At 38.6% G+C, this 288,358-nt stretch overlaps 8 protein-coding genes across 25 annotated transcripts in view; 5 read left to right on the top strand and 3 right to left on the bottom strand.

The window, feature by feature from the left end:
- Nucleotides 1-4,282: 4,282 nt before the first annotated feature.
- Nucleotides 4,283-18,540, bottom strand: exosc2 (exosome component 2). The gene is given in 10 exon segments (XM_052037107.1): nucleotides 4,283-4,430; nucleotides 5,551-5,679; nucleotides 7,456-7,632; nucleotides 8,085-8,153; nucleotides 8,569-8,634; nucleotides 9,247-9,336; nucleotides 10,069-10,087; nucleotides 11,985-12,012; nucleotides 12,771-12,871; nucleotides 18,373-18,540. Coding segments are annotated over 10 exon segments (927 nt in total). The 5' UTR covers nucleotide 18,540; the 3' UTR covers nucleotides 4,283-4,349.
- Nucleotides 18,541-24,649: 6,109 nt separating this feature from the next.
- Nucleotides 24,650-70,029, top strand: LOC127581991 (cip1-interacting zinc finger protein-like). 3 transcript variants are annotated; one of them, XM_052036873.1, is made up of 15 exons: nucleotides 24,650-24,870; nucleotides 35,147-35,337; nucleotides 36,871-37,037; nucleotides 38,982-39,108; nucleotides 40,197-40,302; nucleotides 42,974-43,077; nucleotides 43,901-43,965; nucleotides 45,380-45,559; nucleotides 47,575-47,699; nucleotides 48,029-48,116; nucleotides 53,340-53,453; nucleotides 56,094-56,261; nucleotides 57,367-57,418; nucleotides 60,476-60,597; nucleotides 63,800-70,029. In XM_052036873.1, exons 1-15 carry the CDS (start codon nucleotides 24,740-24,742, stop codon nucleotides 64,520-64,522), a joined length of 2,463 nt encoding a protein of 820 aa, XP_051892833.1. In that variant the 5' UTR covers nucleotides 24,650-24,739; the 3' UTR covers nucleotides 64,523-70,029. The 3 variants fall into 3 exon arrangements, with proteins under 3 accessions (XP_051892833.1, XP_051892835.1, XP_051892836.1); XM_052036875.1 differs by lacking the exon at nucleotides 53,340-53,453; XM_052036876.1 differs by lacking the exon at nucleotides 60,476-60,597 and having other exon boundaries at nucleotides 63,800-64,037.
- A 1,189-nt stretch (nucleotides 70,030-71,218) lies between these two features.
- Nucleotides 71,219-73,625, bottom strand: bbln (bublin coiled coil protein). The gene is made up of 2 exons (XM_052036881.1): nucleotides 73,459-73,625; nucleotides 71,219-72,520 (listed from the first exon to the last, which is right to left on the bottom strand). The coding sequence occupies exons 1-2, from the start codon at nucleotides 73,523-73,525 to the stop codon at nucleotides 72,330-72,332; spliced, it is 258 nt and encodes an 85-aa protein (XP_051892841.1). The 5' UTR covers nucleotides 73,526-73,625; the 3' UTR covers nucleotides 71,219-72,329.
- Nucleotides 73,626-76,139: 2,514 nt separating this feature from the next.
- ptgesl (prostaglandin E synthase 2-like) lies at nucleotides 76,140-88,388 on the top strand. 3 transcript variants are annotated; one of them, XM_052036877.1, is made up of 7 exons: nucleotides 76,140-76,410; nucleotides 78,760-78,960; nucleotides 79,725-79,780; nucleotides 81,977-82,129; nucleotides 83,964-84,164; nucleotides 84,343-84,460; nucleotides 86,122-88,388. In XM_052036877.1, exons 1-7 carry the CDS (start codon nucleotides 76,147-76,149, stop codon nucleotides 86,251-86,253), a joined length of 1,125 nt encoding a protein of 374 aa, XP_051892837.1. In that variant the 5' UTR covers nucleotides 76,140-76,146; the 3' UTR covers nucleotides 86,254-88,388. The 3 variants fall into 3 exon arrangements, with proteins under 3 accessions (XP_051892837.1, XP_051892839.1, XP_051892838.1); XM_052036879.1 differs by lacking the exon at nucleotides 78,760-78,960 and having other exon boundaries at nucleotides 76,156-76,410; XM_052036878.1 differs by lacking the exons at nucleotides 76,140-76,410; nucleotides 78,760-78,960; nucleotides 79,725-79,780 and adding an exon at nucleotides 81,079-81,158.
- A 5,982-nt stretch (nucleotides 88,389-94,370) lies between these two features.
- odf2a (outer dense fiber of sperm tails 2a) lies at nucleotides 94,371-135,131 on the top strand. Of its 4 annotated transcripts, none has more exons than XM_052037144.1 (20): nucleotides 94,371-94,523; nucleotides 97,940-98,053; nucleotides 101,316-101,435; nucleotides 103,534-103,704; nucleotides 104,738-104,925; nucleotides 105,547-105,673; nucleotides 107,855-107,986; nucleotides 110,534-110,608; nucleotides 111,733-111,804; nucleotides 115,474-115,590; nucleotides 116,736-116,921; nucleotides 117,492-117,601; nucleotides 118,563-118,698; nucleotides 121,574-121,684; nucleotides 122,106-122,210; nucleotides 123,739-123,897; nucleotides 124,597-124,688; nucleotides 126,403-126,565; nucleotides 129,128-129,253; nucleotides 132,056-135,131. In XM_052037144.1, the coding sequence occupies exons 1-20, from the start codon at nucleotides 94,521-94,523 to the stop codon at nucleotides 132,209-132,211; spliced, it is 2,463 nt and encodes an 820-aa protein (XP_051893104.1). In that variant the 5' UTR covers nucleotides 94,371-94,520; the 3' UTR covers nucleotides 132,212-135,131. The 4 variants fall into 4 exon arrangements, with proteins under 4 accessions (XP_051893104.1, XP_051893107.1, XP_051893106.1 ...); XM_052037147.1 differs by having other exon boundaries at nucleotides 94,444-94,523; nucleotides 122,106-122,189; XM_052037146.1 differs by having other exon boundaries at nucleotides 94,444-94,523; nucleotides 101,319-101,435.
- Nucleotides 135,132-154,827: 19,696 nt separating this feature from the next.
- On the top strand, nucleotides 154,828-192,330 carry gle1 (GLE1 RNA export mediator). Its single transcript, XM_052036955.1, has 16 exons — nucleotides 154,828-155,051; nucleotides 156,677-156,886; nucleotides 158,456-158,566; nucleotides 161,714-161,862; nucleotides 164,550-164,610; nucleotides 165,494-165,748; nucleotides 168,011-168,224; nucleotides 168,908-169,020; nucleotides 170,251-170,320; nucleotides 176,155-176,297; nucleotides 177,378-177,568; nucleotides 179,927-180,056; nucleotides 181,454-181,558; nucleotides 182,966-183,048; nucleotides 185,105-185,168; nucleotides 188,794-192,330. The coding sequence occupies exons 1-16, from the start codon at nucleotides 154,953-154,955 to the stop codon at nucleotides 188,860-188,862; spliced, it is 2,067 nt and encodes a 688-aa protein (XP_051892915.1). The 5' UTR covers nucleotides 154,828-154,952; the 3' UTR covers nucleotides 188,863-192,330.
- A 4,602-nt stretch (nucleotides 192,331-196,932) lies between these two features.
- Nucleotides 196,933-284,671, top strand: sptan1 (spectrin alpha, non-erythrocytic 1). Of its 10 annotated transcripts, none has more exons than XM_052037163.1 (59): nucleotides 197,007-197,022; nucleotides 204,147-204,259; nucleotides 205,878-205,954; nucleotides 206,839-207,001; nucleotides 208,080-208,205; nucleotides 210,017-210,157; nucleotides 213,698-213,844; nucleotides 214,742-214,875; nucleotides 215,332-215,476; nucleotides 215,929-216,083; nucleotides 216,931-217,066; nucleotides 217,656-217,757; nucleotides 219,946-220,083; nucleotides 221,664-221,774; nucleotides 221,857-221,934; nucleotides 222,345-222,500; nucleotides 222,833-223,037; nucleotides 225,027-225,208; nucleotides 227,803-228,046; nucleotides 228,900-229,022; nucleotides 229,863-230,080; nucleotides 231,733-231,825; nucleotides 232,611-232,745; nucleotides 233,391-233,539; nucleotides 235,824-235,883; nucleotides 237,755-237,953; nucleotides 239,039-239,137; nucleotides 241,351-241,389; nucleotides 243,871-243,906; nucleotides 245,788-245,835; nucleotides 246,885-246,976; nucleotides 247,158-247,302; nucleotides 248,150-248,331; nucleotides 249,014-249,113; nucleotides 249,949-250,146; nucleotides 251,285-251,431; nucleotides 252,874-252,977; nucleotides 253,942-254,104; nucleotides 254,508-254,522; nucleotides 255,244-255,375; nucleotides 256,268-256,405; nucleotides 257,808-257,912; nucleotides 258,531-258,739; nucleotides 258,933-259,053; nucleotides 260,305-260,426; nucleotides 263,131-263,263; nucleotides 265,046-265,144; nucleotides 266,887-267,046; nucleotides 269,973-270,049; nucleotides 272,090-272,299; nucleotides 272,900-273,196; nucleotides 274,023-274,135; nucleotides 275,248-275,265; nucleotides 280,224-280,278; nucleotides 281,425-281,621; nucleotides 282,264-282,317; nucleotides 282,400-282,546; nucleotides 283,120-283,267; nucleotides 284,357-284,671. In XM_052037163.1, the coding sequence occupies exons 3-59, from the start codon at nucleotides 205,881-205,883 to the stop codon at nucleotides 284,480-284,482; spliced, it is 7,443 nt and encodes a 2,480-aa protein (XP_051893123.1). In that variant the 5' UTR covers nucleotides 197,007-197,022; nucleotides 204,147-204,259; nucleotides 205,878-205,880; the 3' UTR covers nucleotides 284,483-284,671. The 10 variants fall into 10 exon arrangements, with proteins under 10 accessions (XP_051893121.1, XP_051893123.1, XP_051893124.1 ...); XM_052037162.1 differs by lacking the exon at nucleotides 197,007-197,022 and adding an exon at nucleotides 199,768-199,808; XM_052037161.1 differs by lacking the exon at nucleotides 204,147-204,259 and having other exon boundaries at nucleotides 196,933-197,022.
- dync2i2 (dynein 2 intermediate chain 2) overlaps nucleotides 260,435-288,358 on the bottom strand; it is a 66,019-nt gene continuing 38,095 nt past the window's right edge. The window contains exons 8-9 of one of the 2 annotated variants that reach the window (XR_007958060.1): nucleotides 288,212-288,358; nucleotides 260,435-260,558 (exon numbers count right to left, since the gene is read on the bottom strand). The exon at nucleotides 288,212-288,358 is cut by the window's right edge and continues 154 nt beyond it. Coding sequence is in view for 1 of the 2 variants with exons in the window: in XM_052037168.1 (XP_051893128.1) it covers nucleotides 288,274-288,358 (85 nt within the window). In the remaining variant the exon portion in view is untranslated. Of the gene's footprint in view, nucleotides 260,559-284,804 lie in introns of those variants that run through there. The other variant, XM_052037168.1, reaches the window with a different exon arrangement.

Raw genomic sequence — 288,358 nt, forward strand, 5'->3', positions numbered from 1 at the left:
CTCTTAGAGCCAAGGAGTGGAAAAAACAATTTAAAAAAAACTGCAGATGCTGGAGGTCTGAAATAAAAATAGTGGTGGAAATACTCAGCTTGTTTTCCAGCAGTTGCAGTTTTTTGCTTTTCCATTTTTCTGGTGTCTTCATTTTTGTCTTTCAATCCTTCATTAGGACTCTACTGCCAGGCACATCTTCCTTCCGTTCCCTCCTCTCTCCTCCTTCAGCACTACAAGTGGACTGTTCCCACTCCAACCGTTTGGTTCACACTTCCATCTTCATTAACCGTTCCCTTCTTACAGCACCTTCTCTTGCAATCACAGGAGATCCTCTTACCCCTTCCCTTCTCACCATCCAGGTGCCCAAACAGACTTTCCAGATGAAGCAGCAATTCACCTGCACGTCTAAATGTTGTGTATTGCATTTGGGGCACATATCTGGTCTCTTAAGACAGTGGGAAAACAAAGCACAGATTGGATGACTACTTGCTGAACACCTCCATTCAGTCCCTTATCTACTGTTCCATCACCTGTCCCTTTAATTCTCCATCCTGCTCCCACTCTGTTTTTAACTTGCTACACTTTTCCAACAAAGTTCAAACAGGCTTGAGGAACAACACCTCATCCTTTGGGCACATTGCAGCCCAAAGCGCATGGTATTGAATTCAATAATTTCAGATAACCAGCCTTTTGATGTTAAGTCAGCCACTGCACTGTTAACTCAGTTTTTCTCCCTCCACTGATGCTACCTGATCTACTAAGTACTCCTGTCATTCTATTTTGTTTTGAATATTCAGCAATTGCTGTGTTTCGCATCTCAGTCCAGCACTGTTTCTGGTTTCTCTCTCTCTCTCGCCTTCGTTCATCGCCCTATTTACACTCCTCCAAACAGACCAGCTATGATTGACAGGCATTCATCACCCTCTCATAGACAGCACCCACAGTATTTCTATTACCTGGACGATCATGGTCTCCACCTTTTTAAACATTCCTTTTGTTCTTTCCATCCTCTTCCTTTCTTCAACTTAAAACAGCCAGTGGAAAAGTTCTGCTGAGCCTGCCTTGTTCAGCAGTGACAGACCTGAGCTGCTTAGTCCACTATCCACCCGTACAAGGAGTGACAGCATGGTCCCTGAAAGCCACCATGCGATCAGGAAGGTTATGTATTCCTGAAGATAGTCAAGCCAGGCTCTGAAAAGTTCTTTGACAGCCAGCTGACCCACACCGCAGTCTGTGAGAACTGTCAAAAGAATCTGAATGTCTTCAAAAGCAATTAAAAATTAAAATAAGGATTGTACAAATAAAACACGTAAAACACCCAAAATACTTGTATATTTAACTATATTTAATTATTTTGTTTACAATTAAACACATTTAAATTAACTCAATTTTAAAAAATGTAAATAACATGGAACTTACCTATACCCTTCAGCACTTCTCTGTTGAAATTTGTGCAGGGTCATCGGGCAGATTTCTGAACTGAACTGCTAAGAAATTACAGGAGGTTTGTATTCTGCTACTGGACTCCAGGAGGAGTACAATGTCAGAGCACAGTCGGAACTTAAGTGGTGAGGCAGTTCATAACTTCAACATTCATTTAAGTGGCCCACAATAGAGTTTTGAATGGTCAATCTGAAGCTTCCCCACAAAAAAGTTGCGTACCATTGTTTTAGGCCTCATTCCACAGTTCTGGACTCTCAAATCAGCAAAAATGTTTTTTTCTCTCCACCCCAGTAGTTTCCTTTAATACAGTGATAAATTAGATCACCCCTTATCCACTCCCCCAAAATATCAGGGAATGCAACCCTTATTATAATCTCTACTTAGGCTTCAAATTATAGAGAGTAGAATCATTCTGGTAAAGCTAAGTTGTACTCTCTACAAAGTCGGTACTTGCGAAGGTATAATGCCCAAAGTTTCTCATGGTACTCCAGATATAGTCTATCAGGACTGCTGTAGAATTCATTTCAGCCCCTTGAATTCTAGGTCCTTTATATCTACATTAGACTTGCATTCCAGTAACCCTTTCAATTATTTTCCTTTGCTTGTTCAAGACACTTTAATGATCCATTTTCTTGGATTCCAACCTGCCAAACCCTCCTTGGGCTTCAACTGCTGCTAGCATTTCTCAGTTTAGAAAGTTCTGGATCCAAGGTAGGTGGGTTCACATTTTTGCCTAAATTGAAATCTATTTGCTGCAATTCTATTCATTTGCCTAATCTTTTTTATTTGAGCATCACTGGTAAGGTCATTACTAACTGCCCTGAACAAGACAGCCTGCTCGGCCATTTCAAAAGCTACCACACTTCTGTGCTTCTGGAGTCACAAATTAACCAATAAGAATGGCTAAATTCCTTCTCTGAAGCACATTAGTGAATCAGACTTTTTTTTTTAAAATGATTTTTATTATTTTCCATCATTGGATTTAAACTTAGCTCTCTGGATTGTTAGTCCAAGCCCCTGGGTTAGTTGTGTGATAGCATAACCACTGCACTGCCACCATACCCAGTTAATGCTTCCATCAATTTACATTACTGGCAATCTTTGTGTCATCAGCAAACTTGGATCTATGTCTTGCTATTCCTATTTTCTGAATAATTTAAAAATGAAGTGAGTAATTGTGGATTCCCAGCACCCCCCCCCCCCCCCCGCAGAAAAAAAATCACATTCCTCCTGCTAATTTCAGTACCAGTCTATTCTAATTTAGTCAATAATTTGCCTTCAATTCCATGGGTTTCTGCTTTAGCTATCTCTGCATGGACTTTATTCAACGCCATCTGAAAATTTATTTCATGACTGTGGATGTTTAAAATAAAATCAGTGAGCTTAATCAGGTAATGATCTACCTTTTCTAAACCTATGATAGTTTTGTCTGATCAACTAACCATTTCAAAGGTGTTGAGTCAGTCAGTTGAGTCAGTTAATTATAAACTCGAGTAATCTCCCAACCACAGCTGTTAGGCTAATTGGTCTATAATTTCCTGCTGTCACCTTCCTTACCCACAAATACCATAAGCTACAAGAACAGGGTGAAGGCTGGCTTTCCTGCAGTGAACAACTCACCTCCTGCCGCCAAAGAGCCTTTCCACAATCTGCGAGGCACAAGTTAGATGTGCGATGCAATTTTCTCCACTGGCCTGGATGAGTACAGCTCTAATGCCTCTCAAGAAGCCCAAAACTATCCCTGACAAAGCAGCCCACTTGGTGGGCATGTAATATCTATAAAAGTGTACTATCTATAAAATGTACTCCAGTTCCAAGTGCAACAGAACACCACCATCTGTAGTTCCCCTTCAACTATCCTGATCAGAAATTTTTGGGTCCAACAAAGTAGATGGGTTCACATTTTGCCCAAATTGAAATCTATTTGCTGCAGTTTATTCATTTACCTAATCTATTTTTTTTATTTATTCATACTTCATGATTTGAGCATCACTGGCAACAATGGTAACAAATTATCATTGTTGGGTCCAAATTTGGGTACTCCCTCCTCAACTGCACTAGTGGGAGTACTTTCACTCAAAGGATTGCAGTGCTTCAAGGATCACAACCACCTTATCAAGGGCAATTAGAGATGAGCAATAAATGCTGGTTGTGCCAGATCCCAAAAAACAAATAATTTAAAAATGTGCTCTGTGCAATTTTACAATCTGAAAGAATGGTTGTTACGCTGAGACAACTTTGGAAGACAATCTGCAATGTTTTCATCTCTAGAGTGGAAATCATTTGCTCTCAGGGATTTGTCACCCTTGATAATTTTGAGTTCCCTTCCCATATACAGTTTGCTTTCTTGGGGTGCCCTCCCAGTATTTTTTTTTTGCTATGTTGAGAGAGAGATTAATTCACTTACAATCTGTAAATTCCATGGCCCCAATTTTGACATTCCCTTTCTACACTTCCTTTACATCACACCTTACAACTTACCTCTTTGGCCACCTGTCCAAATATCCATATTGATGTCTTGGTGTCAAAGGCTGTTTAGAGACATTCCAGTGAAATGTCTTTGTATATTTTGCAGTATTAATTGTGCAGAAATGCAAGTTGTTGTGGGAAGAAGTCAAAATCAAGATGATTTGAACATTCAAAATAAAATCTTCAATTATTCTTAATGGGTCTCCTACACTTTCAAAAGAACAGCTCAAAGAAAGATAACTCTTTCAAAGGGTCAATGTGCAACTCTACAAGGTGAGTTAAACTGGAATTTTACCATGTTAAAGACACTATATCAATGTCAGTTATTAGCACATACATTAAGGGTTAACTAAGTTTTGCTGTGGTCTAGAGACAAATCCAGTATATTACAATATTTTATTCAAAATATTTTACAAAAATAACAAAAAGGAAATATGTGACTGACATTAGCCCTCTTGATTGATCAAGCGTTGCCTTGTCTCCATCACAATTTCTTCCATTATTTCTGGCTTCAAAATATCTTTAATCTGCAATCAGGTAGAAATAACTTGGAAAGACTGATATTTATATGTAGTTGATACATTTTCACCACACACAGCACATTTAATCATTAGGAAATGAAATCATGAATGATAATTGAATATAACATGATTATTCACTCACTTTTACAGGTGCCCAATTTTCAAAATAATTAAAAACATGTTTTTAAAACATTAAGCATTTATACTTGAAACCATTAAGGTGTCTTTTCTCTTAACTGACTATAAACTTTGACAGACTGTAATCTTGCACAAATGCATATCCATAGACATATACAGAAAGATAGAGATTGAAAGATCATGAAATTAGTTTCTAAGATATATCGATTATATAATTTTCGACTACATGGGGGGGTTTGTTAAACTAACAAGCTATTTGATTCAAAGATGCTTCCCGGAATTATACAAGCAGAGGCATTTGGAATGGTATTGAGAACCTTGAGTTCATGCATTGGGAGCACAGGGAAGCCTGCACAAGGGACAGAAGTAGCACACCATCCACTTGTCCCAATAGGCACCGCCTGCCTCATCTGTGGAAGATTCTGTGGTCCCACATTAGCCTCATCAGCTACCTCAGAACCCAAAAAACCAGAGCGAAAGCAAATCATTCTCCATCCCTGTTATAATGTTTTAACTGACCATGATTGATTTTCTGAACATAATTTATATAACTATCCAGTACTCACTGCATTTTTCTGGAGAAATTTTCCTGCCTTTATTGTGAGAAATTGCTGTGGGCTCTATTTCCTCAGCTCTTCAAACTGACACATTTTCTGAGTAAATTGAGACCAACTGCCATGAGTCATACATCTTGCCCTATTCATTAGTTGATGCCATGCTGTCAGTAAATACCATATTAACCAGGACAGCACCTCGCCTAAAATAACCAAATGAGAGACTTGGAAAAAAGTATTCAAAGAATTGCTTTGCTGTGTGTAATTTCTGGGCCTAAAAAAAGTGAAGTTCTGTAAATCACTAACTGGAGTGTGTGACACTGGATTATACTTGAATTTATGTATATTTATGTATATAAATATTCATGAGAAATCTAGCTAAATGCAGTCTAAAGCCATACTATGCCAAAACCATTCTGCGTCAGAGATATTACCTGGTGATGCAGTGATGCCTCATAGCAATAGAGAACACTTGTGTCATAAAGCATCATCTTGTGAATACTCAGGACTAAGATGCAATTGTGGAGTCGTGAGATCACCTCTCTGTCCGATAACGAAACTGGCTATAGTTGGAAGAAAAAGGAGTACCAAGGTTAAGATGGATTCAAGTTTATTAAATAAAAATGCTGGAAACATTCAGCTGGTCAGGCAGCAGAACTAGCTTTTCCAGGGTGAGAACTGGGAAAAAAATTTGAAGTCGAAGAGAAAGAAGATGGTGAGTGGGAGAGTACACAAGGGGACGACTGTGATAGAGTGGAAGATCCATCTATCACAAATCTTTCCTTTTGTACTTTGCACTTTTCCTTCCCCTCCAGCCCCCATCACTACCCATTTCTCTATCTCTAAAAGGTTCCCTGTTCTGATGAAACACTGACTCTGCTCCCTGACCTGCTGAACATTTCCAACATCTTCTGCTTTTATAATTAGCTTTCTCCATCATCCAGTGTTTTGTCTGTCTTTAAGTGCATGTACCCTCATACAACAATGTAGCATGCTGGCTCGATACCAAGTTAGGACAAGGAAAAATTGCTCTTGAACAGTTAAAACTACAATCAAAGTGTCATTGTAGCAAGTCAGCTCAATACTAAAGCAGTTAAATCTCACTTAAAAACAGATCCATTCGCACCTTAAACAAGATCTACAATGAGTTAGATCGTTAAACTGAATTTAAATTTGGGAACCAAATTGACAGATTTTCAACTCAGCTAGCAGTGGCTCAGCAGATTACACTCCTCTGTGCCAGGGATTGCACATTCAAATCTCACCCAAGATCCAAGCACAAGCTGTCCTGACATACCCAACAAAATACCTAGGGAATTCTTCAATGTGAGAGGTGCTGCCAAATGGACGAAACGGAGGCCCTGCCTGCCCGTTAAAGGAATCATGAGAGACCTTGTGGCACTATTTTGAAGAGCAGGAGAGTATTCTCTGGTGTTCTAGCCAATAGTGAATCCTCAAATAACATCATGAAAAACAGAATCTGATCATTGTCACGCTGCTGCTTGTGGGATCTGTACACGGGTAAATGACGAGTGCACTCAGGTCTCAGCCTTGATTATATCTTGAAAATCTCTGATTGTGGAGCTTGAACCCACAACTTTCTGAAACTAAGATTCAAGAGTGATTCGCCTGAACTATAGTTGACACTTGAAATTATGCTGTGCGAGTTGATCAGTTGTATTTCATATCTTTACTTATTTTGTAAGGCACACAAAATATGCTGAACCCACAGTGTGGCTCTAGAGAATTCTATCAACTACAATTAGTAGGGTCATACTCAACCAGCCTAACCCACTGTGGCCGACTAGGACGAAAGAAATACAAGCAGGGTTAGGGTCATCCAGCCCTTCATGCCCGTTCCGCCATTCCATAAGATAATGACCGATGCTTTACCTTGGCACCCTTTTGATTCTTTTAATACCTCTTAAGTATACTCAGCAGTCTGAGCATCCATCATCTGCTTGGGTTGGAAATGTCTAAAGATTCACCACTCTCAAGAAGAAATTTCTCATCTCTGTCCTAAATGGCCAATTCCCAATTTTAAGGAGTTGATTCCAGACATCTCAGATACCCCAGATTCTAGACATCTTAGCCAGATGGAAGTATTAATTCTCCATCTACCCTGTCAAGCTCTGTGAGAATTTTGTATGTTCAATCAGTTTGCATCTCATTCCTCTAAACTCCAGAGTGCAGGTCCAGATTGCCTCATCCTCTTTTCATATGACATCAATCTGGCAAACCTTTGTTGCACTCCCTCCATTGGAAGTAAATCCTTCCTCAGATACAGAGTCCAGATCTGTACACAATATTTTTCAATAGAGTCACTCCTGGTGCCTCACCTCAAAATTGGTCACAAACCCTCCTGCTTCGTCCTCCTTCTGTTCAGTGATTGGATAAATCCAAATATAGCCGTTATTTCCAAGGATGATGGCTGCGCCACAAGGCAGGTTGTGAAAATGGGTTTTTCGACGTTTTACAAGGGAAGGGGAGACTTGCACGAGGGTACCTTGTCCCAGCTGACCAAAGAAGAGAGATTGAAAAGAAGAAATGAATAATACATTTGGGATTAACGTGCATCAAACAGGACAACAGTGGATAAACATGAACTGGCCTTATACCACTTAATCTCTGCAATATACTTCAAAGATCTCGGAGCTCCCCCAATTCTTCACATTCTTAATTTCTACCACTCCATGGTCCAACAACCATACCATAATTTTAGCTCTGAAATTCCTATCCTGAACTGTTAAATTGTTCCTTGAATGCTATAATGCTGACCAAGCTTTTGATCACTTATCCTATGTCAAAATTTTGTCTCCTTACACGCTGACGAGACTCCTTGGAACACTCTAATATGTAAAAAGCATAATTTATAGATGTAAATTATGCAGAAATTTCGGGCATTTAATGTTCTGCTGAAAAATTTCCTTTTATATAAGTAAATGGACTCGGCATCTCCTGACTTTACCTTTCCATACTTCAGACTCCTGGTATGCAAGGACAAAGCACCATCTGCGAACACAGCTTGTACCTCTGCCTGAATGCTTGATAAGGAAAATTATGAAGGAGAAAGAACAAATAAAAAGAGAATTTACAGCGCAGTTTTAAAATGTTTTGGATTTTCAAGTAAGCATTGTATGTTACAAATGCCCTATCCACAACGTGAAAAAATGTTTAACACAAATCACAATCACTCTTATAGAGATGATTGATCCCTTTATATGAAATTACAAGGACATATTGCATTTCTCTCTTTACTGATGCTGCTTGACTGGTCGAGTTTTTCCAACATTTCTGTTTTCACAATCTTTTTCTCTGCCTGTTTAAATCAACAGGCAGAGAAAAAGTATTCCCTCCAGCCCGTAGTTTAATGAGTTACACCACTTCACACTGGGAGTGTCCAATGGAGGAATCGGACCCTAGAGCTCCATGCTAGTCAGTAAAAAGGATACACTGATCAGGTCTCCTTCCTGCAGGTAGTCCCTCATCATCAGCTCATCCTCGGCAGACCTTCTTCTCTGTAATGACAAAGAGTTGGTTAGAATACAGAAAGGACTGCTTGATCCAGAATCACATGTGAACATACATACACAGTTTTCATGAGTGGAAGAACCCTCGTGTAAAGTTCAAGGCAGCACTGGATCAAGAATCAAAACTGCTCATCCTCCTATACCAGGTACGTGGAATCATAACAGAAAGCAGTTCCTAATGTATCTGGAGTAATGTTCTTTGGTGTATTGACCTATACAATATTCGCAGAGGATTTAACATTCTCAAAGAAAAACATTCCTCTCACAAGCTAGCACCATGTAATCAGGTGCTGCCTTCCTACTGAGACATTAACCCAAGTTTTGTCTACTCTCTCTGAGGAGATTCCTCAACTTAACTTCAAAGGTGAGTAGTGGAAGTCCTAACTAATACAAAAACCCATAACAGCATGACTAAAGTGGGTGATCTGGTCATTATCAAGTTGCTGTTTGAGAGATGTTGCTATGTACAAATTAACTGTCATATTCCTACATTATAGCAGTGATTAGTGATTACATTTAAAGGAGTTCATTGACTAATAAGAACTTTGGGTCAATGTGAAAGGTCCTTATAAATATAAGTACATTAATTATTTCACTCACCAGTTCTCCTCCAGGAAGATTAACAGAAGAGAGGAGGAGCACCGAGTCTAGTCTGGAGTGAGTTTCCACCTTCCATCGTTTCTGCTGAACCTACGATGATTTAAGGAAGGAGACAATTGTATTTTTTCTAGGATTTGTGCAGAGCACTGTGATTTTCTAGGTCACAGAATTCTTCAAACAAGGATAGATAAGGGATGGGTATAATGTTACCCCATAAAAATGGGTAAGAAATGAATGCTGCAGCAACAACATGCCTAGGCGGAAACATCAGAGCACTTTAGATGGTGGTATGCAAACAAAGGACATGAATAGTGGGATTGAAGTGAAGGCACAGTGGGGGGGGGGGGGGGGGGGGGGGGGGAAAAGCTTCAAGTAAGGATTTTAAAACCATGAAGAGAGCTCAATGAGCGTCTTCTGAAAAGGGCCAAGTGCTGAAGCATTAGTTAGCAATCATGAAAGTAAGGAAGCAGTAGAGGAAGATCAGGATATAGTCCAAGGAGCTGAAAGTACAAGCAGGAGATGATTGCTGAGGTAAAAATGAGGTATACTCAGTAAGTAAAGGGTCAGGTTTTTGAGGTCCTGAATGTAGAAAGTAAAATCAAGTTTATAGGAGGGCTCATTACCTTTGGATCCCATGATAACAAACCAGACCTAATTTTTTAATGGATTACTTCAGATATTTTCCACTTGGTACAGAGAACCTTCCCACATTGGAGACTGAAGTTTGGCCCATTGTTATAAAGCTGGCTCTCTGAATGAACAGTCAAGACTCACTTACAAGTTTACAAGTTTAGCTTCCTTTTAAAGTTACGATGAAATTACCTTCATCACCCTTCCAGATCTGTCATTCCTCCAAATTAACAATGTCTCATCTGTGGCGACTCACCGTCTAGTCGGGCGAACCGGCTCGGCAGTCGGGTCGCGCAGCGTCGGAGCGACGAGGCCCAAGATGGCGGCGGGCCTCGTCTTTCCGAGCGACGGGGAGAACCAGCGCACGGGAAAGTCCTGGATGACGTAGGACTTACGTCATTGCCGTTTGTTTTGGGCGGGAACATTCTCCCTTAAAGGGCCCGCGCAAGGCGGGAAAATAAACCAGTTCTGTTGGCAATCCTCCGAGTAGAGTCGTTTTATTCCGCGGTAGCAACCGCTACACATCTCACTTTTAATCTTTTTAAGTCTTTTGGCAGTGATTTTAAATCTATGACTCTGGCTATTGACATTGATGGAATAAAATTCCTGTTAACTATATGAATAAAGCTTCCCCTAAGAAAAGCCTGATCAGTGACCCGTCTTTGCTGATGGTTACAATCTCGATCAACAATCTTTCTCTGCCAGTATCAAAACTCATCAGATTGCAATGATCAGTTAAACTTGCATTCGAACTGTGGCCTAACCAGAGCACTTTACCCATGACTTTGATACAACTTCAATTCCACTTCCTGCCCTATTCCCACATTTTTCTGAAATATTTTTTTTCTTTTTGAAATGATTGTAAATATTTGACCACATCAATTCTCCAGATAGTAATGACTAATTGGTGCTGATTCTAAGCATTTGGCAGGTACCCAGAATGATTGCTCACTGGATCATAAGTAATACTTGGACCATGTGATCTGCTGGTTTTGATTACCCAATACTTTAGAGAGACATGGTCTACCAGTGACCCAGGTTCAATTCCGGCCACTGTCTGTAAGGAGCTTGTACGTTCTCCTCGTGTCTGTGTGGGTTTCCTCCGGGTGCTCTGGTTTCCTCCCACATTCCAAAGACGTACAGGTTAGGAAGTTGTGGGCATGCTATATTGGCACCGGAAGCGTGGCGACTCTTGTGGGCTGCCCCCAGAACACTACGCAAAAGATGTATCTCACTGTGTGTTTCGATGTACATGTGACTAATAAAGATATCTTATCTTATTCCGTTTCCTGGGAGGTTTTCTTGCATCTTCCAGGAGATCACAGAGCTTCAAGAAGGAGGGAAACTGTCTAGTCATGATCCTCCCCACTTTGTGACATTTGGGGAAAGTCTGACAGACCAGCTGACTGTTTCCTTCATTTGCATGACATACTCCACCTCATTATTTATCATAGATTAAACCAACTCATGCATTCAATTTAAGCTGTTAACAACAGCAAATTTGAAACAGCAATATCACAGATGACATGGAGAAACTAGACCCAAGCACACAGGATACTCTTGAAAACATGACTGGAACAGGCCATTTATGATCCCAACATCTAATTAATGCTGTTCCCTTGAAACTAATGTCCATATCTACTAACATTAAACCTCCACCAGATTTCTCCCACATTTTTATAACTCTGTCCTTGAATATTGGAACTTCACTATACTAAACAAATTCCCCGGTTCAGGTTTTGGTGGCTCCCTTCATCAAATGGAACGGTCAGCCCTCTTCAATTTTGATCAAGACATTGTCTTCATCTTAGAGTATTGCTGATTAGTAAGTTCTTATTCTTAACAAAGATCTAATTACATAGAGAGAGGGTCAAATAATCTGCCAGCCTTGTCAAAACATTCCTGTTTCCCTCATTTTGAAAGCATTTTCATTTGCTCTTCAACTAAAACAGTATCGCAGAGCTCATTACATACCCTAATCAACAAACTTAGACGTTCCAAAGTGGAACGTGAATTTAGAAGGAAAAGCTTCAAGATATAAATGTGATTAAATTCAGATAAACTAATTAAAAGGCATAGCTTTGATCTTACTCAGTGATCCTGCCCACTACACATCACCAACTTCTCCATTATATCCTAGAGGGAAACATGAAGATTGAAATTTATGGCATTAGTTACCCTGGTGCTTGCAGATGCTCTGTTCTTTGCATTAAATCTCACATCAAATAAGAAAATTTACATCAAATAAGAAAGCTGTACTAACTGTAGACTTTCTAAAAGCTATATAATCACAAAGGCCAACCACATCCTTCTAGTACTTATTAACTTAGTCCACCATGATTAGTGCCTAAGAAGACATTCTTGATTCTCTACCAGAAAACAGTACAGGATTTGTGTGGAATAACCAGGTTATCCAGGTGCTAAAAAAATACGTGCAAGGCATTCTTGAATTGAACACCCCTTCATGATTTAAGGGTAAAAAAAAATCATACTTTGCTTTCAGTACTTCACCTCATCTCACCTCCAATATGATTGTCACTGCAATGGGGCTAATCAACAAGAACAATATCGCAGCACACAGAGCCCTGGCACAAACAGTGAATGGAGCACACAATCTTCAATACAACCTGCCCACCAACAATCAGGCACCATCTGTGCCAGAGTCTGAAAATCCTGCAAAAGATTCACTGGTCACCGCAGTACCATAGTGAAAGCAAGTCATCCTTGGTCTTATAGGAATGCCCAAGAAGCAAACATTGAAAATGTCACTTCATCTAATCCTACATACACAGCATTAGGGAACAGAATGTGTTTCATTCTATTCAGGTGTGTGCTTTGCTTAAATCTTAACTCAATACTACACATAAAAATGCGTGATCAGTTAAAGACTTGCCTTGTTTGAAGTGGCTTGACACATATCAGCTTGTTCACTCTTTCTACAGCCCCAGCAACCGATGCAATGAGCTTTTCATCTTCCATGTATGTACCATGGCCTCTAGAAAAAAAAATTAGAAAAAGATGAAAATTTGAACAAAGATTCAGGGAAGAGCCATTTCAGCTATCATTATTGTCTCTATTCTGAACCAGGATTGCTGATATTCCAGAACATCCTGGGTTCTCCAAGAGTTAAACATTAAGATCCAGGACACCAGTATAAACGACTCAAGAGCAGAATCAGAGAAGCTCTGGAAGTGAAATTTCTGCTTATTTCTTTGAACTATTTTGTTAGTTACAAAAACATTGGCAATGGCAAAAAAAATGGTTAAGAATCTGTTGACTTTGAAGGGCTCAATATCAGGCTGCTTGGTTATATATAAATGTTTTGGACTTGAATATAGGGGCCATAATTAAAAAGTTTGCTGACTATATCAAAATTAGCAAGAAAGTGATCAGCTGCTTTTGTACATTAATGGACCAATTTAATGGGTCCAAAAGCGGCAAATGGAATTTGATCCTGAGAAACATGATATAATGCATTTGTGCAGTGAAAAGGAGGCAAGGGAAAATATGATAAATGATAGGTTGCTCAAAGTGTAGAGTAACAGGGGGATCTTAGAGTACAGAAGAACAGATAGATAGGATGGCAAGGATGCATACAGGATACTTGCTTTTATTGGCCAAGAATTGTATAAAATTCTGTTCAGGCCACAAATAAAATACTGTGCACACTGAGGACATGATAGAAATTGATAGAGTCTTGAGGAATTCAAGGATATTACTAGGGGTACAATTTAATAGGGCTTTTCTTAAAATACAGTAGGACAAAGAAACAGGAGTGCAAAAGATCATGAGAGGTCTAGGCAGGATGAATAGGAATGATGGCTTTCCCTAAGCAAAGGGGACAATAACTATGCATGGAATTTGCAGAAGGATTACAGGGGAGTGAAGGACTACCCCCCCCCCCCCGCCCCATTTATTGTGTAGTAGAGGTCTAGAATTCATTGCATGAAAGGGTGGTAGGGGCAAAAATCCTTATCAGTTTTACATAGTTCTTAAATGAACAACGGGAGAGCCAAGAAAGCAATGGATTACGACCTAGAAAGTGTGATTAACCCACAGTCCGTTTTTGTTCATTGTGGACACAATAGGCTGAATAGTCTCTTTTTGTGCCATAAATTTCCAGAATTCTTTGGGCAATGACAAGTCTATTTGGTCTCAAATTTGAAAAAAAATATACAGGAAGTCCCTGGATTACGAACAAGTTCTGTTTTTGAGTCTATTCGTGAGTCGAATTTGTATGTAAGTCCGAACAGTTACATACAGTTCACATCTAGCGTCAATTACTCAAATGTTTGTCTTAGTATATAGTATACATTTTACCTAAAACATCATAAATATAATAATGCAATAATAATAATAACATGCAGTGTTTTGAGCGTTGCGCAAAGTAGTCCGCCCGTTTGTTGGTACGAACCATTGTGTGTAACTCAATTTTTTAAAATAATAGGCTTTACAGAGGTCGGTTCTTAAGTACGGGTGTTCGTAACCCGGGGACTTCCTGTACAACCATTCACAACCTCAAGATGTATCAAAACACTGTGCACCCATTAATGACCTTCTGAAATAAGTCATTGTTCAGATGTGGGAAACTCAGTAGTCAGTTTACACAATGAAAACTCCAACAAATGACCAGAGCAAAAGCTTTTCATCATGGTTGTGGGATAATATTAGTTTGGATAATAGGAAGAACTCTTCAAACATTTGTCAAGAAACATACTAGAGTCAACAGCCTTCTGAGGAACACTGATGGGTTCTCGATTTAATATCTCTAAGATGAGATGTATCCTCATATCCAGTGCAATGCCACATTAACCTTTTCAGCTCTGATGATATCTAGGTTTTGATTCCACTATGGTATTTTTCTTGGGGGATGGGGATAAACCTTCGATTTTTTTTTATTTATTCATTTTTAAGGATCATTGTGTCACTGGCAAGGCCATCATTCATTACCCAATCCTTACTGTCCTTGAGAAGGCGTTGGCAGGCTGCTGCCTTAAACCACTGCAGTCGTTTTGATAAAGACACTCATACTTGCACTGGGGAGGCAGTTCCAGATTTAGACCCAAGGATGCATTTCCAAACAGGATGGTTAACTTGCATCATAATTTCATTCACCTTCCTTGGATTTATATATTTTTAGACCCCCTTATCACACTGCTACCACCCCTCGCATTAAGAAATACATTTTAATTTCTCTGCCAAATGGCCTGGCTTTTAATGTTATGTTCCCCCAACTCAGAATCCCCAACAAATAAAAAAGCAGCAATAGAATCAAACTGGCTAGATCAGATTAAGATACTCATCAGTTATGATCTAATTGAATGGCAGAAATGATTTCAGGGGGAAAAATGCCTCCAGATGTTGTATGGAATGACAAAGAAAAGCACAAAAACTGGCATTTCTGTTCCACACTCCTACTCTCCCACACCGCTTCACCTACTCCTATCAGAACATCTTATTTCCTTCTCCTTTGGGTGTTTATTAATCTAAGTTAAACACAATCCAGAGCAATGTTCCATGAAGCAAAGGGATATCCACAGGAAGAACAGATGATCACCAGAAAGATCATCTTCAAACAACAACAATAGAACAGATTATTTGAAAATTCATTTCACTGGCATTAGTGGGACTTGATTGTGTGCAAATTGCTGCTAGGTTTCCTACAATACAGGTCCTCCCCAGGTTATGAAGGCTTATGGACACACCGTATATATGAATGAGCGTTTGGGAGACCAGTTGGATGGATGGGGATAGATTTGCCAGCTGCTGTGGGGCTGCAGGCATTTTCTGCCGGGTGGGAATGACATATTTCCAAGTGCATTCTCTCTCCACCAGCCTGACAGTGAATAATATTGGGTAGTTCCCCAAGCAGTCTCTTAGTCATTTGGCAAAATCCCTCATCACCAAAAATTTCCAGCAAGCACAAAGATCTTGCTTGGCTAGTGTTGAGACACTCCGCTCCTCCCCACCCCTGCAGTCCATCACTGGCCACCCTGTGCTGCCCTTGAAACAGCTGTACTGGGAATAAGACAGTCATGCATCACCTTCCAGAAAGCAAGTTTGCCAGGAACGTTGGAGAAGAAATATGGCGGAATTTGTCCCATCTAGCTGCATAACACAGGACTCTATGCTGTACGAGTTGTTCCAGGGGTGCACACTGAGACACATGACAACTGCTGCTGGAGAATCATTAGTGAAAGTCACCCCAGATCTTCCCAAAACTCACTCGTTTCCTAGTGTTCTCCACAACCGAGGGCTGCAAAACAACACACATCAAGGTCCACAGCTATATGCTGACAGACAAGCTGAAAATGGGTGCAGCCCCTAGGCAGGTTTTATGGAAGAGCCACAATTTAAGGTCTTCCTGTCATTTCTCACTAACTGACTGGAAGATGTGTTAAAGCCTCCCTGTAAACTGTCTGTTCAAGTATTGTATATAAAGTATAACTGATGCCATGCTAAGATTAAGTAACTGAAATAACATGTCTTACAGTCATAGTCAGACAACATGGAAACAGGCCCCTCGGCCCAACTGGTCTATGCGGACCAAGATGCCCATCCAAGCTAGTCCCATTTGCCAGCGTTTGGCCCATAACCTTATAAAACCTTTCCAATCTATGTACCTGTTCAACTGTCTTTTAAAAGTTGTTATTGTACCTGACTCAACCACTTCCTTTGGCAGCTCATTCCACATGGATACCACCCTTTGTGTAAAAAAACTGCCCCTCATGTTCCTCTTAAATCTTTCCCATCTCACTTTAAACCTATGCCCTCTACTAGTTCTTGATACCCCAATTCTGGGAAAAAGATTGAGTGCATTCACCCTATTTATGCCCCTTATGATTTTATACACTCTACAAGATCACCTCTCAGTCTCCTACACTCTAAGGAACATAAGAAATAGAAGCAGGCCTTCTGGCCAGTTGCGCCTGCTCTGCCATTCAATAAGATCATAAGGAATAAAGTCCTAGCCTGTACAACCTCTCCCTATAACTCAGTCCCTCAAGTCCTGGCAGCATCCTTGTAAATCTTTTCTGCAGTCTTTCCAATTTAATAACATCTTTACTACAGCCGGGCAACCGAAACTGAAAATAATACTCCAAGTGCGGCCTCACCAGCGTACTGTACAACCACACCATGACCTCCCAACTTTTATACCCAATGCCCTGACTTATGAAGGCCAGTGTGCCAAAAACCTTCACCGCCCCATGTACCTGTGACTCCACTTCCAGTGAACCATGTACCTGTACTCCAAGGTCTCTCTATTCCACAACACTCCCCAGGGACCTGCCATTCACTTGGAAAGTCCTACCTGGATTTGACTTTCCAAAATGCAACACCTCGCACTTATCAGAATTAAACTCCAGTTGCCATTGTTCGGCCCACTTACTCAGCTGATGAAGATCCCCCTGTAACTTTTGATAACCTTCTTCATTGTCCATTATACCACCTATTTTAGTGTCATCTGCAAACTTACTAACCATGCCTTGTACATTTTTTATCCAAGTTGTTGATATAGATGACAAACAACTATGGGCCCAGCACCAACCCGAGGCACACCATTAGTCACGGGCCTCCTGTCTGAGAAATAATTTTCTGCCATCAAGCCAATTGTGTATCCAATTAGCCAGCTCTCCCTGGATTCCACACGATCTAACCTTCCAGATCAGTCTGTTATGTGGAACCTTATCAAGACTTGTGATGAAAGTGTTGACTTGAATGCTCTGTATTATACAATTTGAAATTTGAATGTATGAAGTACATTTTTGAAAAATAAACCTGAACTCCACCTTGGTAAGAAATTCCAGATTCTTATAACACTTTGGACATAGTGGTCCCCCTTGATTTAAGATTCCACCACCCAACGGAGAAAGAGACACTCGACCGCAGATGCTGGAATCGGGAGCAAAAAACAACTGTTGGAGGAACTCAGCAGGTCAGGCAGCATCTAGGGTGGAGGAAGAAATGGTCGACGTTTAGGGTCGAGATCCCTGTCGGCCATTTCTTTCCATCCACAGATGCTGCCAGACTGCTGAGTTCCTCCATGTAGAAAAACTTTCTCCGCGCCCACCCTATCACCCTATGCTTTCATTGTTTTACAGTTTTGGGAATATCCCTCGGACTTCCTTTTTGTCGAGAAACGAGTCCCGGCCTATTCATCTATTCTACGCCTACAACCTCTCAGACCTAGCACCCACGTTAATTAGTCTTCTACCTTCTCCTGCGCCCTCTCCCGCCATGCTGTATTTTCTTTGGATACTGCGAGACGGAAGAAGAGGAGCATTACGGTGCACAGAACTGAGGTGTAATATCCAACTGGGACATCAAGCTCTCAGGTTGACAGTGTGCCCAGTTTCTGACCAAATGAAAACCGCCCAACCCCATCATTCAAAGTTGGTAGGGCAATGACCATGGTGTGTAAACACGTGTATCAGAACGTACGCTGTTTTGCAGTGTACGAATCCCCTTTAAGCTGGAATCTGACTTCTGTTTTACCTCATAAAACCGGTATCTGTCGTGATCGTGTCTCCCGGTGATACCAGATGTTTATTAACTTCAGCCGGTAAAGAAACGGGCTTTCGCGCCGTTGCTAACCGAATGTCCACCGCCATCTTTATGACTGGCAAACCACGGATGGCCAATATTAATTTGCTCTCCGCCATCTTTAATATGGGCAAACCAAACGCCTCCGGAAAATACTTTAAAAAATACTGCATCGTTTACAGATCCGAAATTAACAAAAATGAAAATATCCGCAGATCATGGAGGTATGAAATAAAAACAGAAAATGCTGAAAATACTCAGATTAGGTAGCACCTGTGGAAAGGGAAACGAAGTTGACCCTCGTCAGATCATCTAAGCAAAATAAACGTTAGATCTGAAAAAAAGATCAACGGCTTGAAATACATCAAGTTTCTTCCACGGATGGGAGCATAGAATTTACCATTCTTAATAAAGTACGCGGTGCTAGTTTCGCCATTTTTAATGCTGGCAAAGCATCTTCAGTTTTTGCTCGGGACTACTTTTGTCATATTTAATACTGGCAAACGATGACCGGCTCGTCTTTATCCCCGAATTCGACATCTTTATTACTGGTAACACACCAACAACCTCAGCACGGTCACCATGTTTCCTTTTGCCGGACCATCTTCTTTAGCTTCAATTGCCATATTTACTACTGAGAATTTTTTTTGCTACAGACTAATCAAAACTAATTATCACTGTCATTTATACATGATATTACTAATCTTCGAAGTAGCAATTGAGATCGTAGAAATATTTTTCTAAGATATACCTTTACTACTTTTCTAGTATTTTTAATAATTAAATCACTGTAATAAAACCGGGGGTGACGCGAAATCACTGGCAACAATGCGTCTGAAGATGGTGCACACCGCCATCTTGAGTTAGTGTCTGTAGTCAGTCTGAGAACGAGCCCAATGATCCCGTTATAACACCTTTAACCTGGTCTTCAAATGTGACCTGCTCAATCATAGGCCAAAGACCATGAAATATTATGAATTTACTAGTTTTCGGATTAATTCTTTAAGCGTATAACCCAGACATTTACCTTGTAATTTATAATAAAGGGGGGGGGGGGGGTAAATAGCACATTACCTGCATTTTGGTATTTCATGTGCCTCTCTGTCTTCCTAAAAACTTAAAAGAAACGGAGATAATGGTTTTAGGTTGATGACATTTTATCAGGTTATTGATTCTATTAAATGTTAACTCTATTTCTCTAAATGCTGCTTGAATTATTGAGTATTTCCCAAGTGTTCTTTTATTTCATCTTAAAATATATGGTCAGTTTTCTCATGAACATTGATGACACCCATTTGTTCTTCACCCTGACCTTTCCCAACCAGTCCACTTTCTTGAAATTATGGGATTGCATATCCAACCTCCAGTGCTGCATGAACAAAAATTTCTTCCAGTTTAACGGAGATATCAAAGCCATTATGTTCAGCCCCATTTCAAACACTTATCCAATCACTGATTCAATCCCTCTCCCTGGCAACTGTCTAAATTTTTTTACAATTTTATTTACAGCGTGGTAACAGGCCCTTCTGGACCAACGAGTCTGTGCCGCCCATTTTAAACCCCAAATGTTCACTCTCTTGACACACTCTTCAAACAGATGTCTGAACCATCACTAAATGTCCATTTTCATTTCCATAACAATGCCCAACCCCATCCCTGTCTCAATGCTGTTGAAACCCTCATGCATTGCTATTGTTACCTTTAGACTTAACTAATTCAACTTAATTTTCACTAGTCTCTCTTGTTCTTTTCTCTGTAAACTCAAATTCATCTAAATCTCTGGTACCTATGTCCACTTTTGTCTCAAATCCTGTTCACTAATTACACCTTGTTGGCCTGCATTAGTTCCCAGTTAAACAAACTTCAATTTTAAGATTCTCACCCTTGTTTCCAAATCCATTCACGACCTCAAGTCTGTCTATCTTTGTTATCTCCTCCAGTTCTCCAACCTTCTGTGATGTAGGGAATATTTCAGTTCTGGCCTATTGAACATCCTGAAATCAGTCACTCCAGCGCTGGTGACAAACCTTTGGTTGCCAAAGCCTAAGCTATAGAACTCCCTCCCTAAATCTCCCTGCCTCTCTACATGTCTTTTGTCCTTAAAGATGCTCCACAAAATCTATGTTTTTGATCAAACTTTTGATCACCTGTCCAAATATCAAAACTTCTTGATAATGTTCCTCTGAAGCACTTTAGGATGTTTTATTACATTAAAGGCAGAATATAATTACAAATTGTTTTACTATGTCTAGACATTGAAATGTCTCCCTGACCAGCTTCTGTCTTTCTCTAATCTCCTTTAACAAAGTTACATTTATATGGGATCTTTTGTGTTCTTTCAGAATGTCCCAAAGAGTTTACAGTTAACAAAGCAATATTGAAGCATAGTCACAATCGTAGCAAATTTGGTTGCCAATTTTGCCACACCAAGTCTCACAATTAGCAATGTGATAATAACCAGTTAATATATTTTAAAATAATTTTTATTGTGATGAATACATGCCAGGACACCTGGGGTAACTCCCTAGCTCTTGAAAGTGGTGCAATGGGATCTTTTACATTTATGAGGCCAGGAGGGCACTCAGTTTAAAGTTTTATCTGAAAGACAGCACCCCTTCCTCAGTATTGCATTTGAATGTCACTCTAGGTATTTGCACTAGTCTCCAAAGTTGGATTTGAACCTGAAATTTCACAACTCAGAGGTAAAAAGATAGATCATTCAAAGTACTGCTGCTTGATTCCTAACCCACCCTCTATTTGGCTGTACATATCCATTGATCCTTGTTGGCTCCATGTTAAGTAACAACTCAATGTTAAAATTCTTATAGCAATTGGAGCAAAAAGCTGAGATGCTGAAAATTTGAAACAAATACAGAGAACGTTGGAAGCACTCGGTAGGTTTGGAATGTTTTGCTATGTTGATGTGAGGGTTGTTGTGGTACAGAAGGCACCCTCTCTACCTCTGGCAAATAGATATGAGTCCCGTCTTGATTCTACCAATTTGTCTGTCTTCTAGCTCATGCTCAGGCTTCCTTGCAACCTTGGCTGATTTCTCATGTTGCATGAGAACACATTTTTAAAAATATTTTCTTGTCAACTTGTAACTCAAGTTGGAATCCATTAAGATTGTGAAAAGTACAACAAAAGTGCAAGTCTTTCTTGGGTTGGGGGGAGCTTTTGCTTCATTTCCCCATCACAATCTCCAGGAATCATGACAACCACTGATCACTTGACCTGAACCACTTACTTTATTTCTTCATCCATACATGCTGCTTCACCTGCTGAGTATTTCCATACATTTTCTTTTTTTACAAGACTACATGTCAGCCATTACCTGCCTCAGTTTCCTTCCTCATGTCTGGCAGTGAATCCCCTAATGTGGAGACGTTTCAGGAATATATAGATGTGTTATGTGAATGTTCACGCATTTGGAATATAGTGTGGAAAAATGTAAGGTTATCTACTTTGATAGAAAAAATAGAAAGGCGAAGTATTTTATTTAACTGGTGAGAAATTGAAAGGTGTCAATGTTCAGAGGGACCTGGGTGTCCTTGTAAACAAATCACTGGAACTTAACATGTAAGAACAGCAAGTAATTCGGAAGGCAAAGGATATGGTGGCCTCATTTCAAGAGGAGTTGAATAGAAGAGCAGAAATATCCTGCTCCAAATATTGTACAGAACCCTGGTGAGATGGCACCTAGAATATCGTGCACAGGGATAAAATCTTAAACTAAAAAATGATGTTTCTGTGATAGACAGAGTGCAGCAAAGATTCACCAAATTGACTCCTGGGATGGCAGATTTGTGGTATGGGGAGAAATCAAGCAGTCTGGACCTGTACTCTCAAGGTGGAAGAACTGGAGTTGATCTCATTTGAGACATACAAAATTCTTATTGGACTTGAAGAGATGCAATGTTGAAATATTCTCTGGTTATGGTGTCTGGAACTGGGGGGGGGGGGGGGGTGGTGGCGGGTGTCGCTGTCTCAAAGTAAAGTGTTGGCCTTTCAGGACAGAGATGGAAAGAAATTTATTTTCCCAGAGGGTAGGGAATTAGGGAATCCTTGGATTTCTCTACCCAAGATGGCTGTGAAGGGTCAGTCACTGAGAATATATTGCACTGATATCCATTGAGACCTGGGGGTACAAGTACATAGTTCCCTAAAAATAGCAACACAGGTAGGATAGTGAAGGAGGTGTTTGGGTCATTTGTCTTCATTGCAATGAGTACAAGAGTTGGGATGTCATGTTACAACTGTGCAAGTCATTGGTGAGAGTACACATGGAGTGTTGTGTCCAGTTCTGGTCACCTAGCTATAGGAAGCATTTCATTAAGCTGGAAAGGCTGCAGAAAAGATTCACAAAGATATTAGCAGGACTGGAGGGCTTGAGTTATAAGGAGAGACTGGATAGGCTGGGGCTTTTATCCCTGGAGCTTAGGAGGCTGAGAGGTGGTGTAATAGAAGATTATAAAATTATCAGGGGCACAGATAAAGTGAATGGTCACAGTCTTTTTCCCAGGGTAGGGGAGTCTAAGACGAAGGCATAGATTTAAGGCTAAAGGGCAAAGATTTTTGGGAGGTACCTGAGGGATAACTTTTTCACACAAAGGGTGGTGGATAAGTGAAATCAGCTGCCAGAGGAAGTGGTAGAGGTGGGTACAATTACAATGTTTAAAAGGCATTTGGACAGGTACATGAATAGGAAAGGTTTAGAGGGATATGGGCCAAACACAGACAAATGGGACTAGCTCAGGTAGGAAACTTGGTTGCCATGAACGAGTTGGGCTGAAGGGCTTGCTTCTGTGCTGTATAACTCTACGACTCTATATAGTTTTAAATAGTAAAGGAATTAAGTGATATAGGGTTAGTGCAGGAAAGTGGCACTGAGGTAAAAGATCAGCCATGATCTTATTGAATGGCAGAGCACGCACGAAGGCAAAATGGCCTACTCTTGCTTCTATTTCTCATGTAATACACCCCACAATAAATTCCACTGAATTTACTATCAACTATACAACATGGAACTGTGCAGTACAGGTCTTTGCTATGATGCCAATCTAAATTATCCCATCTGCCTGCACATGTAAATTATCCCTTTATTCTCTATCTGTTCATGTGTCTATTAAAATGCCTCTTAAATGTTGCTATCAGATCTGCTTCTGCCACCTTCCTTGGTAGTGCTTTCCAGGTACCTATCAGTCTGTGTAAAAAAAAAACTTGCCTTGCAGATCTCCCTTAAACTTTCCCCCTCTCACAAACCTATGCCCTCTGGTATTTGACATTTCACTTTGGGTAAAAAGACTTTGACTATCTACCCTGCCCATGCTTCTTGTAATTTTATATCCTTCTATTAGGTTGCCCCTCAGCTTCCAAAGCTCCAGAGAAAACAATTCAAGATAGTCCAATCTCTCCTTATAACAAATTTACAACTGATCTATGTCCTCCTGTAACCTTCCTCATTATCCACAACTCTCCCAATTTTTGTGTCATCTGCAAACTTACTGATCAGACCACCTATGTATAGTAACAGCATTTTTGTCAGTGAAAATAGAATGACAACAGCAAACCTTAGACACAACCAGACTCCAATCCAGGCAACATCCTGGTCAATATCTCCTGCACCCTCTCCAAGGCTTCCACATCCTTCCTATATTGTGGCAATCAGAACTGCACACAATATTCCAAATGTGGCCCAACCAAAGTTTTATACAGCTACAACACAGTTTCCCAACTTTTTTACTCATGCCCTGACCAATGAAGGCAAGCATGCCGTATGCCTTCTTTGCCACCCCGTTCACTTGTATTGCCACTTTCAGGGAGCTATGTACATCACTGTTCCTAAGCGTCCTGCCATTTACTGTATACTTTCCTCTTGCATTTGACCTCACAAATGCATCACCTTACACATGTCCAGATTAAATTCCATCTGCCAATTCTCCACCCAAATTTACAGCTGATCTATATCCTGCTGTAACCTTCCTCACTAGCCACAACTCCACCAATTTTTGTGCCATCTGCAAACATTCTAATCAGACTACCTATGTACAGTAACAGCAATTTTTTTTGGTGACAACAGCTAACCTTAGAGGAGCCAGACTTTCATGATAGCGCCACTTTTCTTGCTGGCAACAGTCGCGGCAGAAGCAGCGTGGAGTTACGACTTCCAGGCCGCTAGTAGCGCTGTGGCGAAAGTTTTGGTTGCGGGGTCTTTTTTTCCTGTCGCAAACCAAACGGTCACGGGCAGCGAGGGTCGACTTTCTCCGCAGAAGTAACAATATAATAATTGTTATTAATAGTAAAGGAACTGGTTTGCATCATGTTCCCTCAGCAACAGCAGCATTTCCAGCAGCAGCTGCTTCAGTTGCAGCAGCTCATTCATCAGCAGCGGCAACAGCACCATCGCCATCACCATCCACACCCACCGCCACCACAGCCAGGCCCCAACCGGTAAGTCCTTTCAATGAAGACGGGTTGGGAAGCTGAAAGCGATCTCGAATTGGAATGGAGTTGTTAAAAGTTTACGAAAAAGTGTGGGTAAATCCAAAATCTGATTACAATTTAACTTAAGTCATTGATACAGTAGCTGTATTTGTCTTTTTTTTGCACCTAAAACACTGGCTCTAGAATAAATAGCCGTTGGTTCGATTTGGAATTAAATTTGAAACACAAACGCTTCTAGAATTGTGATTGGAAAGGGAAAATGCATCTAACCACATTCAGAGAAGTAAACCAGATTGACTCTCCACCGAGTGAGTGCAGGCAGTGATGTCGAGGTTGCCCAGGTGAATTCACAAGATCTTGTTGGAGCTCCTATTTATCCCTGAACTGGTATCACTAAAACAAATGACCTAGTCATCCGTCGTTACTGTTTTATGGGATATTCCTGTGAGCAGATTAGCTGCCACGTTTCTTGGATCGTGCCAGTGTCTACACTTCAGAAGTGTTTAATTGCTTGTAAACTACTTTGGGATGTCCTGACGTCGTGAAAGCTGCTCTAGAAATGTTAGTTTTGGTTTTCAATCTTCCAACTCCCATTTATTAAAACAAGGCTGGAACTTTTGATACACTAAATGTATTTGCTGGAAATACCCATGTAAGTTTAGACGTGTGTGTATTGCCACATAAACTAGGTACCATTCCTTTGCAGAGTTGCCATTTGTAGAAGGAAAGAGTATTCCTTTTCCTGAGTCACCTGGACACGAACAAGACTTGTGAAAAGAGGCAAGACGCTATGAGTGATCCCCTTGCCACTGACCACATTTGCCCTGTGAATAACTGCTTCCACTAGGTCCAGGAGCAGATTTAACAAAACGTTCCACAACTTGCCCTCAATCTCATCACCAGATGGCAAAACATCAGGAGCACTGATGGATCCAGATGGCACAGCAGATCCTCATTTCCAGCAGAATTGAAGGCAGTTACCTTTTAGGCTATTTAAAAAAAGGTATTGTAAGTGGTACAGTTCTAGGGAAAAATGTTGGCCATAGGCAGAGCAAGTTAATTAGGATTTGCAGAAGGTTAAGTACAGTTTAATTATTTTAGGTGCACACTGGTACTCACATCTGAAAGATAATTACACTTTAAAGCTCTGATTTGAGGCGTATGGTCCTGGGTCAGATATCGTTCCTTTTGACATAACATTTTTAACACCGTGGGAAAGTGATGTTTACTTTGCTTCATTGTTGAACGAGGCAAACAGTTCTAAGTACCAGAGCTGACCCTTAGTGGCCTGGACTCGGATTGCGAGTGGTTTATTCAAGTGCATGCCGGAAAGTGGCTTGAAGGCTCTTCCACCGAGTTACAAATAGTCATGGCATTTGTACAGAAAATACAGCTGCATGCCCTGTATAGGTGGACAACTAGCTTTGATTTATTTATTGCTGGGTCATCCATATTTATTGTCTTCTGAGAGTCTGAGATTGTTTAGCTGATCATTTGCTCCTCGCCTGTTTTGTGCACAGGTGTGTGTGTACATTTTGTGTCCTACATATTAGCCCCAGGCTAAAGTCTTAAACTGCTTATGTGATCTATCTTTACCCTCTTGACTATTTTATGTCTCTATGCTCTGTAAACATCTTCAGTCTCTCTTTAAATGAAATTACTTATCCTTCACCATACAAATGCACTTTAAAATTGTGTGTTTTCATTCATTGAGACTTAAAATAGCAACTTTCCAACTTGGACAAAAACATGCTTGTAACGTGCCCAAGCTGACTCCAAATTGGTTTTGTGTCTGGAACAATAAAAAAACTCAAAACGAAGAATAATTAAAATCTATGTACTCCATTTATTTAAAAGATTACTGTAACAATATGAGTGGTGCTTTGAGTATGAGCATTCTAAAACAGAACATGACAATGTAATCAGATAAAACTTGCCACCATGTACAAAAAAACTAGAATTAGATTGGCATCTAAAAGATAGGCTAAAGATTGTCTTAAAGGAGATGTGGGGCATGAAGAGTTTGAGTGAAGGCAAAGGATGTAGGGGATATGTAAAAGGCAGTTAGAGAAATACTGAAGGGTAAATGGTGAGTGAGTTGAGGCCATGGAATGATTTGAATACAAGGATGAGAGTTGTAAAATCATGATGTTCAATGCCCAGAATCAGTACAAGGCAGTGAGAATGGGTGATGCATGAACAGCAGCATCTGCTGCAGAATTGGCTCTATAAAGTAATGCAGTTGAAATCTGGAAACATTGCATTTAAGTCACTGTGTTAATGTTCCTCTGACAATGCAAGCAGAACCTGTTTTTCTTGCACACATGTAACACATGATAGTGAGGGAAGCAATGAAAATGCTGTACTGAGCACTTCTAATTGACGCCTAATACTGCTGCAGTTTCTAGGAGCAGGTGGTGTAGCAGACCTCATTGTAAATAAGGTGCATTGCATTCCAGACACAACAGTCTGTTAGGTTAATGGTTTGCTCACATGTAACCCACAGACAGAAATTAAACAGCATATGCGGAAAAGGGAGTCACAAGATGAATTTGTTGTCAGTTTGCTCCAAGGTATTTAGTATGAGGACATTGATTCAATTAGCCTTCCAGTGGACTTGGAGGATTTTGCAGAGACAGCATTTGTGATAGCTCTCTGGTGCTCTGAGGTGTTTGCTTCAGGTAGTCCACGCCTCAGAAGCATATCACTGTTGCCTAGTATTCCATAAATTTTGTGCTAAACCTAAGATTTTGATCTTCAAACATCCTCTTCTTCAGTTGACCAAAGTTTGTGCTGGGCATATTAATGGCAATGGTGAATTTCATCACTGAGGAGTGTCCATTTTTCCAGTGTCTTGCCTTGAACTTTTAGAACCATAGAACAATACAGCACAATACAGGCCTTTCGGCCCACCATGTTGTGCCAACCTTCAAACCACTCCTAAGACTATCTAACCCCTTTCTCCCGCGTATCCCTCTATCTTAAATTCCTCCATATGCTTATCTAACAATCTCTTGAACTTTGACCAACGTATCAGCCTCCACCACCATCCCAGGCAGCACATTCCACGCACCAACCACTCTCTGGGTGAAAAACCTCCCTCTGACGTCTCCCTTGAACTTCCCACCCATTACCTTAAAGCCATGCCCTCTTGTATTGAGCATTGGTACCCTGGGCAAGAGGCGCTGGCTGTCCACTCTATCTATTCCTCTCAATATTTTGTATACCTCTATCACGTCTCCCCTCATCCTCCTCCTCTCCAGTGAGTAAAGCCCTAGCTCTTTCGGTCTCTCTTCATAATCCATACTCTCTAATCCAGGCAGCGTCCTGGTAGATCTCCTCTGCACCCTTTCCAACGCCTCCACGTCCTTCCTATAATGAGGCGACCAGAACTGGACACAGTACTCCAAGTGTGGTCTAACCAGAGTTCTGTAAAGCTGTATCATTACTTCGCGGCTCTTAAACTCGATCCCACGACTTATGGAAACTAACATCCCATAAGCTTTCTTAACTACCCTATCCACCTGTGTGGCAACTTTCAGTGATCTGTGGATATGAACCCACAGATCCCTCTGCTCCTCTAAACTGCCCAGAATCCTGCCATTTACCTTGTATTCCGCCTTGGAGTTTGTCCTTCCAAAGTGTACCACCTCACACTTCTCCAGATTGAACGCCATCTGCCACTTGTCAGCCCAGCTCTGCATCCTATCAATATCCCTCTGTAAGCTTCGACTGCCCTCCACACTATCCACAACACCACCGATCTTTGTGTCATCTGCAAACTTGCTAACCCACCCTTCCACCCCCTCATCTAAGTCATTAATAAATATCACAAAAAGTAGAGGTCCCAGAACCGATCCCTGTGGAACACCACTAGTCATAGCCCTCCAATCCGAATGCACTCCCTCCACCACAACCCTCTGCTTTCTACAGGCAAGCCAATTCTGAATCCACACAGCCAAGCCTCCCTGGATCCCTTGGCTTCTGACCTTCTGAAGAAGCCTACCATGCGGAACCTTGTCAAACGCCTTACTAAAATCCATGTAGACCACCTCTACTGCACTACCCTCATCAATCTTCCTGGTCACCTCCTCAAAGAACCTTATCAGGCTAGTGAGGCAAGATCTTCCCTTCACAAAGCCATGCTGGCTGTCCCTAATCAGTCCATGATTCTCTAAATGATCATAGATCCTATCTCTTAGAATCCTTTCTAGCAGTTTACCCACCACAGATGTAAGGCTCTCTGGTCTGTAATTCCCTGGACTATCCCTACTACCTTTTTTGAATAAGGGGACAACATTCGCCACCCTCCAATCCTCCGGTACCATCCCCGTTGACAACAAGGACTCAAAGATCCTAGCCAACGGTTCAGCAGTCTCCTCCCTCGCCTCCCGAAGCAGCCTGGGGAATATTCCGTCAGGCCCCAGGGACTTGTCTGTCCTAATATTTTCTAACAGCTCCCAACACATCCTCTCTCGATATCTACATACTCTAGAACATTACCCTTACTAACACTGTCCTCAGCGTCATCAAGACCCCTCTCCTTGGTGAATACTGAAGAGAAGTATTCATTGAGAACCTCACCCACTTCCACAGCTTCCAGGCACATCTTCCCACCTTTGTCTTTAATCAGACCTACTTTTACTCTAGCCATCCTTCTGCTCTTCACGTACGAGTAAAAAGCCTTGGGATTCGCCTTAACCCTACTTGCCAAAGCCTTTTCATGTCCCCTTCTGGCTCTCCTCAGCCCCTTCTTAAATTCCTTCCTTGCTGCTCTATATTCCTCATGATCCCTATCTGATCCTTGCTGCTTACACCTTAGGTATGCTGCCTTCTTCTTCCTAACTAGTTGTTCCACCTCTCTTGTCACCCATGGTTCCTTCACCCTGCCATTCCTTCTCTGCCTCACTGGGACAAATTTATCCCTAACATCCTGCAAGAGATTCCTGAACAACGACCACATCTCCACAGTACATTTCCCTTCAAAAATGTCATCCCAATTTACGCTCTCAAGTTCTCGCCTCATAGCCTCATAATTCGCCTTTCCCCAATTAAATATGTTCCCATCCTCTTTGCTCCTATCCCTGTCCATGACAATGCTAAAGGTTATTGAGCAGTAGTCACTGTCCCCCAAATGCTCACCCACCAATAGATCTGTCACCTGACCCAGTTCATTACCTAAAACTAGATCTAATATGGCATCCCCTCTAGTCGGCCTGTCAACGTACTGTGACAGGAATCCGTCCTGGACACACTTAAACCTTTGGCACTAAGCAGGTGCCAATCAATATTTGGGAAGTTGAAGTCTCCCACGATAATAACCCTGTTATTTTTGCATCTTTCCAAAATCTGCCTCCCAATCCGCTTCTCAGTATCCCTACTGCTACCGGGGGGGGGGGGGGGGGGGGGGGGGGGGGGGGGGGGGTGCTCTACTGGGCTCTCCCAGTAGAGTAATTGCTCCTTTCTTGTTCCTAACTTCCACCCATATTGACTCTAGAGAGGATCCTTCTACATTATCCACCCTTTCTGCAGCTGTAATAGTGTCCCTGACCAGTATCACCACCCCTCCTCCTCTTCTTCCCCCCCCCCCCCCCCCCATGCCTTTTAAAACACTGAAAACCAGGAATATTTGACATCCATTCCTGCCCTGGTGTCAGTCATGTCTCTGTAATAGCCACAATATCGTAGTCCCATGTACTTATCCAAGCACTCAGTTCATCTCCCTTATTCCTGATGCTTCTTGCATTTAAGTGAATGCACTTTAGCCCATCCACCTTACTACTTTTATAGCCTGTACTCTGCTTCTCCTTCCTCAAAGCCTCTCTACCTGTTAGATCTGACTTTTCCCCATCCCCTTCTTCCTCTGACCTACTCCTCTAGTTCCCATCCCCCTCGCAAACTAGTTTAAACCCTCCCGAACCACCCTAGCAAACCTGCCTGCAAGGATATTGGCCCCCCTCAGGTTTGGGTGTAACCCGTCCTCTCTGTACAGGTCCCACCTTCCCCAGAAGAGATCCCAATGATCCAAAAATCTAAAACCTTCCCTCCTGCACCAACTTCTCAGCCATGCATTTATTTGCCATCTCCTCCTATTCCTACCTTCACTATCGCGTGGCACTGGCAGCAATCCTGAGATTGCTACCCTTGAGGTCCTGTTCTTCAGCCTTCTGCCTAGCTCTCTAAACTCACTTTTCAGGACCTCATCCCTCTTCCTACCTATGTCGTTGGTACCAACGTGAACCATGACTTCTGGCTGTTCTCCTTCCCGCTTAAGAATCCTGTGGACCCGATCAGTGACATCCCGGACCCTGGCGCCTGGGAGGCAACATACCATCCGGGATTCATGCTCACTGCCACAGAACCTCCTATCCGTTTCCCTGACTATCGAGTCCCCTATCACTACTCCCTTCCTCTTCTCCTCCACTCCCTTCCTCTTCTCCTCCCTTCCCTTCTGAGCAGCAGGACCAGTCCCAGAGACCTGGCTACTGCTGCTTGATCCCTGCAAGTCATCCCCCTCAACAGCCTCCAAAGCGGAAAACCTGTTACTGAGGGGCACAGCCTCTGGGGTCCTCTGCGCTATCTGCCTGTTCATTTTCTTTTTCCTTTTCTCTCCCCTGACAGTCACCCTTCTATCTACTTCCTGGACCCCAGAAGTACCTGCTCTAAGGGGGGGTGACTGTCTCCTGATGTACAGCATCTTTTATTATCTGAGAATGAAATTTGACACAAGGGTTAGTAGAGGATGTTGCACAGCCAACATTAAGTGTAAGGCCCACCTTTTGTGTATGAGTCGATGATGACACAGACCTTGGCCTCCGTGGATGAGCAAACAGAAGCATTGTCTGCATACTGTAACTCGGCTACAAAGATGACACCTTGGTTCTAGAGTATCATTGCCAATGGTTAAATAGTTTTGCATCAGTTCTGGAGATCACTTCCTCTCTAGGATTTTTTTGGAGGTATTTTTCAGCATTACAGCAATAAAGATTGAAGGAAGTGCTGGGGCAATAATGCAACCTTATTTGTCACTGGTGTTCTCTGAGATTGACTCTGCAGGATTATGGCTTACGGCTTACATGCAATTACAAAGCAAATGTAAGATGTTGGTGAATTTCTGTGGGCAGCAGAATTTGAGGAGAGTGCTACACGGACCCTGCCAGCTGATGGAGTTGAAGATAAGCCATGTATAGTGGTTAATGCTGCTTCCTGTATTTCTCTTGGAATTGTTGTGCATTGAAGAATATGTCCACTGAGCCTTCAGAAAAGGGTGTGGCACTTCACCCACTAGGAGGAGGCAGCTGAGGAGGACCCCAATGATAACTTTCCCTGTAGCAGACAATAAGGTAACACCCCTGTAGTTGGCATAGTTGGACTTGTCTCCTTTCTTGATGACATGACATGACATGATATGTGACAGCATTTCTGAGGACCTATATCCTACTCCTTGTATATCCTATTCTTTCCAGATATGGACAATGAGATTATGGATTCATGACCAAAGTTCTTCACTACAAAATTTTAGATCTTCTGTGAAGATACCATCTGAGCTGAGGACTTGTTTTTTATTTCCGATATGACTTTTTAATCTCTTGTTGGTCAGGAGTGGCAAGCAAGCTTGGATCAAAAAGGTTGCTGTGGGGTGGAGTCAAGGATACTTGCTTCAAGGACAGTGTCATGGTTGGGGAGGTTGAGTGAGTGTCCTTCATAAGTTTCACTCCATTCTTGGCTGTCAGTGGAATGGAGCCTTGTTTAGGCCATAGACCTCAAAGCTTTGAAGGTCTAATTACACTAGGTCCACTCCATTAGGTTGGTCATGTCTAGCTGATGGAGTTGGACACCAAATTTCCAAAATAGACTCTTTATTACAATCTGTGTTTCAGGAAGAGAATACTAGGTGGAAAGAGGAAAAGATTCAAGGATGTTCTTGGAGCCTCTTTAGACAAGATGCAACATCCCTGCTGATGCCTGGCAATTCCTTGCCCATAACTGTTCAAAGGAGCATTTGAGATAGTATTGAGAATCTTGAGTACTTGCAACTTCATGTCCATGTATCTGAAACACACAGAAGCCCAGCACAAACAAGAGAAGGAGCACCACCACATCACAAACTACCTGCCTGCCCATCCTTTTTGGTATCCTGAGTCTCATCTGTGGAAGACTCTGAGGTTCCCACGTTGGTCTTGTCACTCGCCACAGACCTCACAAATCAGAGTGGACATAAGTCATTCTCAATCCAGAGAGTCTGCTTAAGAGGAAGAAGGGATATGTTTTGGAGACTTTTCTTTCCATTTGTGTCATACCTTGTATCCTCTTGTCTACTTAAATATTACCTAGGTTGAGTCTGTTTATAAAAACTACTTTTAATTTAAAAGAAATTCTATATGCAAAATAGATTTTCAGTTTTGTCCATCTGATTTGAAATTAATCCAAATCTCAGGGTTGCTACTATTTTTTCTAGTGTACTAAGGAGCAAGAATTCCTTGATGTGTGGAAATTTGTTGATGTCTTAAAACGTGCAAGTGAGATTCTTGGCCGTCAAGTATCTTGAAAGCAATTCTGACATAGTTGGTTTACTTTTTTTTGTTGTAGATTAATTTGCCACAAAGCTAGGACTTTCCCTTGTATTATCAATGGATGGTTTTTGTTGTAAGTGGTTACTATTCCATTCCTATCCATGTGAGTTTCAAGACTAAATTTGCTTCAGCAAATTAAAGGATAGTTTGAATTGCTGTCAAGATTCTTCCAATGGAAAAGCAATTGTTATAGTTTTCAAAATACATGCAGCCTCTAAGTGACATTTCCTTCAGTTTCCATTGTTTTATAAAAGTGCCAAGCCTGTTTTTTTTTTAATCACACAGAAGTTACTAACGTTTCCATACATCTACAATCCGTGGGCAAGTATTTAAGTTCTGCTCCCACAAATGGAATTTTCCAAAGTACTCTTTGAAAAAGTTTTGAAGAAAAGAACATTGAGCCTTCATGACCTCAGAATGTGCCATAGCCAGACAATGGAGTGTAGGAACTACAAGAAAAGTGCGAGTTGTTTTGTGCACAGCCAAGTCCCAAAAGCATCAATATTATTGTTGACCTGACGATCTATTTCACTGGTTGAGGGATGAATGTTCCCCAGAATCCTTGGAGCACATCACTCTCCTTAAAAATACTGACGTAGGATCTTTTGGGTCTTAATTTATTATCTCATCCAAAGATGGCATCTCCGACAGCAAAATTATCCCTCAGTACTCCTATGGTAGTAGAAATCTAAATGATGTGCTGAGGGCTCTGGATGGGATCTCAAACCATAGTCTCTAAATTATAGTTCCAAGTACCACGCACTGAGCCACAGCTGTTTTTACAACACAATTCCAATGTCAAAATGATAGACAAGTGATGCAATTAGAGTCATAGAGCACAGAAACAGGATCCTTAGCCCAGCATGTCCATGCCACCCATCCAAACTAATCCCATTTACCAGCACTTGCTCTGTAGCCTTCAGGAGCATTTCATATATAAAAACAATTCAGATTGTGGCTTCATAAGTCTGTTAGGAAATGAAATGCTACACCTGCATCCCATGCTGTGATTAGGGATCTGACTAATAATGTTACCAACTGTAAATTTAAAAATACTAAATTCAAAAGCTTACCAAGGTGTGTTTCAAAGGTTTTATGCCCCTGTTTCAGGAAGCAGTACTTCAAAGCCTTCATAATGGATGTGCCTTTGCATCTTAATACAAGATTGCCCACTTCTGCCATTGTTGGAAGGATGCATTTAGGAAGTTAATAGTGTGATTTCACTGCTGTATTTTGAATACTTGATAGATGTGATGATATTTCCATTTTTATTCCCAGCAGGCACAATTGTGTCATGAAAATGTTGTCTTTTGCACACAATGAACCAAAGAAATGATTTTGGCAACTTCACATGCTTATGAGCCTGACGTGATATACATCAGAGCCGTACTGTCAGACTATAATAGGAACCTAAAGAATGATGATCATTTAAATGCCTGTGTTTGAATAGGGAAAATCCACAATAAAAAAAAGAGAATAAAATGTTCCAATGGAGAATTGAAATTCCAGATCGGGTATTAATTGGTACATAGACAGATGGTTGTGTAATACAATCCTTTAATGAATTGCCACTAAACTCATTAAAATTGCTGGTGTCACTTATTGTGTATCAGAAAACTATAATCTGTTAGAGTTTTACTTTAATCCAGGAATAATTGTGCCTGTTGGGAAAATATTTGTTTTTAAAATGTATATAATTTTCTTTGTAGGGCTATGCAGCAACAGCCACAAAAGTATCATCACCACCATCCTCACCAACAGCAGCGGCACCAGCATCGTCAGCAGCAGCAACAGCAGCAAGAGCAACTGCCTCAGTTAAACCTACATCCATCCAGTCAAGCTTCACTCCTAAATCCTAATCCTATGCTACAACGTGCCCTGATAATGCAGCAGATGCAAGGTGGGATCATGCTTTGAAAGTTATTAACAAGTATACACTGTGCTGTGACCATAATAGATTGCTATTTTAATACTGTAGCAACAAATGAAATGTTCATCTCTTAGTAAACTTTTAAACAGTGCTTTACTGTTGGTGACCTCTTCATTATGAAAATAAAATAAGACCAAAAAAAAAGGAAAATGAGTGCAGATGTATTTTAATGAGTTTGCTTACATCTCATCAAAGTTATGCGAGTCTGCAGTATAATTTTTTTTGGGTTCTACTAAATACATTAATTAAAAAAAAATACATTCCGCTCCAATAAAATACACACAGATAGGGTTCAACAACATTTCCTGAGCAATTGTTTAACTAAACAAAGAGGGTGGTTTTGATAGTATAGTGATTAGAATCATTGGTTATTTGCCAAGTACATTAAGTTTAAATCTAAGCTGCAGTCATAGTATTTTGAATTACATTTTTGTGGTTTGCCAATTTTCAGCTTTTGTGCGCAACATTAAAGTATGGTTGGGGCTTGTGATCTGTAATTTCATAATATTCTGCAACAAATTTTGTTTTTACTGGTACAATTTCTGCCTCAAGCACCTTGACTTTTATCTCTTTAAAAGTGTAACTTTTATGAAATTAGTGTTTTTGTCAATCATTGAATTTCATTATGTTGCACCATTTTAAGATATAAGCATGAAATGGATGATTAAAGCAGAGCAGGAGAAAATGTGTTTCTCTCAATTTGTCACATTTTCTTTCGGGGTGCCACAAGGATCAATACTGAGTTTTCGGTATATTCAATCAACATTTAATGACTTGGATATGTAGAGTGGTTATCAGTTTGACCAATTTGTCTTCTCAGCAATGAATGCATTTTTTTAAAAACTTAAATCACTTGTGTTTTTTGAGATGCCGATTATTGCTTGTCAAGTATTGTTTATATCTGTTACGTATTCTAACCACATTATCATTCCTTAACTTGGAAATAATTCTGACAGTGACTCAAGTCCAATTTAAATTTCACTGCCTTTTCTGTAGGATTGTCGGTTACTATTTTAACCTACTATTTCTGAACTAACATGAACCTTTTAACTGCATGATTAGATTCTGTGGGAAAGTGATCCAATTACATCCTAAAAAAAAAGTTATTTTTGGATTGTTCTGAATTTGCAGCTGCTACTTCACATTAATTTAAAGTCCTTTCCAGATTATCAAGGTCAGGGAAAATATACTTTATTTAGTTGTGATATTTTGGTATTGTATTTAAAGTATGATGTTTGACTTATGGACTGGAAGCCTTTAGAGATGCTGATGATTTGCCTGGTGTGTACCTGTTTAGATGATAAAATATTTTATATACATTTATAATGTTGATTACATAAATTGGGCAACCCAATGGGAAACATTTTTTTAAGTGTGTTGTCCTTAATGAAACAGACCTACCATTCTAACTACTGAATGTAAAATACTGTTTTCATAGTTTCTCTATGTTGCTAACATATCATGTTTCCTTAATCTCTGATTCTCACAAATTCAATTTTACAGGTGGTCTTCATGGATACAGCATGTCTACACCAGGTCTACAGCCCTTCTTCCCACCAGGATCCAGAGCATCAATTCTTGGCACCCCTCCCCTTGGCATCCAGCTGCAGACACCTCGCATCAGATTTGGGAACCAACTCTTCCAACAACATAATCGTGGATTCAACAAAGTAAGAGGAAAGCTCATTACAATGGTGTGATTCAGTGCTTATGGGGGAAAAGATTGACATAGGTGAATGTGTTTTAAGTATTGCACAAATCTTTATAGTAAATGGGTAAGCGTCAGATTTTCTGGTTTTTGATTGGAGAGTTGAGACATCCAACCAAATGGCCAAAATATCAACTTCTTTGGATAGATTTTATCTGGAAAGAGTGTTCTCCAAAGCTAGGTTGATGCAAGCCATTAGAGTTAATTCAGTTGAAAGTAATGGAAAAATGTTTATGTCCTCAAAACAGTTAGTGTGAGAAATGAGCTCAACTTAAAAAAAAATGTAACCCGTAGTTCCATTCCAATGACTTGACTGCTAATCCCTGAACAAGAATTGTAATGGATTCTCTGTAAGATAAATACATGGATGAAAGACCATTCGGGTCTTTTTGTTCTGTATTGTGCAGGATATTCTTGACAATGGTTTCCAAACGTGCCACTTTTACCAGCTAACAGGGCAAAGGCAATGTATTCATAAGAATGCCTTTAGCACTAACGCCCAGCAAATACTTCATTGTACCTACAATGTTGCTGCATTGAAATCCTGTGCATCTTGTGACACTGTGAGAGTAGGTTCACATGAACAATGATTATGAAAGGTTAGCCATCTCCTTCGTGATGGCACTTAAGTTTACATTGAAGCCTTATGGTACAGTTTTATTTTAATGAACCAGCAATTAAAAATAGCCTGAAATAAAAACAGTGCAGAAAAAAACTCAGCAGGTCAGACGGCATCTACAGAAAGGGAAACAGCCTTTCAGATTGAAGACCCTTCATCAGAACTGAGGAAGAGAGAAAGCAAGTTAGTCAAAGTAGCAGAGATGGTGGGGAAGGATAATGAATGGAACAAAGGACATGCCTGTAGTAGGGAGAAATGAGGGTGGTTTATGGTGATTTTTTTTTTAAATAGCACAGTCAATGATCTGTGACCAAATAATGATTGTAATACCCAATTATAGTTAAAGTAAAGAAAAAGTTAGTCCAGTTGGAGTTTCTGCTGCACATGAAACCTTTAGTTTTGCATTCCTGTAGAACATTTTGTGACTCCCTCCTCCCTTGTTAGGATTTCTTTTGATGATGGTCTTCCAGTACAGCATTGACGATATCAGTGCTGAAATACTTGGTGGACACAAGGTAGAAGGTGGGGAGGCTGGGGATGGCTTCAAGCCAGGGAAACTTGCATCAAGACTACAGTTAACAGTGGTTTATGCACAAAGCATTATACAAATTCCAGACATCCAAAACCAAAAAAAATTGCAAGTTCTGAAAATATCAAATGACATCTGGACAAAGGTCATTGACATGAAAGATTAACTCTTTCTCTCTCTCTCATGCTATCTAATCTGAATCTTTCTAATGTTCTGTATTTTGTTGCTATCACTCAGAAATGACTTATAAGAGCAACATCCCAAGGTTAATTGGCCACTATGTTTTGGCTCTAGTGTGTAAGTGAGTGGTAGAATCTGGAGTTGATGGGAATGTGGGCAAAATAAAATAAGGTTGGTGTAAATGGGTACTTAATGGTCAGTGTGGACTCAGTGGGCCAAAGGATCTGTGCATGTGCTGTGATTCTATGACTCGAACTGAGGAACTAACAGTCATTGAAAGTATTATTAGATTAAAGGCAGAGAGGGTTTAATGGATTGACACCAATACAACAGTTGTAGTGTGAATTCACTTTTTGGAATGTGACTTTTTAAAGAAACTGGGTACCTCCTTTAAAAATTTATTTCCTCAGTCTGCATTTCAGAACCAGGTATGTATCATGGATAAGTGCAGCCAATGATGAATACTTGTGTGCGTCTTCACTGGAGCTTTTTGTCTAACGTTCCAATTTGATGCCTGCACCCACATTTAATATCTAGTGCACAATTTCTCACTATATGAAAAATTTTCTGAATTGCAGGATATGAAGAGAATGCATGACATGAGAAGAGATCGCTATTCTCCACGGGAGCCTTTCCGGGCAAAAATGGATGTGAAATGGGATGCAAATAAAGTCAACACAGAGCCTGGAACAAAGCAGTCAACAGGTCCTGATTATGTCAAAGAAGTTGTGTTAATACAATCCCTGAAGCCTTAAAATCAATTGCAGAACAGAAGGGGAAAAAATCTTTAATTGCTGGCTTCCTAAAATGACTTGTCTCTTTGACAGTTTGGTAATAGATTTTTAATTATGGCATATCAAACCATTTGAGCTCTAACTGCCATGCTTACTATAGAGTTCAGATGCAGAATGCAACGGGTCAGCGTTCTTTTTACTATAGATAAATACAGCGTTGTAAGGCATAGCAAGGCAAGCGTTTGTCATGCAGGAAATTGCTTGGCTGGTGAATGGGGCAAAAATTGCATCATTACGGAATAGAATAGATTGGATGGACCAGCCAGTCATCTATTATCCTTTGTGTCATATAACACAAACAGTTGTGTGTATCTCAAATTTTAATAGATGCAACTGATGTGAAAGAGAAGCTGCCTTTACAGTTGTCTACTGCTTTATTTTTTTAAAAAGCCTACCTTTTGGAACATGATTCTTTTCTCCCCACTCCCACTCTATTCCAGTCCTGTGTAGACCTATCTTGGGATTTTACTTAAAAAGAATCTGCAATAAGTTTTCTGCCACTCACTTTTTAGGGTCCTTGCACCATTTTGACTCCATAGTTGATGCTGCTGACGGTGGCTGGGGTAGTACGAATGGAAGCAATCCAGCAGGTTCCTTCTGTTTATTTTTCTTATTCTATTAAAGCTGTTCACCCCCATATCTTTGCACTCATTACCAAGGAAATAATTTAGTAACAGGCCGAAATTAAATGAAAGTGAAGTGTCAAATGTCAAATTATTTTCATTTACTAACCTGCTTCATCCTTGTGCTTAGTTGTAATCATATTTATAATGAAATTGTAATGTTATTTACTGAAGTCTGAAACTATTCTTGTAAAGTTGTAAGAAATTGATTGGAGAGGATGCAAAATTTAAAATTACCAAATCAATTTCTTGCAAAAGTGACAAAAAATATTTGAGCTAAGCAGACTGGTGACTTAACCATATTAAATAAATGGGAAGGTAAGCATTTTTCAATTGCAGCTTCATAATTAAAAATAATTGTTTTATTTTGCCTCAGGTAATAAACATGTTGATGCAAAGAAGGCAGCTGATTTTATATCTCTGAAAACTGAGGAGTCCATTAAAGCTGATGAACCAGAAGTAAAAAGGAGAAGGCTTGAGAGGTACTTGGGATTTTGTTTAAATTGCCTCTGTTAATCGCACCTTCCCTTGGGACAGTAACTACTCGTAGCGTTTGTTGTTTTTGATCAGAAGTAAGCTTTTGATGGTATATCCACAGCACTGCTAAGAACACTTTTTTTAGCCTCCATAACATCGTCATGCCCTGCCATGACTCACTTCATCACTTGCTGAAACCCTCATAGAATCTTTTTGTTACTTGTAATTGAACAAAAAAAATTACAGATCCATTTTCCATGTTCCAAGACAAAATGAGATGCAAAGAATTCTGAAGACTTGAGGTATATTTATTTTAAAGGTACAAGGGAAAATTGTTTTTAAAAAATGCAAATAGAATAATATGATCTATAAACCTTGAGATATTACACTCTTTTGAGGAAATAAATGAGAGGAAGAGGAGAAGAAACATAATTTTTGTTGTGTAATTCAGAAGTCAGCATAAAATGTTCCATTTGGATTCATGACAAGATTGCATTTCAGTAGACAGTGCTTCAGAATTGCTAGACCATAGAAAATGTCATACAGGTGCATTGCATATGAGCAAGGACCAGCTCCAGCTCTTGAGGGCGGGAGTAGGGCAAGGTAAATTTATTAAACAATCCTGGGAATAGTTTGTATTTCATTGAAATTGTGCTTTGTTTCTTAAAGAGGAATTGTTTATCTTGACATTCAAGGCTCAATTTCTCATGAATGCCTTTGTTCCAATGTTTTGTACAACACAGTGATGTGAGTCAGTTGCATGTTCTTTATATGTTGCACCCAGAGCCTTGCAGTTGGCCTTCCCTGGGGAGATAGAGTAATTTAGATTAACTTGTTTCAATACCTTTCACTCCAGCTGCTAATTTTGAGCATTAACATCGTAGAATTAAAACCAGTCTGTGTGATGCTCCCTGTGAAGCAAGACTGAAAGCTTCTGATAATTGTTTGTTTACTATTGGTTTAATTAATAGCATCCTAAAATTGTAAGGCTTTAAATTAGCAACATTGAGCTTTACAAATTAAGCTTTATAACAATGACCTTTTTCTTGTTATTGATGATGTAAGAGAAATAAGATAATTAAGATGTATGTCTTGAAGAAAATTATGTCATCACCAGACCGCTTTGGTGTTTTATAATTCAGTTTAAGTACAACGTTTGTTGATGGCTTCCCATCATCCCTTACATTTTTGATAAAATCTACCATGTATGCTTGCATTTAAGTCAATTACTGTCTTAAAGGAGGAGGGGGAGGCTGAAGGTTGGTGAAAGTTGTGGGGTTTTGGACCTGGAGAGTTGAAAGCACGTCCGCTTTTGGTGGGGAGAAGGGACCATTGTTGCTGGCTGCTTTGGCACAGAGTTTTAATTGGAAATCACTGTGGATCACATTATCCTGGATCTGGCACAGGCACCCACCACCACTAATTCTTTCCAGATATGGAAGACTAATTGAGCTGATCCTCTGTACCAAAGAATGGTCCTGCATTGTGGAATGGCGATGCGAGACAACTGAGCCTTGGTCATGGATTCTGAAGCCATGCCTGCAGAAGGTCCTGAGGGGAAAATAAATTAAATATACCATAAAACTAAAATTAATTAAAACATAAAGATTAAGTAAAATAACTAAACCACTTCCCTGCACTTCTTACCTAGGGTCAATAATCCCATTCAAATTAATGGGGCTAGGCTTTTTATCTCAGCCATCCCTGCTGTAAGAGGATCCCTGCTGTGCAGAGAACATCTGGCTCCTTTCTTTAGTATGTCTGTACTCCAGTTTATTTATGATTTCCATGTTTCAACAGTGGGCAACTGATAGACAGCTGGCAGTTCACTTTAAAACTGCTGGATAAAGTACAATCTGGCCTAAGATGGGTTATCTCTGGCTTCAAAACCGTAGAGCAGCACTAGAAGAGATTTGCCTATTAATTATTGCAGTACAGAAATAATCAATATTGCCTCTAAGATGTTTACAAGTATAGTTGGATCTGTTATTGACATTAAGGCTGGAAATCATAAAGGACTGTAAGACCTATTTCTTCTCTTCCTCTCACTTATTTCCTCAAACAGGATGTATATTTCAAGCTTTATAAATCATATTATTCTATTTGAATTCTTAAAAACAATTTCCCATTGCACCTTTAAAAAGAATTGTACCTCAATTCTTCAGAATTCTTTGTATCTCATTTTGTCTTGGGACATGGAGAATGGGTTTGTAATTTTCTGGCCTATCTAGTTGCAACAAGGAAATAAAATGTGGTTAATCCTATGTATTTGGTGACACTGATCGAGGAAGAATGTCGTCTTAGTCACTAGAAGGATAGCATTCAAGACTTTGTCAAGCCCTGAGTATAAAGCATGGATAAACAGTAATGAAATAAATCAGGTTGTGAAAATTTTACCAGGAAATCATCTTGTTACCTTGTTTACAGTTATCTTGAGGGTTTTATTTTCAGTTCTTTTATCTGGAGAGGTGCTGTTATTCTCTCTGCACTGCCTATTTCAGTTAAGACTTGACAGTTAAAAATTCTGTGGACCACATAATTCAAATAAAGCGGGTTGTTTGAAAATCTTTTCGATAGTTTCAGATTTTTTTCCATGGAACCCTATGCCATTTATGTCTTTTTACTTTCTTTAACTCACTATTAAAATTTAACAAAGTCATTTTCTTCTTTCTATAGCAAAAATGATGATGTAACTGAACAGTCTAATTCTGGGGAGCCGAACACATCCAAGAGTACAATGAAGGAAGATGAGTTAAAGAAAGGTACTTCAGAGATGTGTGGTAAGTGTGAAAGAAGCTTTGCTTTAATTGCCAGAGGCCAACACATCAACTACGTTTAATGCCCAGCTGTAACATATTAGTTAAAGTGATGTGGAAGACTGCCTACCACCACCCCATATTACATTGCACGTCCCACCCCCCCACCAGCCCACAGACCTCCCAATCCTCTCAATTTACCCTCAACATCAAGAGCAACGTTGTAAGAGTTGTATTGCTCCTTCCCATCCAAACAGATGAGCTTGTTAGTGTCTTCAAGGTACATTACTACAGCTTGGTGACAACATGAATGCTACAACTGGAAATGGCTGCAATTTATTAAGGCCAACAAAGCAACAAGAGGTTGTTAATCTGCAAATTTTGATTGATTAAATGAATACTGACTGGTTAATCTTTTGTACTTGTGATAATAGTTGAGGGAGAACTTTGGGCAAGTCACTGAGTGAATAGCATTCAAGATGTATGTCACGTGAGCTTTGAGTAAATACTTTGGGATTAACTGTAATTGAATAAATCGAGTTGTTGAAATTAGCCCAGAAAATTAGTTACTCTCTTTGAGGTTTTTTTTGTAGTTCTCTTACCCGGATGAGAAGCTGCTGTTCTCTGCATTGTCTAATTCAGTTAAGAGAACGTGACAACTTAAAATCTTTCCAACAGCTTTACAATTTTTTTCATAATTAGAAACTTTTTTTTCATATAAAGCTACATCATTTTATATCCTATGGTCTCTTCTAGATCTATCCTAGTAGTGGCAGCTAGATTCAAGTATGACTGTCATTGTTGCTTGTAAGAATAGTTCATTTTCAAAAAAAAACTTTATTTGCAGAAACTGATGAATGTGAAGAGAGTGGAATTGATCAGAATTTGGAGCACAATACAGCTAACACAGAAGTAAGAATAAATTTTTCACTGCATGTACCTTGCATTATGCCTTTTGTCAAGTGGAGGAAGCCATGATGGTTTAATGTAAGTCAGATATCCCCATTAAAAGTGGGTATCTTTTGATGGTTCTCTGTGTCGTAAATGACCCTGGCAGGTCTTGCCCTGTATTAAATAGCTTAATGAGCATGGATTGACAAAAACCTAGCATGATTAATTCTTTATGGAATCTGGCTAATGTGCAAAGATCACTTATCAATAATACTAAGGTTCCTGAATTTTTTTTATTGCTTTGCAGGCAGAAATAAGGAAAATGCAGAGTTTTATATTGAGAAGCCAAGATGAATAACTAATGCTAATTATGTAGGACACCACCAGTTTAGAAAAATATAGCAGAGAAGACTTAGTAATTCTGTTAATTGTGATGACAAGTTTAGATTGCAGAAGCCTGCAGATTTGCACTGAGAGCTGCTGAAGGTGATAAGGAATTCTAGTTTTGAGGTCATAGGATCATAGTCATACAGGCCATTAGGCCCACCAAGTTAATGCTGACCATCCAATGCCCTATACATTAATCCTTCACTAATCTAATTTTGTTTTATTCTGTCCATATTCCCATCAACTCCCTTGGGTTCCTTCAATCACCCACACACTAGGAGCACCACTATCCTATCCTAACGAAGGTTCTTAGAAAGAATGAAGTTAGAGTGGAGGGAAGCAGAGTTTGTCAAATCAGAAATCTCTACTGTTGACTAGAGAAGAAGCACTGATGGTAGTTTTAGGGTGGGGGGGGGATCTTTATTCCAAGCAAGTCCCACTTACTGCTATAAAGCAGTAACAACACAATGATCCACAAGGAAAATGTTAAAGAGAATTTATCTAATAAGGTTATCCAGGTGGCATTGATTGAACTTCAGGCTAAACTTGGTGAAATTTCAGGTGTTTTTTTGTGAATTGTTTTAGCTTTTCTATATTTTGGCTGAGGAAATTAGAGTAAAAGAAATGGGACTGTTTTGGTTTTGTGGAACATCCTGATTCATGAGTATACCCTTGGATATGAGGAACTGCTTGCTTGGTTTTCTGTTTTACATTTTGAACTTCGGATTTAATCACCCTTGGCCAATTCAGTAACAACACATAAATGGGTAATGAGCTTATGACTCTTCCTTCTTTGTCTGTGATCTTGTGATATCCTGGAGGTGTGATGCTGTTGAGATGGCACCTTCAATGTTTAAAAGCACTAATAAGCAAATGATGCTATGATTGTTTGACCTGTATTTGCCACTTCATCGTGTCAGTTAATAAAGCAAGTATTGTGCTCTTGCTGATTCTCCTTCCTCTCCTTCTCTCCCTGCTCAATTTTGTCTTGACTCCCACTGAATGAAAAGGTTTACAGTGAAAACAAAATTAAATGTGTATCTTACAGATGCTGAGTACGATGAGTACACTGAAAGTAACGATCCAACAGAGCAGTGAAAGTCGGGCAATCAGCACATCTGCACCTGATTCTGGATCTAAGGGCAATGAGGACTCTATTGAGGAGCTGGATTCTATACCGACCAAGTTCATCTGTTACATCTGTAATGTCAACTGCTATAATCAAAAGGTAAAGCTTGTACAATTGAATGAACACTGGTAGGGAGGATCTTTGATCATTTGTATAATGTTCCCCTTAAGGTAACTATACACCTGAAAAACTACAACAAGCAGATCGTTTGTACTGTATCAAACTACCTAACAGCTGCCATATTATGATGTTTGGATATATTGGTGGGCTAAGTCTGACTCTTATTGATATCTCCCTGTGATCAACCTATGGGAGATCCACACGTAAAAAACTTCACAGGATGAACTCCCATCAACATTCTCCTTGTTGGTCACTGCCCCCTTTTCTCAGTAGTAAATTGGGACTTACTTGGAGTAAAGATTTCCCAAAAACTATCATCAATGCTTCTTCACTATATAATAGTGGAGATGCTTTTTTCTAACCAATGAGTAAAACATTGAACAGGTTCTTGCTATAGCGGTTATATGATGGGAGCAGAAATGTCTTTTCCAAAGAGATGTAAATATTGTCTTTGGTTTCATTGAATGTCTGAAATCATGAAGTTGGGAGTTTGCACAAGGAATTTTGACACAAGGTGAAAGATGTGTTCTTGTCCAAAGTGTTACTGGAGTTGTGGAAAAGTACTAAATAGAATATAATAGAAACTACAACACGAAAGGAAACATTGGCAATCATACATATACAGGTCGTCCCCATGGCAGGATTCCATTCCTGTGAACTGTTCGTAAATCGGCCACGAACCAATTTCCTAGGTGGCAGAAGATGCCTGCAGCAGATGGCAAATCCATACCGCCGGTCTGCCAAATGCTCATTCGTATGTATGGGCTGTACGTAAGTCAGGCGTTCGTAAGCTGGGGAGGACCTGGACTGGTTTTTGAAAGTGCTGTTTGTATTTTTTTTCTTGTGCCTTATTTATTTTCAAATACTTGTTTCCCTTTTTTTAAAAGCTAAACTTGAAATTTTGTTTCTTCTAGGCAATTCCATGTGTACGTTTTCAAAACAAAGTCTAATTTTTCCCCCTATATTCATGTGATCTTGTGCCCTGTTACCATTTTTACAGTGAATATCTCAAGATTTTGAGCATCTTTTTATCAGATGTAATCTTAACCTTTTTTCCTAGTGAAAAGTGTCCCAGTATTTTTTGCCTCTGCAACTAAGGTTTTGCATTCCTGATTTTAATAAACCTTTGCTGTATTTCATGACATAAATTCTCACAGCATCCTATTAAAACTAAAGTATGGTGTACAGCTGGAAATGATTTAACTGAATGAGGAATCTATAAGGGAAGACAGATTTATGCCTGTAAATTAGCCATTTTTGGTGCAGTCAGTTGCACTGGCAAGGCTGTGCAGTAGATACAGATGCACCAACCCAACTGAAGAGGGCCATCTGCTTGCAACAATTGTGCAGAAAGATAAAGTCATTCAGAGAAATTCACTCTGTATGTGGTATTGGATGGGTGGTGCATTTCTGGGTGATCAAGGAGGATTGATGGCTGAGGTACTGTTTGAGCCATGCCCCTTTGTTTACAGTTGCCTCGGGGATCAGCAGCACATCTTATTTTGATGAAGTACCCTGGTGCCCCTTGCCTCCCCAAAGTGTATGCATGGTAGAACTGTAATACTTGCACTTCAGCTGAGAGCAGAATTGCTTCCCTGGGAAAGGGATGAAGGGGAATAGGGTGAATTTTCTGATATTGCATGGAGGTTTGAAAGCAAGAGCTAAATTGTTAAGTGCTTTATCCATTGTCACCTGAGTTTTTGCAACAGTTTATAGCACAAGTGCATGCAGCTCATAATTTACAGCTCTTATAGTAATTTAGAATGTAATGAAAAGTGTGGAATGCTCTGGCTGCAAAGACTTCTGTCAACTTTATTCTAACCAGTTCGAGAAAAGCACTGGACAGGTTCTCACAATATCTGATGGAAGCAAAAATATACTCTAAAACAAATATACATCTTGTCTTTGAAGAAAAACTGATTATTTTGTTGCTTGGATTTTTGCATATTTGGTAAAATATTGTTAATGTCACAATTTACTTTTTCCTTCCAAAGAACTTTCAGAAACATATGACAGGGACACGCCATCATCAGCGACTCTTGGAGATTCAGCAGATGAGTAATGCTTGTCTGGCCACACTAATTCCACAGCCAGGCTCAATGGGAAGAGGCAGAGAGAGGTGGGTGCATTTACTGGAGATTGAAAATTTGGAATGCTCTGAAATGCATGGAATTAAAATCTCTAAAAGTAGTATTACATATAATTTTCAGCATAGATTAGTCAGCCTAATTGTTCAATGCTGGTTTTATGCTCCAAAGCCTCTTTCTACCCTTCTTTGTCTTTCGCAGGTATAATCTTCACTTCTTTCTCTATCTTGTTTTTATCTAAGTAAATGTGGTAGTTGCATCCAAACATTCCACTGGAGCAATTTCTAGAATATTATATGAGGTAAAAATCTGAGGATAGGTTACCTCAGCCAGTTTTAAATAACTATTTCTTGCTTTACAGTGACAAAAAAAGACCTAGATGGTGCAGCACCTGTCAGGCCCACTTCAGAGGCAATGTCATTGAACACCGCAGGACACAGAGACACAAGGTAGACAAAATCTTTTCACAGACATTGCTTGTGTTGTACTACTACTAGAAGAGTGCCTCAAAGAAAAACGCTAGTTTTCCTTTTGAATAGTGATATTTTCTCTGAAGCTTTGAACTAACTTTCAGATATAGACTAACCATGTGCATTCGTAGCATGTTATGTTTTTTTTGAAACATTGTTGTTTTGCTTTGTGCAACTATTTTTCTATATCCAAAACTAACAAAATGTTATCAGCTTTTTAAACCAAGAACATTTTTTGGTGCAAAATCTATGAAATTTTGTAGAGTGTTTAAACATTGCTTTGGGCTTGCAATAAAAAGTGGGAATGGACAGGTTTCTTATACACACTCATGATGCATAGACATTCTTTCTTGTGGTAAGCACATTAGAGCCCTCATGCAAAATGTGCCAGTTGAAAAAATTCAGGTATAATTTGACTCTCTATTTGTCTACCAGCACACATCAGTGGTGCACATGGTAGAGCTCCTGCCTTAACAGTTCCAGTGACCCAGATTCAATCCTGACTTCCGATGCTGTCTGTGAAATTTGAACATTCTCCCTGTGACTACGTGGGTTTCCCCCAGGTGCACCAGTTTCCTCCCACATCCCAAAGCTGTGCTGCTTGGTAGGTCAATTGGCCACTGTAAATTATCCCTAGTGTGTGGATGAGTGGTAGAATCTAGGTGTGAGAATTGATGATGATGTTAGAACAATGGGTTACTCTGTGAGCGGGCATAGATTCAGTTTACCAAAACAGCCTCCTCCTATGTCATAAGGGAAATATGGTTTGTGTACCTGAAGCTTGCATCTTTATATCCTGGTTATATGTCAGCTATTCAGTTTTTTAAACCGTATAGGTTCACAATTCCTATTTTCTTCCTTTAGGCTTGCTGTATCTTTCCTCCCTTTTTTTAAAAAAAAATCTTAAACATTGAAATTAAATCTGTTACTTTGGATCCTTTAATTATTCTGGTCTTCAGGTTTGCTATAAATTCTGCAACTAGAATCCGAAAACAGGTTCTTTGGTGCCATTTAGTCCACCAGTCACAACAAACAGTAGAATTTTGCCAACAGTAAATGTTATCTTTTTGTGAGTTTTCTTATAATGTAATCTCAACAGTGACAAAGCAGCCTACAAGGAGGGTAAGATTATTGTATGATTGTAAAGATCCTTACCTTCAGATGCCAAACAGATAAGCCATGTTACTGCATTTTATAAAGCAGACAAACTTCATACAACCATGGGATTGTGTTCAGTTTAGCATAAAGCCTAACCATTTGAAATAGGCAGAGGCCCTTAGCAGCTTACACCAATCAACAATTATTTCAGTTTCCATATATTACCTTTATAATATAGTAAAACATCCTATGGTCCTACATTTGTATAAACTAGGTCAAAAGTGAAGGTTTACCGGGCATTCCATCAGAGAAGCAAGAAGTGGTGAGGTTTAGAAAGGGAATTTCAAAGTTTGAGGTCGGGTCAGCTAAAACCACAGCAACCAATAGTTAACTGTTAACGATTTGTATTAACATTATTGAATTGTTTTACAATGTCTAAAGTGCTTAATTTATTTTGGGCAGAACCAGTTGTGCTCATGAAGTTGCAAGAGCATACATAAGTAAATAACACCCTTATTTTTGATTATTTAGCTGTTTTGTATGAAGTCCCACAATTAAGTTGTGTGAGGTCACATTTTTTTTTTACCCAGTACTGATTTGTAGTTTAACCAAGGTCAGTTGTATTGCTTGCAGCTTTCATTTTTTCAAGATGATCTGCAATGTTCTGATTGGTGTAATGGCCCTCACATTAGTCTGTGTAATGTGGCAAATTGTGTTGCAAGAATGTGCCTGCTATTAAGTGCAGGGATTTCTGTATTGCAGAATAATTTAGTTTTTTGTTAATGTACTTTATTCTGGAGTAATCCTACAGTAGGTACAATAACATAATGTTTGAGTTACTGACTAATATCCAGAGGCTTGGATGAATGATTTGATCCTAAAATGGTAGCTGGGGAACTTAAACCAAAATAATGAAATAAATCTGGAATAAAAGCAATGACATTATTACTATGAAACTTTGGAATTGTTGCAAAATTTGAATTAATACAGCAGTAGCCTTCAGGAAAGGAAATATGCCATGTTTACCTGATCTGGCCCATAAGTGCCTCCAGTCCCCAGGCAACATTGCTGACTTTTAACTGCTTTCTGAAATGGCTTAGTAAACCAATCTGTTCAAAGGACAGTTTGTGTGGCCAATAGATATTGCTCTTGCCAGCAACATCCGTATCAGAATAAATAAATGCAAGACTAATTGGACCGTACTATAATTTACAATTTATTCAAATGATCATGGAGTACACTTCTGGGATTGTCTGTTGCTTGAACCTCCCACTCATTTCAGAGAAAATGTTTTCCTGCTGTTCCCATAGGATATTTAATGTTTTTAAAAAATTCATTGCCAGCAGTTGCTTCTATTCACTGAAGAATGTGAAGTTGTTTGACTATAAGGAGTTTACGTCTAATTGCCAGGTGTATTGCAGTTGAGATTTGAGCAGAAATGTGCTTTATTAGGTACACTGATTAGGTGGTGCCAAGTGAGATAATTAACCTTTTATTATTAAACATCTGGGAGTGGAAAGGTAATTTTCAGGCTTCACAATAAGTAAAATGAAAACAGAAAATGCTGGAAATACTCAGGTCAGGCAGCATTTGTTCAGTGAGACAGAGTTAATGTTAATTGTAGTGGAATTCATCTCTGAGATAGAGAACTCTAAAGATCTTCAGTCCTTTGTATAAAGAAGTTAATCGACCTCTGTTTTAAGTAACTATCCCTTATCCTGGCATATTGCCCCTAATTTCTAAACTATTAAGAGAAAACAGTCTTTCAGCAGTTACCCTGTCAGTACCTTTGAGAATGTTGTTGGATTAAATGAGGTCCCCTCTTATTATTTGGCCCTTTCACATCCTTTCTGTCTTCCTCACATCTTGTATTATCAGCAAACTTGGTCCTTCATCTAAGTTATTAAAATGCATTGTATATAATTGAACCTCAGCATTGAGTTACAGCTTGCTCACCTGAAAATGACCTAGTTTCCCCAAACTTTTTTGTTATCAACCCTGTTGTGCTAATTTGCATTTATATTAGAGATGCACAATTGACTACAGACAGCCCACCCAGCGTTATGGAGGGGTTTCGTTCCATAACACGAATCCCATATTATAGATGGAGATGCTTTCCTATGGGATGTTTTTCTTTCAACAGTAATGATAGTATCACAGCTGCTGCCTCATGGCAAGGAGGCCACTTAAGAGATTGCCTAGTCAGTTTCCAAAGCAAATCTCTTAAGTGGCCAGCAGTTGCATTTGGAAACACAAGTAACTGCAGATGCTATAACCTGGACTAAAAAACAAACTGAAGGCTGAAAGGTGATAGGTAGAGACAGATAAGGAAAGAAGGGGGGAGAAAAGGGCAGGGGGAGGTGGAGGAGGATAACAGTTCTTCTGTCTCCACTTACTACCTCCCAGCCAGTTTGAATGGAGACGTACACTTCTAAATGCATATTAGATATAGATGAGGTAGTTTAAAGATATAACTCACAACAAATAACAGTGGTCATTTAGGTTTACAGCTTGCACTTAAACTTGCTGGCCCTGTTTCAGACATCTTGGGGGTTAATAATATGGAAAACTCTTGAAAGGGAAGGGGGGGACCAATATGCAAAAACACCACTGCACTATCTGCGCATGCATCAAGAAATGAGAGGTAAAAAAATTAAAATAGACAAAATTTGTTGTTCCTTGTTTCTTAGTCTGGATACTGAAGGTAAGAGCAGGGAGGTTATGCTCCAACATTACAAAACATTGGTCAGACTTCAGCTGAAGTACTGTGTGCAGTTCTAGTCAGGACGCTATACGAAAGATGTGACAGCTGGAGAGGATGCAGAGGACATTCAACAGGATGTTGCCTGGCATGTAGCATTTCAGTTATGAAAAGAGACTGGACAGGCTCGGTCTGTTTTCCCTGGAGCAGAGGAGGTTAAGAGAGAACATGATTGAGGTATATAAAATTGAGGGCTATAGATGGAGTAGACTGTAGGAAACCTTTCCCCTTACCAGTGGTGACTAAAACTAGAAAATGTAGATATAGGGTAAGGGGTAAGAGATTTAGAGGGAATCTGAAGGGGACCTTTTTTACCCAGAGACTGGTGAGTACTTAGAATACATTGCCAGAGAGAGTGGCGGAAGCAAAGTCGCTGACAGCATTTAAGAAGTATCCAGCACTTGAATTACCCGGCCAAGTGCTGCAAGATGGGATTAATACAGATGGTTACCCACTGGTTGGCGTGGACATAGTGAGCTGAATGACCTGATTCCATGTTGTAAGACACTGCTGTTATAATTGAAGATTAAAAACTTGTAAATCCCCAGAGAAAGCAAACCGAGAGGGACTAATTTGATCCCTGTCACCTGTGCTATATCATTGGAGAAGAATGATTAAAACAGATTTGATGATAATTCTTCTACTTTGAAAACCATAATGATGCTGCTGTTGGATTTGATGCTAGTACTAGGATACAGTGTGAGTAAGTCAGCCTTGTTGTGTGGTACTGGAATCTATAGCCAGAAGGGACGGTAGTTGTAGCTTCCTGTTCTCAGGTGACTTCAGTAAGATCACTCAGAATGGAAGTCAGAACTGAAGGTGTGTCCTTATTTTCATCATGTCGTAATATTTGGCTGGTTCAAAACCATTTGACTTTTCTGAGTTCATTTTTTTGGTGATGGCCCATAAGTTCAGTTTTGAAATTTGCTCTGACAGAATTTGTGCTTACTCTTTCTGGGTTGTTGGTCTAGTAATGCATGTATTACATTAGTATGGAGACACAAGACTGCAGATGCTTGAATCTGGAGCACAAAATGAGCTGCTGGAGGAACTCAACAGGTCATTCAGCATCTGTAGAGGGAAATAGTCAACATTTTGGGTCAAGACCCTTCGTCTCTCCACAGATGCCAACTGACCTGCTGAGTTCCTCCAGCAGCTCTTTTTTTTGCATTACATTAGTATATCTTTTATTCAGAGATGAGTGCAGCTCCAGCTGGAACTATGTGATTAAGGAAGCATTTCAAAGACTTGTGCATTCCCCTTTTATTTTATCTGTTGAAACCACTAGCCAAATCCTCTCCCATGCTGCAGCTGTATCATTTCTGTTCTCTGTTTCTCACTAGCTTGCTAAGTACTCTCTGCGGCCTTTCTGCACTGTTTGCAGCCGACATTTCAAAACCCCCCGCAAGTTTGTGGAGCACATGAAGTCGCCAGAGCACAAGCAGAAAGTGGAAGAGGTACACTAAGCTTTTTCTAGGTTTTTCACTTGTTTCCATAGTGGAATACAGGGGAAATTTTTTAATCAGTTTGGTTGCATCTTATTTTGGAATTGCTATCCTTGTGACCTGGAGCAGTGCAAGTGAATTAGCATTTCTATAGAACCCTTAATGTAGGGAAACAGCACATGGAGTTTCACAGTAGTGTTATCAAAGAAAATTTAACAATTAGACACATAACATGTTAGAACAACTGAATAAACTGTCTAAGAGGTGAGTTTTATGAATCATTTTAAAAAAAGGAGAGAATAGCGTAGAAGTTTATTATGGAAGTTTCAGAGTTCAGAGGTTAGATAACTCAACGATTGGTTGCCAGAGATGGGATGAAAAATCAGGAATGTGCAACATTAGGGACAAGGATGGTTCTTGGATGGATGTAGGGGTGAATGAGGTTGCAGATAATTAGGAGTGCCAAGATCATGGAGTGACTTGAATACACCAATGGAAATTTTCATTTTGATGTTTTGCTGAACAAGGAACAAGTGTAGAGGCTGTATCTAACCTGATGATTAGACTATTATCTGTGATTTATGTCAATAGAGGCCAATTGGACAAGCAGTTTGTTTTTGTGAACATGTTGGGATATACTGACACCAAAATAGTTTGAAATATTTTAACTGTAAAAGATACCATTAACTGAAACTTCAATTGGACAAATTCTTTAGGATCTCGCTTTGACGTCTTGGTTTCTTCAGTTTTAGAAGGTTGTGTATTCAACTGCACATCAAAAGTAGGCTAATGTGAAGTGTGTGCTGTACATCCTTTGAATATACATACATTTCTAGTTAGTTGTTCGTATGGATGCTAAAGCTGAAAAATATTGCATTCTGAAGAGATGCTCAAGCTTGGGGTCCACTGTCTCAGAGCCCCGGAACCAGAGTTCAAACATGACCTTGGGGTGCTGTCATTGTGGGATTTGCATGTTTTCCCTGTGAATGCGTAGGTTTCCTCCTGGTGCTCTGGTTTCCTCCCACATTCCAAAGACATTCAAGTTGGTAGTTTATTTGGCCACTATAAATTGCCTCTAGTGTGCAGGTGAGTAGTACTGTGGGGGGGTGGGGTGGGGGTGAAAATGGAAGAGAATGTGGGGAAAATAAAAAGTGGGATTAATGTAATATGTGCTTCCTAATCAGCACTGTTTCTTTTGTTAAGAAGGTAAGGTATAGGTTATGCACACCTATTTCTGACCCTGAGATCAACAAGTGTGTTCTGACTGAGCAGATCTAACTACCCAGATTGCACGTCCGCAAAGCAAAGGTCCAGAGGGCTTGTTAACTAAACATTGCTGATTATACTGGGTAAGCTTGAATTATGAGAGGCTGTACTTGCCCAGTTCCTGCTTTAGAGTCAGCCTTATGAACCTCATTTACTTGAGGTTTTTGGATATAAACTCAGCTCACTTTCTGAAAAGCTACAGATATATTCTCATGAACATAGTAAAATTATAGACAAAACCAGGAAACTCTGTTTGCCATTAGTTATTTTTAATGACTCCAATGACATTGAAAATGGCTCTTCCAAATAGCCTCTGTTACCTCTGCTACTCGGTAAGATCATGTGTGATCTTTTGCCTCGGCTCCAGTTTCCTGCATTAACCCCATTTCTCATTATTCCCTTGATATCCATAATTCTACCAATCTCTTCCTTCAATATGAGCCTCCACAGCCCTCTTGGGTAGAGAATTTCAAAGATTCATTACCCTCTAGGTGAAGAAATCTCATCTCAATCTTGAATGCCCAACCCTTCATATTGAGCCTGTGACTCAAGTTCTCAACTCTCCAGGCATGAAAAACATCATCTCTTCATCAGCCCCTTCAGGCCTTGTAAGAATTTTGTAAGCTTCAACAGGATTGCCAATTTTTTATGTAAATGAGATCACCTTCAGAGCCACCTTCTTAAATTGCAGAATCCCACATGTGCAGCAATTTGACACACGTGAGTGTTTTGTTAGATCGGTTCATCAAGTAGTTAAACAGCATTGCAGCAGATCAGGACTCACCTATACGCCAAACCAAAAGGTAGTTTTTTTCTGGAGAATATCAATAAATCAGGTTGTTGCACTAATAGTTTCATGGTCACCATGACTGAAGTTACAGGATTTTGATTACGGACTGAAATTAAAATCCCTTGCAGCAACTGGAGTTATACTCGTGTCCCTGTGTCATTAGTGCAGGATTCTATGTTAAAAATAACGAAATGGGTACATATTAGAAAAGCATCTCCAGTGGTGACATAAGCTATTCTGATTTCTCTAGATACAGATTTCTCTAGTGTCTGTCCTTTTTTTCCCTCCTCTTCCCCATTTGGTCCCATGACAGCAGATCCAAAATTTATCTGCCTTTTCAGACATTTCAAAATATTGTATTTGTGTTGATGAACCCTTTCCCTTGACCTCTCCACTACATTGGTATTGTCAATTGCTAATTCAAAGTCCAGATATGATCAATTAATTTAAAAATCAAAGCCACAGAATTGGGGAGTAGGGGAATGTCATCAGAAAATGCACACACATGCAAGGCATTTGCAATATAGGCAGATGTAAGACATCAGTTTACTACCTGTGTAAAATATTGTACATGATTGAATTGCATTTGTTCTCAGGTTAAACTGCAGCGTAGCTCCCTGGATAAAGATCAAGCTGGACAAGATGATCCAGAGGACATGATCACTGTTGATGCAGTTGGTTGCTTTGATGAAGATGATGAAGAAGGAATGACTGAGGATGATGACAGTGGCTCTGATTGTTTAAGTGATGGGGATTCTCAGCAGGTTTGTCAACATGCTATCAGAATGGTTTGTATTTCCTAGCACTTAAGCATGATTAAATAATATTTGTTATACAATTACAGCATGAGTGACATCAAGCTTTATTTTTAACTATTCAATTACCAGTGTTTTTTTTAAGTAATCTTTTAAACTTTAATCATATCATTTCCAGTCGTGAAAATATAGAATTTTTTGTTTTAATGTTTTACTGCTAGAACTCATTTATATAGTACTATTAATGTAGTAAAGGCTTTTCACCACATTATCAAACAAAATTTGACACTGAGCCAAATAAGATGACAATAGGAAAGGTGACCTGACCTCCTAAGATTTTATGGAGTGTCTTAAGTGAAGATAGAAACATAGGTTTTGGGACGGATTTTTATAACTTGGATCTTGGAGAATGGAAAGTGTGGCTGTCATTGCCAGTGTGGGGAAAAAAATCAAGTATGTGCAGGAGTATAAAGCTCCCAGGATTACAGAGTTAGAGAATGTTGCAGAGATGGGAAGGGTGGAGGACATGTAGGGATTTTAAAAGTAAGATGTAGCTAGACTAGCAGCAGTTGTGGGTTAGCAAAATCCATTCTGGAAACTGTAAATTCTTATTTTTTTTCCAGGGAGGGCAGTGATAAGGTGCAGCTTTTTAAAATAATGGAAGTTATCAGACCAAAATTGATAAATATTCAGTTTGGTACATGACAGGGCTAGAGGTCACAGAAACAAAATTCACCAACTCTAAACTAAGTTAAAATTAGGGGGAGAAAATATGTAAAGAATGGCAATCGTATAGCATGGGTGCTGCTGAAAGAGTAGTTTATTTGGAGATCGATACCTATTGAGAAAGAGGACTAAAAATTTACAAGAATCACTAACTCATCTTCTTTTCCCCCTTGTAAGAGGGAGAATGAACTCAAAGGCCTTTTAATTAGGGGATCTGCAATGAGCATGATAGAGGGGATTATAAGCAAACTAACCATGGAATGTGTTTAATGTGTTAACTTTTTTTTCTGAGTTGCTTGGCTTCTCTGAAGTAACATGGGATTTACAATCTCTTAAATGTGAACTTTAGAATGGGGAGAAAAAGTAAACATATGCTTTGTACATTTAGGCTTTCATGTCAGAATTTCAGAAGGAGCCATATGATGCAGAGACTGTATATGGTGAGTAGAAAAGAAATAATGTTGATCAGTGCTTTCTTCATTAACACTTAATAAATTTACCCAAATAAGGCTAATTTAAATGTTATTTTACAAGCGGTCTAGATTAAGTGTTAGTCTTTGATTTAATGAGGATTTCCAAATATTCTAAATTGGATTTTTGTAATGCCTCCAAATTAGGAAAATATATTAAGGCACTTAACATAAACATAATCAAATTAACACCAAGCAAAAGGAAGTTTAGGATGAGGGCTGAGAAGTTTAGTTAGAAATATAGATTTTGAAGAGGATTTTAAAAAATGATGGAAAAGTTGATCGAGATTCCAGAACTGAAAACTTGGATGACTGAGGCCACGGCTGCTAATGGTGGATTAAAAGAGTAAGAGCTTGAGAAATGTTGAGCTCTGAGGATTATCGGGTTAGTAGAAGTTGCAGAGATATGAAGGGAAAACACCATGGAAAGGTATGAATATTAGGATGAGAATTTTGTATTTGTGGCATTGCAGGATTGGTAGCCAGTGTGGATGATGATATTTAGGATATAGGCAAGTATAATGGAGAAAGGAAGGTGGAAGGCTGTTTCAGCAACACATGTACTGATGTGGGGGCAGAGATGTGGAATATTCTGGGACTGGAAATGGATGGTGTTTGTGATGGAGGTGAAATGTATTTGAGGTTTAGCTCAAGGAGTCAAAAAGAAAATGCCATGTGACAAATGATTTGGTTCAGTTTGGGATATTGGCCTGGAACAATATTTAAGCAGTAAAGATTATTAAAAATGTGAGGTTGATAGTGCCAGATTTAAAAGCAGTGTCAGATTACATTATCAACTAGCATGCATACCAAGAAGGGAAGTTGTTTTGTGAACAGTTTATTGCAAATGGGTGGACAGAACTGTTGGATTTAGTAGATACTGTGCTTCTGGAAACAACATGGGGGGGCAGGGGCAGGGAAGATAGAGGAAAATATGGGTTCAAGGTCAGGATGGGGAGCAACTATGGGGGAAGTTAGCTTCGTTGGCAGGAAGGATGCAGAAAAACAGAATAATTAACTTCACTCTTGGTTTGAAGGAAGTTTGTGAACTCCTTGCTAGGCATTGGATATGGATCTAACGAGGCTGATTAGGAGCTAGGGTGTTAGGGATTGTCTGCTTTTCTACATGAGTTGTGATAGTGATTGTACATTCTCTGCTTGTTTCCAGAAGGCTGTTGTGCATTGTGGTTAATGTCAGTGGTTTTAAATGGTGGTCATTATTCTAATTTACCCCATGCTATGTTCTTAACAAGATAATTATCTATTAAGTAACCTAGCAATGATGGACTGGCATCAATTATGATAACTCAAACTTTCTACGTAAAGGGCATTTGTTCTGATCTCAATTGTACCAAATCCACAGCACACACAACTGCTCTCAGATTTGTTCATTGCATTTAGCAATTCATTAAAGAACAGTGGAATAATAGATAGCGAATGACTGGTGCTATAATGAGCAATAATGTTGGGGAGGAAGCGAGCGGATAGATAATTGTCAGGTTATAAAGAGGAAATGCAAATTGTGTACCAAGTTTGATAGGTGGCTTATGATTGTCATTATGTCGGTGTGCAAAGTAGGAAAACTCTCATTAAAAGAAAAGTGCAGAAGTGTAAAGTCCAAGTATCTCTTCTCCATTTCTACATATTAAAACAAATCTAAAAAAAAATCCTTTTTATCCCCAATATTTTGTCTGAGCTGCCTGAATTAGGCTAACTGGGTGGAGATACCTGCCTTCTCCAATGGCTATATTGATCTAAATAGGTTCAGTACTTTGGACCAATCTGCAGTAGAACCAGAGATTTCCAGTATTAACTACCTTTCTGAAGGTCTGGTTGCACCACTTCCTGTGATGCACATTGTTCCTTTGCCAAATTTCAAACCTCTCTATCCTGCACAGAGGTAACAAGAATGAGGTCTTCCTGGAACACTTGCCAACTAAGGAATAATCAGCCTTTTGATTCCTTGGGCCTGTTCCCTGCCATTCAGCTGGATTATGACTGAACTATAATTTAATGCCACTTCTCGCAGTTGATTTTATCCCTTGATACCTAATAAAAATCTAGCCGACCTGATCTTGAAAATTTCAGTTGAGCTCCACCATCCGTTGCCTCCCTGCAGGAACAGATTCCAGATGAAAAGGTGCTACAGAATTAGCCTTCCATGAAAGCATTAATAAGATCCTTTGTTTAGGAAATTTCCACTAGAAGAAATAGTTACTCTGCAATTGCTATCTCATCTCTTAATCATTTTAGTCGTCTTAATTACATCATCCTTCAACTTTATATACTCAGGAGAATACAGATTGACTTTATCCAATTTAGCTTCATAATTTAACCATTTCAGACACAGCCTCAAAGCTTCATCTTTTGCCTTTGCATATACTTTAACTTATTCTTAGAATCTCAAATTTATCTAATTAATTGTTTTAAAAATACTATATTGGCTTGGAAAGCTGCTCAGAAAGTAATCACTTTTGTTTTAACAATGATTCTTGATCTCTGTTATTGAGTTCATACACTGAACAGCAGAACCTCTAAAAACAAATTTAAGTGGAGCTTATCTTTCAAAGTTCAGCCTTTTCCATTTAATTTCAAACATATAGCTTGCCCTAAAAGTTATTTAGAACCAATTTATTCACAGAATGTTATTCCATTTCTGAAAGTTATTCTCTTGTTGCTTAGCGTACCCTAAGTGCATAGTTATATCTGTTTAGTGCAGATGACTAAGTTAGTTCTTGTACCAAAACAGTATGTATCCATTATGTATTGTGACTTTCCATTATAATACCATGAAAACTTTTCACAAACGCACCTCCATATATCTCTGAATCTGGAAGTTGATTTCTTTTTACACATAGCCATAATTCTTAATGCTGATTGTGCCAATTTTCTGTTAACTCTTATACAGCTGATTTTTGTTTTTAAAGAAACTTCTTGTATGCATTTCCATTTTGATTTGTGTGCTTTTATGATTAGGGCACATTCAATGTAACATAGTGATCGTCTTGGTTCCCCTCCCCTCCACAGGCCAGGAATTTGTGGTCCCTGTGACCGGTTTCCTCTGCAAGCTATGTCACAAATTCTACCATTCTGAGTCCACTGCCAGATTTACCCACTGCAAGTCACTGATGCATTTTCAGAACCTTCAGGTTAGATGGTTGTTCCATAATGTGGCCTATGTTTCATTTCCTTTCTCTCCTTGCTACCTTTATCTTTCCTACTATCTTTCAAATTACTTAATTTCTATCTTTGTTTACTACTCTCTCTTCCTACCCACCTTCCTTTCTGGCCCCTCTCCCCTCTGCAGGGCCGCTCTCTTCTGTGCTTTTTTTTCCTCTTCTAAATCTATTGTTTGGTGTAGTCTCAGACTTGCTTTAAAGTCCCTTCACTTCTACCGAATGCAGTTCAGTTTTGTGGAAGCAACTAGAATCTTCCCAATTTAAGAAAATTTATCCTAATCATTTAATGTCCCTGAGGTGCTGATCTAGCATTAATCATCTATATTGTGCTGGTGGAAATGTACCATATTGCTTCAAGTTTTGTCCTATTCAGTGTACCTCTCCTTATTAACTGGTCAAAGTGAAAATGAAGTGGTTTTTATTTAATGCATACATCTTTCTCCACTTCTCTTGATTTGGAAGATCTGAATAATTTTGAATGATTTAGATACCAAACAAACTAGAAAGGAATACCATTTTTGTGAATTTATTTCCATCAATTTCAGTTCAGGTCCTTTGTAGACATGAATTACCAGAAAAGACTGTTGGGACTGAAAATTTGTAATTGAAATGCTGTCACCCAGAGAAGTTGTGGAATCAGATTGGGAAAGGAGACTTTGGTATTGAGGTACATTGTTTGGGCAAACTAGGTTACCTTTGCTTTGCATCTATCCTTGTGCTAGATCTGGATGTGTTTAATGCTGTTACTGATCCTGAGGATTTCCCCCTCAGTACAAAATGCTAATGAAGAAATATTGATGATACTGTATCCTTGAAGGAAAATTGGAGCAAGTCTGTGACCTTATTAAGCATTTATTGAACTGTGCGTTGATGTTAGTTTAAATTGTGGTTACTGTGCTGTTTGTTTTACATTTGAAGTAACTATTGGTCTATTATTGCAGTCCAATTGTCACGTGTTATTTCTCACTTCATTTCAATACTCTTAGCTAATTTGTAGTCTGTAATCTTACAGTTCCTGTCTGCTGTACTACAAGATGCCTGCTTTATCTACTAATTCATGTGGTTTCACATTTCTTTTATCCATCTTGGCATTGTAGCATATCTTTCTTGATGTGTTAATTGTTCTTTAGAAAGTAATTGAGCAAAACGTTATGTTGTCAATTTTGCATTTCAATTCCAAGCTGACTTCCTGCTTTCATGCAATGCTATCCTGAGCACAAAATGAGGGAATGATTCCATTAATTATTGTTGGGTAGACTCGGACTTTGAATACAAACAATTCTTTTTCCCTATTGTATAAGTATATGATGTATTTATGAGTTTAAAGAGAAGCAGCAAAAGATATCATGTCTTCATATGTTTGATCATCTTGTTTTTCAAACATGTGGCTTTCTCATAGAATTTTTCAAATAACTTTAACAAAAAGGTTGATTTGCGGCCTTAGGGCTTCATATTTTTGCTGCTTCTAATCCATTCCAAGTGGGGAAAAGAAACAGTGTTATTAGTTTTAGATGCAGTTCCACGCTCTGCAGCATGTTTTACATTTGCATATATCATCGTGGCTGGTATTTTTTTAAATACTGCTTTAAACTTGCCATTGGTTTGCTTTCACAGATTGAAAAATTCTTATTAAAACCTGATCAAAATCTCTTAACTTTTTCTAATCTCCAACTGCATCACTTGGACGTCAGTTTATTGGTACATCTTGCCACAAGCCATTGGTGCTGCTGTTGCTGACTGTATTTCCATAGCATGATGCTATTCACGTCCACTGTGTTCACCCAGTGCTTTAGTAACTGGTGATTCTTTCATGAATGTACATTAGCATTTATGGATGGCTGGAAGGAGTACTCTTTAGACCTGATTATTAAACAACCTAAAAAACAGGAAGGTACATTGGTGCATGTTTTAAGTAACTTTATCGTGGATTGTTTCCTATTAAAATAATATTTGGTGTTTCGGAACAAATTCCTAATAGATCCAAAATGCACTTTGAGAGTTTTACTGCTTGCAAAGGTATCTTGAAGGCAAATAGTGGTAAAATGGAAAACCTCAATCGTTCCCATTTATCAGGTGAATTTTGGTTACTGGTAGGTGAAATATGTTTTAAATTACTCTACATGATCAATCTGGTGTTCCAATACCATCTTGTAGAATTTATCTGCTACCAAGGAGATGCATGCAAAAGAAAATCCACATTTCTGTCACAAGTTAATAGCCATCTTCAATCATGTATTAAATAGCTGAATTGTTAACCATTTCATAGATGTAGATGTAAATTGCAGTGCAAGGATGCAATAATATAGTCTTGGGGAAGAAATGAGAAGCAAGTACCCATACTTTCGGAAGCAATAAAAAGTACAGTTGCTGCCTGAGATGTTTTGTATTGGCATTGGTGTTAAGAGGGAGTCTGTTAGAGATGAGTGTAAAAGATCTGCTACCATATTGGGGGCATAGTAAGAATAGAAATGTGATCAAGCAGAGATTAACACGACTGACAAAAGCTTGAACAGAGAAGCTGGTTTTAGGGAGCATCTTGAGGGAGAAGTAGAGCTTCAGATCTGGGTAGTTAAAAGAACATGCTTCATTATGCGAAGATTAAAATTGCAAGATGCCCACGTGAGAGGAGTGCAGAGATCTTACAGAATTTAAGGTGGGAGAAGATAACAGAGGTCTTTTGAGGACTTGAAGGGATGTGAAAATCCTCAATGATATTTAAGTGAAGCAGAATGAATGAATGGACAATTATTTTTGATAAAGAGTGCAGGGGTTAGCATTGAGGTTCATCATGTAACGAGTTTTGTCATTGACCTAATAGGAGTTGGGATCTTTACCACATTATAAATTCTGGTGCTGAGTGAGCTGTTAAGCATCAATGTAATTCCCAACAAAATGGAAAGGAAAATTGGATGATGAGAGAAATTTTAATGATTTTTGTAACATCAGTTGCAAGACTGCAGAGATTTAGAAGGTGGTCACCTCACTGCATTCTTAACCAGGAAAGATCAAAGCATTGGAGCTTAAAGTGGAAGGTGAAGGTTCTTGTAAATTCACAAATTGTTGTACGGTGCAACAAAACAGTATTATTTCACCTGTAGTAATGCTCTTTGTTAGTGGTAATCAGATGTTTGATGCCTTTACCAACTTATTCCTGTTCTCTTTGTTGAAACAGAGTTACAAAGTACAAAGAGCCCAAGATTATTTATCAGTATCTTATCAAGAACCAGCAGCCTCTGTGGTGAACAGCCTTGGTTCAACAGATGATCAAAAACCAGAAGGAGAGAAGCAACCAGAGAAAGACCTAAAATCTGCCAATGTCACTGCCAATCACCCTGAAATGGAGGAAGCAAGTTGTGAAGTTGAAACTCCTACACCTTCAGGTCATGGCATTGTTCCCAGTGTAGAGGATGGTAACAACAAAGACAGTTCTTCCCCCTCGCAGAACTTTGAGCAGGAGAGTCCAGATGGCAGTGATCAAGGTGGTACTATCATTGGCGATATACCTGTTTCAAAGTTTGATTGCAAATTAACTGTCAGCCCACGTACAAAGAACGAGATGCCAAGTGGCAAAGTGGAGGGGGAGCAGGGAATTAGTTCTGACAAGTGCGAGTCGAGCTCCGTTATGGGCAGCGAGGTGGCAGATGAAGAGCAGGATGGGAATGAGGAGTGTGACCTGAGCTCGTCCAAAGCTGAGGAGCCCAGTGAGACAGAGGATGGTGAGGAAGAGCACATGACTGACAGCTGCCTGACAGAGAAGGAGTGTGAAGAGACAAATGTCAAAAGTGAAGAGAATGAGCTAGGTGAGGAGGATGGGCATCTGGAACGCAACATCCCCAAAACAAGATCTGGGAGGGTGGTACGTGGCCGTCGTCTCTCTTCGAGGCGGAAGAAGTAAATTTAAGATGCAATTTTTGTTTTGAAGGGTAAATTATACCACACTGAGCTAAATTTAGACGCTTGCGGTGGATACAATACCTCTGCCACCATATTAAATACACAGTGGGTCATCCATCAGTGGTTATATATTTCCCTTTCTTGGTGAGGGAAGAATCATGTGTAAGTCCACTGCTGATTGTAACTAACATCTCAATGCAGTACCCACTCAGAAATATTTTTCCATCCTCTTATGGAATTACAAAGTAGAGATAATTGCGGTGCTCCAAAGATTGTATTGTATCTTAAGAGTATTTGTCTTCAGTTTTTTATGTTAAGATGTCACTACAGACATTCTATTCTGTGGCTGAATACCATCTGATTGAACACTGCGCTTCACAGCTGATAACTCAAGGCTTGGGTAAACAGAATGATCAGTTGTAGGCTTGAGACCCTAGCTTCCTTTCAAATTGGCAAGCAATTGTGGTGGAATTGAAATATTGGGTAGACTGGAATTGCTTCAACTCTGATCCCTTTGCTTTGTCATCACCGTATGCAACTCTGACACTGAATGCAAAGTAAAATATCAAACCAGTTCCCAGTACCTTGATAAATCGGTTTTTAAACAGTAGGTGCAAAGCAGACAGCTCTGATTTTCATGCTGAGCAATGTAAAATGAATTGTGTGTTGCGTGAATTGCGTACTTGCATTCACAGATCATGGAAACAAAATGCAGCATACACAGACTTGCCTGCCCAATGCAGTTATGCAGTTTCTAACAATCTGCCCTCTTTGAAGCATTAAGGGAATGGGGATTCTTAGCCAATGATCCTGAAAAGAGAATTTTGGCTGCAATGGTTCGCATAGACCAACTTCATGGCTGCTGCTTTTAGCCTCAATACTGAAGTCCAAGTTGATTACACATGCAAATGGATTAAAGTTAAGCTTTCTGACATGTATTTCCAACAAACATACCAAATCTCTTTTCTAAGCACCTCTTCTTGGTGATGAACAATGAAGTTAAATCACATTTACTTCTTGAGGTAGCACATAATGCACTGTTCTTGATATTGATGCCAGCATTCAACCTCTGAAGCCTGTTCTGCCAATCAGTGAAATTGTGGATTATTTGTAAACTGACATCACATATCTTGCTATCCTTCAGTGAACAAAGGTCTTACATTTTTGGATTCAAAATTAGCAATTGATCTAGTGGTAGAGAGCTTCTAATCTCTATCACCCTTGAGTGTGGAAGTTTTTCCATCTTCACCAGCTTTTAATTTTTAAATTGTTCCCTACTCTTGGGCCCCAACCAGTGAAAATAGCTCTTTCTTTCTTTCTTTCTTTCTTCCTTCCTTTCTCTGTCTCTCTTTTTTTTCTCTCTTTTTCTCACTCTGTAATCTTCTTAATATCTTGAAAAAATCAAACCCTCACTTAACTTTGTTTTCCCTGGAAATTTGATCTTACTTTGTGTGATCTCTAATCATTATTTAACCTTTGGACTCCTCGTATTGTTTTAGTAAATCTGCCTTCCCTGCCCAGCACTATTCACATGACTGTAGGTATGGTTAAACCAGAGCTTTGCCAGGTGACAGTATAGCTGTTACACCCTTTTTATTTTAGTCCTCTAAATACAAAAGCCTGCTTTCCATTAACTCTTGATTATTTTCTACATCTGTCCATAATATTTTAATGATTTACATAATAGACCCATGAGGCTATTTCTGTTTTTTCACTGTCATTACTAATATCTCTTCTTATTTGGAACATATTGATTGCTTGCCAGTTTGAACTGCAAACAATTCTGTCAGATATATTGCCACAGTGCTGTAAGATGACAAAATTCAATGATATTGACTGATTTACTACAAAAGGAGATGCTGACTAAGTTTGCCAAATTACTTCATTTTCTCTTGTATATGTGGAGATTGACATCTCCATTTGGAAATAATCCTCTGCTTCATAAACACAAACAATCCACCAGTTCCTCCAACACAACATTGACCACCTCTTAATCTACTTCATTCTGCTTTACAATGCTTTGGGACAACTGTGAGGGGTAGTTAAATAATTGCTAGTCTTACTTTCTTGGTCATCCAGTATATAGAATACACATTCCCAGCACCATTCAGAAAATGTGGATACTCTTATGAATGATTCATATCCTTCCCACCTCTACTATTATTATAACTAATAGGCAATTGCATTCAAAGGATTTCTTTTTAAATGTAGTTTATTCAATGCCCCTATCACTTTTCTTCAAGTTTGTTTATAGTTGTGACCTGGAAATTAATCAGATTTGTAGCTACTCTGCCTGTCCATGAAAGTTGGCAACCCTATATGGATGGTGTATACACAACCAGGTGGAGGGCTGAATATTGAGTGCAGTGGCAAGAATGTTGATTGGGCAATCTGCATGCATACAGGTTTACATACTTTTTGTGGCTTTCTACATATTTCTAATATTCATTTGTACAGGAGATGGAGGAGGGAATGTTTACTCTTGGGAATAGGTTCCAGGTGTAACTTTCTCTGTCTTTTTGTTTTGAATTAACATCCTGATTCTAATTTCTTTTATTATAAAGGGTAATTGTAACGTTTTAACAAGCAAAAAAAAATATAGAAAGCAGGTCTGTCAATGGTTGTCGAGAGAAGATATTAAGGTTTCAAGCATTGGCCCTTCATCTGCAAATGATTAACCTGAAATATTAACCCTTTCCTCTGGATACAAATCCTGTGCATTTCCAGGAAAGTTGTCCTTGTAATCCAGATTGCCCTTGGGCTATAACTGCTTTCACATCAGGAGCTGGGTGCATCCCTTGGTCAATAATTGTGCAACTATGTTTTCCAAATACTGCTTCCAATGGATTTTTTATCTAATTTAAAGCTGTTTTGGACATTTCTACTAAGTCTGTGTCAGCTTTATTCAGGTTTTTACCTATTAAAGATCATTTCCTGAATCACAAAATAGCCTGCAGCCCTTCAGATAATCTGTGAAGAGTGGAGTAGTTGTTGGCCTCCTTGGTTTGGTTGAGATCACCTCACTGCCACACCCAGAGATTATCTTGAATCAGTCACTGGAATGTGAGTCTTGTGATAGTTTTCTCTTGTTTTTTTTACCCCTACATATTGCCTCCTCCCCAAGACAACTTGGCTGGTTGACATTGGCCTCCTTGTAGATGCTCAGTGGTGCTGTGTTGGAATTCTAATCACTGGAATCACTGTAGTTTCCTTCATAAATAATGATAAATTTATTTTATTTGTGGAGAATTGTTAATCACACTTATGCTGATTATAGGTGTATACTCATCAGGGCACTGCTCCCAACAATCCAGTTTTCAAATCCCATCCCAGCTGTAAAATTGAATTTAGTAAAGCTATGGGTTGTGTAACAGGAGAAAAAGATGAGCTTTGTTTTAAACTCAGCTGAGACTTGCATGTCCTCAATCTGGCGAACAAGCTTTCACAAAGGAGCAGGCTTTTACTTCCTATTCAGGAAAAACGGTACCACCTGGTAAGAAGAGATGCTTAATAAGTGCAGCTAAACCTGTTGTCATTTACACCCCCAACAAAGAAAAATCAGCCAAAATGAAAATTTGACAGCATATTTAAGTTCTTAATTCAGCAAATTATTGCTGAGCTACTTTAAATCCAATACATTGAACTTGCCTAACTATTCAAAAATCAAGCCCCCCTATCAGAGGAGCAACATTATATGCTCATTCTGTGTCTGGGAAATGTGTAAGATCCTCACTTTCCTGGTGATTCAATGTTAAGTATTGGAAAACTAACATTTAATAGCTGTCAACAGTCAAATAAGGAAGGCTCATGAACCTGATTTAGTAATTGAGTAAACATGCTGAATAACTTAACATCCCGAGGATGAGGCGATATTAGCAAGAAGGTGCTGCCATTTATATATCTTTACTCACTTGCTCCCTGGCATTTTGTATTGTCCAGATGATAAATTAGCACCTGCAATAGACATATAGTGGACACTTTTAATTTTGTTTGAGAGATAAGGAGCTTGGGAAGAGTACCCCACATTGCTCTTTGAACCCTTCTGATATTCATTGAGCTTCTGGTTGATCTTTTACTTCAGCAACATTGTCCTCATTTTAAAATCTGTTGATTACCTTGAATATATTCCAACAACAGATTCTGGTGTGGAATATCAGAATTAGAATCTGCATTTTACATTTGGTTACTTTGAATACTGTCAAGTCAGAATTTGTCTTTGGGTCTCTTCGGGCCTTAGTACATTATCACCCACACCTTCACATAGATATCACTCCTTTCTCACTGGGTGATAATCAGTCTTTCTTGACTATTCTTTGATATTAGTTCATGAAAGTACTGCAAAATAACCTTTATCTTGACTGGGTCCAGCATTGAAGTGTATGGCCTGATCACACTTTACAAAGTTCACATTTTCACGAACACTGATCTCTTCAGTGGGAAAAGACTTGCCAATCACCAATGCCATCAGACAGGACATAATCTTTAATCCCTCCCGGACAGACAAATTGAATGGGTGAAAGGGAAAGTGTGTGTGACCAGCACTGGTATTGCTTTTAACCTGTGCCGTACAGTCCAAATATTAGTCACTGCTTTGCCCTCTCCATAATAGGCAAAGCCAAATAATGAATTTTTAACATCCAAATCATTCCCTTGTTTTGGTTATTTCAGAGTTTATGATCATGTATGAATACATGATCTCGCACTGCTCTCACTCCACCTGCACTGAGCTGCCCCACTTACAAGGGAAAAAAATCAGACTTTATTCTCTAGAACTAAAATCGAGAGTGACTAAATGTTTTTAATAATCTGTGGGTTTATTTTATTTTCCTTCCATTTTTCATGGACCAAACAATTTAAACCCAGCTAACGATGGAGGGAATGTTTTCAAATGAGCCACGGAGTTTTTCCATTTGATCTTTGTTCCATTCCTTGGGCGACAGATTAAAACAATAAGGATGAGGTCCTTGGCTTATGGAGATCCACTTGTGTAACAGTATAACTGAAGAAAGTCAAACAAAAAAGTGAAATAAATGGTAATTGTGCCCGAAACTGGGATTTGTTCCCCAGTCACATAGTACATCTCATAGTGAAATTGCTTTTTCCACTTACTACTATCTCACTCTATTTGGGTGGAAGAAACACTGCAGACCAGGAGATGAATATCCCCTGTCTTACGTGCACCCTTGAAGGAGATGATCTGTAAAATACCAAATTGATAGCAGTTATTTTTTATTTTTAAATCCTCTAGAAATGTGATATTTGATATGTAGTAAATGAATTTTGGATGGACAGTAATGTATTTAGGGTAATGACACATTAAAAAGCTAACTTTTTGGAGGTAGAATTCCCTTTTAATGTTGAATTTCTTTTGTTATTAATGTTGCTGTTTGTGAGTACTGTCATTTTTCTTAGTGAAAATGCTGTTTCCAGTGTAGTTTGAAAACCATGTTTACGTTGGTGGTTAAATAGCTTGCGCTTAGTTTCAGGAATAAAGTTTCAGGAATAAAACTTCAGCCATACCTGTTTCAAGTGATATTTTAAATACATGGCAATTTTGGTTTTCCCACTTAAAAGGCCCTTGACTTCAATTTAGATTTGTATTGTGTCTGCACCAAAACATGAGTTTAAGTCTAGAACCAGCACCAATCCCACTCTGCCTGATTTCAGTCACTGTCTCAGCTGCTGTTTCCACCAAGACCAAGCCAGCAACCTCCTGTGCAGTTGTTTTTTAGAATGATGTACATTGTTTCAACGTTTGAAAAAATGGTCATTTTCCAAAAAAAAATCCCCTCACCCAGGTTTCTGGAGAAAGGGAGCTGATTTTTGCATTGTTGTGGCCAGGGTTTCTTTAATACTCCCCTCTGATTAGTAATCTGCTGTCCTCACACTGATAGGAAACTCGAGAGCTCATATTTTCTGAACAGGTGCTGGGGAAACACTGTTAAAGTAACACCCAGAATATAAGTACATGTTAGATATGGTGTTATTAGCTAATCATTTACTCCCTAGGGAAGAAAGTTGATATTCTTTATGGCATTAACAAACAAAGGAGCAGGGGTGGTCCAAAATCAAATAACTATAAATGGAAGTGAAAACTCTGGGATTAGTAAATTATGTAAAGAAAAATTACCAGTCACAGGAATGACTAGAACATCTATTCATTCCAGTTGATGTTGTCTGAATGCCCTAGTGGATGGGTATGACTTAAACTCCTATTTGTTATTTTTTTATGCTGGAATAGTATATTTATTTCAGATCAATTTGAATACAGCGGGGCATTGTGCCATTTTCCAATATAGAGACTTCAACACATTCCACACCTACCCCTTATCAACTTGAAGTACGGCCAAGGTTTCTTTAATAATCCCCTCTGATTAGTAATCTGCAGTCCTCACACTGGTAATAATTTTTCTGAACAACAAGCCAGGAAAACACTATTGAAATAACACCCAGAATACAAGTACATGTCATTAGCTGAATTTAAGGAAGAGACCATTCATTTGCCCCAGTTATCCTGCACAGTAGATTTACTGTGCCTGGCCTCCCATGTTACTGCAGAAATTAGTTTCCAAATTTTGCACAAAATGTTCTCCCATTATTGCGGCACAGACTTAAAGTACTCTATTGATTTAATTGTTCCCTACCTGAAGCAAGTCAGTTGAAATCTTGCACTTAATTTACTTCAATGAAACAGAAGTAACACTGAATACTTTATCAGCAAGTTGCATTATCCATGTACTGACAGTAGTAAATTGCCCAATTCTGTGTGGATAATACAATTTTCAAAGCAGTTATAAAATATTTTCATTCAATTAATTCTAGAGCCAGTGTGAAAGCTTTGAGCTTTTAAGTCAACAGTTTATCCCATTCGAATAAAATTGAAGAAGCACCTTGCAACATCCTTCACTTCAGAGTTATTTGCTATCAACATTTTTTTCATTGTTTCATCATCCATTCCCCACAAGACAGGACAATGGAATAGTATGATTTTAACTGTGGATTACAAAACAATTTAACAAAATGAACCAAGCTCTAAACTGGCCACACATGAATTAACAGATGCATTGAGAAATGACATTGAAATACAAAGTACATTTGCTTCTGGCAGCAAACACCATTATGGAAGCTGGGAATGTTTGAGCAGAACACTTTCAAATGATATTTTGGATCATAATCAAGATCTTAAGAGGGGCAGACAAAATAAACTGACATATGCACGTAATATAAATGGTCTGAATCTCGATTTGGTAACAAGATGAAAGGAATTTTAGACTGAAGGAACTTCTGCAGAATCTGGTGAATAGAGTTGGCAGAAAATTTAAGGGAAAATTGGATTATCTGGAGAAAAACATTACTTGAAAGTTTGAGAAGTATTGATTACTTTGAACATTAATAGGGGCAACCAGAAAAAAAACTGCAGTGGTCCTTGAGCCCAGTACAGACTTGTGCATAAATTCAAACACTAATGAGTTCCATAAATAAGTGTTCTTATCAAAATGAAAATGTGCAGAACAGTACTGGTTTCTTTAAAAAGGGAGAAACAAGGAAATTCTATAATTAAAACAGACAAAAAGATGCTACACATTGACCACATGCTTTTCTCCACGGATGCTGTCTGGCATGCTGAGTTCCTCCAGCATCATAGTGTTTTTCATCTAGGTTCCAGCATCTGCAGTTCTTTGTTTCTAAAAAGATGCTACATACAGTCAGATGTTACAGGGAGCTGATGAAAATAGTTAATGTGGGTCAGAGGAAAATTATTCAATGGTTATAATCAACAGAACATGATTAGAACTTGGTGAGATGAGTCAAGCCTTCTGGTTCTTGGATTCTACTGAAAGGGCCATTGCATCAATTTGTTGCTGCCTAAATTCCATCCTTGCCTGACGATTCGACTCCAACAGTTCTTGAAATTTAGCATTTAGAACATCATTCTTCTCTTCAAGGTTATCCAAGCAAGAGTTGATCTGATCAAGCATCAAGTTGAGTGCATCGTACTCTGCAAAGAAAGATGGACAGAGGTGAGGAAAGCAATTTTTAAATTACAAGCAGAATGAGCCACAACAGAAAGAACAAACTTTTGCACACAATGACATACTTTTGAAGTGTGATCAGTTACAATAATTGTAGTCGTCAACTTACCCACAGCAAAGGTTCACGTATTACAGTAATAGATGATAGTTATCCCATAATGAATATCACGAGAAAACATTGACCAAAACACTTGGGCGAACCACTGCAGCGTGACAGAGGACAGATGTCCCTGTCTAACATCATGTCTGAAAGATTTTATAGAGGTTTACAAAATGATGAGGGGTATAGACAGTAAATGTAAGTAGGCACTTTCCACCTAGATTAGGAGAGATAAGTACAAGAGGACATGGCTTTAGGGTGAAGGGGGAAAGGTTTAGGGGGGAACTTGGTGGGAGTGTGGAACAGGCTGCCATCTGATGTGGTGAATGTGGGCTCACTCTTAAGTTTTAAGAATAAATTGGATGGATACATGGGCGGGAAAGGTCTGGAGGGTTATGGAATGGATGCAGATAAATGGGACTAGTGGAATAAAGTTTCAGCACAGACTAAAAGGGCCAAATGGCCTGTTTTCCGTGCTGTAGTGTTCTATGGTATCACCTCAGCAATTAAGCAGCAGTTCCCTAGTACAATAAGATTGATTCTTGACCTCAATCTACCTCTTTATAACTTTGCACTTTGTCTACCTGCACTGCACTTTCTCTGTAGCTACGACACTTTATTCTGCATTTTGTATTATTTTTCCTTGTACTACTTCAATGCACCGTGTCATGAATTATCTGTATGAACAGTATCCAAGCTAAGTTTTTCACTGTACTTCGGTACAAGTGATAATAGCAATTCCAGCCGCTTTCCATCCAGGGAACGGCGCGCCAGATCCAATAGCTTCTCCCGGCTGATATTTACCTTCGGCGGATACATCGTCCTCCTCACGTTCCACGTTAACAGCCGGGTCCCCGTTCGGTCCCGACATCGCGGCGAAGATCCGCGTCCCCTCAAGGCGCGGCCGCTGCCGTCCGCGGGGCCCGGAACCTGACCCCTGACCTTAACGCAACCGGCCGCGATGGGTCCTAAGGTGGGGTGTCCCGCAACCGCCTGAGAAGATTACACAATCGTCAATATTTCAATTTTTTAAAAATAGTATAATTCGGAAGATTTTAGTTTCAGGCAGTGACGAAAACCGTCGGCTATGAAAGCTATCTTGCTGCAATTTGCTGTTGATTGAAGGGTAAATGCATGTGTTCGTCTCCTGACCAACGTTTTAAACCCTCAGAGGAAAATAACAGGCAATTATCAACGTCAGTACCACAACATGTGTGATAATGTTAAAATAGGAAAGAAATCCAGTTATTTCGGGCTCTTCACCAACCCCAAAGTATTTTGTAACCAAAGAAAGCTTATCTCTGCTGTAATGTAAGAGGCACAGCAACCAATATGTGCACAGCATGGTCCCACAAATAACGTGATACCTTTGAGAAATAAATGTATGTTAGTTAAGTAATAAATATGTCAAACGTTGGAGAGAATTCCCTTGATTTGTACTAATATGGTTCTGTGGATTTTTTTATATACACCTGAAAGCGAAGATGAGGCCAAGATTTATGCCAAAAATGCCACCTCTGGCAGTGCAGCATTCCCTCTGGTCTGCACTGGTGCGTTAATCTAAATCAGAGCAGTCAAATCCTCAGATATGGAGGTGTGGATAATCTATTAACAATCAGATCAGAGTCAAACAATTTTCCATCTCCCATCTGCAAATATACTGTATCCTACATTTCGACAATGACCGCATTTAAAGTCTTTCAATGGCCATAAGAGCTCACAGTGTTGGGGGAAGTGTGTTAACATGGATCGTTTTTCACATGTAAGACAGAAAGTCACAATAAATGGGCCTTTCTTAGGTTGAGAGGATGCAAATAGTGGAGAGCCCCAAGGATCAGTTCTTGATTCTCAATTATTTACTATTTATATTAATGACTTCAAGGAGGGGGCAGGGTGTGTTAGGTATCCAAGTTTGCCGAAGATACAAAAATAATTGTCAGGGCATGTTATGCTGAAGATATTTGACTCTGCAACAAGCTATAGATATTTTGAGTGAGTGGGTGAAAACTTAATGTGGGGAAAGTATGAAGTCATGCATTTAGGTAAGAGGAATCAAAAAGCAGATTATAATCTAAAAGGAGAGAGATTACAAATGGGTGCAGTACAGAGGGATCTTATACATGAATAAAAAATTTAATGGCGCAGCAAGTACTTTAGAAAGACAAATAATGCAGTGTTTTTTGGTAAAGGGGAATTGGAGTTTAACAATAAATAAACTTATTACAATTGTACAGGATGTTAGTGAGACCGCACCTGGATTACTCATATTATTTTGGTCCCCTTATTTAAAAGAGATATATTAGCATTGGAAGCAGTCCAGAAGAGATTTATTAGGCTGATTCCTGGAAGGGTTTCCCCATTAAAAACAATAAAAGAAGTTGGATTTCTATTCTTTGGAATTTAGAAGAATGAGGGGTAAGTTTATTGAAACATATAAGATCCTTAGGGGCCTGACGGGTAGATGTTGTGATGTTTCCAGTAGCGGGAAAGTCTCTAACGAGGGACAAAGTTACAAGATTGTGGCTGGCATTTAAAACTGAGGTATGTAAGAATTTCTTCCCACAGAGGGTGGTGAATCTCCGGAATTCTCTACTCAGTTGTGGAACCAGATGATTGGAGATATTTAAAGAAGAAATAGATTTTTTTTAAAGATTGAGGAACTTAGAGCTGTGGGGAATTGGCACAGAAGGGATGGGGCACATCAGCCATGATCATATTGAATAGTGAGCTGGTCTGAGGGGCCAAGGGGCTCATTCTGGCTTCTATTTTCTGGTTTTCTTGTAAGGTGCACAGGAACATCCTGAAGTTGTGAAACCTGCTCTAAAACTGTCAGTCTATCTTTCATTTTAAACTCCTACTTTAACCCCCTAACATATTTCAGAAAGTACAGATACACGAACTCTTATCTTTGTATCATGATTGCGAGCCGGACTCCTATGCTTTTCCCCCTCCGGGGCCAGAGGTGCATAGGGGCCAATTTTAAAAATCCATTGTTGGCTTGGGTGGGATCAACTGATTATAGATTATTTGATTTGGTGTTGAAGAGCTGGTATATGGTACTTACCTACTAAACTATTGAGATATCTCTTTTTTTCCACAGTAGCAAAGGTGCAATGTTATGGTTTCACTTTTGTATGATCTTTTAAATTGTGCTCCTATTAAAAAGGGGGCAAACTTGTTAGATATTTTTTGGGTTGATGGCACAGGCAATTCTGATGGGAAGATTAAACGAACTAATTGTTGGTCGTGATTGTCTGAGAGCCATATTTTGACTTCAACAGTGATTGTGAGGTGTGCCTGCAATTTTACCTTGTACAACCAAAATTACTTTGTCAACGCTGTTTTTGCTTACTTTGGAACCCGATCAGAAACTGTTTTGCAGCTGAAATGCCAAGAATGCATTTGAAGGGGGTGGGGGAGGTGTTCGGCATTGGGATCAATGAAATGCGCCTTTAAAAATAGCAGGGCAAAACCTCGTTACGTAAATTAAAGATGGCAGCTTCCTATGTTAGTCTGGGATGGTATTATATCCGTTGTGCAGCTTCTAGGAAGGTTTGCAAATGGCAATTCCTGGTGTTGCAGCCTGGCTGTAGGTTCTACGGTTACAGTAGGGGTTTTCAGAAGAAACAGACAGAGGGGTTCAAAGTTGGCAACACTGCGCGGAGCTTTGCATTTGTATTGGGTGGAACCCTGGGGCTGTACCAGACGATCAAGCATTATGTACAGCAGCATCGCGCCCAACAACAGTTCGCAAAGGTAAATATTAAAGTGAACATGAATAAGGCCAGGCGGTTCTAGCGGTCAGTAAAATCATGGTTTAAGTTAGTATACCGGATTAAACCACCTATGCTGTAGTACCAGTAGTTGCAACGCACTGGGTTTTCATCAGTTCGAATTCGTTTGCGTTCAGAAACACAACCTAAATGCAATTCGTATCATAATGCTGTCAGATTTTAAAATTTGAGTTATTTTATTATGGCAAATATATTCAAAAGAATATTAAACTTTTCTTAGTTTAAAAATCCTGTCGAGGTAGCAGTACTATAACATTGTGCCACGTTTCTGAAGGTCTGGGTAACTTTCCAAAGAGAGTAATGCCCTTAATTTTTTTTTACTTATTATATGAAAACAAATGTGTGAACACGACACCATGTTTACATGTTTTGTCTGTGTAACAGTCCCTGGATTTGTATTCCAAACAGTTTGATTTTTTTCCCCCAAGATCTGGGAAAAGTGGTGGATCAATCCTTTTAATAGTTATTCTGAAATCCATTATTGTAAAATTGTGTGCCTAGTTTTTTGGGGGAACTCAGAAACGGGGTTATGCATTCAGCCTCTTGCATCTGCTACATCATTCAAATGAATACCGGTTAATCTGTTTCCTGACTCCATTTGCTTTTGTTCTGTAACCTTCAGTGTAGATGACAAGTGATCTCAGCTTTGAACTTTCTATTGACCAGAAGCCATAACATCTAACAGGAATTCCAGAATTTGTCAACCTTTTGTGTAAAGGAGTGGTTCCTGACATTCGTCCTGAAAGCTCCAGATTACATCCTTTTTACTTGGACTCCTAATATCATACAGCACAGAAACAGGCCCTTTCACTTAGCGAGTCTGCATTGACCTTCAAGCATCCATTTACACTATCCCATTTTTATTCTCCATACAATCACATCAGTTTCCCCTAAGTTCTACCACTCACTGGGACAGCTAGCAGTGGCCAATTAACCTACACATCTTTGGATGTGGGAAGAAACCAGAGCACCTGGAGGAACCCTATATAATCACGGAGAATCTACAAACCCCAGAGAGACAGCACCAGAGGTCAGGATTGAACTTGGGTCACTGGAGCTGTGAGGAAGCAGTTCTACCAACTGCACCACTCTACTGCCCCAAAATCATAGGAAATAATTTTTCAAGCCTTTCAATTTATTCAATCAACTTTTAATTTTTGGTATCCGAGAGAATACAAGGTTGGTCTGTGCAACTTGTCTTCATAATTTAACTCCTTTAACAATGGCATCATTGTGGATAATATTCCCAAAACTATCATTTATTTCCTGAGATAATTGCAGTAATTCACTCTGTCCATAAGAAGTGATCCTTGCTGTTTTCAAATGAAATGGATTTTAACAGTTGCATATAAAGTAGAATTATAAAATGGTGTTGGGAATTAGCAGTGCAGTGGGGTCAGAAACCAGGTGAGTTCTGGAAAACAATCCTGGCACAGATGGACGAGACTGAATAGCACAGTCATGTACCATGATTCTGTTAGTTCATTAAAATTGTTACTTCAGTTTAAAGTGATTTCAATTCACATTGTCAAATGTGTGACAGCTTAACTCAAAAAACAAGTCTAATCTGATACTTGTGTGATAAAGCCAAGTGATTTGAAATTACCTTCTGACAGCAGCTGGTGCCAATGGAATAATAGATCAATATCAGGTGTGACTTTGGTGGTACACTCCTTTTTGAGTCAGTAGATTCCAAGATCAATTGGAGCTGTACTGTTTAAGGTGATATTTTTTCAGATGATGCATTAAACTGAGGCCCTGCCTGCCTTTACAGATGTGCATAAAACTACTATTCTGAGGAGGAGCTGAGTTTCTTGCCATTCGTCTTTCAATCAACATCACTGAAAACTGATGTTTTGCTCATTATATCGTTATTTATGGGATATTGCTGTATGTAAATCAACCAAATAGTTTCCTATATGATGAAAATAATTACACTTCAGTATCATTTGTCATTAGCTGAAAATTGTTTTGAGATGTGTTTAGATGAGGGAAGACGTTACATAAATGCAAGTTTATATTTCTTCTTGTCACTTGCTCCTTTAGGAATGAAAACTTTGCAATTAAATGGTGCTGATGCCTCAGACTCCCAGATTCTTCAGCTATTGAAATACTTCTGAAATTTGCTCACTTTAATAATGTCAGAAATGGAACTGCTAATTTGCACACATGAAGATTTCACAAGCGGCAGTGTGATTATCTATTTTAGTGATTTTTTTTTGTTTTTGGTTGATGAGGTATTGGGTAGGTGGAGCAGCTCTTAGCATGTGGTCGCAAGCAGCATTCACTCCCTTTTCGTCTCTCTGTTTAGTTGCAGGATTCCAGTACTGGTCTGTCTCTAACTTTGTATCAGTATAAGACCTGCCCATTCTGCAGTAAAGTCCGTGCATTCCTTGACTTTCACTCGCTGCCTTATGAAATTGTGGAGGTAAACCCAATCTTGCGGAAAGAGATAAAATTTTCCAGCTACCGAAAAGTTCCAATTTTGATTGGGGAGAATGGAGAGAAAGTGGTAAGTTAGCGTAACTCTGTGTTTAATGGGCATAAATTCAAACTACTGAGCACTTAGGCCAACATTTGAGTGCAGTAGCAAGGAAGTGCTGCATTGCATGAGTTGCTGTCTTTCCAATAAGCTGTTAAACAATCTGCTGCTCCACTGGATGTATATTACACAGATCAGAACAGCAGGTGGTTTAACAGCTCATTGGAAAGATGGCAACTCATGCAATGCAGCATTTGCCATGTACTGGCTAACATCCTTCTTCAATTAATAGCAGCCAAAATACAAACTGTCTAGTTTGTTGGAGAGTCTTGCTGTGTCCAACCTAACTGGCCCTTTTACTAATGTGGGTTATAACATGACAAAGCAATTAAAGCAATTTGGGATATTTAAGAAACAAACAGAAAATCCTAGAAGCACTTGGCATGTTAGACAGCACCTATGGAGAAAGGAGTCAGCATTTTGGGTTGGTCCCGGTGCTGTGTTACTTGGGTGCTTTGCTGATGTGTTATCTGTATGTTTGCCTCTTTTCCTTTTCCACCTCTTTGTTTCTCTTTGCTTTTCATTTCTAAGTTTTTCTTTTCCACTCCGTCCCTTCTCTCTCCACCCAACCCCTTCCTCTCTCTCTACAAGGCTTGTACCGTGTTTAGTATAAATTTCAGGTTCTTTTTAGTTGAAATCTTAACAAGTGAATAAAATTTTATTGGAGTTGGATGGTTGTCAACTGCATGTGCAATAAATGACTTGTAACCAATTTTTTTTCTTTCTTTCTTCAGCAAATCAACGATTCCTCAGTTATTATCAGTGCTATAAAGACCTATTTATTGTCCAGGTAAACCAGAAGTGGCTACTGGCAATTGTGTTACATATTATTTCCAAGCTACTTGGCTTTGTGAAGTTTACACTCCTGTTTGAGTGTTCAGTTTCAGCACTTTGTTCTCAAAAACATTTCAATTTACTGCCTCTCTGACTATTAGTTTTGTTTTCTGTATTTTCATCCTTGCTAATTATAAACTTGTTTTAATTTTCTTTTGACTTTTTATTTGAACACCAATCAATCAGTGTTGATTTCCTTGAAACCAGGACTTTCTCTTCCCATGTACAAATTGTTAAGAGTACTCGTGTCACTGGTACTATTTGCATAAATATTCACAGATGCAGGAACAGTCCTTAATTAACTTGGACATGCACATAGACACTCCTTCATGAAGAGCTTTATGCCCTCTGTTAGACAGACTTGCAATGCCCTTTCTGTGTATCACTTGACTGCAGTTATCAAATGTTTGTACACAATCACATGACCCTCCAACACTTAAAAGATTTTCATTCACTCTGGCACACGATCACAGTCTTGGAAATGGGGTTTTTGTTAAGTTTCTCTTCAAATTCCACTTGTTTTTGATATTTCCCATGTTTCCCATTTTTCCCTGAAAGGAAAAGGTTCCAAGATTAATTATTTTCCTTTTCAAAATAACAACAAAGGGGGCAAAAATCCTTGCTCTGCCCTTGTGTACTTTCCATCAGAAAGACGCATTTCAAGTTCCATTCCACAGATATGAGTAAAAAAGGGAATCTGGGCTTTTGCTGCAGAGCAGCATTGAGGGAGTAGTGTTCTATCATAACTGCTGCCTCTTAATTGAGAAAATGCTAATTCTGCCACTCTACAGAGATCCCTTGGCACTGTTTTGAAGAAGAGCAGATCAGTTATTTTGGCATCCACACCAATGGCTATTCTTTTCAAAAAAAAAAGCTGATTATTTGGACGTCATCACATTACTGTTGGAGGGACCTTGCTGCATGTAAACTAGCTCCCTCATTTCCTAAGTTACAACAATGGCCACGTGTCAATAGTTGCAAAACACTTGGGGACCTCCTATCGGGAATGTGTAATGTGCTATATAAATGTGTCTTTTTAAATCTTTTCCTTCCTGTACCAAACAAGATCCATCAGTTTGAAGACTGGGGTAACATTTCCTCTGCTTCTTGGTGCATGTGCTGCTCCTCTTCCCCCATGAAGGGCAAGTTGCTACAAGCCAGTTTCCTTTTGTTGACGCTGTTGTTATATGGGCAATTCTGGGCATAAACTCATGCACAACACCTTGGCCTGGAATATCTGCTTTGACCACAGTCAACAGTTTATTTGAGTTTCTTTTCCAGTAAATTTGCACACTGCTGACAGTAAGATCATCTCCTCACCTAGTTTTGTGAAGGTAATATTTAAAACTTAATAGTTTATTAATAAATTTAGGAATATTAATACAACTGAAAATGTTTTATCACAAAAATGAACATTTTTAATTAGTGTAGTTCATCTAGTTAGCTGTATGGAACCACTTATTATTTATACTTGTGTATAATAGTCAGTTTCTTCACAAATCCTGAGGAAAAAAAATTGAAATCATGCTGCTAGTGTCTTTTTTTTTAATGTTGGATTTTTTTAGTCTCCTCAAACGCCAGCAAACATGCAGATTAACAGAAACTCTCTATGATAATTGATTTTATCTCTAACCAGTTTCTTGGGCAAGACCAGCTTCTCTCACAGTGCTAACGTGAACACTGATGGAAAAACAATTTGCATTTAAATTCTGCAGTCTTTTGTGCTGGTGTAACCAATCTTCAGGCAAAAAGAAATCATTATAATTGGGTGGGAACTCTAGTCCATAGTGTCCACATACTTAGTTGTACTATCAAATTCTTCCACTTGCCTAATCCTGTCCAGAGAGTGGTCCCCTCTATCAACATTGGTATATGAGACTGTTGTAAGGAGACAGAAAAGAATGACGTGGAGATCCCTTTGAAATTTTCCCCTATTCCCCACAACTTTATCTGGCTGTCCTGATTGTTCCCTTTACCCCAGCACAACCCCTATGGTACAGTTGTGTGCATGGCTAATTGCAGGTGCAAACCTGTACTGTGAAAGCTCGAGCATTGGTTTTGAACATGTTGGTTGCAAATACTGGAATTCTTGATGTGTATTTGGGATGCAAATAAAAATGTGCCATTTTCTCTCTCTCATTCAAATATTTAGGGACAAAAACCTAAGTAAGGTGATATCATACTACCCAGAGATGAAATCAAAAGATAAGAAGGGAAAGGAAATTACTGAATATAACAACAAGTACTGGGTGATGCTGGAGGACCAGGATGAATGGCAATACTATCCCAATAAGGAGGCGAGGAAGTATGTAAACTGGAATATGAATAACATCCATCATTTCATTTCTATATATCATAAGTACTGCTTGTTCTAACTAGGACAGACTTCTGTATCATCCAGTGTGTTCCCTCTCAGCTAAACCTGTTAGTTTTGCAATAATTGTCTTTAACTCAGTTGCTTGTCTTTTGAATGTTATATTCAGCTGAGTTTTCCATCCGCTCATCTGTCACACCTTCAGACTTCTTTCCCTGTTTTGATATATGCTGAAGATCTTATCCTGCTGTTTGAAGTGTTTAGCGAATTTTCTGTCCCCTAATTAATGTCCCCAAACACTTGGTCATTAATGTTTGCTGAATCCTACAATGTTTTATGTGTCAGTGAAACATTACGTGCCAAGCGCTTTGAGCTGTTCATAAGTCAAAAGAAAATATTGAATAATGAGATGTATTCTCTGCTCCCTTCCCAGAATTCTGGCTAAACTCTGGTACCAAAAAAAACTACAGGCGACCCCTGCACTACAGGGTGTTGTGTTTCAAGAAAATGGTCCATATCATGATTTAACATAACGCAAAGCTGCATCATCTGCACATAGATCAGGAAATGCAAGATGAACAAAAATAAATTTTATGTTTCCGTCTGCCACAACAGCCAGGACCTCCCAGTGGCCACCCACTTCAATTCCACATCCCATTCCCATACTGACAAAAGTCCTGATGAAGGGTCTTGGCCCAAAACGTCAACTGTTTATTTCCCTCCATGGATGCTGCCTGACCTGCTGAGTTCCTCCAGCACTTTTTGTGTATTGCTCCAGATTCCAGCATCTGCAGAATTTCTTGTGTCTAAATTTTGTGTTTCTTTGCTTTAAGAACGAATTTTTGTGCCATACCCTGGATTTTTTTGATGATTTGTGAATTCTGTAAGGGTGAATTTCCCTTACCCGAACTGCTGTAATGTGGGGATCGCCTGTACCATCAAGTCTCAAAAAAATCTTCAGTCTCTGCATGTGTTGTAACCATGATACAGCAATGTCTTTTTTTTTGGCACTTCACTATCATCTGTGAATACTTGCCTGAGAATGTACCATACATTCCACACTTCTTTTGCAAAGTTCTGAAACTTGTTGTCCTCTTAGCCCTTGCATTTCTTATTTGCTGATTTATCCAGTTGGAGTTCCCGCCAGAGTAATTTTTAATCTCTGGTGTTGGCAAAGTTTGGGAGGTAGTGGGAAAGTTGGTGGTTATTCACCCTGCCATTAAGGTCAATTTAACTATTATTGCTTGGTTTCCACCACTGATGAGTTATCAACTACTTAGTCCTAAATCAGATCTCTTCTGTTTAGAAGCCTGTATTGTTGTATCTTTTCAAAAATGTGATTTCAGGATCTGGGCAACCCTGGTCAAACTGGCATTTGCCCATTACCTTGAGAAAGTGTTGATAGGTCATTTTCTTGAACTGCTGCAATTTGTGTCCAAAACATTCCCACAGTGCTGTTGGATGGTGAGTCCCCACTGTTTGGGCCAGTTCCAGTGACAGAAGAGTCTGTGTATATGTATCTGAGTCGGTCTGGGGTGTGACTTCGTGATGATATTGTTACCATGCAACACAAGGGGAAAGAGAAGAAAGATCAGGCAATGCACAGGAATTTGACTTTTGTCTGTTTTTGAAGGGGATTTATGAAATGCACACATTGTATACTCGTGCCTTCCCTTTACCATTCTGAATTATTGTAGGGGAGGTGGGCCAATCGCCGCTACACATCACGTAGGCTGTGACCCATGATAATGGTGACAAACTGACGTCAACTTCAGGTGTGGTATGTTCTTTGCGTATAACTTGTATTGGTTCTTTTCTTGCCCAGGGAAGAAATGAAATGGCGCAAGTGGGTGGATGACTGGCTGGTTCACCTCATTTCACCCAATGTCTACCGCACTCCTGGAGAAGCCCTAGAATCTTTTGATTACATTGTGCGGGAGGGGAAATTTGGTGTGTTTGAAGGATTTTTTGCAAAGTATGTTGGAGCAGCTGCCATGTTTTTTGTCAGCAAGAGGCTCAAGTCAAGGTATGTGCATATTATTCTTCAGAATATTTAACTAAGTCCAGGCAACTGGACTCCACTTGAAGCAACTGTATCACATTCTTTGATTGTTAGACTAGAATGAAGCTCTAATGAAGCTTTTTGACCTCCTGTGCCTTGTGTTACAAGAATGCACTGAACCTCTACATTTGCTGGTTTTCAGACACAACCTTCATGATGACGTGCGGCAAGACCTGTACAAAGCAGTCGATCAATGGGTGGCTGCTGTGGGCAAGCACAGGCCGTTTATGGGTGGAAATATGCCTAATCTCGCTGACTTGGTAAGAGAGTTCATTCTGGATTATATTTGGGTGCCTTAATACCACAGCTAAGAGGTTAATACTTTCAGGAATGTTTGAACAGGTTGTGTCTCTTTTCTCTGGAAAAGACTGAAAGAGTAACCAAATAAGGGTCTTTACAGTTATGGAGAATTTGATAGATTAGATGTTGAGATATTACAACCTTGTACTACCTCATGAAGAGGTAGGATGAGGTACAGAAAAAGAAGTTGATTACTGTTAAAGCTACTAGAGAATTTAGCAGAAATTTCTCTAGACTGAGAGTGGTGAGAATGTGGGACTCGCTTCCATAGGAAGTGATTGTTAGTGGCATGGAGCCTTCAAGAGGAAGATAAATAAGGTCGTGATATGTTGATAGTGAGTGAAGAAAGATGGGATTAGGCTCGTGTGGAGCAGTTACACCAACATGGACCATTTGAGCTAACAGGCCTGTTTCTGTAATGCCAAGTTTATTTAAATCACTGAAACTGAAGCCATCCCATTCAATTTTCACCAGAAAGTGACAACAGCTTCAGCCTGAATGTCAGTCAAAAGTTGTGTTTAGTCTTGAGCTCTTTCACCACAGTCATCTATTTCCAGTTCCATATTGCCTATATCTGATTTTTGCTTCCTGCTCAACTCAGTGGAAATCATAATCATTATCATTTGAGTTTCTCAAGCCTTCTCTATCATTGATCAAGATCACACCTGATTATTTTTTTTAATATCAAACACCAATTTACTGCACTATTCTGATAGCCCTTCATTCATTTTAATATCCTAAAAAGCTGTCAATCTGTTTTGCATGTAACAAACCAACAAACTACCACAGCCTTCCACAGAGCAGAGAATTCGAAAGATTCACCCCATATAGGAAGAAATTTCAGTCCTATTTGGCATTCCTCTTATTTTGTGACTGTGACCCCCTGATTCTAGATTCATCAGCCAGAGAAAACATCATCTTCCCACTCTCAACCCTATCAAGCCCTGTAAAAATGTTACAGGTTGCAATGAAATTGCCTCTTATTCTAAACTATAGAGAACAGAGGCCCACCCTACTCGATCTCTCCTTGTATGACAGACCCACCATCCCAGGAACTAGCCTGGTGAATTTTCAGTGCACTTGTCTTAAAGCAAGCATATCTCTCAAGTCAGGAGACCAAAATAGTATTAGATGTTTCTCACCAAGACCCTGTATAATTGCTGTAAGATATTGTCCTCTTGCATTAAAAAAATTTCTTGCCCATCATATACCATTAACATGTTGTTCTGTTCCGTTATCCTTGTACTACCTTGTGCATCCTCAGTATTTATCTTAACTACTCACCTTGAAAGCAAGTTCTCCAATCTTTAACAAATCTCTTGATAAAGAAGTTTCTCTTGAATTCTTCACTTGATTTATTGGTGATTAATACACTTATGGCTGCAGATTCTGGTGTTTCCCATAAATGGAGATCATTTCTCTACCCTGCACACAAATGGAAATGTCTTCTCTCCTTCTACCCTATCAACTCCTTTTCTTAAAAAAAAATTCAACATCAATCGTGGCAGCATCCCTTCTCCTTTTGTCAAGAGGGGAGCTCCTCCCTATTCAATTATCCTGTTACGTATAATTTCTTAAGTCTGTTCCTATAATTTCTTTCTTCTCCTTTCCTTCCTTACAGGCTGTCTATGGAGTTCTCCGGGTAATGGAAGGTCTGGAGGCATTCAATGACATTATGGCAAACACCAAGATCAAGCCATGGTATCAAAGAATGGAGGAAAATATCCGGAAGGGACAGGAAGTTGAGCGATAAATTGCTGCCAGGGGAAATGCATTAAACATTTCCATCAATGATTTTGAACGGACAACAGGATATATCTGCAGAAAAGAATTGAGTTTTGTTTAATAGTTCCATCACGCAACACTCATCCTTTGTTAACAGTAGTTGGTGCAATGCTACATTCTTAGCTTAAATCTGGTATGAACCAAATATCAGGGCAAGCCTGATACTAAAATAAAGTTGGTGAATGTAGTCTCGTGCTGCTCTACTCCAAATTCTGTTCAGGTTTTATTGTGTTTATTCTGCTTAACATTGATCAGAGGGGAAAACTGTTTTGTCCTAATGCTAAGAGTGTAAAAGCATCCAGGAAGACATTTATTTAAAAAAACAAATTGCCTAATAGAATAAAACCATAGCTTTAAAAATCATGGTATTCATAAATTAAGCAGTCTGATGATTGCGAGCATTGAAATAAAAAAAAACAAAAATAAAATGGACAACTGAATTTCACTGATAACATACAGCAAATGCAGTGCATCTGTAGAGAAAACAGACAAATTAATGTTTCTGCTGTGATACTTGAACTGGTAAAAGTGATCAGCTTTTAAATAGCAAAAAGGAACCCAAAAAAAACACACATCAAATTATTGGTAGGAAGACTGTTATGTGCATATGTTGCCTCTTTCCCTGCCCTTTGTTTCACTTGAGTGCTATTTATTTTCTTTCCTGAAAAATTAACTACCTGAGAGTGGGAGAGTATTCCCCAAGGACCTATCCCTTATTCCTGCAACAATATAACTAGATCATCTGATCATCATGTTATGTGGAATTTTTTATTTTGCAATTGGCTGCCATGTTTTCTACATTACAATTGCTCCTGTCCATCACAATGCTCATATTAACTATTTTTACTCAGGAAATTGGACAATGCTCGGACCTGTTTAATATCATTTGGTTTCGTAACCAAATGACTTTCTAAAATCATTGAGGATAACTGTGCTTAATGTTGGAGGATTCCAGTCACTTCTGGATAATGAGATCATGAGAGACTGGATTGGGCAGGGATTTTTTTTTTACCCTGAATTGTAGGAGACTGAGGGGTGCTTACAGAGGTATATAAAATCACAAGGACCATAGATGGGATGAATGGTCACAGTCTTTTTCCCAAGGTAGGGGATCCTAAATCTAGAGGGCATAGATTTAAGATGAGGGGGAAAGATTTAAAGGGGACCTGAGGGGCAACTTTTTCAAAGGGTGGTGGGTATGTGGAACAGGCTGTCAGAGGAAGTGGTAGATGTGGGTAAAAGACATTTGGACAGGTACGTGGATAGGAAAGGTTCAGAGGGATGTGGGCCAAATGCAGCTAAATGGGACTGGCTCAAGTTGGCAACTTGGTTGGCATAGAGGAGTTGTGCCAAAGGGTCTGTTTCTGTGCTATATATGACTCTATCCTCAAAGTGTTTCATTGGCTCTAAAATGATTTGGTATGGCTCAAGGTCATAAAAGGTGCTGTATAAATGCATGTTCTCTCTCCTGTTTTTACATTGTATCAATTACCTTTAGTGCTATGGAAAATACAGATATCTTGATACATGATTTCCCTTTGAGATGCACCTTGATTCATGATTTTCCATCCTGGATTAATTGGAGGAAAACTCAGTGCTCTGTAGATTGATTGTGGCTTAGTAGTCCAGGCTGCACCAGGTGAAGTTATCAAAGTTGGAAAAGCCAGTAGGAAATGACAGCCCTCAAGATGCTTGAACTTTTGGTAAAGTGTGATGGACAGGTACCAACTGCAAGACCAGTTGATTTCCATCTTATTGGAATGAGAGTGATTTGGTATATTACCTTGGAAGTGTAATTCATCCAGTATATAGTTTGTGATACCTATCCTCTCCTATGATTTTTCCCTTGTTTCTGTTTCTCCCTATGCTTAACTACTATTCAGTTGCATTTTGTTGGTTCAACAAAACTCAATTTCCCTGAAGTCAGTTTATCTTGAGAAAGCGGATGTATCGGAATCTTCTTGTATACTTGATGCATTTTCTTTTGGTGCTTTTTTCCCCCAAGAGTGGGTGAGGTGGAGTCTCTTCAAACATTGATGGGATCTTGAGGTGAAGGGGAAACCTTTGCTGCAGTTGTAGATGGATGATGCAAGTATTATTTAATAAAAGAATGAATTTTACTGCATGATGTAATGTTGCTGGATTGCAAAAGGCAATAATTAAGAACCATGAATTCAACATTATGGATGGGAGCAGGAGTTAGCTGTCACAAACCAGCAACAAAAGAAACACACTGAGCATGATTCAGTGTTAAAAACTATTTTATTAATCACTACTTATGATAATACGTAAAATAAAAGTAAAAAAAAATGTTAGTATGTTAGAATTCAAAAATGTTAAACCTTGAACGTTAACCCCAAAACTAAACTCGTCGTGTGTGTGTGTGACAAAGTCCAAAACTCCCAGTTCCGGAATGGTTCTTAAAGTTCAGTTCCGCAAGCCATAAGGTGAAACATGAGCAAGGGCTTCTTCAACAACCACCGTTGTCTGAAGATTAGACGTAGAGAACATAGAGAGAGTAAATACGAAATCCAAATGTTCCACGATGGAACAGGGTTTACTCGGTAGTGACTTCCTCACCCCAAAAAGCATCCGAACCGTGGTCGTCCACATACAAATACCTGTTTCCTTCTACAGGTCAGCAACAAAGTGAACTCCACCGGATTACTTCCAACTTCCATACATGGATTTCAGTGGCAAACACAGTTATTGTTTCTCATCCGTCGATAGAGAAAACAAGCAGGCTGGTGTCTCTCTCCCTTCTCTCTCTCCTTCTTCTTCTAACCTCTTCAACAACATCATTACGTCTTTTATCTTCTATTGACGTAAGCACGCCCCACACACACACACACACACACTCTATCTTAAAGGGACATTCACTGAGTCCATAACATAGCCTTTAACCTTACTGCTACATTCCTGCATTATCTCCATATTCATAGATTTTCAAAATTTAATGGAATCAATCTCTGTTTGAATGCCCTATGGCCAAGCCTCTAGGGTACAGAATTCAAAGGTTCACCATCCCCTGCATGAAAAACTTTCATATCAGTCCTAAATAGCCTACTCCTTATTCTGAATTCAACCCCTGGCCCTCTCCCCTGTGTCAAGCCCTGTAAGAACAGTGTTGAGTTTTAATGAATCTATTATTCTTCTAAACTCTCGAGAATACAGGCCTAGTATACTCAATCTCTCCTCCTACAACAAGCCCACCGTCCCTGGAATGGGGCTAGTGAATGTTCACTGGACTCCATCCATGGGAAGTATGAGGAGACTAAAAGTACACGGACCTCCAGGTGTGGTCTTGCTTAGGCTCTATATAATTGCGGTACTTCTGTACTCAAATCCTTCCATAATAAAAGCAAACGTACAATTTGCTTGCTGCATCTGGCCTTCAATGACTTGTGCGCAACCACACCCAGGTCCCTTTGAACATGATCATTACCCAATCTCACCATTTTAAAGAATATTCAGCTTTCATACTTTCAGCAAAGTTCACATTTTTCCACATTGTATTTCATTACCCATGCTTTTGCCCATTTATTCAGCTTGTTTGTAATCTATTGGAGTTTCTTTACATACTCATTATCAGCAATCTTTTCTACTTTTATATCATTAAGAAACTTGGAAATGTGATATTATGGTCCTCTTGGCAAAATTGTTGATGTAGATTCTGAATTCCTAGGGTCCAAGCCAATCCTTGCACTACTCTACCAGTCACAGCCTGCCAACCTGAAAAAGATCATTTATTCCCACTCTTGGTTTTCAGTATGATAACCAATTCTCAATCCATATTAGCATATTATCCCCAACTCCATGCATTTTAACCTTGTTGACCACCTTCTCTGATAAAGTAGGACTTTACCACAAAGCTGCTTAAAATACAAACCGTATTCACTGGTTCCCTCTTAACGAGTCACATCTTTAAAGAGCTTGAGTAAATTAGACAAACATTATTTCCTTTCTTAAATCTATACTGACACTGCTCAATCCTATTATTCAAGGTGTTCCGTAATACTTTTGTCATTGTAGATTTCAGCATTTCCCATGATTGATGTTGGTAGCTCCCTGTTTTCCCTCTCCTTCCTTAAATAGTGGAATCACATTTGCTACACTCCAGTCTATAGGAACAATAACAAAGTCAATAGAATTTTGGAAGATGCCACCTCTTTCAAAACTCTGGGATGTAGATCATTATTCTTTGGGGTCTGTTGGCTTTTATTATTACCAACCTTTATAGTACTATTTTTATACTAATATTTATTCAGTTCATCATTCTCAGTAGACCCTGGACTTCTTTGTGTCTTGGTGAAGGTTCAACATAAGAGGATTCTACCAACCTCCAATATGTTACAGCTTTCTGGGCTTAACAATGAATTCAATAATTTAATCAGCCATTCCGGCCTCATATTTCACATTTCCAGCATTCAGTTTTTTTCCTCCTTTTCTGGTAATTTCAGATTTTATTTGTGTCCTACTATTTATACCTCTCCCAGACATATCTTTTAGCCTTTACCTCACTCTTCCAGCTGCCACCACAGCTATTTGTATCATTTAGTCTCTTCTGGTCCCTACAGATCTTTTTGTTCTCTCTGCCTGCTCTTTTTCTACAAATTAAAACTTTGTTCTATTTCTAACATTTCCCAGTTTGGATGAAAGGTCATCGACCTGCAATTTTAACTTCTTTCTGTCGCCATGAACATTGCCTGATCTGCAGAGCTTTTCCAGCTTTTTCTGTTAATGCTTTGCAACCCAATTTGTCTCCAGTGTCAAAAAATATCATGCCATCACCAAGTGCACCCTTTCCTCAAAATCCAGCTTTGAGTGACCAAACCTCTGTTCACCTCTACTTATTATCTCCTCCTTTGGCTAGTTATCATTTTACCTCTGAGTGCCTTTGGGCTTTTTATTAACATGCAAATACTTATTATCTCAAGTGGTTGGATCAAATGTTGTTTCAGATGAGTTGTCAAACCAGTCTGTTTTACTCTTTAGTTTTGTGGGGAAAAAAAAGCATAGCAACCTCTCAAAGAAATAAAGGTTCTCTCAGGATCCTGGCTTATTTATTCATTCATTTTTTGGAATGGGAGTTCTACTGGCAAGGCCAGCAATTATTTTCTATCCTTAAATTTCCCTTAAGAAGATGGTGGTGAAGCACCTTCTTGAACCACTGCAGTCCTTCTAGTTAAGGTATTCCCACTGTTGCGTGGGATTTTCCAAGATTTAGACTCAGCGACAATGAAGGAACAGCAATATATTTCCAAATCAGGATGATGTACAGCTTGGATTTGTTTTGCTTTTTTAAACTGTACATTTTGGGTCAGTTTCATATCAACACAAATGTTCATTCCTCCACAAAACCAAATGAGATTTTTAATCATGTTTTTCAGTATAAAGGCCTAATTAATACAGAAAACATGTAATGCCTATCCCTAATTTTTCTTGGTGCATTCTCTACTTTGATTGCTGTTGGTCTTGTGGTTAATGTGCTCCCATAATACTGTTGAGTAGGAGTTCAAACATTTTGATTTAGGAACAGTTGTTATATGTACAATTTGGATGGTGGCTGACTTCATGGTGCAGCCTCCACCCTCAGTCTTTATGATTAACCTGGCTTTTTATTTCATTGTTATACATGCAGTTTGGTTAGCCCATCAAATATAAATGGCAACTGCAATTCACATGTAAATTATCAACAGTGAAATGCTTTGAGATATCTTGAGGTGAAAGGATTTAACTTAAGTAGCATAGTAAAATGTCCCAAGGCACTTCACAGGGGTGTTACAAAACAAAATTTGACAGCATGTCAATTAAGCAATTATTAGGACAGTTGACCAGTGAGGTGGGTTTTCAGGAGCAAAGAGCAAAAAAACAACAGATGCTGGAAATACGAAATAAAAACAGAAAATGTCTAAAATACTTTCATCAGCATCTAATGAGAGGTAATTGAACTGAAATATCAATTCTATTTCTCTCTCCATAAATGTTACCTGCCCTATTTTCAGGTTTTAGAGAACATCTTGAAGGTAGAAAGCAAGGTGAAGTGACAGGGAGGTTTAAATAGATTTGGAATGTGGGGTGTTGGTTGAGGTTGCCAACTGTGCAGTGATTAAAATCAGGAATGTACAAAAGGTCAGAAATAAAGGTGCTTGTTGGGTTAATTAAAGGTATTATGGAGTTAAAGATAAGCAAGACAGTGGAAGCAAATGAAAGAGGTATGAATTTTAAAATTGAGAGGCATTGCTCACCTTTAGGTCTATACAGGTAAAATGATAAGCATATAATAAATCAGGAATTACTGGAAGGTTTAAGCAGTTCAGGGCTGTGCAAAGAGAATTTGGGATAAATAAGCAATAATCAGAACTAGAAGAAATTAAAGATTAAACCAGAATAACAAGGAAGTGGGCAGGGAAGAACAATGGAAGGACTCTTTGATAGGATGGAGGGCAAGGGATGAAAGTTAGGGACAAAGGCAGAGGGAGAGGCTGCACCAATAAAGCAACAAAATTTGTGACCAAATTCGGGGCAAGTGATAACTGTGAAACCATTGCTGGCACCTCTGGTTTAGAAATGAGGCTGATATGGTCTGAGATTGAGGCTGGAAGATGGTAAAGTGCCAGGTTAAAAAGTGAGGTGGTTTTCTATGAACTTGTGCAAGTTTTATTAGAATAGTGTGGGAGGTCAGACCAGGAGTAGTATGCACAGTTAAAGTTTCTTTCCCAAAAAAAAACATTTGTGATTTTGGAAGGGAGGTGGAAGAGGAAAAGACAGTCTATCCTTTAGATTAACAGAACTTTCATCAGAACTTGAAAAATTCACACCCAATATATCCCCTTAAGGCATAACATCCAACAGAAGATATGGTCCAGCTATAGCTATTAGGTTAAATGTAGTATAATCTCAAAGGAAAAATCTTATAATGTTGTTTATGGAGCATTAAATGTGAGGATTGGGAATATAGTAGATTTCGGCCAAGGGGAAGCAAGAAATTGGTTCAAGAAAGTATATATGACAGTAATTTAGTGATAAAAACATACTTTAAAAGCTTCCATAGTGTAGATATGTAAATAAGCAATAACTCATGGTAAATCGAATTAGTCACAGACTGAGATTGGAGAAATTACATTGGGGAATAAGGAAATGGCAGAGAGTTGTACAAATATTTTGGGTATGTTTTCATGGAACAGCTCCATCACTTACTGTTTTATTTCTAATTTTTGTTTTGCTTTTCGATCAATATTGTTGTGCCAGGATGATCGCTTAGAACATCTCCCTTGTTCTGATACCTTTAAAGCTCAAGGGACTAAATCGTTTGCACAGTAACCACGTCCTCATTCCCCAGTTTTGACGAAGGGCCTTCAACCTGAAATGTTAACTCTACTTCTCTTCCCACAGATACTGCCTGACCTGCTGAGTGTTTCCAGCATTTTTCTGTTTTTATTTATGTGCCAGATCCGAATGGGCCTGAGATTGGGAGATTGTGTTGGCAATTTATTTGGCCTCAATAATTCCCACTAATTACCCGAAGCACTTCTCCCTCGAAAACTGTGTTAACGGCAGTGTCCAGGCGGGTGATTGCAGCCTGGAGAAAATGTTGCCCTGGTAGAATTACCAGTTAACGACATTCATCTCCGTGGATCGAGCAGATCATTCCCACACGGAAAGCTGTGACCCTGGGCAATGAAGAACAGACAGAAAGACGACCGGAAACCACCACTAATGAATATGACTGGTCAAACCGCTCAAACCACCCATCTGGATCCAGGCTGCACCGCATCATGAGCGTTGCTAACGACGCTGAACGATGATACTTACTTGTGAACTGTGTCTGACTGCCCTCCTACACTGTGAAATCATATACCCATTAATTATATTGCATATTTGACTTGTATTTGTATTTTAACATATTCAGTAAATATACTCATCCTATGCTTTGTACCTCGGATTGCAAAGACCAACAAGTTAATGAATGACTATTAGGATTTGGATCGGTTGCCATGGTGATCCAACAGCAAGCATAACCCGGAAGGGTTGACGATCATTTTTTTTGTGTGGGGTCAAGGGGAGAGCTAATCGGAGCGCGGCGCAGACCGTTGGGGCGATTTGAACGCAGCAATCAGGAGAGAGGAAAGCGCATCCGGAAGTGGCGTGGGGGCGGCGCGGCTGTCGGAAGTTGGGCAGCAGCCGTGAGCCCGAACCGATCGCTTCGAGTGGACGGCGACCACGGAGCTTCGCATGGTAAGGGCTTTGTGGATGGGGACGGCGTTCATCCAATTAACAGAGCAATGGCAGGGGTGGAATCGTGAGTGAAAGAAAGGGCCGTGTCTGTTTAATTGATCCACGTTTCAGTAGTGTTCCCCGGTCAATGAAGACAATCGGAGCGGGGCACTGACTTCTGTGGTGTGACAAAGATGGGAGCCATTTTATGGCAACAGCAAGATCCCACTGTTGGTCGGTTAGTTCGTGAATAACAGGATCAGTGGTGGTGTAATTAGGTGTGGGAGGAGAGCAGTCTCCCTGCACACCCTCGAGGTGGATGTGGAGAGGAGGAGGGGGATGTTTTACATTCATCTGAGGCCAGAGGGGGTGGTCATCCCCACAGCCCCCGCCCGGCTTTCTCAATCATCCCTTGGTTGAACCGCCAACAATCACTGCCCTCAGTCTCCGGCGTCCAGGTTCACTCGTTTTCGTCCCATTGTTCATCTGCTGGGATTTCGGACGGGGATCGCGACACTCCCTAGTTCCTAATTTTGCTTTCGACGTACCCCTGATCTGGTTATCGGAACAAACAGACGTCCAACAAACGACGACGCCGATGTTAAGTTTCAAAGCTGAATAAACATTATACTTAGCCAGCCAGGTTTGCGTTAGTCTTTATTTGAAGGACATATACAGGAAATCTTGTAGCAGGCTTGGGGTGTGACCCTGTGCAAAGACGATGGTGTAACTTTGTGTTGCTAGAACATCATTGTTTCCCTATAGCATAAGTTGAGCTACAACCTGCAAAAGTATGATCACCAGCATTAATTTCTTTATCAAACAGAAATTGCAGGAGATACTCGGCAGGTTAGGCAACAAATGTGGAGAGAGAAAGGGTTACCATTTAAGATCTCAGACCTTACATCGGAACTATTTTTTTTCTAAAGCTGAATGGTGGAAGGGGACTAGTTGGGCCTTCCTGAAGTGGATGGAGGTCCAGATGGATTTGACATCCTTGATGAGCCAGTTGGGATTAGGAAACTGTCAAAATGGCACAGGGTGTCAGAGGTATCATGGATGTAGTGAAAAAGGACTAGGCAAGGCGGAAAAGAATAGAGTCAAGTTAAGAAGCAATACGTTCTGCAGGATGAGCTGAAGCAGCTGGTTTACTAAGACATTCCTGCTTTGGGACGTTGGGGTAGGAGCAGGATGTCTGGGGTCATGTACTAAGGCTGGAGGCCATAAATAGAAAACCTCCAGAGGAAATTATGTTGGTGACTGTCTTGGAGACAATAGCCTGATATGCAGTGGTGATGTCATGGTCCATGTATGAGGTGTCTGAGAGCTGATAGTTGGCTCTGTGAGTAGAGGTCAGTTTGCTTGCAACACCACCTTTGTCAATGGCTTGATGACGATGTTGGAGTGTAGTGCTGCAAGTTCAGAGGGGTGTAGATTAGAGTGAGAAAGATTAATGTCTCATCAGCAGTTAGCAATGAGTGTATTTAGAGAGGGAAGAGGCCAGAGGAGGTGTCCAAATGGATCAGGAATTCTGTAAATGGGAGAAAGGGGCCACAGTATAGGTGGTATAGAGGTGCAGTTAATAGAGCAACTTCCTCAGGGCACTAGAGATCTAGGTTGAATCCTGACCTTAATTGCTACCTGTGTGGAATTTGCATATTCTCCCTATGACCATGGTGGTTGCTTGGCCACTATAATTTGCCCCAAGTGTATAGGTGAGTGGTTGAATTTGGGGAGAGTTGATTGGAGTGTGGGGAGGATTTTTAAAAAAAAAATGGGATTATTGTAAAATGAGTGTAAACAATTGGTGGTCAGTGTGACTTGGTGAGCCAAAGAACCTGTTTCTGTACTGTGAGTCCTGCCCAAAGAAATGGATGCAGAGGGGAAGTTGCTGGGCTGTGAATTCATTCAGATGGGATATGGAGGAGGAACTTAAGGCCTCTGGTGAGGACTGATCTTTTGAGATCAGAAAAGGGAAGACCAGAGGGATAGTGAAAACTTGGTAAGGGGTGGAATTGGTGGAAACTATGGGGTCAGAGGACAGTGAAGGGGAGAAAAATCTATAGGAGTATTAGAATTGAAGAGTTATTGAAATTTGCAATCTTCAATGTCAGAGAGGAAGAAAAAACATCTTTTGTTTAATCACCAAATACAGCAAAGGATAAAATGGAACAGTAGACCAGGACTGCTATTAGATTGAGTGAGTTGGTGCAGCTGCATTGTGAAATGAAGGGCATGTGTGTGTTGAAGTATGGCACTAAGCATGGATATCAGTAGCAACAAAAACAATGCTTTGGGAAATGTTGAAAAGCTTGAAGTGCCTGTGATTATTGGTAGGTCTGAACTGTGAGGGGTGGATTTTCATTTGGAATCCACATGGAATACATTGGAATAAAAGACATTTCCTAAAGAAAGAGGTATGGCTGTATAAACGAGTTTTGGTCAACGCCTTGATAAAAACAAATAGGGAAACAGAACCATTGAGGGCAAGCAAGGTTTAAAAAAAAGACAAATCCTTTTGGTGAGAGGAGCAGAGCTGCTTCAAGGTGGACATCCCCAGCTGTGAATTAAACAGTAATTGGAAGAACAAAAAAAAACTGCAGATGCTGGAACTGAAATAACAGAAAATACAGGGAATATTTAGCAGGTCAGCAGCATCTGTGGAGAGAGAAACAAAGTTAATGTTTCAACTCACTGACATTTCATCAATTCTGAAACGTAAACTCCGTTTTGCTCTTTCTCCAATGGGTACTGTCTGATCTGCTGAGTAATTCCCAGCTTTTCCCATTTTTTATTTCAGATTTCTACCATTTACAATATTTTGCTATTGGATGCTTGAGAAACAAATTAATGGAATGCTCTTCTTCTGATTACACAGCCTTCTGACAGTAACTTCTACGTTTCTACTACCCACCCTCCTTGACTTATAACAGACGTCAGCTGTACCATTTGTGCAATAATGTGCATTTCTTTTGAAAGAATGGACTGAATTTATTCCTCGATGAAATGAGCATTCTATTTTATTGTTATTTTTGAATACCGTATATAAAAATATATTTATTTATAAATCACTTTGTACAACCTGGATAGATGGATGTAAATTTTTTCACCCAGAAGGTGGTTGGAGTTTAGAAAGCACTGCTTGAGAAGCAGAGCCTCTCACAACATTTATGAAATTTCTGGACAAACACTTAAATCACCAAAGCGTAGAAAGCTATGGACCAAGAGCTAGTGAATGGGATTAGTATAAATCAGTACTTGATGGTTGGAATTGATGGAGTGGGCTGAAGAGCCATTTTCTGTGCTGTATGATTCTATGACCTAAATTCTTAGAGCAGGATAAGATGTCGGCACAACATTGTGGGCCGAAGGGCCTGTACTGTGCTGTAATGTTCTATAAGCAGAACCAATCTGATTCTTTGTGTTACTTTGATCAGCTGAGAAGAGAAATGAAAACAAGAACCTCTCCTCTACTTCATGTTCATGTTGATGAAACGACTCCTGTTCATGTTCATGTTAAGAAGAGTCCAAAACAAGTAAAGAAAGTCCAGGTAATCACTTGGATCTCTCAATACAAAAATAGTCTACGTCAATCTTGCATGCTTGCACTCTTTCCACCTCTCCCCACCACTTCTAGATTTATGCATGTTCTCCAAACTATTAAAGTATTTTTATCTTCCTTGCTTACTGCCTTTTATATTGGAATACACTTTATCTCCACAAATTTTTTTTGATAAAGGTCACATTTCTTTTGCAGTTTGGGTACTTATTACTTGTACTTTGAGTGAAAATTGTGGTTTAGTATCAGCACCAAGATGCAGTTTATTCAAACCAACAACTGTACTGGCAAAGGATTGTTCCTTGACTGATTGTTCTGTTAAACTAGGACCTTTTCAGTAAAATCAGCGTTAAATTGCACTGATGTACAAGTTGTCTCTTCCCAAATGCTATCCTGTGACCACTTTTGCAGACCTCAAATTTGGGAAAGCTTATTCCTTATGACCTCCACAAAGTCTTCTCAGCCCATGTGACAGCTGCAAACTTCACAGATCAGAAGAATAATGCCCAAGTATCAAGGTTTGAAAATCTTAGAGAAAAGCTTGAAACCTGTGGTCCACAGATGGCAGTGGAGGAAGTAAATTCCATAGGCCTTCACCATTGAGGCAATAGCTGTGGATGCAGCTTGGGGAATTATTTACGTCAAAATGTCCCCCTCATCTGTCCTTGCCCCATCCTTCATTGCACGTTCTTCCTCCTGAAGACCCATCCCCTATTCTTCCTCCTGAAATCCCCCTACCCCTCTCTTTCACCACATCCTCTGCTCTCTTGCCCTCAGTCTCCTGAGTACGGAATGCTGCACTTGAAGGAAATCTGAAGTCAAAGAACATAGTAGAGATACAACCCTGTAAAGTCAACCCGGCTTTTCTGTCTCAACACAAGTATTTGATTTATTATATTTCCAGTTTATTGTATAAACTGATTTATTGTATTTCCAGCTTTCTATTTTATTTCAGAATTCCTTGCAAATGCTGTTCTGTATCTTACAATTCCAGGACTTTTTCCACTCTCTCTCCTTTGTTCATATTAGTCTCCTTCTATCTCCACCTCCTCTAGATTGCAACTAAAAAAATTTTCACTACCTTCTCTTAGCTGACACTTGTACTATCCATATCGGTTTCCCTTGATCTCCATCCTATTCTCTCCATCCCTTCCCCTCCTTTGCAACTTAAAACTTGCTTGTTTTTTAACTTTTACTAATTCTGATGAAAGTCATCCACCTGAAATGTCAACTTTGTTTCTCTCTCCATTGGTGCTGCTTGACCTTTCCACTGCTGTCTTTAAGGAGTTTGTACGTTCTCCCTGTGTCTGCGTGGGTTTCCTCTGGGTACTCCAGTTTCCTCACATGTTGCAAAGACGTACAGGTTAGGAGCTGTGGGCATGCTATGTTGGTGCCGGAAGAGTGGCGACACTTGTGGGCTGCCCCCAGCACATTCTCAGTAATGCTAAAAGATGTATTTCATTGTGTGTTTCGATGTACATGTGACTAATAAATAAATATCTTATTTGTTTTTCTGTTGTTTGCAGTGATATGTGCAGAAGACATGGAGGTTCCTTTGAACACCAACATAATTCACTCTCTCATCTTTAAGAATGAGCTACAGTTACTTTTTTTAAACCAAAGTAGATGACCTCACATTTTTCCACATTATATTCCACCTGCCATATCTTTGATCATCAATTTCTGTCTTTATCCCCCTCTGTGTCTTCCTCATAGTCCACACTGCCATCCAGCTTTGTATCATCAGTAAATGTGTATAAATTACACTTACCCAAGTCAGTAATAAAGATTGTTAGCAGCTGGAATCCCAGCATAAATCCCTGTGTGTCCTTGCTAATCACGGCCTCCTAACCTGAAAATGACCCCCTTATTCCTACTATTTTCTATCCATTAACCAATTCTCAAACCACTCACCCCCGTGGTCCATTAACCTCAATCCCATGTGTTCTAATTTTGTTTAATCATCTCTTGTGTGGCACCTTATAGAAGGACCCCTGACAGTCCAAATAAATCACTTCCACCTTATTCATTCTACCATAGCCAACTCCCACTTCATGCCTTCATAGTTCGCTTAAACAGATTTAAGATCTGATTTCAGATTGATTTAAATCACTTTCATTTTTTTTATATATTATGATTACTTTTCCTTTCTCATTATACTGTACTAAATCTAAAATAGCCTACTTGGTTATTGGCTCTTCAGCATACTAATCTAGAAAGTCACCTCTTATATACTCAATTAATTTATCCTCAACTCAATTCATCTGATTTATATTTAGCTTGAAGTCCTCCATGATTATTGTGTTACCCTTGTTACCTGCACCTCTAATTTCTTGATTTGTATTCTGCCCTCCATGAACACAACTGTTTGGGAGACTATATGCAACTCCCACAGATGTTTTCTGCTACTTGTTGTTTCTTGGCTCCACCCAAATTTATTCCACTTATTGATTTTCTGAACTAAGAACCTTTTGTCTAGATTAGTATGAGGAACTAAGACCACTTTGCACTACAATGGACTTCGTGGTTTTTTTTTGTTCTAATTGTGTTCTTTCTTGGATAATTTGTTTTTCTTGTGAATATTGTCTCTCTAATGCTATGTGCCTGTGATTCTGGTGCAAGTAAGTTTTTCATTGCACCTGTGCGTACATGTACTTGTGCATATGACAATAAACTCGACTTTGACCCCTTTCAACTGCCTTTGTCCTCTTCTTTAATATCAGGGCTATCCCTCCTTTTGCATTTTGCCTATCTCTCAAAGTTGGGAGATATTTAATTCCTACCTTAGTCACTTCGTAATCATATCTTTGAACTAGCTACTAAACTGTAACCAATTATTTTGATTTATGCCATTAATTCACTTGTTACAAATGCTGTGTGCATTCAAGAAATTATTCTTCAGTTTTGTCTTTTACCCTTATCTCTACTCTGACACTCATTGGAAATATACTGCTATGTCTGTATGCACTGTTTCTTCCTGACAGGCTCTGGTTATCATTATCCACTTTGATACCATGTGCTATCACTTTGTCCTTTCCCTCTAACTTTTTATTTCCCCTCACCGGAATATTATTTAGGTTAAAGAGTTATCTACTATCTTAGTTATTTGATTCACTGGAATACTGGTCTTAGCCTGCTTCAAGTGAAGCCTGTCCTGACAGAACTGATCCCTTTTTGGTCCTTCATGAAATTCTCATAACATTGACATAGGTTGAAGTTCATGATATTATAGCATTTTTACTTTCAACATTCAGCAGAAACTGAAAGGAGCACTGGAATGTGGCAACTTGCGACCAACCAGCAAGGTAAAGACCAAGGTACCATGGATTCCACCAGGCAAAACATCAGTAAGAGAAGTTGGCTACAAATGGGAGGTTTGTACCAATAATTCCTTGAAGTTTTTCTGGTTTGCATTAATATTTATCTAATTCTGGTGTCAGTCTGACTCCAATGAATAATGATTTGATGAGGGAGATGAGATCAAGGAAGGGATGGAAGTTATGGAGATTTGAGGGAGAATTCTGGCATATCTCTCTGCTGTTTTTAAAGATTTCTCTGCTCCTGCCATTTTCTCAACTCTCCAAATAAAGCCTCTTCCAGTGAGTTCAAAAACCAGCAGGGTCATGGTGGGTCTGTATTTTTATGTTTTTTTACTGTGCAATGAACTTGTCTGTGGCTTTGAAAGAGGGTTCTTGATTTCATTTGATGTGCGATGGTGAAGAGAACTAAATTTCTTGGGAATACAGAGGAAGTCTGAGTAGTCTCTTTATACCACTAGATGGTGTTAATGTGCGAATTGAACACATTAGCGTTGTTTCTATCTTCACAAATTTTCATCAATTAATTTACATTGCACTATTGAGAGAAAATCATCACTGGTACCATAGACACTGAGTGAGATAGAGGAAGGAGAATAGAAGCTTTTAACTTCAGTACAACAGATCTTCTTGTTTAAACTAGTAAGTAGCTGAAACATAAAGACCGGGATGGATCATCTTCATTCTCTCATCTTTACTGAAGTAACAACAGTTAACCTCCACGCTCCAAATGTGATGAGAAATTTGCCCCCAGTTCCTAATCTTGATCAGTGTCTGAATCCTAGGTGCACCTAGATGGAATTTGGGTGAAGATGGGATTTAATTTAGCTGTAGTACTTCTGCAATAATAATAACACTATCAAATATAGGAAGATGGCCAAAGTAGGCAACCTGCAGAGTCACATGAAATAAAACTTAATGAATACCTGCTGGAGAACAGCTAAACTTAACAAGATCTTTAGGAAGCACGTATCATGCTTGAACAGAAATATTTCTTCTTTTTCTGGGGCATTTCAGCTTTTAATGTGTGTCCCAAAGATGGTACTAAATTCAAGTCTGCAGTTATTTGCTGTTATTTTGAACAAAGTGTTGGAGTTGATCATTAGTAACAATTGCTGTCATCAGAATCAGATTCAGGTTTATTATCACTGACATATGTCGTGAAATTTGTTGTTTTGCTGCAGCAGTACAGTGCAAGACAAAAATTACTATAAGGTACCAAAAACTAAATAAAATAATGCAACAGAGGAATAATAAGGTAGTGTTCATGGACCATTCAGAAATCTGATGGCAGAGGGGAAGAAGCTGTTCCTAAAATGTTGAATGCGGGTCTTCAGGCTCCTGTACCTCCTCCCAGATGGTGAGGGTCCTTAATGATGGATGCTGCCTTCTTGAGGTACTGCCTCTTGAATGTGTCCTCAACAGCGGGGAGGGTTGTGCCCATGATCGAGCTGGTTGAGTCTATGACCCTCTGCAGCCTCTTTCGATCCTGTGCATTGGAGCCTCCATACCAAGCGCTGATGCAACCAGTCAGAATGCTGTCCGCCGTACAGCTGTAGAAATTTGCAAGAGTCTTTGGTGACATATCAAATCTCCACAAACTCATAATGAAGTAGAGCTGCTGGTGTGCTTTCTTCGTGATTGCATCAATGTGTTGAGCCCAGGAGAGATACTCTGAGATGTTGATGCCCAGGAATTTGAAGCTGCTCACCCTTTACATTGCTGACCTCTTAGAGGACTAGTGCGTGTTCTCCTGACTTTCCCTTCCTGAAGTCCACGATCAGTTCCTTGGTCTTGTTGATGTTGAGTGCGAGGTTGTTGTTGCGACATCACTCAACCAACCAATATAACTCACTTCTGTACGGCTCCTCGTCGCCATCTGAGATTCTGCCAACAATAGTGGTGTCATTGGCAAATTTATAGGTGGCGTTTGAGCTGAGCTTAGCCACACAGTCATGAGTGTAGAGAGAGTAGAGCAGTGGGCTAAGCACGTATCCTTGAGGTGCGCCTGTGTTGATTGTCAGCGAGGAGGAGATGTTATTACCGATCCACATTGACTGGCCTCCCGATGAGGAAGTCAAGGATCCTGTTGCAAAGCGAGGTATAAAGGCCCAGGTTTTGAAGCTTGTTGGTTAGTACTGATGCTTTATTCCAGGGTCCAACTCATCGACTGGATATAACACCTGTTAACACTGAGAAATTACACTCAACACTTCACCTGAGTGACCTCTCCACAGATGATGAGGAAGCTATACATGGGAAGATGAATCAATATGAGAAGAAAATCAACTGTCTTATGAAGCAAGTGGGATCATTAAAAAGTGAGGTAAGGTTTAATGTAGGTCAAAGGAAGATGCTATTTTACATGCTGGTTATAACACTCTTGTACTCATCACACCTCTGAGGATTTCAAAGTGCTTCACAAAATAAAGTGCAGAAAGTTTTGTGTAGTCAGCTACTTCCCTAATCTCATGTGAAATGTTAGCAGTGTTTAAGGCTGGTAAGTCGGCCAATGTCCTGGATTGCATTGCTTGAGGTGGAATGCAGGCCAGCATACCAGCAGACTTGGTGACATGAATTTTTCTTAATGTAATTTGGATCAGGAAAGCTATTTTAATGAGTCCTTTGAAGATCTAACAATCTAGCACCTTAGTAGTAGAGCTTGAAAGTCCCGAAAACAGAAGAAATAGCCGGAATAGGCCATGTGACCCGTTAAGTGACTGTCTATTCACTATGATTATGTCCGGTCTATTTTTCTGACCAATTCCCTTGATGTCCAATGATTCTATTAGCATCCAGGAACCTATCTTGGCCTTGACTGAGCTTTCACAGCCCTCCTAAGCAGAGAATTTTAAAGGTTAACAATCCTCTACGTCCTCTTCACAGTTCACTTTTCAACCTTGCTTTGTATCATCAGCAGACTTGTTACATTGGACTTTACATCAAAACCTTGAATCTAAATTTTGAATAGTTGAGGGCCTGAGATTGATTCCTGGGGCATCCCACAGGTAACTTGAAACCAACCCATTTATTTTTTACTTTCTTTTAGCCAATCCTCTATCTGCACTCTTTAGTTAACCCCCTTTTTAGTGGGCCTTTATTTTATGTATTTATGTATGGTGCTTTTTGGGGAAAAAAAAGACTGCATCCTTTATCTACTCAACTACTTGTATCCTCAAAACTCTTAGATTTGTCAAAAGTGATTTTTCCCTTCATAGCCTTTTGATTTTTGATATAAGAGCAATAAAAGGAGCAGAAATTGTTGACTCTCTTTGCCCAACTCAAAAGTTTCCATAATTTAAGCATTTCTTATAATTCCAATTTGAAAATTGTAATTGTGATTTATGTATAATATATAGGTTGAATTGAGAAAGAAAAATCATTTGCTGGAACAACGAGAGGAAGAGCTAAATCTATCCAAGCGGTTGATTGAAGAGAAAGAGGAGGAATTAGCTGAAGTCACCAAGGAGCTAGTTCTTATTGAGCATAAGAATGAGCTACTACAAAGGAACATTGAAATGATGAAAGAGGATCCAGAAAATTCCTGGTACAAAATGTATAAGTATTTCCTCTTTTTTTCCATGGCTTCTGCCGGCAATCTCTCCTTCATACATCTTGCCTCATCTGGGAGAACAGCCAATCTAGGCAATTATCACAGAAGGAATGGGATGGATTGGCTGCTGAATAACAAATGTCATTTAACCTAATACTACATATTAGGAAAGAATAAGGCATTAGATGGAGTCTGTCAGGAGTGTTGATAAGGCCACATGAATTAGAGTTCTGGATTCATTTCTGATCATTTTTAAAAGAGTAATCTGAATAAACACATGAAGAATACTACAAAGGAGATTGATGGAGATCATAGGAAAATATATCTCCTATATACGTACTAGAGATGGTTAGATGAGCCACAATTGGCTTTTTCTTACCTGGTCTGGCCAATATGTAAATCCAAACTCACCAGTGTTGTTAACTGCCACCTTAGTTCAGAGGCAGCTGCGACTGGACAATAATTGCAAGCCTTGCTGGTGATATCCAATCCCTGGAATAAATAGATAGTTTTAAAATATCCTTCCCCTCCTGCTGTGTAATATTATTTTGTTCTCAATTCACCTTAAGACAACTTCTTGCACATAATCAAAGTGCACCATGTTGCTTTTCAAAGCTCAGAAAAAAAGCACTGGCGAAAAGATGACACCCTGTTGAAAAAGCTGATTGAGGCTGAAATGGATGGAGCTGCTGCAGCCAAACAGGCTGCATCTCTGCGCAATACCATCAGTAGGCTGGGCACAGTAAGTATAACTTTCCTTTTTTAAATCATGCACCATGAATTACAAAAACTGAATTGCTAGAAAGAATTGTTAATATTTTGGTGAATGGCCTGAAAAATCTTTCTTGTCATGTAGTGGTCTACCTAATGTGTAGGCCCATTCCATTTAATTTTCAGAATATTTCTACAAGATGTCACTGCTTGAATAATTCTTCCCGGAAATTTCTGAAACACCTGGTATTCTATCTTGAGATCAAGAAGAAAATGTCAAGTGCTGGTAAATTCAAAGTTGAAACTACTAGTTCCTTGATCTCCCAGGCATTTTTGTCTCTTGCTAATTTTTGAGGGCTGATGTATGGTAAGTCTTGCACGAAAGCAAAGGACACTGGACCCCACTTGGTGTTGCACCATATAATGCTAATTCATGTATACTTTAGAAAAGATATTGGCTCAGGCTGCATGCCTGGGAACCTAGCGCAAGTCTCGGCCCTCCCTGCCACTGTGCCAAGAATCTGGTGCAAATACATGCCCTCCACTGGTATTTTCGCAACAAAAAAAAATTCCCACAGCTCCATGTGGAGAAGCTGCCTGTGAAGGTGGTATTGGCCTGATTGGAGCAAGGAAGGATTGGAGGGAATTACAAGACTGATACATGAATTTTTGAGGGTGATTAATTAGGAAGAGTCTTTACCTTTGGCTTTGCTTTGGAGAAAAGTAGGGTGGAAGTGTTGGAAAGGGTGATGGGTTCATTAAAAGGATCATACTATTGAATGGAATGACAAAAAGAATGCTGAAATAGAAAACAATATTTTTTGCATTGGGTGAATTAGGGAAATACATACCTGACTTAGTTCTGTGTATCACAACATGACTTCTGATAGCCGCCTTAAAAGGGTAAGATAGGTTCACGGTTCCCAGACTTTTGTGCTTAGGGAGCCACATACTGGTTTGGCTAAAGTTGTTGTTGGCACTGCTCACAGTGTACTACTGCTGGGCTTGCAAAGTAATGTTACACAGTATACATCACTTGATTGATGACTCTTGGATATTAAGTTCTTGTGCATTTGAAGTCTGCAGACAGCATGAGCCTCGGGCACTGGAGCAAATCTTTACAGGAGGGTTGAGGCCTGTTTTGATATTAAAGGAACTGACTTTGACTGGCTGCCAGAGATTATGAGAAATTGTCTCCTCAAGTTTTTTCTTACTTGGAGGGAATTTCCCATGCACTTCTTCATACATCCACCCCTGGTGCCACCACCGTTCTCAAAGTTGTCCCCAAGATCACAATCATCTATCCAGCCGTAGTGACCTACTTCCTAATTTTTGACTAAAAATCGTCATTCTCATAATGGCAGGAGATTTTTGGAAGAAATTTTACTCTGCACAACCCTTTGAGTTTTAACTTGTCTGCCATGGCAAGATTAGTCTAATGGTTTTGATATCACCAAAATATTACTGTGAATTTTTGCTGTACTGTTACTTGCTGAATCATCAGGTGTCCATTGTTGCTGCCATTTTGCATTTCTAGAGTGCCCCCTATATAAGATAACTTATTACTCTATGGGACACAGGACATAAGGGAATCCTAAGCAAAAGAGAAGTGAAACAGAAGTTTGGGTTTGACTGAACAACAAATGAGAGAGAGGATTTTGGGAGCTTGAAATTGGGTGTAAGTTTTTTTTTTAAATGGATACTTCAGAAACTAGGAAAATTATGCCTGAAGAAACAGCTGCTGTTTGTGAGGTAAGGCCCCAGTAGATGTATATGGGAGCCTAATATTATAAATAACTAAGGAATCTTAGTCGAAGCTATGGTACAGATCGAAAAGTCTGTTGGAGTTAATAAATGTTATAGTTGGGGAGGTGGGGGGGGTTGGTGAGATAGAGTTGAAGAAGAATTATTTTTCCTTGAAAAGTTAAATACCTCAATAAGAAATTTGCAAAAACGTTGAGTGCTGATACACAAATGGACTTTGCCAAGAAACAGTTGGAAACAGACTTCAGTCTTAAGACTTTTCAGTGCAGATTTCTAATGCTGACTGTGTCAGTGTGGATGGGAAAAGGAGAAACTGTTTAATGATTTGTCTTCCCAAAGGGTAAGAGTACAAATTTCTCAGTGGTCCTCTTCCTTTTTAAAAAAAAATTCTCTATACTTGCAGTATGTAATTGCAGTACCTCTAAACATGTTATTTCTGTATATTAAGGAGAAGCAAATGTCAACGTCAGAATGCAACTTGTTATCACGGCAGAAGGAATTGCTGATACAGAAATTGGAGACCTTTGAATCATCAAATCGAGCTGTTCGGGAACTACTTAAGGAACAGCATGCACAGGAGGTAAGAATTTGTCAGCTGTTGGGTCATTAATTTTTTTTTCTATAGTTGTATTCAATTAGAAAAAGCTGTTTCTTCTGTTTCACTTTTGTTGAAGTTGGGTCATTCTAATCATTTGATAATAAATACCCATTTATGGCATTTATTTCTTTTTGAGCCATGATACAGTGGAATTACTCTCTTTGATTTATGGAAGTTATGGATAGGTTCATGTCTCACTTCAGGACCTTTGGCACCAAATCTGGACTGACACTTTAGTGGAAAAAATGAAGCAGTACAGTGGTTTTGGTGCTCCCTGAGAAAATAAATTGCAGTTTGTCTGCCACCTTGGATGTATGTAAAATATCCTGTGGCTCAATATCAAAGAAAACCAAGGGATTTCTCAAGTGTCCTAATATTTATCCCTAAACAAATATTAAAAATAGATCATCTAGTCATTATCATATTGCTTGTGGGGCTTTTCTCTATTAAAGTTGGCTGCTATATTCACTATATTACAGAGTACCGTGTTAAAAAGAACTTAATTATTTGTAAATACTGTGGGACATTCTGTTGTGAATGGCACTACATAAATGCAGTTTTTACTTATTTAAGTAGGCCATCAGAGCCTGAAATATATTGAGGTTCTTAACTTTTACAATGGCTGATTGACTGCAAGTAATTACTGGCCTATACAATACAGACTTGTTCTAACAAAAGTTACTCTGCCTACTGATCTTGGCCAAGTTTGCAATGTTGCAATATGATGTTTTTGGGTTCTTAGATGAGAAGGGATAAAATCAGCCCAGTTTTCAACATGCCCTGCGATCACTATAATGTGCGAAACAGGATTAGTGCAAGATCTGTCGCAATTTTTTCCTCAACTGATTGGTTGCCCACCCTCTGTGTTATGATTCCAGTAGGAGGACTGGACAAATGGATAAAATATCAAATGATCATAGCTCCTTAAGGACAGCACGTTTCACTCTTAAAGACAGCAGGGATAAAGGAAGAAAATTATTTAGGCATGGGATATAATATACTGTATATGAATTCAATTTCTCAAAATATTAGCAAAAATTATTCCAGACTGTAGGAAGATGTTTGCAAATGGGATCAGGAGTTTGGAGGATCTCTAAGTTGGTCACATTTTAAAATGAGTAGCTGTACATTCTTGTTTCATTTCTGGAAGCTTTGCATTGACTTGCACCTTTGGTTGTTGTAGTATATTCCAGTCACATATTCCAAGTAGAAATGAAATTTGGCCTATTTGGTTAAGGTGGTTGAACATGATACATCTATACAGTCCTTATAGACTACTGCATTATCAGAGCTACAACTTTTTTTCCAAATGTTAAATTAATGCACAATTTTTTCCCTTGGGTGAATGCAAAATATCCAAAGAAATTTTTCAAAGGGAGAGACAGTCGGGTACAACAGACGAAGTCAATGATGAAAGTTTAGAGCCAATGATAGGGACTGAAGACAGACTTGTGTTGCCCATTGGAGATGATGACAATATGTCCCACTTGAATGTTGGTTAAACAGTCTGATAGTTAAAAGCCAGTGGCAGGGTGAGATAGATGGGTGGGGGGGGGGGGGGGGGTGAGCTGAGTGAAAACCCATCATCAGAAATTGGCAAGTGAGAAAACAAGCTGCTGATTAGTTGTGAAGAAGGATACATAGGACAAAGGGAATTTTTCTTAAAAGATGAGGCCACAGTTGCCAAGTTCATTTGTTTCTTTATTGAACCAAGTGGTTAATAGATTAGATCTGTCTATGGAAATGAGTTTTGGTCAAGCCTTATCAAAAATAAGAAAGAAAACAAGAACTCTCTCCCATAGCTGACTTGTCTTAGTTAAAGTGTTAACCAAAATTCACTTCTACAGCCACATTTCTTTTTAATCTATTAACCAGGAATATATTTGGCAACCTTGGTCTCACCCCATCAGAGATATTCTATTTGTCCTATCCATCTCTCTCCTTAGATTCTACCAGTTAAAACTTGCTTGTTTCTCACTTCCCAGTTCTAATGAAGAATCTTCAACTTGAAACAATAATACTGTTCCTTTTTCCCCAAACACTGTTTGACCTGCTCAGTATTTCTCTTTATATTCTAGACCAGATAGTATTGTTTTGAAGTGGAATGATTATAGCAGTTTTGAATGACAGGGGAGAGTGCAAGTAGCTTAAAAGTGGGAAGCATTTGCAAGGTCAGCCAATGGGGGTAACAGAAAGAAAAGGTGAGTGGTCAGCACAGAAACAGTAAAGTAAGTAGCAAGTGAATCTTCTGAACAAAATGAGTGAATAAGAGGAAAGGTTTGTGCTAAAGGATAGGCTAGGAAGAAGCGAATAACAGGAAATTTATTAAGCAGGGCAAGAGGAAGAGGGAAGATGCAAAGCTATCAAAATTCTACATCGTCAAGCTTGGTGAAAAAGCTATCCATAAACCCTTAACAGATTGGAGATATTAGTTTAAGAAGGCAGATGGTAATGAAGAAAATTACTCTGCAGTTATCTCTCCAGGATGTATGTGCTAATAGGTTTAATTCCCACTTTTTTTTTATCCAGACTGATGCTTTGAGGCTGTTTGATCTAAAAGAAGCCCTCCTTGAAAAACTAGCCCGGTCAGAAGCAGAAAATGCGGTGAGATGAACTTATGAACTTATGAACAGTTGATGATATTGTTCATGGGACAAGAACTTCAACAGGATCATTCTCTGTTTATATTTTGGGTTCTGCTATAAGGAGTGTCTGCAGTGGGTCAAGTAAAACACATTTTTCAGTAATTTCATTATTGTATAATTTCTTGGCTACTTGTATATGTGAGAATTTGGTTCAGTTGTGCTGGCTTCAGTGCTCAAGTAGCCTTTCCTGGTATACGTTGACTACTTGGGAAGGATGAAGAAGAATAGCAGGGAAAATCTGAATGTGATCATGCTTGAGACATGATACAAGCTTTTATTTATAGTTCCTGCAACACAAAATCCCAAGATGATTCACAGGCATAAAATTGACATCTGGCAAAAGAATGGACTTCTACAAACCTGGTGGAACAGTTGAGTTTTAAGAAGCATTTTGAAGGAATAGAGAGAAATGTTCATGAGTGAATTCCAGAGCTTAAATCTGATGTGGATCAAGGCATAGCCCCACATCGTGGTGGTTAGGGGGCAGGGGTAATGGTTAAGGAAGTGAGGAATGTCCATGAAACAAGAGTTGGAAGAACGCAGAATTTTTGGAGGGTTGTAGGATTGGAGGAGGTGACAGATATCTAGTAGGTATGGGCTCTCCGAGGCATTTTAACATAACGGTGGGTATTTTAAAACCAAGGTGTTGTTGAACTGGGTGCCAAATCAGATTGGTGAGCAGGGGTCACAGATGAATGTGACAGTGCAGGTTGGAATATGGTAGCAGAGCTTTGAGGGATCAAGTTTATGGAAAGTGGAAGATATGAGGCCTACCAGGCAAACCATACAATAGTTGAATCTGGTAGTAACCAAATCACTCTGGTTTTCAGCAATGGATGAGCTGAGACAGGGACAGAGATGGGTGAAACAATGCTGGTGGAATTAATTGGTCTTTTCAATTAAAGACAATTTTGTATGCAGACAAATGAAACAGAAATTATACCTTTTTAACTGTATAGAATGAGACCTGAAGGAGAATTGGAAATATCTTGGAGGGGATGATTGACATATGGAGACATAAGGAGAGCACTGGGAATCTTAAAACTAAGAAACGCTATTTAGATTTTTAATATTCCTTTTCAGCACTTGTTAGTGAAGATGCAGGAGATTGAAAATCAGACTGACCAGCTTCTTGCCCAGTATCAAACAGAAAAAGTAAGTAAGCAGGGCAGGGATGAAAGGGAAAACAAAATAACATTACTAGCGGTACTATATGTGGTGTTAAGAATGGTTGTGCATGGCTAATAATTTGTGCAGCATCTTCCTGTTGGTTCTTGCTCCATCTGTGTTCTGAATATGCAACACTGTTGTTTTCACAGTCCCTTTTACTAATGCACTTGCATGAATATTGAAGAATCTCCTACTTTCATTTCTATTGAGTAACATTTTCCATCGAGTATAAAAGATCACTGAATTTGCTGAATACATGTTGATAACCATGCACAGACAATCCAATTTCCATATCAAGTGAAATTAGCTAAAATTGTTTGAACAAGTGTAATTTCACAATAATGAGTTTTTTTTTTAGTCAGCACATTTTTCTTGGGGACTTGAGCTACAAAATGGCTATGCTGGAACTGCGAGTTTCCAAAGGGCACAACTCTCAGCTAGTTTCACTCAAGCCAGTGGTTAAAAAAAAAGACCAATTTAGATTATTGTTTTTTTTATGATCTTTGGTTTAATAAATTTACTCTGCGTTTGAATGATCGGGGCCTGGGTGACAGCAGTGCAGCAAATGAACCCTGGAGATATGACCCTATGAATATGCTGATAGATGTACAATCATCCAGATTTTGCAGGAAAGTGTCCATGTCTTTATTGTTATATCCATGACTGGATGGGAATTCCTGTACTAAGTAATTTCATGTCTTGGGGAGCTGAAACTAGAAGCTATTATAATGACAGAAGAGAAACAGTATTTTCTTGACTAGAATTAAGTTTGAGATGTGATAGAGGTATTTGACATAGAGTCATACAGCACAGAAACAGGCCTTTCAGCCCAACTGGTCCCTGCTGACCAAGATTGTCGTCGAAGGTATCCTATTTGTCCGCATTTGGTCCATTTCCCTCTAAACCTTTCTTATCCAAGTACCTTTTAAATGTTATTAATTTACCTGCCTCAACCACTTCCTCTGGCAGCTCAGTCCATATACTGACCACTCTCTGGGTGAAAAAGTTGCCCTTCAGGTTCCTGTTAAATCTCTCCCCTCTCACCTTAAACCTATGCCCTCTAGTTCTCGATTCCCCAACCCTGGGAAAAAGACTGAGTACATTCACCCTATCTATGCCCTTCATAATTTTATACACCTCTATAAGATCACCTCTCATTTTCTTATGCTCCAGTGGGGAAAAAAAAGGTCCCAACCTGCTCAACCTTTCTCCATTGAGTCCCAGCAATATCCTCATAAATCTTCTCTGCACTCTTTCCAGCTCAATGGCATCTTTCCTATAGCAGGGTGACCAAAACTGAACACAATATTCCAAATGTGGCCTCATCAACGTCTTATACAAATGCAGCATAACATCCCAACTTCTATACTCAATGCCCTGACTGATAAAGGCCAGCATGCCAAAAGCCGTCTTCACCACCCTGTCTACCTGCAATGCCACTTTCAGAGAACCATGTACTTGTACTCCTAGGTCCCTCTGTTCTACAACACTCCCTCGAGCCCTACCATTCACTGTGAAAGTCCTACTCTCGTTTGTCTTCCCAAAGTGCAACACCTTTCACTTATCCAAGTTAAATTCCATTTGCCATTCTTTGGCCCACTTACCCAGCTGATCAAGATCCCTCTGTAATCCAGATAACCATCTCCACTGTCAACAACATCATCTATTTTAGTGTCATTTGCAAAATTACTAACTGTGCCATGTACATTCTCATCCAAATCAATGATATAAATGATAAAAAGCCATGGGCCTAGCATCAAGCCCTGGGGAGCACCATTAGTCATGGGCCTTCAGTCGGAAAAATAACCTTCCACCATCACCCTCTGCTTCTCACCATCAAGCCAATTCTGTATCCAATTAGCCAGCTCTCCCTGGATCCCGTGCGATCTAACTTTCCATAGCAGCCTACCATGCAGAACCTTATCAAAGGCCTTACTGAAGTCCATATAGGCCACATCTACCACCCTGCCCTCTGACCTTCTTGGTTACTCCAAAGAAACTCATTCAAATTCATGAGACGTGAACTCCCACGTACAAAACCATGCTGACTATCTCTAACCAACCCGTCTTTCCAAATACTTGTGCATCTTATCACTCCAGAATGCCCTCTAGTAATTTATCTACCACAGATGTTAGGCTTACAGGTCTTTAGTTCCCAAGGTTTTCTTTGCAGCACTTCTTAAAGAAAGGCACAGCATTAGCCACACTCCAGTCTTCTGGCACTTCACCTGTTGCTAACCATGACGCATGTATCTCAGTCAGGACTCCCACAATTTCCTCTCCAGCTTCCCACTGTGCTCTTGGATGTACCTGATTAGGCCCTGGAGATTGGTCTACTTTCATACATTTTAAGACATCCAATACCTCCTCTGCTGTAATGCAGACTGTCCCCAAGACCTCAAAGTCTTCATGTCCTTCTCCACGGTAAAAACAGAGGAGAAGTACTCATTGAGGACCTCACCATCTTCTGTGGCTCAACACAAAGATGCCCACTTTGGTGTTTGAGGGGCCCTATTCCTTCTGTGGTTACTCTTTTTTTCCTTAAATATAAAACCTCTGAATTCTCCTTAGTCTTCTCTGCCAAAGCCATCTCATACCCCCTTTTTGCCCATCTGATTTCCTCCTTGAGTATACTCCTGCAACCCCTACACTCCTCCCAGGTTTCACTTGATCCCAGCTGCCTGTACCAGACCTATGCTGCTTACGTTTTCCTGACCAGAACCTCCATTTTCCTCAAAACCCAGGGTTCCCTACTCCTGCCAGCCTTGCCCTTCACTCAAACAGGAACATGCAGATCTTGAACTCTCTATCTTACTTTTAAAAGCCTCCCACTTGCCAAATATCCCCTTGCCTGCAAACAACTTACTCCAATAAACTTTAGTAAGTTCCTGTTTAAGAACGCCAAAATTTGCCTTGCCCCAATTTAGAATGTTAACTTGTGGGCTAGATCTGTCCCTTTCCATAATTAATTTAAGATTAATAGAACTATTGTCACTGGTCCCAAGGGTCTCCCCTATTGACACTTCAGTCACTTGTCCTGCCCCATTATGAGATGCCATTATGACATCAAAAAAGCTGTACTAATAAGTTTGTCGTGATGGGAAGTAAATTTAAGACCACCAGTAAAAGAATGAAGGAAGCAATTAGTAGATTTTCTTTATGAATCCTGATTCTGGGGACTGTGTGGTTTAAAACTATATTAAATGCAATAAGTGATGATTATGCACTGGACATGAGTAGTGGTAGTACACCCACTGCAAATAAACCTGTTATTACCTGGAATGTGAGTTGGGTCAGCTTCACTACAATTCTATATCAATCAAAATGCCTTGTATTGGAAAAAAACATGGTATTGTGGATCTCCTCAAAATGTCAGTTGCTAAATGAGGATAACTGGAATTTGTATTATGTGATTTTTTTTTCTCTCTCTCTATAATTTTCTCGTTGTCTCAGTACTATTACTCATTAGTGCTCCCATCAACCAGCAAGATATTGAGATTTATGCCCTCTCTTTCATGCAGAACATAACCTATTGTGTCACCAAATACCAAAACTGAATTATTACATTGGTAAGCAGGCATTTGTTAATTTGTTTATCAGGAAAGAGCAATAATCTGTTTACTGAGCCACTTTTTTTTTTCCACTCCCTTTTAGGACAATGCTCGTGCAGCAGCAGAATTTTCCAAATCACTTGAAAGCACTCGAGCCCATCTACAGGGACAGCTTCGCAGCAAAGAGGCAGAAAACAATCGGTTGGCTGTTCAGATTAGGGTATTCAATGTCTTTTTCCAATTTTGATGTGACTAAACTAAATTTCAAAACAAAGTCTGATTTGCCCTACAAGTACCATGGTACTTTGTCTTTTCCTCTCTTTTCATTCTGAGTTATTAGCTTTTGTGATGTTTGGAGATTGTGGCTTCAAAGCCCATTTGAGCACCTAATCAATGTGGTATCTCCAGTATGGTACTGAAGGATTCATGATCATCAGAGGTTGTTTTGCAATTTCCACTCGTGTTGCAGAACCAAGCTAACCATGAGTATTTCAATGAAGTAAGATTTAACAAACAAAAGATCTGTGTCAAAATTCTTTTGTTTTGCATATGCTGACTTCACTATTGATTTGTGGAAATAGTCTGACAATGACAAATATGTTTTATTTCTTAGTTGTCGATTCATCCTTTTATATTTCTTATGATTGGTAGGTGTGCTTCGATGAGTGCAGACTTGTTCCTTTGGTCTGCATGTAGGCTGTCACATTCATGTTTATTTTTTATTTGCTTTAGTGTAATGTACTAATTGTTAAGCTGGGCACAAAGATGCTGCTATATTGTGTTGCTAACAAATCTCTAACAGTGTTGTTCCTGATAAGGCAGTTCCGTTATCAAACACTAGAAACTGTTCAAGTTGTGAGTCTTTAGCTATGTACTAAGTGAAAAGTTTATTCTCTAATAAATTTACATTGCAGATACATGTCTACATGTCACCCTTACATTCCATCTCAACTCTTAAAAATTGAACATGTGATTTAAATTGATCCTTAAATGAAGTGCAACCAAGATAGAGATACCACCTGTTGAGATCGTCAGCCATTGCCCTAATTGTATGTCCTTCAGGTCAGGTGGACTTTTAAGGTCTCATGGCAGTGTTCGAAGGGCAGCAAGTTCTCCAGGTGTTTTCCTCATCAAATTAACACCAATGATTAAGTGATCATTAATCTCACTGGTACTTTGCAGAATTTCTGTTTGTGTAATTTGAGTGGACACTGAATAAGAGATGTTTAAGGGATGTAACATGTTGCTATATATGTGCACTTTTTTTTGTGTCACCTTTACATGTTCTGTTTTTTGATTTAATTGTCTATCCGCAGTAAGGTCTCCAGTTGGAGCTTTTAATTTGTTCCAATTTTATCCCTCCAGAATTTTGAGCGTACCATTTCGCAACAGAAAGGTCAATTGGACTACTTAACAGAGCAATTAAGGTTGTTTCAAAAGAAAGGGGACAGAGACAAAGAGGCCTTGAAGAAAGCCACAAAGGCTCAGAAGCTGCGAGCTGAACGCAGTGAAGATGCAGTTGAGCTGCTCAATGCCCAGCTTGTTGACAAGGTACTCAAATTGTGTTGGCAAATAAAGTGGCAGGGAATGTTGGTATCTAAAATTTAAATGCAATTAGAAGTATGCATTGAGTTGGATTAACTACAGCATTTGCCTGGGTTCAATTCCCGCTGCTGTCTGTATGGAGTTTGTACATTCTCCCTGTGACTGTGTGGGTTTCCTCCGGGTGCTCCGGTTTCCTCCCACATTCCAAAGACACATGGGTTAGTAGGTTAACATAGCTGTAATTGGGCAGCACGGGCTCATTGGGCCAGAAAGGCCTGTTACTGTGCTGTATAAATAAAATATAAAAGTTTAAAAAAAAATGACCTATTGATCTTGAAGTGGTTGTACTCCATATTTTGTATCAGCATCTCTCACCTTGACAAAAAAAATGGCCAAATAGTGCAAACAAATTTCCTTTAACTGTATTCAATGTTAGATCCACTTAGTTTTCTAGAAAATACGCTCCATTATAATACTTGCTGTAGTATCTTTGGCTTTATTATTTCTTATTTAAAATGAGCGGAGCTACAATATATCACTTCCATTATGAACCCTGTTTGCTTGACTTGTGTATAGGAGACACAGTTGGCAGATGCGCTGTCATCAGCTGAGACGTGGAGAAGTTGTCATAACAAGGTGATGAAAGAAAAGAGTCAATTGGAGATTGAGATCTCAATCTTGAACAAGTAAGAAAGTTGTGAGATCCTGAACAGCTCAAGAGAAAATGTAAACTTGGTGTTGTTTGGTATTATCATTCGCCCTAATCTTTGACTATAATCTTAATGGTGAATTTGTACTGAGGCAACTTTGTGTTCATTTAAGCCATATAGTATTTGTTTATGGTATCTATCATGACATTCTCCCAGTTAGGAAGACCTGTACACTTCCTACTGGTCTTGGGTAGAGCTTCCTTTTTCAATGTTTAAGTATTATTGAGTTTATAGATTGACAAGTATGAGCATCAGTTTTCTTTACCTTGTTTAGGGTACAATTAGTATAGATAGAACATAAAGTATTTATGAATCAGGATCCAAAGTTACCTTTTAAGTCTATTTTTAAAACACTTTTGAAATGATATTTTTGTAAAGCCATGTGATGCAAGCCTGTGGTGAAGTAAAGATGTAACTTTTGTTTCAGAAACAGCAGTAACATTGTTAATAGAAAAACCTTCTTCAGGGTTCTGACCCGAAGTGTTGACCACCTGCTTTTCTCCACGGATGCTGCCTGGCCTGCTGAGTTCCTCCAGCATCATAGTGTTTTTCATCTAGATTCCAGCATCTGCAGTCCTTTGTTTCTGTAGTAACATTGTTAACACGGCTATTGATATTAGTTTAAGAAGCACTGAATTTATTTGATTTGATTGTTAAATAAATTCCTATCCTTTGCCAGGAGATCTCCTGTGGCACTACAAGTTGTTTGAACAAGCAGTGATATAGGCAGTAAGGTGAAGTCAATACGCTTTGTGGCTGCAAGCTATAGCGTCATCTGGATCTATTTGTAACGTGAATTTAAATTGACTAATTACATTGGCAATTTTTAATGTTGCTGACAAATGACCAAAGATTGTGACCTGAAATGAATTGTATGGACCAGAAGTGAGCACAAAGATAATATATTTAAGGTAATATACAAGTTTTCTTTTAACAGCCGTATTACAGATCTACTGGATCAAACTCATCACATGGAGGACAAGGCTCGAGGAGATCTGGAGTCACTAATGGACAGACTCCACAAGATGTCTTCAGAAAGCACCTCCATCAAACTGGAAAATGAAACAATGAAGGTAAAGTTTCCATTGCTCAAAATTCTCCATTGACAGGTCTGTGAAAGACAACTAGAGCAATTTTTTCTGAAATTATTAATTTTCTGATGATAGATCCTGGGATATCTTGAATTCTAATTGGATATATGACCTCAAACTTAAAGAAGTTATTTTTGTTGATGTTGAACATTAAATGCATTCGTGCTGGAGTTCATAGCATTCAGTGCAGCTTTCTGTGTGAGTGGATTGGCACTGGAGATTTATTGATTTGAATGGCTATTAAGATAGTTATTAGAATGTGATTAAGTAATTGTTTGCATTGTTTCTAGTCATTTGCTTAACCCAGAAACGTTTTCAGTGCTTTCTATTAATGAGCTTTTGATTTTCACAAAGCATTGATCGGATTGTATTTTCATATTGCTGTTTGGAAGGGAAAAGCCACTTTTAGCGACCAAATGCTACCCTGTTGTTGTTCATAATTTATGGTTGTAGGTATGACTTTGGTCTCTTTTTGTGGAGTGAGGTAGGTTACATTTAAGAACTCTGCATTTGATCCATTTTAATTGCTAATTTATGTCACACTACTTGAGGTACGTTAGTGCAGTGATTGTTCCTGGAGCAGTAATCCAAATGCCTTGGCTAATAATCCAGTAAATCTCTTAATGGTTTGAGAATTTGAATTTAATGTACATTTAAAACTAAAATCCAGAAATAAACTGGCACATCTGTAAAAGTAACTATGAAGCCATACAATTGTTTTGAAAACCCAGAACAAAGCTTGGAAATACTCAATAGGTCAAGCAGCATTTATGGAGAAGTTACTATAACAAGATGATGAACTGAAGCCTTAATTCTGTTTCGTCCCCAGTTGTTGCCTCCCGCAAATTTCTAGCATTTTCTATTTTATTTTGGATTTCTAGCGTCTGTAGTATTTAGTTATAAAAATGCTATTAATTTACAAATGTGATATAGGGGAGGAAATCTGCTATCCTGCTTACTTTTGTGATACCAGTTCCACACCACCATGGCTTACCTTAACTGTCCCTGAATTGGTGTATCATTACCGTCAGTTACATTCCTATTCTTTTCAATTACTTAAAGGCAATAATATTGGGTAGTAGAGCGAGTTGTTTTGGGAGCATTGATGTAATAATGGTGTCTAAATGTTTTAATTGTTATACTTCTAAGAAATGCATAGCTGATATGGGCAGCTAACAATCAATTATTAATTACCTCAGATTGTTATTGAAAGAAAAAAAAGGTGCCAAAAATACCAGGTTTGTCAGTATCTGGAAGTGGCTTTTTTTTTAAAGAACCATCATTTGCAATACATGGGCATCTCTGGAGAGGGCAGCATTTGTTGTCCAGCTATAATTGCTCTTGAAAAGACAGTGGTGAACAGGCTTCTCATTCCAGTGAGGTAGCGTTTCACTTGCACTTTTTCCAATGTGGTCTACTACATTTGGTTTTCACAATGTGGCCTCCTCTGCATTGGAGAAACCAAATGTATAGTGGCTCATTGCTTCTCAGATCACCTGTGCTCAGCCCACAGGGGTGATCCTGAGCTTCCGGTTGCATGCCACTTTAATTCTCAATTGCACTGCCATTCTGACCTGTCTGTCTGTGGCCTCATTCATTCATTCAAAGGGTTTAGGCTCTACAGGCTGAGCCAGCATTTTAATTGCCCTTGAGAAGGTGGTTGTGAGCTGCATTCTTGAACCACAACAGTCCTTGAGGTGTGGGTATATCACAATGCTGTTAAGGAGGGATTTCCAAGATTTTGACCCAGGGACAGTGAAGGAATGAACAGATGGTATATTTTTTTATTTTTTAATTATTTTTAAAATTTTTTAATTAATAAAACGGCAGTGAGGATGCTATGTGGCTGGGAGGGCAACCCCCAGGTGGTGGTGTTCCCATGCTTTTACTGTCCTTGTGCTTCTAGCTGGTAGGGGTTGTGGGTTTGGACTAGAAGAACAACATTTTATCTTCTGTCTAGGCACTGTGGATGTTCTGGAATAAACATTGAATTTTCCAACTTCAAGTAAACTGACCTCTTTGTTGCCCATATCATACTTATGTCCCTTTCTCACCTGTTTCTTTAAAATGCCTCGCTGTATATGTTCATATTCCCTATCACCTGATCTGTCTCACCCAATCTCCTTGGAGTCTTTTGTCTTGCATCCTGCTCCTCCCCCAGTTCTGAAGAAGGGTCCCTGACCTGAAACATTAACTGGCTTCTCTTTCCACAGATACTACTCTATCTGTTTTTGTTTCAGATTCCAGCATCTGCAGTTTTATTTGCTTTCTCAGAGAAACTTAGTGTGATTTGTGCCTTTTGATGGTGTATGAAGCTTGGTCCTTTCACTTTTTTTACATGGAGGTAAAAAAGAGAGACTGCATCTTGTGTACTCTGTCAAGAATTAAATGAGAGGTTGTAAAGACCATGCCTTGATCTGAGAACAAAAGCTAGGGTATAAAAGTTAAATTTCAGATAGCTACAATGAAACAGCACCAAAGAGATAGGGGATATGGTTTGTCACCAATAAGAGGAGAGAAGGTTGTTTAAGGTTCATAACTATTATCTGCATTTTAACTTGAATTCTCTGAAACAAACTAGTTTAATGATTCATATCTGATCTTGTTTCAGTGAAGTGTTTTGAGTTTGTATTTGAAAGCATAAAAACCTTACTGGATTTTAGATGAGTCCCCTGGGTTACTCTGTAATTAGAGGTTGGGCAATGTGATTATGCCTGATGCTCTAGGTATAACCATTGTACCCAAGAGAATATTTTAAAGCAGGGTAGAATCTCAAAATGATTAACCAATTTATATTTTTAACACTACCGCAGCAAACCCCAGGTTGAATGCTTTATCTTTTCCCAAATATATTTAGGCAAATATGAATGCATTGGAAGAAAAATTCACATTTGCTCAGACTGAGATGCAACAACTAAAAGTCTCGATCAAACACTATGAAGGGCTGGTGGAAAGTTACAAATCTCAGGTAATTAATTTTGGATTTCAGACATCGGAGAATGTGCATGACCAAAATGGTTAGGTACGAATTTTTGTGTAATTTTAGCCTATGATCCTACCATTGGCACTCAAGATTTTTGACTTTGGTCCAGTGTGAAGGGAAAGTCCATTTTCTTTGCAGGATTGGGTGAGAAGGCTTTTGTACAATATAAGGAGATGAAGAAAATAAAAAGTTACTTGAAATGTGAATTGAAACTACTGTAGATTCTATGTAGTTAACCAATGAGGGAGGACCACATTAACAACACTAACAAAGGATTAGATAGTTTCACTGAAGGATTTTGAATATCATTGTAAAGTGGGTATCATTTCTTTGTGTGGACAGGTTTCCAAATTTTACGTCATTATTTAAAAATTCCTATGTAATAAAATTCTTGGCATGGATCTAGGTGATGAAGACACGGATGGAGGCAGATGAATACAATATGAAGCTGGAGAAGGCAGAGAGGGAGAACAAGTTACTGAAAGATGAGGTGAATAAAGAAATTGAGCAGGTAATCACTGGTCGTGAAGGAGGAAACGGTTCCCTTGTGCAAGAGGCTATTTATATTTTAAAATTGTTCATCTGTCCTTCAGATGGAGACAGACTGGAAAAGTGAAAGCTGTTTAAAACTGCAGACATTTTGGAATCTGAGGAAGCTATGTTGAAAGTTTGAGTAGTGTGTTTTAACAGTGTCTGCTTTGCTGCAGCTTCATGGAGATAATAAATTTTGGAAAGGAGAAAGGTTTTCTGAACTTGGAGTTGATATAATTAAGGAAGAATCTACATGGCATTAAGTTGATGATCAGAAAGCTTACATTATAGATCCAGCTCATTCACTTTTCGCTCTCCCCTTTGCCATGCTGTTATACGTATGGAGTTGTAAAAGTCAGCAGAATGGTAGGGCATAACAATATCAAGATGATATAGCACGTCTACTAGGATAATAGTGTAATTATAACCAGATAATAGTGGAAACTGCCTGTGTAATCTTATGATGAATGTAGGAAGTGATAAAAGAAAGGTTGGCAAATCAGCTTCTTATTATTTTTGAGATTAGAAGTTTTAGTATGTTAGATTTTTCATGTCACAGAGTTAAAATGTCCTTATTTAATTAAACTGTTTGAATGTTGACCATCCTGTATATTTCCATAATTTCTGGCAATTTACTTTTTGAATTTGATTAAAATGTTAAATTATGACTTAAGTGGATCTTGCATCTAATCTCCTTTTGTGGAGCCTGTCCTAAATGAAGAATCAGTATTACAAGCCTACATCCTATTGTTAGTGAGGAAATTAAATCATGGCTCCAAAGTACTGTACCACTAAGCTGCCATCCTTTTGAATTTGTAAAAGAGATCAGTATTGTAGGTAAAAATTATAATTTTTTGTTTCTGGCACAGCACTTCATGGTGAGAGAGCAATTTGAGAGATTCAAACATGACCCCACAATTTCCCGTCCATTAATTTTACTTGGTCCTTGAAATGTGGAGCTTTCACCAGGAGTGATTAAGCTAAAAAAAAGAAAATTTAAGGGCATGCTCAATAACAACTAAAAGAAAGGTACAGAAAGTTGGTTTGATAGACTGAGTGGGGCTCTCGAGGAACACCAATACCTGTTGGGAGATGACCCGTTTCAGTGCTGTAAATGCTGACAGTGACCGGAAATTCAAGATGTAGTTTCTGCTGCTGATAATGCACTTGTGGTGTATTAAACACTACACCAGCAGAGCTACAAATCAAGATTTACCTTTTCATATTTTCATTCAAAAATAGCTGCTTGCATTAGGTCAGTGAGCACCATTTTGTAATTTTGGATGTTAGTCCAGCAGAATGGCGTATAGACTCTTTCCAGAATCTGCAGTTTTAGTGTGGTTTGGGGATATCCTTCCAGTCTGGTGATTCATTTAATTACTGGATGAACTGGGTCCATCTGGGAATAATAGGAAATATTTTTCAAATACTTATAAGTATTAACATTGAGGTTTACTGTGATGAATATATTTTTGATGGTCCCTTTGATGTCTGTGTTTGTGCTATAGGTGCGTAGACAAATGCAGAAAAAACTGAGTGATCTGGAACCTGTTCCTGAGTTGTTGAAGTTAACTGAACATAAACTACAGGATTGCCAGCAGCAGCTAGTCATGTATGAGAAGAAAAATGTAGATCAGTCCTCCATTATATGTGATCTCAGGATGGAGGTAGTTTTGGAAGTTCTTTATATGTAGCTTGTTATGTTAAATGTAGGAGTTAAGTGAATATAAAAAGATCCATAAAAATGTATAAAGGGCTGTTTGCAACATTAAATAGACTTACTTTATGTCATGTATGAGAATTTGCTGTTTGTAAAATAGCTTTTATGTCTGCTTGCTGAAGTTGTTTTTGTGTGTGAAATAGGGGATACAAGATTTTTCTTAAACAGACCAGGAAAAGTGTGTAGTTCATAACTAAGTTCATCATCCCCTCCCCATCTGGCTCTACATTATCACCTACCAACCTTTATCCCACAGCTTCCCCCCCCCCCCCCCCCCCGCCCCCTTATACTACTACATACTGACAATCTTTCCTGTTCCCCTTCAGTCCTGATGCAGAGTCTTGGCCCAAAACGTCAACTTGTACCTTTTGCCTCCACAGATGCTGCTTGACACAATGAGTTCTTCCAGAGTTCTGTTCTTTTGTTCTAGACAGCAGCATCTGCAGTCTCTATTGTCCTTGTGTCAGTTTTTGTATCTAGTTTATTTCATGTCCTGAGGTATGGTGAGGGAAGGAATTGGTAGGAAGAAAAGATTAAATATTTAATCATCATTCATAATAATGTGAAAAAGGCATCAAACTGGGGTTGATTCCTCATTAAATTTAGGTCTTTTTAACTTTTGTGGTTTGATTCCTTGTTTTCACAGATTGAGGAACTAGGTGGAAGGACGAGAGAGAAGTATCACAGTATGCAAGAAGAAAATCATAATTTAAAGCTGAAATTGGAAACTTTAGAAAGGTTAGTTGAGTGTAATTCAAAGGAGATGGTTCAAACTGAATATTGCTGCTATAACGAAAGAGGGGAGCCAAACCCAAATTCTTCATTCCTTTGCAGTTAAAATAGAATGTATACAGTGTTGTTGTATATTTTATGGGTTTGGTGTCTGGGAAGGATTTCTTGCCGGTTAATATATTATTGTCCTTCATCCTAATGACCTGATCATTAAAAACGGCTACTGTTTCCTCCTTCTTATCTCTATGAAGCTCAGTTGGACTGGTATTGAAACTCCTGGTTCATCTTAACCTTAATGCTACCGGATTTTTTTAAGCTACTCAGTTCATGATAAAATCACTTTCTTAACTTTCCTGCAGATTCTAAATTAGTCCTTTGCAAGTCTTAAGGAGATACCATGGGGATCCAAACACCATTTTATTCCATCAATTGTGGATTAAGTCTCATTTTAAACCTCAATGTAGTAATCTATCCTAATCTGAGCATGAAAAGCTTTGCTTGAAAATTTACACGTTACTAAATTTTAAAATCAAATTATTACACTAGTTAAGATGTCACACATACTAAGATAAGATGAGATATCTTTATTAGTCACATGTACATCAAAACACACAGTAAAATGCATCTTTTGCATAGAGTGTTCTGGGTGCAGCCTGCAAGTGTTGCCACGCTTCTGGTGCCAAGATAGCATGCCCACAGCTTCCTAACCCGTATGTCTTTGGCATGTGGGAGGAAACCGGAGCACCCAGAGGAAAACCACACAGACTTGGGGAGAACGAACAAACTCCTTACAAACAATGGCCGGAATTGAACCTGGGTCACTGGCACTGTAATAGCGTTACGCTAACCACTACACTACTGTGCCTGCAAAAGTGTCGTTCTTACAGACGTTCAACAATTATTAACCAGTCATAAGTACAGAACCAACAAACAAATAAAATGACAATTCAAATTTGCTTGATGTTTATGTTTGCGTCCATTAGGCCATGTTTTTTTTGAAGGGTCAGATTAGCTTACTATCAGTTGAAAAATATTTTATAATGGTATAGTTGAGTCCTTACAATTCATAACTGTTTTGAAATGGGTTTTATTCTGAACTTCATTGATGTGTTGAAAAAGATCTTTTTGTACTCCAGTAACAGAACTTTTATCACCAGAATAAGTCACATAATGTCAAACTTTTTAAAGTAATTCACGCAAAATGCTCATGGCTTGCCACAGTGAAGGCAAATGTGGCAGGTGTTTGTGCTTAGTATACTGCCTCAAACAGTGAAGAGGTGAATGAATAGTTGATCAGTCTCTGGTGGTTGTAGGAGTTATATCCAGAATATTGGGAGAGCTCCTTTCTCACCTTTTATCTTCTTTCACCGTTTTAATGATACAGGTGGTCCTGTTGGTACAGGGTTCCAGCATTTAAACCAAGCAATGATAAGTGAACCCAACTTATCTCATGCTATGGGATCATCAGTGTACTTCTGAACTACAAGAATAGCCAAAAAGGCAACTGTTCAATATCTCATCCAAGGGTTAGCACTACCCCCTCCTGTACGCTTAGATTAAGCACTCAATCGCAGGAGTGAGGTGGGAGTATACTTTTAATAAAAGGGATTGCAAATGGAATAGTCAAAATTTAATTGTATGGTTTGGTACAAATACAGATAAAGGTTTTTGAGAACTGTAAGGATATTTCATCCTAGAAGTGCATTGATCACTTTTGTAGGAAACTGGAAGATGTCAATACACATAATCGGGAGCTGACACTGGTTGTAGCACAACGGGAGGAGACAATTCACCAAAATCAGCAACGACTGGAGGAGAAGTCCCGTGAATGCACCAGCCTAGCTCGACAGCTGGAAACCGCCATTGAAGATGCCAGGCGCCAGGTCAGTCCTGTGAGATTTACTAAATGTAGGAGGAACAGAAGGCCATTTAACCCTTCAAACCTTTTACAATTAAATCATGTCTGATCAGTATTTTGATTTATTGTGTCATTGTTAGAACCCATTTGGGTTGAATCAAGTTTCTGATTGATCACTTTGGGGAAACAAGACATAGCTACTCTTTCTGATGTGAAGCCATCCACCTGAAAAATTCTCCTTTCTAATTCCACAGATCTGACCTGAGTTTTTCCAGCATTTTCAGATTTCCATTATCTGTAGTACTTTTGGACAACTACAGATTGTAATAGATTCATGGATACATACAGTATGGAAATAAGCCCATTGACCCACTGAGTCAGTGCAAACCTTCAATCACCCATTTACATTAATCACATTTTTGTCTGGAATATATAATTTGATCTTGTTTGTTATAGACTAATAGATGCCTGCAATGTGTAGTTTGAATTAGTTATTGCCAAACAGGTGTAGGGATGACAGGAAGAACTGGCATTATGGGGTAATGAATTATGAAGGTGAAAATTTTAAAGTCAAAGTGTTGATAAATCATGAATGAGGCAAGGAGTGATTGATGAATTCTTGTGAGACTATTATTGGGCACTTTGACAAATTCAAGATTGACTGGCCAAGTCCTCATGGCTTTGTGAAAGGGATATTGTGTTTGACTAATTTATTGGATTTCATTGAAGAAGTAACATATACTGTGGGTAAAGAGGAACCACTAGATTTCCTGAAGATAAGGCCACATTAAAGATTATTGTGGAAAATAAGAGTTCCTGGTGTGGAAGGTAATATATTCATGTCAACAGAAAATTGGCTGGCTTGCTGAAAATTGAGAACTGGCATAAATGAGTCCTATCCTGGCTGGCAAGGTGTAATAAATGGTGTGTCACGAAGATCAATGCTGGGGCCTCAACTTTCTACAACTTATATAAATGACTTGGATGAAGGCACCAAAGATATGGTTGCTCAATTTGCAGATGCCACAGACAGGAAAATAATTTGTGAAGAGGACATAAGGAGGCTAACATAGGGATATAGATTGGTTAAGTAGTGGGCAATGTGAAACTGTCCATTTTAACAGGGCAAATAAAAAGGAAGCATATTACATAAATGGTGGGAGCTTTGAGATGCAGAGGGATCTGGGTGACCCAGAAGATGAATTACAAAAGACAAGTATGCAGGTACAGATAACAGTTTGGAAAACTGATGCAGTGTTATTGTTTATTGTGAGGGGAATTGAATATAAAAGTAGGGAGGTTGAGTACTATGTACACCATTGGTCTCCCAAGTTAAGGAGGGATGTAAATGAGTTGGAATAGTTCAAGATTTACTGGACAGGTACATGGAATGGGTAGGTTGTCTTAGAGGATAGGTTGGACAGACTAAGTTGTATCCACTGAATTTTAGAAGAGTGAGAGGTGACTTTTTGAAACGCACAAGATTCTGAGGGATCTTGACAAGGTGAATGTGGAGAGGATGTATACTCTTGTGAGAAAATCTAGAGCTAGGAGTCACTGTTTAAAAATGAGAAGCTGCCCAGAGAAATCGGAGACTATGTGTATTTTTTTTTACTTTGAAGATCATGGGTCTTTGGAACTCCTTTTCTTGGGGCAGTTTGAGCAGTCTTTGAATATTTTTATGACCAAGGCAGATAAATTTGATGAGCAATTGAGTGGGGGGGACGTTGCTGGAGGTAGGTGGGAATGTTAGTTGATGTTGCATTTAAATCAGCTGTGATTTTATTGAATGACAGAGCTGGCTCAAGGGGGCAGAGTGGTATGTTCCTGTTCTTCATTTGTATGTTCGTATGCATTTGTTATACTTCAGTGTAATTTTGAATGAAGTTCACTGAGGGGAGATCATGGGAGACTCGCTAGGAGAGCATTGTAGTCTGGCAATGAAGGAATAAATATAAAATGTTGTATTTTAGTAGGGACTGCAAATTCCTTTTTGCTCATGTTTCAAAAATTATTAAATCAATCAAAGTCAAAATTCATAGCTATCACCAGCTGTTCTTGAGAAGGTAGTAATAAATTGTCGTCTGAAATTCGTGCAGTCCATATCGAACAGGTGCATCATGGTGGGAGAGAGTTCCTGGGTTTAGACAAACAAATGACAGAGGAATGGCTGTAGATGTCCAGATAAGAGTAATGTCACTTTGAAGGAAAATTTTTGGAAGTGTTGGTGATTCTCTGCATCCATTGCATTTGGCCATTGATGTGGTGAGTTTTTGGAGATGCAGATGAAGAACACTACAATTCTAGACTCGTCCAAAACAGCAGAAGGGTCTTGAGCCAATCAATTTAATCTCAGCTCCTTGCCATTCATTTGAAGCCACACCACTGTCAAATTCTTTCAGAACTATAAATGATGCCTTTCACCTAATTTCCTTACTCCATTGCTTTTTTGCCAATTAGCATGAAACTGTTCCACTGGTTATCCGCCCTTTTGTGAGATGGAACAGTTCCTGGTATGCAAGACAAACTGTCAACAGAAAAAGTGTAGTTATTTAGTTATTATGACCATATCCATTTGTTTGTGTAGGTGGACCAAACCAGGGAGAGAGCTTCATCAAAGGAGCGGACTGCACAGAGCAAAATACTGGACCTTGAAGCTCAGCTGAGCAGAACAAAAACAGAATTGACTCAACTACGGCGGAGCAAAGATGATGTAGGTTATAAGTTGCACAATTCCTGTTTTGTTTGAGCATTTGAATTTGTCCTTCAGAAATTTGGAATGAGGGCAATGAGATTGATCCCTGGAGATCATTTAATCAAAGTGTTAGAGAGACTTTGGAAAAGCTTTTAATCGTAAGACTGGAAAATAGATGAATAAGATGGGAAAGTACATGTACAAACCAAAACAGATAAGGTTAACCCTCTGGTTTAAATTGTATATAGATGCATAAAAGACAATTTCAGGAAGCAGTTTACATGGATTAATGTCCAACTTGGCCTTTTATGCAGGGCAGTGATTTTATGCACTCTAGGATATGGGTACGGATACATCTTGTAATCTGTTAAACTCTGAATGCTACAGATTCTTGAGATACATGGGACTGTGTATTTAATCCTTGGACTTGTTTGTGTACTTCTACTTTTCTTGACACAGTCATGTCTTGGGAGGTTTATTCTCCAAATCTATACTAAAAAAAACCTATTCAATCATCAATTTAATTGAATTCAAATTGAAAAAATTCCAATAGAAATAACTTCCGGATTTCAAGGGCAAATGATCTCTGACCAGTTCGCCTTTCATTAGTAGAAAGGAAAATGCAAGAATCTGTCTCTGAGGAAATAAGAAGAGCATTTAGAAAAAAATTAAGATTGAATGGAGTAAACATGGATTTATCAATTTTTTTTTAGGGAACTAGCAGTAAAAAAAAAAGGGAGGGGGAATCAGTGGATGTAGTTTTTTTAGACTTTCAGAATACCTTCAATAAGGTGCTGCACAAAGTTACTAAACAAAACAAGTGCACATGGGTTTGAGGGTTATTTACTGGCAGAAACTGAAGCTTAGTTAATAGACAGTAAATGGAAGGAGTAAACAAGTTATTTTCAGATTGGGAGGCTATGACTGTTGGAATACTTCAAGGATCAGTGTTGGGGGCACCAGCAGTTCAGAATCTATATCAGTGATTTGGATGAGGAGACCAAATCTAGTATTATCCAAGCTTACTAATGATACAAAGCTGGATGGCAGTGTAAATGGTGAGGAGGATGAAAAGGTGCTCCAGGGGTATAAAGGCAGGGTGAATGATTGGACTATAGAAATAAGAATATATGTCGGGTTGTAGAATAAAGATTTTTTTTTAAATGATGAAAGCTAAAATTGTTGGTGTTCACATGGACCTGGGTGTCCTTGTACACAAATTACTGAAAGTTAATATGCAGTTAAAGCAGGCACTTCAGCAGGCAATTAGGGAGGAAAACAGTTTGTTGTAAGGAGATCTGAGTACATGAGGTGGGACATCAAATTACACAGGTGGGATATCAAATCGCAAATATTGTGGGCACTGGTGAGACTGTATCTGGAATATTATGTGCAGGGCTGGTCTCCTTACCAAGGGAAAGTTTTACTTGCTGTAGAAGGAGTGGTAACAAAGGTTCATCAAATTGATTCCTGGGATGGGAGGAGGGGATTGACCTTTTTTATTTTATTTGGCATTTTCTCAGGGTTGAGGATGACTTGCGTTCACTTCAGTTTTGTAGGTTTTAAGGTAGCTGATAAGGGCAGAGTGGCATGCTTGGGGGGGTAATTTGTCCCTTCTGTAGTTTATGCTGGAATTCTGTATGCTCTTGACAAAGGGACTTGGTTCTTTGTGCTGTCCTGATTGCACATTCTACAGTTTGAGCAGTCATAGGGTTAGGTGAGAAAGCTGCACTTTTTAAGGAAGTTTTAAGAACATCCTTGAATCATTTTTTTCTTTCCGTCTGATAACTTCCTGCCATGACATCCTCGAGTGGAATGCCTGTTTCAGGATTCTGATGTTCTGATGGACCTGTAATGGTTTTGTCCTTTAAAGATGGTACAAGGGTAACTGCCACATACCCACTCAATAGCTTTGTTTTTTTCCACTTGATGAACTTTGTCAAATTTAATACCTATGACTGCAGATCTGAGATGGGGTTATCAAACAAAATAAGATAAGGTAAGATATCTTTATTGGTCACATGTACATCGAAACACAGTGAAATGCATCTTTTTGCGTAGTGTTCTGAGTGCAGCCCGCAAGTGTCACCACGCTTCCGGCGCCAACATAGCATGCCCACAACTTCCTAACCTGTACATCTTTTGGAATGTGAGAGGAAACTGGAGCACCTGGAGGAAACCCACGCAGACACGGGGAGAACATACAAATTCCTTACAGACAGCGGCCAGAATTGAACCCGGGGCGTTGTAAAGCATTATGCTAACCATTATGCTACCATGCCTGCCTGATTCTTTAAGCATTCCCAACCACAAACTCTATGCTGTGAATGCAGCCCCTAAAATGTCCTTAAATGTGCAATAAACAAATGGCTGGAACTCCTCTCATGAGTCAACAAATATGCAATGAGTAGCTCACCTGTGCAGGTCCCAGGGCTTGGCCAGTGACTGATGACCTGATCTCATCCACTTGCATCCCAGGACAGGAAGGAGAAAATCATTAGGATTGCTGCTACTGTTTATTATCCATCAGTTGCCATTGGAAATGTGCATGATGGAGGAAGGAGAGTCTGAGGACTGGATTACTTGGATGGGTACTTAGTCAGGGCTTACAAATTACAGGGCAACAAACTCCCTGGAAAACTCAGGCGAGGAACAAGGGAATGAGTAGGAAAAGATCATTTTAAGCTGTGTGACTGTGGAAAAGCCACTATGGTACTGCTGTGAAGCTATTTATACTGTTATAGTAAAGGATTTACATCACTGTAAAGGATTTACATCAAGTATCTTGTCAAATCCAGTTTGTGCAAAATTATTTCATAGGCTGAGAGGCGTTTCCAGAGCCGCTTAGAAGATTTAAAGGATCGTCTGGAACAGTCTGAATGCACCAACCGCAGCATGCATAATTATGTCCAGTTCCTAAAATCCTCGTATGCCAATGTGTTTGGTGAAACTGCACTAACGAGTTCTCCAGTTTAAATATGATAACCTGTGAAGATGACTGTGATGTCAAAAAATCTTGCTGAATTGTGCTTTTCTGAGAGTACACATATCCAAACTATACCAAAAGGACACTATATACAGCATGGAAGAGAAATCACCCTGACCCTGTTAACTCTGTAGTCAAATCAATCTTAAAGAATAATTTAAGAACAGGTTCCCAGACTTGTATGGGACTAGATTTGTGAATTAATCTGGAGCAGGCTGAGTTACCAGTCAGTTTATTTGTAACTGAAGATGTCAAAATGTTTTGGAATCCTCACTTGTTTCCTGACTGGTAAATTAGTGAACATAAGGATAATAGTATCTCTTGCCTTGTGTTTATTCTTTAAGATCCAATCATTTTGATTTGCAACATACTTGCACAGAGGAATTGCACTGCTGTAACAACCTTCCTTTCACTGATCAAGTGAGTTTCTCAGCAGCTTTCATAGATGTGCTGCTGAAAGAAGGACTAGAATATTGTGAGGAGGAATGATTCTTAATTCTTTGGCATGTTCTATATCTGTTCCTCACTCTTTAACATATTGCTCTGGAATCTTATTACCCAGGTCCCTTTGATTTGTTCCTTTGTCATTTTAAACATTTATGCTCCTCAACTCAAATCATTGCCTGGATGGTATATAATCTGACTTGACTGCAACTATATTGGCAGTCTTCTTCCACATCATATGAACTGAAGCAGTTCCTTAGGCTGTTGTTAATGCAAACAGGGCCATCCGCTCCTCAGAAAAACCTTATTCAATTTGCTGAAATAATAAATTAAGATGCACTGAAACATTGCTAATTATTGCAACTTAAAATGTTCCCATAATTATTTTCTTTGAAAAAGTAATATTAATTTCTGATAGTTTATAAATCACTTGGCTATGTTTTGACAAAGCTTTTATCTGTTCATGTTATACCATAATATGGAAATCAGTCAGTGCAACATGAACTTTGATTAGTTTTTGGCCAACTGTTAGAATTATAACAAATTAGTCCTGAGCCTCTCTGTCAAACATTTTATTCCTTTTTAATTTAACAAAAATCATAAAGCAGATTTGCTGTGCATTGATCTGTGTTATATTTGGCCCAGGATTAGTTGATGTAGAGGCTGTATAGTTTGTTCTGTACCTCAATGCCAATATATCTCATTTTGATAAAACGACGGTACAAACAACCTGACTTTTAAGTCAAGTTCTGCTATTAATCAACTTCAAGGCCCTTGATTTAAATTTTTTGGATCCATTTCAGTGCTAAAAAAGCGCCTGAAGTTATAGATCATATCAACTGTGCTGGTTCAAAGCTACAGTCTCTTCCTATCAGTCTTTACCTTGCTAGCATGCTCTCTCTTGCTCTTTCTCCAATTTTTGGTTCTTGGCTCTTAAAGCTTGGGCTTGGTATTATGCTCAAATGTTGTGGAATTTGGCTGAAGGATTATCTGCACCCAAGCCTTTTGTGTGATCTATCTGAGAACTGTCCTTTTAGTAATGGTGCAGGTTTTCCATGCCAAAATCCGAAATGTTCTCGAAGGCCAATTCAGCCACAAAAGTGTCTTTCTTTTAGTTATGCAGAGCAGCTTAGGAAATGCTGTTTCTTTTTTTTAAAAAAAAGGTCATATTGCTGATTGTTTAAGCCTTGATTACACTGAGTGGATTGTTTATTGTGTGCAGTCAAAATAATTGAAGTGAAGAGTGAATTTTTTTTCTAGTTATAAAGGAATTCATTTGTCTAATAAGTCAGACATTATGTGACAATTCTCCATTCTCAGCTTAAAAGTAATATTTCCATCTGAATATCAAGAGTATTAAATATAGAAGTGAATTGTAAAAGTAGGTGTGGTTCAGAACTTGATGTTATGTTACACAAATAAGATTTTTTTTTGTTCTCGTTATTTCTCTCAGTGCTTTGTATTCTAGAAACACTTAACAAGAATCAGTCTGACACTCCCCATTCTTTTAATAGATGAAGGTCTGGAAGCAAGTGCCAAATTCTCCCTACACATTATTGAGGTATAGCATTGCACCAGGTGCTTTGGAAGGCAAAATTCCCCATAGTGCTATTTCTTTGTCTATTATAAGATATGTTACATTATTATGAAGTAAAATACCATCTGTTAAAATGGCAAACTGAGAACTGTAATTCATTCTAGTTAACTGTTCTTGTCCTCTCACAGACAAAATATTTTGTGGTTGTAAATCCATCTTGAGAAATTCCAATTTCTCTTTAAAAAAAAAATTAACCATCCATGGATTGGGCTGAATGCTTTACCTCAGCAGGCTGATTTTACAAGTTCTGAGTAATTTACCCTTTCAGTTTACAATTTTATAAACATCTAAGATCATTTTTCAGACCTTTGCAGCTTGCAAATGTATTTCCTTGTAACTCAGACCCCTTTACAATGGATTGGTATAAGATAGAATTTTGTAAGTTCAACATGTAAATAGACTATTCACCAACAATAGACATGTGTCTTTGTTTATGCTTCACTTGACCTTTGTCTTTCATCTCATCCTACATCCAACTGTATCTTGTTAAAGGCTAACAAATAGTTATCCTGCACTTTGACTTCTGACCGAACTTCAAGTGGTAAGTTAAGAAATTGAGGCATTTTCCACAGATTTTATATTCATTTTGCAATATATGCAGCAACAACAGTTGACCCATTCACTCAAAGTCCCTACTAAATGATGAGGGATTAAACCATTCTTGGTCCCACATACTCTGGTGCTTTAGTTAAACATTTTGTAAATCCCTTTATAAAATTTTTTTTTAAATTTTCAGGATAAAGTATTGCTAAAAGTTGTAAATAACATTTTTATACTTGAATGTTTTTAAGTAATTACGAATGTTTATAATCAGTATCCTATTTTTATATGAACATGTTAATAAAAATGCCCATTTGTTTAAAAGTCAATGCACTTGTCAGATGGCATCTTTTACAATAAATCTAACAAGTTTTATCTACTTTCTACAGCACGTTTCTTGGATGGTGATAGGCTGCTTTGGGCCATAGCTTCCAAACTCCAATGCAAGGTTTAACTTCATGATTCACTAATATTGAGTCCTTGATTTCAACTGTGGGGAAGCAAATCACTCACCAGTGATGGGGTGCCATAAACAGTCCTCGCAAAAACCCCAAATTGGTACATGCAACATAGCCACAATGCAAACAAACACTTACCAACACGCCTAAGTATCTTGCATGATAAAATGTGTAACACTCTAACTGTGACCATCAATGTGACTTTTGCAATTAGCTTCAACTTCCCATATCTGGAACTTTTACTCCTCCTTTACTTCCTCTGTCCTGAAGATTTGGAAGGTTGGGGTAAGGCTATCAGCGTGAGATGTCAGTGCCTTTTGAGAGAATAATCTCTTTATTGTAGGGAGAACTTCTATCCAGAAGGCACAGCAGCAGAAAAAACACCATCTTTAGATTATGTTCACATGGCTCATTGTCAGGGATGGAGCAGATTCTCAACTGCTGTGGGTTCTGGATGAAGAATTCCGCATTCTGATGAACTATTTTGCACTGCATAAAATTGTTGCTGTGAAAATAAGGACACCAAAAATAACCAATGCAAGACCCCAAGGTATAAGTAATTTACAGGTTTCATGGTAATTAAAGTCATAAAGGGGAATTAAAACTTATGTAGTTGAGCAATATTTTAGTGCAAGATTTGGACCTGGATGTGGCTTTTATTCCATCAAGCAGACCTGAATGGTATCACTGCAGTAAGATATATTTTATGATCCAGAGCTGATCTGTAGTTTATCCCTAAGTAGCTCAAATAACATTTCCAAATTTTCTTTTCCATGGAGGGTTACCCCTTAACTGCTTATTTCTAATTTGTCATCCTGCACCCTCTGGACAGATTTTTCTTCCTCTTTTATTACAATTAATTGCTTTTTCTCATGGAGTTATACAGCACAGAAACAGGCCCTTTGGCCCAACTCATCCATGCCAACCAAGATGCATATCTAAACTAATCTCATTTGCCTGTGTTTGGCCCATATTCCCTCTAAACTTTTCCTATCCTCATACCTGTACAAATTTTTTTTAAACATTGTAATTGTACCTGCCTCTACCACTTCCTCTGGCAGCTTTCTCCATATACCCACCACCCTCTCTGTATGGAAAAACATGCCCCTTAAATCTTTCCCCTCTCACCTTTAAACCTATACCCTCCAGTTTTAAACACCCCTACCAGTAGAAGTAGACTGTGATAATCTATCCTATCTGTGTCCCTCATAATTTTATAAACCTCTATAAGGTCACCCCTCAGCCGCCTTTGCTCCAGGAAAAGCATCCCAGGTTATCCGGTCTTTCCTTGTAACTCAAGCTCTCCAGTTCAGGCAACATCCCTGTAAATCTTTCTGCAACTTCTCTAGCTTCATTACATCCTTCCTAAAGTGTGGTGACCAGAACTGCAAACACTACAATTCTGTGTGGTCTAATCCCAATTTAGTTCATGTATTCTTATTATGATATGCTCTGGCTGTTTAAAACTTATGCCTGCCTGCCCATATTGATTATTGTCCTTTTTGAGTCTGCTGTTCAAATATATAATTAATCCATTTTGGTGTACCCCTGTGACACCAACTTCTGCTACTTTCATTGTAATTTCTTCCTAACGTAGAGATCAAGTTTCATTGGTATGCTAATATGTAACTTTATTTCTCATCCACCTCAGCTGTTGTCCAGCAGCCTGACTAAATTCCAGTCCTAGGTGCCACCTCAGCTGTTGTCCAGCAGCCTGACTAAATTCCAGTCCTAGGTGACCAGAACACTGTTTTCAAACTGAAAAGATTAGACTTATTCTGTTAATTTCCTGTCACAGTCTCTTAAAAATGATTCTACCCCTTCTTGTGCTCAATTAGCCTGGACCCAACCATATGTATCCTCACTTTCCTTTTAACCCTAATGTAAGCTTAAAAATGACACAAAAGTCAAAACCTCATTCACCTATTTTGTCTCATTCTTGTATTTGCTACCTTTGGCCTTATCTTTTCCAACTCTCCAAAATTCTGCCACTTATCTCTGCTTTGCACTCTTCACAGAATTCCCTGTCCATGAACATCAATGTAATGAAGTCCAGATAATCTGTTATTTTGTTGGTTGAGCTGACAGTTGGTTAAGACAAAGGGAATACCTTGCCTTTCTTCTAAACAGTGCCATGGGATCTTTAATGTACACTTCAGAAAGCACACGGGACCTTTGTTTAATATGGCTTCTGAAAAAGGATGCACCTAACAGTACAGCTTTCCACCAACCCCAATGCTGTCAAAATGAAGCCTGAACCAACAAACTCTGACTTGGAGGTAAGAGTGCCACTTATGGCTGACACAGCTCGAAGCATAAAACTTCAGATGCTGTAAATCTGAAGTAGAAACTGGAAATGCTCAGCAAGTCAGGCAGCATCTGTGGAGAGAAAAACAGTTGATTTTTGAAATCAATGAGCTTTCATCGGAACATTTTTCAGGAATACTCACCTCGAAAGTCTGCTCATCTCTGTGGGAATTCTGTATATCTCAACATTTTCAGTTTACATCCTCACACCACTGTACAAAGGGCCAGAATGATCATGCTTTTTTTTCATACCTAGCCAGGGTCTCTCTGCATGCTTCCTCTATAACCTGCTCTTGCCATAACCCAGCTTCCACACTTGGCTTGGTTTATGGTTCACCTGGCTCGTGCTCTTTCCACCAATAGTGTTAAGTCCTTCATCTGTCAAATCCACACTCTGGAACTTTCTAGATACCTCTGGTTGAGCGCATTTACACATTTAAAACTTTCTTCATAAAGGTTCAGATCTTTCAGCACTAATCTCTACACTGTCCTCCACAAAGTCCTGCTTCGTGCCTGTTTCTATTGGATTAGGAGAACTGAAAATTATGATTGTTACTGCTCGTGGAAATTAACTATCAGTTTTATGTTTGACTACATCCATCCTGGCTTGTGCTAATTCCCATTCACCAATCACCCCCATTTTCTTTCTCTATCTGCATACAGCTGTTTAAAAACCCTCATCCTTGTTTTCAAATCTCTCCATGACCCCAGCTTTACAAACTTTATTATGTCATTGTGCTTCTTTAATTCTGAGAGTTAAGCACCTTGGGATGGTTTCCTATACAAAACGTGCAAGTTTTTGTGATATCAAGTTACGGTGCTAGGTTTTTTTTTAAGTGTATTGTTATATGTTACCTTTTCATTAGCTTGCCATTGAACATGACTTGCATATACCCACATTTGACAGAAAGTAGCTTTGTTTCTGGAACAAGTAAATCCTTTCTTTTTCATATCAAGCTACCAAAATCTCTCGTAGCTGTAATCCTAGAAGTTAAGTATCACTTTCAAACGCACAAAGGTCTGGTGTTTAGTTGCAAAATATGCTTGGAATTTTTAGAGGTACACTCTTGTTTTTATTCCAGTCGAAATACAGATTTAATTATGGTAATGTGATGCTAGCCATATTGATATCTCTGTGCTCCAACATTGTAAGGCACATATTGACCCACATTCACATCTATGATGCCTCAAGGGATCGAACTTTGGGAATAAATAATACTTAGTCTATTTTACATCCAAGTATCATTTCAAAAATAAAACTAAAATGTTTAGTTTTGAAAGTTTACCAGACTAATAATGGGCTGATTCTCTGATGAGAAAAAGTTGGATGGGTTAGGCTTGTCTGGAAGAGAGAGTGGTGACTTGACTGAACCATACAAGATCCAGAAAGGTTTTGACAGTGGACAAGGAGTGGTTGTTCACTCTAGTGGCAGAACTACAGGTTACTGTTTAAATATAAGGGGTCACCCTTTTAAGAGAGAGAGATGAGGTGAAATTCTTTCAGAGGGTCACAAGTATTTGGAAATCTCTTCCTCTAAGGGCAGTGGAAGCAAAGTCCTTCAATATTTTTATGGCAGGGTTAAATAAAAATTTGAAAAGCAAACGGGGTAAACAGGAATCCATAGTTGAAGTTGAACAGTGGAAGAGGCTTCAAAGGTTGATAGCTGCTTTCTGCTCCTAATTCATATGACTGGATGACTGAGGAAGGGAAACGGGGTAGAAATACTTTGATAATTCTTTCTGAAACTTGGCACAGGTACTCTGAACCAAACCACAGCCCCCTATGCTGGAAGATGCTCTCATAACAATGATCACAATCAAGTCTTTTTTTTTATTAATAACTAGAGATGTAGTTGACTCTCAGGAACTTGTCCAGTTCTTTTTTTTTGAAGGAATCCATACTTACCATATATTTTGATCAGCTGTTCAACAAGCTTATTGGCCTGCTTGTGAAAAGAATCAATCCCTACCATCTCACCTAATTGAAACAACTTGCCCTCCTCATTCTCCCTCCACTGGGAAGTGATCTTCCCAGCCAGGTGATATCTGTCACCTAAAACATTTTAAAAACCTCAACTGGATCATTTCACCAGCTTGGGTTCTTTGGAAAAGCCGCAGTTTTCTGTGTCTCAGAGCCGGGACACTGCATCTCACTTGAAATGCGGCCCTTTGAATTTTCTTTAAGGGCCTCAATGCCATGTGAAGGCTCAAAACCAAATACAGTGTTCCAAATGTAGCAAGTCTAAGCTAAGTATCCTATTTCTAGATTTGTATCAAATTTTCTGCAAAGTCATCAGATTTAAGTCCATTTAGTCAAAGTAAAGTCAAGTTTGTGAATATGCACAGATAATATGCATAGGTGCAATGAAAAATTTATTTGCAGCAGTATCACAGGCACATAGCATCAGATAAGCAGCATTCACAAGAAAAACATAAATTGTACACAATTTTTACAAGAAAGAACACAATTAGAATAAAAAAGTCAAAGTCCATTTTAGTGCAAAGTGGTCATGGTGTTGCTCTACTGTAGTGATTTAGGGTTGTACTGGTTGGTTCAAGAACCAAATGGCTGAAGGGAAGGAGCTGCTCCTGCGCCTGGTGGTGTGGGACTTAAGGCTTCTGTACCTCCTGCCCGATGGTAGCTGCGAGAAGATGGCATGGCATGGCCCAGATGGTGGGGATCTTTGATGATAAATGTTGCCACCTTGAGACAACACCTCATGTAGATACTACCGATGGTGGGGAAGGATATTAGGCTTTAGGGTAGATATGCCACGCTCCACTGTGCCTCAGTTCAATATTTTACTGACACAATGCAGTTAATTACCCGTGGTAGCTCAAAGTTATCCTTCAGAATTTGGAATATGCAATCCCAATGATATGGCTGCAGATGTAAGAGGGTATCTAAGCTTGTTTCCGATATTTGTGTGAATACAAGAAATAGAAGCATTGGACTATTCAGCCCCTCACACCTGCTTTGCCATTCAGTGAGATAATGGCTATTCTTAATGAAACTTTCCTGTGTCCTTTGTTTCTGTAATGTGCAAAAATCCATTGATCTCTTTCTCAAAATTTACTCCACAGCCTTCCAAGTTTTCTTGGGCAAGTAAAGCCAAAGACTTACTATCTTCTATGTGAAAGAATTTCTTCTAATCTCAATCTTATTGACCAACTTTTATTTTAAGGCTGATCCTTGGTTCTAAACAGCCCAGCAGAGAGAAACATCCAGCCTGCATCTATCCTGTCAAACACTGAACTTGTGTGTTTCAATGAACTTGCCACTCATTCTGCTCAACTCCGGATAGAGTAGGACCAGTCTGCTCAATCTCTCATGTGACAATATCTCTGTCCAGGGAACCAGTCTGATAAACCTTCATTGTACACCCTCTATCACAATTACATTCTTGCCTAGGTAGGGAGACCAGACCTGTATAAAATTCAGAAATTCCAGATGCAACCTCAGCAGGGCCCTGCATAATTTCAGTAAGATACCTTTCCTTTCATGCTCAAACCCTCTCTCAGTTAAGACCAGCCTATTGTTTACCTTACTAATTACACTGCATCTGGATGTTAACTTTCAGTGCTGTATGCCTAGGTCCCTCTGAATAGCAACATCTTCCAATCTCCCAACATTTGGAAAGCTTGTTTTCTTTTTCATTCTACCAGAGTAGATGACTTCACATCTTCCTATATTGTATTCTATTTGTTACATCCTCACTTATGTTGTCCATATCTCCTTGAAGCTTTTATGCATCCTCCACACAACCAATCAACAAACATGGATATGTCACACTTGGTCTCTTTATCCAAATAATTGATACTGATTGGCAGCACCTCATTAGTTACAGCTCCCAATGCAATTGACTTGTTTATTCTTATTAATTTCCCATCTGTTAAACGATCCTCATTTCTTGCCAATATATTACCCCAATTCCATGTGCTCGAATTTGACACCTTAACAAAAGCCTTCTGAAAATCCAAATACAACACATTTACTGGTTTGTCCTTCTACCAGTTGCAACCTCAAAAAACTCTAATAGGTTCATCAAACATAATTTCCTTTTCATAAATCCATGGAGACCCATTCTAATCTTGGTATTATTTTTAAGTACCTTGTTACCACATCATTCATAATAGATTTGAGCAATTTTCGTTCTACTTATCTCAGGTTAACTGACTTATTTTCTCTCTCTTTCTTGAACAGTAGGGTTAAATTTGCTATGTTTCAGTCTGGGGGAATTATTCTAGAACATATGGAATTTTGGAAGATGACAATCAGTGCATCAACTATTTCTAAAACTATCTCTTTCAAAACCTTGGGATGCAGTTCATTCGCTCTTGGAAATTTGTTGGCTTTCAATCCATTAATTCTCCAACACATTTTTTAGAATTAATATAATTTCTTTCAACTTTTCATTCACTCTAGACCTGCTGTTCTCCAAGAGGTTTTCTTTTCCTTATTCCATGAAGGTAGACACAAAATATTTGTTTAATTTCCCTGCTATTTCTCCTGTCTTGCAGAAGGGACCCTCCTCATTAACTTTTGCTGACCTCTTCCTTTTTACATATCTATAAATACTTGTGGAGTTTGTCCTCCTGTTTCTTCCTTAATTCCATACTCAGTGTTTTGTCCTCCTTTGCTGAATTCCAAAATTTTCCCATTTCTTGGACTCTTCTTTGGCAACTTTATAAGCCTTTTCCTTTCACCTAAAACTATCCTCAACCTCTCTGTTAGTCACGGTTGAATTACCTTTCCTGACAAAGGGGCCTGGACCCAAAATGTTAAATGTTTCTCTTTCCGCTGATCTGCTGAGTGTTTTCAGCATTTTTTGTTGTTTTTGAGCCGACTTTCCTCTTGGGTTTTAGTGCCTTAAAGGAATATATATTTGTTGTAAATTATGTACAAGTTTTACAATATAAAGGCTCCCCAGACTATTATAGAAAGGGTTCCTTGGGTTCTGGTTCTGTGCCAATATTTGCTGGACATATTGGTATTATGCCAATATTTGCCTGGGCTCCTCAGGACAGTGCCAGTATTTACTTTAGTTTTTGAGGCAGGGTAGTATTTACTGAGGGTCTCTAGGGTTATATTAGTACCTGTTTTTGTACAACAATGCCAGTACTTGGATACTGATATTGGGAACATCCTAATGTATGCTGCAGTCTATATGTAGATATTTTAAAAATTGTTGCAATCTTTGATAGTCTATTAAGGGTTAAATGACCCACTTTCCAAATCCCACCTCTTGAATCACACTGAGCTGGTGATAGGTGCCCTTAAAAAGGCTTTGGTTCTGTGCAAGCCATCATTCTAGCCTTCCATATAGTGTTTCCCAGTCTGATGAAGTGAAGAATCTACATAACTGAATAACGCTAAGTGTGTGTATGACATGAGACTCACGATGTTGCTTCTTTACATCATGTCTGCTTTGACCATCTCCATGATCTCAACTGAAGCTGCACCCCTCACTAACTGCACGACAAATGTATCCGTCCTTGATCTGTTTGAGGTGAGTTAAAGAACTACAGCAATGCTGCACCATGTACATTTCACCAGAGGCAAGGCAGGGAGGTAGAGTTGGAGGCTGGAGAATGTATTTTGTGGCGAGATTCATGGCTTTAGCTTTCTAACAGTGAATGTTAAATGATAATATCGGACAGGTGGTATGACCCATAGGAGATAGATGCAGAGACAGGTAGTGGAGTAGTAGAGCTGGTCCACAATAGGGTAAATCTAATGTGTTTCTGGATGATGACACCAAGGACATGTATTTTGATGAAATTTAGGTGTGTCAAAGATTTGTCCTTGAGGGACAATAGAGTGAGGAGAGAAAGCATTGGAGGAGAATACAGGCTGCAAATGAAAAAGATATAATAGAACAGATGAGGGCAACATTCCCTGTCCAGAGGAGAAGTGTTAAAAGAAAGTCATCTAGTCCACTATGTAGAAGGCTGTGGGCAAGTCAGGAATGATAAGCAGGGATACTGTACCAAAAGCACTGTGGTTTTTAAACCACATAGTAGATATATTCATGAATTAACTTTATACTGGTATGAGAGCAGAATATTTGAATGTGCAGCTCTTATCATTGAAACAGCTGTCAATTTATTGGATTTTGTCTGTTTACAATCCTATGGAACAGGTTTGCATATGTTAAGGATGCTATCTAAATGCAAGGTACTTAAATTGTTGACAGCAGTAATGCTCGATTGCACCACTAGATGGCACCTCGCCCCATATTTTGGAAGAAGGTGGGGGTTTTGAATGGGAAATCAAATGCATGATATGCAAACCAAAAGCAGGAAATGCTGGTAGCAGACTGTACCTGTGAAAGATTTTTGACCTTGCAAGGGTGAAAGACTAAGAATAACTTTTACAAGGCAAGAAAGAGCAGGGACTATAGGACGGACATATCAACCATAAAAGGCACAGTAAGCGGTAGAGAAGTAATTAATTCAAGTGCACAAACTTTTCTGTTCTCCCTGGGCCGAATAAATGCGAGCAATGGAGCACGGGGAGAAAATATGCTTAAATCCCTGCTCCCATTATTTTGCATCCACTTCCGCCTGTTGATATTGACTTATTCTGACGCAGGGACCCAGGGTTTATCCACCAATTAGGCAATGCTGAGCCGCCCTTGCAAATCTTGAGGCCGCGAAACATCAGGAAGAAAAAAATACAATGAATATAGAAAATACTGTGGTGTGGAACTGTGTGGGCCAGACTTCAAGGGCTGGAGTGATCAGTTTTAGGGTGGGGAAAGTGCTGCAGGTTGCTCTGGACTCTGTTTTAGCACCTCAAATTTCATTCTCTACTGGTAAATCATGCTCAGCCGCCCAAACTTTCCCCACCCACGTGGACAGTGAAAGGGAAAAAAAATCAGAAACTGCACTAACTTTTAAATTGCAAAATAATTGTACCTGATCTTGCAAATATATTTATGACACATTAACAATGCAATATCAGCTAGCAAGTTCTGGAAATCGTAAGTTATGCTATGGGGTGTCGATCTCCGGAATTTGCTAGTTGATTTGCATCACTCCATTATCAGCTTTCTGTTAATGATACCATACCCTCAACCTCCATTTTTTTTAAAGAACTTATTGGGTTTGCTCATTAATTGCCATTTAATTTGCCTCAGAAATTTAGGACTGGTAAGTAAGTGTGCATGACACTGTGTGACAATTTTTTCATTCTTTCTTGTGTTTTATCCTCATGGTTATTCTCTCTGGATGAGATCTTACTCTGATTCTCCCTGCTTCCTTCCTTGTTATTAATTTACTCTTCCAGCAGATTAAAGAACAAAAACACTTTGAGCTGGAGGGTGCAGGAACACCAAGTAACAGGGTACACCGCAAGAAGCCCTGCTCCAACTGAGATTTGGTCCGTAACCTTAACTTATTACAGGCTAAACTCCATTTTGCATATTCGACAGGAATCCCATTAAAGACTCATTGGCAAAGAGATTCAATGTGTATTGCTAAGCACACAGATGAACTATTTTTTTATGGGATTCTCCCAATGTTCCAGCAAATCTTTGCCAGTCTATATGAGGTCAATTGCGGGGGGAATGTCGAAAATTCACCATCAAACTTTTGTCTTAAAGGTATAACTTCTGTGTATTTCATTGTTGTTCATTCTTATTTTCTCTATAAGCCTTTTGGTATTTGGCATGCCATTGCCACTGCTTCAGCAGAAAAACATGATGGATTGAATGGCATAACAATTTCTATGAATGGGGACACTGTCTATCTCTATATTGATTGGTAAGTCGATAGATCTATTGCAACATTTCCAGAATAAATTAATGGGAGAGTCATTTGATATTTACCAGTGTATTTGGAATCATGGTTTCCAAATCTGGAAGTGGGTGGGGTGAGGCTTCCAACTGACATTCAAACTCTTAAGAATCCAATGTAAATATTAACACAATCCTAGCAAACCCCTGTAAAAATGAACACATACTTGGAAAAAAGCTTGAAAGTACATACAGACTTAACAGCCATTTCCACTCGTGTGACTTTACTGTTATGAGAATACCATCATCTCTAGTTTTTCTTTCAAGTGACATACCCATAGTGACTTGGATATGCATCATCACCTCAGCAAAGCCCTTGAATTCCCTATTAGCATCAGGAAGATCAACACAAGGAGAGCAACAGTAGAAGAAGAAAGTCAACCACCTAATCAGGGCAACTTGGGGTTCGTGATTAATGTTAATCAAGCTAACATCATTCATATCTCAAAAGTGTGATTTTTTTTTTGTAATACTCAAATATGCATAGAAATAAGGGTTTGCTCCAAACTGAACTCGTATTCGTAACTGCAGCAAGGCCTCTTGATAAAAGTGATTTCTCCACTGGGTGCAGTGAGTGAAGAATAATTACACCACACAAATTAATTATCTCTCCAGCAAGATGCAGTGAATTATATACAAATAATAAACATGAATTCAATCCTTGTCACTTGAAGCAAAGTATACTTTGGGCTTATTTGACAGCGGCATTTGCCAATCATTTCTAATTCAAAGGAAGTTGTTTTCAGGCGGAGATGTTTGAAAAGTAGAAATAGAAAAAAAATTTACTAAGCAAACAGCAGATTAATAAGTCAAATTTGTTGTTTCATTATTGCTTGTAGTTTTGTTTTGAACTGAAATACACTTCTGCTAAATCCAGTCTGATTATGTAGAAAAACAATAAAAAGAGTTAAATTTAATCCCACTCTTTCTGAATAAAGTAGATCCATGTGGTTAATATGAAATTTTCTACAGCACCTTAAAATGTAGGTCTTTGAATTCCTTGATCCACTGAAATTAATGGAAACCTTCAGGAAAACGATATGTTAACTTTACATTTTCTGTATTGGTCAACACAACAGGGATGGGATATGCACAAAAATAGAGAAAATCTATTCCAATTCTTACAAGAATGCTCTTGAAGGTTGGTGTAACGTTTTATTATTTACATATATTTTAAGCTCTTTGGGGTAAGCATCGAGAAGAAGGCTGGAACAGCCTCCCAATTGCAGAATTCCTTACAGTATATGATGGCTCAGATCAGGGATGTTACTTAGCTCTCTGCTGTACCAAGAATGTATCTAAACAGAGAGTAGTATCTCTGGGTGGGTTTGGTTGACGTTTTGCTGCCCATATCTTCCTGAAATTTCAGGACCCACCTGCTTGCTGACTTACACCAACTCCCTGTCTGGCAATGCCTTGATCTTAAAATTCTTATCCTTGTTGATGTCCCACCCCGTCTTTACTCCTCCCCATCTCTGTACTTGCTTCTAACCTACAACTGTTTTAGATATCTTCACTCTTCCAGCTCTGGCATCTTGTGAAGCAGCTGTTTTTTAATCCCTTCTCCTTTGGCCAGGGTTTCAGTGGCCTAAGCCTGACGATCAGCAAGTCCCTCCCAAATGTCCTCCACCCCTTTTATCTTCTAAGTTTGCTCCTTACAACTGACCAAGCTTTTCATCAAGTTGCAAAATATCATCTTGGGTCACCTTGTGTCAACAGTGAAGTTCCTTGGGATGATGTACTATGGTGCCATATAAATGCACATTGCTTTCATTTCCATTCCTTGCACTCACTTCATCAACAGACACCTCTATACATGTTAATGATACCATTCTTAACAATTGCACCAAGTAATTGTGTGTTCCCTCCACCAAATCTATCTGAGTCTGTAAACATTTCTCTTGCACGCTAAGACTTTGCTGCAAATGTTCATGTTCCAATCCAGGGCTTGTACATGCCATCTAGGCCTTGAACTGAAAGGGTTTTGCTGCTCTTTGAATGGGATGTTAAATTGAGGTCTTATCTGCTTGTTCCAGATACACAGATTTTCGAGACACTATTCGAAAATCTGTGTATCTTCCCAATGATCTTGTCCTCCCTTCACCAATACTATATGTTAACTTTGGCTCAGTGGTAGTACCCCTTGCCTCCATGGCTTTACTCAATTCTTCCTCTCTTGGATCAGCACTCTTGCCCTTGAATTAGAGGACTGTGTGTTTGAGTTTCACTCTAAGGGAATTAAATGGATAACCTAGGCTTCTCATGAGGGAATGGTGCACAGCTAGAGGTATAGCCCTTAGCTGAGGTGTAAATAAGAAATCCCACAGCATTAATTCAAATGTTCCATGGTGTTGAGCCATTACATCCCTCAATAAGCATATATACTGTATGTATTAAGATAATCTAGTGATTATCAATGGTGTTTTAATTGGCATTAAAGCACACAGGGACGTCCTGAGGTGATGAGGGGTGCTATGTGAATGCAAACCTTTCCCATTCCCCCCCCCCCCCCACTTTATTTAATATCCTGTTTCCTTCCAGGGCAGCTGTCTCTTCAGTTTGCTCATTACAGAATCTTCAACTGCTTCAGCTCCTCGCTTGTGACAGTGAAAAATGCCACCAGGCCTGCTTCCAGAAACCCTTCTTTTCAATTCTCCTTTTAGTTGCCTCTCCCAATCTTGCTTCCTAAATTCAGAGTCTCTGATTACTAAATTATATGGCAGGGAATTTTCATTCTAAATCTGTTCTCAACCATTACTCAGATGGTAGCATTCTTGACTCAGAGTTCAAATTCTATTTTCAGAGACTTTAGCACAAACTACTTCAAAACATTATGTGGTTTGGGATATTCTGAAGCCGTGATAACTGCTGTATAAATACATTTTTTTCTTAACTTCAGAGAAATGGGATTACTTTGCTATAAATGGGAATGAGGAATACGTTATACTTCGGCACAACAACCCTGGAAAATGTGCTACCGAAACCTTCCTCTTATTTGGTAAGAAACAATTATTTGTTGAGTGAGAAGTTATAATTCTTCTTACAATCTGAAGATGCTGTGTGCAAAATATTTGGCATAGCCTAAATGATTTCTTCATCCATGCTCTAAAAGGAATAATCTACTTCCAGGGAGTTGGTAACATGTTTATCTTAAGACTATTTGTTGCTCTAATCCCCAAATCTGATCAGTGCTGATGGAGTTGGTTGAGTAAAATTTCCTTGGAGGATTACTTCATAGTTGAGACCAACATCAACTCTCTTCCACTCTCCATAAGCATAAGCTCATTTAAAACTCTGCTGAGCATATCCAAACTTGTACCATGACCTGTTGACTCATTACCCCTGCGTGTGCTGATCTACATTTTTCCAGTGCCTTGATTTTGAAAATTATCATCCTTCTTCCTTTCATGGCCCCATTGCTCCCTACTTTTGGAACAACCCTCCCCACCCCCAACTGCACCAAAAACTCTGCATCTCCTACTCCCTTCACCCCACCACTACAGCCTTACTGTAAGTCATGTTGGCCCGATGTTCTCATTGTTTATTCTGCCTTAAAGTCTACCTGCAGTTAAACTTTAAGCTGGATGCCCTGAATCTCAGCATCACCTTCTTCAATTTCTGTCTGATTGCACTCCTCATGTGTCTTATGACATCTTTGTCCAATAAAGGTATTATATATGTAGAAACTGTTCCATTCTTGTACAGGCAATACGCTCTTAGTTTACAAGATGTGTGAGCTTAATTCTCAGATCAAATTATTCTCTGCTGAAAATACGATATTGCATTCTGGAGTAGTTTATTGAGAAATGCACAACACAATTTCCTTTATTTGTTATTGTAGGGGATAGCTGGGAGAAGGGGGAAATTGGCAGATAAATGAGGCCCTTGTACTTCTGGTACTACATGTATAGTACATTGCTATTCTCTGCAAAGAAATGAAATCATTTCAACACAAATGTCTGAAATAAAGATAACAAAACACATTACACAAACATCACCTAATCCTGCAAAATCTTTGGACGATGTTAGTAAAGTGGTTTTTAGTGGGTGCATTGCATATATTATTATTTTTGACTCTTTCATCAATTAACAACGATTTGTCTTTGCAGGAAAAGATCCAACAGTAAGCGCTGCCATTATGGAAATTTTCAAGATGGTGGTGGATTGTTCAGATATTCCAGGGCTCACAATCTACACCCTCCCTCTGGAGAATGGTAAAAACCAGATGTCTGTGGAAAATTATAAATGATTTTGGGTATACATGTCCAAAGATGTCATCAGCTTTCTGGTGAATTGGGAATAGTATTTTGGGCAAAAGTTAACATCTTTTTATATTTTGTTAGAATGAGGTTTTAAGTACAGTAATGGAGCAACATTTTGAGGGGAGAAGTAATAAAGGTCTTCATATTACAAAAAGATAAATAAGGTTTGAATAATTGAGCTACTTTGACAATACAAGGACACAAATTTGAGATTTGCAGATTACTCAAAATTAGAGATGAAATAATACTTCAATATTAAAATAATTCCCAGCAGGTCAGGCTGTATCTATGGAGAGAGAAACAGAGTAAATATTTTAGTCAAAGACCTCTGATCAGAACTGATATGTTAGTGTTAGTTATTTCACCACGGATACTGCCTGACCTGTTGAGTTCTTCCAGCATTTTCTGTGTATATTTGACATACAACAACCTTTCCCTCAATGTCAGTAAAACAAAAGAACTGGTCATTGACTTCGGGAAGCGGGGGGTGGGGGGGGTGATGCACGTGCTCCTGTCTACATCAACGTTACTGAGGTCAAGAGAGTTGAGAGCTTCAAATTCCTGGGAGTGAACATCACCAATAGCCTGTCCTGGTCCAACCACATAGATGCCATGGCCAAGAAAGCTCACAAGAGCCTCTATTTCCTCAGGAGGCTAAACAAATTTGGCATGTCTTCATTGACCCTTGCAATTTTTATCAGTGCACCATAGAAAGCATCCTATCTGGATGCATCACAGCTTGGTGTGGCAACTGCTCTGCCTGTGACTGTAGGAAACTGCAGAGAGTTGTGGATACAGCTCAGCACATCATGGAAACCAGCCTCTCCTCCATGGACTCTGTTTATACTTCTTGCTGCCTCAGTAAAGCAGCCAGCATAATCAAAGACCCCACCCACCCCAGACATTCTCTCTTCTCTCCTCTCCCATCGGACAGAAGATACAAAAGCCCGAAAGCACGTACCACCAGGCTCAAGGACAGCTTCTATTCCACTGTTATAAGACTACGGAACTGTTCCCTGGTATGATAAGATGGACTCTTGACCTCACAATGTACCTCATTATGACCTTGCTCCTTATTGTCTACCTGCACGGTACTTTCTCTGTAGCTGTGACACTTTATTCTGCATTCTGTTATTGTTTTACCTCATACTACCTCAATGCACTGTGTAATGAATTGATCTGTGTGAATGGTATGCAAGGCAAGTTTTTCCACTGTACCTCAGTACATGTGACAATAATAAACCAATTCCAATAGAACTTCCCCTCCTTTCCTGCAAAATGGTGAATATTTGGAATTGATTACGTTAATTACACATGAAATGAAGTTCGAGTGGTCTTGAATAGCACTTTTTTGCCCTAAATTTGGAATCTTACAGTACATAACAATGTCAATGTCTTCAACATAGCTCTCCAGTTAGTTTCTTTTGCCCCATACTTTTGGAAATATTTCCTTTTCAAGTATTCAAACTATTCACGTTTGAAAGTTTCCATTGAGTTTACTTTTCAGGCAGAATATTTCTGATCATAGCAAGGTGCCACTTAAAAACAAAATAAAAATTCTTCATCTCACCTATGATCCATCTTACCAATAATCTTAGATCTTTGTGCTCTGGTTACCAACCCTCCTACCCAGGAAAACAATTTCTTGTTTGTTTTTTTTTCAAAACTGCTGACTTTTGAACACGATGAATGAAGGCAAACAAGTAAGTAAGTAAAGCCCCTTCTGTAATATTGGTCTATTGCATTTTCTGGAAAGTACTGGTGTGGGGTTGGGGCTTCCCCGTGACAAGGCAGAAGCAATTCAAGATAAGGAATGAAATATCACAGCAAAACAGGCAAGAAGCAATACATTAAGGTTCACCAAGATCAGAACTGGTTATAAGTTTAATGCATCTGCTTTTTTTTAGAAGGAAACTGCAAGATCAGCACACCAGAGGTTTGTATATCTTGTTCTTTTTTTTAAATACATTTAGCTAAATGCAGAACTTGCATGCAACAAAGTTCAAGAATGAATATTAAGTCTTGTTTTAAAAAAAACAGCATACTGTATTAAGAAAACAAAACTTGATCGTGCATGTTCAGGAGAATTAGAAAATTACTGGAGGTAGCTGATTGATTTATCATCTTTTGTCCTCCCAAAGAGCACCTTGTCCTTGGAACCTCTTGTCCCAATACTGTTACTTTTTAAAGAAATTGCTACATTGTACATTAACTGACAGTTAAACATGCTGCACCAAGTTAAACTCAATGATTAAGGACAATGATATGATAATTATTATGTAATTTGCATCAATTTCTCTGACGCAGAATAGGAAGAAATATTTAAGCTGTTCAGTCTCATTCTTACATGCAATCAGTGGTTGCAGAAAATCTGAGAAATCTCACATTTTGATTTTTTTTCTAATATTGCCTCCCCCCCATCTTTTCCTTTATCTCTTTCTGTACCTGATTTGATTCTATTTTACCCATTTACTTCTCCACTTTACCTCTTTTCCTTTCTGTATCCTTAAATCTGACTGTTGGTGTTGTTTTGTAAACATGTGCCTCTAATAACTTGCTATCCAAAATAGAACTTCATTTGTAGGATGCAGAAGAAAATCTAGTTGCAAGGTGACATCCCAGCATTAAGCATTTATGTTATGCGTTCTAGTTTGTGTTATACATTTTTGAGAGTCAGCCCACATTTTTGAAAGACTCCCTCAGTTGCAAGGGAGTTCTTGTGATCAGTTGCAACCTCTGACCTAATATTTTTAATTAGCTCTTAGTTTTCTCAGATTTTATTTACATTGATTTTATATTACAGAAATAAAGGAGATAAATTGGAACAAGACAGTGCTTGAGCAAATCATCGACAACTCAGCCTTTCAGGACTGCTCTCATGTTCAATGTTCCTTTACCAATATACAAAATTATAGCTTTCATTTTAAGATTATTTGGAGATCCAAGTATATTAAGAAATCTTGTGATTCTATACAGATCTTTTCATTTTTAGCACTGGAAATTTGCAGACAATATTCAAATAAAATATAATAATAAATGTAACAAGTATACTAGCAAAGAGGAAAAATATTTCTGGAGTTGCAATATCTGGTGAACCTGTATTTAGGCATTAATTAACATGAAAATGTCAAGAACTAAATAAAATATTACAGTTGATATTTAGTTTTGTGAGTTACTGTTGGTTGCAAGGGGAAGGCAAGTATCTGTGGGACTCTGTATCCCCTGATCACATGTTTACAGCTGTCCTCTATCTCGCATAAAAGCTGCTGGTACAAAATAATGAGATACTGATAACCTGATTTAACTCCATCACAAGGGAAATAAACCTTCATAAGGCCATCAGGAAATGCAATAATATTTGCAGATTACACTTGATCACTCTTGAATGAATCCCTGCAATTAAAATTAACAGTCTTATGTGGTGCTGAAGTAATTTGATGAAGGTGTTCTCTATAAGTCTGGACATAATTTAACACTTTACCTATTGGAAATATGCTTGAGGACAGAAGAAGCTTGGAATCATCAAAAGCAGGAAAGAATATTTGGAATATAGGAAATTCTTCAGTGGATTTCACTTGTGCATGTTGATTTCTAACTTGCAGATTAACATAAAGCCCAGTTGACCCACACAGCTCTCAACTTAATTTCCAATTAAGGCCAACTGGTTGTCAGTTTGTACTAACTTTAAAGGGGAATTCAAAATATCATAGATAAAGCAGAAATAAAAACAATTTTTCCGTCGAGACAGCCATTTACTCCATCTGTCCATGCTGGCTTCTATGGGACCATTAATCCTATTCTGTCTTGTATACCTGTACCCATCAACTCCCCTTGGATTTTTTTTCCCATTGAACAACACTAGGAGTATTTTACAGTAGTCAATTAACCTACCAATACATCTTTGGGATGTGGGAGGAAACCCACACAGTAAAGTGGAGGATGTGCAAACTCCTCACAGACAGTACCCAAGGTCAGGTGTTCAGAGCTGTGAGGGAGCAGCACCCAGTGTTGCACCACTGTGCCACTAAGGTAGGTGTTTATTGGAATTCCTTCAATTCCACACACAGATCAGACATCTTCAAATGAACAAATGTGACCCCTGTTAAAAGGGTATAAACATAAAAGTCCAAATTGATCAGTAAACAAAGTTTCATTAAATGATGGCTTTCCTGGCTTTGCACTCCAGTCTCTTCAACGGTGGAAAACATTTGAGTATGCTGGAAGGCACTGCATAGACCCCTTCCAGGGACACCTGGGCACATTTGCAGGTGAGGGAGAGAGGTAGGCAGTGGGAGCTGTTGATGTTGTCCTTGGCCAGTTCCAGTGGAAGACCAAATGAAAAGATTGTTTGCCTTGCAGGCTTCACATCTGGTGACTAACAGCCAGCAGGAGTGCAAGGGGTAAAGTCTAACCAGAAGTTCAGGAACAATCCCCTTCAATTAGCGGAAAGAGCTACAATTTTGCTTTGACTTTTGATTCTAGAATAACTGGTGCCTAATGCAAAGCAAGGTGGTTAAACTGAGATTCACCCTGTGGATTGGGTGGCACGGTAGTGTAGCAGTTAGCGTAACGCTATTACAGCACCAGTTGACCAGGGTTCAATTCCTGCCACTGTCTGTAAGGAGTTTGTACGTTCTCCCTGGGTGTCTGCGCGGGTTCCCTCTGGGTGCCCTGTTTCCTCCCACATTCCAAAGACATATAGGTTAGAAGCTGTGGGCATGCTATGTAGGTGCCGGAAGCATGGCGACACTTGCGGGCTACCCCCAGCATGTTCTCAGAAACGCAAAAAGAAAGCATTTCACTGTGTGTTTTGATGTACATGTGACTAAGAAATAAATATCTTACATTTTGGGACTGGATTTTCAATCCAGTGTGGTGGAGATTGCAGGGATAGGGCTGAAGTTATGGAAGGATTTGAAAACAAGGACGAGAACTTTCATTTTAAAAACGCTGTTACCATCTTAATAAGTCTCCTTTGCAACCTCTCCAAGGCTTTGAGTTCCTTCCTAAAGCTTATGCCAGAGTGGTTACTCCCAAGTATATCAAAAGCACTATCCTATTTATACAATGTTGGCAAACCCCCGTAACATTAATACTGTGTTTTTATTACCAGAGCTAAGGATTCCACACTCTTTTCATGCGCCTTAATGAGCCACACACACAGATAAAGTTATTTTTCGCTCCTTCAGTCCAAAGTCTGTCCTACCTTGTTTCCATGGTGATACGTGGGCGGGCCATAACCCGGAACAGGAAATAATTGGGTGTCCATTTATTTTGTTGGTCGGGTTAAGGCGGGTTTCCAGGTTTTTTTTGACTGAAGGATCATGCCGGCCGAGGATAAACGATGGGAGACCCTGGAGGCGCTGCGCAACTCGAAGAAAGGGCGACTGACCTACGATACGAGCTGGCTGGAGGAGGGAGACGTGAGTGTGGCGCGTCAGGGTGGTGGGTCCGGACCCTGAGCCCTCGGGTTCAAAGCCGCCCCCCCCCCCCCCCCCCCCCCCCCGGCCTCGTCGACCCCAGACCCCTGAGTTCTCTCCTCTTCCCCCACCGAGGGTTGGGGTCCCCGCCTCCCGTCCCCGGGCCCCCCTGCTTCCTGGGCCTGGTATAAACCGGGAGAAAGGGCAAGGAAAGCAATATATTTAGAGAGTAGGAATCTTGGTGGCAGGGGACAGTTGGGCGGCCTGACCTCCCCAGAACTCGGATTTTTTTAATCCCAATTTTCCTTTAGTTGGAAGTAAAAAAAAACTTGCTGGGACTCTGACCTATAAATAGTTGTTACTGGAAGTACTTAGCAGGTCGAGCAGCATCTGTGGAAAGAGAAACGGAGATAATGTTTCAATTTGGGGACCCTTGTTCAGTCTTGACCAATAACGATAGCTCTGTTTCTCTCTCCCAGATGCTGCCTGACCTGCTGAGTGTTTCTAGCATCTTCTGTTCCTATTCCCCCTTTAGTTGGGTTGTCTTCCCTTTCCCCATTCCTTTCTGAGTTTGTTTACTTTACCTAGAACCACCCCCCCCCCCCCCCCGGAATTGCTTGTCTTTAGCCTGCCTTCTCTCTTTTGGCTTGTCTTGTTTTCTTTTGAAATGTAGCTCTGAGGGGAAATTTCATTTCCTTCAATCAACATAACAACTTCAACCCATGTGATGCTGTTAACGTTTTCTGTTTGCAACTAACATCAATTACTTCAGTATTCTTGAAACTCAGTTAATCCAAAATTATGCTACTTTTATCTGGTTGTACACTGCCCCACTCACCCATCACCCCTATCCTCATTAACCTATGTTAATGGGCATCTTTGAAAGCTCCAATCTAAAATTTGCCTTGTGTTTGAATTGTGTCTGTGACTGTACCCCACTAACTCTGAAATACCTCCATTATAGCCTTGTAGAAATGTAGGTTGTAGTTACAAGATTGGGGGTGATCACTTAAAACCTGAGGTGCGTTGGAACTTCTCACAGGGAATGGTGAATCTTTGGAATTTTCTACCCCAGAGGGTTGTGGAGTATTTGGGGGTGTTTAAAGAGGATTTTTTTGAGAGATCAGGGAACTGGCACAGTTCAGCCATGATCATATTAAGTAGGCCTGAGGGGTTGGTTGGCCTAAACCTATTTTTTGTTCTTGCATGATATTGATATCCGTATAGTGAATCGGGATAGTAATGTGGCCACAAGACTGTAGATGCTGGAATCTGGAGCAAAAAAACACAATGTTGGAGGAACTCAGTGGGTCAAGTAGAATCTGTGGAGGCAAAGGGATGGTCAACGTTTTGGGTCTTAACCCTGCATCAAGATAGGAATGTAATACTTATTAACCAAACCCATGCAGTTGTAAAGAAGAAAAATATCTTTATTCTTGTTGCTGTAATCCTAATAAAATTCACATCCTGTTGTGGGCACCAGGGGTGAAAGAAAATTTTTAAAATAGGATTGGATAGTTTGAATAATAACTGTTCTGAAGGGCACTGTGCATTTCAATAAGAGTCTCCCTTGGACCAAGTTATTTCATAGCTCTTGTTTTACATCATTCAATGTCCTATTTTTCTAGGGTATTTTGGAACAATGCCAATCGTCACCCAAGCTTTCTGTAACCTCAGCATGGATACTAGATCATTTCTCCCAACCAGAAGTGCAATCCAATGCCACAGAGAATTTGGCACCTCTGATTCAGGGTCTTGCTGGAAACGACCAATTGCTGGAGAAGTCTGTTCCTTCTCCAGAGCCAAGAACAGAAGAGAAAAATAATAATAATGTGCAGGTTTGTCTCTATTCATTAGTACGTACTGTTCATTATTCTCTGTAATCACAGAATAATGGGTATTGGGGTATAGTTGATCACTGACATTTTTGAATGTACTTTTTCCACAATACTGGTATCTAAAAATTCAGGGCTTTTTTTTTCTTGCCAGAAGGACTGTCAATTCTGATTGAATGTATTCCAAGAGATTTCATCCTATGATTTCTTGCCAAAAATTCTTATTCATATTATTTATTACCAAGATCTCTGGCCTTCCCATACAGTTTGGAAAGTGGACAGGTACATTTAATTCCTGGTGACCCAGGGGTATTCTTAGAGGGTTGGCAACCTTGGCTTTTGCAATATTTGGGCATCCTGTCCCATTTTAAGCTGCATCTGGTTGGTAACTTGCTGCCAGCCTTGGATTATAACCATTTACTGGGGCAAGAAAAATGCCTTGGATTATGTTCTGCAGACCCTATGAGGAAGTATCTGGCCTTGGCTCTGAACTCTTCTCCCTGGTTCTGTCCCTCCCAGTAATACTGCATGAGAATAGGGTGCAAATCTTAGTGTCAATTGAACCTCCAGCAAAAAAAAGTGTTTTTCCACCCCTCTGCTTAACACTTTTCTGGAATAGCTGCTTTGGCTGATGCTTGTAAGGTTAAGCAAGCACTCGGACCACTGTGTTGCCTAATTTCATTTTAATCTTCCCATTCCCTTGCTGGTCTAGTGTTTCTGTATTGGCACCAAAGCATGGTACTCGATCACTCCTCCATATTGCACTTCTGTAATAAAAATAAACTGCCTTTGTAGACTTAATCGAGTATTTTAATTATTGCTTTATTCCTAAATAGCTAGGTACTTCCTTTAAAATCTGTGTAATTGTTAAAGTAAATTCTTTAAAGTCAAACAGTTACTTAATTTGTCCATGAAGTTTGAGATTGTGTGCCAACTTTTAAAATGCCACTTTTGGTTTTGTATAATGTTAGTACCAGCTTTTAAAATAAATTGCGTTTTTTTAATCCATGTATGACTGTGTTCCTTGTGCTATCTCTGGACACAGCTAACTCTGAGCATCACACCTTCCACCCCACATAAACTTTGAGCTTGCCCAAAATTCTGCTGTGTGTATCCTAATTCAAACCAATTCCCCTTCATGCATTATTCCTATTTTGTAGAAGGTTCTGTTCTACAAAACCTTGTTTTTAAAGTTCTCTCCTTATTTTCAAATTCCTTTTTACCTTGCTCTCCTCTACTCTTTGGCCTCTTGCATCCCTAAAATCAATTATAGAATCTTGCACAAGTGTAATTTTAATTGTCCTATCATTGGCAGCTGTACCTTCAGCTGCCTGGGTCTTTATTCTTCAGTTCCATCAGTTCCATTTCTCTACCTATTTTAAACTGCTGCTGGAATTTCCTCTTTGTCCAAACATTTGGCAAGCTGTCTTAAAGTCTCGCATTGAAATGTTCAGTGTTGAATTTTGTTTAATGACATTTCTGTGAATTACCTTGGGATGTTTCAATATATTAAAGACACTATATAAAAAGTTCAATTTCGTATCAGTTTATTCCTTTTTCTGTTTTTATCAGTTGGTGCAGGAATTGACTCCAGAACGTGCACTTCTGCTGCTTTCACCAGAAGCCACTCAGATCGAAGGTTATGTTAAAATGTATGAGGGAGTCCACAGAATTAGGGGTCAGGTGAGAAATGGAAAATAAAAGTATTGCTTGTGTTTTAAGGTAGTGAAAATTTGAATGGGTAGTGTGGCTTGTGTTCTGCCACCACTGGGAGCACTGCTAGGTCACTTAAGCAGTACCTAGGACTACCTAGGGACATCAGACAAAAAAAAATCTGAAAGAGGAACGGGATAGGTTATATTGTCCTTTGAGGCTTCCTGACCATTAATAAGATTGTTGGGTATTCTACCTCTATTTTCTAATCCCATTTCTTTTTGTCTAAAAATCCATTCATCTTGAAATTTCCCATGACTAGCATTCTAGTGGGGCTTGCAGGCAACAAGGCTTTTTGTGTAACAGATATCATTTTACCTAGTATGCTTAGTGCTGGGAAAATCTCAATATTTCTGGGATTGAATCCTTGCACAGCTATAAGAAAGCAAGGGGTTTCTCTGGCATGCTGGTTGAGCACAATAATCTTCACTACACAATGTCCAGTGATGTATTTCTGGGTGTGTGGAATGGGTCAGTAACTTGCTGCCCCAGAGGTGAGGAAAGTGGTGTGGTTACAGCATTTTCAGTAATTCTTTATGATTTGAATTACTAAATGTTGCTTATTTTAATAGTTGATTCATCTTTTCAATTAAAAATGGTTTCCCTTAAACCTATAAATTAGTCATATTCAAATTGTTGTGATAGAAGTTTCCTCAAAAACCTTTTATAAATAACTAGGAGCAAGAGGGTAGCTGGGGAAAGAGTAGGTCCTCACAACGACTAAAAAAGGAAGTCTTTGTATGGAGCCAGGGGATGTGTGTGGTGTCCTGAATGAATACTTTGCATCACTCTTCATGAGGGAGAAGGACAGGGAGGGTGGAGAGCTAGAACAAACTGCCAGAGGAAGTGGTAGGGCAAGATACAATCACAGCATATAAAAGGCATATGCACAGGTACATGGAAGGAAAGGACTAAACAGATATTGGCCCAATGCAGGAAAATGTAATTAGCATAGAATGGCATTTTGATTGCCATGGATGAGTTTGGCTGGAGTGTCTGTTTCAGTGTTGTACAACTCTAAAATCTCATCATGTTCCAGGGATTCTCTTCAAATATTGGCCCAAAGTTCTTCCAGTGAAAGATACTAACAGGTACCTGGAATATAAAAAGATTAGTTCGTGGTGTTGGAGTCATAGAGTTGTACAGCACAGGAACGGGCCCTTCTGTCCATCATGTCAATTCCAAACTTTTTGCCCATCAATACTAATCCTATTTACCTGCATAAGGTCAGTGTTCTTCTATGCCTTGTCTATTCAAGTACCTGTCTAAATATCTCTTAATCTGATTCCACTACTTACTCTGGCAGTAATATCAACCACTCTGTGTTTCTAAAAAAAAATTTGCCCTCAAATCCTCTTTAAAACTCCTTTCTCTCACCATATATGTATGCCCTTTTTTTTAAATTCCCCTACCACAGGAAAAAGATTCCATCTATCTACCTCATATAATTTTATATACCTCTAAGGGAAAATGAGCCCAGCCTAACCAATCTTTCCCATAACTCAAGTCCTTCATTCAGGCAACCTGAATTCCTGAAGTTTATGGATTTGATTTGAAAGCTATACTGTGTGTTTGTTAACTAGCAAGGAAACAGTTCTGCTTTCTCTCGATATCCTGCTTCATAATATATTGATTTATAAACTGCAGTGGAAGCATACTCACGAAGGCAATTGTTGTAATCTCTTTGATAATTGCTTCACGTTCCTCTAGCTGTTAATTCAAATGATCACATTTCACTGCAGCTCTGAACTGCATTCCAAATGTATCTTGGCTCTTTGGTAACAAATTCAACCAATTCCAGCAAGCCTCATAAAACATTACAACCTTGTAACTTTGCTAGCTCTGAACTGAGAGCTGGAATAATTTATAGTATTGGCAACCAAATTGATTTCCTCATTTCAACTCCCAAATCTTGTGCGCCTTTATTTTTTCATAGTCTACATTTGTTTTTATAAGCTGGCTAGTCAGTGTACAAGCACAGCTGGAAAATTTTTGTTTTTTTGTAAACTCCCATTACTCCTTGTTGAAGGAAGTCAGAGTATGGTTGAACAGGCAGTAGAATTTCTAATAACTTCACAAAGTGATATATGACTTGATTAATTGTATTTTGGGTATCATAGAATGACATTGCAAAAGGGAAGGCTATTTGGCTTCCTTAGCCCGTGCAGGTGAATCACGTTACACTCTCATCTGTTTCTGATGCTTCAAGGAGTCAGCACTGGATGATGTTTAGAATAAATGCCTAGCTGCAGTTCTTCCTTTTCTGGTCACTCTCCTTTGTCTCAAAAGCCACCAAGGTGAATTGCCCCATTGAAACTTTGCATGAATAGTTGAAATCAGTTGTTTCAAACCTTCCTCATCTATGTAGCTCAGTGATACATCATGTGCTGATCCATTTATGGGGATAAGACATCTCTAACCATCTGATGTTTCATGTCATTGCTTAATGTGTTGAATCCACTGAAACAAGCCTGTCAGCCCACTGTTTTTGCAGGCATTTGTGTTCCACCTGAACTGATGTGTAAATAATAAAGGAAATCCCTTGTTCACAAATGCTTTCATAAAACTCTTTAGTACATTGTAAAAGTGTGGTATTTTTTCTGTCCCTGCCCAAAACATCAGAGCTGCTTGGACTTTTCATTTGGAGATGTGTGTGCCCTGCCTTTCTATGAAGCTGTATTACTGCATGGGTCAAAAGGATTTAATTTTCTCAGTCATTATGTACGGTAATAATTACACTGGTGTCAAATATTGTTGTAGGGCTAGGTGGCGATCAATCTGATGGCACAATAAAATGGAGCATAATTCAATTTTCTAAAAAAAACCTTTTTGTAATTAAAAATCTAGGGGTGAATCCAGTCTTAGACATTGGCATTAATTATTTAAAATTGAGATTATGTGTGACGAACACTTCCTTCTGCAACCAACAGTACCAAAAACAGATTAATCATTTAATGCTCATTTTGCTGTTTGTGGAATCTTGATATATGAATTCAGCTACTGCCTTTCCTAGGTAACAAAAGTGACTGCACTTCAAAAGTAATTTGCTAATGGTGAAGCCCCAAGGATGTGATGACATACTGTATTAATGGAATTTCATTCTATCTCTCTTCTTAGGCTGAGCTGAAGCATCGTCAGGAACTCCAACAGAAAACTGTTCAGGATCTCTCAAAATCATCTGCTGAACAAATGAAGCGATTTGAAGAATCCTTGGAGCTTAAGCAACGTCAGGAATATGAGGAGATGCGTGATATGATGGAGAAAGGGTAAGAAATTTGAAGGCTATTGGATGTGTCTCTTTGGTCAAATGGTAAACATGGCTCTCTTCATCAATTTCAATAATTACCCACAGTTGTTAAATGAGAATAACCCCAAGGTGACTTGTACTGAAATGTTTACCCTAACCTCCTCTTTGGATTTATTAAACCCTCTCTTGCTAAAGATATAATTGCAGTTTAGAGATCAACAGTTAATGAATTATGAGTCATCTGGTATCTATTTTTCTTCCTCTTAATTCCATTTTGTGTAACCTGTACAGCTCCAAAACAAAAGTTTTGTTTCATTCTGGCCTTATGACACAAAATCTAAGATGACATTTGCTGTGCGTAACTGAGGGAGTATTGTCCTGTCATGGGTGCAGCACTAAACTGGTGCCCTTTCTGCCACCTTGACTGATGTAATTGATGTGTAGTACTATTTTAAAGAAGCAGGCAGGTGTTTGTCCTAATGTTCTGACCAATTTTTTTTCTCATTCATCATTCTGAATCACAATATCAGAAATGTATGGTACAGAAAGAAGCTACTTGGTCTTTCTGGTTGTCTATGCTGGGAACAAAAGTGATTTTATTTTTTGGCTAATCCTGTGTCCTAGCTCTGGTTCTCTAATCTTACAGGGTATGACACGAAGTATTCATCCAAGTTTTCTTTTAAACCTTGAGAGTTTCTGTCTACCCCATCCTTCTGGGCAGTGAGTTCTGATCCCACCACTCCTTGGATGCAAGAAAACTTTTTTCTCCTCTTTCCTCTTACCAGTGACCTTAGATCCGTGCCCCTTTGCTCGCCACTGCTAAATGGCAATAGGTCCTCAATCACCCTATCTGGACCGCCTGGAAAATTTTATGCACCTCAAACCACCCCTCAAGAAAACAACTCTAGCCTGACTGATCTCCTGTTAATTAAAATTCTTCAGCCCTGGCAACTTCCTTTGTAGCCTCTCTGGTACTGTCACATCTTCTACTGTGTGGTGACCAGAAATGTATGCAGTTGCTGTGGCCTCACTATGGATGGGCACTGCTAAGATCCATGTCTTCTTCCAAGTTGTTTATCATTATATAACAATTATTGTGTATTCACTTGCCTTGTTTTCCTTCCCCCAAATGCATTACCCTATACTTCTGTGTTGTATTCAGTTTGCCACTTTCTTGCCACCATTGATATCTTAATGATGCCTATGATTTTCTTCCTCACTGTTAGTTACTTAGCTAATTTTCATTTCATCTCCAAATTTAATCATTGGTCCCATTTCTATATTTAAAAGTAAGAGAACTAACAAGGAGTTCTATTTTTTGTTGTTGTTGACCATTACTCTTTGTTTTCTCCTCACCCTGTTACAGATCCAACCTCCTGTTTTGCCTTGGATCCTTTGGGCTTTTCTTTTACTAATCATTCTACCATGCGGGACTTAACCAGATGCCTTGTAAAAGCCACGTGGCCTATACTGCACTGGCTTCCCTGTTTCAATCAAGTTAATATATCCTTGATCTTTCCACAAATCCATGGTGTCTATGGATATTCTGTGTCTTTCTAAATGATTTGTAATGTTCTACAGACTTAATTTTAGTATTTTGCTTGCTACTGATGGTAAGCCAACTGGCCTGTAATTTCTTGGTCCATTCCTTTCTCCCTTTTTAAGTATCCAGTCATTAACATATTATCATTTATTGGATCTTGCTCTGGGTGTATTAGCTGCTATGTTTGCCACATTTTACAGTGATTACACCACAAAGATGCTTCCTTGGCTGTAAAACAATTCGGGATATCCTGAGATCTTGAAGGTTGCCATTTAAATGAAAGTTTTTATTTCATTTGTAACTATATTGTCTAATACTAGAGGGCATGCATTTAAGGTGAGAGGGGGAAGTTCAAAAGAGATGTGTGGGGGCAAGATTTTTTAACACGGTGGTAGGTGCCTGGAATGTGCTGCCAGGGGTGGGGGTGGTGGTGGAGGCAGATACGATAGTGACATTTAAGAGGCTCTTAGATAGGCAGATGAATGTGCAGAAAATGGAGTGATATGAACATTGTGTAGGCAGAAGGGATTAGTTTAGTTAGGCATTTAATTACTAGTTTAATTAGTTCGGCACAACATCTTGGGTCAAAGGGCCTGTTGCTGCACTGTACTTTTTAACTTGATGAAAGCATTGTAAAATGCACATTGCTGAAATTGAATCTTCATTCTATGCATTTAAATTGAAATTAAATGTTCATCCAGTAGAAACAGAATGGAACATTTTTTGCAATGAAAATTTGCTTCAGTAATTTTATTTCACAGTTATTCAATGATTAGTTTAGTAGGTATTTGGGTTAACCTGATTTATCATTAGCATCTGAAGTTGTTAGTTTTCTTATTTTATTACTACTAAAAGAAACAAAAGATAAGCCTGGCATGTTATTGGAAAAATTAAATCAGAATACCTTTTTTTTAAGTTGCTTAGTGACTTTTTAAAATTATTCCAGTGTTAAATTTTCCATCTTTTAGCCCATCGTGACTGTCTTTGAAAGAACTATCAATTAGTTCCAGTTCCCCTGATATTTTGTAACAGATTTCTTTTTGTTGTGCTGTAGACCGATATAAGCCAAATCTAAAACTTTATTGTGATTTTTGGGAGGGGTTTGGGGGGGAAAGAGAGCAAAATGTTTGGAGTGTGAAACCAAAAAAACATTTCTTTTGAAGGTCTCTTGAAGCTCGAGGACGTCAAGAAAAGTTAAAGGAAGAGCACCGGCGCAAAGCAAAGGTGAATAGTAGAGTACGCTCTGCATTGTGGAGTTGTTAGTGAACCCTGTTTTGTTATGAAACTGCAGGGTGCCAATAAGGTTTAAAATCAAGGGGTGGGGAAAAAGTCAATGGGCTGATTCCTTTGACTGAGAGCTCCAGAACTAGAAGGCATGAACATTAGATTAAATATGACATACTTCGGAAAGAGATAAGGGAATGCTTTTTTAAGATATGCATAGACATACAAAGCGTTATTTGGAACTCACAGCACTGAAATGGGCTTCTCAGCCCAATCAGTCCACAAATCTTTTTTTTATTTTGAACTCTATCTTTATCAGTTTTTGTCAGTTCTTGGGTGAAGTTTCTCCTAAATTCCTCTTCATGGTGACCTCCTCTTATTGATGTTTTCTAGCTTTGCACTTCTCCACAAGTGGAATTGCACTCTCTTTAGTTGCCCCTGTGATGGGCCTTCTACAAATTTATGATTAAAAAAAATAATCCTCAGTGGTGCAGCACTACCTGGGTACATCAGCTGGACTTTTCAGTTCTGTGGAGTGGGTCTTGAACTCTAGAGTGAGAGGAACCAATGGTTCACAGACATCCATTGATTTAAAAAAAAACTTTTGCTTTCGTTCTTGAATGGACTCAACAACACAGTATTCATGGCCCTATTGGGGAGAGAATTTTGAAAAATACACAACTTGGGTAAAGAAATTTCCCTTCATTCAGAGTTGCATTAAGGAATAAAGTTGCACTTCTGAGATCACTTCTCAGATGCTGACTGGTCCAATGTATTTCCAGGGGCTGTTCTTGTTTTTACTGTGATGTCTTACTTTTATTGTCTTCCCTCCTTGCTGCTGCTTCGTTTTTCATTGTTTTTATTTTCTTCCTGTTTTGTGCAGAATATGAATCTGAAACTACGAGAAGCTGAACAGCAGCGGCTAAGACAGAAGGAGTTGGAGCGGCAGAGGCAGGCAGAAAGTCGCGACCGACTGCGCCGGCTGAATGCCATCCAGGCAGAAGTGTTAAATCTGAATCTGCAGATTGAGCCCTACTTAAAACAGAAGGAGCTGGTTGGACTGGACCTCTCAGAATACAGTAATCGTGGCAATCAACTGTGCAGCCTGGTGTCAGGCGTTATTAAGCTCACATCAGAGGTGTGTCTATGGCATGGAATAAGGGCAAGTTTTGGCTGAATTGTCAGATTTAAATCTTAAAAATGGGAACAGTGATGGAGCAGCACTGATGGAACAGAAAATAGCCTGTTTCCTTGTTTTCTGAACCTACTGTTCTAGAAAAGCATCTCTTATACATTCCATGAATGCACCCTTGACATTGTTAATGCTGTTTTGGTTTTCCCAATCTCTGCATAATGTTTCTTATGATTACAATATTTTTGTAGATGTGTTTTTAATTCTTAACTTGTACTCTGCCCCTTGATATTAGAGAACTCTTAGCTGAGCTAAGATCTTTCCTGCCTTTATCTCATGTTTTGTTATTGGGGCTCCCCTGCTCCTCTTCCACTTTGCCTGTCTTTTCCAGAAGTTAAGTATCCTAGAATATTTAATTATCAACCTTGATTACTTTGCAACTATCCCTACTGCGATGTAATAAATGCTGACTTTGATGTCCTTGCATGGATGAGGGAAGGGAGGAATTAGTAGCCACTAATTCACTAAAAACACATCTACAAAAATATTGTAATCATAAGGAACATTATGTAGAGATTGGGAAAACCAAAACAGCATTAATAACGTTGTTCATTTAATCTTACTGTGTGAATGTGTATGGGGTTAGGCTTGCTTTGGTTCTTTCCTACCAACCTAACCCCCACTTCCCACTGTTCAACTGTATTTGCACTCACTTTTGAGCCTTTGATGAACATTATTACCAGACAGTTCCTGGTTCTTATGAGCCCAAGTTGGTAAACTTAACTTCTTTTGAAAGGTGAGGATGAAAAAGATGAACTTTTGTTTTGAAGCCTCTTAACCAAGCCTCTTGGGCTGCTTCAAATAAATGACTAATTTTCCCCCATGCATGTTTCAACAGCTTGTATTTATACTGTGCCTTTAATCAATCAGAATTAGATTTTAAAGCAGTATGGTAGTATGTTGAAATTCAGATTTGCAGGCTTTTAAAGTTGTTTTCATCGTGACTCTTAGTTTTTGAAGTTGGGAGGAACAGAGTCATTCCATATATTTATTCAGTTTCCTTTTAGGGCCTTTGTAGACTATTCAGTCTCCCAAATAGTTAATGCATCTTCTGGTGAGTGGGGAAGATTAAACCTGTTCGAAATGTGCATAATAGATTATTCTTTGAAACTTCTACTTTCTGTTAGGCAAAATTAATTTTCATTTCTACAATTCAAATGTGAATTTTGAGCATATTGCTTATGGTAAAAGAACACAAAGGTTCTACCTTTAAGGATCTGTGTTACCTATTGAGACTGAAGATGAGAAAAGTTGGTATGAACTCTAGGTCACTGACCATTACAGGATAATAGATGTCAGTGGTAGTTTGGTTTCTGCTGTGATGATTATGATTCCTACTTTGGATCACGACTCATCAGTGGTAGAAATTTAGAAATCCTTTCCCCCTTTTGATATCTGGGCACTCTGGGTTGCATATACATCTACAAACTTCAGATGTGAAATACAATAGACTGAAAGCCCTGTAACAGTTTTAAAACTCTGGTTAGATTCCATTTAAGGTTCTATGATCTGTTTCAATCACACCACCTGAAAAGAGCTTGTCACCATGGAGGGGGAAGCACAGATTTAACCAAAATGACACTGGGGCCACAAGGGTTTAATTATGTTGATTGGCTTGTATTCTCTGAATATTTAAAAAAAAACTTTTTCCCCTGAAGGGAGTTCTGAACAAAGGCCACAACCAGAAAATGGAGCCAGGCCACTTGGAGATGTCAGGATGTGCATAGCAGCACAAATCAAGATCTCTCACTCAAAAACCTATTGTAGCAGGGAGATGGTGGGAGTGTTGGTGATTGACAATGTCAATACAGAATGTTATGTTTTGGTTGGTCAAGAGTACTAAAGGTTACAGAACTAAGGCAGATAGATGGAGTTAAGATTCAGATGAAGCATGATGCAATTGAATACTGGGAAAGGCTTGAGTGGCTGCATAAACTATTTCTATGTTCCTAATTGTAGTCAATCTGTGGGCATTGGTTGAGAACATGATTGAGCTTGGCTCTGATGTGTAAAGTGAGTAGCCCACTGACAAACCTTGGGTGTGTGTGCGAATATTGGAGACTCTGAGTGGGGTGGGGGGAGTAGGGTCACCTGTGCCAGTGTAGACGTACTTTGAGAATTGCCAAGAGCAGGAAAGGGAGCAAATTACTTGCATTGTGAACACCCATATTTTAAAAAAATACAATCCTAATTTTATGATTTTTGTAGGGTGGGTTGCTACAACAGGAGGACATGCTGAATGCAGAGCAAGCCCTGCTGCAAATGAGAGAGTTGATAGCTGCCATGAATGAGAAAATTGCTGCTGTAGCAGCAGAGAAGAAGAGGATAAAAGAAGAAGAGGAGAAAGCACTTCAGAAAAAGCAAGAAGTCAAAACTGAAATAACAGCACCAGCTCCTCAACAGAAGCCCAGTCTTAAAGAAGGTAATGCAGTGTTAGTATTTGTGAAAAATCTATTTGGGTAATTCAAATGTTGGTATTCTAGGTGTGACTATGCAGAGAGAAATGCATGGAAATGTCACATCTTCTAGTGTTTTGTAAATACCTTCCTTTTGAAATCAGGAGTCTTTTCTCTTGACTGTTTTACCTGAGGTGGTGAGTGCTCATTGATGAGATTTTTGGAGATCTTGATGAAAATCCTTTAACTTGAGGAGGGAACAAAATGTACAGTATGGTTCAGAAATTAATGTGATACTGACAGAATCCAGGAAAGTAGGCTTCTAAAATTCACTGTGTTTAAATTTAGCTGCCTAAAGAACTGCTGCCAATGAGGCAAGAACAATTAGTTGCTGGATTTATCTCATCTTATTCCTATTGAAGTCTATTTCTGTAAAGTATTTCATCTGAAGTGTGAAAAACATCCTCCGATCTTTGTGCATCTCTTCACTGTGCACAATGATTGGCAAGAGTGATAGAATCTATCTGGTTGTTAGAAAAATCTGTTTCTTGCCAACTAGTAGCTCAGTGTAGTTATGCTACTTAGGTAATAACTGAGGAATGTGCATTTGTAATTGGTTTATTACAAGTGAATATATAAAGAATTTAAGACTTATGGAAACAAGCAATCTGTAAAATTTAATTTGAACAATCTTTATATTTCAATATAGGGCTGCAGATAAAGGCAGATTCAAGCACTTTGCAATGGTACCAACGGTTGCAGGATATCTGTGATCAATGTGCAGCATCCATTAGTGATCTTAACAACAGCAAGGATAGTAAGGTAAAATAATATCAGATGCTTTTGAAGTAAATTATAATGCTTTTGCTCCCAAGCAACTTCTGCACTAACATTGGCAGCACAGTCCAGTCTCTTTTGCGATCTAGAATATCGGTCCTTTTTGAAATTATCAACTGAAACCTCCCCACCTGATCTCATTAGCTTTATGGAGGGAATTGAGTTCCAGATTTCATTTGCAGTATGAGGGAGAAGCAGAATGTAACAGGTGGGTGATAATTAATGGAAATTTCAGCATTGGAAGGCAAAATTGATTCCCTTTCCCACATTTGGTGTGAGTTTTGTACAATTATAAAGGAGTTGCATTGTGGCATATCTGATTCTGTAATGTAACTTCTTATGCACTGAACAAGGAATTATCGCCAACTAAACTGTATCCTGCAGCTAGGATCTGTCTGTAATCTTGCACTAGAGCACTGTGATGACGATGTGTGTTATGTACAAAATGCACTGTAGTTATTCAACTGGGATATCTGACAATTCTGTAATCCTCCCTACCATTGAGGACATCTTCAAGAGGAGTGCCTCAAAATGGTGGCATCCATCACTAAGGACCCTCGCCATCTGGGATATTCCCTCTTCTTGTTACTACCATCAGGGAGGAGGTGCAGGAGCCTGAAGATCTACACTCCATGATTTAGAAACCACTTCTTCCCCTCTGCCATCATATTTCTGAATGGTCCATGAACACTACCTTGTTATTCCTTTTTTTTTGCACTATATGTTTATTTTTGTAATTTTTATAGTAATTGTATGTCTTTGCACTGTCTGCTGTTGCAAAACAACAAATTTCACATCATATAAGTCAGTGATGATAAATCTGATTCTGATTCATTAGAAAAAGGGCAGCAGGCACATTGGAGCACTATCACTTGCAGAGTCCTACCTAAGTCACAAAGCATCCTGACTGAGAAATATTTGGTAATTCCTTCATTGTTCTAAATAATGAAACTCCCCATCCAACCAGATTCTGGAATCCATTGACCAGAAAACCTTCAGGTTCAAGAAGATCGCTTACCTTTACATTCACAAGGGTGGTGAGGATTAGGGCAATAAATTTTAGTCTTGCCAGTGCAGCCACATCCTGAAAAATGAATTTAAAATATATTTAAAAAGTTAGTCTTGGTTGGGGAATTAGCATATGAAGGCATTACTATAAAATTTCACAAGTAAATAATACTTATCATTTTAGTAATAATACACTTTTGTTTCTAGGTTAAGAAGATTAAAATGGATCTTCAGAAGACAGCAACCATTCCTGTTGGTCAGATTTCTTCCATTGCAGGTAAATGAAAAATTATTCCTGAGATTTTGATTCTCAATTTAATAATGCCATAATTTATGTTTTCTTCTATAATTAGCCCCTTCCTTTATTTCTGCTGCCATGTTCCCCCATACATAAACTTTGGTCTCATTGTCCAATACTAATTATTTGACATTTTTGTGGTTTTCCTCCTTTCTTCTCCATCTCTACTGAAATTTATGATTCCTTGTTGGAGTGTGGTTCCAGAAAACTGCATTGATCTCAAATATTTTATTACTGTGTGAGCCTTGATGGTTTTAGGTTGTTGGATGGGGAAGATGTGGGTATGCAGTAGTGCTGGAAATCGAAATAAAAACAGAAAATGTTGGAAACCCTCGGCAGGAGAAGCAGCATCTGTGGAGAGTTAATGTTTTGTGCTTGGTTAATCAGAACTTGGGAAAGAGGGAAAATAAATTAGGTGCAAAACAACTTAAATCTCCTTGCAATTTAAAACTATCACCTGCCAAACCTCTCCTAACTCTTCCATTCTCATCATCCAGGGACCCAAACAGTCCTTACAAGCGCAGCAGTAATTCATTTGCACTTCTTCCAGCTTAGTGTGCTATATTTTTTATTTCTGATTTACTGCAGTTTCTTTGGAGATAGTGCATGCCTGTCATGTAGATGGTACACATCACAATTGTGTACAAGGTGTACTGTAGTAACTTAGGGTACTCCCAACACCACCTCTACAACCAAGGGCAGCAGGTGCATGCTCTTGTACTTTTGGTAATAATTATCTGCAAATTCCCTTCCAAGTTGCACACCACCATGACTTGAAAATGTTTTGTTATTCCATCCTCATTGCTAGGTCTAAATCCTGGAACTCCCTACCCAACAATACATGCAGTCCTTCTCGTGAAGGTACTCTGTTTGAGAAGGGGGTTCATTCTGTCAAGTAAAACAATGATAAATAAATCCATGTGATAGCGGTGGTCTGGTCCTGATTTTTTTTGTCTTAAGAATTGGCTAAACTGTAACAACACCTTTGAAGCAAGTACAGAAGTGAGGAAGTGGGATGATAATGGGGGGAATGTGGTGCTCTGTGGGACAGGAGGGATTGTTTGTGGTAAAGTGTAATGTAGGAGGGAATTTTTTTTAGAAGGGGGATGATGGGGCAAGGCAAGTGTAAGTGATGGGAACAAGTGAAAGAATAAAAGATGGGTCCAGAGGAGGTATAAATCATAACAGAAAAGCCATAACTGGTATATGCTGTCCAAACAAATGTGAGTAGTGCTTTGTCACTGAAATGTTGATTTTTATTTCTCCCCTTGTAGAAGCTGCCAGACCTGTTGAGAACTTTACCATTCCACTTTTCATGTTTCCAATATCCATGGTACTGATTTACTAACTCAAGGGCTTAATTAGCCAATGATTTCCTGTTCAGGAGCATTGGCCGGAAGCAGCTATATTTTGTTTTTTTAACTTATTCAGGATGCAGGTTGGCTGACGAATCCAGGACTTACTGCCTGTCATTATTGGCAGTGAGCCACTTTATTGATGTGCTGTAGTCCTTTGGTGAAGCTGCTCTTATGTTGCTACATAGGTGATTCCAGGACTTAGATCCAGATGTTCCCAATGTTGGTTCCTGGAGTAGTTGGTCTATTGGATGAAATGTTAACCTGAGGTCCCATTTGCTGCCTTAGGTGAAACTGGTACCATTTTGAAGTCAAAGGTGTTCTTGTATCCTGGGCAAAATGTTTCTCTCAGTTAATATCGCTGAAATAGATTGCCTGATAATGTATCCCTTTGCTGGTTCTGGAACCTTTCCCTGCACAATGGCATCAAGAATTGAGATGGATATTCTCCATGTGAAATAGCAGGCTGTATCCGAGTGTCTTGGTTGCTATATAAAGATCACTACTTTGAGCTATTAGACCAAAGAAGGGCAAGAAAGGAGATGTGAAAGAAACCAAAACTAAAAATAGTTGCATTATTCTCAAGCCAGTGAGTAATATCAGATTGCAGAGATCTGTTCAATTTTCATTTGCTTTGCTTTTAAGCTGGTATTTAGATAGATAGTTCAGCACCATCAGGCCACTTAGCACAAAATTTACTCAGTGGTTGTTGGAGTGAGCTCCTGGTTAACCACTCCTGGTTAATATTTTACTTTCACAATCCCATGATATCCTAAAATGTTTAATTGTCAGTAAAATATTGTTTATATTTTGAAGTACAGTGATTTGTAATGATGTATCAATTTGTGAACATCACCCTACAAACAGCAATGTGATAAGGGCCAGATAAATGCTGGGAAGAACATTTTGTTTATTTTTATATAGTGCCAAAGGATCTTTTATGTCTACCTTGGACGGCATATATGGGTAGGATTTAACATCTCATCCAAAAGACCTCTAATACTGCAGAACCAGAGCAGGACTATTCACCGGGATTATGTGCTTGAGTCCCAGTATGGGGCTATAACCTGTGGCTTTTTGATTATAAGAGTTATAAGATTATTTCTTGGTTCTCATATGAAAGATTGAATCTTGAACAAGAGGCTGGGAGTCATCTGGCTATCATAGAAATGCATGTCGTGATTTGGACCATCAAAAGAGAGATGAAAATTGAAGAGAAGCTCAGACAGAAGTCCAATTATTTGCCCTGCTTTCTATAGTCACACCTCTGCTACCCTGTCTCTTTTAAATAAAATGTTTAATTGAAAGCCAATCTGCTTTTCACATGACATTTGGATATAGATAGGTGCCCACTGGTCAGTATGCATGTGGTGGACCGAGTGGCCCTTCCCCATGGTCGGACTCTATGACATAAAATACCCTTGACTATTTTGAAGAACAAGAGTGTTCCCCTTTATGTCCTGGTCAATATTTATCCTTCAATGAAAACACTGAAACAGATTATTGATCATTTATCACTTTGCTGTTTGTAGGATGTTTCTGTGTAGATTAGGCTGCCAAATTTGAGTTTCAGTGGTGACTACAGTTGAAAAGTACTTTATTGGCTCTAAGCTGTTTCAGGACATTCTCGGGATGTGCAAGGAGCTGTTTAAATGCAAGTCTGTCTTTCAACATTTTTCCAGCTAGAGACTTTTCTGATCATTACTATTGTTTACTTCCCGCTTTTAAGGCATTTCTATTCTGTGGAGTCTGCTTTGTTCTGTAATGATGCCTCAACCCTTTACCATAGTCATTAAATTTTCCTGCTGAGGTCTTCATCACAATGTATAGTACTTGCTTGCTGTTGCAGCTTCAGACACATACCATACCTCATAAGACTTCCTTTGGGATTAATTTGTGGCAATCAGGGCAAGTGGACAATTCTCTCACACTGGTTGCAAAGGATGGGCCTCAACGTAAAGCAGCAGAAGTGCAAACTGGGGTCATTTAAACAATTAAGTGAGTTGGTGTGTGGGTTGGAGGATGAGGAAGTATTGACAGATTAGATGGCTAAATGTCCTTCACCTCCTATTTATCTTGTGCAATGAATGAGCATCTGTGACCTATATATGTAGAGTATTAGTACATATGTAGGAATAATGGTAATACATTGATGTATTCTTTTCTGTTGAAATGCACTTGTGCAAACATTGCACACAATGAAATCTACTTCTGTGTTGTCTTTTGCCTGAAATATAAATAAATTTCCTAGTAACCTGTCATAAATATTAGATATTGAGCTATCGTGAAAAGGTTTCAAATTAAAGATTACATCTAATAAATTTTTATCAGGACTCAGGAAAAGAATGTAATTGAGATCGAAGAAAGTCTCTAATTTGTAAATATCGGAAAAAGTGAGTTTTCAGTAAATTATACTTGATAGACAATTGTTCAAATGTAGAAAGGTTTCCTCCAACAAACAGATCCTGAAAACAAGTAATACTTAATTTGTTCCACTCTTTAAAGAATACATCAGTCATAGAAGGTTTAAAAAAAGTAATTAGAGAAAATGGGACTGGACAAAAAAACCCAATAAACCAAAATATCTTCTAAGTTGTAACCAAATCCGCAAAGTGTGTCTAACTACTAAATCATCTGTTAGTTTATTTAATGATAAAGGAAGTGAAGAACCAAGCAGAGAAATAATAGAACATTTTTTAACAGAGTTAGCTTCTGAAGAAACCCGTACTGGACAAGCCTCTTGATTAATGTAATGTAACCAAAATGTAAGATTTCATATATTGACTGCCCAGTAATAAAATCTAAAGTTAGGTAAGGCTAAACCTCCATTCTTTTTAACCTTCTGAAGGTGAACTTTATTTAGTCTAGGATGTTTATTATTCCATATGTAAGAAGATATAATTGAATCAAGAGAGTCAAAGAAAGACTTAGGAATAAAAACAGGTAAAGCCTGAAATAGATATATGAATTTAGGTAAATTATTCATTTTAATAGCATTAATTTGGCCAATCAATGATAAAAACCCTTTTCACATAATACAGTAAGGTGAAAAAATTTTCTTAGTTTTTAGTAATTGACACCTCCAGATAGGTAAAATGATTTCTTAAAATTTTAAAAGGAATATTAATATCAAATGGTACCAGGTTATTCAAAGGAAAAAGTTCACTCTTGTGTAAGTTCAATTTGTATCCTGAAAAATGACTAAAACAAGAAAGTAAAGAAAGCATAGGAGGTAATGAGGCTTCAACATTAGATATAAAAAGTAATAAATCATCAGCACATAACGAAACTTTATGGTTAATACCGCTTCTGGAGGTACCAAGGATATCTCTAGATTCTTGGAGAGAAATGGCCAAAGGTTCTAAGGCCAAATCAAAGAGGAAAGGGCTCAGAGGACATCCCTGTCTGGTTCCACGTTGAAGTTTAAAAGATTTAGAATTCTGAAAATTAGTAAGAACTTGAGCAGAAGGGGATAAATAAAGTAATTTAATCCATTGGATAAAATCGGGCCCAAAGTTAAATTAGGAATGAGTAAGGTGCCACTAGATAAAATTAAAACACTTGGGAACAAGATTTGCGGACGTCAATTTCTGAGGAAACTTGGAATGAAATTTTTAAATTGGTTAATACTTTGTCATTATGCGCCTGTCATTCTCTCCTTCAATTTAAAGTGGTCCATAGAGCTCCCTTGTCTAAAGATAAACTATCCCGTTTTTATTCTGATATATCTCCTTACTGTGACAAATGCAATAACGGAGAGGCTTCTTTAATTCACGTGTTCTGCACGTGTCAGAGTCTTTAAAAAATATTGGACAGAGGTGTTTCAAACTTTTTCTGTACTTTTTAAAATAAATTTTCAACTTAATCCTTTGACTGCATTATTTGGGATCATTGGAGAAAAAGATATAACTTTGAAGGTTTCTGATCTACACATTCTGGCTTTTATTTCTCTTATAGCCAGGAGAGCTGTGTTGCTTAAATGGAAGTAAGTTACTCCACTTACTCATGCTCAATGGTTACGGGATGTTATGTCATACCTGAATCTAGAGAAGATCATTCTTCAATTCTTGAATCTAACTTAGACTTTCAAACCCCGTGGGGACCCTTTTTGAATTATTTTCAAAACCTTTGATTTGGTGACGAAAATACAGATATTGGCTGACATTGTTACGTTTCAAGGGTTTTTCCTTTTTAAATTATTGAACAGCTTTGGTTTTCGGTAGTGGGAGTAGATTTTTTTTATAATAAAATATTCCAATTTTTTTCTTTATTAACTATTACATGTGATTATTAACTTAGAGTATTGTGATCCTAAGTATGATTTAACACAATGTATTCAGTAGTATTTTCACCCTCTTTTATGATGCATGTACTCTTTTTTTTGTGTGGATTTAATAAAAATATAAATAAATTTTCAAGTTATCTTTCTTTTGTACCCCTCCTCCCCTCACCACCTAGGGTCTCACTTGCGTGAAATCTTCGACAAGATCAATAACCTTCTCTTAGGCAAGCAAATATCATCGGGTGGGAAGTTGGTGTCAATTGCTCATCACCCACAAGGTCAGGACTTCGTCTGTTATAAACTGGCAGAAAAATTTGTGGTGAGCAATTTATAAATCACTGCCTGTGATGTGAATTTGCAATGTCAAACCAAGGATCTTCTACTATGTGCACTAGGCTATATACATACATATATCAAATAAATTTGCACTTGCCATTGTTAAAAGAAAAAATTTACATTCTTGTAGCACTCTTCATGATCTCTTGACATGCTGAAGTACTCTACAGGCACTTAAATACTTGGATTACATTTATGTGACTTGTGACAACTAAATTGCATATTTACAGTAAAGCTTCACAGAGTAATGAATAAATAAGTGGATAATCAGAGGTGAGATTGCTGTCCACTGTACCAGAAGAGTTTTTGTTTCAATGGAAATTAAAATGGCTTTACCATAAAACTTCACCTTTGGACACTTAATTTAGATGATGGACAGATAGTATTACTTACAGTTATCGATAGGTTTTACTTCTCAAGCCTTTTTCTCCTTGGAGTTCTGTTGTCCTTTCCAACATTTGGTTCTTATCCTTTATAGCCAAAATCAAATGTCTGTTTTTTTTTGTTATTTTGGAGAATCTTGTAATCTGGAAAAAGGTAGGCATACTTCCCTATGTAACTATACTATACTAAGTCCATTCATTGCATATTAAACTTTCAGAGATGTAATGAGAGGTTTATTTTAGTTAAGTGCTATAGAGAAGATGAAATATTAATGTGCATTCCATCGTGTTCTAGTATGATGCAACACAGAAGGTCACTCAGCCTGTTGTGTAAAAGCTAACTCTATCCAGTCAGTCTCACATGCCTGTTACTTTTCTCCACAGCCATGTAATTTGTGTTCTAGTCAAGTAGTTACCCAATTCCCTTTATTTTTGAAAGGTGCTTTTGCATTTTCTTCAAGCATCCTCTCGAGCATTACATTCAATATTGCAATAGAATGGGGCAGGTTCTTTGCCCTGTATTATGTATACACGGATTCACATTGTGGTCTGTTGCAAAAGAAACTGTGCAAACATGTGTTCTGGTTGGGCCAGATATAAAATGTTATCAGTTTTAATTGGAAAGGCACAAGTACAGTGTCTGCTCTAATTTTAACATTTTTCTTCATTATTATTTGCAGAAACAAGGGGAGGAAGAGGTTGCATCTCACCATGAAGCTGCATTTCCAATAGCAGTGGTTGCTTCAGGGATCTGGGAGTTTCACCCGAAGGTTGGCGATCTTTTCTTGGCCCACTTGCACCGAAAGTGTCCCTATGCAGTCCCGTTTTTCCCTTCATGGAAAGACGGGTTACCAAAGGAAGAATACCAAAGGTAGAAGTCCCAAAACAACATTATGCCCTCAAAACTGCAAGCATAACTGATCTGATTTCTGCTATCTACCAGGTGGTTATTAGTAGCAGCTGTTCTGGTGCTTCAAATCTGTTGACTATAATTACAAGGTACTTTGATTAGCTGTCTGACAGCTTCTCTTCTGAATCCCTTTCTATGTTGGCTTTTTCCATTTTGCAAAAGGATATTAATTTGCGTATTATGACTTATTTGATAAAAGTCAGGAATCAGTGTTTCAGCTGTGCAAAACTTTGGTTAGGCCACATTTGAAGTATTGTGTGCACTTCTGGTTGTCACACTATAGGAAGGATGTGGAGAGAGTGCAGAAGAGGTTCACTGGGATGTTGCCTGGATCGGAGTATATTAGCTATGAGGAAAAGTTGGACAAACTTGGATTGTTTTCTGTGAGGGCTGACCAGATAGGATAATATAAAATAGGTTAGATAGATTTTTTTTCTTTATGCAGGAAATGTAAAATATTAGAGGGCATAAGTTTAAGGTGGGGGGTGGGGGGGGAAGGTGGGGATGGTTAAAGGACCTTTCTTTTTGGCTGTGTCACAGTACCGTGATGCAAATTGCTTTACTCTACTGAAGAAAGCCATTCTGCAATCTGTGACTCTCAGGTAACCATAAAGAGGGAAAATTTATAGGTTCCAAAAAAAATTTAAAGAAGCTTTGGTAAATTATGGAGGTGTGCAATAAACAAAGTTACGATATTTCTCATCTTAACTGCTGTGGAGATGTGTTGATACAATGCTGCTTTAATTTAAATTAAGATTGATCCCCATTCTCTTCCCTTCCATCTCTCCCTTTTATCCTGCCCCTTGACCTGGGATTAGGGTGATATTACAAAACAGAAAGCCATGTATGAAAGGAATGAAATAACTGCATCTCAGGTATGCAGTCCTACTAAAAATATTATTCAGTTCCATACATATCTTACAAATGTAATGTTCTCCCCAGGTTGAATTTCCATTACATTTCAAATATATTGACCTTTATGGATGGTCAATCCAGAGAAATTGTAGACTAGCTGCTTTGATAAGGGAAGCAATTTGGAGCACGGATCCCTTGGTCTGGCTTTAAACATCTTCTGGAGTAGCACATTGGCGCAGCTGGTAGAGCTGCTGCTTCACAGCTCTAGTGACCTGGGTTCAATCCTGACCTCTGGTGCAGACTGTGTGTGCTTTGTATGTTCTCTGTGGGTTTGTCGGTTTTCTCTGGGTGTTCTAGTTTCCTCCCACATCCTAAAGGTGTGCAGGTTGGTAGGTTAATTGGCTGCTCAAAATTGCGCTTAGGGCATCATTAAGTTGGAGAATGTGGGAGGAGTTGAGGGAATTGCTGGAAGAATAAAAAAGACGAATAATAAGTATGAATGTAAGTGGGTGCTTGATGGTTAACATGGACTTGATTAGTCAAAAGGCCTGTTTCCTTGGCTGAATGTAAATCTATTGATTTTCAGAGCTGAAACCGTAAGACACAGGAGCAGAATTAGGCCATTTGGCCCATCGAGTCTGCTCTGCCATTCAATCATGGCTGATTTATTTTTCCCCCTCAACCCCATTCTCCTGCCTTCTCCCCGTAACCTATGACACCCTTACTAATCAAGAACCTATCAACCTCTGCTTTAAATGTTCCCAATGACTTGGCCTCCACAGCTGTCTGTGGCAATGAATTCCACAGATTCACCACCCTTTGGCTAAAGAAATTCCTCCTCTTCTCTGTTCCAAAGGCTCTCCCTTCTATTCTCAGGCTGTGCCCTCTGGTCCTAGACTCTCCCATTACTGGAAACTGTAGAAATGAGAGTACTGAACTTGATTATAGTGGAATTGTAGTTTGGGTTTATCTTCACCTTCACCTATTCTGGGAATGAATAATTAATGGTTATAATAAGTGTATTTTTTGTTATTCCTTCTGTGACATAGCCCATTTACAGATTGCAGATTTTTTTTTCTTTGGGTGTCTTTAATTGCAGAAATAAACTATCTTTTGCCAAAAAAAAACTGCTGGAGGAACTCAATGGGTCAGGCAGCATCTCTGAAGGGAATTGAGTAGTTCCAATTTCCCTCTGCAGATGCTGCCTAACCAGCTGATTTCCTCCAGCAGTTTTTTTTGCAAAAGATTCCAGCACCTGCAGTCTCTTGTGTTTCACCTTTGCAGAAAAGTAGTACAAATCCTCCAATATTCAAATACTTCCAATTCATTCAGTCTATTTACTCTGTGAAAGCAGAGTAGTCATATGCATCTTTCTGGGGTGATGGTGAGGTGAACTACTAGAATTACATCTTGATCTTTCCTCCTGTATATTTAAAGTCTGATCCTTTTAATCTCCGCTGATAGGTTATTGGGTTACAGAGTGCAGGAAAATTGTGTTGAGCAGCAGGACAACTTTCTAAAACGGATGTCTGGAATGGTTCGTCTGTATGCAGCCATCATACTGTTGAGATGGCCCTATGGAACAAAGCAAGGGGTAGGTAAATTAACCAAATGCTATGTCATTCATTTTGCAAATACTTGTTATTTTGTCCAAATCTGAATCAAACCCTTATGAATATTGGTCCAGCTTGCACTTTGCTGCACTAACCTTTTTTTTAATTGTGCTGCCCCAATTGCATTGTTGGCATTGATGTGTGGGCCTGTTGTCAAGCTGTCTTAAGGCCTTTTCTGCTTGCTAATGTTTGATGATCAGAGACATTTAGAAACAGTTGGGGAAAGAAGATGTAATTAATTAAAATTGAAACCACCTTTGTTTTAATTGACGTTGGCAATCCCATTCAAATTAATGAATTCATGCTAAATGTGCCAGAAATGGGTGGCATTAAGTTGATGAAAGCTCGCCTCTTTGCTCAGTAACTCGTGCAAATCCTCTGGACTTTGTGGTAAGTCCAGTGGTGAAGCAAGAGGTCAGATGTTCCCACATCTGATATTCAGTGCTTTCCATGCTTCTGTGCACAGGTGCTGAAGTCCGGAACATGTTGGTGTGTACACCACAGCCAACTGGTAGTTAATGATAGTCAACAGTTTAAATTGTCATTGCCAAAACTTAGTTCTGCTGTAATTCAAATATCAAGTTTTTCTCTCACTCTTCATTCTGAATAAAAAAAAATCCCAGTCTGTTCATTTTTTCCTGATAGTTATGAGTTTTTGGATCACTTTGTTATTTGCGGTTTCATTGAATTTAGTCTCATCTTGGTAGCCTAATTGGAGGCAATGACTCTAGTGGATGGGGTTGATATAAATGAACACGGACGCAAAATGGTCCTGCAGTTTGGTTGTAAAAGCAAATATTAACATTGTGATGGAATTTATTTCAGTTTTTTAGGATAGCAAGACTATGGCTTCCTTGATAGATTAGTTTATCCTAAATGCCTTTTATGCCATGTTCCTGCATTTCTCTCTAGATACAATTGTTTATGCAACTTGTTTGTTTGCTTTAGTGACTACCCCTGCCTCAAATTCATTTTTGTTTTAAAGTAGTTGAGTAATCTTTAACTTGTAAAAACGAGTTCCACTGGTACCACCCATGCGAAATTTGAACTGTTCAAAAATTTATAGCATGGAAATGGGTCATTTGCCCCAACTAGTGTCTGCATGCTATAAGCCTCCTCCCACCTCTTCTTCTACCCATGTCAATGTGTCATTCTATTCCTTTCTCTTGCATAATGGTCTGTCTCTGCCTTAAGTTCATTTGTGCTGTGTGCTAACAGAAGTAGAAACATTCTCTTGATATCTACTATGCGCATTGCTAATATGATGCACCTATTAAATCATCTTTCTAGAGAAGGTAATCACAGTTTATTTTAATCAGTCTTCCAAATGATTGAAGTTGACATGCAATTACAGTGTCGATCTTTGTTTCTTACATAGGAACATCCACATGGCCTGAATCATGCTTGGCGCTGGCTAGCTCAGATGTTAAACATGGAACCACTGGCTGATGTAACTGCTACACTACTCTTTGACTTCTTGGAGGTGTGACACTATTTGCATCATACTGTCTTTCTAACATAAGTATCAGACATTTATTGGACTTTGGCTTCTTATTAAAGCTACTGTCAACGCTTCAGAGAACCTTATCATTTTTTGTCTCAATGTTATTTGTGGGCTCTGGATTAATGAAATAGGTGGGGGGGATAAAGTTTGGATAAATGGAAACAGTGTGCAATGACTGGCATATCATATACACAAAGCAAGGAAGTTATGCTTAGCCTCAGCCAGCCTTGTGACACCACACTGAAAGAAGTAAACCAAGGCCTAGAAAAGAGTGCAGAAGGTGACTTTGGAGAATTGTATTGCAGATGAGGAAGTTTGGTTATGTGAAGATGTTGAAGTGGCATGATTCTCCTTAGAATGGGAAGGATGGAAGGGAGATTTTGTAAAGGCATTCAAAAACATCAGATGTTTTGACTAAATAAGAAATTATTTCTACTTGACATGGTGGGTTGGTCAGCAGAGAAACAGATTTAACAAATTTAAAAGGGGATGAAAGGTCAACTCTATTTCTGTCTCCACAATTGCAGCCTTGCTTGCAGAGTATTTCCACTGTTGTGTTTTCATTCCAGATTTCCAGCATCTATAGTATTTCCCATTTGTATTATTGGTTAATCCACTGCCACTTCTCTTCCAGTATTCTTTGGTTGTGAAGTGGTCTTCGCTGTATTGGAGAGAATATATACAAATTGCTTAGTTTTGAAGCATAATCCCAAACTTCCAGTTGCCTGTTCCTTTAATCATCTGTCACAATCCTGGTGCTTGACTTGTGTCCTTGCCCTCCTACACTGTCCTCATGAAGCTTAACATGAGCTCAAGGAACAGCAGCTCATCTTTGGACTGGGCACCCTTATGCACTCAACATCGAGTTCAACAATTTATCAGCATTCGGACACTTTTTCCAGCTTTCTTTACAGATTCCTAAATTTTTGGATAATTGTGTTTTGCATTTTCACCTTGTCTTGGCACTGTCACTGCTTTTATCATTCAGTCTCTCCTGCCTTGTATCCTGTCATAGATCTTTCCTTTCACTCTATCCTCTCCCATCTCCACATCCCAGAAAAATGTATTTCAAACTAGACTGATGAAAGCCCTTTGACCTGAATCATAAACTCGGTTTCCCTCTGTACAGATGTTTCTTATCTTGTTGACTGTTTTCAGCATTGCTAGTTGTATTATTAATTTGTTTAAGGAAGGAGATGCAATAATAATTTACAAGGGGAAAGGAGGCATTTACTGGGGAGGGGAATTAATTGGATGGCTGTTTCAAAGAGGAAGCTCGGGTGGGATGCATTGAATTATAGGCTGCACTGGTGTATGCTCTATGTAGATGCCTATTAGTCCCATGAATGTTTTGCAGTCTAATGCTGCTGCTTGTTTCCCCAACAGGTCTGTGGTCATGCTTTGATGTTAAAGTATCAGAACCAGTTCTGGAAAATGATCCTACTGATCATGAATGAATATTTCTCCAGGTAGGAGACTAGTGATGGTTGTGGATGTTTACCACCACCTTGCCTTTCATGGACTACACAAAGATAAGCCTGATAACTTTACGAGGGCCACAGTTAAAGTTTGATATTCTTATTTTACCAAGAAAAAGAACTTGCATTACTATACTCGTTTTCATAATCTGAAGATATCCCAGTGTTTTGCTGCATTTTTTTTAAGCGGAGTCATCTTGTAATGAAAGAAGCAGCAATTATGTGCAACAGCTGTCAAAAACAGCATTAGAAATAAATGCAGGAATGGATGATTTATCTCCTTGACCCTACTTTGCCATTCATTAAGATAAAAGATCGACCACAATCTTCTATCTCAGTGCCATTTTACGGCACTAATTCATATATCCCTCAATTCCATTAATTTCTTTAAAAGGAAACTTAGTCAATCTCCCCCTTGTGTATATTCTGTGACTGAGGCTTCATAGCCTTGGGTGGTACATACCAAATATTTATTAGCTTCTGGGTGAAGAAATTGGTTCTCAACTGTCCTGAATGGCTGGTGCTATATTTTGAGACTGGGATCCATTGTTGCAGGTGTCGTTCTCTGAGACACCACAATTGTTTCATAGTCCATTTCTGTCGCTGATTTCCCCAAAAAAATCTACAACCAAATTTTATCAATAGAAGTAGTTAATATTTTTAAATGTTGGTTGAAGGGTAAATATTGACAAAATCACTGCACAAAGGCCCTTATTCTTCAAAACAGCGTTTTGTGCACTTTCAGCAGTGAAGGACTCCCTCACTGGAGCGTCATTCTTGTTGGTTTATCTCAAGTATGAGGGATGAAACAGTGAATTCCAGACCCTAACAGTTAGTTGATTCAGCTTACTCTAATCCTTCTACCAGGGCCTTAATGCAGAGATGTTGAGAGGGAATGGGTCACCATCTCTGAATTGGGTTGGGTATATAAGACTCGGGTGAGAAATTTCTTCACTCAGAGCATTGCCAGTTTTTTGGAATTCTGCATTTTAGAGAGTTATGGATGCTCAGGCAAAGAGTATATTTAAACACATTAAAATATTCTGAAGCATAGTTAGTTATAATGTAGGAAATGCAGTAGCTGGTTTATGCATGGAAAGGTCCCATAAACAGAAAAATGACATTGGCTAAGTCTCTTCGGTGACCTTAGTTGAAATGTTATTGGCCAAAGCACCAGTATTCCCTAGCTGGTCTAAATAAGTGCATTGGGGTTTGTGATGACCGACTGAGAGACCGTGCGCCTCAGTTTCTCTTCTCATTTTGAAAGGTAGTACCTATGACACCATAATGATCAGCAATAAACAAGGAATGCCAGTCTGCATAATGTATTGGTGTAGAATTTGAATCCACAACCGTATTGGAGATGGATGTTACTCTTTATATATCTTGTCAACGCTTGTACCTGAATCAAGGCCAATACAAACTGATTACCTGGTATTTTAACTTATTTGTGTATGAAAGATCTTGTTTGTAAACGAGCTGTTGTTTTTACATATATAAGTGACAACGTGTCAGAGTTTCATTGTATGTGAATCATACTTTCTGAATCTAAAATCTTTATTTAAAATTGTTTCTTATATATATCACATATTGTTCCATTTCAAAATCTCTTCCTAATGCAAATCATTCACCTTTGCTAATACAATTCTATTTTTGATACATTCCATCATTACAAACCTATTTTTGCCTCCTGATTTTTCATCTTCATTAAAAAGTTATGGATTCCAGTCGCATTCTAGGAGGCTTCAGTTGTATATTAGCACCAATGTCTGAGAGTTTTAATCTTCCTAATGAGGTGAGGTCATTTATGCTCTTGGAGTCTGACCACGTTTATCCCTCAACCAAAATCACTTAAAAATAGATAAAGCCATTATCACATTGCTTGTTTGTAGAATGTTGCTGTGTGCAACTTAGTTGCTACACTTCCTATAATTTTAGTAAACTAAAGATATTACTAATCTTTTGGGGTGAACTGAGATAAAAGATATGTAGGTGTGCATATTTTAGAAATGCAAATAAATTACTTGTAACGTTATTTTTCTCACAGGATTGAAGCTGTCACAGGCAATGGGCAAGTTGGGGCTGTGATCCGGTTACGGCAATTCCTAGAGGTAAACCCTCTTTATATTTTCTCAATTCAAGCTCCCCAATGGTTTTGGGGCATTTTCCAATCAGGATATATCTAGAGTAAAATTTTTAAAAATTGCTTTCGCCATATAGGAATTTTGAAAGCTCTTGCCAGCAAAAGGACTATAGAAATAACTTCCAGTTTTATATAACCATTTAATGCAGTAAAGTGTCCCTAAGGGCTTTGTAGAAGCATTATCAACCAAAATTTAAAGGAAAGAGGTTTAGAGGGGGTTAATTTCAGAGCTTAATGGCTTGGCAACTAAAGACACAGAAGGGAGTGGTGAGAGGGACTAAACGTTGGAGCAGGGTACCTGCTATTTGATGTGGGTAGTCAATTTTGTATGTTATTGATGAAGGATGTGCAGTAAATAATGTTCTTTATTCCAAGAATTATTTTAAATTAAGGTGACAGAAATCTACAGATAATACTTTACATTGCAATGTTGATTTAACCCAAACTAATTTCATTGTTGGGCCAGTATAATGGAGCAAGCCATTTTTAACTCTGTTTTGTGCTACATTTGCCCATTGAAAATACTGAGAAATGTTGATTGATGTAGTGCCTTTCATGGCTTTGATAATCCAAACAACTCATAGCCAGTGAAATGCATCACGATAGTGATTACTTTGCAAAAGTAGAAATTTTGCTGCCATTAATGCTGATCAAAAAAGATAATTTTCTCTGCTGGTCACTGCAAAATTCTTTCCTTGTTTTGTCGTTTTCTTTCATACTCTCACACCATTTTGGGTGGCTGAAGCTGATAATCATCTATAAGACAGGAAGGAAATTATTTAACTATCTTTACTAAATAATCTCTTATTGTAATGTTACCTCTGATTTTTATCTGGTCTGTGTCATTTTTATAATCTCTAATGACAGAGGAGGAGGGCATTTGGCCTAACGAATTTATGCTGGCTTTCCAGAGCAATCCCATTCCCCCATTTATTTTCCAGTAGCCTATTCTCTCTCACATGCCCATCAACTGCTATCAGTCCCCTACACTCCAGGTAATTTACATCAGCTAATTGACTTACCAGCCAGTATCACCTTGAGATATGTGACAAAACCAGAGCATCTAGAGGAAATCTATGTGGTCACAGGGCAAATGTGCAAACTTCACACAGATAACACCAGAGGTCATGATCGAACCTAGGGTACTGGGATAGTGAGACAGCAACACTAACTCCTGGACATATTTTGTTGGTGTGATTACCCAAATCCTGGTCAACCTCCAGCCCTGAGCTTGCTGACTCTGATATTGTTTGACTTTTGGATTCTAGCGTCTGGGGTTATCTTCCCAAACCATGTCTCCAAGTCCTAGTCATCAATCCCCTTTTTTAGATCTGAATAGTTGGCCTCTATTTCTCCTCAGCCTGGACCTTGTTGAGACTCTCAGTGCAACATTTCTGACATTATACAGCATGGAGTAGGCTGTCACGAGTATGCCATTTCCTTGTAAGCACTATCTAATTCGTATTACTCCCTTGTTCTTTTCCCATAGCCTTGAAAGTATGTTTTGATAATGTTAACTGATTTTATAAATCACTAAGGTTGGACTATTGTTCAATCCTGGTCACCATGCTTTAGGAAGGACACCAAGAACTTGAATGTGGATGAGATTTACTTTAATGGGATTATGACATTAGCTATATGACAAAACTATAAAAAGGCTTGGATTCTCCCTACAGAAGGGAAGCTTTAGAACAAATTTAATTTATGTTAGAAATCATCAAGTTTTTGATAGATCAAGTGAGAAACTAATTCCACTGACAGAGTTGATAAATAGGATGGATCTGTTTGTGTTTGAAGTGCCACAAATGTCAAATTTGTTGTGACAGTTATATCCTCATTATATTTTGAATTTTTTCCCCCTAATGTTGTAACTATTATTTTATGAGCCACGGGTTTTAAATGTCAAAAAGATATTTCCAGTGACAAAGATACTTGTGGTTGATTTTCCGTGCCTTCTATTTCTGATCTTTGTACTGCTTTCACGTGAAAGACTGAGAAAGCTAAAGCTGTTTTTTTAAAATCCAATGATGACCTATTGGAGTTGCTTTAAATTCTGAAACTGGGGCCATAAGTATAAGAAATCACTCATCCAGTGGTGGGTTTGGGAGAAACTTTTTTGTAAAACTTATTACCACATGTGGTAGTTGAATCAAACAGCATGAATGAATTTATGGTGAAACTTGATAAACACATGAAGGACAATAAAATGATGTTCATCTAACCTTATCAGTACCAGGGTGAGAGGAGACTTGTGTGAAACATAAATGATGGTACTTATTAGCTTGCACTAAAGACCCGGTTGTTTTGTGTATGCTACACATTGCAGGAGAATGTAAAAATTTTTTCAGTCGCACATTTCACATCTGTAAAGTGCTCTAACTTATCTTATTAACATGCACTCTCCAGTGGTTATTGAAGAGCTAGATGCTTTCCAATGAAATAATTTGAGAAAATTGATCCAAGAAATTTGGCCACACATTTGGTGACTAGTTACTTAAGTGTTGTGACCAGCAGTCCAGGCTAAAAGATCATAGAGCTCTAAAGATAGACAGGTAGAGAAAATATAAACCAGGTTACAACAATAAAATTGGAGTGGGCTTCAGTACAACATTATTTAGAGTCTTTTGGACCAGACTTGTTACATAACAAACACCTTCTTTGAAATTAGTAAATTTGTGGATGACATGAAAATTGGTAGTGTTGCGGATAGTGAGGAAGGTTGTCTAAGGCTACAGCAGGATATAGATCGATGGGAAAATTGGGCAGAATGTTGATAGATGGAATTTAATCCCAGCAAGTGCAAGGTGATGCATTTTGGGAAGTTAAGTGGGGTAGGACAGATGCATTAAATAGTAGTGTGCTAAGGAATTTTGATGAACAAAGGGAACTTGGGGTTCATAGTTTCCTGAAAGTGGAACACAGGTAGATAGAGTAGTGAAGAGGGCACCACTTCACCACTGATAGGTCAGGGCTTAGAATATAAAAGTTGTGATGTTATGTTGCAAGTTTATAAAACACCGGTTAGACTGCACTTCGAGTATTGTGTGCAGTTCTGGTTGCCAGACAAATAGGAAGGATGTGGTTGTGCTGGAGGCAGTGCAGAGGAGATTCACCAGGATGTTGCCAGGATTGGAGGAGGACTTTAGATATGGCAAGCGATTGGATTGGATAGGCTGAGCTTATTTTCCCTGAAGCGAAGGAAGCTGAGGGGTGACTTGATAGAGGTAAATAAGATTATAAGAGGCATGGATAGGGCAGATAGTCAGAATCTCTTTCCCACGGTAGGGATATAGGTTTAGGGTGAGAGGAAGGGGATTTGAGGAGAAAGTTTTTTTTAAAACAGTGATTTTTATCTGGAACTTACTGTCAGAGGAGGTATGGAATCAGATGCAGTCACTGTTTACGAGGCATTTAGACCGGCACTAGACTAGACTAGGCAAGGCATAGTAGGTTGCAGACCTAGTGCAGGCAAATGGGGTTAAGTGTAGTTGGGCAAAAAGGTCTGCGTGGACGTGGTGGGCTGAAGGGCCTGTTTCTCTGCTGTGCAACCCTGATTCTAAATTTTTGATTTCTCTCGTCTGTCTGCATTACAGAAATGCTTGAAACAAAAAGATTTTCCTTTACCGAAGGGTTACCTACAGCCTGGATTCTGGAAGTTATGAACAATCCAAAGGACTGGATCAACAAGCCAAGGGAAATTGATTTGTTCTAGTCTAAAACACTTTTTATTTTAATTTTGTATATTAACATTAAAAATAATGCTTAATTCAAGTGGGATTGTCAGATTCAATGAACATTTTTACTTGATTTGCCATTTCTACTGTGACTTTAGGCTTTGCATTGTTCTCGATAATGTTCAAAATTTTGTAGACCACCAAATAATAGTAAGTGATGAGGACAAGCTGTGTTTGAGAAGATGTGTATTTTAATTGATGTTTTGTGATTTTGAGTTTATTATGTAACATGATATGAAGTGATCATGTGACTATTATAGTATGAAATATCAGCATCCACTTTACTCATAGATTGCATCAAGTATGATGGGATTTAAGGATGGGTACAATAGATGTTTCATGAGAGTATTGACAAGTTGTGTGAAGCCTTTATAAGGTGCTATATATTAACTTTGTGAAAAGATATGTGGTATCTTGTGCTACGGTACATTAATAATCTCATGGTTTGTGTGAATGGTTAAGCAACTTGACTGCCTGAGATTTGGTGAGTTTATAGTTTCCTTTTGAAGGCAATGTGTTCTTTTTAAATATTGTTTTACCAACTTTTTGTTTGTTTCCATTTGCTCTGTACCTTGAAAAGCTGGGAGGGCTCTTTACATCAAACTTCCAATCTTCCACCAAAAGCATTCTCCCCTTGAAGGAAAATTATACTGAGCAATGATTTTATTCTATCCATCCTCTTTGCTGAGGAGTATTCTCTCTCTTTGGCGTTGTAGCAGATGGGGAACTCAGCAGATGGAGGGTTGGGTAATTTATTTTCCTGCCTTTTTCTGCTCTTCCCACAACTTTCTTTCACACACTTTTGAAGTTGTGTTGTGCCACTTCGCTGGGCATAACACAAGGGACAATCAACCTTGCATTTATATGAAGCATTTAGGAAATTTGTAGCAAATAAAAAGAGCCATTTCATCCATCTGGTTTGTGCCATTGATCTCCACATAAGCTGACTCTTGTTCTATTTTCATTTTTCCTATATTAATTGATTCTTCAATTTCTTTCACCCTAATGCACACCGAATAGAATAACGTTTAGTAGATGTTGCTGTCAATGCTGAACTTCTAATTGCATAGAATTTGCCACAAGTTAAAAGGCTATTTGGCTCATGTAGTCTAAATTTTGTATGTTTTACCTGGATGTTCTCACTTTCTACTTCACCTTGCCTCATCTGCTTAATGTTCTTTCTTTCTTGAATTTATTGATGACTATCTTGCATTACAAGAGGTATAGTCTTTTTTTTCTGCTTCTCATAGCCATTTATAATTTTAAATATCTCTATCTCTCCTACAGTTAATTATATTTTAGTTAAGATTACTTTTAACTAAGATAACATTAAAGATTTAAATAGAGTTACATTTTTGCATCTTTTTTGAGTAGAGGAAACAGATTAACTAGATTTTTTTTAAAAATGGAAAATAGCCATGTGATACCAGTATGTATTTCTTCAATGCAAGGAGAAAGTAGTCTTGAAATGTTATTGTTTGAAGAAATAACAGAGCTCCATTCATAAACAATTGTCAAATGAGCATATGCTGTCCCACTTAATTTTGATCATAGTGCTTTGTGTTGTGTTGAATGTGTTATTTTTGTCAAAAGGAAATGTGTTAACTTTCCTAAATGCAGTGGTTTATGTAATTTCTATAATTGTTGACTGTTTACATCTTCGAGTAATTCAGTATTTATTAATGAACTTTTATCCTTCTGTATGCAAGATGCAAAAACTACTTCCTTTTATGTAACAATTTTAGCATAGCAAAAATGTTTCAAGGCATATCATAAGAGGATTATCAAGTAGAAAATTGATACCTGTCATATGTGGAAGTATTGGGGCAGTACCAAAAGCTTGGTTTAAAAAAAACTTGGGTTTTAATGAGATGTGGAGATTAGAGAGGAAATTACAAAGCTTTAAAGAACTTGGATCTAAATGATGGAGTGATTTCAAAATGAGATTGCTGAATAGGTCAAAATTTGAAATGTGCTTGTAAGTCTGAGGAGCTGAAGAAGATTGTACAGGTTGGGAAGAGGCAAGACCTGAAAGCAAGGATAAGTATTTAAAGGTTAATGCCTTAATTAAATGAAACAGAATGGGCAATCGAAAATTGGCATGGTGCAATGTGGATAACATGTAGCAGACCTGTCTGTGATAGAAGGTAGTTGGAAAGACGGGCAGGAATACATTGAAATGTTCATGTTTGGAGGTAATAAGGATTTCAGCAATTGATGAGCTTAGATGGGAAGAGCTGGATGATCCAGAGTTGGAAAACAGAACAGTCTAAAACTGGCACAGAAACAAAACTCATCTTGGTCAGAAATGGTGCTAAGTTTGAGTACTTTGCTTAATTTTCAGAAAGATGCCAGGGTGTCGGTAACTAGAGAATGGTGTTTGTGCCAAGTGCTCTTGGTTTTTTTCAGTCTTTAGTTGGAGAAAATTTCTGCAGATCCAGTCCTGGATGTCAGACAGTCTGACAATAGAGATGGTGGTGGTTCGGTAAAGTTGGGTATTAATAACATGCTTGTGGAAACTGCTGTGTTTTGGGATGACGTTGCTGAGGGGCAGCAAATAGATAATAATTAAGAGGGAGGTTCAAGGATAAAACTAAAGGAGACACCAGTAGTAACAAGTATTTCCTGGCTACAACTAGATAAGAATGGTGCAGACATGGGTCATCCTGTGGCAAACAGCAGATATTGCATGGAGGGAGGATGATGTAATTAACTATCAAGCTGCAGACAGGTCAAGGAGGACAGGAGAGAGATTTCCTTCACCTTGTACAGGGAGTGGAATAACACTATTGACTCCATCTGTCTTTTACTGGCTGACAATGAGAAGCATCAGCTGGGTTCCTGCTGATCACCACTTCAAGACCTTTGATGTAAATTACATGTCAGTTTGTGGTAAGTGACTGTTAATTGCATATGGAGGTTTGTGAGCTGATTTATTTAAACCTTCATTTTAATCACTAAATTACATGATTTACTTTAGTGTATTTGGTTCTAAGGTGTTTAAAGTCTGTGAGTTTAAGTAAGGAAAAAAAACATGCAAAGTAGCCTGGTATATATATTGTATGTATTTATATTCTCAGTTACTGCAAATGATCTGAAACAAATCAAGCAATGAATGAAAAGTAAACAAAATATCTGCAAATTAAGGATTCCTAAACTAAACACCACTGTAGGATTGGTAGAGTATCTTAATTATAGATTCCCTTCTGATCAGATAGGTATAGACAATGTTCAACTGAGTCAGCAGATTAGAAATTTCTAGATTAATTTCATTATTTGTTGAAATAGCATGATGGCAGAAGCCCCATAAACCTGGTTGCTCATAAAAATGTATTAGAAGTGTTAATGTTAAAAGTATTTGAAAGGCAATAAATAATTTCAGGTTATGTTGATGATGTTTTTGGAAGAACTCCATGTAAGTACAGATTCTTTTGAAATAAAAAATGTGCATTTATCTTATCTGCTCAGGTATAAATTTGAAAGCCGACCTGACCTTTGCCAAACTCAACCCAGAATTTTGTTTGATATCTGACCTAAACCCACCACATATATATTGGGTATTGTTGGGCTCAGATTGTGTAGCAGGCTGTAGAGGAAAGGTCTGCCTTTCCAATACATGACTCCACCTGTATTATAGTTTTCAGTAAACTCTACTGCAGGCCTTGTCCTCGGCATTCCTGACCTTGGATACTCTTACTTACCTGGCCATCTCAGATCTATCCTCCAGGCTCTGTTCTGTTCCCTCCTGGCTTGCTTGTGCATGGAGCAAACAACTTTGGATACAGCATACATACTGCCACCCAGTCATGAGGACAAAGGGAGGTGTTTTTTTTTGTTTAATTATTAAAGATGACCGTATTCTTCTGCTGAAGTTGGAGGATTTGTAACTTTTTTCCTTCAAAGCTTGCTTAACATAAATAGTTGAGTCCTGTTGGGCTCTGGTTGAATTGCCAGGTCCTTTTCTATGGTTTTGTTAAAGTTCCCAATGCACTATTTAGCCAATTAAATACTTCTCAATTTGTGTACAGTACGCTCCCATGAATATTAGCATAATAAGGAGCATGTTTGTCTTTAAGTGTTGGCCAGAGCATTAGAGGAAAATCTCTTGCTTGTGTCCATGGAATATTTCACATCTAAATGAGAGAAAAGAAAAAGCCTATTTAAAACCTCATCCAAAAGTGAGAGCAGGAATTCTTCATCACTGCACTGGAATGCTAGCCTGTATGTTCTCAAATATCTGGTGTAGGATATGAATCCATGACCTTCAGAGTTGGGGTACTGTTCACTGAACCACAGCTGACACACATTGTTCTTTGTTTTAAAAATGTAAAAACACAATGGATAATCATTTCTCTATTTTTTCAGATTCCCTATTTAGGATGGATAATTGAGGTATAGAAGCATTACATTTTAAATTAATGGGTGTTGACAACTCCTCGCCTAGCGTTTGCTAACTTGACATGAGTTTGAGTCAGTAATCCTGATGGTAAGGAACTACAACTCTAGCAAAATTACATACACAGAAATTTTAACAGTTAAATCTATTCTTGGTTCCATAAATTGTTTTCCAATTAAATAATGTGCTTATCAAGATGGAGGCAGTGGGTTGTGGCAGAGAAAGCATCCTGTAGTTTGAGACTGTAGTGGCTGATGCAGCATAGAGGTTGAGTATTGGCAGTAACTAACGTTAAGGGCAATTAAGAGTGCTTTCATTATACTCCTTGAATGCAGAGTATATTTTGTTTCCTTCTGATATTAGTGATACTATCAAAATTTGCAAAAGCCACAGAAATAAACATAAAATTAGATGCCTTGTGTGACTGTTTGGCCCATCTCGTCCAGGCCACTTTTTTTCTTGAAAGAGCTATCTGTTTTGTGAGGCTCCCTATGCTTTCTATGTAGCCCTGCAAGTTCCTTTTTTCAGGTATTGGTCCAATTACTTTTGAAAGTTGTTTTTGTATCTACTTCCAATACACTTATTTGCCTTTTCTTAGTACTTTAGTTTTTCCTCTAAAATCAGTTCATAAACTGCTGTTTGAATTGTGACTGGTTTTGAGCGTCTATTATCAGTACTAATTTCAAGGCTATGAGAGAGTCCAATTAAGATCAATCTTGATAATAGAAGGGGAAACAAAGATATGGGTATTTTCATTTGAGTTCAAAAGATCTGACAAAAATCATCAGCAGAACAAAAGGAGTGTCTCCAGACCAGAAATAGGCTGACAGTATTTGCTCTCCACATAAGCAACCTCTTTACACCTCTGCCTCTCAACCTAAAACCTAACCTCTGCTCCTTTCCCATGAATGTGCTTATCTTGCAAAATAATCTACCCCCTGGCTTTGTGTCAAAAGATCAACTGCTGGAAGAACCTGGCATGTAAAGCAGCATAGGTACGATCAATATTTTGGGTCAAGACCCTCCCTCAAGACTGCAAGAGGGAAGGTAGCCTGGATATTGAGGTGAGAGGGAGGGGTGGGACAGAGGCTGGTAAGTGATGGGTAGAACCGGATGATGGACTCAGGTGGGGGAGGGAGGAGTTTGAAGGTGGTAAGATTGGAATGGGTGAGGGGTGTGCAGATGTCAAGGGAGGGTAAGATGCCAGAAGGGGGTTTCCAAGTGGAAGGAGTGCTGGTGATGTTGATCAGTAGGGGGTGAAGATTCCTCACTGAAGAAATGGGCACAAAGGCAGTTGATGTGCTCAACACTAACCTGGAACTCATTGAAGTGTGGGTCCAGGGATACGAAGGTGAGGCCCCTGCTGAGGACTGACCGCTCAGTGTCAGAGAAAGGGTGGGGGGGGGGGGGTGGTGGTAGAGAATGGTGAAGATACAGCAGGGGTTGCAGCTGGGTCAGAGGAGGGTAATGGGCGAGAGGGCCCAGAGGTAGAGTGGGGGAAAGGGGAGGTCAGGAGGGAGGGGAGAAAAAGATTGAGCGTGGTTTTGGGTCTGGGATATAGGATCAAAGGAGGGTAGGGGAGGAGAGAGCAAGAAGGACCCTGTGGGCCTTTATCAGTTTCCTTTGATCCCTTTGCTCATACACTTCTATCTTAATGAAGTTTTCCTGTTTTATTCTGCAGCAATATACTCATGCCTGAACAGAGCAAGTTAGACTTGTGTGCAAGGCAGCTGAAATAAATCCAGGTAGTGATGCAGCTTTCTGAATTGATCTACTTTGAAAAGTACAGATGAGAAATTGCTGCCAATGCTCAGGGAAAAATCCTAATATCAAGAAAAGTGAAGTAAATGTAATGAACCAAATGGAGAGGTGAAACCAAATTCCTTAACCCCATGCCTTCACTGCATTAAGCCTCAGAAGGTGAAATTTTGAGGGGGGGAAAACCTAGACTGCTTAATTATTCGGAGTACATTAGTTAAAAAGAAGCTTGCATTTTTGAAAAATATTTTGAATGATTGTTCACAATTACAGCAGATGCTGGTTTGTGCATTGTTGTTTAATATCCTAAATTTGATGTGCAAGTGTAATCTGGGGAAAATGACTGGAAAAAATCTGCCCTTTGAAGGATGGAAGTGACTGCAGCAGCAACATGCATTCTTGACAGCACAGAGAGGTAACCAAGTGCTAAATAGGGAAACTGACGTGGGGGGGGGGGGGGGGGGGTGGAAGTACAAGCATTTTTTTTTGTAAATAGCAGGTCTTTCGTAAAGTCAGGCAAAAAGAATTTGATCCTTTCAGGAATAACAGCTCTGTTCCAACACAGGCGACGAAAAAAAATGCTGAGTAATTTGAACAATTGCCAGATTATAAACTGCATTTCCCAAAGAGCCTTCCTTGGTGGAACTATGGTATTGTGGCTCTGCAGATATTTGGTGCAGTGTGCACAACGCATGGGGCTGCGTGATTAGGTTTGGGGATGAATTACGTGTCCTGTTTGGGGGGGGAGGGAAATCAGCTCCACTTAAAGGGGAAATGTACTTAAGAATCAGGTTTTACAAAAAAATGTTAAAAGGGTAGAAAAATAAGGTAAAATAAAAGTAAAGGAGGAAGAATGGATGGAGCATTTTGATAGTCTAGTTCATTATCTGGACTCTTGAGGAACTTCAAGCAGGATTCTGCAGCTGAGAGGAATTCCCTTATACAGTTCCCAGTGTGTTCGGGGTTCTCTCTAATCCTCCGGTCAACGTTTCCCTCTGGTTTGCCTGTTATCTTACTCTTTGTTAGATATTGCTGTGAGTAAATTGGCTTATAGTATTTTCTACATTACATCAGATTCCACACTAAAAATGTACCTTGTTGGCTATAAAGTGCTTGGGATGACTTGGTTATGAAAAGCACTACGTGAATACATGTTTTTAAAGACGCATATTTTATCTTTTTAAAATCTTTTAAAACTTGCATCTTTTAAAATCCTCCCATCAGAATCGCTATAAAACTATATTCTTGGACACGCCCCTCTAACATTTAATCAGTATCCTAGCTTCCCATATCAAATACATTTATAATTGTTCTTTAAACTTCCCATCTCTTATTATTGTGGGATTACTCAGCTGTTCAAGAGAAATAGTTCACCACCTACTTCTTAAAAAGGCAGTAAATGCCATATTTAAAATAATTCGAGGCATGCAAGGGTTTCGCATTCCAGTAGTATTTTCTCGGGCCAATTAGAAATGGGCAATAGATACGGTCTTGCTGATGTCACGAACATTGCTTGAACAAAATAGAGTATTCGCATATAATGAATTACTTTGAAGATAATTTATAAGTAGAGTAATATGGATGCCGAAGCAGCATCTCGAAGGATATGAAGAGTTTTCCAAAACTGTCCCGAGTGAATTTGCTTTTGAACTTCGGGCTAAACATCCCAACATTCAAAAGTCAGTCGACCTTGAGAGCACCGGAACGGTGCCGCGCTTCAGAGACGGAACTGGCCGAAGCCAGTGCCTCACCCGGATGACGGAACTAGCCGAAGTAGGTGCCGCGCCCGCGTGACGGAATTAGCCGAAGATGCTCGGGTCTATTCGTTTCCTTGCTGCAGATCGGTGACATCATCACCGTGGTCGGTAAAAGAGGCCGGAGCGAGCTCGGAGGGTGAGAGTCTGCAGTGATCAGCGAGCGAGTGAGAAGCTTTGGTATGTTTTGTATTTATCTGGAAATATACTTAATGTGCCGGCGAGTTTAAAATCAGTAAATAATCCATTTGCAAGACTCGTTTTTTTCATTGAAACTGCTAGATATTTTTCCATATCAATTTTAATCGTGCTTGTTGAAAAATCATTTTAATAAACTATTGAGATAAAATAGCTAATTGCTCTATTTATACATTTTTAAATTTTATTTGATGTTTGGAGAAGGGTTTCCAGTCAAGGTCGTTATCGGGCGTTGTCGCCTGTCTAAGGAGAGCGGAGGAATTTTAATGTATGCATTTGAACTGTAATTATCATACTGTATATCTGATCCCTATATTTAAAATAAATAGTCAAAGATAAGATATTTAAAATGTTGCTATTTCTCTGAACTGTGCATTTTCATTTTCTTATGTGCAGCCACGTACAGTTATGATGTATGCTTAAAAGGAATATTAAACATGGCTTTTTTCTGGGTTTTGGTGTTTTCAATCACAATGAGCTTTAAAATGGCTGCGGGGGTGGGTTTCCTGCGGTTATGACCACAGTAAGGTCAGAGAAAATATCTAGAATATAAATACATACTGTATATGTGAGAGGAATCGGCCCAGAGATGGACTTGCGGCGAAGGTTAGTCTTCATTATGCAATGTGGAATTTTGTCTTCGGGGAAGGAGCGTTGGTAGCGGGGGGTGGCTTGGAAAGAAGAAAAATAAATTTATTCTCTCAAATGGGTTGGTAAATGAGCTCGGGCTGAGTGAATGAGTACATAACTTGACAGATTGAATGGACTTGGCGAATTGCCTGAGAGGAAGCGAAAATGCTTTGGAAATAGCTAACTCATTTTATGGTATTCCTAAAATTCATAGTATGAATTTATTTCTGGAATCCAATTTTTTTAATGGGGTGAAATTCAGGGGTCAGGTTGAAATTCAAAATAGTTTATTGAGAGAAAATAGGGCTCAAAATAAGTCTAATTGTTAGTCCATGGTAATTGACATCAAAACTGTTTTGTTATTATTTCCTATGAATAGATGTCAGGGCGATTCTAGCAACAGTTGTGGAACGTGATGGGTCATTATTTGTTTTTCTAAATGAGGTGTGACGACATCCAGAAGACTGTTATTGGTGAATGCAAATCTAAGTGTACTGTGAAAATGGAAGCAGTTTTACATATTACCTTAAATTGAGAAGGCTGAGTGGTACTGGAAGTAGAAGTTGTGTTAAATAGGTAAATTTTATCATTTCTATTCTTGGGCCCTTTAATTTACAAAGACTTAGCTGAAGTTAACATGAATTTGACGAGTATGTTTTTGTTTCATTGGTTTCACCAAAGAGTTGGTTTTAATGATAATGTATTTTATTCAACATAGCCTCCCCAAAGACTTTAATTTGCTTTTGTAAAAATGGATGTGCCAGTATTTACTTAATTCTATTCAATTTTTTTGATAGTTAAGCAAATTGTCATTAAATTTTAAGTCTAGACTTGACTTATGGATGTAACTGCAATTTTCAAAATTTATTAAGTTCATCAGTCATGTATATTATGAATTTATTTGTTAGCATATAACTGTATAAAACAATGAATTAGTGATGTGTAATTTGTAAAATAGTGATTCATTCTTTAAGAATAACAGATTGATGGTCCATTCTGATTTAAATTTGGAAGATGTTTGAAAGGGACTTCCAAGCTCTGCTTGTGCTTTCTGGAGAAATGTCACTGCTCCCAATGTGTAATCTAAATTTTAATTATCTCAAACATAGAGGGAGGGGAACATTTGAGTCGGAATGAAAGTTAAAAATTACGCAATGGTGAAAAGTCCAAGTGGTGGTGTGGCAAGGATACCATTCAGATGATGACAGTAATTAAAATTGTGCATCACGTTACTGTTAGATTTTTATGATGTTTAAGTATGCAAGCTTAGATAGCAGTTTATGTAATTTTTTTTGTTCTCTCTCTGTTGCAGAATGATTGTTTTCTGTATTAGATTTTGACACAGATTTAACTCCTTACTCACTTTTTTATAAATAACATACTGATTTTGCTGTTAGACAATTTGTGGGGGGAGGGGAAATAAAAATATTTCTTCCTGGACAGGCTCAAATTGTCACATTATTTCTCCTTGAGGGCATTTATATTCCAGAATGATGGCTCAAAGGTTTCATGAAAAGTTTTGAAGATGTATACAAAGGCTTATGTAATTAGAATCTAGTACTAAATTTTGCAGTGCGTGCGTTTTATAAACTGCGCCACTGGAAATTTGCACACAAACAAGGTCAGGGTGGGGTTAGTTATTGTTTTAGCAGTTGTGTTGGGATTAATTTGAATATTCTAATTTTATTTAAGTTTATAAAAGTGCACAACTGCTGTTCTTAATTCAAATAAACGTAATATTTTTAAAAAGTACCTTTGCTAACAACTGTGTTACTGACTGTTTTCATGACAGAAATTAGATCTGAGCAAGTCCTCCATTTCTAATACAAATAAGGATTGTGGAATTAATCTGGTTGCCTAAGCACAAATGACAAGTTTCCCACAACTGAGGAGGCCTTAATAAAAAAAAATAAATTTAGACTTTTCATTTCAGTGATGGAGTGCAGAGAAACAAATTACAAGATTGGCTTTGTAAGGTGCACTTTAATAACAATATAACAATAACATTTTTATAGTGAAATATCTGATCTTTATGCAGAATTCATTTTGTGTGAATTGTTTTGTAATTATTTAGTAAATATTCTGTTTATCAAACAGCACCAATCATCATGTCTTCATTCCGTAAAACCAAACTACAGGTATTGTGTATGTGTGGAATATAGTGTGATTGCCTATATTAACTGATGTGTATTGCGGTAACATGAACGTGACTAGAAGGGCAATATATTGGGTGATGCATGCAGCATGCTTTTACAGACACATTTTACATGCGATTGATGTAACTGATTTCAGTAGTGATTTGAAGTCACATTCGCATCCTTATTTGCTCTTAGAACTCTTCTAACTGCCTTTCAATTAATTACTGTTTACAGCAGAAATTCTCAATTGAAATATTGGCAGCTGACTTGTACATTTTTTTTGGCAAGCGCTATGGTGTGGAATCTGACATGTCCTACCTCAGTATCAAAGTCCTAATCTTGATCTTGATGAAGTTCTAAAAGGTTATCATTTAATATGTGTTTCAATTAACTCAACACTTTAAAATAGTAATATTTAGATTACTTAATTCTCAAAAGGAACCTTTTATATGGAAGCATGGTGTACTTACAAATTTAAACTTAATTTCAGATTGATATGGCAGGTATTGGTTACTGATTGATGCAGCTTTTAAAATGCACACATTGGCAAGTGTGTTGCTGATAAAATAAAGAAGAATCCAAGATTACTAAATCATTTACAAAACATTATTCTTTTGCAGTCTGGACACTTGTTCAAGAAAGTGAAACTTGACTGTAATTGGCATGTACTGACAACATTCGATAATGTTTCTCTCAGTTTATTATAGATAGACTTATAAATAGAATTCTGTGTAGGATTAATCTTTTAAACTTGGTTGCCTTTTTGTAAACCAAAGCTTGTACAGAATACTTTCTATATGTGCAAACAATTCAGTTGAAACTGTAATTTATTTCAGCCCCCTGGGGCAGTCTGATACCCAGCTGGCTTGTAGGTAAGTTGATTAGTTTTAGTCTATCAACCCATTTTTATCCTTGGCCTTCATATTGAACAGGAGTTTAAAATTTACTATTTTCTTTAAAAGCTAGGGTATCACTGACCTAAAGCCCGTTTATTTCCTTGTCTTCGCTACGTGAAAGGCAGGTAGATGGTTTGCTCCCTGACTTTTCCAGAGCTTTAACAAACTGTTCATAGACCAGGAAGCATGAATTTTCTCAGGCTAGACTGGCTTGTCTGGTTTTATTCTCAACTTCTCCCTCTTCGCCCTTGCCCCCGCTCTCCATTGTTTTCTAAAAGCTCTTGCTGCAAATGTTCATCCATTTAAGTAATGGCATGACATGGAAATGATATTTTGGCCAGTGCTTGGATCTTGGTTAGTTATGGATTTACACTGATTTATGAGAATGCTGTCCTTTTGAAGTGTGAAAGTAATGGTGCTGAGCAATGCTGTTGAGATATGATATGTTGATATTTTCAAATAGCACGTTTCATCCCTCACCATTATAGAAATAGTTGACTACTTTAAGTAGTTTACATAATATATATATTTTGTATAGTTTAATTTCCATAAGGAATTCAGATGCATTGACCTTGGCTTGGTTGTGTCATTTGCATATTTTCTGTGTATCTCCAGTGCACTGTTGAAGCTTGCTGTATCATACATTTCATTTTGTTATATTTGATTTTTATCGTACAGTTTTCTTATTGCAAGAATATAACAGCAATGAAGCCTTTGTGGAAGTGAAAATATTTTAAGCTTGTAGCTGCTATGCTAATGACATTGTTAAAATGTCATGATCTTCTGTTAACGAGACTGGGAACAGTAATTCCATTCTAGTTTTAGCTATTGGGTCATCAATTTTTTATAATTTAATTGTGCTGGATAGAACTTTCTAGCAAATTGCTGATTTGTGTTATCAGGCTGGGCCAGGATGCAATGGGAGTGGCTTATCCCTAAACGGTCGTTGTGTGGTGTGTAGCATCTGTGTGTCAGCAAATGGCCCCTTGAGGTTTGGAATGGAGGATTGTGTGGACTGGAGATGAGTGTTGTAACTTTTTAGCTTTTATTAAAGAAATACGTTATAGAAAAGTTCTTTTCAATACAGTTTTCATATTTATTATGTTCACAACAAATATGGTGGATGTAAACCATTCACACAGCATTATGCTGGAACGTTGCTGTGAAATTCACTGAGTAAATTTTCGGTGTTTCCATACTCTGGGATGAAGAAAGGTCAGCAATGCAGTAAGATTACAGCTAACATAAGTTGTCTGGCAGAAATGTTGTTTGTTACACCGACTGCAGCTGTTTCTATGATGTAACCAAAATTACACTGCTAAAAAGCTACAGTTGTTTTGCAGGGTACATAACGAAATGAATTGTAATACAGGAAAACTAAATAATATAGTAAATAAAATAATGTAAAATGACATGGTTTATAATATGATTCTGGAATAAATGGCAATCCAATCTAATCAACCCTGACAAGAATACCTTCTAAGATGAGAGAAATTTATTGTTTGATATCTCTCCAGAAATCCATTCAATTTGCAGTTTTCCATGTGATCACATAAGCTTCTATAATATCACATTTTTGTTTGCATGAGAAAATGCCAAAAGATCATTCTTTATAACATTTGGTTTATGAACTTGGGAAATACTATGATTAAATTAGAATAGGCTGTTGTGAATCTAGTCTGTAGGCATTATTTTGAAAAGGATAATTTTGACACCACGATACTATCTTTAATCAAATAAGAATGGAATTCTTAGCACAAAGACTAGTGATTCTGGCTAGCATTTAATGAATGGATTCAGTTGGATGATTAGGAACAAACAAAAGGAGTTATCTCTTTTGTGGTAGTCATGAGATTTAAAAAGTGCTAGTCTGTTGAAGCTGTAATCCAAAATGATGGTGTATCTCTGTATTCTGCAGGGTGGAGGCTAGAGAACTACTTCCAACTCATAATGTTTGTTATGGTAGTGTGTGTTGTGTGTATGTGTTTGCTTTTAAGTAGATTTTTGTGAAACCAGATGTATTGGCCCCTGGATAATTTTATTATTTGTAGATTGAAAATGGGAATTAAGTATCTTGTAGTAGTGATTATCAGCACTATTAAATCTGTAACTTTTACAAGTTATTTAATAATGTTGATAATCTATTAAAAGTGCAATCCCAGGACCAGTCTAATGAATCTTCATTGGACTCCTGTGGCAAGTACATTCTTTCTTGGATAAGGAGAACAATCTTGTACACAATACTCAAGGTGTGGTCTTATCGAGGCTCTCTATAATTGAAGTAAACCATCTTCATACATGGTGGCCAATGTAACATTTTCCTTCCCAATTGTTTGTTAAACTTGCATGTTCATTTCCAGTAGTTTGTGCACGAGGGCATCTACTCCCTTTGGACACCTAACATTTCCCAGTCTGTCACCACTTAAAATATACTGCTTTTCTGTTTTGTGCATCCAAGGTCTCACTCACTCAGCTCATCTGTAATGCCTTGAATCCTCTTTTCATCCTGCTCCGTTTTGTACTGTTTGCAAACTTGGCAATATGACATTGGACTCTCTGCCAAATTGCTGATATAGATTGTAAATAGCTGAGGCCCAAGCATCAACTCTATGGCACTCCCAACCTGAGAGTCTGATTAATTCCCATAATGTAATAAAGAAAGTTTAGTTTTGAAACTGAAATCTCATAATTAATCCAGACATAATGTAATGACATGAATATTAGATACCATCAACCTGAAAGTGGGACAGACATCCTGGTGTTTCAAACTTCAAGTATAAACTTATCGCACTTTTTTTTAAATGTGCGATTGTATGCAGTGCAAGTCCAACATTGAAAGCCAGCTTTTGTAATTTCAAATATTTTCCTTTTGTTTAATTATAGTACAACTCCAATAATCTGGCGTATTTGGGACTTTGATACTGGACTGCCTGATTTTCTGGACTATTGAGTATTATTCCCATTAATACCCAATACATTCTGAATTTGCTTTTTTAGATGTTAAATGGTATAATAAATTTTCCAGTGAACCCGATAAGTTTAAAGGGTGTATGGGAAGTGGGGCCCTGATGAGTTTCAAGGGAGCACAGGAATCATTACCTGGTAAGCCAGATGCCAAACCATTGGGATTTCCAAATAGTCGGATAGTAGATTATCAGAGACTTACTGCATTGATCTGCCTGGTAAATCTTACATATTCAGGAGTGTGTACAATTTGGGAGGTGATAGCAGAGATGACAGAAGGGACTTGGCATGAACATTTGCAACTCTGTTTTAGGAAAGGAACAGCTTTAGGAAAGTTACAGAGATCCCCTTGTTTTCAACATTTCATGTTGCTAACTGAGACCATTTTAGAACTTGTTTAGTTACTAGAGAGCATTGAAATGGCTGCTTTTGTTTGCTTGGTTATTGTTGTTCTGGTCCTCCCCTCTTGCTGATGTAGAATTCCATGGACTCCATAATTTGCTCAAATGGCTACTCTTTTGATGAGATAAGTGTCCAGAAGGCTCTCTAACAATGGAAAAGGAGAATAGACCGAACTAACACCATAGAATTGTGAGTCATGGGTGGTTATGTTTCAGTTATTGAATGGATTTGAGATTTAGCTGCTTAAAGACGTACGGGTAGGTTAATTTGGGTTTAAAATGGGCAGCATGGACTCGTTGGGCCAGAAGGGTCTGTTACCATGCTGTAAATAAAATTTAAAAAATATACAAAATTTGCTGAGATGGATGTGGAGGTGGATGTAGACAATGATAGAATGGATATATGGTCCAAAGATTGCAAACAGTCTGATTTGGTTTCAGACAGTTGTCAAGGACTTGGTAGGAAGTTATTGGCTCTGGAACAGTATTTGCATTACCCAGAACCTTTTGGCCTGCGTAATGTTTAATTGGAAGAAATTTCTGCTGATTTAGCTTGGGTATTGGACAAACAACCTGATGGTTTTAGTAACAGTGGAGTGTCATAGTTACATAGTATGTCACAGTCCATTTGGTATTCCGAGTCCATGTTGACCATAAAACACCGGTTTACACTCATTTTACTACTTGTCCCATTTTATTCTTTCCACATTTCCATCAACTACCTCCAGATCTACCACTGGCCTGTATGTTAAGGGCAATTTATGGGGGTCAATTAACTTACCGCCCTGCAAGTCTTTGGGATACTGGAGCACCTGGAGTAAACCCACACCATCACAAGAGAATATGGAAACTTCACACAGATGGCATGGGAGGTCCAAATTGAACTTGGGTCCCTAGTGCTGTGAGGCAGGCAATCTACAAGCTGTACCACCAGTGGTGCAGGTAAAGCAAAAATTAATGCAAAAGAACTTGATAAAGGCATATGCTCATTTCAAAAAAAATTATTCTAAAAGAATCTGGATAAGCACTTGAATTGCCAAGATGTAGAAGGCTAAGGAACCAAATTCTGGTAAATGGGATCAGTATAGATGGGGACTGGATTGTGGGGGTAGATGTCGTGGGCTGAAGGGCCTGTTTCTGTGGTATATGACTCTACAATTGCTTCTGTACCATGTTGAGATAATTCAGCTGGGATTTTGTTTGCCTCGAAGCCTTGATACTTTTCATCTGATGGATGGCTTTTTTATTCTCTTGCTGTATGGTGGCAGTGCTGAGATTGTGGTGGATGGTGTTCTGTGGGATGAAGTCGTGGACCCTTCCATCAATGGCTCTCTTGCTTGAGGAGATCCTTTGAAGTGCTCCTAACTGTTTCTGTCTTTGAGTTTTCTTCTTGGCTTTAAATCGGGAGAGGCCTTGAGTGTTCAGGTTCTGGATCTTTTGAATTCCTCATGTATTCCATCAATCATACACTTATCAATTTTCAGTATTAGAAAATTGATACAAAAAAGAATTTGAACTCATCACTACAAAGCCTATTGCACATGTGCTTAAAAGCAATGTCATGACTTAAAGCTGCTTCTGATGCATTCCATACTGAATAATTTATTGTAATTTGAAGATGCATGCTGTAGTTCCACATGTTCAGTTAACGTTACTGTGGGGGAAATGCTTTAATTACAGGGAAGGAGTTGAATATAGTTGAAATATTTGAGATGGATTGAAGTTCGTTTATTTTTATTGTCATATTTATAAAGCAATTCATTTTTAAAAATCAATTTGTAATAAATTTGTTTTTATGCCTGTAACAGAAAATGGATTCCACTGGAGTAAAAATTCTAGATTCAGCAGATGACATCCAAGAAAGACGTCAGCAGGTGCTAGACAGGTATGAGTTTTAATTACATTAGGGAATTTGTATAGCAGGATAGAAATTGTAATAGTGGCAGCTTTTACATAGGTAGCAGGGTACGGATGCCCAATATAGGCATTTATCATCTGCATGAATAAGGTCCAGACTAAAATAGCATGTAGTACCTTGTACTGAGAAGCCTGGCCAAACCTGACCTGCCAGAATTACTTGCAGCAACTTGCCCTATGTCTGTTAGTAAATTTTCATTTCTATGCTTTCATTAAGTTCAAATGGGGTTAGGTTGGAGATCGTGGTGACATGTATAGGAAATTCTGGGGCCACTGACTTTTGCATGAGGGATATTGTTGTGTAGGCTATGTGAAATTAAATTCCCAGAGAAGAGTGTATTAAGTAGTACAAATTTTATGTAAAATCATGCACAGAATAAATAAAATCAGCACAGAATAATTTGACATGTAATTTCAATAATAGATCTGCTCACAGGCCTGAAATAGGTCCTAAAGTGTACAATATAGCCAGAAGGTCTGAGGTGAATGCTGGTGGCTGGACTACTTTTTAATAAAGCTGCATTTTTGCCTATTACTAGGGTTCATACTTAGCAAAGTGGCCCAACACTTGCGCACTCACCAGGAACTTATGAAGAGTGCCTGATCTGTTATCAGGTCAGATGCTTCTCAGTGTTTTGAGGAATGGGATATTCCTTTCTAAAAGTAGTGCTTGATGTGACTGTTTTACTGGCTTTAATTTTTTTGATCCATTTGTTGTCATCTCGCACTGATTCTCAAAATTAATTTTATTGGTTTTGCTTGGGTAATTTGAAAAGTATGGCAGTTGGCTTTATCTGGGTGAGGGAAGAATCAAGGGCATCAAATCAAGTGTTTCTGTTATTTGTGTGCTAGGTACCGGCGGTTCAAGGAACTTTCTCTTTTGAGAAGACAGAAGCTAGAAGATTCTTTCAGTTTTCAGTGTTTCCGCCGTGATGCAGATGAATTGGAGAAATGGATTCAAGAGAAACTGCAAATTGCATCAGATGAAAGTTATAAGGATCCCAGCAATCTGCAGGTGCATCTCTGACCATTTATGTGTTTGAGCTTTGTGAAAGTATTGAGGTTTGCATCTTGTTTTTTTTTTCATTCCTGTTTCAAATTGAGCTATTTTGGAATGAAATTACCAGCCAACTTAGTTTTGATTCCTGCAATTTTTTATGTACAAAGTTGTTTTGCATGAATTATTATTGTAACTCTTTTGCTTTTTATCTGCTTGCCATTTTCCTCTACTAATGAATGTGGTATCTTCTGTTAAAATGAATATCAAAAACCTGCAAATTACAGAAATTTCAAGTAAACATGCAACGCATCGCAGAAGCGGTTAGTTTAATATAGCATCGTGCTCTCCACAGACATTGGGGGCCGAAGGGCCTGTTCCTGTGCTCTACTGTTCTATCAGACAGCATCTTTGAAAAGATTAAAAGAGTTAACGTTTTAGTTGAAGACCCTTTGTTAGAACTAGGAAAGAGGAAAAACAATATAATTCTAAGCTGCAAAGAGGATGGGGTTGATAGATGGATAGGACAAAGGAAATATCTGTTTGGGTGAGGCAGAGGTTGCCATGGGAATAAGCTGTAGATGAAGACACTGTTGATCAGTGAGTGAGAGCAGTTAGAGAGTAAGCACAAAAGAATGTAATAGTTACAAAATGTAGAGCTATAGGAAATGTGAAATTTAGAAACTATAGGAAGCTCCTGGTCGCACAGATTTTCCCCTCTAGTGAACCCACCTTGAGGGGAGATTTTCCCACAATGTCCATGGTGCATACATGCTTGGGAACAAATGTTAAAGACACTGTACTCTCAAGCTTGTGCTTTTTTAACTTGCATTCCTTTAATTAATGGAAAATTCAGTTGGGAGCTATTTCAAATGTGTTCTTCTGGAAAGTGCATGTGCTTCAGCATCTAATTAGGGCAGCAATAAAATTGGCTACAATATCCTTCATATATGATCTCTTTATTTACTCTAGCATAAATGAAGCTTGACCTTGCAGGCAAAGATGCTGCTTGTGCCATAGAATTATTGCCATTCGAGAGCAAGTATAATCACAGAAGGAGATGTGAAAATTGCAATGTTTTGTTTTACTATTGCAGGGTAAGCTGCAGAAGCATCAGGCGTTTGAGGCTGAAGTACAGGCTAACGCTGGTGCCATCATCAAACTTGATGAGTTTGGTAACAAAATGATCACAAATGAGCATTTTGCAACAGAAACTATTCGAGTAAGTGGCTTTCCTCTTGTATGGTTTCACATTTTATTGTCCTGTTAATCAGAAATATAACTTCCATTGTTGATCTTTAGTCCTTCACGCCCTACCGGACTACACAACGACCTGTTGTAACCACAGTACAGATTGGTACTCACATGGAAGTAGGTGCCCCTTGCTGTGTAGTGCAGTGTTTCTGTTTTGAATTTCCTCTCTTGGGATGAAAGTGTAATTATGTTTTGTTTTTCTTTGACTTTTTTTAAAAAAAAATTAATATTAAACTTCTCAACTGAGTATCAGTGTCACTTTGTGATTTGGTTGGCAGGATTTATAATAATGTTGAGTCGCCTAGTGCTACTACGCATGCCCTTTCCAAAGTGAAACATGCTGGTACTGCACAATTTTTGATACTGTTGCCATCTTCAATCAATATAATTAGCTAAATGCCTTTCCTCCAACCTTGAGGGTTGGAAAGCAGGCAGTGGGGTATTTTCTAGCAGGAAGTGAAAGAGGCCAGCATTACTTGAGATAAACCCATCTGTACTAGTAAGATGTTGCTCACATACTTAAAATCATGTTATTTATGGTAGTAGTTTGGAAATTGCAAGCATAAGGAAGTTATCTTGTATTTGAGGTGCATTTAGTCCTTTTGGCGACAGTACATGTGCAAATTTACACTCAAATTGTTCGCATTGGTTTGAAATGGTTTACAGTGAAAGCTTATTCAATCTAGTTGGGATCCACTTTAATCCGCAATTCCATATTTATACTCTGCATGTTGTATGGTTGCAAAATGGAAACCACTGCTATTCCTTCACTTGAACAAGTAACGTCCACGTCTTTTTTTGTTTTTGTGTGCTCCTGGTGGACAACATAATGGTGCGGTTATTTTGACTATGTACTGCTCATTTCACTTATGCCAATTGAACAAATCTTTACAAATGGAATCTCTGAAAGCCTATTTGGATAGAGCCTGTGAACATCTGTCCCTCACCACAATCTGCTATTTTTTTGGCCAGATATTACCCATCAACATGTCTAGGTCCAATGTTGTACCTTAAAAGTTAGTTATGATTCTAGTGGATTTTCATTAAAAGCGTTGTGGTGGAAAGGGATGCTAGTTATAGATTTTATGAATTGGCAGCAATTTTCACCTTTCTTCTTTGAGAAGAAATTGCCATTAATGTAATTCATCTAGTTTTATGATTTGTTGCATCGTCATTCATTCCTTATCATGAACTTTATATTTCCTGCTGGTAAGAGTGAGCTCAGTGGCTTCAGTGTTGCACAGTTGATCTCTGAGTTTGAGTTCTTTGGCATTGGTTAGACAGATCCTATCTGTTTTCTGCCATTTAATTTCCTGAAGTTATAGTAAAACATGATTAATTAAATTGGTGTAAAAGCTTCTTGTTTAATTACTTTTTTTGAATGCATGTGTGGCTCATGAATTTTACTACAAAATTGAGAATATAATTTCCAGTTTAAATTCTGTAGTGTGGTTGCAGGAAGCCTTTGCTTTTTATCAACAGAAATGGCTATCAGAGGTTACCTCCACATTTTGTTTCACAGTTACGTGCTTCCTTTGAAACAATGCTTTCTTAATAGAAATTAATCAACGTGTAGCTTTTTAAGGTAACCTTTCATTATTTATTAGCAAATGAGGCAGCTGCAGTACTGTGCAGAACATTAGATTGTACGGAAGCATTAAGCATAGAATTGTGATGTGATGGTGATCAAAAACCTAACACTATTTGCTTTTTTTAATTCTGTTTTCAAAATAAAGCTAAGTTGCTTTTCAGTAGCTTTACTTCTATCTTTCTCTCCAGACGCGACTAGAGGAGCTTCATCAGCTATGGGCCCGTCTGCTGGAGAAAATGAGGGAGAAGGGGATTCGACTTTTGCAGACGCAGAAGCTTGTGCAGTATCAACGAGAATGTGATGACGTCATGGACTGGATCAATGATAAGGTCAGTCTTATGTTTTAGTGATAAGAATTGAAGTTCGGTATATCAAATTTTCTGCCGCAGTAGGAGAAAATGTGCAGTAATTCTTGCTCTGTCCTTTATTCTTCTTCGCCTATAACCAGTAACAAATGGCAAGCAGGTTACTTGTGCACATTGGTAGGTTTTGTTAGATATAATCTTCGAGATTAAAGAATTTTTTTTTCAGACTCAAAATACTTGGGTCAATCAAAATTAACAGTTCGATGGGATTGGTGTGAAGAATCCCTTGTGCATAAATAATCAGTACACCATTAGATTTTTTTCATATATATGTTTATCCCAGAAGTGTCCAAGTTATCCCTTGGGAACCTAGACAAACATAGGCCAATGACTATTAGCGAAAGACCCACATTTTCACACACGTCTATATGCTTTGAGTATTAAGTGGCAAATGCTAGTTTTAAAATCAATGTTTTATAATCTCAGGATGGTTCTAAGTGAAGCATAAGAAATAGTTTTTCTCTTAATTTGCATTATTTTCAAGTATTGAGGTTATTTTTCACACTTTATTTTGGTTCAAATTGGCATTAAGAAATTAGGTTTGTGCTGACAATGATTAGAAACAGAAATTAGGAGGAATGGACCATTCAGCCCTTGAAATCTGCTCCACTGTTCAATATGATTGCAACTAATATCCAGATTCAGCACCCTATATCTGCTTTCTCCCCTTAATCCCTTGATCATTTTAGCCAGTAGTTTTATATTTAACTCCTCGAATATATTTAATGAATTGACATCCATGGATGAAGAAGTTCTTCCTCAGATCCCCTCTAAAACAATGCCCTCTATGGGGGAAAAGTCTTCTACTATCCATCCTATCTGTGCACCTCATCATTTTGTGTATCTCTATCAGAACCCCCTCGGCCTCTTCCAGTCCAAGGAGAAATACAGCCTATCCAATATGTCCTCGTAGCTGAAATGCTCTATCCCAGGCAACATCCTGGTTAATCTTCACTGCATCCTCTCCAGCACTATCACCATCCTCCCTATATTATGGTGACTAGAACAGTACGCAATACTCCAGTATTGTGCACACAATACTCAACTAACAGTACACAACACTCCACTAACCAATATTTTAGAAAGTGTACCATTACCACCTTGCTCTTTTATTCTGTGTCCCAGCTAATGAAGGCAAGTATCCACATGCTGTCATCACCACCTTGTCTACCTGTGCTGCCACCTGCAGGGACTTGTACACTGAGGTCTCTCTGTTCCTCAATATTCTCTAGGGCCCTACTGTTCATTGTGCATTGTCATACTCTAATGAGTCTTCCCAAAGTGCAACACCTCATACTGTCAGGATTAAATTCCATCTGCTGTTGCTCTGCAATCCTACTGCCTGTCATTTTCTGGGAGGTTATTTGTGTCCTTCTTTGTGAAAACAAAGTATTTGTGCAATTATCTGCGATTTCTTTGTTCCCCATTATAAGTGCCTCTGTTTCTGACCATAAGGGACCTACATTTGTCTTCACTGATCTTTTTCTCTTCACACAGAAGTTTTTATAATTGATCTTGTGTTCTCTCCAAACGTTTTCCCACTTTTAATTAATCCTATAATTTATTTAGTTCTTAACTGACAGCAGTCCTCTGGTCCACTGCTTTCTTGGACCAATTTATATCTTGGATCTAATAATATCCTTAATTTCCCTTGTTAGCTATGGCTGAGCCACTCTTCCTGCTTCATTTTTGTCACAGTTAGGAGTGAACAATTATTGTAGTTCACCTGTGCACTCGCATGTTGACTATTGTAGATCCACCACAAACCCTAGAAGTAAGGTTCCTTGATCTATCTTTACTAATTCTTGCCTCATACCATTGTAACTTGTATTTAGATTCAGGACCCCTGTATCAGAATCCATTACATCACTCTCCATCTTAACAAAAGATTCTATTGTATCAGAAGGGACAGTGAGTAGTAGTTTTTGACAAATTACCATCCATTGTACTGAATTAAAGATGGCCATTTTCATAGTCACTGAGAGCACAATGTTCCATCATGATTTGCAGCAGCAGCTTCTCCATGTTAGAGTGATATGCCCAAACAAAAAGCTACATGTTGTAAGATGGTCTGATTGCCATTGGAGATGAAACTCCTGTAAGAGTGTGTAGATGGAGAGAAATGTTGGAAAGAGGATATTCACCAAATCATGTCCGTGCTAACTTTTTGAATAAGCAATCCAGTTAGGTCAGTTCACCACCTCTGTTCCCATGATACTTTAATTTTCTACTCCCGTAATATTTGTCCAAATCACTAAAATGTTTGTGTATATGTCAGTCTGTCAACTATTTCACTCCTCCTGTTTGCCACCTTAATGATGCAAGTTGGTTAATTCCTTATGTTGTACTGGAATGTCATTTGACAGACTTGGTTCTGATCCTGTTGCAGCTGTTCCTGGCATGTCTCTCTTTGCTGCATCTCTGGTGGGGCTTCCGCAGAGTTTTTTGTTCCCATATCCCACATGCAAAATTCTCTTTGGGGGAAGGCCAAAGATCTGATGTGTGTATCTGATCTGAGCCCAAAAATGCAAACAAATGAATTACATTGTTAGCCCCACAGATCAGCAGCATGGTACACCTTGTGCCATTCTTTGTCTGTGTCCTTGTTCTCAGGACAAAAGTGATGTAATTAAGGAAATTCTAGACCTGTATTTTGAGACCATTTTTGTAAGCTGCTGTTGTAAAGGGAAGAATTGTTGATAGTTTCACTGAGTAGAGTGGGATTTTTGAAGTGTGATGGTAGTAATATTGTTCTGATATGAGGAATTTCAATAACTGTTGCCATCTCTTTACAGGCCCAGAGCTTTTTGTAAAAAAAAATTAATTATAGCACGGTAGCAGGCCCTTCTGGCCTGATGGGTCCGCACTGCCCATTTAAACCCGTACATCTTTGGAATGTTTTTGTTTTTCTTTAAGTGGAATTGATTTTCTATATTGCTGAAATGTTTAATTCCCTCTGTGCTGGTTAATGTAGTTAACCAAAACTACTTTGCTGTCTGAATCTGTTATGGTTAACAATTGTTTTAATACTGATTCTTTTACTAAATTAAATTTACAAAAATACATTGGTGCATTAAAAAGGGAAATTGACTATAATCATAATTGGGACTACTGACTTGAGTTTAGTGTTCGAAATTGTGCTTTGTGTACTTGAATAACAATATCACTAGTACCCTGGCGTTTAACAGGTTTTGGTATTAGGATCTAAAATCAATTCTTCATGGCTGGTATGGATCTGCACAACAGATAATCTGACTGACTGCTTGAGTTGAAGCTGAGCCTAGACTCAATTAGTAGGTTAAGATGAAGGAAAGCTAGCCTTGGATTTTTTTTAAATGAGCAACAAATCTTATTTTTAATTAGTAGTTTCAAAGCCACTTGAGTTTTCTCTTTTAGTGTTGCATAATTTTTATTGATGAATTTGGATAAAATATTGTTTAACATAACGTCATTTTAAAATACAAAAGGAATTATTTTAAGTTTATTTGAATTTCCAACATTTAGGAGGCCATTGTGACATCCGAGGAAGTTGGCCAGGACTTGGAGCACGTGGAGGTGTTGCAGAAAAAATTTGAGGAATTCCAGACTGACCTTGCAGCTCATGAAGAGCGTGTTAATGAAGTTAATCAACTAGCTGGAAAACTGGAGCAGGTCTGAGAAAGCTTTTTTAATTTAAGAATAGATTGGCTATCTATCCATAGTTCTGCTATGAAGCTAAATTTACACTGCAACTCTGGATAAAAAGGGGAATTGTTCATATGCAAGGCAGCGGGCAATTTGCATTTTAGACTTGGCACAGCATTGAGTACAACACTGCTGGAACTGAGGTTATAAATTGTTCAGAACATTTTGTAAGGCTCCTGTGAGTGAGCTTATATGGACTGATGATGTGGACAAGCATGCCAATGCAGTTGTTATTAATGGGTGCGGTGGAGGGGAAATGCCAGCTGTTGTTTTCTGAATTACTGCTAGACAGCTGCAAGTCAGAAAGAGGGGCCATAGAAAAACATTGAATTTCAATTGATTAATTATGTGTAGGAGATGTCCATTGTACAATATCTCTTGTATTCTTCTAACAAATTCTTCAGATCCTTGCCTCATTCTCTTGAATTTGCTCATGTGATCGCTTGCCCATATGGTGATACTACTTGTTCACAGCTGATGTTTTTATTGACTTTTGTGGTGCAACTGTACACCCAATTGCACTGTTGCATTTGTGTAACAATATAAAATAATACTTTATATTTCTATTATTGCACTTCGCTATTAGCTCCATTTTAATGAATTTTCAAATTGATGGATTTCATCATTTTAAATGTAATTAAAACTTCTGGTAAAATCTAAGTTCAATTATCTGCAGCTAAGAGTTTATCTTTTAATTATTCAACTTGTATCTCAAATCCCCTATGGAAATTCTGCCCCATGATGTTTTGGATTGTAACATGTATACAGTGCATTTTTTTTGGTGTGTTTCCTTTGGAAAGTAATATAAGCACTATACTAGGAGAGAGAGCTATTAAATGTCATCACGCTATTATTTTTCTATAGGAGAATCACCCTGAGCTGGCACTTATCACCCATCGTCAGGATGAGGTAAATAGTGCTTGGCAGCGACTCAAGGGCCTGGTACTACAACGGCAAGGAAAACTCTTTGGAGCCGCAGAAGTACAGCGTTTCAATAGGTGGGTCAACTGATGTGACCTGGCATGAAAATATAATATAAGCTTGTTGAATGGTGAGAAGGATTTCAGATTCCAGTAATTCTTAATATGATTTGAGGAAACTCCACGTTGTAACGTGCCTTATTTAAGACCAGTCAGTTTAATTTTCAACTATTCATTGTTCCAAGACTCTGCATGAAGGTAAATTGTTCCTTCCTTGAAAAATTAAAAGCCTTGTAAAATTTCTCCTTGTCTACATTCCATACTCGTTTATTATTTCAGTTGGACACAAAGCCAACAGAACCCTCCTTTCAATACTTCAATGCTTTTGCATCATATTAAAAATAATTTGCATTGTAATATACTTTAAAGCACTTTTGGTGAAAAATGCTGTCTGAACTTTGAATGGAAACAAAAGAAAGTTTAAATTAGTCTTGCAGTTTCAACTTATGAATAATTACTTATTTCAAATTATAGAGATGTGGATGAAACAATTAGTTGGATTAAAGAGAAAGAACAGCTAATGGCTTCAGATGATTTTGGACGTGACCTGGCTAGTGTGCAAACACTTCTCCGTAAACATGAAGGCTTGGAGAGAGATCTTGCGGCTCTGGAGGATAAGGTAATAGCAGATAGCTGACTAGAAATCTACAAATTATTTGTGTGCTTTTAAAATGTCATCTTGGTTTCTGCATGATTATTGAGGGCTATTAGTACCTTCAGAAATAATGTTGTGATGTTTAAGCTTTTAAAGAAATTGAAGTGTGTAGTGGTAGTTTGAGCTATTGGAAAGAACTCAATTTGTTTATCTTGGTGCCTTGGACCTATGGCAACAGCTATCCAATATTGCAGCCTTGGTAATACCATTTATTAATTCCCTGTGCTATTAGAGTAAGATTATACATGCGAAAATCATCCCATTTGGTATGTTGAACAGTAATTCTTAAATTTTTAAAGTAATTAAAAATGTACCGTGTAGCTCATTAACTATTATTTGGTGACATATATAATTTGTTTCTCAAACATGAGCTGTATTAGGATTGATATTTTAATTTTTTACTGTTTTATGCACAGGTGAAGGCACTCACTTCTGAGGCAGATCGTTTGCAACAGTCGCACCCACAGAATGCAGCCCAGATTCAGGTCAAACAAGAAGAGCTCATACAAAACTGGGAGCGAATCCGCACCTTGGCGGCACAAAGACATACAAGGCTGGATGACTCATACAGGTGAAAGCAGTAGTGAATACACCACGTAGTTTCTTTGGGACTATAGAAGGAAATGAAATGAGAGTTTGCATATTATTTAGCTAAAATTACTATTCCTAATACAGAGCATATCTTGCAAACCTTTTATTTGAAGTAACCGTAAAAAGGGCTTCTGATTTCAAAAACCAAGTTTCATATTGACTTGGCAAAGTGATATTTTAACATTAAAGAATTCATGAGTGCATTTCTAACACAGGATGATTAACATAGTTGCACTGGGTCTAGTACATCTGAAACCTATTTATCTCCTAAGCTTGATTATTCCAAAGTGCTCCCAGCTAGTCTCCCATCTACCACCATTCAGTCTTGGGTTAATTCAAAGCTTTGCTGCTTTTATTGAAGGCCTCACCATCATGATGAGATATCAGTCTTTTATTTTTCATGTTGCCCAATGCCTAGTTTTGTTCTTATGTTTGCACCCTTGAAGGCAAATCTTGCCCTTACTTACCTTATCATGAGCTCTACAACTCTAGTCTCCTGTGTATCCTCATTCCTATTGTCAGCTGCTGCCCTTTGTAGCTTTGGAGCTCCTAAACTTTGGAACACATCCCTGAATCCCTTCCCCTCACTATTCTTAAAATCTTTCCTGTTTCCCTTAGCCTTTGTCTTAATTTCCTCCCTTGCTTACCTTGGGGTCATTTCTTTGAATGGGAGTTAACAACTTGAATTAAGTAAAGTAAACAAGACTTGAATGGCAACAATGCTTGATGAGTTAAATCATCTGGTTTTACAGTACAACATTCTGTGATGTTTGGAGAGTTGCTTCTGAAAGTGACCAGAGTTTAGGACGATACTTTATTTTTTCTAGGCTGCAACGTTTCCTGGCTGATTTCCGTGACTTGACAAGCTGGGTAACTGAAATGAAGGCTCTCATTAGTGCTGATGAATTGGCAAATGACGTGGCTGGAGCTGAGGCATTACTTGATAGACATCAGGAACATAAGGTGATTCTAATCATTCTACATATGTAGGCTTGTTAAGAGATGAGAAAAGTCAACTAAATATCTGGTTCAAGTGCAATGCCAAACTCTCAATAAGATATGAATTGTTAAAGGGAAGGGCATACAAGAGTGTATCGTCGTACTGATTGCCTTCTCCACTCATTTGTACTGACTTAGATAATGTATGCCCCTTGTACTACTTTCAGATACTTGTGAATTTTCTGGCCTACCTGAATATGGCATCAAGCCGCTCATGGGTATCAATACAGTGGTTGTGATGCCTGATTGATTTTAGTTGTCATATAATTGTTTATTCAAGTGCAAAATATTCGTGAGTGGAATTACTCTCACCTTGTATTGCTAAAGTTGGAGATGAATGGGCTGTTTCCAATTTTGCTATTTCTAGACCAATTTATGTTTTTTGATTATTGGATTCCATTCACAAATTGCAGATGGAGAGATTCTGCATAGATTATAACAATGTCATTAGGAAAAATCAATAGAAGCAGATTGTAAAAGTCTTCAGGAGCGTTTTAATGACCTGAACAGAAAGGAACTTGAGATTTACATATTTGAATATGGTATTTTTAAGGGTGAAATTGATGCTCATGAAGACAGTTTCAAGACTACTGATGAAGCGGGACAGGCCCTGCTTGCTGGTGGGCACTATGCATCTGATGAAGTCCGAGAGAAGGTATGGTACCCGAATGAAACGCTTAGTACTTCCTGCTTTTAGCAGTGGCAACAAAACTCTGGTTTAAGGATGGGAGGACTTTTATATGAAGCTGATTAGGAAATTGCCATGTTTATCCTTCTAGAATTATTTGAATCTGAATGAGCATTCCTTGTTAGTATTGTCGACTGGTAGGATGATTGAGAATTGTTCCGTTTTCAGGACAATTGAAACCAACTAATGCCTATGAATTTTTTTTGCATTGCCTGAATGGGCGAGAATGCACAATGTGAAAATTTTTCCTTGATTGGTTATACTAACTGTAAAATATAGTAAAAGCTGGAACTTAATTTTGGTGACTAAGTACAACATTCAACTACTATATTACCTTTTGGTGCTTGTTGATGAACTTTGGCCCAGTTGTTAGTCCAGGTGGATAGAAAATGTACATGGGAATTGGTTATAGTTACAGCTTTTAAAACCGCTGGAACTTAATTTTGGTGACTAAGTACAACATTCAACTACTATATTACCTTTTGGTGCTTGTTGATGAACTTTGGCCCAGTTGTTAGTCCAGGTGGATAGAAAATGTACATGGGAATTGGTTATAGTTACAGCTTTTAAAACCTTTGTATCATATGTTGAAGTGCTCTCTCCAGGACATGTCCAATTAAGTGTTGATTGGACCCATATACCATCTTGCTTGATGGCCTACAGATTTGTTGAATCACCGCAGGGGCAATACTCTTACTGATTCCTTGCTATCCAATGAGAAGGTGATTAGCTATGATTCATAACTCGCTCTGAACATGGTGTTTCTTCGAAAGAAGTCTCAAACATTTTATTGTGAATCTAAAAATATGACTTTACTGTTTTTAATTCTGATCTGAAGGCATGGATCTCTTCATACTATGTCAAAAGTGATTAGTTGTCTGAAAAGTGCTTTAAGATGTCCTAAAAGGAATGTGAAAGGTGCTGTTTAAATGCAACTTTGTCTTCACAATAATGAGCTCTTTTGGTGGTAGCAAAATTTGAAAAGTGGGATTGGTGATCAACTGAAATAAACTGACCAGATCTGAATTTATAATGATGTTAGAAGTAGTCAGCTGGCCAGGCAATATCTGTGAAATGAAAAACAGAGATAACATTTCAGATCAGAAAAAAACATGATGCTGTCTGACTTGCTGAGTTTTCCCAGCATTTTGTTTTTGGAACTGTTAATAATTCTGGCTGATGAAAATGTTTGTTGATTAAACATGTCTTAGCAAGTGTAAGCTTGTAAAGTGGGGAGCACTGGAAGGAAGTGAGTTGGCAGACAAGTATAATTGAAATAATGATTCAAGGCTAATATGAATAGTAAAGAAAGAAATGATGGGTCTAAATAATTGCTAATGGATGATATACCTGTATGTGAAAAATTTGGACTGGTAAATACGATCAGAATTTGCTGAACTTGGTATTGAATCCTGAGGACTTTAAACTGATGTGCCTAATTGAAAACAAAATAGGTCTTGTTTCTTGAGTTAAACTGCTTTAGAACTGTGTAGGAGGCTGAGGATGGAAAGATGATGAGAGTGCAGTGAAGAATTTTAAAATGAGATGGACAGATGCTTGCAAATGAATGGAGATGTACTGCTCAATGATTAGTCAATTGGCATTTAATCTCTGCAAAGTTAAATCAATTGCAACAATATTTGGAAGAAAAAAGTACAAGTGCTCACTGTTTCACTGAGAAGAAATATTTGAGGCTCTGGAGGGTGGGAAGGGAAGAATAAGATTTTAGGTTTTGCATTTCCTACACATGCACAGGAAGATGCTATGGGACACAATGGTTTTAGAGTTGGTGACTTTAGTGCTACAGGGAAAGGGGAGGTGAGGATAAGGGATGGCAAATGGTGACATCATACTTGATATGGTCAAGGTGGTGGTGGATGTTCATGTCTGGATGTTTGTTATCAAGGTGACATAGCATGTCACTTTTTTAAGTCACAGGCTTGCCCCCTCTGAGAGTAGGGAGCAGAGTTGAACATCTAATTGCCTTTGTATTGTTCTGTTCTGTCTAATCTGGGTTTTAACTTGGTGCATTACTGAAAATTACATTTTTTTAAATGTGCAAAATTTGGCTTTCTGTGAATTCAAATAATGATAAAGGTTTATATAATTTGTTTAAGTTTGAAACTAAAGATTGTAATTTTTTTTTATTGCTTAGCTGGGAATTCTTGCCGAGGAAAAGGTTTCTCTCTTAGACTTATGGGAGCTCCGTAGACACCAGTACGAGCAGTGCATGGATCTACAGCTCTTCTACCGTGACACTGAGCAGGTGGATAACTGGATGAGCAAACAGGAGGTAAGTTAACTTCCTTAACTACTGGTTCACTTTTAAACCTATGCTCCCTAGTTATCGCTAAATAATTTTGTTATTTCCCAGTTGACTCTGCTTGGGCCTAACACTTAATTCTACAGGATTAAATCTGTCTTCAAATGCAGTCAAGCCAACTACTTCTCTAGCCTAACATCCCTGATCTTTGGCAACAGCCATTTCAGTACACCCTCTGGTCCTATCACTTCTTGCAAATATGGTGGTCAGAATTGCACTCTAGCTAGCATTTTTCTAGTTTTGCAGAATTTCAGCATGATGTACCTGTTTTTGCCTTGGCTAAGAAAAGTAAGCATCCCATATACTTCCTTAACCACCTTGAATGCTTGACCTATTCTTGGAGATTTGTGGACTTGCACTTATAGGTCTCTCTTCTACTGCACTTCTCAATATTCCACCACTTTGCATTAGCTTTCTTGCTCTGCCCAAATGCATTACTCTGTATTTCTCTGGATTGAATTCCATTTGCCACATTTTGTTTAAAAAAAACCTACCTGACCAAACCATTGGTATATTCTTTGCAGTCTAAAACTTTCTTCTTTACACTCAGCCATAATGTCAGCTTTAGTATCATCTCCAAATTTCTTGATCATGCCTTCTTCATTTACATTCAAATTATTAATATACATCAGGAGAAGCAAACACCTTTCATTGCACCCTGTGTGGAATCTCATATCAAGCAGCCTTCCAGTCAATAAACCTGTCGTCAGTCACCCTTTGGTTTTTGCCCCAAGCTATTTAGACCATAAAAGGGCCCTGTTTTTCTTTTTTCCCTTATTTCTTTTTTTTGTGGGCGTTTTCCTTGATACTTGCCTACATTTTTTTTTATGCATATACTTTCCAAATTTGCTCTTTAAAACCACCCATGCACTTTCTGTACTTGGGCCTTTATGAAATATTGAGCTGCCTGTATCTTAAACTTTGTCTACCCTATCCTGTTATGCTCCTTGAAGCCCCAGAGGTCTAGATTTGGGAGACCACCTTTTTTTCTTTAGTAATAGTCAGAACAAATATGTTTTAACTATGTCCACTCTGAAATCCTCTTACCTCCTGACAGTGATTTGCTTTCAATTGTTTTCAGTCTATAGAATCTCACATTGACATTTGTATTTTGAATGAATAGTTGAAAGATGTGGTCTTCAACTTCAAATTATAGATTAAGTTGTAGAATAGTGAATGGATGACTTCAAATATGCATCTTTTCAACTCAGAATATTGGAGAAATCTTGCAGGATAGTATTGTAGTTTTCTAATAACGGTTCATGTGAAATGAATTCACCCTCTCTATACATGGTCCTCTCAAACCATAAACAAATAAAATATCATATGTGGTTTAGCTGAATGAAATCCATCATTCCATCAGAAAAATTACAAAAGTATTAATTGTCATTGTGTCTACTAATGTCTTCTAATGCTGCCTAGAGCAATAATTTTGGAATACTAAGATCTCTTGTATTGCTGAAATGTCCATTTTGAGAGGTAGGAACAAATATAAAGAATTATTTTCAAATGGGAATAACCATTTTGTTTGAACCTTTGTCCTTGCTTAGGCTTTCTTGTTGAATGAAGACTTGGGAGATTCACTTGACAGTGTAGAAGCACTTCTGAAAAAGCATGAAGATTTTGAGAAGTCCCTAGGTGCTCAAGAAGAGAAAATTACGGTATGATTGGCAAGGTTCTTCTGGTTCTTGATGTTCTTTATATGCACTTTTTTTTATAACCATTCCATTTTTCTCCGATCAGGCATTGGAAGAATTTGCTACCAAGTTGATTCAGAGTGATCATTATGCCAAGGAAGATGTTGCAGCACGTCGTGATGCGGTAACTTTGCACTGCTTTATACTTTTAAATATTAGTGCTGATTTTTTTTTGCCTTGAAAGATTTTTTAAATCTTGTAATTGGTCAATCAATATGTAGTTTTAAATTACCTCTAACACTGAAAACTTTAACTTGCTACAACATGTATCTAATACATGAGATAAAGATTTCTTCCCACTGGGATAGGCTGATCTTATCAACGTGTATGACACAGAAGGGGGTAATGTACCCTTGCTGGCATATTGAAAGAACTGTCCAATTAGTTGCACTCAATTCATTTTTCCCCATAGTTCTGCAATTTTCATTTGAAAATTGCTAATGAATCTATCCTTGTTATTCTTTCTGACAATTCGTCTTGGATTTTAACAACTTGCTGTGTGCTCCTCATATTCTCGTTAACTTTGTGTTGTAGCTGCTGAGTCGCCGGAATGCTCTCCATGAGCGTGCCATGTATCGGCGTGTAGCGTTAGAGAACTCCTTCAGTCTGCAGCAGTTTTTCCGTGACTCAGATGAGTTGAAGAGTTGGATAAATGAAAAGATGAAAACTGCCACCGATGAAGCTCATAAGGTGAGATTGTACTGAATTGTCCAGTAGTGTAACACTATTAGTATACAAATTATGCTGAGCAAAATTTATGTATTAAGTAGTGTCTCCAGCATTGTCCTGTCATCCTTCACTCTGGAGCAGCTTAACTTCACTGGATCTTAAAACAGTTTATATCTAGTTGTATTCTATTTAAATAGATTATTATCTAAAATTCTTATCCTCAGTTGGATTTTTTTAATGTTAAGGATTAGCTTTCAATGGCTACGTGGTTTATCTGAGATTTATTGGCATCAGTACAGAAGCATTTAAAACAGTTCTCAATGTCTTTTTGTAACTTTTTGATCTGGATCCAGGATCCCTCCAACTTGCAAGGAAAGGTTCAAAAACACCAGGCTTTTGAAGCAGAACTTTCAGCCAATCAGAGTCGCATTGACACTTTACAGAAAGCTGGACAGGAACTGATTGATGCTAATCACTATGCCTCAGATGAAGTGTCTGCTCGTATGAATGAAGTCATCTCTCTGTGGAAAAGACTGCTTGAGGCCACTGAAATGAAAGGTCAGGAAATAAGAGATGTTTTGTATGGATCAAGTGATTTTTTGCCAAGAGCAGCCTTGCTGTTAAAGCTCGAAAAATGATACTTTGTTCAAAATATTAACAATGGTACAATGCAGGTTTGCTGTTCTCCCACACCGCCTGCTGATGCCCACTCTTTGTGAGAGTCTGGATAGTTGGTAATGCTGCTGAGTCCTGTCCTGTTATTCGAGTGTTGTCTAATCATTCAGACTTTTCTAAGGAGATAAATAGGATGGTGATCAGAATTCAGATTTTTCCTGCTTCCATTTTTTTTTCTGCCCAGCCCATGACAATGCCTCCCATTCAACAATGATTAAGAGCAATTGTAGTAGCACAGTTACTACTTGGAATGGTTTGCCAATGAGAGCCTTAGACAGCAAGAAATTAGTGGACTGGTTGGGTGTGCACAAAAACGGCAAATAGAATTAAATCTGGAGGAATTTGAGGTGGGGGGGGGGTATGGGGGAAACCAGGTGAGAGAGTACTTGATAAAGAGCAAGATCCTGAAAATTTGTAGTGGAAGAGAGAGGTCTAAGAATGCATGTCTACTGATCCCAAAAGGACTCGGACTGTTAGATAAAAATATGATGAAGGCATATGGGGATACATTGTCAAGTCATAGAACATGAAAGCACGGCAGAATTGTATAAGTCACTTACATGGTATTTTAGCTGTGGCCTAGTATAATTCTGGACATCAGAGGAAGGATGTGATAGCACTAGGGAGTATGCAGAGTAATTTGAGGATGCTGCATGAGTAGAGGAATTATAGATAAAAAGGAGAGACCAACTTGGCTAGAGTTATTTTCACTTGGGGAAATAGATTTAAGTTAATTGAGGGGAAAAATTAGAGGGAATTTGAAAAATCATGCGAAGGCAGGCAGGGTCTAGAACCATCTGCCAGAAAAATGATGGAAGTAGACTCCCTCATAGCAATTAAAATGCACCTGGATAATAAGCTTGTAGAGCCTTAACCGAAGACTGAAAACTGTAGAGTGGGAGTAACCTGAAAAGTCCCATGTTCTGTTCTGGCATGGATACTTTCAAATTGCTTCCTTTGATATTTCATAGAAGTTGAAGACTGTGTTTGGCTATGTTTACATAACATGTTAATGACACCTTAATGGCCTTGATTATAAATTACTTTGTAAATGTTTGCTGTAGAAATGTAATAGGAATATTTTGAAAAACTCCAACTTTAACTGATGATATGGTTACTTAGAGGAGGTGGTTTTTTGGTTTGTGCTTGACCGATGCATTGAGGCATGGGTGGTACTGTAGTCAATGCTGAGGCCTCTCAGAGCTGCTACTTTACACCTACTTTATACCACTGATTATTACCTCTGGTGGGTCTGACCTACTGATGGGACGGGATGTAACCAAGGATTATGATGGGGAGGTTTTGCACGTTGTATCTAAGTGATGGTTCTGTGAATATACCTGTCAGGTATTGCTTGACCAGGTTTTGGGGCAGTTTTCATATTATAGGTATCAGTCCCAGATTTTTATGAAGGGGATTTTACAGGGTCAGCTGGGAGTAATTTTGCAGCAATTGCACAGGTTGACGCCGAGTTGTCCGCCAAGTTTTATCTTTCCTGTATTTTAAGGTATCAATTATAATACAACTGAGTGGCTTGCTAGATCATTTCAGAGGGTAGTCAGTCATATTACTATGTGACAGAATCATTAAGGCTAGACTGGGTAGGGGTGACAGATTTCCTCCCATGGAAAGCATTGGTGAACCTGAGGGCTTGTGTCACAATCTGATTAATTTTTTTTATTTTCACTATGATTAAATGTTTTTAAACTTTAATTAGTAATCTGGAATTTAATTCCACAGCTATTTGGATAGTTAGCTGAGACCTCTGGGTTGTTGGTTTCGTTCCACCGTCATAATAGGAGCGGAAAGAAGGTACAATATTATTAAAGTTATTGTTTCATTAATATGACCTTCATTTTTGCTTATATGCAGGTATTAAACTACGTGAGGCCAACCAGCAACAACAATTTAACCGAAATGTGGAAGATATTGAACTCTGGCTGTATGAAGTTGAAGGTCACCTGTCTTCAGATGATTATGGAAAGGATCTGACCAGTGTACAGAATCTGCAGAAGAAGCATGCACTGCTGGAGGCTGATATTGCAGCACACCAGGTATGGAAATTTATAAGTGCTGACCTTGGAATTCAGTACATCCAATGTCAACTCTGCTTGAAGATGTTGATTTCTTGCAGTAGTACAATTGCATTGGCACAAGATGCCATTTTGTTCGCTGTCCAAGTGCCCAGTGTTCAAATCTAACTATAGTCAGTCTTGAATCTATTCCTTCTTGATGTCTATAATATGCATGTAGGTATTGATAAATAGCAGCTGGAAATGGGAAATATGGCTAATTTTATCTTCCAACTTTCATCTGTTTTTAGCACCCTACCCGATTCAAGGCCAAAACTAGTTAATTCAGTAGAGACCAGACGTCAAACCAAGGACTTTTCTGGTCTGTGAGATTCATTTAGTCACACTATTTCACTGAACTAAAAGAACTTTAGCAAAGGCGCATCAAGGCTCAATAAGGAAGGGGAAAGTAGGCAAGGGAGTAACATAAAAACAGATGAAGTCCAACGGATTATAGAAAGGAAATGGCTTAATGTAGGTCTCATACAGACTGAGAAAGGAGAAATTATATCGGAAAGCAAACAAGTGGGAGAGAAATGAAACATACTTTATCTATGTTTACATACAGACTTTCCAGAAATGACACAGTAGTAATTGACTCGAGTTCCAGAGTAAATGGGGATGGGTCTGAAACCTAAAAAGAATCCCCAGACATGATGACTTGCAGTTGAGGGTTTTGAAGATGTCGTCTTGGGAGGTGGTGGATGTACGGATTGTTACTTCATCGATTCAAAAATAGTTCCCACAGATTGAAAAGTAGTGAATGCAAGCTACCTTTCAGTTTAAGAAAGGGGGAAACTATAGTTTAGTTGCCTGACATCAGTAGTGGTACGGAAAATGTTGGAATCTATTATTAGAGAAGAGGTAACAGACATGAAAGGGAAATCAGGATTGACAAATATGTTGGAATTTTTGGGGTTGTAACTGGTAGAATAGATAAGAGTGAATGAGTTGATGTGTATTAGGACTTTTCGAAGGCCTTTTGATAAGTTGCCTCACAGGTGATTATTAAACAAAATTAGAGCACATCATATTTGGCGCAAATACTTGTGTGGATTGCAGATTTCTGTCCGTTAATGGCATTATATAAAAGAGCAGTTATAATCTTCGAAAATGAGGAATATGTATAAGGGGCCAAATGGCCTGGTCCTGCTTCAATTTCTTGTATTCTTAAGTGCGCTATTTGTTTTGGCATTATTTGCTTCACTTTTAAAAGCAGCTGGAACCCATTTAAATAAAAAAAATAGGTGAGCTTTCTGCCAAATGGTAGATAACTCGCATTTGTCCATATTATATTCCATCTGTCATGTCCTTCCTCTTTCATTTAATCTGTGTCTATTCCCCCTTCACGATTCTCCATGTTCCAAAGAATGTGGAGGATCTTTGGAATTCACTAGCGGAGGGGCTGTGGGGGGGTAAGTTGCTGATGATGTTCAAGACTGATCAAGAGGGGCTAGTATAGGAAAATGACACAGTTTTAAAAATCAGCCATGGTGTTTTTGAATGACAGAGCAAGCACAAGAGGCTGTAAGGTTTCCTGTGAGTTCATTTCTCATATCTGTTTCTATAGAATGTCACTGTATCAATTGCAGATTTGCAGGTGTTCAGATTTGTTCTTAACAACCCATGTTCTGTAAATCCTTCTTGAGGCAAAAATTCTTTGCAACAAAAACTTTCTAGTTAAATGGATTTGAATAGGCTTCCATAAGTGCAATTTATCTCCATATTTAACCACTGCAAATTTTTGGGCAGATGTTCCCAAGAGCTATTATTAACATCTCGATTATTGGGTCCCATTCAACTGGACTTCTAGAACCACTCCCTTTCAGAGCATTCCTGTATAAATTTGGTTGGGGAATTGGCTTTTCGATCTCTGCCAACCCTGGCTGTGAAACTGGATTGTAACTGACCTTTCTTTGTTTTTCTTTGCATGTTATTTTCTTTGGGGAATTGTCTCCTCTCAGTAACACCAGACTTGCAATGTTTTTTTTGAGTTTGAACGGCATCTGTGCTGTTACTAGAATGTTGCGTGGAAATAGTGAGTCCCGTTTCATTAGACTGTTTTTAAAAAAAAAATCAGATTTAATGTAGGTTCCATCTGCTTTTAAAAATGAATTGCATTATCCCCTTGGAAGCGCATAATATCAAAAGAAATGGTGAACTTAACGTAAGAAATTGATGTAGGTGTTGGCCATTTTGCCTCTTGTCCTGGTTCCTCCTTTCATAAGATTATGATGGATCTTTACATCAGCACCTCTTTCCTGCACTGTACCGCTGTTGTTGATGGGACCAACCAAATTTTGTGATAACTTTAGTTTGTTATTTAAACCATTAGGTGCAATCGTTCTGTGGGGAAAGTAGTTTTCAATTGCAAGACCAAGTATCATCGGGCTTGGCTTCTAGTTGGGGTTCGATTTTATTTGACTGAGCCAACAGTGAAAGTAGAAAGAAAAGATGCCACCACCAACTTCATTTAGTAATTTCCATTCATTAACCTTTGCTGCAATTGCTTTAAAATGCAGATGGTGTTTAAAGCAAGAATAAAACCAATTTTATTCACTTTGTTTTGCTTGAAGGACCGTATTGATGGGATTAATATTCAAGCTCGTCAGTTCCAGGAAGCAGGACATTTTGATGCTGACAACATCAAGAAAAAGCAAGAAACTTTGGTTGGTCGTTATGAGGCATTGAAAGACCCAATGGTGTCCCGAAAACAGAAACTTGCTGACTCTCTTAGACTTCAACAGCTTTTCCGTGACATTGAAGATGAAGAAACATGGATTCGAGAAAAGGAACCTATTGCTGCTTCCACCAACAGAGGTCAGGCCAATTTGGCATGTTTGAGAATGTCATTTTTTGTATATTAATTTATATTTCCTCTATGAATACTGTCCTTCAAATAATTTAACACCACTCCTCTAAAGACATCTGTTTGAATCCTACGAGGCAAGCTGGGGAATTTAAGTCATAAATCTGGAATTTTAAAAACACCCAGTAACAATAATTGGATTGACATTAAAAAAATAAGCATCTGGTTCATGAATATCCTTCAGGGAAGTGTGGTGCCTATTCCTTTGCAATTAGACTCAAGTGATTCCAGACTCAGCACTGTGATTGCCTCTTAACTACTTCTTCAGGTCAGGGACCATTAGGGATGGGTGTGTTGTCAGTTACATTTACATTTTGTGAACAAAGTTTTAAAAAAATCTTCTTGTTATTCATTTTCACCTCATTTGTTGACCCAGATAACATTCTGATGCTTTCTTAATTTCTTGCAAGCGTGCCTAATTATGCTGTGGTGTCTTGCCTAATCCTGTCCTCAGTGCTCCTGAGTTAAAGGAGGAAATACGGGGCAGGCCTAGTTTTGCATCTTGTAGTAGTAACCTCCTGTCCCATTCTCATCCCACTTCCTCCCCTCAAAACCACTGCCACCATTGAAGGTAGCTGTTTCAGCATAAACTGATTAACTTGGCCTTGTGTCTAGACCATGTCAAAAACATTTATAGATTTCTTGTGCAAATGGGATTGCTTGTTTCAAGTGTTAGGACCTTGTATGTATTTTGGCAGGTTTCCAAACATTAGACTTTATAAAATTTGCTGTGTATAGATTTTAACAGACAGCATTTTTGGGAAAGATGGTTGATGCTCAGTTTTTAAATCTTTTGTGTTCCAGGAAAGGATTTGATTGGTGTACAGAATTTGCTTAAAAAGCACCAGGCTCTCCAAGCAGAGATTTCTGGTCATGAACCACGTATTAAAGCAGTGGCTCAGAAAGGTCAAGCCATGGTTGAAGATGGTAGGTGTTGTTTATTTGGAAAAAAAACTGTAATTGCTTTTGATGTGCAGATTTGGTCACATCTCTTACCAACAAGTTTATGGAAGTCCAAGTTTGTGCAGTCTTTCTAATTCTATAGGACATAGCAATCAACTTGAATTGTGCATATTCATATGTGGCAGTATGATGAAGGGATTCAAGCTATGTCCTGGCCATGGGAGTCAGCGGGTGGTGGGAGTCAGGCAATCAGGAGCAAGTGTAAATTTCCATCTTATTGGTGCAACTTACACCTGGGAGTATCCCATCATCAAGCATGATAATGCAGCAGTTAGTGCCGCTGCTTCACTGCTCCTGTCGATTTGTATGTTAATCCCATACTGTGGTTTTCTCCCACATCTCAAATACTGTAATTATCCCTTGGTGAAGGTAAAAGACAAATGAATCAAAAGGGATGATGTACATTTCAGAGGGAAATACAGTAAGGGCTATTGAGAAATGAGAGATGGAAATGGAACTGATGGGAGAGAGAAGTGGGTCAGTTACAAAGTTATGTTGTTAGTCCTCAGTTAAGATAGTGCCACTTGAAACAATTTTCATGATTTTATTTTGAGAATTGGGTTATATTGTGTGCCTCCCTGAATGTGTTTTAGACTTTCTTTCTTCCCTACCCCCTCTCCCCTTTTTTATATGGTCCATAGTGAATTTTGAATTGTGGAAGTTGTTCAGGAAAAGGTTAATGTTATGAGAAGGGGTTTGCAAGTGAGGCAGGGAATTTAAATAAAAGTTGCCGCACCAAATATGCAAGTAACTTGTTTCATTTGTGAAATTTTTACACAGACTTTGTGTTTAATTCTTTCTCAGGTCACTTTGCCAGTGAAGACGTGAAAACCAAGTTAAATGACTTAAATCAAAAATGGGATTCCTTAAAAGCTAAGGCAGCACAGAGACGCCAGGATTTGGAAGATTCACTGCAGGCTCAGCAGTACTTTGCTGATGCTAATGAGGCAGAATCTTGGATGAGGGAGAAAGAGCCTGTTGTTGGCAGCACTGACTATGGAAAAGATGAAGATTCTGCTGAGGTATGGCTCTTTGATTCTACAAATAAAGATTGTCATGCAAGCTCCTTGGATCCACAAAGCTGGGAGGTTGGGGTGGAATGTGCATTGTGTAAAGGACGCAAAGGACTCTAGAATGGTTTGGCCAGTTGCTTGAGTGGGCAAATGCATGGCACGTTGAGTGCAACATAGATAAATGTGAGCTTATCCACTTTGATTATAAAACCAGGAAGACATCATTATCTGAATGATGATAGATTGAGAAAAGAGCAAGTGTAACAAGATCTTGGATATCCTTGTACCCGGATGCTGAAAGCAAACGTTCAGATACAGTAGGCAGTTAGGAAGGCATATGCTACTGTAGCCATCATTTCAAGATGATTCAAGTACAGGCAAAGATATATTGCTGTCTGCACAGGGTCTTGAGGAGACCTTGTACAGCTGCAGCAAAAGTTGTGTGTGCTGATTTGAACTTTTTATGTGAAGAAGGATGTTCTTGCTATGGAGGGATGCAACAGAAGTTTACTCGACTGATTCCTAAGATGGTAGGACTGACATATGAGAAAAGATTGGGTTGATTAGGCCTGTATTCACTGGAGTTTAGAAGAATGGGAGGAGATCTTGTAGACTAACGATATATAGAGGAGATACTGTCTTTTTGATGACTGAAGTGTGCAGAATTAGGTCACATGGTCACTCGGGATACATAGTATGCAATTTAGAACTTGGATCAGGAGAAATGTCTTCACCCAGAGAGTGGCGAACCCATGAATTCTTTATTACAGAAGGTGGTGGAGGGCAAGTCATTAAATGTATTTAAGATGGAGCTAGATATATTTCTTCATGCTACAGGTACAGGGAAAAAGGAGTATGATGAATAGGGTACTGAGGTGGCCATGATGGCCTCTTCCTGCTCTTTATTTCATATGTATCTGTAACTTGGTGTGAAACAATTTTCTATTTCTGTTCTTTTCATCAAATCTGTATAGTAGATTATATTGCCTTAAAAAAGAAATGTTCACTGAAGGTGAACTGCAATGGCAAGGCCAGCATTTATTGACTATGCTTAATCATCTGCTTGATAACAATAGTTTAGTAGAACACCTTCCATGGAGAGTTAAGAGTATGGATCTGGAGCCAAAGGCTAGATCTTTTTGGATGAATAGTGTAAGCTGAAAAAAATGGGAAGTTAAAATTGGGAGAGATGTAAAATGCATAACTGATCCATAATCACTATCATCCAAGATTAAAGTTGTCTCTGCTGTAGTACATTTCCAACAGTGTCAGTGCTTCACTAGAATGACATTGCATCTGATGCAGGCAGTTCAGTTTCAGGCAGCATTAGAAATAAATCTGAAACTTTTTAACCAAAAGCCACATGAATGTCTCCAACAGAATTTCTGTGTATAGATCAGGAATGAGAAACTTATGTTCTTCATTTCATAACCAAATTGACACCTGCTTGGCCCCTACCATTGTCCCCTGAATAGAGGAACTAACTTATTGTAATTGAGAACTAGACTGGTGAAATCTTGTGAATGCCTCATTTAATTGTTTGTTAAGATGGATGAACCATCAGAGGAATGTCATTCTCAATCATTATCCTATTTCTCCAGTGCATGCACTGAATTTTTTTAATAGATGATACTAAAGAAATATTTTATTTTTCGTTCTAGGCCCTATTGAAGAAGCATGAAGCTTTGATGTCTGATCTAATTGCATATGGAAGCAGCATTCAGGCATTGAAGGAGCAGGCTCAAGGATGTCGTGTAAGGAATTCTAAACTTTTAACCGTGTTGAACAAATTCTGTTGCATACTGAAGCCACAATAAAAAATATTTGTTAAACACAAGAACATAAAGAATCGGAGCAGGAGTAGGCCATCCAGCCCGTCGAGCCTTCCCTGCCATTCAGTAAGATCGTGGCTGATCTGGCCTTGAACTCGGATCCACCTACCTGCCTTTTCCCTATAACCCATAATTCCCCTACTGTGCAAAAATCTATCTAACTGTCTTAAATATATTTAATGAGGTAGCCTCTACTACTTCCCTGGGCAGAGGATGCCACAGATTCACTGCTCTCTGGGAAAAGCAGTTTCTCCTCATCTCCATCCTAAATCTATTTCCCTGAATCTTGAAGCTATGTCCCCTAGTTCTAGTCTCACCTACCAGTGAAAACAACCTTCCTGCATCTATTTTATTTATCCCTTTCATAATTTTAAATGTTTCTATAAAATCCTCTCTCCTGAATTCCAGTGAGTATAGTCCCAGGCAACTCAATCTCTCCTCATAGGCTGGCCCCCCATCTCCGGAATCACACTGGTGAACCTCCTCTGCACCACCTCAAAGCCAGTATATCTTTCCTCAAGGACACCAGAACTGCACACAGTACTCCAGGTGCGGCCTCACCAGTACCCTATACAGTTGCAGCATAACCTCCCTGCTCTTAAATTCAAAAGCATGCTGAAAGATTTTCAGCCACTAATTTACGTCAGTTATTAATAAATATATGCCCCATGGTGGATTAGCAGGTCTCTATTTGCTTCTCTCTTCAGCAACAAGTGGCTCCCTCAGATGATGAAACTGGAAAAGAGCTGGTTTTGGCACTGTATGATTATCAGGAGAAGAGTCCTCGTGAAGTAACCATGAAAAAGGGCGATATTCTTACCCTGCTAAACAGCACTAATAAGGTAATGCAATGCCAGAACAGACTGAAGTTGTAAAATTAACTGATAGGAAATTATTTTCATTTGCTGCATTCACATAAAGAAACAATATAAGTAAATTCATCTTTCATTACCTAGAGTGTGTGATTGTTGGGGGAAGAGATTTACAAGATATCTTTATTAGTCACATGTACATCAAAATACACAGTGAAATGCATCTTTTGCGTAGAATGTTCTGGGGGCAGCTGCCAGGTGATTTGATAGGTAATGTGCTTTTTTCTCAGTATCGGACTTAATTGCATTATCAGTTGATAATAGCAAGCACATCATATTCAGCTTTAACAAAAAGCAGAAGATTTAACTAAACTACTTTATCTTTGGAGACTAGCTCTGAAGTCTTTAATGCTCTTAAGGAAATGGCAATGTATTTTGGATTTGCAGTTGTAGTATTAAAAAGGCACTTGGAGCAACGATGCATTCTATACTGAATTTTGTAATGAATATAGGTCTACTTTATTCAGACATGCGTGACCTTATTATGGGTAATACTATGTCCTATCAACAATAGGCAGGGCCTATAAAAGCCAGTTTGACTAAGAATCACCTCCTTCAGGGCTAGGGTACCTTAATGTGCAGCTGCTGATGTTTGCCTTTGATTTTATTCTGAAGGATTGGTGGAAAGTGGAAGTGAATGATCGTCAGGGGTTTGTTCCTGCTGCCTACGTTAAGAAATTGGACCCAGCACAAAGTGCATCACGTGAGAATTTGCTGGAGGATTCAAGCAGCATTGCAATACGTCAGGAACAGATAGAAAACCAGTAAGTAACTAAATCTGCCGTTCTAACACCAGGTTATTTTTTTTTTGGAGAAGCAGCAATTCAGTACTGAGCACTATGCATTTTGGTGGTTAGATTTAGTACTTCTGTTTTGTGTTGGTGATTCGCCAGATCTTTGTTAGTAGTGGCTGCTGTTGATTCTTTTTGAATGGTATGCATCTTGTGTTTTATTTTATATATAGGAAGAATTGGTTGAGATTGGCAAATTTTGAGTGTGATGGCTGGTATGAAAATTGTGCAGGGCTTTGGGGGAAGAGCAGGAGAATGATCCTAATGGGATAGCTCTTTCAAAAAACCTGGCACAGACTTGAGCCAAATGGTCTCTCTTTTTTGTGCTGAATGATTCATGATATAGTATCTTTGCATCGTTCCTGTGCATTTTATCTTTTTCATTTCAATCCTTTCCGTACTTGCATAAAGTGAATGACCTGTAACGAGTTGTATGAGTTGAATTTTAAGGGTGCATGCATGTAAGATGTAGTGCAAGTGGCCATTTTTGTGTATTAATTGAACTGTGTGTCACCCCCAAACAACTGTTATAGTTACTGCACCAAATGCTGATAATAAACATGAATGAATTTCTGGCAGGGATATGCCTTCAGATCTGTTGATGCTCTCATGTTACCAATTTCTTGATGTTCCTCGGTACAGTCTGATTCCACTGGTTACTGGGTTGATGATTTCAGACATAATATTAAATTATCAGCAAAAGATACTTACAGGCTGTGCCTTCTGACCATTTCAGACTTCTGTTGCAATTAATTCAATGGGTTATCCTTAATGGTATTCTAATTATCTCCCAAAAACACCCATTTGCCATGATAGCAAGACTTGTATTTTAAAAAAAAAGATCTGTATGAGTCTTGCTTGGTATGCTCAATGTTGTTATAACTAAATTTACAGCAAATTATATGCAATGCCTTTTGCCCAACATAATGACACATTTTGATGATGCATTATGATTGATTAGTGTACAGAAAATGCAATGAGGTAAGATTAAAGGGGCTCAAAAGGAATATGAAATAAAAGTTGCATATGAGCAGCTGAAGAAAGTGACAGGGAGAATCTGACAGTAAAACGTGAGATACTAAATGACTAACTTGCCTTGGCTGTCACATGTTTCAAGACACGTGATAACGTCAGGCATAGTTAAATGTAACCATAATGGAGTAGTATTGAAAAAGTTAGTGGTATGTGTATGCGGTATAATCCTATGCATCCTGATATGCTGAGTGAAACCAGAGAAGTAGCATTGATTTTGAACATCTTTGTCAAAAATGCTTGTATATGGAATTTGTGTTCACCCACTTGCATTCCCTCAATAGGTAAGATGGAATTACATTGGATAACACTCTGGTAGTGGTGAAGCTTAAGGTAACCTTGATATAGGATAATATTGTTAACAAGAGACTAGAAAAATGTAGGACTACTTTCATTCAAATAGAGTTCTGATGAAAGTGCTCAAAGTAGTGAAAGGTTTCAATGAGGTAAATTGGAGGAAAAACTAGTTCCATTAACTGACAAGGGGTCATGATCAAAAGAACAAAGGGAGGGTGATTGGAGATGGGATGCCCTGAAACAGTTTTCAAAATAAAAATAAACTGTTATAGTAACTGTGAAAAGGGAAATGGATTAATATTCAAAAAATACAAGTTTTATTTGACAAGCATAGGCCAGAAATTTGGTTCATGTACAAAGGGCTGATGCCTCATCTTGTGCTGTTTTTTAAAAAAAAAAGTTCTGATGCTTGATGCAAATATACTGCTTGCATTAAATTTCTGACTCTCACTTCTGCACAATTTCTCTCTATAGCTTTCCCAGGTTCGAAGAATATGCAGGCCACCATCAGTGTAACTTCCAAATCATTTCAGATTCACTGAATGTCTAATTTGATTTAGTGTGCTGCAAGATTCAACCTAATTGGTTAGAAGGAAGCACTTTGACAGTGCCTGCCAACTGGTATTAATTCAGCAGTTCAGAGTGAGAGAGAGATGATGAATTCTTGATGAAAATTGCATGAGTGTTTAATGGTTTCTTTATGGTTTTAAAAAAAACTTTTTTTTTGCTGGCTAGATCAGTTGCTTGTAACTAATCAAACCTCAGTCATTATCTACTGCTTGTCTGCTTGCATCTATTGATCTTGAATCTTCCCTAGATCCTTGCTGATTCTTACCATGTACTACTAATTTTCCTTTCTTCAACAGTTGCTTTAAGCCGTTAATCCACTAATGATGCATGCTGTGCTCTGCTCCCTTTGTCTGTCCAGGGCTCTGCTAGCTAAGGAGGTTGGCAGCGTTGTGCTCCGTATGAAGCAGGTGGAGGAATTGTGAGTAGGCTCGGCTCTTCCTCACTTGATGTGATCTCTCTGCACTTCCATTCACTTTCGGACTGCATTTTTGCTAGTGCTTGTGGACACTGGATGAATCTTCTAAATATTTTGCGAGCTTGAAGGATCGAATTGCTATGAAATGGGACACCTATACACTCCAGTTTTAGTGGATGGGGGTGTTTTTTTTTTCTCTTTTTAACTGATGAGAGTGGCGTGAAAGTTAGTAAGCCTGACCATTTTGGATGCATGTCTCTTTTAAAATTATTCATTTGTTGATTTCCAGCCAATGCTGCAGGTAGCACATCCTTCTGGTTAAGTTACTTGAATTAACAAAGCATTCAATCATTTGGATTCATCTTGTTTATCTTCACTGTACAGAAGAAATAATTGCAGGCTGTTTATAAGTATTGTGTAGTTGGCTTGGTGAGATAATATGAAATTGTTAGATATCTTGGTAAGTGAAAGTTAGTAATCATTTGGCACACTGATAGGAAATAAAAACCAAACTTGACCAATCCTTAATAAAGGTATTGAACAAGCAGTGTATTGATGATTTTGGATGAAGAACTTTAGTTACTCTCCCTACACCTTGAACTTTGCTCTAGATAAATGCATTGTATCTATCATTAAGTTACTTGAATTAACAAAGATTTGAATCGACTTGTATTGGTGCTGTTACCCTAATACAAAATAACAGTCATTTGAATCCTGACAAATATGCATATATAAACTCAGTTCTTAATGCATCCAGTGACCATAATAGTTCCATATTATTTTAAAATTAATTTGAGTTTGGTTCTCTGTAGTTATCAAATATAAAACCAAAAATGCAGTATTTAAGAAAAGTGAAAAGTAACTTTTTGGGGTGGGGGGGAATAGCTGTTGGTGTGTTTTGCTCAATTCAAGGGAATTGTAATAATTTAATTTCACGTAGAACCTAAACAAGTTGATTTGACACTTCTGTATTGCTAAAATGTATTGCTAAAACTTTTCCTCATTCCTCTTAAGGAAATTTTACAATCTGTAGTGTTGTGGAAACTATTGATAGTGAATTCATCAGTGGCTTCAGAAGGAATTGGATAAATAACTAGATAAATAGAACAATTTGCAGGGTTATGGGGAAAGAGGGGGAAGTGGGATTGATGGAGTTGTTTTACTTGGATGTGGCATAGAGAGTGCATCAAATGGCTTACTCCTTGATTTGTAACAATTTTGATTCTATACAATACAAGCAGCTTAGAGGATTTAAGGTTTTGTTGATGAAATCCCTAGAACACCTATTTATTGTCATTCCAAAAGCATCCACTTAGAATGAACTTTTTGGTTTGAAGTCATAATAAAGAATGCTTTTGGCATTTTCAAAACAGGATTGATTTATTTAAACTATGTAAAAAGCTCAGGACTGGAGGATAGTGGTAGTAGTGTGAAGTAATGCAAAATACCACTGAAATGAGGCTGAAGGTATTTATAATATAAAAGGACAAAAGCTGGAAGTACTCAACGGGTCTAGCAGCATCTGTGAAAAGAGAAGTAGTTAATGTTTCATGATGAAGGCCCTTCATCAGGACCATTGGAAGTTGTAATGAGAATGGGGGTAATAGAAAGCTGAAATTGATTCTGTAAGTATATACATCACTTGAGTCTTAAGTGCAATGTTGCTTCGGTGTATGCCTAACTAACATGGAAACAATTATTAATAGGTCAGCAGTTTTTTCTTTTGGTCATCTTTATCAGATTTCATGTATTTATGAATTTTTTTTCTGATGTTGTACGTTCAGATAGATGGACTTTGTGTTGTCGTTGCCTTCCATTTAAATGGTTGAGATTGTCAGTTGTTGTAGAATGATTTTTGTTTCTCATCTCTTCAGATACCAGTCGATTCTGGAACTGGGCACTAAGCGGAAGGATATGCTGGAAAAGAGCTGCAAAAAGTTCATGCTTTTCCGCGAAGCTAATGAATTGCAGCAGTGGATCAATGAAAAGGAGGCAGCGTTGACCAGTGAAGAGGTGGGGTCTGATCTGGAACAAGTGGAAGGACTGCAGAAGAAGTTTGATGATTTCCAGAAAGTAAGCACTATTTCTGAATTATTCTGTTAGTGGAGGAGGAAGGGAAACCTCAAAATCATAACCTAGGTATGAATACCGTAGTTTTTGCATTTTTGGCCACTTAATACACCAACTTGATGGCTAAGAGTTTGTTTCAAATTTTATTTGTTTTACTCTGAATGAAATGAAATTTAGAAATCTTGGTTTTTATTTTTAATATTTTCTCACCATCTTTTAAACATGAATGGTCTTTGAAAAGTTATACATCCTCCCTTCTTTGTGTCAATTTCCCTGGCCCTTCCTAAACATGCTGTCATGTGATAGTGCATAAATGCCCTCTAAGCTTTCCCAATTTCCATTTATTTACTTGTAAGGCGGTACGTTGATTCTTAGCAGGTTACCAAGTGGTGGGTGACTTCACTGCCTGATGTAGCCCTTGTCTATATGCTTATTCTTCTGATGTAGTTTCTGGAGCAGGGGCCCTCATTGACTCCCTAACCTTATCACTTGAACTTTCTGCTAACTCTGTGCAGATGAGGGTTTAATCTAGGACCTTCCATGTCCATGGGAATCTAGCTATCTGTTGGGAATTGTCAAATTAATGCACCAATAGAGTAGTAAAGATATAAAGTAAGTTCAGTGGTAGACTCGAGCTCTATGAAGTGCTAATCTGTTACCATATGATATTTTAAGCGATATTCACCTTTTCACAAATATAATTTTCTGAAATAATTTCTACAGGAGGTAGGGAAAGAATACTCTTTGTTCATTAACATCCTGAACCTGAAAAGCCTATCAATCTTGTCAAATGGAAGCAAGAGTCTTAAAACTATTAGAGAAGTGCAGTTCAAAGAAACTGTTTTTGGCTGACATGAACATGTAAGAGAAAAAAATGTGCTTTCTGTTTCTGTAATTCATATATTTCAGTTGTTATCAACCATGGGCCAACTCCTGGACTCTATCAATATCTTGCTTTCTCCTCTTAGCACATCTTCTGGTTCAAATGTTTATCCACTTTCCTGCTTGTGGCAATATTGATGTGTTCATGACATATAAAATGTTGTTCAAGTCAATGAAGTTGTTAATTTAGGCAATTTATTTTTAAGGATCTGAAAGCCAACGAATCTCGCTTGCAAGATATTAACAAGGTGGCAAATGACCTGGAGTCGGAGGGTCTGATGGCTGAAGAAGTACAAGTAGCTCAGGTAATGTAGCATTTCATCCACGTCTCAGTAATACCTCTGTGTCAAGCCAGATGAGTACTACATACAAACTCAAAATTATTTCTTAAGTATTGGGGTTTTCATTTGTATGTCTCGGCAGTATACCTGAGTACCCTCTCCTGTTCTGTCTTTGGTTTATTTTGCCACTGTTTGTTCTATGTGCTAATTAGCAAGATTCAGAAGGAACACAAAAACAGAAGAAACAGGAACAGGGGTAGGCCTTCTACTCCATTTTAACACGATCATGGCGGATTCAACCTTGGCCTCAATGTCACTTCTCCCTCCTCATACTCCTTAACTTGCTTGCAGTTCAAAAGTCTGTTGGTCTTCATCTAGAATGAATTTGATGGCTCTGCCTCCATAGCTCACTCATTTAATCTAACCTTGCCCCTTTTGGAGGCTCTTTTGTGTCCTCCTCACAATTTGCTAATCCACCTATCTTTGTATCATCAAATTTGGCTCAAGTCATCAATATAGATTATAATATAGTTGAGGCTCCTGCACTGATCCTTGTGGCACCCCACTAGTTACTGAGTACTAATCTGAAATTGACCCTATCATCCTGACAGTTTCCTCTGTCAGTGAGCCAGTACCCTGTCCGTGTCAATATATTGCCCCAGCCCCATGCTCTATGTTTGGCACCTTAATTAATGCCTTCTGGAAATCCAGGTACACCACTGATTCCCCTCTTATTACATCTTCAAGGAACCTTTGCAGATTTGTCAAAGATGATTTCTCCATGAAAGAACAATATTTACTACTAGACTTCTTATGATTTTTTTTATATGTCCTGTGATTTACCCCCTTGATAAGGGATTCCAGCAGTTTCCCAATGATGGATGTCAGACTAACTGGCGAGTTCCCTGCTCCCTGTCTCATTCTTGAATGTTGGAGTTGCATTTGAGGTTTACCTTTTCTCTGGGACTCTAGAATGGAAGGATTTTGGTAGATTGCAACAAAGCGTACATAATCTTTACAGCCACTTCATTTAAGACCATAGGATACAGGCCATCAGAGCCAGGGGAGTTGTCAGCTTTAATCCCCATTAATTTGATCAGTATTTTTTTTAAATTGATAAAGATAATTTTAACTTTCTCCTTCCTTGCAGAGCCTTATTATTTGTTATTATTTGATCTTTTAAGTGTCTTCCATTGTAAAGGCAGATCTAAAATAATTATTTAGAATTTATACCTTTTCTCTCTTTCCCTTTTATTAATTCCCTAGTCTGGTCCTCTAATATTTATTTTATCTACTGTCTTTTTGTATTGCTGTAGAACCTCCTGCTTACTGTCTTGATTTTATATTATTTGTTAGTTTACTCTCTTGTTCTTCCTCTTGTAATTTTAGTAATATTTTGCTGGTTTCTAAAATTCTCTGGCCATTACTAATCTTTACAAAAGTGTATGTCTTTCAATTTGATGCCAACCTTAACTCACTTAGTTAGCCATGGGATAATGCATCCTCTTGTAGAGCCTTTCGTTCTCATTGGAATAAACTTTTTTTCAGATTCGTGATGTGTCTGTCTCTAAATGTCTGCTGCTGCTATCTACTGCCCACATACCACTTCAATTGGCTTTATTTATGTTTAGGGCAAAGGTTTCTGACCAAGCTGAATTTGTAACTTGACCATGCTATGATCTCTTTTTTCAAAGGAATCCTTAACTATATAATCAGATTAGATTAGAGCTTCGAGTTTTTCTCTATTTGGCCAGTTCTTTGCTGTCCCTCCTGTTTGGTGTCATCAGCAAGCTTGGATGTTTTTAACTCTTTTTTCTTTTAGTTTGTTTAGTTTATATGTAAGAAACAGCTGCAGGATGATCTCTATTCCCCACTATTTACAATGTTGTCTCTTCCAAGGAAAAACTCCTTTGCTGCTTCTGCTTTACTCAATGTTATACCTGTAGTTTGCTTTCCATTTGCTAAGGCTAGTCCTGTAAAGTATGGCAATAAATGTTGTTCTGTATTTCCTGTTGAAAGACTTGTTTTTATTGGAATTCACATTTCCTGTTTTGGTGTTATCTGTGTGATTTCTGGAATCCAGGTGCGAAGGAAACTTCAACCCTGATAAACCATCTTTTTCTTGGATTTTAAATTAGATGTTGGTGTCCTTCAAGTTTGTCTTTCGCCAGTAGATTTGGAGTCTTGAACCAGTTACCTATTTATTTGTGAATGTTTTTTTTTATTCCTTATTTCAGGAACAACATGTTCTATCATCTGCTCCTGGAGTTGTCAAGGTATGAATCCTAATATTTAAATGAGTTAATTATATGAAGGAGAAACATCATTTGTATTATTTGCAGCAGTTATCTTGGCTGTAAATTGTAGCAGCATCATTTCAGTCTATAGACTGATATAAACAAGAGGCATGAGTGTAGAAATTCTGATGCATTCAAAGGTCTGTGGGCCATAGATTACATTGTTCATGGGTTCCTTGCTGCAAACTTCGATTGCATGGAGGATGAAAGGATGGCCTGTGGTCTTGGAGTTGTCAAGTCTGTGGCTATGAGTCTGTGCCCATGATTGAAGCACTATACTGTGATAATAGGATTGTTGGGGAGTGATTGGTTGTGTGGGGGGGGGGGGGGGGGGAGGATTGGGCCAGTCTTTTGTTTAGAAATTGGGGAAGTGGGATCAGGACAGAGCAATGTTCAGTAGAGTGCAGGAGAGAAATTAAAGACCTGTGCTATCACTTGTGGCATGAGCTTGTAGTGTAAGGGATTGGGGTCCAAGATTGGGCTAGTGGTGGGGAGGTGAATTTGGGATAGAGGTCACCATTGGGAAGGTGCATGTTGGGTGATCAGAGGGTCTGTGCCAAGGCCTTGGGAGATCATAGTATTAGGGCTAAGGATTCAGAGATATAGTGGGAGATATGTAGAAGCGGTGTTGTGGTCAGTATAATGTGATGGGGCAACAGGTAAACCTGGCCAGAACAGTTTGAAGGTAAATGTGGAACTTTGCTGACGTGGGTCCAAATCTAACAAAAATAGAAAAAGCCAGAAGCAGGTTAGGCACCAGTATCTATGTAGGGAGAAACAAAATTAATGGTTCCGATCAATGACCCTTCCTCAGAATTGGAAATGTAAAGAAAAAATGCATTTTAAGTTCAAAGAGGGGGAGTGGTGGAGAGCCGGGGGAAATGTCTGATGGGTGCAGAACAAAGTTGTCAAGGTAACTGTTATTTTAAATACCAGCAGTTAGAGACAAAAGAAAAGAAACAAAGCAACAAATTATAAGAAAAATATTCCACATCTGTGAAGAGAAGAGTGGGGTTGGGGTTAAAGAAGCTGCTTACCTGAAATTTTTTAATTTGCTATTTGGTCCTGAGAGCTGTGATGGCCCAGACAAAAGAACTTGCTTTGGAGCATCTTTGGAGCAGTGTAGGCGGTCAAAGGGACAGAAAATTAAAGTAACAGGCAGCCCTTGTGTCAGAACAGAGCTGATTTGGAAAGTCTTGTCATCAGAGCTGATACAAAAGACTGGGAGAATGGAATGAAGGAAGTGTAGTCTAGATGGCGGCAGGAATCTGTGGGCTGAGCTTGTAGTTGATATTGGTTACTAACCATCTCCTGAGATAGAAATGTCAAGAAAGGGAATGGAAGATGTGGACTATGTGAAAGTCAAAGCATGGTGGAAATTGGCAGTAAACTTAGTGAAATTTGAGTTCTGTACATGTATAGGAGGTAGCACCAATATAGTTCTCAATGAAATGGAAAAAGTTACGAGAAAGGGCTTGAATAGGACTGAAATAAGAACTGGATCACATCCCATGAAGTTGTGGGCACAACTTGAGCCCATAGCTACACCTTAACCAGTCATCCTTCAGCAAACATGTTGTCATATGTCATAAGCACTGGGTATCTGATTCATACGCATTGTTCCAAGTAAGATTAAGCCTTCCTCATTTTATATATTGCATTGCCCTGACCCCACTTCCTTCCTGTCCCCCACCTTCTACTCTAACTCCTTGCAGCCATAGATGTTGGCAGGACAGGCAGTAAGATGTCTAAGACAGCATTTGGTTTGGGGAAAAGAGTCTGTGGCAAGAATTGGTGGGGGACAGAAGAAATAGGTGATTTTGTGGTCCAACTTCCAAGGCTTCAATGTGGTGGACCAGGAATCTGAGGCAACATGTCGGCCATGTATTATTTGCACAAAGAAATGTGGACTGCTTTACTTTTTGTTTTGAATATTATTTTCCCCTTAATTAATGGATTCAATTTCTGTGCTAATTCGAGGTTGTGTTATTGCTTACGTTAATGATGATTAAGTAACATTTAGTTTGTATTAAGACTATACTTGAACTTTGCAACCTGCTATTAGTTTTATTGTCTCATATTTTGGTACTTGTGCAAATGAAGGTGTATTTATATGGACAGAAAATGCTCTGGTGTGATTTTCTTCAGAAGTTAATATACTTAGGTCAATGTTCCATGAGGGTAAAAATAGTTGAGGATGGTTTGTATGAATAGTTTATCTTGTTTATTTCATATCTTAACACAGTATTAACTTAAATACTGCATCAAAATAGTATTGGGAGCAATTTGATAGAACCAATTGAAAGAGAACGTTAGTAATTTCTATCTTGTTTAAACCCACATTGGACTTGTACTGAACACATCTTTGCGATTCGTGCCATATTGATATAATGGCTGCATTAATTTGTATTCAACTTTTATTTTCTCACTAAAGAGACTTGTAATTTTTTTTCCCCAAAGGATGAAGCTGATTCAAAATCTGCATCTCCATGGAAGGTATGAATTTCCTTTTCAAGGACTGTGTTATTTTTTTCCTGAAAAACCACCTGGTTTGTACTATTCTTTCATTTTTCAGAGGCCAACAGTAATTGTAATTTTACCAGATAACATTCATTTTTTTATGTGGCGTCTTTCAAAATTTTCTTTCAGCTCTGCTCCAGCCGAGGCCACTGTTTTAAAGTGACTGGAGGGGGGAAAGGTGGATATTTTTATTCTTTTATACTGGTCTTTAATCATTTCTTTTAAATGTTCTTTGAAAGTTGTATATTGGTAGCTTTGCTTATTGCTTATTAAATTTTACCATTAGTATGGACTACAAGGCATCTTGACATCTTGCTGTCATTCAATCTATTTCTTTAGGATAAATTGCTGTACTGACAAATTAAGTGAAGACACTTCTGTTGGTAGCTTGATAGGACTTTCTTCAGCCTTGTTCTCCTCACTGATTTTGACTTATCATTAGCTTTCAATGGAATCCAAGATTCTGAAGGGAGGTGGTGACAGTGTAATTTCTGCAGGAACAGTCTTCAGTTGAGCAAATCTCTTTCATAAACAAGAATGACACCATCATCCCAAAATGCTTAGCAGCATTTCAGGCACTTGTAATTCTTTCAGTCATGACTACAAACTACTGTTTCTTTAGTTAAAAACCTAGATTTTCAATGACTGCTTACTCATAATTTTACCTATTGCTTTCTCATTTCTGTTATAACACAATCCTGTTCACAGAAGCACATAATCCAATTTTTATAAATAATTGCTTTTGTCCTTTCAACACAATTTTTTTTCATCTTGGATGTTGATATGTGGCCTGCTCTACAGATTTGAAAGTTTTAAGTACTGCTACAGGAAGTGGTTGTGATAAATATTAGAGATCCATTTAAGGTGAAGCGAGATCAATAAGAGGAAAAAAGGAATAGTTGGTTATGCTGATACGTTCACATGAAGAGGGGTGGGAGGTGGCATGTGTGGACCCTGGATTAGTTGGGCTTAATGGCCTCTTTTTGTTCTCTGCCTTGCATACACTTTTGTTAATCTCCCAGGAATATTTTGCTGTTACAGTGATACTTAAATCTAAGGAACAAATTAATGTTGCTTCATTAGGTTTGAGAGACCTCTTTGTCCTTTTTTTTCCCTTCGTTCAGTTGAAGTGTCTTTAATTTTATTCTGGATAGAAGGGGAGTAGCATTACAAATACCTAGTGACCTTCACTGTAAAGTGAACATCTCATGGTGTAAGTGAGCTCTGCTCCAATAATCTCAATGTTTGGCTAGTTTGGTCTATGTCTAGCTTTACATACAAAAATGAACTCTTGAGTGTTTTTTTTTGTGAGAACATTTTCCAGCAAAACTAAATGTCATATGGAGAGAAGGGAAAGAAATTAAGGAGCACTTCGTGACTAAGTACCACACAGTATCTTGCAGTACAGTAAACTTAAGCACACTTGAATCTTCTATTTGCCTCCAACTTAAGACTAAGGAACTGGCAAAACTGTTGACTTTTCTTTGCAAATCAAAACATTAAAATGCTTTTATTTGTGGAAGAGCTCCCATATTTTGTTATTCCCATCTAATCATTACATATGTCTACTTTAACCTGGTGCTTGTGATTCATAATTCATCGTGACTTTGGCCTAGAAAGGGTTTATTGTCAATATAGATGGGTTAATGGTGTGGGGTATAACCTGCATTTCCCATTCTGCATTGGCTCATGCAGGCCACAGAAAAGAGGTTCTAAACGAATTGATGTTCATCTCTTGTATGCCATGTTCTGTTGGTTGGAAATGGGGATATTTCTAATTTTAACATTTTCTCTTCACTAACTGATGGACCGTGATTGGTTTGGTTTTCCGCTGCTGTGATTCATCGTTGCGGTTAGACTGCACGACTGATGATGCAAACGGTGACTAACTTTAATGCCATTAAGGTGAGAACTGGTGGATCTTCTGCTTTCTGTCACTACCTCTTGTGTTTCACATGCAGTGCTGGGCTTCTCATTGTTCTACGTTCATTTGTTGACAGTGCACTGTTGTACTGTAATTTTGGTTACTTGCACCTGTGCTCTTCTCATACTTCATCCATATTGCACAGTAAGCCTGTCATGTATTGCAAAAGGCTTTGGAATGTCTGCCAATTATTTCAACTGAGCCAAATTGCTATGAGTAATAGTGAAATTGAGTCTTAGTGTCATAAGTTAACCCTTTGCATTAATTGTGCTTTTTCTGTGCATGTGTATTAATTTTGCAACATCATTGAGAAGTAGCTGTACTTCAAGGGTAGAGATGGTGAGAAGTAAAATGTTTCAGCATAATATGTAAGAGCATTTCTATGAAAAGGATTATGACAAGTATCAGATCCTAGAAATTATCACACAGTCTACGCAGGTGAATTTATGATGTAGCTGATTGCCCCACACAAAAATACTACTTTGCATTAAACAGTGAATTTATGGATATTTGATCTGAGTGTTCATTGCAGATAAATGGAGGCCAATGGACATGTACAGAGACTTTAATCAACAATGCTCAGTTAACGTCACTTTCATATACTTCTCATGAACAGAATGGGCTCTCAGTCACTGAAGTAGGTCCAAACCAGCAAGTTGAAGCCTGCTTCTAGATTAAAAGGCCTATACCCACCAGCTTCCATCCATCCCCTCCTGTGTTGTGGTCCCATGATACCTTGAAACCTTCCTCAAACTTCAGCTCATTCCCACTCGCCACCTTCTTGCCCTCACCTTTACATTTCCTACAACAAATGAAAATCCCAAAGATGATCAGTGCAAGGACAGCAAAGGTTCCTGTATTTGAAGTGGAAGATCTAGCAGAAATGGAATTTTAATAAATTTCAAACACCTATATCTAGATTCTTGAATTATATGTTTAAAATGTAATAGTTTAAGCTATTGAAAGGATTAAATCTATAGTGATATTTCTGTGAAGACTTGGTTGATTTGTATCTTTCTATTTTTGTCAGGAACTGAATGAACGCTGGAAGTCACTGCAACAACTGGCTGAGGAACGCAGCCAGATCTTGGGAAGTGCACATGAGGTACAGAGATTCCACAGGTGAGTAGCTGTGTTAGAGTAAAAGGATTGAAATGCAGGGTTCTGTTGTATTTGCATTCTTTCTTTAACTGCAAGTCTATTTAAAAATTCAATTTAATTTAGTAAGATTGACTTAACAGTTAATTTCTGTGCAGGTAAATCATTAATAGTAGTTTAAAATATTTATATTGTTATTTTGTAGAGATGCTGATGAAACCAAGGAATGGATTGAAGAGAAAAACCAAGCTCTAAACACAGATAATTATGGACATGACCTAGCAAGTGTCCAGGCTCTGCAGCGCAAACATGAGGGATTTGAACGGGACCTTGCTGCTCTCGGAGATAAAGTGAGCTATAATTTTGGTCGGCTAAATAAATAAATAAATAAATCACAGTCTGTAATTCTTTCAGAAAATAGTTTGTTTCTGGCATACTTAATGGCAGGCTTATTTGGCAAAATGCATTTAATTGCCTAAACCTCCAGGATGCACTTAAATGAGCTATTTATAACTATCCGTACATGTTGAAGATGTCTTGGCATTGCAAGATTAAAAGCTTTCAAAATTGCATGAATTTAATTATGATCTCACTTAAACTCAAATAAATTCCATGTTGGCATCTTCTGTACATAGCCTAAGATCTCTCCAGCTGTTCAGTTAGGATTTATATAGAAATGGCTTTTCAGTATTTTTCTGTTGATGACACCCCCATTTTCCTGAGGACCACCTAATTTCAGAACAAAAAATAGGTGTATCAATTGGCCAAAGAAATTTGCACTGTAAGTTGTAAAAATAAAATAGTGAATCAAATACAGAAGATAAAACCTATACCAGATGGGCAGAAATCAATAAGAAACCAATTGCCCTTTTCAGTATACCAAGAGAAAGAAATTAAGTGATATATTAAGATATGTCATGTGGTGAAATCAGGAGGATCATCAGAAGTGCAGCATGGTAATAGGGTACATTTTCTCGACTATAGCCATGTAACTTCTTAAGACAGCGGTACTAATTCATCTGCAACTTTTTCCAAAGCCAGAATTGAACCTAAATTTTGTTTTTAAGTTCAGAGAAAATCAGTATATTCTAATTCCTACAACAGCGGTGATGTAGCCTGATGTTTCGAGTGCCAGTCCAAAATCTCTCTTTAGTTATGGGATTTGTTACCTGACTAAATCTTAATTGTTGAATGTAGGTGAATTCTCTGGGAGAAACTGCAAACCGATTGATTCAGTCTCATCCAGAGTCAGTTGAGGATGTCCAAGAAAAGTGCACAGAACTGAATCAGGCCTGGACTAATCTGGTGGAGCGTGCTGACCAGCGTAAAGGAAAATTGAACGACTCTCATGACTTGCAGCGTTTCCTGAGTGATTTCAGGTAATATAGTCACTCTAGTCTTTCTCTGTAAAGTGCAAGTTGAGGGTTATTTTGTTACTTGTTACCAGTGCATAGATGTCTGGGGGAACTACAAACGGAGCACCAAACTGCAACATGCTAAAGATCTCCCTTTGCTGCTGCCAAGCGATTACATATTGGCTGTCAGGGGTTTCTCAAGTATCAACTCTCACTGAAAATAATAGTCTTGCACTGGGATTTAGTATGCATCTATTTCTGGAGGAAAGGTGTGAGTGCAGAATGTTGCGTCTCCACGAAGCAGTAAGAATAATTTTATTTTGGCAGCAGGAATAGGCTATTTAGCCCCACAAACCTGTTCTACCATTGAGTGAGGTCATAATTAATGTGTGACCCAACTTAAGATACCGGTCTTTGCCCCATTTCTCTTAAAATTCTTTTGGTTAATAAAAGTCTACTGAAATCACATTGTCTCATCCAAGAGTTTCAGCTTGTGTGGAAATGTTACTTGAAATGCATAGGTCTAATTTTTCGACTGTTATTTGATGCTAGATCCCCAACAAATGAAAATTGGTTTCTCTCTGTCTACCCTATTGAAAATCTGGATCATATCAGCCTTAACCTTCTAAATTCAAGAGAATATAACCTCAGTTTGTGTAATTTCCTTGGAGGTTATGGTTAATCCACCGAATTACTGTTTTCACAGAGACCTTATGTCCTGGATAAATGGAATCCGAGGATTGGTATCTTCAGAGGAACTCGCCAAGGATGTAACAGGAGCAGAAGCCCTTTTGGAGAGACACCAGGTGATTTAAAAATCTGAACTGATTCTTTTCCTAAATTTGTGGTAGAAGGTCATTGGAAATATTTTTATTCTATTACTCAAAAGAAGAGTAACTTTTGATGTCCACTTGTTAGCCAACAGATAAATGCTTTAACTAGAGATTGGCAATGTTATTGGGTTAAAAATCAGATATGGAAATTGACCAGATACTGGTTCTGAATGAAAATTGTGCTGTTCAAAAATGTGTGATTTGCATCGGTGATATGCTCGCCATTCTGAGTTTTTGTTCAACGTAGACATGTTGGAAGCAATATTAACTTTTTGTTTTGCAAATGTGTCTACATTTGTTCTTGATCAATCATACCAATTTTATAAACACTAATATCATGGTTTCAACACTAATAAGAGGAAATATTGTTAATGCCTGTGCAATACTTGTAACCTTTGTTGAATGTTCAATAAGATTTAATAGGAGTTGTTCTTTTCCCTATATTTGGCAATTTTCAAACCACTTCTTATGTGGTAGATCTGCAACAATCCTGTTCAGAGAAATATCTCATTATGATTTGCTAATGTTTCTGATTTTCTGTTCCTTTATTTCTTAAAGGCAGTTCCATATCGTTGCACCCATTGGATACTGAGTGCACTTATTAGGAGTTTCTATGCTGCTTTTTATTTTAGTGGATAAAAAATCAGAGACTTGACATCTGTGATTTCATGTTGTGTGTTCTTGGTGTGCAGCAGGAATGCTGCTTGAGGAAATCCAAACTATGAAACAATTTTACACATGTAATATTTATCTCTATTCTTAACTATGTTTTATTTCTCTCACTTCTCTTACCCTTGGGGTGCTACAGGAACATCGTACTGAGATTGATGCTAGGGCAGGCACATTCCAGGCATTTGAACAGTTTGGACATCAGCTCCTCGCTCGTGGGCACTATGCTTGCCCTGAAATTAGGGAGAAGTTGGATATCCTGGAGCGTGAACGTGCAGATTTGGAGAAGGCCTGGATCCAGCGCAGAATGATGTTGGATCAGTGTCTGGAGTTGCAGGTAATGAAACTGCAACATATTTTGACATAATTAAATTATAGTTGATGGACTAAACTTGTGGTAGGGAGTTTTGCTACTATGGCTAAGATCTCATTTGAAATTTGTTAATTTTGCTAGTCAAGGCAGAAAAGTGAGTCTTTTGATTCTTGTAGATTTAGAACTAGTTGCATTGCTTCTCATTGCACTTACAATTCTGGTGCAATCTGTGCCATGACATTATTGAGTTAGAGAAGGTTAATCAGTTTGTACAGTAGCTGGAGAATGTCATTGCATTCTTCTCTTCAAGATTGTTTTTGTTTTCAGTTGATGCGTCATTTAATAATATGAATGGGACAGCTGTGATGAGGGGAATAGAAAGTGGAATTTAAATTGGGGTTTTGAATTTTTATCAGGGAGCAGAACAAAATGTTAGTTCAATCATGAAATGTGCTATTCCTCAGCTTGTTTCTTGAATATCTTCAGAAATTCTTTTACAGTCATCCAGTATGGTGAAGGATATGGGTCTCAGTTCGCATGGAAGTCGTTTTTTTCCTATTTTATCTGCTACTACCATCTTTCCATGCAGTAAATTTCAGATCTGTGTTTTCTGGTTACAAACACTATGTATTTACTGAAGTTATCGTTTTATTGTCTCCTCTTGTAGTTTATTGGTGCTTGAGTTAAATTTTTCCTATTTACGCCTTAACTTGGCTTTTCTAACCCTAACCTTGCCCCTAGTCTTTGATTCTCTGCACTTTAATTACTGCCAGCAGATTGAACTAATAGATTTTGTAAATGTTCAAAAGCCAGCAAAGCTATAGTCATTTCAGGAAGTAAGTACTTGACATATTTGGAAATAGCTTCAGACCTGCACTGTTGCAATAGTTAGTTTTAACCATTGTACTGTGAGAATTAAAGTAATAAAGACTGTATGTACATGAGAATTTGTATCCCCAGAAATGTTGTTGTGATATTCTTGTGCTCTTGGGTAAATTCATCAGATTTGTACTCCTAAACTGAGAAGGGAGCTTGGGTTGGAAAATTAGTGACCCACTGTTGTAACCCTGTCTCTGATCCTAGCTCGCTGTGTGGGAATGAGTATATTTATGCTTTCTGTGAAAAGTTGCACTTCCTTACTGTTCTTTTCTCCTCTTGGTAGTTGTTTAACCGTGACTGTGAACAGGCTGAGAATTGGATGGCAGCACGTGAAGCATTCTTGGCCAGTGATGACAAAGGTGATTCCCTGGACAGTGTGGAAGCCCTCATCAAGAAACATGAAGATTTTGATAAAGCCATTACTGTACAGGTAATTTGGGGAAATAAATCTGCTGCATCATGACCATTTATTTAATTAATCTGCATTTACTTGGCCTAATAAGTTGGAATTAATATAGGGGTTAAACTTCTTAGTACTTTATATCAAAGCAAGATGTATGAACAGAAACACATTGGCAGGGAGTATTACATTTTCAGAATTGGTCAACATTGATTTTGAGACTGAGACAGGAATTGCCTGTTTTCTCCAGAGTTTAAATGAGTGAGAGGTAATATTATTGAGTCTTGCATGGCATCAACAGATGGAAGGAGAGGGGATGTTTGTCCCTGATTAGAGAGTTGAGAACCAGGAGTCATGGTCTCAAAATAAGGGGTAGGCCACAATGGGCTATGAGGATGAGAAATTACTTGGAGAGTGATGAATATTTAGAAATCTGTTTCAGAAGGCTGTGGAGACTCAGCTGCTGAGTTGATTTAAAACAGAAACAGATTTTCTGGATGTTAAGGGAATTGAGGGATATGGGGATAGAGCAGGGAAATGGAGCTGAAGGAGGAAATCAGGCAGAGTGGTCTTGAAGGCCAGATAATCTACTCCTGCACTTCTGTTATTATATAACAGAAAAATATACTGGTAGACACATATAATAATTGATCTAGCAAAATCCAGAGATACTTAAAGTAGGTGAGTTTGAAGAGGTGCCAAAAGGTGTTTGAAACAAAGATCTTTTGAAAGTGAAGAGACAGTAATAGAGCAAAGTAGGGATTGGGAAGAGAATTCCAATATGCAGTGGCATGAATACTTAAAAACTGAAGAATTAGACTTTTGTTAAGGATTAGAAAATTGGTTTTATTGATTTTTTTTTCTCTGGTTCTGGCAATCACTTTAACGATTTTCCAGCTAGAAACAGATTATTTGTCTTCATATTGATACAGTGACACCCAGTGGCTAGAACTGGATATTAAACACAATTCATCTTCAGTCGGGACTATTTGTCTTTTGACTATTCTGTCAATACACCTCATCTTCAATGAGAACCACTTAGATATTTAGCATGAACCCTTGTTGATTGTGTTCTGCAGATACTATCAGATCTAGCTATTGTGATGTAAAATTTAACCGTCACTAAGGCATAGAACATAAAAATAGCCTTCTTCAAATCACCTGGCTCACATTACCAAATGTAACAAATTAATACATTGAAAATGAGTGGAAATAGAGTCAAGATGCTTGGGCCACTTGGCCTACAAGGGGAAAAAGTTGTGGTTAGTCACCAGAAAATGCAATTTTAAATCAATATTGTATGCAAGTCTTGTGGCTTATTTTCACCACCAAAGTATAAGTGATGAGATGGTATTCTTTGATAACCCTGCATATTCTGATCAATAGTACCTAGCTACGTGTAAATCAGGGGAAGTTCCTGGTTGAAAACTGCTAGAAATTTGGCTCATTCTTGTTTTCTCTACTTGGGATAGGAGGAGAAAATTGCAGCACTGCAAGCCTTTGCTGATCAGCTGATTGGTTCTGAACATTATGCAAAGGGGGATATTTCAAAACGTCGCAATGAGGTATTAGATAGGTGAGTGATTAGTGTGCGAGAACTTGATTCAAGCAATTTTGGATTTCTCTAGTAAAAAAAAAGTTGGGTTCTTTTACAGAAATGAATTAAGCAATTTGAAACTTTTTTTCTCCAATGTACATTGGTACTATCACAAGTGGGCTTGTGATAATGCCTATAATGAACGCTTGCGCTTTAACAGCAGTAGAGTCTGTATTGCTAAATCATAGGTAAACCTGAGTGCAAGAATCACACAGAGGGTAGGTTTTCAATTATAGCAGAGCCAAATAGTGCTTCCTCTTGAAGGAAGCAATCTTTTTTTGTTTGCGACTTGGTCATCAACAATGCTGAAGGACGTAGTGGGTCTTGAATGGTCCATCTCTGTGCTTCAACAGCTTGGTCCCAATAAAGGCAGAATGTTATCAATAATGGCTTTTCTCCTTATAAGCTCCCACAGTCTCCAAATGTACTTCCACCTCCATTCTTTATCCATGACTTTGTTTTCTTGCTGCTGTCACCTGAGGTCATACATGGATACAAATCAGGAGCAGGTGTTGCCACTCAGCCCCTGAAACAGCTCCACCAGCTTCCGATTATAACCTCAGATCCAATTTGTCCAATCTTTCATCATAAGTCACCCTGCCCTTTGCATGCATCAGTCTAGTAAACCTTTGAACTGGTTCCTGTGCATTTATATCCTTAAAATAAGGAAATAAATAATGTACACAGATGTGGTCTAGTCAATTCCCCAGATAACTGAAGCATAACCTCCCTACATTTGTATTCCATTCCCCTCACAAATAATAAAATTCTTTAATCACTTGCTATACTTGCATGCTAGTTTTTTTTTCCACAAATAGGCACCAGGACACCATTATTGCTTATTCTCAGTTTAGAAACAAAGAAATCTGTATAAACTTGAACCAGTTTTCTCTATGTGAGGATTTTTATGCCTTTTTCCCTAATTGTTAAAATGTCTTGATAGGTGGCGCCGCCTGAAAGCTCAGATGATTGAGAAAAGATCAAAGCTTGGGGAATCGCAGACCCTTCAACAATTTAGCCGGGATGTAGATGAAATTGAGGCCTGGATCAGCGAGAAGCTTCAGACTGCAACTGATGAATCTTACAAAGATCCCACTAACATTCAGGTAAGTAACTTTAAAATGTTGGTTTCGCTTCCTCCTAAACCCTAAGCTTTATAGCTTGGTATTCCCTGCTAAGAGGACAAGCTACTTGTTTAGACATGTTTGGTATAGCTGTGCCAAAGGAGCAACTAAGAGATGCACAAGAGCTGTCTGGATTATCTGTCACTTCCCGACTACTTTGTAGGAAAACTTCTTGGCCTCTACCCAATACCTTCCCATCTTAATACACTTAATACTTGAAAGCTCTATCTGCTCTGAGCACTGATCTCTGACCTACCTGTCTGCGATGAATCTTTTAAACTGAAGGCCTTTTGGCTTGTTTGTGTTACATGAACAGAAATTTAAATTGAGCTAATTCTTTAACCATTCAATATTGATGTAATCTTTTTTCTTAATCTGTTTTTAGCTTTCCAAACTGCTGGTAAGTGATTAGTGGCTTTTGTCTAACTCAGGTTTATGTCTTGTCTTAAGTACATATCTAAATTTGTTAGATTGTGTTTTATAAACATAACCTTTTTCATTTACTGCTTGCAGCTTTACTGAGTGTCTTGTGAGTTTTTAAATTGACACATCTGTAGTATTGTTGTTGCTTTTGGCAATGATATCCTTTCATGTGTCTTTGGTATAACAGGTAATTCTGCTGCCTGTTTCAAGCATTTGGCGTTCAGTTTTAAATTAACACTAAAGAAATTCAGTCAATTGAATGTCCTTGTTGCTGGGAACTGTTGATTGATTATGTTTAGTGTGTGGTCTTTGTCAGTGTTTCACCCTATTTCTTTCCTAATTGTGATTTCTTCTGAGACCTTATGACTTGCAATGATGGGTTTACCTTGTTTTTGAGGTAAAAGTTGAACTTTGGCAATAAAACCAGGTAACAGCATTGTTAACATCTGATCCAACATTTGGCCTTTGCAAATTGCGAAAATAATTCAAAATTCTAACGTGTGTGATGTGCACTGTAATTACAAAGCAGGAAGACTGTGAAATTCCAAGGGAAGAAACAATTTTAATGTCCTTCCAGACTGTCGCACCAGTTTAAAGCTACAAAGTACTTCTGTAGTAGATGGTGTGATGAAAGGCCTCAGAACGAATCTTTGAACCCTTGCTTCTTGTGTAGTGAGTGTTGCGTTACTCTTCCACAGAGCAAACACCAGAAGCATCAAGCATTTGAAGCAGAGCTTCATGCCAATGCCGACCGAATCCGTGGAGTCATTGACATGGGAAAATCACTGATTGACCGAGGGGCTTGTGCTGGTAGTGAAGACGCTGTCCAGGTAATTGCAGAATTTAATTGAAACTCCAGAGACACCAGAACTAACTTAGACTTGTACATTATTACTTGCTGCGTAATAAATGTAATTACCATTCAATTGCTTGAGAATGAAGAGTTTAGTGGGAGTGGGAGAAAAGCAGAATTTCTAATTCTCCTGCAAAAGACAGACTTATACTTAACATTCTATCACGTTTCATAACACTATCTTAAAGCAACAGCAATCTAAAGTATGGTGCCTGGTGTTCTTTCAGTATCTGCCACTGCATCCTGAAGTGGGTGGTCTTCACACTTTGAGGTATTTTTAATGTGCAGCACCTTTTAGTTGCTACGATGGAAAACATTAGCAAAGGGATCAAAGGAGAATCAAAGCAATTTGTTTGATTCATTATATTCTAAATCTGCCGGTATACCTAAGGTGGCCTATTCCAGGTTCTGAACTTTAGAATGTTCGTCGTTACCTTGTTGGATTCCATTGTTGCCAGTAGATAATGCAATAAGTATTCGGGCATCTTACCTCAAAATTTTATGTACTGAGCTAGTTGTACGTAAACCTTTTAATGATATGGGAAAATACTTATGAAGGGTAACATGAATTCTACAACCTGTGCTGTTGTTTGCTAGGAATGAAGTTGGGGGGAGGGGGTGGTGGAATCTCACATGAAAACACCCTCTAGTATGAAAATACTTTTACCTTGAACTAGCAACTGTCCATTAGAAAGTCTTGTCTTCAGATTGTTGTTCATTGTGTATATATGGATAGTTATGTAGACTAGATGGGGATACTTAGTGAAGTCTAACTCACACCATGTATTGTCAGCATATTGAGTTTATTCACTGTGGCAGGACTACCTAATGACTGACTTAAACTGGTTGAATGCCTTCCTGTCTACTAGGCCCGTTTGGAAACTCTGGGTAATCAATGGGGGGATTTGGTGCAGAAATCAGCAGAAAAAAGTCAGAAGCTGAAAGAGGCCAATAAACAGCAGAATTTCAACACTGGAATCAAAGACTTTGACTTTTGGCTGTCTGAGGTAAGTGAATTTACTCACTAATGGTCCATATTTTTAAAATATTGGTGGAGAATTTCATTTCATTGGCTTTGCTCGTGACTGCAATTATCCGTTTCTTTAAAAAAAAATCCTGCTTACAAAGTATACGTGAATCGGAAGATAGCAAATCTACTTGGGGATGGAGAATCAAGGCTCGGGTGTTTTGGGGATACAGTTGGCCATGGAGGGTCTTGTAGCACATTCGGCCTGGCATCTAGTGGTGGGAAGACATTTGCAGCAAGGCGGGATTGGCACAAGGGATCGATTTTTTAAAAAAAATTATCCCATATAGGACAGAGTTCCACACTTCAGTTACAGTTTGGGTGGGGAGAAAGAAAATTCCAGGTCTCAACATCGTTTCCATGTTAGACAGTTTGTGTCAGGGAACAGTGGAAAGTATTTAAGAGCAAATACTGCATCCCTGACTGGAAATCCAGGGTTAAAGTAATAATGCTAGCTGCCCTCGTGTTTTTGTTGACTTAGAATCTGCATAAGAACACAGGCACATTGAATGCCACTCCTTTTTGTCCTGTATGTTGTCATGAAAAAGATTTCAATGGCTTCATTACCAAAACACAGGTTTCTTATCCAGTCAAAGCAGTTTTTAAAAAATGTGTATGCAGCTTGACAAAAGTTTAATGCTGTGCTCTGAGTTGAGAGCCAGAGTTCCAGGCCTGTATTGTATTTCTGCCACTGAGAACCTCGGTCCTATTCTCCTTATGGTTGATCGTGTAAACACCTGTTTTGTTTTAGACCAGCATACAGGAATATTTACATGGGTCTTAGTACTTGTAGCTGGCCCAACTGTGACTAATGTAAGCCCAGGCAGATAAAGAGAGCAGTACAACTTGGGAACATACATTTGTTGATGTCATGATGGGATGATCTTTTGTCATGTCAAGATTGTTTTGCACATATAGCTACCTATGTACTTCCATGCATTGTGACATTAATAGGTAATGACATGACATAATGTTGCACTTTTGTCATTTTTTCGTGTATTCTTCCTATTAGATGCTGATTTATAGGAAAATTGGTAATAAAATTTGAAACTAATATCCAAAATTTACTGTGTGTTCTAGATCTAGCCTATAATGTGAAAGGTTCTTAAGGGATGAAATCAAATGAATTGTGTTCAGCCACAATTAATTGAACATGCACTTAAACCTGAAATCCTATAACTGGTTAGCTGGGAATCCATTACTGTGTGAATGTCCTTCATTATTGAATTTGTGAATGATTGTTTAGCTTTGTGTTGCTTTTAATATGCACCTGTTCTATTAGAATTTATTTTGTTAACATCCTTGAAACTGTCGCTTGAGATGTTTATGCCATTTTATTAAAATCTTGGCACCGAGTCAAATTTTGTGTTTTTAATTCACAGGTGGAAGCTCTACTGGCCTCTGAGGACTATGGGAAGGACCTGGCATCTGTAAATAACCTGCTGAAGAAACACCAGCTTCTTGAAGCTGACATCAGTGCACATGAGGTAATGATGAACAGTGTGCTCCAAGGAAATAGGGCGTAATTGTAAATAAGAGTAACTGGTGTGTTTCTAGGGAGTGTTAACATTAAGCAGAATCACAGGTGTTAAAACTGTTGATGGATCATTTGGGGTTATGATCCTCTGGGAATATGGTAGTTAAGTTTTCTGCTCTGAACTATGTATTACAGCTTTGGTGAATGGAAAAGATTTTTTGCAGCAAGCATATTTTGTGTTGTAGTTATAAATTTCAAAGGAAAATTATAAATAATGCTGTCTTTGGCTTAGAGTGCATAGAATCAGCATTGCCGGTTCATTAGAAGAGTTGTCCACACAGTACTATTCCACTCCTTTATTCAACACCCTTAGCATTTTTCCTTTAGTCCTTCTCAATTTTATTTACCTGAAGCATTTTAAAATTCATTATGCTTATTGCTCCAAAAGAATATTTAGTTTGGCCAAACCAGCGTGTGCTCACATTGAACAGTTTATTGAAAGCCTGAGTGTGTTTTAAAAAGTGCAGCTCTTGTTGTAATGGCCTGCTAGCTACATTGCAGAAATGATGCAGTGTGAAAATATCACAGGCTCACTTTTCGAAATGGTTTCATTACTTGATTGTTTTAGGACCGTCTGAAAGACTTGAACCTTCAAGCTGATAGCCTTATGTCCAGTGATGCCTTTGACACCACTCAAGTGAAGGACAAACGCACTGCAGTGAACAGTCGGTTTCAAAAAATTAAAAATATGGCTACAGCACGCCGTGCTAAGCTGAATGAATCACATAGACTTCACCAGTTCTTCCGTGATTTGGATGATGAGGAATCTTGGATAAAGTGAGTTGAAGAGGGCATTTGAATGCTTTAGAAATGATGGCATTCTATTAAAATGATATTAATCAAATGAATTGTGTTCAACCACAATTAATTGAACATGCACTTAAACCTGAAATCCTATAACTGGTTAGCTGGGAATCCATTACTGTGTGAAATTGATGTGGAATGATGCATTTTCTTTTTATTTGAAAAGAGAGAAGAAACTGCTTGTGAGTTCTGAAGACTATGGACGGGATCTGACTGGAGTACAGAACTTGAGGAAGAAGCATAAACGCCTGGAAGCAGAGCTGGCTGCACATGACCCAGCAATCCAGGTCTGAATAACCAATTGATCGAGCACATATTGCCAAAGACGTCATCTTAAAGGATCTGGTTTGTCAATAAATGTTATAGTATTTGCTGGTATACCATTGTACCAAATTAAAGATGGACAACTCCTGGATATACGCTAACTATATTCCTTTATCCAGTTCCCTACATTGGTTTTGTAAACTTGTGGGTTATCCTGAATCAGAATCATAGAATGGAATTGTAGAGAAAGAGCTCTTTCAAAGAGCAGTTCATTAGTTCCACTCTCCTATTATCTATTTTGAGTATTTTTCCAATTAACATTTTAAAGGCTACTATTGGCTATGTATCCACGATTCTGTCAGCTAATGACTTCCATCTTCTAAACACTTGTGTAAAATGACTTGTATCATGCCCACTTTGTACCCTGGCTATTGACCCTTTTTAAGCAGTTTCTTTTATTTGCTTTGGTAGCCAGTCCTGGCACTCCAATAGGGAATTACTTTGGCTGCAGGCTAGCTTGATATGTGGGAATCTGGGCCATTGCTTTCGTGTATGATTTTTGAGAAAAATTAAGGTTGATTTACCACAGAGTTAAATGTTCCATTCCTGACATTTGAGTGATGGTAAAATTTGGAACAGAAGGCACTGATTGGCTGCTCCTTTTCACATAATAGAATATTCAAAAGCCTGTGGATCCTAACATGTATCAACACAAGCATTTACTAAGTTTTTAAATAGTCACAAGTTATAATACTTCAACGATGTAATGTTGCAAAATCTTGCACACTAGCTTTAATGCTTTCTAAACTAAATCAGTCCTCAAGCCCAATGCTGTGGGAAGTAAATTGATACTGTCCAAATTCTCTTCCCAGCCAAATGTACCAAAATGATGTTGTTCATAGTCTATCCATTTCTTGAAAATGGTATTGGTTTATTATTGTCACTTGTACTGAGGTACAGTGAAAGCCTGTCTTACAAACCGATCGTACAGGTCAATTCATTACACAGTGCAGTTACATTGAGTTAGTACAAAGTGCATTGATGTAGTACAGGTAAAAACAGTAACAGTACAGAGTAAAGTGTCACAGCTACAGTGAAAGTGCAGTAAAGTGCAAAGTCACAGCAAGGTAGATTGTGAGGTCATAAATTTTGTCTTGGATTTTTGCTTGTTCCTCTAAATTGAGCAATTAAACCTGGGAATAGGTGGAAAGTCTATCCATTGTTAAAACTAATTTCTAGATGGGATGCTCATGGTGGTTGTTCTTTTGCCATAGTCTGTACTGGAGACAGGAAAGAAGCTGTCGGACGATAATACCATTGGAAAGGATGAAATTCAGCAGAGACTTTCGCAGTTTGTGGCACACTGGAAGGAACTGAAGGAATTTGCTGCTGCACGGTATGTCTGCTTTATCCATCAGAGCTTTTGAGGGCTGAGTTTTTGTTGAATTGTAATATTTCTACTGGTTTATTGCAGTCAGAGGTGGTGCCTGGAGAGAGCAAAGAATCTAAAATGCAGCACAGTTGATACCTGTGGAGAGAATGAACAGATTTTTGTTTTAGACCTGGCTCTTTCTTAGCTGAAAATTAGGGCAGAAAAATGAAAGAAAGCCTTTCAATTGGACCATGGGAGGAAACATTATCTATTCCACACACAAATAACTTGTAAATGGAAATCATTAAATGTTTAAAAAAAAATCCAGCCTGGTAAGACAAATGAGAGAAGCATTGAAACAAAAGCAAAGCATATAAACTAATCAAATCAGATGAACATTCAATAAGAATTTATAGTGCACTTTTAACTTGGAAAATGTCCCATGGTGATTCCCACTGATGACAAACTTTTGTTTTATTCTCCTTCCTGTTCCTTTCTCAATCAATAAAAAAATTATTACTTATCTTTTCATTCTTATAACGATCCAGCTTGAAGTATTAGTCTGTTTTCTCTGCAGAAGCTGTTCGTAGCAATTTCTGTTTCTGCTTCAGGTTTCCAAAATTAAGTTTTTTTTCTCCTCAAGGTGGTGATCATTTTGATAAGTCAAAGTTCCAGTGAACTGACTTAAAATGAGGATCTTGGAACATTTGCCCAGAGTCTTTGCCAGCTTGTGAAAAGATACTTTTGTTTCAGTATCTAAAAGTAATGGATAATACTTGAATTTAGCATTAATAAAACTGGTCAAAGGATTCCTTGCTCTTCCTGTCTCTGCCAGGAAAAAAAAAACGCCATGTTTCTTGGGCAGTTCGTTAAGCATCTCCAGTACTGGGAATATTGGAAATGATGTGTATTATCCATACTTACACTTGAAAGTTTGAAATGTAGAACCCTAATTTGCACTTTTTAAACAGGCTGTTGCACAGTTTGAGTAAAACGATGGGCACACATTTAAAAGAAGCTGGTTGAAGTTGATCAACATATGGTCTTCTGCCAGATGTTCAACTCCTGCAGCCAGAAATCATTGGGATCTTCAAGACTAATGTCTATCCTTTAGTCATTCTGAGCCAGGTCACCAAAACCTTGGATTTATCTAAATAATCACCACTTGGAGTTGTTAGAAAAAAATGGAAATCCCAAGTAGAAACAGAAAATGCTAGAAATGGTCAGCTCCTGCAGAGAAAAGAGACTAATGATGGCTCCCCATTTAGGATATCCCAAGAGCTTTATAACGAATATCCCCACTTCTGTAATACAGGAAACAATTGGAATTGGTTTATTATTGTCACCTGTACTGAGGTACAGTGGAAAAACTTGTCTTGCATACCATTCATACAGATCAATTCATTACACTGTGCATTGAGGTAGTACAAGGTAAAACAAGGTAAAACAATAATAGAATGAAGGATAAAGTGTAACAGCTACAGAGAAAGTTCAGTGCAGGTAGACAATAAGATGCAAGGTCATAACAAAGATTGTGAGGTCAAGAGTCCATTGGGAGGGGGGAGAAGAGAGAATGTCCCTGGTGGGTGGGATCTTTGATTATGCTGGCTGCTTTCCTGAGGCAGCAAAAAATATAGACAGAGTCCACGGAGGGGAGTTTGGTTTCCATGATGTGCTGAGCTGTGTCCACAACTCCCTGCAGTTTCTTGCAGTCAAAGGCAGAGCAGTTGCCACACCAAGCTGTGATGCATTCAGATAGGATGCTTTCTATGGTGCATCGATAAAAATGGGTGAGGGATGATGGGGACGTGCCAAGTTTCTTTAGCCTCCTGAGGAAGTAGAGATGCTGGTGAGCTTTGTTGGCTGTGGTATCTATGTGGTTGGACCAGGACAGGCTATTGGTGATGTTCACTCATAGGAACTTGAAGCTCTCAACTCTCTCAAACTCAGCACCGATGATGTAGACAGGAGCATGTGCACTGCCCCCCTTCCTGAAGTCAATGACCAGCTCTATTGTTTTGCTGATATTGAAGGAAAGGTTGTTGTCATGACACCATGTTACTAAGCTCTCTATCTCCTTCTTGTACCTCGACTCATTGTTATTTAAGATACGGCCCATGACGGTGATATCATCTGCAAACTTGTAGATGGAGTTAAAGCAGAATCTGGGCACACGGTTATGAGTGTATAGGGAGTAGAGTAGGGGGTTGAGGACGCAGCCTTGTGGGGCACCAGTGTTGAGAATAATCGTGGTGGAGGTGTTGCTGCCTGTCCTTGCTGATTGTGGTCTGTTGGTCAGGAAGTCAAGGGTCCAGTTGCAAAGGGAGGTGTTGAGTCCCAGGTCTTGGAGTTAGGTGACGAGTTTGCTTGGAATTATAGTATTGAAGGCTGAGCTGTAGTTAATAAACAATAGTCTAACATAGGGGTCTTTACTGTCCAGATGCTCCAGAGATGAGTGTAGGGCCAGGGAGATGGCACCTGCCATAGAAGCACAGCAAATTCCCAGAAATAATAAAGTGATAAAGGCCAGGTAATCTGTTTTATGGAATAGAAAACAAAATGCTGGAAAGACTAGGGCATATTAGCAGCATCTGTGGGGAGAGAAACAGTTAACGTTTTGGATCAATTGCTTTTCACATGTGTTTTATGACTGATTCTGGGCACTAAGAGTATAAAATAGTTTTTTTTTAAAACTAACACAGATACGTCAAACTGTTTTGTTTTCCAGAGGGCAACGTCTAGAGGAGTCCTTGGAATACCAGCAGTTTGTGGCGAATGTTGAGGAAGAGGAAGCATGGATCAATGAGAAATTGAACTTGGTGGCAAGTGAGGATTATGGAGATACACTTGCTGCAGTACAGGTCAGTGTCTTGTGATTTGCCAATTTGCTCAATTAAAATTTGCACAGCATCTGATGTAAATGTTAAAGTAAGCCTCTTCATATTGTCAGTGCTGCCAGTTTCAGTGTTGTTCTGATGAGCCAGGCATAATGCTGAATCTGAAATGTTTATGTTGCTATTGCTACTGTCTACCTGAGGCTTGCATGTGTGTGGGCTTCTGGCAGCATTAGTGGTCCAGTATTGCTGCAGACCCAGAAGTTGTGGTCAATGCTGAAATGATGTTTCCTGCTTACTGGGTTTAAAAAATACCTCATAAAGATGTATGTATGGTCAGAATTTTCCCTTTTCTGCACTACCTGCTCCCGGGGACCCCTGGCACACAACAAACAGCATGTCAAGCTGGCTTAGTATCCAGTCTCATCAAAGAATTCTTACAGACATAGAATAGGAAACAATTTTTTCAAGGAACTTCTTAAACATAATGGATTCTCAACCAATTGAGTTTTCTATTTTTCTTCGGCTCTTCTGATACCCTCCTAAACAGTCCTGACAGTTGGCAGTTTTCTTCCAGTTGTCTGTGTTGATGCTGGCCATCTTCACATCTCGCTTACAGTGTAGATATAACCATCCAGCAGGGCGTGACCTAAGAACCACTTCACTGCACAGTGTGTACTTGGGAATGTGGGCATCATCCAGCCAAGGAATGTGGCCAATCCACTGCAAAAGTATTTTGGCTTTGAGTGTATGCTGATAGCCTTAGCACCAAGGCCTCTAAGTGGTAACTGTGACCTGCCTGAGAAGCATCTGAGGCTGTGAGGGTGGAAGCCTTTTCTTGTGCTTCACATATGTTGTCATGCTTCATTGTTATAGATGATTGTATTAAGGACACAACCTTGTTAATCTCACAGTTTGGTATTCTCTGTCAAATTGTTGTTGATTCGCGCTCTCTTACTCGGCTTGAATGTAAAAGCTGCACCTTTTACAATGCATGTATTGATTTCTGCATCGAGTGACAGATTCATGATTGTGGAGCCTACAGTATAGACAAATCTGTCAGTTATCTCCAGTAACACACTGTTAAGTAATGGTGATTATGGCCCATGACATTTGTCTTCCTGATGCTAATGGTTGATTGGAACTCTTTACAAACCTACGAGAGTTTGTCTATTAGCTACAAGAGGTGTTGCCCAGTATGCAATGTTTTGTACACCTTAGTTTAGATTAACTACCTCCTTGATGCTGGCACATTTTCAGTCTTGGCTGCCGTGTGTGCAAGGCAGAAGAGGGTGAAATTGGTTCTAGACACCCTTTATGGATGAGTTGAAGCCATGTGGCTGCATTGATAAAAAGGATATGTCATTGAGAATCAAACAGGGTTGCATTGTGGCACCTACAGCTTATGGGTTCCAACGTTGCCCTGTCATAACTCCATTGGCATCAAACTAAGATTTAGAGCTCTGGAGTTAAACCAGGGAAGGAGACAGATACTCCATCTCCTTCCTGCCCAACTCCTGTGTCTCTCCCTTCCCCTGCTCCCCCCCCCCCCCCCCCACCCCCCATCAAACTACCCACTAATACTGCTTTTCTATTTCTCCAGGGGATTGGGCTTTCAGTAGTTTGTTGGAAATGGGGATACAAGGAATAGCTTGGAATTTGGTAAATATTTCTTTGTGAAGTTAATGTCTCTGGAGTTTTGATTTTCTATTTTCCTCTTGCAGCATTGCAGATCTACTTACTGCTGAGCATCTCCAGTTCTTCTGTATTTACTGCAGACTTGTAATTTTATTTCTATCCATTCTCCAGGGGTTGCTGAAAAAACATGAAGCATTTGAAACTGATTTCACAGTTCACCGTGATCGAGTGCATGATGTTTGTGCAAATGGTGAGGAGTTGGTAAAGAAGGTAAGAGTTTTTAAATTCACTTGAGTTCGTTGTCTTTTGTTTCTCAGTGTTTGTTTAGATTCTTGTTTTGGTCTTCTAACTACAGACAGGGAAAACCCACATCTTCTGTGCTTGGGTCTGCTGAATTTTCTTTTTGGCTCAAACCACCTCTTTTCATAACCCCACCCCCAACTTTTCATTCGCCCTTGCCTTGCTAGTTCAAGAAGCTTTAATTAAAATGTTAAAATTGCAGCCAGTCAAAAGCTGACTAAACAATAGTTTATTGTTAACTGAATGTTCAGTACTATTCGGACTCAAAATTAGGAGAATATGAAGTGAGCACAGCACTGAGCATCCTGCAGTAAATTGGAAAATAAGTGGACAAAATCAGACCACTTTTAAACAAAGGCAAAATTCTGTGGATATTTTAAAATTCTACTCATCTTTTCTTCCAATTCAGAAATCTAAACCACCTCCAGTAACTTGCTGAATCTGAATTCAAGGTTATGGGGATCTGTCACGGGAGAGGAGTTGAGGCCATCATAGATCAGCCATGATCATGCTGAATGGCAGGGCAGGCTTGAGGAGTTTGGTTATTCCTGCTTCTGTTTTCTTGCGACAGTGGTATGGAATATGAATGTGTCTGACTTGATCTCTGAGTTTGTTGACCTCAAGTGTCAGATGTCAGTAGCAAAACGTCCCTATTACCACAGCGGATGCAATCTCATTACAAGGACTGAAATGATTCATGAAGAAATCTGAGGGAAGCAAGGAATGTGGTTTTACCAGTCAGCATTATTGCCCTTGGATGTGAAGAAAAAAATTACTTGGGATTTGTTTTCCTTGCTATCAGCAATCCTGTGTGCATTGATTTAGACAACGTTATGGTTGGCTCCGTTATGCAACACTTCACCGTGTTTGAATAACTCACAACATTTTATTGTTTAACTAATGTGATTCCTTCTGAGCTAGCAGAAAATAGTCCTGTTGAGTTGTCCACCAGCATGGTGTCAGAGGGGAGGAAACTGGCATGAAAGGAAAGATGAAAGCTTTTAAAAGTAAATTGGTCTCAGTGTATTGTATATTCTGAAAGCATTGAAACTCCTCAAGCCTGTCTTGAAACTTGTTTCTTTGCTTGTGACCCCATAATTGACATCTACTATGAAACCTGACTTTTAGGGTTGAGTGATTTGCTAAAAATCATCTTCTGTTCCCTCATTGAAAGTATTAACCACTTGTTGCAATCCAGTACCACAGTATTGCTGTTTGTTTCTGTAGTCCTCACAAATGACTATTATTTATACATTAGCCTTGACGATGTAGTATTGGTGTAAGGGTCATTGAGTTTGATTGTCACCTCACCAGCATCTGCACATACAAACCCATAGGAATTGTGGGAACTCTGGGCAGTTTTATCCATAGTAAACCAGGGGCATTAAAACTGACACTTGAAACGGAAGTTTTTTTTAAAAAATGCTCTATGCCATTCATTAAATACGTGCAGTATAAAGGACTTCATCCCCCATTCTTCACCATTCTTCTATTAAATACTCATTTCCAAAGATTGAATTGATTGTACATGGTGTTTTAATGTCTCGTGCTTATTTCAATGTACTTAATAGTCCAATATCTGCCTTTTATGAAATATTTGCTAATACGATGATCATTTGTAGTTGCTTTAATGTTAGAGCTTGTAAAGATGTGCATAATTGCATGTGTAACAAATAACAATTTGTACTAAAACTATTTGCTGTCATCTACAGAACAACCATTATGTTGAGAATATTACAGCAAAGATGAAGGGATTGCAAGCAAAGGTGACAGAGTTGGAGAAAGCAGCTGCTCAGAGGAAAGCAAAGCTGGATGAGAATTCTGCATTCTTGCAGTTTAATTGGAAGGCAGATGTGGTTGAGTCGTGGATCGGTAAGCTTCTGGGCAATCATGAATTTGCAGGCCATTAAAAGTTAGCTAGCAAAGCTTTCTGACAAGTCAAACACATGAATAAAATGTGGAAGCAAAAATGTCATTAATTCTGAAGAAGTTATATACACTGTTCCTTGCTATCTTTAAACATTTGAATTCACTTTGGGAACTTCATCTGCATTAGCCTTGGGGCACTTTACTCTGTTACAGGTGCTAATTCTGTTTTATTTGTTAGGAAATTAAACTGTTAAATGGTAAACATATTCCCTGATTTTGTTTTTAAATAAAAAGGATAAGGTTGTATTACACAGGATGTTTCATATCCTTGGGACATCCTAAAGCATTTCACAGCCATTGAATTACTGTTGACTGGAAAACAGTCATTGTTGTCCAAGCAGATCTGACAATTAATTTATACAGTAGCAATGTCCCATAAACAGAGATAAATGACTGGTATCAGTTGATTTGAGGAAAGAATCAGTTGACTGGTGTTTGATTAAGGGGAGAATTTCATTGACTACTTTTAAACAACATTACAGCATGTTTAAATTAAATAATTTAGGCAGTGGTTTAAAACTTTACAAAATCAAGGCAGGCAAATGGAGTTGAGATGTAGATTAGCTATGATCTTATTAACTGGCATTATGGGCTAATGAGCTAAGCCAAACTGATAATGTAAGGTTTTTATGAACTTCTTTTGTACTTTGTCTCTTTAAATGGCAAATAATCTCTGAATAATTTCTCTATACAACCCCAGATGTCCAAGGAGTGAGCGGTGAATTCATGGGCTCGTTATTTTAATTGCTCATCACTGATAATAATGGTTCTTGTTTCTTGAGAGTCATAGAGTTGTGCAGCATAGAAACAGACCTTTGTCCCACTGCATCCATGCTGACCTTCATGCTTCTCTATACTCATTCCATTTGCATGCATTAATTCCATATCTCATTGTGCCTTGTTCATCAGGTACCTGTCCATATGCCTCTTAGATGTTTTTGCTGTTCCTGCTTTCACCTGGCAGCTAATTCCAGATAACAACTACCCTTTGTATGAATTTTCCCCTTGGATCCCCTTTAAACCTCCTCCCTCTCACCTTAAACTAATGCCCTCTAGATTTAGATGCCCCTACTACAGGAAACAGACACTGGCTATCTACCCTATCTATGCCTCTCACAATTTTATGTACCTCCATCATGACACCTCTCGGCCTATTTCTCCCTGGAGTGAGCCCAGCGTTTCCAATCTGAATTTATAGCTCAAGCCCTCCAATCCAGGCAGCGTCCTTGTGAATCTTTTCTGCACCCTCTCTAGCTTAATCATATTCTTCCTATAGTGCGGCAACTAGAACTGCACCCAATACTCCATGCAGCCTAACCAACATTTTGTACAAATGTAACACGATGTCCCAACTTTTATACTCATTGTCTTGGCTGATGAAGGCAAGCATGCCATGAGGAAGGTGGTGCCTTCCTCACCACTTTGTCCACCTGTGTTGCCACTTTCAGGGAATGTGTACTTATACCCCAAGGTCTCTCTGTTCAACAATACTCCTCAGGGCCCTGCAGTTCACTGTGTATGTCCTGACCTGGTTCAACTTCTGAAAATGCATCACTTTGCACTTATGTCAGCTAACTTCCATCTACAATTCCTTTGCACAGTTGATCAATATTCTCCTGTAATCTTGGACAACCCTCTTCACTATACCATTAATTTTGGTGCCATCTGCAAACTAACTAATTGTGCCATCTACATTCAAATCTAAATCATTACTATATACAGCAAACAATAAAGGACTCGGTACCAATCCCTGTGGCACATCATAAGTCGCAAGCCTCCAATCTGAAATACCCTCCACTAGCATCCTCTGCCTCCTACCACCAAGCCAATTTTGTATCCAGTATACTAGCTTACCCTAGATCCCATGTGTTCTAACCTTCTGGACCAATCTACCATGTGGGACCTTGTGAAAGGCCTTGCTTAAAGTCCACGTAGACAATGTCTACTGCTCTGCCTTTTTGGTAATCTCTTCAAAAAGAAAACTCAAAATCACGAGACATATTAAAAAAAAACTAAATGATTTGGTTTTTGAGTTTAATAAAATCAGACTGTTGGAGTCCAAAGTACTAATTGCCGTGGAATGCTAATTTCTCAATGTCATCTGAAGTGAATTATTCAGATTATTAGTGATTTCACATGTTAGAATTACTTTAATTTGTAGGGGGTCTGGTGTTTTAATTCCGAGTTCATAAAGTAGGTAAAAATGGAGAAATTGTTATTCAAAATTACCTTGAAGCTATATTCAATTTGTAAAAAAGCAGTTTTTATTATGGTTATTGTACAGCATTTCTCTTGCCACCCTTTCTTTGAGAGCGCAGGTGGAGTCTTGCAGGTCACTGGTATTAAGTGCCAACAATTTGACATGCCACGCCCAGGTCTTCATACAGGTAGTGAGAAAGTCTTGATGCTTTGACAAAATAAACATCTGTGTGCAGGTTTCAAAAAGAAATATCATTTGTCCTATCTGAGCCTGAACATTGAATATCAGTGAACTATTGCTGCATTAAACTCGAATCCACATTTGTTGAAACATTGACACATGAAGGTACAGCAAAGGTAATGGCCATGAATCAGAGCCTGGTGACATTCCCCTTGCCTTCACTTGAGAACTGGCATTTCTGCTGGTACTGACTGACTAGTGAGTTTTCTGTCCAGTGATTCAATAGGGATTTATAAAGAAATTCAGTGATTCATAAAGAATGGGGGGGGGGGGGGGGGGGGGGGGTTTAGAAAGGGCATTCCAGAGCTTAGGGCCCAGGCAGCAGAGTGCATGACCGCCTCTTTGGAGTGATTTACAATTTGGGATATAGTAAGTACTTGGCTAAAATCATGTGAAATATTGTTTACTATGTATTTCTTTTCCTCTTAGGTGAGAAGGAAAACAGTCTGAAGACAGATGATTATGGGCGTGATCTCTCCTCTGTACAAACATTGCTGACTAAACAGGTATTCCACCCCCCCCCCCCCCCCCCCCCACCGTGTCACACTGATTGACAAGTAACAGTGGTTAATTGAACTTTTTGTCTTTTGGGTCCCAGATCACTTTACAAGTTATTTTGGGTTAGGGGTGTGGGATGGCAGGAGGAGACAGGAAATGTTCAGGTAAAGCAGACTTTTCTACAGTTCTGTGGGAAAATTGGTATCAAGGAAGAACTGTTTAAATTTGCCTTTTACTATTTCGAACCAATAGTATCTTGGTCCAAATCAAAACAAAAAATATTGGAAACACTCAGCAGGTTAGACAGCACATGTGGAAAGACAGACTTGACGTTTCAGGTCAAAGATCTTCATCTTTCCACAGATGCTGCGTGACCTGCTAAGAGTTTCCTACTTTTTTGTTCTATTTCAGATTTCTAGCAGTTTTTCAATTTGATTTTGTTTTTTCACGTCCTACCTTTCACAAGTTAGCTTCAAGTATTTTACCTTTTCCATATTATAAATTTTATAACGTCATCTTTGATATGTCTCCGTAATGGCATGAAAACCTATCATGGGGATAACCTTGTTCTTTGTGAATAACTTTCAAAGAGTCAATGCATTTTTGAAGGATTAAAGAATTTCAGGATGTTGGGAAAAGAGTGAGGAGTAGGATTAGCTGGATATTTCTGCCTAAGATCTGGTCAGGTAACCTGTACTGTGAGATTCTTTTGATCCTCTGCATCATTTCCCTTTATCTCACTGACCCAAGATGAATACAATGCAGTCTTATGCCAAATTGTTTAAATACAGTCAGAATCTGGAATTGGGACTCGGCTTAAGAGTTTTTCCAATTGACACCAACGTGCAATTGTACCCTTTAAAGCCTTTAATCAGGACCTCAGTAGTGAAGTTGGGATTGTGTTTGGCAAATTACAGCCAGAAGATTACTATTTTCATGACAAACAAATGCTGTTTTTAATGACAAAATATGGTGTTAAGATTGTAATTCACTATTGATCAACAGGTTTCTAATTCACTTGAACTCTGGTCAAACATTAGTTTTTGTTCATGTGATATTTTCAGATATCGCTTGCATTAAAGGTGTTCATGAAAATTCTCCATAAAAATATACAACCCCCACCCTTCATACAATTGGAAGGCATTTTTTTCAGTAATTGTAAAAGTATATTCATCAATTAGTGGCTCCCAAACGATGGATCCAAAGGTGAAACACCATATAGTAGTAAATATGAGAATGCATGTGTATATCATGTCGAATTCATTCTTTAAAAATAATCTGTACTGCTTGTAAGCTTGGATTGTCTTAAAGTACTTTGCTAATGTACTTTTGAATATAGTCATTGTTATAATGTAAAAGTCATAGTGGTCAATTTGTATATGACATTGTACCATAAGCAGCATTGAGATAAATGACCAGGTTATTTTTAGGCTTAATAAAGTTGAGAGTTAAACTTCAGTGAATACATTATTGAAAGAGCAGCACATTCTCCAATAATGAATGGGGTTTTGTATTTGCATGACTGGGGAAATGTATCATCTGAAAGATAGAATCTCCAACAATACCAAAATAAAGATCAGCTGAGATTTTGTGCTCTAATCTTGAGAGTGAGATACAACTCCCACCCTTCGTGCTTGGAGAGGCAATACTGCTACCCACAGAGTATGGGTGAAATCATTCTAATTTTCCATGTTTTGGTTGGAATCTCCTATCCTAAAGAAAAAGGACATGCTAGAAACTTTCTCTGACTTGTTGCCAGTTGAATAGGCCACTAAGAAATGAATAAGACTGGCCAATGAAAAGTATTGTGTTCTTCCCTCTTTGATTGTTCTTCCATTTCAACAACTTGGTGAACTTCAGTCCTTTTTCTCCCCTCCACCCCTTCCCTGCCACCCCAACCAACCACAATCCATATAAGCAAATATATTTGTTAAGCCAGGTTCTTTCACTGACTTGTTTGTTGTTGGTAACCAGTGAATAAACCATTACCTTCTGCCTTAATTTCAATAGAAAAAGGTGATATAAACTTTTTTTTTAACCCTTCACAGGAAACATTTGATGCTGGGCTGCAGGCTTTTCAACAGGAGGGGATTGCTAACATTACAGCTCTGAAGGATCAGTTACTGGCAGCCAAACACATTCAATCCAAAGCTATTGAAGCACGTCATGCTTCATTAATGAAAAGATGGAATCAGCTGTTGGCCAATTCAGGTGAAAGAAAGAAGAAACTTCTTGAAGCCCAGGAGCATTTCAGAAAAGTAAATAATTTTAAAATGAAATTGGTTGTGTATAAAATTATGATTGGCCTAGGTAGAGCAAATTCTATTTTCCCTCGCTGAAGGATCAAAAGACAAGGGGCATAGCTTTGCAGTAATTTATAGAAGGTTGAGAGGGTCAGTGAGGAAACAGTTTTTCACTGGAGGCTGGTGGAGGTCTAGAACTCTGACTGAATGAGTGAGGCAGAAATTCTGCAACATTTAAAAAAAAAAGTGCCTGGAGGTGTATTTGAAGAGCTGTGACCTGCAGCATTACAGATCAGGTGCTGGAATGGAGAGGGATTGGGTTGGTGTAGCTCCTTTAACTGGCACGGACTCAGTATACTGAATACCCTTGTGCCACAAATTTTCCATGGTGTTATGTACCTCTTATATTTTTGTATGGTTGGAAATTGGAGCAGTCTATATGTCTAACAATTAAAAAGCTTGTTTACTGACATTGCTGTATACTGGAGCAAAAGACAAACTGCTGGAGGAACTCAGCAGGTCAAGCAGCATCCATGGGGGGGAGGGGAAGGAATTGTCAATGTTTTGGGTTGAGACTCTGCATCAGGACTGACGTATACTGTTTCTTTTCCACAGCTTGAAGATCTCTTCTTGACCTTTGCTAAGAAAGCTTCAGCCTTTAACAGTTGGTTTGAGAATGCAGAGGAGGACCTCACAGACCCCGTGCGATGCAACTCTCTGGAGGAGATCAAGGCCCTGCGTGAGGCGCATGAGGCTTTCCGCTCGTCTTTGAGCTCAGCCCAGACTGACTTTAACCAGCTGGCCGAGCTTGATCACCAGATAAAGGGTTATCGGATGTTTTCTAATCCCTACACCTGGTTCACTATGGAAGCTCTGGAGGAGACATGGAGAAACTTGCAAAAAATCATAAAAGTGAGCAATTTTTCTTTAAAATGTAAGGAAGGAAATAAGATCAAGGAATAGGGCAGGCATAGGCCATTGGGATCTCTGAACCTGCTCTATTATTCAATAAGAACATGGCAGATCATTTTTTCTGCCCTATTCCTTTTCTGTCGATTCCCTTAGCAAGATGAATACCCATTTGAGTGAAGAAATTTCCCGGTGTCTCACTCTAAAATGCTCCACCTCTTCTGAGACTAATCCCTAGTTCTGGATTCCCCAGGCAGGGGAGATATAATGCCATGCTGTCCCACAAATGTATGTGTAGAACTATCTATGGGTCTTGGGACATTAAAATTCTTTTTTCTAGTTTTAGTAATAAAGCATTATTTTCTGAGAAAGCCAAAGAAACCACGAGTTACAAACATTCTGCTGAAAAAATGTTTACTTTCAAGGATGTTTTAATTTCAAGGAATCAGTTGGATTGTTTCTGAGAGTTGGTACAATGAAATCATTGCTTAGAATCCAAAAGACTTCTACACTATCCATCACATCTGCAACTTCAGTTGAATTGAGTCAAACAGGAACAGCCTAACCTGAACCTTTGCTGGCCTTCTAATCTGTTCTTATTCCTTCCAAAGTGCTGCTATTTGTCAAAGCATTTTTCTGGACATATCAGTCTGTAATATCCATTCTCCCTTTGTTTTGGGTGGGGGAATTGAAGACTTTTTTTGAAACAGATGTCCTGCCAGGATAGTATACTTTACAGCTGTTTAATTTTTTTTGAGTTTAATGAATGGTAACTCATTTTGTCCTTGCTCTGTGTAGCACCAAAGCAATTTTATTGTTCCTTCAACAGGAACGGGAGATGGAATTGCAGAAGGAACAGAGGCGCCAAGAAGAGAATGATAAATTACGTCAGGAGTTTGCGCAACATGCAAACACTTTCCACCAATGGCTGCAGGAAACTAGGTGAGGTGTTCCTTTTGTAACTTCATACTGTTTTGCATTGTACAGTGGGGATTGTTTAATATATAAAACATGTGACCTAGCTGTTGTGAAGGGGTTTAATTAGGAGTTGCATAAATTAACTTTTATTCCTTTTGGTGTGATGTCCAGGCCAACAATTATTTTCATATTGGAGCTGGATGTTGTCAATTAGACCATGCAAATCTGGAACTCTTCCAAACCAAAAAGCTGTTAATGCTGTGAGTTATTTGAAAATGTTGAAATGGCTAATAGATTTTGTTGGGTAAACATGTTGAAGATAGATGAAGTTCTAATAAAGGTCACCCACTATCTAATTAAATGCTGAAACAGCTTTGAGAGAATAAACTTCTCTTCCTATGTGTGCCCATTAGTGGAAAAAGGGACAGCACGGGACAGGAGTGGAATCTGATCATGTCACTGCCTTGTATCAGCACTGATGCACCTCAAAGCAGGTGTCATTGGCCATGAGAAGAAACCCTGGCTGAACTTGTCCTGCTTTCACCTGATGAACCTAATTGCATCTCCGTACCATTGCGTGGTGGACTCTGTTAGTTATTTAATGTTGGAAATTAAATTGGCTGGCCTTCCTGACAGATATGCATTGTCCATGTGACTTAATGAATCTCCTGGTGTAAGTTGCAATTGTTGTTCTAAACTTTTTTTGCTTTTAGACATCCCTGAGGAAATAATTGCTAGATTTTCTTGGTCACTATGAATTGTAAGATTCATGCAGAATGCCATGCAGTCCTTCATCCTTGTGGCTCTGCTGGCTCCACATGGAGCTGTCTGCTGTCAACCTTTTCCCCTCCACCTCCGCTTTTTAAGCATCTCTTTAATTCTCTCTTGAATGCAGTGGTCAACCCTTCGAAAATTTCTTCCAGCCTCTAAAATATTGATCGCTTATCAAATGCTTTTTATTGGGTATATAACTCAGCCATTTCTTAAAGTGGTGGGAACTAATGTTTATTGCATTATGATGAATTTGCAATTTAATGCTGATTAATGAATTTTGTTGTTCTCTCCTCGCCTTGCCCCGCCCCATCCTGGAATTTCTTCTTCTCTACTGCTGCCTGATGCTTGGATGCTGTCTACAGGACATACCTACTGGATGGGTTAATATTGCTTTTTGTTTTGTACTTTGCTGTGATCTTGTCTGCCTCTTGCTTGTTGCCATCTTTTTATTTTCTTTCTTGTAATTTATGGTGGGAGAGGGTGTGGAACTTTTAACTAACTGACCAAAGCCAAAACTTATTGGTGTAAGTGATTTTCATTAAACAAAGAAAATGGATTCTGCAAATGGAGATTGGCTACCAGGTCTTTCCCACCATTTACAATTATTGTCAATAAAAGAATTAAAAGGGAAGGGTTATTTTTCCATTGAGACAATGATTTCCAGTCACATTTAAGAATAAAATGCAACAATTTTTGCAAGAATATTGATCCAAAACTGATATGCTATGGATTCTGGAAATCTGATACAAAAACCGTAAAATACTGCAGCAAGTCTGGGAAGAGAAGCTGTTAATTTTTCAGGTTAATCTTTCATCAGCATTGTTTTTATCTGAAATGTTGACTCCTTTTAGTTTATTTGCATTTGTGTCAGTCCATTGATGCCAGTCTTGGCCAGTCAATGGCACACTTTGCAAAATATCAGTTACATCCCAGTTTGCCAAGTCTTGAGTTAAGTTTAAAGATTGTAATCAGATGCCGACTCAAGATGGTGTGCTTGAAGGTGAGGGTTAGCCTGGATATTCCTATAGTCATGCTGACCCCTTTGAAACTGCACATGGCACGTTCTCGGTGAAATCCCTGTAGTTGTGTAAGAACACAGTTCAGTGTGTGATGTCAATTTTAAGTGAGCAGTCAGCATGGCAGTTTTAAAAATTCTTTGTATACAGAGAAGCTGGAACTGATGTAGCTCAGTGAAGAATTTGTTTCAACCTTTTGGCATAAACCAAAAAAAAACTAATGCTGCAGATTCTAAGTAACCAGTCAGTTTATAATTTTGCTGCCTGGATACTGCCTGGCCTGCTGAGTTCTTCCAGCATCATCGTGTTTTTCTTCTAGATTCCAGCATCTGCAGTCCTTTGTTTCTCTAGTTTATAATTTTCAGTGAGTACATGAAATGCATGCATTTTTATAAAACTTTTAATGTAAGGAAAAGCCTCAATAAACTGGATACTAGACTGGGGGGAGGGGAGAACACTGAAAGCTTGATTCAAAAGATGGGTTTTGAAAGACACTTTAAAAGGTGGGAGAGATCTGCCATTAAGGAGAGCTGCAGTATGAGAGGCTTGAGTCCTCAGACTAAAGGTGTGGGATGTGCAGGTTCCAGCAGTTGGATAGATGAAGTACTGAAGGAATGTGCCAGCAAGGAATTTTAAATCACTGAATTGGGAGCAGGGCCAGAATGATGAGTGAAAGATACTCTATACAAGACAAGCTTGGGTCACTGCAAGGAGGGTGCAAAAATATTTTTCCGTAAATACAATCATTAAAGCAGCTGAATGTACAGACTTTCCTGAACAAATAGCCCTGGTTTCAAGATTACAATTTTAAATCTGAGACCTTTGATTTTTTTTCAACATGAGCATGGAGGAAGTTGTATTACAACATGGCCTTCATATCCGAACTCATTTATATATTTGTGTTCTTTCTTTTCCAATCTTGTCTTCTTTTTCCTATTAGCATAGCATATCGTCGTGTCATTCATGTCTATCAGTATGAAGTTGGGGATGATCTGGCTGGAAGGTTTTTCTTTCTTCCTCATTTTTCTGTGTTGTTTGTACGCACTTGCCTACTTGCCATCCGAATGGGATTTTTCTCCAATACTAACATCACTGCTATAAGCTCACAGCTTTTGTTAATCCTCTTAAGGACAGGGCTTCTTGAGTAAATTAAATGGTTGTGTGCCTTTATGATGCCACTGCTATCATCGTGAGTAGATCTAACATTGCATGGAGTAACTGGTGACAGTGGATCCCAGTTGCCTTTTGCTGGAGGTATGATTGACCTTGGGGTCCGTGTCATGGAGATTCATTGTGAACATTAAGTTTTTTTTTTGTATGCCTTGCTCCTTGCCTCAAGACATTGAATTCTTCATAGACACGTCACCAAATGGTCAGCACAGTTGTCATCTTACTGACTTTGATGTTCTTTTAGGGGAGGTGATGTTGCAATTGCTTCCAATCCCTCGTTATCCTTGAAGGTGGTGTTTTTGACAAAGATACAGATCTAAACTGCAATCAGGCACATGAGGCCTGGCTGATTTCAGTTTTCAGATCTTACCACCCAGTCTTCCATATACCCCCTTATAGGTATCAAGCCCAATTTATGAACTACTTTCTGCCACTTTGTCTGAGATCACATAGTTCAGCCCAAATGAATGTGATACCTTGCTGCTCCTGTTTTCAGCTGCTCGCAGAATCATTTGGGATATGCTTTAAAACTTTCAGGGCCCAGATGGCATCAGTGCAGCCATCTCATCTCTCATGTGCCCCGTGAGACCTAATTTGATTCGAGGTTTTTCATCCCAGACTGTTTACACACTGGTTAGACCTGAGGGCAGATTTTGAAATGGCTTCTTCATTCACACAATCAAAACTTGAATCTTTGAGCTCTCAGACCATTTTATCCAGTTGCTCTAAATGCATGACTACATTGAGTGTCTGTATCTCCATCCACCTCACTCTTGAATTATCCTCATTGGATAACTAGTGACAACATCTAGCTCACTTTCAGCTTGACAGTTCCAAGTGCTGTGATCCTATTCTTCGATGCTTGGATGACCCCTGTGCCTGAAAAGAATGTAAGAGATAAGAAATTGTTCACAGCCAGAGATGTGGGCAAAGATGTTAGTTCTGAATCATGACTGCATAATGAAAAAATCAGGTTTTTGAAGGAATGCTTCCATTATGGGTGGATGTGACAGTGGTAACACCTTGCTTATTTTTGGATTAATTGGTGGCTCTTAAATTATGATTTTAACTCCCAATGTCCTTATTTTCCTTGGAGACTGATTTCACCTTGCTTTTAAAAAGCAAAATGGTATCATCAGTCGTGCAACTCATTTGAAAGAGGGAGTGTTAATTCTAATTACATTTTAATAAATCTTCAGTCACCTGGCAAGGGAATTCTCATGTTATAATAATGTAAATTCAGCTAACACTGATATACTTATTAAAACAGAACTGCTACATGTGATCAGAATTTTTTATTTACAACATTAAGGTCTTTGTTTTCACGAAACTCATTGATCTTCTGTTGTTTTATATGGGCCCTATTTCCAGGATGTAATATTTCACCTGGATCTTAATTAAATTTGTTGAAGAAACAACTGGTGAAGCTGGTTTAGAGTTGCAGCTGTAAAAGTCTATTTGCATACTTCAGAATTAATTCCTGAATTCACAAACGTAGATACCCACAATACTTACTGACACGCAATTTTTTTTTAACAATTATAACCACTTTATTTTCTGTCTCAAATAATGCACCTTCTTTGATTTGGAGCAATAATTTTCTCCTAGGTTTCTACCCTGTAGGCATGCTCCAGTTATTAGGATTTTTGGACAAAGTCCTAGTGATCACTTGCCCTTTGATTACTGATTTATTCAGTGCATGGCTGAGAAGGTTGGGACCTGTACAAAATGGAGAAGGGCTTCTATCGTAATGGTTTTAATTGAAAAAAAATCTGACTCTTGAGGTTCTTTATAACTGAATCATTCCACTTATGTTGGTAGAGCTCAGTTAATTCTACCTTTAGTCATTGAATAGATGTAAAATTAACTCACTGTTCGTGTTAACTTTTATTCTTACATTATTTGGGAAAAAAAGATTGAGTTGCAAACCCCACATTGCTGCAGATTGAAAGTTCTTCTGTTCTTCTCCCCACCACCCCATCTACTCGAGACTAGCTCTTGATCCTTTTCCCCAACAGCCTTTGTGCTTGGGTCTTGGGATTCAGCTCTACTGATGCAGCTGTTGGTGTTGCTCCCTCACAGTTGAGGATACAAATTTGATCCTTGCCTCAGCTCCTATTGGTGGAGTTTACATGTTCTCTCTGTGACTATAATGGTTTCTGTTGGATGCTCTGGTTTCCTTCTACTTCTCAAAGACATGCTAGTAGGTTAATAGGCTACAATAAAATATCCCTTCATGTGGTTAAATAGCCAAGACATCAAAAGGATTTCCATTTTCTCTGTAGCAGTGCACTGTGTTCTCTGTCACATACTCTGTTGGGCATGTGAGAGAATAAGTTGCACATCTACAGGGGAAAATTGGAGGCAGGAATGGGTCTGATGGAATTTCTCTGGGAGTTGGCATGGACCTGGTAAGCTAAATGGCCTCCTTGCATGTTGTAGTAAGTAATATTTTAATTAATTTAGGTTCTTCAGCGTTCATATTTAAAGGGCTGAATATTGCTGCAAAACTCTGCTTCTTGGTTTACCCAGACTGAGATATTACCATCGTAGAACAGGAGAGGATTTTACATTAGAAACTAAATATCAACTGAGTCTAGCTATGATCTGCCATTGCATAAACTTGCTGTACCTTAAAACAGAGCATTGTGAATGTCAAATTAGTAGTCTAGATGACAGGATTGTGAACCAAAAGACTTCTTAGTGTCTCTTTCCACCCCCCCCCCCCCTTTACAAACAAAAGCAATTTTTTTTTAAACTGAATTTTGTAGTCTTAAGAACAAGTGGCAGTCCTGAATCTTGAATTCATGACCTCCTTTCATTGAGATGATCTTTTAATAATTTTTTGGGGGATACATCTGTTTTTAAAAATCAGGAAAGGTCACTGACCTTTCTAAGCAATAAAAGTTCAAGGATCTCATGCTTTATGCTACAGCTGTGTCGTTCTTTTTAAAACAGAATCTGTTTTCTGGAAAGAAGCTATTTAAACTGAGGAACCAGTCTGTAATCTGCCCTTGGGTTCTAGAATTGTGATTGTTATTCACCGTTTTGAGCATGAAATTTTCTAGGATTTATTTAAAAAGGTAATATACCTGAATAATCTGCATGTTTTCATTAGATCATTTTGTAATTTTATTCAACTTGCATATCAGGTCTTGCATGGTGGAGGAATCGGGAACACTGGAATCGCAGTTGGAGGCAACCAAGGTAGGGCGGGCTTCATTCTCTCAAGCTTTGAATGATAGAACCCCTGTTTTTAATAGACAAGGGAGGTATATGACTCTTCAATTCAGATTTGAAAATGAGAAGTCTTGAAAGAAAAAGGTTTATGAATCAGTGCTACACACAGAAAGATTCTGGATTATTCCTCAAAAAATGATCAATTGGAAAACATTTTATTGAGGCAAAGTCATTAAAACATAGAATGGTTTCTCACATTAACAGAATTGGCTAACAACTTTGAGTTGTTAAAGTTGGAAGAGAGAAAATGAGATCAAAGCAGATGAATTTACTGTGCAGGAACAATCCTGTGCTAGTTTCAATGGCTCTTCACAGAATCTTGCATCACAGAAGAGACCATTCACTCTTGCCTGTGCTGGCTCTTGTTCTGCTTTTCACCCCCAGCCCCTGAAAGGAACCCTTCAAATCTGTCCATTTCCCTTTTTCCTCCAAAGAAAAGAAACTATGATTTCGTCTATTAAAATGGTGTCTTTCAGAAATTAAAAATCTCAAGTGAAGCAATTTCTCATTTTCCCCCTCTAGATTTTCTTGCCAACAACTGGGTTACCTGTCAGGAAACTTTCTCCCTGTTTGCTCTATCTAAATGTGTCTATCATGCCACCTACTTAGCATCAGAATAATCCATGTTCTCAAATGTACACATCAAACTGAACTGCCTTATCTCTGGTCTCATTCTATTAAAGCACCTTGGCACCTTTCCCAAGATTATGACTTCCTTTTTGAACTTCGGGGGTCTAATTACTGTGTACTAAGTCTCAGTTAGTACATTGTAATCATTTAGTGTGCTAAGGCTGAACCAGAGAACCATTACAGATCCTTGTATAAAGGAGCACCGACTAACCAAAGGTATAAAATGTTTTAATTTAAACAGGACTTACTGTTTTTACTATGAAAATGCCTTTTTATTAATTTACATGTACATTTTGCTGGTGGAGATTATGTACAATGGTATATGGTTTTAGTAGACAATTATAATGGGAAACTACTGGTACAATTAATAATTGTACCTGTGGTCATGGAGAGAAACCAGTAGTAGAAAGAACTACTGGGCAAAATAGAACCTAGAAGGAAGTCACCTTGTTCCTTGACTCTTTTATACCTATTCATTCACAGAGAAAGCATCAGGAGATTCGGGCAATGAGAAGTCAATTGAAAAAGATTGAGGACCTTGGGGCAGCAATGGAGGAAGCATTGATCTTGGATAATAAGTACACAGAGCACAGCACTGTGGGATTGGCACAGCAATGGGACCAACTGGATCAACTGGGCATGAGAATGCAACACAACTTGGAACAACAAATACAGGCCAGGTAAGCAATAATAGTTTAAACACTCAAGAAGAAGATCCTTGAGTGTGTGGAGGAGATTTACCAGTAGGGCTGCAAGAAAGAATTGTAATGACAAGTTTAGGCTAGGGAAGCTGGGTTGTTGGAGTAACAAGATTTGATATAGGTGTCTGGGTTAGACAAGCAAAGGAAAACTGTTTTCACTACCTCATTGTGCAAAGGACAAATGTTGGTTTTTGGGCAAAAGATACAGGGTGAGCTGAAGAACTTTGATACTCACTGGGTGGTAAGATTTTAGACCCCCATTGCCTATTAGAATAATGAAAGCAGAAACAATTATTTTGGAAGAAAATGAACGAGAAATAAATGAAGGGCCCTGGGCAAAGAGTGTAGGAAATAGTTTGTTTCAGACCCAACCTGTTGCCTTAACTAGCAATTTTCACATGATGCATATGATTGCAGGGTAGGGTTTACAGACTTGTCATGGAACGTGGCATAAACGCATTAGAACACAAGCAGAAAAGTCAGGTCAGATCATCTGTGCCTCAATGCAGGAATGTAGAAAAGCACATCACATTCTTTGTCCTAATTTTCAATTTGCACTGGTGCAGAGTGGAAATGTAAATTTGTTATGAAAATTATACGGATTGCTTTTCTATTTTAAAGGAACACTACTGGTGTGACAGAAGAAGCTCTTAAAGAATTCAGCATGATGTTCAAGTAAGTGTGGGTTTATTTTGTGCATTTGTTAGTATGTATGTTGTTACTGTGCTGACATTAAATATTTTAACTTTTCTCCAAGGCATTTTGACAAGGACAAATCAGGACGTCTGAATCATCAAGAATTTAAGTCGTGCTTGCGCTCCCTGGGTTATGATTTGCCAATGGTAGAGGAAGGAGAACCGGACTCGGAGTTTGAAGCTATATTGAATGCTGTTGATCCCAACCGGTGAGACCAGTCTGCAGATTGGTGCAGGAGATAATTTAAGATTTCATGATACCATAACATTTTAGAAATAAGACTTGACTAATTTGTCAAGGCTGCAAGGAAACCCAATGAGTATTTGAGCAATGCAGCATAAATAACTGTTTATTTTGATCTGCCTCAGTTAGCTAGCCTCAGTCAGTTATCCTTAGTTACTGTGACAGAAAGAATATTACAAGCAACTTTAATGCCCTCTTTAGGCAGAAGGAGATTCAGCATGAGTTTCAAGCCCTCTTGCTTGCTCCCAATGCATCTCACTGCAGAACTGTTGGTCAGCACTTGCTGGCCAGAGCAGCATATGATTTTTGGTCCCATAGGGCAGTCATCATACCCAGAGAGCTGTACTCCAGCAGAGAGTCTTCATGCCTTTTGGGATGGGAGCTTTCTTGAAAGTAAATCACTTCAAATTAGTTATTCTAGTATATTATACACTTAATACAGTAAAAGTTTCTCTACTTGCATTGAAAATAGATTTCCATTAAAAATAACTTCATTTTCCTGGTATGCATTTTGATCTTTGCTTTATCTGATTTGCAGAGATGGATACGTTTCACTACAGGAATACATGGCCTTTATGATCAGTAGAGAAACCGAGAATGTTAAGTCTAGCGAGGAGATTGAGAGTGCTTTCCGTGCCCTCAGCTCAGAAGGAAAACCATTTGTCACACGTGAAGAATTGTATCAGGTACTGCAGCAGATGTATATGGTATTTGTGAACAATCATAGAAATGTACAGCACAGAAACAGGCCCTTTCTGTCCACGATGCCTATCTAGCCCTTCATTCCAGGCCACATTCTGATGCATCTCTTCTGCCTGCACTCTATTGCTACCACATTGTCTCTGTAATTTGATCAGAACTGTACACAAAACTCAGTGCAGTCTAACCAGTGTTTTCTACAACTGCACCACTTTTCATCTTATCTACGTTCTTCTGTATCCTTAAGCAGCTATCTTTGCTATGTACAATGCCACCAATCCTAGTGTCATCAGCAGATTTGTTTATCAGACCAGACATTCTCATCCAATTAATATGACAAACAAAGGTCCCAGCACTGCTCCCTGTAGCACACCACTTGTTACAGACTTCCAGTCAAAATCACACATCCACCACTAGCTAATTTTGGATCTAGTTTACCAACATCACTGTGCCTTAAGCTTCTGGACCAGCCTACCATGTTGGACCTTGTCAAAAGTCTTAGTGAAGTGCACACAAACCACGTCCACTGCTCTGCCTTCAATTTTATTAGTTACCTCCTCAAAAAAAAAACAGGTTTGTGAGACATGATTTCCCTTGCACCTCCTGGTCAGTCCCTGCCTTTCCAGGAACATAAATCCTGTCCCTTTAGAATCTTCAACAACTTCCCTAGCACTGATGTAAGGTTCACCAGTCTAGTTTCAGGCTTGTTCCTACCACCCTTTTTGAACAAGAGGACATTATTATCTATTTTCCAGTCTTCTGGTACCTCACATGGCTGACATAGATGCAAAAATCTTTCAGAGCCCCAGCAATCTCCTCCTCTACTTAAAAACAAAAAACTGGGGATCATTACAGCATGGAGGTCAGGAGTGCACAAACTTGCAATTTTACTGCCAACCTATGTGTCTTTTATGGATGCCATAAACACCATTTTGATTCCAGTACTGGACTGTGGTATACATGATCATTTTTATATTTAGTGCTGGATCTAGTTTACTTGATCTAGTAAAAATCTAGCTTAAACATGTGGAAGTTGTAACAAGATTGAGTTAACAATTCTTCTGCTTTCTTTCTAGAACTTGTCGAGGGAGCAGGCTGATTACTGCCTCTCACATATGAAGCCTTATACAGATAGTAAAGGCAGAGAGATTCCTTCAGCCTTCGACTACGTGGAATTCACACGATCACTGTTTGTGAATTAAGCTTCCAACATCCAGGTGTACCTGCTAACAGTGGCTCTGCATGACCCTGCCTAATTTCCATGCACCTATAAACTGTGCAGCAAGACTTCAATTAATCAGTTTGCTTGTGCTTTGCCTGGAAATTTTTTTTACTCTGTACCCTTTCCTGCAGTGTGCTGAAAACATTAAACACTTACTGATTCAAACTGAGCAATGGTTATGTTGTTCAAGTAGTAGGGTAATTTCTTTAATATTGGTGTTCTCTGCATCACTACCACTAGAATTTTCTTTCCTGGCATACAGATCCTTTGATTTATAAACTTTCTGCCCAACTGCTCAAAGATTGCCATCCATTCACTTACAGATGCCCAAGTACAAGATCAGGAAGGGGAGAGATAGCTAGTAAAAGCAATATGGGTGAGAATACATGCATGAGACATCTTGTATAGGGTAAAATATTTAAAGATTTAATTGCTAGTGTTATTTCAGATTTGTACAAATACTTAAGTGATTAGATCTTTGATAAATTCTAAAGTTCTGGAATGCAGCTAGCTTTTGTTTTTACATTGAAACCAATAGGAAACACTTTGATTTGAGTTTGCTTAATGCAACATTTTCCTGTAACACAAGCTCATCAATTAACAGATACTGCTATGTATTCGGAAAAGTTACTCATCCACAGCTGATGTTAACCTACCTGCCTACTCCTCCCAGTAATCCTTGCTTCTACTGCTGTCTTAAAAGATATTTGAAGTCTTTTGTCAGTGTTCCAAAGTCAACCCTCTAATTTTCATCTGTCTCAAGTGGGTGATCTCATTCTAGATTTTCTGAAAGAAACATTCTCCATTCCACCTTATCAAAAACCTGCAAGATTTTCATTTCAATTACATCTCTTACTCCTTATTTCGGTAGCTACAAGCCGAGCCACCATTTCCTCGTAAGATAACCTGCCCATTCAGCCATGCCCAATAAATCAAGTGTTTCCACCACATTAATATTCTTCCTTAAACAAGGAGACAGACATTTTACACAATAATCCTAATGTGGTCTCATTAAATGTTACATAGTTGAAGTATAACTACCCTGTTGCTAAAACAAACTGTTAGCTCTCCTGATTGCTTTTTTAAAATTATATAAAGACACCTACATTAGTTTCCAAGTTACAATCTAAATAATACTTTAAATTTCCTTGTCAAAATGAATAATTTTCACATATTCCTACATTTATACTCCATTTACTCATCTAACTTCTTTGTAGCCTTGTGTCCTCTTAATAAGTTACTTTTTGTCTATCTTTGTCATTAGCAATATGGCTATTACATAGAAAACCTACAGCACAATTCAGGCCCTTCAGCCCACAAAGCTGTGCTGAACAAGTCTCTACCTTAGAAATTACTAGTCTTACCCATAGCCTTCTATTTTTCTAAGCTCCATGTACCTATCCAAAAGTCTCTTAAAAGACCCTATTGTATCCGCCTCCACCAACATTGCCAGCAGCCCATTCCACACACTCACCACTCTGAGTAAAAAAACTTACCCCTGACATCTCCCCTACACCTACTCCCCAGCACCTTAAACCTGTGTTCTCTTGTGGCAACCATTTCAGCCCTGGGAAAAAGCCTCTGACTATCCACATGATCACTTGATTCCTGTTTGCCAACCAATTTTCTATTCATGTCCATATTTTACCTCCTAAGGCATGAATTTCTGCATATCAACCTTTTGTGGCATCTAATCAAATGCCTCCTGGAAATTTCAGTATAGTACATTCACAGGTTTCCCTTTAAGCAGAGGATGTTATTTCTACAAAGAGCACTAATAAATTAATCAAATATTATTTCACTTCAACTTACCAAAATAGTGAACTATTTGTTAAAAATAATCTTGTACTTCCTGAAACAGTAGTGGAAGCACATTAAATAACTTTTAAAAGTGGCTACCTGAAGGGAGAAAATCATAGCTTGAAGGGAAAAATTAGACTTATTGCAAAATTCAATGAACTAGCACGGGTACAATGGGCTTACCTTCCACTGTTAGTGCTTGGAAAGTAGCACTTGTTGGATGCTAGTGAGAGGACAGCATTGCATTTTATCTGCTGACCAGTGGGGAGAAGGGCCCACTAAGTTTGTAGGTATTGCAATAGATAAGCAAACTCAAGCTCAGACCAAGCCAAAACAAGATTATTAAGATGGATAGATCCTTCCAAGATAACACTGGTCAGTAACATCAAACACCTATTCCTCCACTTTGGCTTTTGCCATGAGCACATGACTGTCGACTTCAGAGCTATGATCAAAATGCGGACCAAGGAGCTAATTGAAGCCAAGTGCCCTTGTGATATCTTGGCAGCAGTTGATTGAGTGTGGCATCAGGGAGCCCTGCTAAAACCAAACTCAACAGGCTGCAAGCAAACACCACTTAGCTGAAGTCATACCTTGCACCAAGAAAGATGGCTGAGATAGTTGACGATGAATCATCCTAGTTCCAGGATATCAGTGTGTGAATTCCTTACTGCCATGTCCTAGCATCTATGACATTCCATCATATGGGCAGAACAACTGCTTCCCAGTCTCCAACAAAACTGATCAAAGAACAATTAAAATTCAAATCAGTACAAGTCAGGACACTTGGATGGGCAAGTGGTGGTTCTGGTCTGCCCTGCAAAGCCAAGGCAACCAGTCTAACCCAGAAACATTGACCTGACAGCAGTGAAGGGAATGGACTTACCCAAAAGCTGTTCACAAAAATTTAGCAATCCTTGTAGCAAGAACCTCTTTTTCACTATTACTGCCAGGCAGTGTTGTATGTTCAACTGCATCCAACAGTCACAATGTCATGAGGTTGGATAAGCACCCAATCCAATCCAATCAAAAAGCAGCAAAATAACTAGTAAAACCACAATTATTGCTATTATCAAGTATTCAACAGCTTAAGCTTAGAACACAAACACACAAGTAAGGTGGAATATTTAATAATTTTATAAAATTATTACATCTTGAATTGCAAGAAAATTACAATTCAGATATTTTTGTTTTTAGCTGTAATTATCACTTAATACACCACTGAAAAGTCATTTATACTTAATCCTACCAAAAAGCAACTTTAAAAAAAGGGTATTTTAGTGCAAGTCCAATTATCACCAATGCAATCAAGAGAAACTGGTTGAATTAAAGACTGAAAAGCAGCACATAGTACAGCTGAATCACAGAGCAACTAAGCAATATGTTAAACCACTTTCAGTTTTACAATGAACTGACAGAAAGTGCTAACAGTACTGTCATTATGATGCTGGATAGTGTTTTACTCACCAGTAGTGGGATTTGGGGGGTAGGTTGCAGTTGTGAAGAAAGTGGGTTCCCGGGTTCCACTTCTAATGAAAAATATGTAGATATACAAGGATATTTACTGCCCCAATCACCTGAAAATCCTCCCTGCAAAACACCTTAGGTGTCTTTTCTCACTGGACATACATGCAACCAAGTGGAAATCAATGAAATTCAGGCATTGGTGAATCTTCTGCAATGCTGGATAGGAACACCTAATTCAAAACTGCTACCCAGTTTTCAGTTTCTCCTGAGTTGCAGCCCATGTATACTAGGGCTAAGGAATTACAGTTCTTGTTCCTAAATACTTTGCAGCTGAATTAAAAAAAATAAGAATACAGTGTTCTAGTGTTAAACTTTCAACAGACTAATATTAAAATTTTAAATATTGTAAGAAAATATGTTGAATCAGTTCATGATGTACAACCTGGAAATGCTGGAGAGTTGGGGAAAATGTTCTCCAGCCCATCTCACTAGGTCTTTAGTCAGTCAATCTGCCACTTCATTAGCAAGTTGCTCGAGTAGAATCATCTCTCTTGGTCCTTGCTTCATCAGTTCAGCATTCAGCTGCCAG

This window comes from Pristis pectinata, chromosome 23 (genome assembly GCF_009764475.1).
Source record: "Pristis pectinata isolate sPriPec2 chromosome 23, sPriPec2.1.pri, whole genome shotgun sequence".
Classification (NCBI taxonomy): Eukaryota; Metazoa; Chordata; class Chondrichthyes; order Rhinopristiformes; family Pristidae; genus Pristis; species Pristis pectinata.

What these genes read in the sequence shown, in the direction of transcription:
- sptan1 (XM_052037161.1), top strand. Translation starts at nt 205,881, where the DNA reads ATGGATTCCACTGGAGTAAAAATTCTAGATTCAGCAGATGACATCCAA. An exon ending in ACTGGATGAGCAAACAGGAG is followed by an intron (nt 220,084 to 221,663) that starts GTAAGTTAACTT and finishes GTCCTTGCTTAG; the next exon opens with GCTTTCTTGTTGAATGAAGA. An exon ending in GAGGTACAGAGATTCCACAG is followed by an intron (nt 246,977 to 247,157) that starts GTGAGTAGCTGT and finishes GTTATTTTGTAG; the next exon opens with AGATGCTGATGAAACCAAGG.
- gle1 (XM_052036955.1), top strand. Translation starts at nt 154,953, where the DNA reads ATGCCGGCCGAGGATAAACGATGGGAGACCCTGGAGGCGCTGCGCAAC. An exon ending in TCCACAGAATTAGGGGTCAG is followed by an intron (nt 158,567 to 161,713) that starts GTGAGAAATGGA and finishes CTCTCTTCTTAG; the next exon opens with GCTGAGCTGAAGCATCGTCA. An exon ending in TCAGATTTCTTCCATTGCAG is followed by an intron (nt 170,321 to 176,154) that starts GTAAATGAAAAA and finishes CTCACCACCTAG; the next exon opens with GGTCTCACTTGCGTGAAATC.
- odf2a (XM_052037144.1), top strand. An exon ending in AAGTTGGCTACAAATGGGAG is followed by an intron (nt 101,436 to 103,533) that starts GTTTGTACCAAT and finishes GCTTTATTCCAG; the next exon opens with GGTCCAACTCATCGACTGGA. An exon ending in GAGATCTCAATCTTGAACAA is followed by an intron (nt 117,602 to 118,562) that starts GTAAGAAAGTTG and finishes TTCTTTTAACAG; the next exon opens with CCGTATTACAGATCTACTGG.
- LOC127581991 (XM_052036873.1), top strand. Translation starts at nt 24,740, where the DNA reads ATGTTCCCTCAGCAACAGCAGCATTTCCAGCAGCAGCTGCTTCAGTTG. An exon ending in CCACAGCCAGGCCCCAACCG is followed by an intron (nt 24,871 to 35,146) that starts GTAAGTCCTTTC and finishes TTTTCTTTGTAG; the next exon opens with GGCTATGCAGCAACAGCCAC. An exon ending in GCAGGACACAGAGACACAAG is followed by an intron (nt 48,117 to 53,339) that starts GTAGACAAAATC and finishes GTTTCTCACTAG; the next exon opens with CTTGCTAAGTACTCTCTGCG.
- ptgesl (XM_052036877.1), top strand. Translation starts at nt 76,147, where the DNA reads ATGGCAGCTTCCTATGTTAGTCTGGGATGGTATTATATCCGTTGTGCA. An exon ending in CCCAACAACAGTTCGCAAAG is followed by an intron (nt 76,411 to 78,759) that starts GTAAATATTAAA and finishes CTCTCTGTTTAG; the next exon opens with TTGCAGGATTCCAGTACTGG. An exon ending in AAGACCTATTTATTGTCCAG is followed by an intron (nt 79,781 to 81,976) that starts GTAAACCAGAAG and finishes TCAAATATTTAG; the next exon opens with GGACAAAAACCTAAGTAAGG.
- bbln (XM_052036881.1), bottom strand. Translation starts at nt 73,525, where the DNA reads ATGTCGGGACCGAACGGGGACCCGGCTGTTAACGTGGAACGTGAGGAG. An exon ending in GGACGATGTATCCGCCGAAG is followed by an intron (nt 72,521 to 73,458) that starts GTAAATATCAGC and finishes CTTTCTTTGCAG; the next exon opens with AGTACGATGCACTCAACTTG.